The sequence below is a fragment of the Marmota flaviventris genome, chromosome 10 (genome assembly GCF_047511675.1).
Source record: "Marmota flaviventris isolate mMarFla1 chromosome 10, mMarFla1.hap1, whole genome shotgun sequence".
In the NCBI taxonomy this organism is placed as follows: Eukaryota; Metazoa; Chordata; class Mammalia; order Rodentia; family Sciuridae; genus Marmota; species Marmota flaviventris.
This window is the reverse complement of record NC_092507.1, coordinates 75,258,138-75,520,867: the sequence shown is the minus strand read 5'-3', so window position 1 is coordinate 75,520,867 and position 262,730 is coordinate 75,258,138. Positions and strand designations below refer to the sequence as shown.

General features: G+C 38.7%; 1 protein-coding gene, 2 long non-coding RNA genes and 3 pseudogenes across 5 annotated transcripts; 1 reads left to right on the top strand and 5 right to left on the bottom strand.

Annotated features, from left to right (window-relative positions):
- Nucleotides 1–14,848: 14,848 nt before the first annotated feature.
- LOC139707259 (exportin-4 pseudogene) lies at nt 14,849–18,259 on the bottom strand (annotated as a pseudogene).
- Nucleotides 18,260–46,545: 28,286 nt separating this feature from the next.
- On the top strand, nt 46,546–261,434 carry LOC139707261 (uncharacterized). The gene is made up of 3 exons (XR_011708878.1): nt 46,546–48,318; nt 259,152–259,237; nt 259,609–261,434. It is a non-coding gene; the product is annotated as an uncharacterized lncRNA (long non-coding RNA).
- On the bottom strand, nt 63,117–72,856 carry LOC114082233 (uracil-DNA glycosylase pseudogene; annotated as a pseudogene).
- LOC114092519 (guanylate-binding protein 3-like) lies at nt 147,040–185,768 on the bottom strand. 2 transcript variants are annotated; one of them, XM_071618017.1, is made up of 11 exons: nt 185,636–185,768; nt 182,353–182,548; nt 178,576–178,703; nt 175,256–175,365; nt 174,687–174,883; nt 172,977–173,222; nt 170,258–170,538; nt 168,806–169,018; nt 153,556–153,658; nt 153,065–153,258; nt 147,040–152,255 (listed from the first exon to the last, which is right to left on the bottom strand). In XM_071618017.1, the coding sequence occupies exons 2-11, from the start codon at nt 182,540–182,542 to the stop codon at nt 152,034–152,036; spliced, it is 1,884 nt and encodes a 627-aa protein (XP_071474118.1). In that variant the 5' UTR covers nt 182,543–182,548; nt 185,636–185,768; the 3' UTR covers nt 147,040–152,033. The 2 variants fall into 2 exon arrangements, with proteins under 2 accessions (XP_071474118.1, XP_071474119.1); XM_071618018.1 differs by lacking the exon at nt 172,977–173,222.
- LOC114092521 (guanylate-binding protein 4-like) lies at nt 191,891–199,904 on the bottom strand (annotated as a pseudogene).
- Nucleotides 215,421–218,132, bottom strand: LOC139707260 (uncharacterized). Of its 2 annotated transcripts, none has more exons than XR_011708876.1 (3): nt 217,932–218,132; nt 216,892–216,993; nt 215,421–215,718 (listed from the first exon to the last, which is right to left on the bottom strand). It is a non-coding gene; the product is annotated as an uncharacterized lncRNA (long non-coding RNA). The 2 variants fall into 2 exon arrangements; XR_011708877.1 differs by lacking the exon at nt 217,932–218,132 and adding an exon at nt 217,102–217,174.
- Nucleotides 261,435–262,730: the final 1,296 nt, after the last annotated feature.

Here is a 262,730-nt window from a genome sequence, read left to right as displayed (position 1 = left end):
CAGTCATTTTAACAAGCTTTTTTTAGAGTCAGGGCATATAGTTATGTATTAGATTGTAGATTATACCAGCCATTAAATTCAGGGTGCTCTTACAAGCAGGCCTTATGTCTCTTGTTCTGTTGTACTAGGAGAAATATTGGATTCATATAAACCAACATGGATTGTTCTGATCTAACCTCAGATTATGTAGGACTTTACTCATTGAACAAATGGATCCTTAATGATGGTTACGCCATCCAACATGCAGGTCGTAAACCCTATTGCCAATATGGACTCTAGAATAGTATTGTACTGTGGCTGGGGATGTGGCTCAAGGGGTAGTGCGCTCGCCTGGTGTGCGTGCGGCCCGGGTTCGATCCTCAGCGCCACATAACAAACAAAGATGTTGTGTCCGCCAAAAAATAAATAATAAATAGTTCTCTCTCTCTCTCTCTAAAAAAAAAAAGGATAGTATTGCACTATTGACTCTAGAGAAACTTATTTTTTCAATCAAATGTTTGGGTCAATTAATGATTGTGGTACTTCAGCTGGTATTATCTAAGTTTTAATCATTAAAGGTTGTATTCTGCTCAAATGTCACCCCAACTGAATGTTTTCAATAGGTTAAGCATTATTCCTTATAATTAGGTTAAGATTTGTTTAAGTGGACTGAAATTAAGTACCATGAGGGTCTTCTCATCTTATTTTAATATCCCTATGTTTTCATGGAGAGGTCAATTTCACTGAAATTAAGACAATTATCCTGGTATGGTCATTCATACAAGTCCATATTTAAGGAACAAATGATTGTGCGACCTTTGCACAATCAGGATATTGTAGTTGTTAATAATATGTCACTGAGAAGGCATGACTGATGCAAAGTATGCTATAGGTGATGATTTTGGTAAACAGGAGGGATTTGTGTTTGCCAGAGATCCTTTTACTCTTTAGAATCTTTTCTTAGGAACATGCCTGTGTTAGGTTAGTGATTATTTGAATAAACAGTCAACAGATTCATCTGTTTTTATTTAGACTCTAGTTATCAATATATAGCCATTCTTGTGCAATTTTATGACAGGACAATTTATTTCTTGTTACTTATATTAACATGATTTCTTCTATTGATTAATCTAATGATTAATCTAGAAAAATGTTAGACATTTATGGAAATAATGGGAAAGTATTAGAATTTGTTGCACTTGAATGTTTTCTTAATTGGTGGACTCTTTTTAAGCCAACTATGAAAATTTAATAACTTACTCTATGAAGGACTGTTTTACATTTTTAAAAAGCTGTCCCTCTTTGGACTAACATTTAAATTGATACCATTATAAAAATTTTTTTGGCCTTGTGGTACTCACCTGTGATCCCAGCGACTTGGGAGACTGAGCTAGAGGAATGTGATTTCAAAGCCAAACTGGGCAACATAGGAAGACCCTGCCCCCCCCCCCCCAAAAAAAATTAAAATTCCTTTAGGTCAGTTTAAAGTGGCACTTCAATTCTATTCTGGATAAATAGATATCACCATACAGGACTAGTTTGTCACCTCTATTCAGGGGTCTCACTGCATTGCTTCAAAGATGTATTTTTTTCTGATAATTGTCTACGAATACCTTGTTCAGTGTTCATAGCTAAAGTTCTCCCTGTTGATTTATTCTAGTTAATTCATTATGCAATGTGCATAAGAGATTGGCTTTGAAAATTTTTAACTTTAAACTATTCTTTCATCTTTCCCTAAATAATATTTTTTCTATGGTGCCTCAAGAAATTTGTATGTCCTATGCTTTTAGTTGGGAGTAAATGTCTTCCTCAAAGATTCATCTAATACTAGATGATGATAGAAATTACCATCAAATTGCATTTGAAATTTGCTGATACTTGTAATTCTGTACAAGTTGTGTTTAATATATGACTAGTGTTAAACCAACTTTAGCATTTTCTTAAATTCCTAATGTTGGTTTGAGGCAGAGAAATTTAAAACCAAGTCTAATCTACTAGTGCACAATAGAATGAGCAGACTTGGGTTCCAACTGACTGTCCCCAGACATAGCTTCATCCCAACATGCACACAAACTTACAACAGAAAACAAATTTGCCATTAAATGAAGAATTAACATCTTTCTTTTAGAGAGAACCCCAGGCTGCTAGGAAATCATGAGCTCAGAGTCCTAATGAGGCTGAAGTAGTGAAGAGAAGAAGCACCTCAGGTAAACCATGAACATTCCCTGATGTTGAAGTCTCACTTATGGAGTGAGGGAACTAGACTGGGAGGTACTGTCTCCTCATGGCTGGCTCATCTGCCAAAAAGAGGGACTTTTCTAAATAATTGGCAACTGTGAAAACGAAGTTGTGATAGGCTTATTATCATAAGTGTTGAAATTCAGAAATAAAATACAGTATTACAATATTTAGAGATACTATTTTTTTTCTGTTAGAAGGTATTGAATTGAGATAGTCATATTTGCCTATTATCTACTTCTGATGTTGAATCATCAAATACAATTTGTATAGCAGGAATTGATGACTGACCGCTGGGTATGAAGCGTGGAGTTTAGAAATCCACGTTTTAAGCAGATCTTTCAGGGGTCTCCTATACTCACTATTGATTTTGACGTCTGATCTCAAAGACATGAATTATCTTGTCCAATATTTCTCCCTAAAATAATAATTTTTTAGGTGGTGCACATCTGTAGTCCCAGCTATTCAGGAGGCTGTGGATGGAGAATCGAGTTCAAGGGCAGTGTGGGCAACTTAGCAAGACCCCAATATTAAAAAAAAAAAAAGGCAGGCATGGTGGGACCAGTAGTCTCAGCTTCTTGGAGCCTGAAGATGGAAGATTGTTTGAGCCCACAAGTTCAAGACTAGCCTGGGCAATATGAAGAGACCCTGACTCAAACTGAAACAATCCTCAAAACATTTTTTAGTATAAAACAAACAAACAAAAACAAATGGCAGGCCAGATTTGGCCTATGTGATTTGTATCACATTTATTTAAATATATATATGCATACATAGATACACACATATATATATGTATATGTATATACACATATATATATGAAGAGAGAGAGAGTCATGCATTGAATTCAGGATGTTTTGCTCAAATGTGAAAAATGAAAAACTAACAAGATTCACGGAACTCTTCAGAAATAAGCTAACAAGCTTAAGTAAATATGATCTCTGTACTATGTAACCATTTGTGCACTGTTAACAAATGAAGACAATTGTTTGAATATATGTGTACATTATATATATATATATATATATATATATATATATATATATATATATATATATAAACATGTTACAAGTATATAATGTTTAAATCTTAGATATATTATGAAAAATTTCAAACTATATTGGGCTCTTTTCTTTCACAGCTACAGGAGCAGCCAGGAGGATGCTCGGGCTTCAGTAGAGGTGCCTCCAGTTTCCCTTGCTGTGGCAAAAGAAGCTTTGGTTGGATCCCAATGAAACCAATGAAATCTTCAATGCCAACTCTTATCAGCAGATTTGGAACCTGATCAAAGATAGCTGATCATCCACAAAACCAGTGACTATTCATTCTGAGGCTCCATGCCAGAAAAATTCCTTGGCTCCCCAGAGACACAGGCATGTGGGCATAGGTAAGCAGAAGAGTATAGTTAATGCTCCAATGTAGGAGAAGGTCACCTGGGTGCAGAGGATGTGAATTCTGTGTAGGCTGCTCAGAGATACCATGAATCTAAGATTAACCACCACATGTATCACAGCCTCTACCTGAAGGTAAAGGGCAATGTCTGCAAAAACAAGTGGATCATCATGGAACATATTCTAAAACTGAAGGCAGATAATGCCAAGAAGAAGCTTCTGGCTGACCAGCTGAGACCAAAGAGGAATACAAGCTCTGTGAGGAGCATTCTAAGCCAAAGAGGAGGACGTCAAGACTCTGTCCAAGGAGGAAGAGACCAAGAAATTAGGCTCCCCTCTTGTGTCTGTACATAGTGGCCTTGATGATTACATAGATACTCCTTGAAATAAAAAAAAAAAGCTTTATCTGTTAAAAAACTATATTGTACCACAATTTTAGAAATTCACAGTTTTATAAATTGTCATTTTTACAATAAAAGAAATACAGTTAGTCTGCTCTTTGAATTGTGAGGCTTGAAGAAGCCATGTTACTTGTTTTAAAACCAGAAATAGTTCATCACTCTTTAAATATTTTTGCTCTGTTTTACATTCTTTATTTTTTTAATCTTCAACACTGTTCTGAACTTCTTTTACCATTACATACAATGTTCAAATGGTCAGCATTGAATTTTATTGGAAATGTATAATTTTCTTGTTGAAGCCACTGTGCTGAAAGACTATGGACATATTTAAAAAACTAAATACTGAAATGTAACAAAACCATATTATTCAGAAAGAACTTTGGCTGATACAGAAAATATTAGAAAATAAAGCTGTCAATTGTCATTTGGAAAATAAAAACTATGCTTAACATAGGACAACTGTTTTTTTTTTAAGTCAAGCTTTTTTTCACCCATATAGTTTATGTGGTAAAATTTTTATTTTAACCATTGTAGTTAGAAATACTATTTCTATACTTAGGCACTTAGCTCCAGACTAGAAAATGAAGTTGCTTCTGGCTAATTCTAACAGTTTGACAAGTGGAATTTGTTGAAGATGAACTAAAAAGGCTGATTTTTCATTATGGGAATGAAAAATCAATGGACTTTTAAATCATCACATTGTCTTTATAAGTTCCAAAGCACAAAATGTAGTGATGTGCATAATGAGCTCAGGAGGCTTAGAGAACATCATGGCCTGTTTGGGCCACAATATTTTCTGCACTCAGAAAGCAGTTCAAGAATTTGAAGCTGAGCAAAATCTAGACATTTACTGAATTCTTTTTTTCAAGAGCACCTTGGTTCATGGGCAAATACCTAGTTTTTCCTGACAAAATGGACAAGTGCCTTTCTTTCTTACTTACTTTTTTTTTTCTTTTGGTACTGGGAACTGAACCCAGGGGTGCTTTACCACAGAGCTATTTCCCCAGACCTTTTTTAAATTGTCCATGATGCCCTTGAACTTTAGATTCTCCTACTTCACTGGGATTACAAATGTGTGTCACTGTACCTGGTGTGTGTCAATTTTTTTTTTTTTTACAAACCAAACTTGATTGGTATTTAATTAAATGGCCAAGTTTGAGTTCATAGATGCATAACCTTTTAGATCAAGTAGGAGTTCATTTGAGTTTGTTGAGTGAGATTAAAAGTGCTCAGAACAGTACCTGACCTAATAAATTCTCAGTACACTTCACCATCACCTTGTTAAGATTAACATTTCTTATTGAGTAATATATATCATGGGATAATGAAACTGTGCACCTTGACACTTGTCTGACAGTTTTGCCACTGGCCGTGTTCACAGCCCACAATCCTCTTCCCTGCCACCTGGTCCTTCTCCCACATTTTTGGGCAGTGGTTTGCAGACAGGTGCACATCAGCATCACTTGCAGGTTCATCATCTCATCTGACTTCCTTCTTCACTTGGGGCTGCTGGCCTCTGTTCCTTGGTTCCTAGGCACTGCTCCTGTGATTTGCTGTCCTGGGCCCTTCTCCACATTGATAGAAGGGAGCTGAGCCATTGTGGTTGGATGGTAAACACAGGAACATATTTACAGTCCTGCAGAACTTCTAGCACCATGAAGTGTGCAGGCTCTGCAGCCAGCTTCCTGGGTGATGGCTCAGCTCCTGCTCCAGTTCTGCCCTGGGCCAGTTCATTGCACTAGCCCTTCCTGCCTTCATCTGTCATGGCAGACTCCTATATGGTGCTCTGTTGGCATGTGGTCTTAATAATCTACTAAGAAACAAAAACTTAAAATTACCTGATATTAATAAGCAGTCAAAATTAAAAATTTTAACTTATCTTTTTTTTAATATTCCTCATTAGGAGTCTTAGATCTTGGGATAGTAAAATAAATGGAAGCTAGCTGGGTTCAAATTCTGACAGAATGACTCATTGGGAGCACAATTTGGAGCACATTATTGAACTAAGATCAGTCTGTTAGGCTATGGTATTAATACTACCTACTTCATATCACATAGTTGTTACATGAAGTAAATAAGATAAATGGAATTAAGCACTTTGCATAATGCCCAGCATGGAATAAATAGGAGTTACTAAACTTCAGTGCAGTGGTTTTAAGACCTTATGATTACTGATACCAGATTTAAGATCAAAGTTATCATATAGGGCCCTATTTTCATATATAAATTGAAATTTAGCTCTACTAGTATCTAGAACTAAAGTAGCAATAGTTTTTTAAATCACTTTTTATGAACTCTTTCAACAAAAAATTTAGAAAAAAGTGAACAAAATAGTTAAATTGAAAAAGTATATTCACATATGTGCATAATGAGCTAAAGACAGACCACAGTCAAAAAATTTTAGAAAATTCCTAATGAATTTCAGAAGTCTAGTTTGACCCCTGTTGAGCAGTTAGTCAGTAAAGAACTTTCACTGTGGTAACACACCCCTCACTTGGCTTTGTTTCATGGAAGAATTTCCAGTCTATTATTTTAGTGCTGTGCTGTTATGAATTAGATGAACTAGTTTTCCTGGTTGGTTTTCTATTTGTAACATTCGATTGATAATCAACCCAGATTTGTACATAAGAGTTGGGACTTTTAAAGTCATTCCAATGCTTTTTTGTATATTCACAGCAAAAAGGCTATTTTCCAAATGATGCTATTTTGTCAAAATCATGAATGAGATGCTGTGATTTGACTGGCTTGATAAGAAGGTCTTCTTTTGGTTTCAGGATGTCCTCTTGTAGGTCACAATTTGCTAAGTGTTTTTTTTTTTTTTATCATAAATGGTGTTGAATTTTATTGAATATTTTTTAACACATCCACAATATCAGTACCTTGATGTGATACTTCCTCTTTATCAGTGTTGTCCAATAGACCTTTCTGCCATGACAGAAATGTACGGTATCTGCACTGCACTGTCAATATGATAGCCACCAGCCCATGTGGTTACTGAGCTCTTGAAATAAGTGGTGGGACTGAGATACTGAAATTTGATTTTGTAAAATTTTAATTAATTTAAATACTCATACAAGGGCTTTGGTTCCTGTATTGGATGACTAATATGTAGGTTAGCAGAAAACATTTTAATTGGTGTTCATTATAATTTTCTTTTCCTGATCTTTTTCCTTATCTGCCTTCCTTTCTTTGTTTTTTCCTTCCTTCCATTCCTTTTTCTCCCTCTCTCCCTCACTTTTTCCCTTTCTCTTTCTCCCTTTCTCTCCTTCCCCCATTGCTTCCTTCCTTCCTTCCTTCCTTCCTTCCTTCCTTCCTTCCTTCCTTCCTTCCTTCCTTCCTTCCTTCCTTCTCTCTAGCACTGAAGCTCAAGCGCAGGGCCTCATCATGCAAGGAAAGTGCTCTAGCACTGAAACATCCCAGCCTTCAGGAGAGTTTTCAATTAAAGTCTCCTGAAAGAAAGCTCGGTGCACAAATATGATAATTACAATTTTAGAAATGGGAGGTCCATGCCTTTAATCCCAGTGACTCAGGAGTCTGAGACAGGAGGATCATAAGCTCAAAGCCAGTCTCAACAAATTAGTGAGATCCTGTCTCAAAAAATAAGGGCTCTGAATGTGGCTCATTGGTAAAGCTCCCCAGGGTTCACTCAGCCATATCAAGGGGGGTGGGGGAAAGAATTTTAGAAAAGGGAAGAAACATTTTTTAAATAATACAAGTTGCACAATTTTAGCTTCAATTTAAAATTTATATCTATGCTCAGACTTTATTTATAGGAAAATTCTGTGATTCATTCCTGGAAAACCATGGTACTTAGTTTAAAATTGGAAATGGTCTTTCTTTCTTCCTTCCTTCCTTCCTTCCTTCCTTTCTTTCTTTCTTTCTTTTTCTTGGTGGCCTTTTCTTTGCATTGTGGTTTAACACTGGTTTCCAGATTATGGTCTTTTTTTTTTTAATCTTGTCCAAGTCTAGCTTCACTGTCCTCAATTCTATATTCACAATAGTTCACTAAAATCCTATAGTTCTTCAGCATTTCTTGAACAAATCCTTAGTGTTTTGTCACCATGGCTAATAGGTATATCTGCATTCTTCTCAAATTACATTATAACATTCAGTTTGTCATTTTCTAGTAAAAGCCTAGCTCTTCTGCCTTATAAGATTCTGTATTCTCAGTTGCAGGGCTTTCTGAGGGTCAGGAGCTACATGGGTTGTTAGAATGTGCTAGACCTTAGTGGAGGATTCTGGAGGAAGACCCCTGGTCTATCATGGCTGCTTTCATTGAAGCTCTGATTACCTTAACTCCTCCTCACACCCAGCCCCAAGATAATAATTCAAAGAGAAGAAAAGGAAATGGAGGAGCACAGACATGGACACCCTGGTAATCCATAAATGTTCACTTCCAATAATTCTGAAGTTTGAGCAGAAATTCGGGGGTCTTTTAAACTTCTTCACTCCTTAGGTCTTCTAGGTCAAAAGGTCAGAGGATGTCACTATGACCCTGCAACTTCTTTTGGTCATGCTTCTAGAATCCCAGCATACTTTTAAAATTTTTATCTCTGTGCCAGTCTTAGGGAAAGATAGACAACCACTACCCACCCTGCCATTAAAGAATTGTTCATATATTAGGCTGTTTCTTATTGCCAACCCTGAGGTGGGCTAGATTCTTGATCCCCTCTCCAGTTTCCAGTTCTACATTAATGTTGCTGGTATGTTTTAGGATGAATCTATGTTAATTCCAGGAGGGTACTTTACCTTCTTCAGGTAGGTACAGACATTCTGAAACCTGAGCACTGTCATCAGGGCATCCCTGTGTCCCAGACATAATATCTTTCAAATTCCAAGTCCTTCATGTATGGGGGAAGGGTGAGAGAAAACTTTTACAAGGACTGATATGGAGGTCTTGTTTGCAGTTGGGAGTTTCCTGCAGGTGTGGATTCAGGGTCTCCTTGACCACAGAAATGTAGGTCTGTGCTAGTTTCTCAAAATTCCTACCTATGGTCTCTTCCTCAGCTGTTCTCAGCTGGAGGATTGAGAGGCTGCAATGGAGAGAACTCAGTCTGGGAAGTGTTGAGAAGATTGTGGAGTTGTGCTTCTGATTGGTAGGAACCACAAAGCACTGGATGCATCCAATCTCCAATCTGTTGTCTGAGAGCCTGTCCCTCTTCCCCAGGTTGAGTCAATGGAAAGGAAGCTCCTGGATTTTCGAGCCCAAGTATCCAAACAGGAGAGGCTCCTTCAGAACACAGCTGAAAATAGGGCCCAGTTGGTAACTCCTGCTTTGTGGGGCTCTTTTATTGTTTCAGTGACCAGGACACATGATGTTTTGAAGAAGGAAAGGGCTAACTTGGAGCTAAAGAATCGATTGCACCTTTCACACTCACAGAGCCTGCTTCAAACACTTCACCGTCTATGATCAGATCTGTAAGTGACTCTGACCTCCTTTGACCTTCCAGAAGCATATATTCTGGTCCACTAGACAGGTCTTAGCTCCTAGATAGCCTCTAGCTAGGGTTCTATCCCTTCACCCTCGTGCCCTCTCAGCTCCCTGCCCTGCCCTTGCTCTCCTGTGTCATTGTCTCTCCTCTTTACCCCAATTTTCCCTCCTTGATGTCAGTCAAGCAAAGAGGTGGGAGAAATGCAGTTAAGTTGGTCCTTGAATGAAGAAACTTTTAAAGTCTGTAAATTAGTTGTCTACAAGGAGATCTTGAGGCCATTTGTATATTATGGACTTTCCTGAACTACTTTATAAAAAATTAAATAAGGCATAATCTTATAAATTGACTTGAGTGCACAATATTAGGTTAAGAACAGCAATTTGATTTTGACACATCAGTTTAAAAAAATGAAGGAAGATCCATATGGTCTCATTGTCATAAAAGAAAAAAATTGATAATTCAAAAAAAAAAACACTGAACTTTAAGGGAAAAAATTTTAAAATATGTGTACCAGATATTGTATACATTTACTTAAATACTGTGCTTATAATTCCCTAGAAATACTTTGAAGAAAAACTTGATATGTAACTGATTGTTTTTTTAATAAAAATATTTAGTGAAATGACATTTTAACTCCCATTTATGGATTTTAAAAATACAAATAAAATTTATCAATTTGATATTCAGCTTGTAACAGGCTCAATACATAGCCTTGATTTATTTTCTAAAATCATACCGCAGCATTTTTGAAAAACTAAATGCAACTTTATACCTTCATTGTTATAAGAGAGGTAAATATTTGAATAGTACACTCATCCCTGGGTCTCTTAAAAAAATTGAAAAGTCAGCATAAGTTTAAAATTTTAATATTTATAAATTTAAAAAATTTTACACGTGCTGAATGGTAGCAGTGCTAACATTTTGTGACCATTAAACCACAAACTCACTGCATAGAGCTTCTTTCTTTGTACACAGAATCAAATCACAATACCAATATTTGCAATTTGTCATAATTTTGCGGTAAAAGACATCACACCAGAAGCCTGGGCTCAGAGCACACTTGAGGTCAGATCCCCAGGAGGTACATAGTGCAGATGTGGTATTTAACTTCAGGCTAGGGAAATTTGTTGTTAGTATATATCTGACAGCTCCTAATAGCTAAGAGACCTAAAAATACAGTCTGAAAAAGAGAAAATCAGACCTCTCCTCTGCTGAGGACCAGGAACAGGTGAAGGAAGAGCAAACCACAGTGAGTGAGGAGGGTGGATAGATGGTTCATGGAGTGAGTCTCACAGGTGATAGATTATGTGTAAGCCACACCTCTCAGTTCATGGTAGGGAATAACCACCACAGCTATCTTAGAATATTCTATCTTACAAAGACTTCCACACAGAGAGTTACAGGCTAGAAACAGAATTCTTCATTCATCTTCTTTAAAAATAAAACAGAATGGATGCCCACTATTAAGCTTCTATCTTTACCTGAACCAAATTATTCTTTGGCTACATATGTCATGGGTTCTCATTATTTGCCCAATGGCATTTCTTACATCTAAATTAAAAAGCTTAAAGTTCAACTTGAACCATGGCACTTCAAATCAATTTGGGCTCAGCAAGATGCCTACCTTGGACATATTTTAATGTCAGATAATCAATTTTTAAAGAATTCTTAAATGCAGTGTTTTCAGAACATAGTTACCAACTCAGAGAAATACCCACTTACATTTAAAAATAATTTAAAAGATTATTATATTCTCAAATCATTTGTTTTATGGAAAAATTTACAGGAAATTATGTTAAAACTTCATATCTGAATCAGTTCCTTATTTTCTGGTTTGAAAAACAAAAACAAACAAAACCCCTAAGAAATACTGAGGTTCCTTCTGACTTAAAAGGTTAATATTTTATTCAGGAACCAATAATGACAATTACCTGTCAGAGACAGCTAACTTAGCAAGATCCAACAACCACCACCTCTAACAATAGAGATGGCAAATAGAATACAAGTAATAAAAATCGTATTTTAAGGGTTATACCAACACTGTCTACCAAGAGATTCAAACTTGGAATCCTTGAAACTGACAGCTAGTTTCCCTTCAATACTTGAGGGGTTCATAGAAATTTTAACAGAAACAGAAACATGGTAATGTTAGGACTTTAGAGACTTGACATTTTTGGTAAGGGAGAAAGTTCAATCAAGACAGGGCAGTATTAGTAATGCTGACTGGTGGGGGGATTATATAGAAGCTTGTTTTTGAAATGAAAATTGTGAAGGAAAAAAATAGTAGTAATCATCTCTTCTGAACAGGGCAATGTAATTTAAGTAGATACACAGTTTACCATAAAAATAAGTCTGAATTCTTAAAATTAGTTTGAAAAAACCTGCAAAGTTTTGTTTACATAAAATGTTACACTTTATACCAGATGAAAACTCAATGCAGTGATGTTAACATGCCACTGTTTTCCAACAAAGTAAAAGACTGCCAGGCAGAAAAGACCCAAGTAACTGTGTTGGAAAGAATACTGTCAAATACTCTCAAGCAGTTTGGCTATCAGCAGCCACCCATCCAGCACAAGGATCATAAAATCACACCACCCCTTTTAACAGAACTACAAGAACAGAGTTACAGGTGCTGTTACATTAATACAAAGTGTGAGCATACAAAGTCCTTAGTAATTGTGCCTTAGGACTCCTTAGTGATGGTGCCTTGGGAAACAAATAAGGAACAAAAATCAAACAAAGGGTACAAGGAAAACTTAAGTTTAGAGGATACTATGTGAACAACAGAAATTTAATAAAACAATCTAAAAATTGAACACTTAACAGTGCCCCTTTAACATATATAAAGGACACAAATAATGTTTTTGTTTAAAAAAAAAAAAAACTTTAACAAATTAACAGGCAGTTGTAATTGGAAAAACCAATTTACTAAATTCAGCCAGTGTTCAATACCCACTGGGCCAAGAGCATTAAGCAAAGTAAAACAAAATCTGAAGAGCTAATAAACATAGCTTAAAACAAAACTGAGAAAATGAAAAAGATCCAGACTAAACAAATATCCAGTTAGGCAAACGTATACACAAACACCCTGAAGGTCTAGCTGGTACAATTCAGTGGTATCCTTACTACCTAAAATGTGGTGTCAACCCCCATCCCCTTTGCCACTAATTGACATTCTGATGATCTCTTAAACATTATTTGGTCCAATCTGAAGGAAATGTTGTTTTAATTAAAAATAGTCTACAAAAATTGGAGTATTAGAATCTGGGAAAATTTAGCAAATATTTCCATCTGGATAGGAGTTATTTAAATACAGATGCCTTTTTACTTACTAAGGCATTCCTTTCCTACCTATCTTTACTTTTAATAAAAACCTGATTATAGTTTTGTCCTGGCCAGTCAGTTGTGGGTCTCAGTGCCCTTGTGTGTCTCAGGGACCATATTTATCACACATATACACTACTCACAAGTGCTGAGGAAGCTTGAGGGAGTGAAGAAACACAAAACAAAAACAATGCAAAGCAAAGTGATCCCTAGTGCACATCACTTCAAGGGGAAAAAAAAAACCAACCTAAAAACAAACACATCATTCAAAGCATTTTTTGAAATATAAAAAAATGTGTCTTTCATCAAGAGTAATACTAGTTTTCTTCCTCACAATCTTGCAAGATGTTTTTGTTCCACTTTTATTGTTAGTGGTGATCAAATTAAGAGAAATGATCCTCAAAAAGTTATGGCTATGGACCTCATATTCACTCATATCTAACATCACATGCACAGGTGGGATGAATTTAGATGCTTCCAGTATTGTCTGCTCTGTCTTTAGCACAGTTACACAAAGTTTTGCAGAGCATCACATGTGAAGATGTATATGCTATGTGCAATTCAAATATAATAGCTGTACTTGCAGGGTGGGTTAGCAGACAGTTATTAAGGATATGTGAAGGAGAAAGTCTACCCCTCTGTAGCAGATATTCAAATGCACCTATTCCAGAATCCTCTATTTGTCATTGTGTTGTGAGATTCTGGTTTGTAAAGCGTGAAGTTTCATATGCCTACAGTTTATAAATTAGCTTTCATTTCCATAATTTAAGCTGATACACATTATTAAAGGAAGCATGACAGCAGTATAAAAATCCTGATTAGAAAGATCCAACTAGAGGATCTAGAGTAGACTTTTTAATTTCCGAAATTAAATTTGCGTGACTTCTGTGACACAAGAATAACACCCACTTCATAATTATTGCCCCTAATGCCCCAACGTGCAATAGTCAGTAATTCTATTGTGTGAATCAGTAATTCACATCCTTTAAAAATAGTTATTGCTTAAGCAAGCTATTCAGAGTAGATATGGGCTGTGTGGCTGGATAGAAACACACTTGGAAAGTTAAATACATGGGGATAAGCCTTTTGTTTTACTCATAAACCCACATAAATTCACGATCAAATGGGGCAACAGGTTCATAGCAGCTAATACCCTAAACCAACTCTGGAGCATCAAGACTTGATTTCTTACTTAAATCTGCCTCCCCCCTTAAAATTAAGGCAATGAAATGGCTACAGTTCCTAGAAGTTCTTTTTATGGAACAAAAATATACACATATTTTCCTCAAGTTCAGGCATCAGAGTATGATTAGAGACCTGTATTAATTACACAAAACCTGTAACATGGGTTGATGAGAGAGAAAGAAGAGAGTGAGAGACAAAGAAGAGAATACAGAGTGTGAGAGAATGAGAAAGAACATCAACTAAAAAGAATCCAACAAACATTTGGTGATTTTTTTTTCCTGCTCAATCACAAACCTAATTATCAAAGGGAAGAAACATTGAAAAACACAAAACCTCTTAAAGAGTTTCAATGTCTCTTGCATTGATTTAAAACTTTTGGGGTGATGGAGAGGAGGAGCTTACTAAATTGCAGACCCCAAGGTCCAACCACCAGATTCTGACTAAAGGTTTATGGTTGGGCCCAAGACTCTTCCTTTTCACCAGATCCTCAGAAGGTGCAGGTGGTCTATGGACAACATTTTGAGAAACATTGCCTAGAACACATCCACCTAATATTTAATTACAAAAACTCTAAACTTTGGCTAGCCACCTATGCTTTGATAAAGGGAAAAGGCACTGGATATGTATTTCTTGGTGCGCATATCTGCTTGCACATATATGGAATTGCATTTTGAAAATTTTAAGTCACCATTTAAAATCTAGAAGACATGTATGTGACAGCTTGTGGCTAACACCTAACAGCAGAAGCTGATTCAAAATTGACCTCTCCTGTTTCACTGCATTCCATATTGAAGTTTCAGGCTCTCCAAAATCCAAAATGGCCAAAAGAACTGAGGAACAGGACAAGACTCATGCCAACTTTCAGCAATTCAGTGCACTTTGAAGAAAGGATCTATATTAAGCATAGAGTTTTGTTGTTTATTTTACACAAAGGAGACCACCAACATTTGCCATAAATTCTTCTAAACTCTTTAGGAAGGACATCTTCTGCTTCCGATCCAGCGTAGGAGGAGTGCTGCTTGCAGTGAGCTTGTTGAAGGCATCTGCTAATCTCTGGTAAATAACTGGGTCTTGTTGACTTGAGAGTAATGTCTCAACCAGTTCAGAATATTCAGCCTGATGTAAACACACCAAAGTGTAGAAAGCTTCACCAGCTGCAGTGATCATCTCTGTGTTGTGCTTTTGCAAAACCAGCATGTCAAAAACCAGCTTAAGAAAGTGCCAAGTTGCTAGAAAAAGTGGTGAATCTGTTTCTTGTGCTTTTGCGCACTGTTCAGCTAATGGTGTCAGGGCCTCCAGGCAGAGCTGGCAAACCTCTGAACTCATTGATGTCATTCCTAGTTCTAGGGAGTATGTCAGACTTTTAAAAAGATCCTCAGGAAGCTGTGGTATTTTTTCAGGAAAAATCTCACAAATAAATGTGATTAATTTGTAGTATTGATTACAAAGTGTTGGAAACTTCAAAAGATCTTGTGACATCAAGGGCAGAATTAGGTTGACCCCATATAAAACAACATCAGCTGCTGATACAGATCTGTTTGCTGCTTGACCCGGCTCATGTCCTCTAAACACTTCATCTGTGTCACTGAAATCTATGAATTCTTTTGACAGAAGGTTGTAAGAAGTTCCATAATGAGAAGCAGGTCTTGGTACTGTTCTTCTTAGCAGTAACATCTATTCTTTGCCTCCCTAAATTATTCTTAGAATATACTTGCAACAAAGTAAGGCAGGCTTCATATAAGTTCATAGCTTTGGACTCTCCAAGATAGCATATATGTTTATGTGCAACTTCAACAAAAACTTCTATAATGAGATTGACAGTCTCTGGGGTATTTTTGTAAACTTCCATCAACCCAATGCAATTGGTAAGGAAGTCCATTAAAAAATTAAAAAGAATGGCTACATTGTCAATCTGGGTAGCCTCAGCAATGCCACAAAGGGCCTCCAGCGTAGCAGTGATTTCCTGCTTGATTTCCTCTTGCTGACACATCTGCTGAAAGTTTTCTTGGTTTATCACTCTTAAGAATTGCTGCTGAAGTGGCTGAAGAACCTCTGTCCAATATTGTTGTTTGGTTTCTGTATCCATATGTGCAAAACCCCCTAAGACAAGAGCCTTCATCAGTGTCCTCTGCACAGGACTTGACAAGAAATTAAGAGGGGGACTGTGGCTTGCAAATTGCTTAGCTAGGTTCCACCAGTTTTCACACTGAATTACTAAGTTTGCCCTTTCTCTTCTTTCCACCAAAGTGACAAGGAGCTGCACAGTATCATTTGCAAGGCCTTGCTCACTACTCCAGACTGAGAGGTTACTGATGACTTTTTGTAAGAGGTAGCCAATAATCCACTGAGAACCTTCCGTATCTGCTCCAAATGCTATACTGAATGGCAGACTTATCTGATCATACAGTTTTTCATCCACAAGGAGATAAGTCTTGGCCCAGCGTTTTAGAAACCAAACAATATCTTTGCCCATTTGAGGGCTTAGTAGGTGAGTGAGATCTGCTCTTATTGCTCGAGATTCAACTTCTGAAACTCTTAGAACAGCAGACAGTAGCCTAATCACAGAATCTGTTCTGTTGTACCCTGGGATGGAAGAAGCCTTTTCTCCTGGAGATCCCAAAATTTGAAGTGTTGTATTAATGTCAACTTCAGATGAATGCTTAATGGAATATTCCATTATTTCTGGAGGTATTAGCGGAGTCTCTCCCTGAGTATCATCAGCTAAGAGGTAGCCTGTAACTAAAATAAGCCAGTGAATATCTTCATAGAGATCATCAAGCATTTTGTTATCAATGGTGCTTGAACCAGGTGAAGCAAGTAATTGTTGCTGATGTCGCTGTAACTGACCATGGAGTCTTGTTACTCTTTCTTCTAATAAACTTGTCAGAAGAGGTATACAGTGTTCTGCAGCAATTCTTCCTAGCATTCCTACACTGGCTAGTTGATCAGAAAACTGGTCTCGATCATCTTCTTGAAGTTCACTTATTTCTTCTTCCTCACGAGAGGCTACACCATTGGCAGTCAAATTCCTTGTGCCATCTGGAGCAGCTAGGTGGCAGTGAATATAGGAATTAAAAACTTGAACTGCATGTTGGGTAAAAAAGCCTTTGTGGAAATGTTTGTCATCTTGGACCAAAGTTAGCCAGGACTCCAACAACTTATCATATGCTTCCATGTATACCATATCATCCTTATCAAGCACTTCTTCCAATGCAGCACTTCGCCCAAAAGAACAAGTGAGGTGTGTGAGGCAGTTAACAAAGGAGGAGAAAAGTTCATTGGGAATGGCAGTTAAAACATTTCGAGGGAACACAGTTATCAGGTTGCTGATAATGCTGGAGATTCCTACAGCTTCAGAATCTTCTATTTCAATTCTATTGATAGTATTCAGCAATCCCTCAATGAAGTGTGCTAGATAATCAACTTGTGATCCTTCATCTGGGAAGATGGGTCCATGAAGAGAAGCTAACTGGGCAAGGCACTGTAAAGAATCTTGTGCCATATCTGAATCTTCTCTGATTTTTTGATGTACTGTGAAGAAAAGTTCCATAACTCTGCTGTCCAGAAGAGTCTCCCGCCAGGACTCTGTTGGCTTCAACAGCACATTTTGTGAGGATTCAAACATAGCTATATAATGTCTGCCCAAATTTGGAGGAAGAAAGTTCCAGCTCAAGACTTGATTGGCGAGTGCAAGGTAACGCTGAAACACTGAAGACATCTGCGCATTGAGGTTTTCCCGCCTGCTGAACTCCTGCAGAACTTCAACAGTTAACATGAAGATCTGACGAAGGTCTTCTTCCTGAAATACTCTCTTGCAGTTACCATGGAATTCCATACTCAGTCCAATGTTGCTAGTTTTACCTGAACTTGAGAATTCACTCAATAGTGCAGTTAAAATAGAACCGGCCAGTGTTTGCACAGTGGGATTGCCACTACTTATCAACTGGCTGACTTCATGAGAAATGCTTTTGCAGTCAATTGATTTATCTAATGATCCTCGTTTTACAATTACTGCTACGGCTAATAGAATCTGTTCCCGAACATACTTCTGGAGGTTAGGCCTTTGTAAGACATAGGTTAAAAGGAATGTTCGCAGTGACTCGATGCTACCTTTTTCCAAGAGAATCCACTCTCGGACAACTGCTTCCATTATGGCTGTGGCAGCTTGAAAAAGGACATAGTCCACTTTACTAGTTTCTGTTCATTTTTTAATCCAGTGACCTTGCTCTAGCACCACAAAGAGGTTAGTTCCTCTCAGAAGACACCTCAGGCAGGTGGCAGCTAATCACCGATCACAATTTTCACAAACTTTCCTCACCTCTCTTCAACTGTTACTTCCAAAGCATGAAGAACCAAAATATGCTTGCAAACTGCAAATGGTGATTTTGATTTTCTAAATGATAAGAATATGTGCTCGGTATGTTGGCGTTGTTCATTACTGACCATGGAAGGTGGTGCCATCAGAACTTTGGCCGCGTTTTCCAGCTGAGCATCACTTCTGGGGGCCCCCGGCGCCGCCGCCATCATGGTCTCTCTTCAATGACGCGCCATGCGCTGCATTATGGGAGCGGGCGCCGCGACCGGCCAATCGCCGCCACGACCCCGGAGCCTCACGCGCTCCCGAGGCCGTAGCAGCCGCGGTCGACGCCGGCGTGGCGGCCTCGGCGGGCTAACAGTGCCGCCGGGTCCTGGGCGGCCAAGAGGAGACGCGTGTGAGCCAGGCCGCCGCGCTACCGTGAAGACGGCTGCAGCCTGTGCCGGGGAGACCGGGCTATCCGCCCAGACCGCGACGGCCACACGTCTGTAACTGATTGTTTTAAAAATCAGAAATTAAACCATTACACTTAGATGGAAACATCAGAGGAGCTGAGCATTCTCCTAGGAATGTTCCTAAATTGTACCCTTAGAGCTTTGACCTCTATAGCATGATCAAGGATCAAGGGCCTTGATTTAACTGGCTCTTGTTTTCTTCTTACCTTTGGTTCTTCTATGAGGATTGCTTTCTTTCCTGAGCCACTTTAGCACAACCCTTAAAAGGTTGCCTCTGTGCAGCCTCATCCTGTCCCTGCCAAGTTAACCCAGAAGCCTCCAGTTCCCACTGGCTCCCTCCAGTGTGCAGTCCACCCTCTCTTCTTCCTGATGTCTGATCTGTAACTCCAGGCTTGCCACAACCTGGTTGTATGCCTTTAGCTGGCCTCTTTGTCTCTGTGAGCTGATGCCCCTTATCTGTAAAAGGTGGACCTAGACTTAGATGATGTCTAAGGTCCCTGTCAATTTGACCTCTCCTTAAGAAAACCGATACACACACTTAACAGGGAACTTCCCCCAACATCTCCTCTCCAATCACCACAGGGTGTTTCTCCATGTGTGTTTTTCATGCTCCATCCTTCTTTTCCTAGGATATGACACAGGCCTTTAATTCCCTTCAGACTACATAACTTGTAGCATGAACTGGCTCATGAAAAGGAAGTGGTAGGATATGACCACACAACATGCAGTGGTATGGTGGCTGGGACAGCAAGGATTTGGAGGTACAGGGAGACTTCTCCTCTAAGCTGGAACCGGGAATCTCCTCCAGACCCAGTGCACCCCCTTGGCTCATCCTCTTAACCATCTCCCACCCTGTTCCTACCTTCCTCATGCTTTGCCCTCTTTCCGGCCTCTGGGCACTATCATCAGATCTGACAGTTCCATCTGAACAGGGTTGTTTTGTTTGCTTGCCCATGAAATCCTTAAGGGCCCTGCTGTGTGCTCCTGTCTTGAGAGCCTTGCCTTCTAGAAGCCACACAAGAAGCAAAGCCACCACAGGTCTCTAAAGCATAAGGAAGCCTTGGCCTACCTCCTCCCCCTATCTGAATAACCCTATCTGCTAAGGAGCATCTGGGCCCTCTTCCTTCAGGCTGGTGCAGGTCTGAAGAGGTGATCAGAGATGTGTCCTACTAGGGTAGGCAGAAAGACAAAATTACTTCCTGACAGTGATGAAATACCCATAGCCAAATACTACCAGGTCCAGCATTAAGGAAAGAGCACCTAAGATTGCATGGTAAACTTTGTGACACTGCTTCTTAACAGCTTCTGTGGCACAACACCTGCCACAGCATGGTTCTCACCTCAGCAACTCTCCTCAGATGATCAGCTTGGGGACAACAGTTGCCCCCTACACATGAGTCTTATGGTCCCAACATGGCATTCCTTGGCAGTCCTAGAAGCACCCTAGTGAGCAGCAGGGCACTGATGGACAGTGTCAGTGGTGTTCAGCAAGCACCTTTCACAGATCCACACCTCACCAGGTAGCTCCTGTGAGCCAAGCCAGCTGGACTTTGCACTGCACCATCAGGTCTGAGCTCTTTGAGTCCATGAGGGGAAGGATATTGGTGACTTCAAAAAGGCCCTCTCATTCATAGCTTATCATAATCTGCTTCCTTTATTAATATGTTCTCCAAAATTTACTGCCCTCCTGTCCCCCATTAAGTATGCTGTCCCATTTTATTAACCTGACTTCCCTCAGAAAGGAGACTGATGTCCACACCAAGCCTATGCAAAGTCTTGCATATGGCAGCCCTCTCCTTGTTTTTTAGTGGTGTGGGCAAGACACCAATTGTACTGAAGTCTGTTTTGTGTCTTCAGAGTGTTCCTAGGATGTGAGTAGGTGTGTATACATGTATGATAGAGATTTCTTTTTATGTTGCTGTAGCCATACGTTGAAGGCCAACATCACTCATGGACATGGAGGGTGAAACAGCATAACAGTCTTTCAGTGACATTTTTTCTTTTAAAGCAAAATTGTATATAAAAAAAGTTTATTTTCTTTCTTTTTTATTTTGGCTTTGTTTCCCATTTCTAGACCAGTCCCTAGAACAAGTGTTAAGAATAGAAAATAAAATAAGCCAAACTCAAAAAAACCAAAGGCTGAATGTTTTCTCTGATAAGAGGATGGTGATTCATAATGGGAGGGGGAAGGGGTGTAGAGAAGAATGAAGGAACTTTGGATTGGGCAGAGGGGAGTGAGGGAAGGGGAGAGGATGTGGGAAGGACAGTGGAATGAAAAGGACATCAGCATCCTATATACATGTGTGATTACAGTATTGGTGCGACTGCACCATGTTCAGCCAGAAGAAGGAGAAGTTTTGCTCCATTTGTGTACAGTGTGTCAAAATGCATTCTACTGTCATGTATAGCTACTTAGAACAAATTTTAAAAGATTATAAAAATTTAAACAAAGACTATAAAATAAAAACATCATGAAGAAACCATATTCACTAATTCTGAAGTCTAAATTTAAAAATTATAATTTTCCCTCTTTGCCATTTTGCAAAAATCTCCAATCTAAGATATGATGGAGTGATTCTTAAACTTGATGTGCCTTTGCAGTTTTCACAGGGAAGGACATATTTTGCTGTTTGTTCTTCAGCATTAAAACTCAGGAGTCCGGATGGCAATGGAAATATAGGTCTCTTTCCATTGTGGGTTGAGTAAAATAGAGGAGAATATTTTCTTTCATGAGTCTCCATTGTTGGTGACTCAGTGTCATTGAAAGCTTTTATAAGAACAGAGGGCACAGTGGGGAAAAAAGACAGGAATTACCCAAGTGTATATGTAGCTAGGCTGTGTTAGCCAGAAACCTGTCTCAGTGCATGGTCCCCTTTACAGTGCCCATCAGGGCCAGGCAGTTCGTTGGCCTCCATCCTCAGTATAAAGGAGATCAAGGTTAAAAGAATTTGAAGATTTTCATTTCAAAGGCTGTCTGTTTCACCATCAGCTATGGGATTGTGGGTACAACTTCCCTGGCTGCAATGGCAAGTGCTTTAGCGGGAGTTGAACTCTCATCTAGGATCTGCATCTTTCTGTGAGTATCCCAGGTGATTCTGATGCAGGCACAATTTAACACATTGGTGATGATTCTGATACACACATTGTGCATGTCACTGAGTCACAACAATGAACTTATTTATGAACCTTAATTGAAAATCATATCATTCCATAAATTTTGAAATAAAAATTTAAAAAAAATACTTCAGAAAATTCTTGTGTCCTTTACCTTCCACAATTAAAATAAAGCTATTACTCTACAATGATGTCCTAGAAATAGTTAAGAATGAACAGAAACAATGGCAGCTAGAACAAAAACTGTAATCATTATCAATGAATCCAGGACCATTACCAGCAGCAACAACAAAAGACTCTTCAAGAGACCTCCCTGGGTAGAGACATGGCCACTCCTATGGGGAGATGTGAAGTCAACCTGCATTTCACCAGGTGTTTTAAGGATTTGTATGACTGCTTTTGCCTTTATAATACAGAGGAATTTGCTGGCAAAATTAGCTGAATGGTTGGCAAGTCCTCAGACCCATTATTGAATTTAAAGATAAAGCAGCCAATAGTAAGGACCTCTGGCCCTGAGGTTATTGCAGCAGTCTGCAAAGTTCTCTCTTTTATCTCTGTGCCTCAAGGGCTGGTTGCCTTCATAAAATAATCAATGATCACAGGACAACTCAAATAGTCACACTTAGCAAATCAGCTTACTACAGAATATAGAGTGAAAGCCCCGTAAAAGGGGAAGAGAAGACCCAGAAAAGAGGACAAAAAGAAAACAGAGGACAAGTACCTATTGTATCACTTCAAATATGTAATAGTATCTCCTGACCTGCTGACCTAAGACCTTCAGAATTTACAGAGAATTCACCATGTCCCTCAGATCTCCTCACTGCTGAGGTGAGTGACAGAGGCCCTAGGGATGATTTTCCATTGCTGCAGTAACAAATTTCCACAAGCGACATGGCTGAGGAGAACACAAATCCATTATGTCAGAGTGGTAGGTTAGGAGTCCACAGAAGGTCCCACTGGTTTAAAATCACTGGGGAACAGGGCTGTCACCCAGTGGAGGATGTCAGGCACATCTGGCTTCCTTGATTTTTCTGGCTCTAGAAGCCACCCACTTCTTGGCTGGTGGCTTCTTCCTTCACCTCATTCCTGATTTAATTCTTTGTGTATGTGTGTGAACTAGGAATAGGAGGAAATTATTCTTAATGACAAAATGCATCTATGAAGAACAAACAACTTATACAGGTATAGTAACATGCTGAATATTCCCCATGTAACCTAGGAAACAAGGTGAGGATAGCTTCTGGAACCATGTTCACTTACTATCATGCTGGATATCTTAGTCTGTGGGAGGCCAAGCTTATGGGTGACTGAGTTACACTCCCCAGCTGGGTGCTGAGGCGCTCAGTCACAGAAATGGGTGTGTCTTGCTACAGCCCCATGGGTGAAGCTATGCTCACCTGTTCCTTTGTAATATAACCCCTTGCCCTGTTTAGGATAGAATCTTCCATGGAAGTGGCTTGTGTGTGTCCCCTTCTCTTACTGTGCCCTTGGGTGTGGCCTACCCAGGTGTCAGTCAACCTGCTGACAGTAGACATCATGAAGACAGACTCAGCCCCCTGAAACCTGACCCCTTGCCTCATTTGAATAGCTTCTCCTCAATAAAAGGGGTCAGCACGTGCTCTTGCTCTCTCTCTTTCTGCGGACCCTTAAGGTCAGAGGAGCCGTCACAGCAACCCCAAAGAAAAAGGTATTTGTGTCTCTTGTGTGGTTATTTTGTGCAGCCCAGTTAGCCCAGTTTAACTAGAGTGACCCCTGAGCCGTTTAGTCGCTAGAACAGAAACCTGGCATTAGTCCACAAAATAAGGAAAAATAAAGACAAGCCGAGAGAAATAAAGTGCAGAAATGAAGATGCTAAACTACTTTTATTTACAAAAAAAATGTATGTAGAAAATCTTAAGAAATCTTCCTAAAATTGTTGGTATTAATTTGTGATTTTTGCCAGGGTAATAGGATTCAAGGTTAATGAACAAACCCCCAAAAGTATCAACAAAGGAAGAGATATATCATGGAGAAGAATTGGAAGACTTTAGTGTTATCAAATAAGTTGCTTTTCTCTTTACATGTGCTGAGTTTCCAGTGTTAGTTGAAAAACTTCTCCCCAATGCCAATGTTATACATCTACTATCTTGAAATTAATATTTAAGTTAATTTTCCTTTACATTTTAGCTTATATCTATTCATAAATTATTTTTGAGTCTGATGAGACAGTGGCCCAGCATCATTTCCTTCTAGATGGACACCTAATTGTGCCAGAATAGATGATTTTCTTTTAAAAGCTATCCTGTCTTCCACTGATTTGATATATCATTAGCATATTTGTTTATATGCCAATATTATCATATTTTTCAAGTTCATGAAATAGAATTGTTTTTGTCAGGTTTTTCTCACTGTGAACAAAATACCCGAAAAGAACAACTTGCAGGAAGGAAAGTGCCTGTGCAACTAAATATAAATGGAATCATTTGTCATACATTCTTTGCTATCTGAGACTTCTTTTGCTCAGCATATCATTTCTGAGATTCTTTCCTGTTATTACTAGTATCAGATGTTGTTTTTTTATTGCTGAGTAGTATTCCATTGTAAGGACTATAACTTGTTTTAACCATGCACTTTCTAATTGTCATGTTGATTGCTTCCATTTGGAATTGCTCTTGAGTAGTGCACTTCTGAAGTTCATGTTACAGGTCCTTTTGTAGCTTTGTGCTTCTATGTCTGGTGACAGCATTGACGGGTCACAGGATAAATGTATGTTCACCTAGAGCAGCCACCAAACTGGTTTTCAAAGTGATTGTAACATTTATCCCTTTCACTAACAGTGAATGGAGCTGCAATTGATTGTTCTAAATCCTTCCAACACTTGGCATGGTCATTTGAATTTTAGACATTGTGATGGATGTGAGTTGGTCTTCATTTTTGTTTTCCTATGATTCATGCTTTTGAGCATCTTTTCAGGCGCCTTCGATATTTACATTCTCTTCTTTGTGTAGTATTTGATCCCTCTTTAAGTTGCTTGTCTTACTATTCCCAAGTTATAAACTTATGTGGCCTTAAGTATATAAATTTTAATAATTTAATAATAGATATAAGCCTAAAATAAGATATCTGAATAATGTTAATCTATCAAGTTTATTATTATTATAAATATTATATGTGAGTTGTCTTTTCATTTACTTGATGGAATCTTTCAAACAGTAGAAGCTTATGATTCCAATGGTGTTCATCATTTTTTAACCTTAATAGTTTGTCTTTTTTTGTATATCAAATATAAGAAATCATTGCCAATATAAATAAAACTTTTTCTTCTTAGTTTCCATCTCCAAGGTTAGTGTTGCTTTATGTTTAATGTAGAAAATAGAAGGTCATTTAAAAGCTGGAATAATTATGAGGGAGCAGGGGACCCGCAGCGCCTGGCCCATCTGTGCAGATGGTCATGGGGAGGTCGCGAGGGGAGGCTGTTGGCAGTTGGGTGCTGTGTACCCCTTTGCACCAACTGGGGAGCACCAAGTGAGGAGCAGGTCGGTGGTCACGGGTTGAGAGCTGTTGTCACCGCAGAAGAAGCGCCAGTCCGGAGGGCAGCCCAGCAGCGGGTAGCGCGCCCCACCAGGGCGAGGAGCAGAGACATCTCATTGGGCACAATCTCGGGGTGAGGAGGCACTGGGCCAGCAGGGCGTCGGAGGGCTGGGCGGAGGGGCTGAGGTCCGGTGTTGGGGGCTCCCTGCTGCTCCAGGAGCTCTGGGGGCTGCAGAGCTTGGGTAAGCTTGGGCCCTTGCCGCAAAAGATCACCCAAAAGAAGAGGAAAACAGACCAGAGAACTGCAAGCAGGGGGATCCTGCATGTTGGACAAATGCATCACAAGTGTAGGGAATGTGGGAAAGCCTTTAGTCCTAAAGCTACACTGTCCAGCTCTGGAGGATCCACGCTGGAGAAAGGACTTAGGAGTGCAATGAAGGTGGAAAAGCCTTCAGTCGAAAAGGCAACCTTATTCAGCCCAAGAGAATCCACACAGGACAATTGCCTTATAAGTGTGGTGAAATTGGAAAAGAATTTAGCCATCATTCTAACCTAATTGTACACCAGAGAGTACACAGGAGAGCAAGGCCTCAGAAGTGCAGTGATTGTGGGAAAGTCTTCATACTCAAATCCACATTTGTTCATCATAAAAGTATCTATAGTGGAGAAGATCTTTATGATTGCAGTGAGTGTGGGAGATCCTTTGGCCACAAACACACTCTCAGTAAACAACAGAGAATTCACACTGAGACAAAGCCTTTTGAGTGTGTTCCTGACTAGGCCTAGGAAATGCTGCTTGGTGGGCTGGCCAAAAGGTGGAAAACAGGTGGGCTGAAGGGGGGCAGGATGGAGCAGTCCAGGACACACTAATAAACAACCTTTTGACTCCCTGTAGGAAGGGGCAATTCCTGGGACAGTTAACCCTGGCAACAGACTGGAGCAGGGGCAGGTTCTTGATAAGGGTGGAGGAAGGTTTCTGATAAATTAACATTTCAATCCCCCAGGAGACATCTCCAACTTCCTGTACTCACTCAAAATTGGCCTCCTTGATCTGACCTGAGGATTTGCCTGTCTATACTGACTGCCTGTCTAATTCTGGCTTCAGAACCTCAGATGTCAGCAAAGATGGCTTATCCTGCTTCTGCTGCTCCTGTTGCTGTGAGTATACTTCCAGAAACCTCTGGAACATGCTTTCTGCTGGCTTACCACTAGTTCACTTTTCAGTTAGTCAACCTCTTTTATATCTACCTATGGTAATTGGAATCACTAGGAAACTTACTCGATGGAATATTAACTTAGTTTAATGATTAAATTTATTAAAAAGAAAACCATTTTGTTTTCATTCTTAGAGTTTCGTTAATATATATTCTACCTCAGGAAATACTCTCTGCATAATTTTATGGAACTCTGAAAACTAAGAAAACAATTCAATATCTCTCAGTGTTTCTTAGACTTTAGTGTGCAAATTAGCCACTTAAAGTTCTTGGTTTAAATGAGATGCCTAGGCCCTATCACATAGATTGTGATGGGTGCGGCCCAATATATACATTTCAGATTTTGCAGGTGATTCAAACATTAGGTTTTGAGAAATTCTTTTGGAGGGCAAAATTCTATAATATTTTACCCTCCAACAGCACAAGGAGTCTATGAAATTGAAATTAGTATGTTCTTCTTCCAGGACTGGGCTTTGAAGCAATTTCTACTAAAGCCTTGAGCTTCAGCGCTTAACTAAAGAGGATGTGCTAATTAGGAGGTTAGCTTTGTCAAGTTTGGAATAATTTAAATTTATATATTTTGAATTGATAGAGACTATTTAAGTCACCTATAATTCTACAAACATTTCTTTAGTTGCTGGCACTTCTTTATTTAATTTCTTCTAACAGCTGCATGAATGAATTTGGCAGGGCCCTGAGACCTTCCTTGCATCCCTCTCTAAGCTACCTGCTGCAGACCACTCATAGCTACCTGTTGCCCCTCAGTGGTATCTACTTACACCAAGCCCTCTCTCTCCTCCCTAGAAAACACACCTGATGCTTCTTGGCATAATGATGTAATCCCACAGGAAACAAAGCCTCCTTCACCTCCCACCCAGGTTCTCAGCTTGTCTGTTAAAACTAGAATGACAGCACGGCCCACAGCAGCACCTCCATTCTAAAGGCAGCAAGAAGATGCAGGTAAATCTCTCAAATTTCTTTTTTTTTTTTAAATTTTTTATTGTTGGTTGTTCAAAACATTACATATTTCTTGATATATCATATTTCACACTTTTCATACAGCTATTCTCTTCTCTGGGGCCCAGCCTGGAGCAAGGCCCAGCCTGTGAACCCACATTCAGAAGGTTTCACAAAGATCTATTTATCCCTTTGAGGGACTTATCTAAAATTGGAGAGGGGCAGGCCTTCTCAGCTCCAAGGGCATGCGATGTGTTTCTTATGCTCAGGCAAGTCAAAAAAACTGTATTGAGAAGAATATGATGACATGTTGATAGATATACTCCTAAGTAGTTAGGTTTTGTGGCTCAGCAATTGCTTCCTCTCACTGTAAGTTGAAATGTATTCTTTCATTTGTGTATTTAGATTAATGTAGATTAATCTAAGTATTTAGATTAGTAGTTTCTCAAAATTCAAATTTCTTTACCATCAGCATGTGTCTGCTATGTGTATTAGATTTATATTAAAGTAAAAAAATAAAAAGAAAAAAGAAAAAAACTGTCTTTAAACTTGGAATGTGTGAGGCCCTGGATGAAAGTCTTTGACAAGGTTGAAGAAATGGATTTGAAAATAGCATCATAAAATGAGGGCAGATAACTATGTCCCCTACCTCTGTCCCCTACATAGACCATTGTCCTTAAGTCCAGGATGATATCTCAATAAATCTCCCCTGATATTGGCAGTTTGTCTTCTAGCAAAGGCACACACTGGTTAATATTCCACTAATAAATTTTCCTTTGATCTGGACATATTACTTCTCTATTAATCACTGTTGTATCCATAATTGTGCCTCTAATGCATACAAAAGAAGCCAGTGAAACCTATAGAATGTGCTTGCTCTTAGAGAAAAGAGCTCCAAATCCTGCCCAGAAGGAGCAACAGGGCCTCCTCCTAACAAGCAGCCTTCAGCTAGGGTCAGGGAACAGCACTGGACTCCAGGGACAGACAGTGGTGGCTGCTTCACTGTTGTATGCTGATTGCAAGTCCTTTGTGTGTGAACTGAGGGGTGGGATGACTGGATCAAATAGTAGTTCCATTCCACATTTTCTTAGAAATCTCTATATTGCTTTCCATAGTGGTTGCACCAATTTTCAGTCTCACCAGCAATGTTTGAGTGTATATTTTCCCCACATTCTTGCCAACATTTATTGTTGCTTGTATTCTTGATGATTGCCATTCTGACTGGAATGAGGTGGAATCTCAGTGTAGTTTTGATTTGCATTTCTCTCATGGCTATGATACACCAGTTATCCGTGATGAGATCTGCTTCCTCACATGTTTAAGTATAACTTTCAAAAGGGTGCAGAGGCAAGAATATAAAACAGGGCTTATTTATAAAGGGGTAATGCAAACTTCTCCTGTGAAAGAGAAGGGGGCCATAGCTAGTATCCTGGTGTCCCAAAGAGTGAGAGCATTCTGTCTTCCTTTGCTTTCCTGCTCTCTTCTCCTTATCTCTTTCCTTCCTGCATGTGTGACTAGGCTCAGGAGATTGCCCAGGTGGGATGGTCAAAAGGTGAGAAGCAGATGGGTTGGAGGGACTAAGATGGAGTGATGTGTGCAGGAAGTGGTCCCAGGGTGCATCAATTAACAATTTTTACAATTCTCTGAAGGGAGGGACAATCCCTGGGACAGGTTACCTTAGCAATAGGTTGGAGCTTTGGCAGGTTATCTTGATAAAGGTGGAGGAAGGGCTCTGAAGACATTAAGATTTCAGTTCCTCAGAGGTGGTCTCCAACTTCCTGGACCTAAACTGGACTCCCTTCTCTAGATCGGATTCTTGCCTATCTACACTGAATGTCTGTCTTTAATTCTGACTTCAGCTAAAGATATTGAACATTTTTTTCATATATTTGTTGATTGATTGCATTTATTCTTTGAAGTGTCTGTTCAGTTTCTTTGCCCATCTATTGATTGAGTTATTAGGTTTTTTTTTTTTTTGAGTTTTTAATATATCCTGGAGATTAAAGCTCTATCAGACGTGTGTGTGGTGAAGATTTTTTCCCCATTCTGTTGGCTTCTGTTTTCATGTCATTGATTGTGTCTTTGCTGTGAAGAAGTTTTTTAATTTGAATCCATCCCAATTATTGATCTTGATTTTACTTGTGCACTATAGGAGTCTTGTTAAGGACATCAATTCCTAAGATGATATGGTAGAGATTTGGGCCTTATTTTTCTTCTATTAGGCACAGGGACTCTGTCCTAGTGCCTAAGTCTGTGATCCACTTTGAGTTGATTTTTGAACAAGGTGAGAGATAGGGGTGACATTTCATTTTGCTACATGTAGACTTCTACTCTCTATTTTTTTGCATAATTTACAAAGAAAAAAAAGACCATAGGCTATCAATGCTCTAGTGCCTTTCAGTATGCTGTAGCTAGCTAAACTGCTGCTGAGGAACGCTTTATATGAAGAATCAAGTATAGACCTTCCATATATTTAATTCTCCAAATGAAATACAAGGTGATGGTGAAGAGTTAATTGCAAAGAGGATACTTATTGGGAGAGGTGAGAGTTGGGTGTAACACACTCCTGGAGTAACATGAGCTCCCAGTGAAACGCTTACTAATCTGACACTGGAAGCAGGGAAAGGTTGTGTACTCACCCATGGCACACTCATCCTCATATCTGTGCAGCCTGCCCCTTTGTAGCCCTGCAGGCAGGTGCAGATATCCTTCCCATTCAGAGTTTGGTGTCACACATCACCCCCTTGTGGCTCGGACTGCTGATGCAGGCATCATCCAGATAAGAGACCTGTCCAGAGTGGGGCAAGTGTGGAGAGAGAAAACATCTCTCACTTGGAGAAAAACTTTCTCTTTGACAGAAGAGGGGAAGCCTTATGAGGGGCTCCTCAGAATAGAACAAAAAGATTTACAGGCAACATCCCCTTCACCTGGTCCTATTGCAGGACACACTGTAGCATCAGCAAAGCAACTAGCTGCTCTAGACAAGCTCATGTTCCAACCCTGAGCCCTCAACTAGACATCTCCTCCAGGGCAGAGATGTATAGAGGCCAGAAAATTAGATTATATTAGGGAGTCAGGAACATATGTATATTCTCTGGATTGTCAGATTTAGCAAATAAAATAGAAGATACACAATTAAATTTAATTGTCCAATAAACAGAAAACATTTTCAATGTAACTATGTGTAATATAGCCAAAGCATCCAAGATGTTTTATCTGGCATCCTCATTCCCTGAAGTCTCTTGTGGACTTTAAAGTGGATTATGTCCCAGATGTATCTTATCCTTATAATGTTCCAGGCTTCCTGGGAGAGAAGGTCTGTGATTCTGGTTCATGGAATTCCAGATCCATGACCATAATGTCCTCCAAATGCACTCCAGGCTAGTCCCAATACTGTGACCATGTCCAAAAGCAAACTCTTTTCTCTATTCCTCTAAACCTCTTCCAGTGTCGCTGCATTAGAAAATGTCTTTCCAGTCCACCCCCTTGTAGTTGGAAACTTTGGACATGCTCTTGACTGTTTCTTCCCATTGTTCTCCATATTCATTTTAATCAAAAATCTCATGAACTCTACCTATGAGTAATCTTGTGATTCCACCTATAATGCCAACACCTTCATCTCATCTAAGTCCTGTAATCCATGACCTCCTGAGTCATTATTGCTTCACTTGTGAAGGACAGGTCTTCCAAAAATGTAAATTGGATCATGCCACACATGATTTAAAGCATTTCGTGGAGTTATTATTGTCCTTATCACAAAGTCTAAAATCATCAATATGCATGACCAACATATCTATAAATTGTTACCTTGTGATGACAAAATGAAGCCACACTGTTTTCTAAAGGTTTTGAAAACACTCAAATATCTGAAAATAATCTTTTTTTTTTTTTACCCATGGCATGATTTGGAGTCTATCCCAAACATAGGAGTAACTCCACCCTGTAGCAGAAATTTCAATACTCCAAACAAACAAAACAAAACAAAACAAAAAGAAAGATGTGGAAAAGTTTAAAGAGATTTGTTTATTTTCTATTAAGGGACATTCCCAGAACATAACACCCACATTGTTCACAGCATTCCATTTAAAAGCAGAAAAATCCTTGTGTGCACATGGCCCTGTCCTCAGATAGGTGTGACATGATGGGGGAGACACAGGGAAGAACTTGTGTTCAGTTCTGAGCACTGAAGCTTTCTAAGGATGGACACATAGAGGACAAAACAATGCAACTACACTCACTGACCTGGGGTTTATTCCAGTAGAGAACAGGCACTAGGCCTTGCCTGGGCAGAAAACATCTGCCAGACTTGAACAAAGCTATTCATCTCTATGGCCAGTATGATGAGGAAAAGGCTGCAAAGGGTGAGCAGCAGACTCCCAAACAGTGATGTAGGGTTGTATCTTCATCTTCCACACAACTATGCAGACCCTTGCTATGATAAATGGAGTACCTTTGGCATTTCCTTGGTGGAGACAATGGTCATAGATTTATTAGCATTTCTATTCACATATGAACATAGAATTGTTCAACACAGCATGCTAGGAGATTAGGGCTTAATAGATATTTTCACTTAGAACTCAGTACTGAACATTATTTTCTATCAGATATATAAGGAATTTGTCTTTTTTTGAAATTCAGTGTGGCTGGTGAAGTCAATTTTGTTCTTTTTCCATTTTTTAATCTTTTTTGGGGGGGCACATGATTTTCTTTTTTAATCTGGAAATTTCTAGAATGTTTGATGCTCAGTGTTTTGGAATATTAGGAAAATGAATCTAGTTGGAAAGAATTTAATGTTTTCCCAAAAAGATATCCAGTTATCATGATTATTATGTAATCCATTCTTTTCCCCACTGAGTTAAAATGCCAAATTTATAACATTTTGGGTCCCCATATACATTTCAATTTCAAGCTGGAATGTTTATACCTTTGTAATGCCTTATTTAATATTCTGTCATCAATGACCCACCATTTTGCTTAATTCAATATGTATTTAAAATAATCTTCTATGGCATACTCTTCCACAATACTCCTTTCCTGTATTTTAATAAAGTATTATTTCTTATAGTTATTGCAGTTGTTTATCTAACAGTAATTGAAATTCAAAGTAGTTCCATTTGGACTTGTGTGGTTTGTACATATAACCATAAAATGTTAGCTATTTATTAATCTTCCCACAAGGAACATGACATATCTTTGTATAATATTTAAGATCCCATATTAATAGCTTAAACTTTCTTCTTACAAGTCTTGCATGCTTTTTGTTGAATTTATTTTTCTTGGTTAATATTTTATGGCTTTTGTTAATGAAAACATTTTCTATTTTTTGTCACTAATTATTGATATATACTGGGTTGCTGCTCATTTATTATACTTGCCCTTATAAAATCTAATTTTTATCAGTTTTCTCATTAATACAGAATATATAATGTTTTCTAAATTTCTTTTTTTTTAATATATTTTTAAGTTGTAGTTGGACACGATACCTTTGTTTTATTCATTTTTTTTAAATGTGGTGCTGAGGATCAAACCCAGGGCCTTGCATGTGTAGGCAAGTACTCTACTGCTGAGCACAACCCTAGCCCTCTAAATTTCTTTATTGAAGTAATAAATGCTGAAATCAAAGATTTTTCTATTTGATAACAATATTTATATCATATTCTATTTTTATTATTGCATTCATTAAAGCTCAACCAAACAGTAAGTACTTGGAATTGTAAGTCATTCTTCCCATTTTTCAAAATTTAGTTTTGTTGCCTTTTAAATGTTTTGTAGTAAATACTCTTTATCCAATTTAGGGAGTAGTTTTGTACTTTATGTTTGTGTTAATGGTCTCAGTTCCCCCATTAAGACAAACATTAGCAAAATGGATCAGAAAACACCATACAGCTATGCTCTGCTTACAAGAAACTCATAGGTGAAGACACCCATAAGCTGAAGGTAAAAGAATGAAATAAATTATTCCATGCATATTTCTTTTTCCTGAAAAGAAGCAGGAGTAGCTATTCTCATATCAGACAGGCAAACTTTTTCAAGCAACAGTTAATCAGGATGAAAAAAAGAGGCCACTACATTTTGGTAAAGGGAAAATTCTAATAAGAAGTATAACAATAGTAATCATTTATGCCCCAAATTTTGATGCACTCAATTACATAAAAAAAATTTGAATACATGTAATCCTAGATAGACCCCAACACAATAATACTAGGTGGTTTCCACACACCCTATCATCAATATATAGGTCATCAAAAAAGCAAATCAATAAAGATATCTCCACACTAATTAACACTTTAAATCAAATAGATCTACAGAATATTTCACTCCAAACCAACTGAGTTTACTTTTTATCAGAAGCACATTGAACTGCCTCCAAATTATATCACAATCTAGGCCACAATGCAAAAATATCAATACTATCAAGTACAAAAATATCAATACTATCTCATGTATTCTATAGATCATAATAGAATAAATCTAGAAATCAACAGCAAGAAAAATAATAAAAAGCACAGAAACACATGGAGATTGAACAATACTCTCTGCAATGAAGAATGGATGAAATAAGAAATGAGGACATGTTTATAAATGAATGAGAGCAGGAATAGAACATATCAAAGTCTCTGGGATGGTATACAAGCAATTCTAAAAGTATGACTGACGGTGTGTATTAAAAGAATAGGGAGAATCCTAACTTATTAAGCCCATGCTCTACCTCAATGCCTTAGAAAAAGAAGAACATGCTAACTCCAAAACTAGGAGAAGATAGGAAATAATTAAGATCAGAACCTAAATCAATGAAATTGAGACTAAGAACACAATGCACAACATCAGTGCAATGAAGAGTGAGTGCTTTGAAAAGATAAATAATATCGACAAACTTTTAGAAAAACTAACTGAAAGTGTGAGAAGAACTATTCAAAAACATCAGAGGTGAAAAGGCAATATCACTGCATACTCTTCTGAAGTGCCAAGAATTATCAGAACTTATTTTAAAAAACATACTCAATGAAATGGAAAATCTGCAAGACATTAAAAAATTCTATACATCCATGACCTGCTCAAATTGAATCAGGAAGATTTAGAAAATCTGAACAGACCAATTTCAAGTAATGAAATTGAAATAGCAATTAAAAATCACCCATAAAAGATAAAACCAGAACCAGATGGGTTATTATCTGAGTATTACCCGACCTTTAGAAGAAACAACACCAGTATTTCTCAAATTATTTCATGAAACTGAAATGTAGGGGAAACTCCCAAATGTAGTCTGTGAAGCCCGTATAATGCTGATATCAAAGCCAGACAAAGAAGCATCAAAGAAAGATAACAACAGAACAATAACACCCATGAATAGATGCAAAAACTCTTAAAATATTAGCTAACCACATTCAAAAACACATCAAAAAGATAATACGCCATGATCAAGTTGGTTTCTTTCCAGGGATGCAAGATTGGCTCAACATAAGCAAAGCAAGAAATGTATTGCACTACTTAAACAGAATTAAAGACAAGAATCACATGATCATCCTAATAGGAACAGAAAAGGCCTTGGATAAAATCCAACACCTATTCATGTAAACACTGGAGAAGCTAGGGATTAAAGAAATTTACCAACTTAACATGCTAAAGGTCATTCATGACAACCCAGTCCAACAGCATACTGAATAAAAGAAAACTAAAAACATTACCTCTAAAATCAGGAACAAGACAAGAGTAGGCAAAGGAAATCAAAGGGATACCAATAGGAAAAGAAGTCAAATTATTTCTGTTTGCTGATGACATGATGCTATATCTAGAAGACTCCCTCCCCCCTCAAACAAAATGAACCCCACCAGAAGATTTCTAGTTGAGCAAAGTAGCAAGTTACAAAACAAACACCCAGAAATCAACAGCTTTCCTATAGACTCCAACCAGCTGTGGAAGAAATCAGGAAAATGACTGCATACACAATAACATAAAAAAGTAATTTTATATTGTAAAATGCCCAATAAACTCAGAACTGCTATACATGCCCATAAGGAATTACTTATAACATTGAGGAAAATACCTCATGACTTTGGGTCTTCATTTATCATTAAAATAAGGGAATTGGACTATATACTTTTGTTATGGTCTAAATTAATCAATACAAGTAATAAGTTATAGATTATAGAGTAGAATTAAAAATTATAGATTAGAATGAGAAGGATAATAGGATTATAAGATAAGTGTTATACAATTAGTGATGTTAATTTACCTTAGTCTGCCCTCATTATAAGATAGAAGAAATAACAGTAAGACAGAAGTGGTAATAGTACAATAATATAATCACATAACTGGAAGACAAAAGATTTAAGGTTGTTAGCAATAAGATATAGACAATGCATGTTCATATGTGTATGCCCATAGGTTTTATATAGTTACAGAGAGTTCCAGTCAAATATAGGTTAAGTTACAGATAGGTATATGCCAGTAAAATAAGAGTTAAATATAAAAAATAGTTATAGACAAGTATAAGTAAGTATAGCCATAGTGACTCCATCTTTATGGTTCCCATGTGAAACTGTTATATAAGCTGCTTAAGAAGTACAAAAAAAATGTTTTTCTGTGCTTCATATACCTGCAAATGTACTGGACCCATGATGTACACCCACAACTGTGCTCAAACCCAGGATGTGGTTGTCTGATTCTGCTCTGCTAAGTGCTTTTATCAGCCCTTGTATCCTGCTTGCTTGCAACTCGCAGATTCCATAGGAGGTGGTTTTCTTCCTTAAATGTTGGAACCACAGACAGCCTGGCACACTTCTATCAGAAGGCTGCTTGGGCCCTGGCAGAAGCATCCTTGGCCAGGAAAGTATAGGTAAAATAAAATTATTTGATTTGATTCAAATTCAGACTTAGGGTGTTTTCTGAGCAGTCGCCCCATCACAGTTTCTCTAGCTCCTGCTAAGTTCAGATTCTTTGGGGTTTGTCTGTGCCTTCTGATTTTCAATCATCTGGCTTTTAAAATTTCATCCTGTGCCTCTTGGGCTCCTGTAGCATGTCCTCACTAGCTCAGCTGTTCCACTGTGAATAATTGTGAATAACTGGAGATTGTTTACCCTGGGTTCAAGGAGGACTTTCTCCAGCACTAAAGGCACAGGAGGCCTTTCCCATTTGCTGGCCTCACTGTGTTGCTATGAGGCTGGATTAAATGTCTGCAACCATTTTCGTGACTGGGATTATCTGATAACTTGCCAATACCAGTTCTTTCTTGGAGAAAACTTTTCACCAGAAGGCATAGCATGTGATTTAGTTACTTTCTTTTTCATCTTTCTTTTCATTTCACTTTGGATTTTGATGGGTTTAAATTTTCTCCCTTATTACTCCTCTCTTTCTCCCCCTCCTTCCTTCTCCCTTTGCCCCTGATGTTATTTTCTATTGCACATGGACCCACTTGTTTCTTGTCTGTTAGGTCTTGCCATATCACCCTCAAAATAACTAGATGCAAATGTGGTTTCCCTGATTGCCAAATTTCTTTTTCAATTTTGTTTTGCATTTAAAAAAACTTTTATAATGAAATTACTTTATTCAATTTAATTTTCATAGAATAAAATACATACACCTTGTATGTTAAACTTAAAGGTTTTACATGTCTATACATCTGTGTGACAATGACATGGATCCAAATAGAGACCATTTCCTTTTTCTTGGAATAATCTCTCCTTCCTCTTCCCAGCTGCTATATTTTCTTCACTACGATATTTAAGAATTCACAGGTGAGGGGCACAGTGGCATCCATGCTAAACTCCTGTGGAACCTGCCCTCTGCCGGCTGGAGGTTACCAGGTTTCTGTTCTTGCCACTAAAAGGCTTAGGGGTCACTCCAGGTAAACTGGGCTAATTGGGCTGCACAAAATAATCACACAAGAACCACAAATACCTTTTTCTTTGGGGTCACTGTGATGGCTCCTCTGACCTTAAGGGTCCACAGGAAGAGAGAGAAAGAGAGAGAGCAAGAGCACATGCTGACCCCTTTTATTGAGGAGAAGCTATTCAAATGAGGCAAAGGGTCAGGTTTCAGGGAGCTGAGTCTTATCTTCATGATGTCCACTGTCAGCAGGTTGACTGACACCTGGGTAGGCCACACCCAAGGGCACACAGTAAGAGAAGGGGACACACACAAGGCACTTCCATGGAAGATTCTACCCTAAACAGGGCCAAGGGTTATATTACAAAGGAACAGGTGAGCGTAGCTCCACCCACGGGGCTGTAGCAAGACATGCCTAGGTACAAAGACACAAGTCACTGGAACCCTAGAAGAGTGGGGAACTCTAGCAGCATGGGTGCCTGATGCCACATCACCCAGCAGGGGATTAACTCAAGTCACTTGCTAGGTTGGTCTCCCACAGGAGGTAATGAGGAGTGATGCTTCTATGGACTTCCCTTCTCTGAAGGATACTGAAGGGGGTGAGGACAGGCAGTGGCACTTAACCATTTATACACAGTGGGGGTAATTACCTTGAGAGGCAAGGATATATGATGGTGATTAATCATTGTGGATCCTTAGGAATTAAATAAGTGAGAAGCCCACTAAGAAATTGATTTATGTAATCATCAGACAAACTCCAGTTCTGAGACAAAGATGTGCTTGATTCACCACAGGGGGAATTTGTGACCTCTCGTCCAGTTCATAGGCCTGGAGCTCCTTGTCTGAAGGGAGATTGGATTCCTTTGAGGAATAATGAGCCCTGCATTACTGTCACAGGTAGATGCTGTAAATCTTCCTCCAGGCCCTCCCTGTAGGGACTCAAAGCCTTTGGCTGTGGTAAGGGAAAGAGAGTTTCTTAAGTTCACCATGTTGTGTCTTGTTAGAGTCTGTAAACAAGTCTGGATGGCACCTGGCAAAATGCCAGAGGGAGTGGTTTGTGGAGTAACTCCAGTGAGCCATTAAGTGTGGAGATTCCTTATTGGTTGACTGCTGTATCGAGTTTATGTTAATTAAGATAAGCTGTGTGAAATGTATAAATACCCCTCCGGTCCTACAGTAACCGGCTCCCACTCCAGCTGTATCAATCTACGCAAGTTGTTCATCACCCCCCAGTTATTTTGCTGCAGCCGGACTGCAGCAGTGTCTCTGAGAGATGCTCAAATCAGGAGATCTGTGGTAGCCATGAAAATGCAACACTGGCATCTGCAGCTTCAGGAAGCCTAGCTGGCCAGCAAGCCCAGCTGCTATGCTCTAAATCCAGGACTTGCTGTCATGATCCCAGGCTCTGTACTATCCCACCAGGAAAGCCATTCCCTCCCAATAGAACACCCAAGATGAATCTTAAGGATGTAGAAGCTATTTTCCTTTCCTTGTCTTTCTCCAGTCTGTTTTATTTATGCATATTAACTTGTTTTAGTGAATCCTCTACTATGATACAAAGTGCCTACTGTAGGTTACAGCCTCTTGAATGTGCTCGGTAACATTAGAACCACTTCCCTCCTCCTACTGTGTTCTGGTGCTCATTGCCCACTCTCTGTCCATCTAACCTTCCTAGCTGCTATGACCTGTGTCTACTCTCTACTTCTAGATAATCAGTTTTTTTTAACTTACACAAATGAGTGAGAGTAACCAGTATTTGTCTTTTTGTTCTTCACCACTTATTTGACTAAATATTCTTCTGTTCCATGTTGTTGCTGCAAACGACAGTATTTCATTCTTTTTATGGCTGAATATTATTCTCTTGTGTACATACACCACAGTTTCAGAATCCACTCATTGATAGGGCACATAGGTTGATTGCATATTTTGACTGCCAGGACTACTCCCACAATTAATATGGGTCTGCTGTGTAGGTATCCCGACAGTGGAAATGTACAGGGAAGTGTTCCTCTGGTGAGCAGACTCCCTGGGGGTAACAGGTGCTCTGCTCTTTACTTTTGGAATGACCAGCAGTTTCTCTGTGAAGGTAGTAAGGTAACTATACAGGTGCAGTAGCTAGTTACTATGGTAATGTCCTTAGAGAAAATGGCTCTGTGTCTTAACCAGCCTGGACTTTGATATCAGTTATCTGGCAACTGGTATCTAGTGTGATACAAAGACTCAAATTCAAGGGTTTAATTTGTTCAATCCTCTTCCACAGGATTGATCCTGGTTCTGATATTTGGGCCAGGCTTTAGAAGAAGACCTATTCTAGAGTAGCCCTCCCAAAGCTTAAAACCAAACCTGATAAATCCCACAGGGAAGATGGATTTGTGGTTGAGTCCTGCTAAATTAAAAGGAATAATAATAATAATCTAGTCATGGCACTAACAACCCAAGGTAACTTTTGATATAAATAAACATGGCTGCGTGGAGGGGTAGCCACTTCTTTTCCTGCCTCTGCATCTTGTCTCTGTGTCTCCTTTTATTTTTCTAACACTGCTGGTATCTCTTGGATATAATGTCTTCACACATACAAAGTAGGGGGAATGCTGGATCATATGGTAGTGCTATTTTCAGGTTGTAAAGGTATTCCACACTGTTCTCCATAATGACTACTTGTTTACATTCCCATTGACACTGTATAGTGTTGCCTTTTTGCTACATCCTCACCAACATTATTATTTTTTTATAAAATCCACTCTCTAGTTGGAGTGAGAATTATACTTCATTGTAATTTTGATTTGCATTTCCCTGATAATTAGTGATGCTGAGCATTTTGGCACATATTTGATGACCATTAGTATACCATCTTTTGTGAAACATCAGATCTTTTACCCATTTTAAATCATAGTATTTGCTTTATTTTCTGTTGAGATTTTGAGTTCTTTTTATATGCTGCCTATGTAAATGAATAGTTCAAAAACATTGTCTCTGTATCTGAAGAATGTTTAATTTGATGTTTACTCTGCTGTGCAAAAGCTTTTTAGTTTGATATAATATCATTGGTCTGTTTTTTGCTTTTGTTGCTTGTGTGTTTGAGGGTATTCCAAAAGTGTCCCAGGGTCCTGAACTGTTTCTATTTTGTTTTCTTTCAGTAATTTCAAACTCCACATTTTTACTTTTGGTACAGTTTTACTTTATTTCTTTTTCAGTGCTGGGAATAGAACCCAGGACTGCACACATATTGAGTAAGAATTCTACCATTCAGCTACATCATGAGTTCTTCAATTGATTTCTTAATATGGTAATAGGTAGACATTAATTATTTTGCATATGTATATCTATATTTCCTAGCACCATTTATTAAGGACACTGTTCTTTCTCCAAGGTATGTTCTTGGAATGATCAACTACCATTCAATTTTTTGGCTAAAGATATATGAATTAATATCTAATTATATTTCAATTTTTAATTCAAAATAACAATTTAATTCTGAGTTAAATTCTCAAATTTTAATAGACATATATGTCTGATGTTATGGTACTACTATGCTGTCTTCATTATTACAGCTTTGTAGTGTGTTTTGAAATCATGTATTTTGATGCTTCCTGCTTTGTCCCTTCCACCCCCACCTCAGGGTTCTTATGGCAATTTGGGGTAATTTGTGGCTCCATATAAATTTTTTGATTGTGTTTTCTAGTTCTGTGATCAATGTTATTTATTTGTTGCTATATATTTTATTGAATCTGCATTGACATTATACAATATCAATGATTCAATCCATGAGCATGGGCTATCTTGCAAACATGTGTGTGTGTGTCTGTGTGTGCTCTTCCATCTCGTTTGTAAAATTTATTCCCAAGCACTCTTTGGGGATATTGTGAATGGGATTGCTTTTAAAATGTCTTTTCCAGTTAGCCTGTTATTGGTGTATAAAAGAATGCTGTTTTTTATATGTTAATTTTGCATCCTACAACTTCACCAAGTGTGTTTATCAGGTTCAAGAGCTATTTGCTGATGTCTTCAGGTTGTTTTCTCCATATACTATATGATCGACAAAGAGACATCATTTGATTTCCTTTTTTTTTCAATTTGCGTGTCCACTATTCCTTTCTTTGGCCCATTGTTCTGTTTTCCATCCTACAATGAACAGAAGTGGTGAAAGTGAAGATCCTTGTTTTGATAGAGCTCTTAAAGGAAGTGCTTTCAACTTTCTTCCAATTCAGTAGCGTGATTTTGACAATGAGTTTGTCACATATATCCTGTGTTCTGTTGAGGTATGTTCTTACAATACTTAACTGGTTGAGGTATTTTCTTTCTTTTTTTTTTTTTACTCATGAGGGGATATTGAATTTTATAGAGTGCCTCATTGCAGCTCATAGAAATTTCAAATCCCAGAAGAAAAACATATAACATGCCCATCCTCAAAACTAAGCCAATATTTTCTAAATACTAAAAGAAAATCATAAATATCCTTTGAGATATTTATGTATCAAGGCAATTATGCAAAACTCAGAACATCGAGATCCCATCAAGAGAATATGTTAAGGATAATTCCCATGAAAAAGTGATGACCGATGACACTCAATTTTAAATATCTGGTGAGAATTAACATATTCAGTTTTTATCTAAAGCAAAACGCATGTTTAGACAAGGTGGGAGAAATAAATGTAACTGGGAGATAGATGATTAGGTTGGAATAACAATACAAGGCACAGGTTCTGTGGGTAGACATGAAATAAGTGCATGATGTCATACTGGTCATTAGAGATGAAATTGAATGATATTATGTAAAACATATAAAACAAATAGTATGATATTTTTAAAGTAAAGGAGACTAAAGATGTCAAATGTTGTTAGGGTAATGTGAAACATGAGCTATATGACCTTTCCTAAATACCAAATAACATATACACAAACATGGAGAAAAATCTCTATATACAACCCACTACAAATGGTAAATACAGCCTAAATGATATGGAAGAGGTCAGAATATAAATAGAAAAATAATATGTTTATATCCTTAACCACAAAACTGGCCACAGTACTAAAAGATTATAATATTGAAATTAAGAAATACACGAGTCCATAGTGATAAACAAAAACATTTAATTTTTTAGGTTATCATTAACTATGAAAGAAATTTGAAGTTCAGGGAGAAGTCCATTTTTTTTTTTTAATAACACAAGACCAGCCAAGGAAATAACATAGGAAGAACTGAATTTAAAATTTTTTAGTGTTCAAAAAGAAATATAATAATTTACACAGGTAGAGATCTTGAACAAAGGTACCAAACAGAATATTTGTATGTTGTCCAAGTACCAGTCTTCAAATTGCTTTACAGTGACAGAGAAAACAATGTATCCACTCCACAGACTGACCCTGTGGGTACCTCTATTACCAAATGACCAGCTCTAGCCTCAAGAGATGGACACACAGGACACTCTGCCTGTGGGTTGGATATGGTGGGTGAACAGCTTTATCTGCAGAGTGTTCTCAGCTAAAATTTCAGACTGTATTTCATTCTAAGGAGACTGTCGTAGAAAGGCAGAATGTAGGCCAGGAAGCAAAACAACTGATTTGTCTTCAATAAACAAGGCAAAATCACCAAAAACTGACAACAAAAACATGAAGAGGTCTTTGATTTCAAAAGTGTGTGTTTGTGTGTGTACCCATATACATATATTTACATATGTGTATGTATGTATATATACACACATATATATTTTATATATAATTATATTTATATATTTATGTATTTATAAATTATATATAAATTTTTATATAAAAAGAGGAGGAGGAGAAGAGCACACTCTTACATATTTATTTATATATATATATATATATATATACACACACACACACACACATATAAATATATGTATATGGGCATGTGTGTGTGTGTGTGTGTGTGTGTATACATACCTACATATATATATGAGTGTGTTTTAAAAATATCTTTTTAACCCCAAATGCCTTTTCTGTTATCTTATTCCTGGTGACATTGACTGAAGAAGATATGTCAGCTCTTTTTTTCAATGGTCTACATTTTGTAGTTTTCTAATAATTTCCTTGTGCTTAAAGTCAAGCTAACATTCAGCAAAAACACTGAATCGCTAATGATGTCTGGGCCTATCTGGAGGCAGAGTGTCCATCTAGACTTGTGGTCTCCTTCTGGTTGCTCATGTCAGGCATACTTTGGAGATCCTCTCTGTCATTGTGTTTTTGCTTTGTATCTCTTTCTGGCCCTTTAAGACATGGGCAATATGTGTTGGTCTTATAGGTTGTTTCCTGGGAATGATCTTGGCTGAATGGATCACCAATAGTTGTAAATGTGTCTAAAAAAGATGGTGTTTTACTGTAACAATTTGTTTTTTTAAATGGTTTTCTGAAGTATTGTACAATCTTGCCGTTGAAAGTTGATTTGTCAGAGATAACATAATTAATAAGGAGTCTTAACAGTAAAAACTAAGTTGGATGCACAATATGCTGCCTCTAATGTGTGAGCTCAGCAGGACTCTCAGGAGGATTCCCTCTTACCCCCAACATCCAATCCCTCCTGGGTGCTCCCCTTCCTTTGCCCAACCAGAAACTCTAGCAATTACCATTGTAGGACTAAAAGACATGAGGTATTTAGTAAGAAAAACATCCAGGTTCTCTCTGTTCACATAGTTAACCTTCACAAGCCAGTTTAAAATCTCCCATTACTATTCCTGTGCTCAGATGTACTCAGTGTATTTTTATATTGAGATATTTCAGAACTTATAGCCTCAAATGCCCCTGGTATGCTTCTCCTCCTTCTCTGTAGGGAACCAAGAGGTCAGTTTCCCCTTGAATACAAGCACCAGCTTTTCTGTTCTCACCTCTTACTTTAGACCTCTTAGAAATATCTGAACAGCATGTTACCAAAAGGCTTATTCCCCTTGAATAATGAACAGGTTTTGGAGCAAAATTTAACCAGTTTGTCACTTGAGAGAGAAGGAATAACCCTAGGTATGGTCACACAAGGAAATGGACCAGCTCAACAGTCAGTGGCTTATCTCATTAAGAAACTTAACATCGCTTTGTTCTTAAACACAATAAGAACTACGGTATGATAATTTTCATCTAAACCTAACTGATTACCAACAAAAATGATTAAAACAAGTGTCTTAGGCATGAGGTTTTTGCTCAAACCAGCAGTTTTTCCCAGCTCCTTGTAGACCTCAGGCAGGACTTACACTGAAATGCAAATGGAAGAAGCCTGAAAGCTCAGTTGGAGACTGAGACCTGCCCACCCCACAAAAAAAAGATAAAAGCTTCTATTACCTGAACTCATACTAGACTAAACCCAAAAGTAAATTGTATGGTACTTGACTAAAATAGTTACCAGCCATGTCATTTTTCTAGAACTCTTGTTTTTTCTTATATTTCACATTTTTTGAGCTCATCATTTTGGTCCTATGCACCTAGTTTAATTTTTTTCCCTGATCAATCCTATTTTTTATTCAATTATGAAGTTTTTAAACATCTGCAACATTGCAATGGAGATTCATCTGTGAAAAGCTATAAGGCCTTTACTTTTATATGTGTGCACACTGTGTGTTGTCTGTCCATATATGTGTGGGTCCATATGTCATGTACCTGATATCAAGATTGACAAATGGAAAATAAATGCTCATGAATTAAAATGGATCCGAGTACCTTGAATTAATGTAATTTTAAAAGTTTCAATTTAAATTGAGTAAACAGATGAAAGTAAAGAAGTTTTTAGAATTAAACTTAACTCACAAGTCTCTCTAGGTGGTCAAAGAACTAATAAACTGTTGATGTCTATAAAATATCTAATATCCATTGTTTCTAGGACTTTTCTTCAACAGGAAAGAAATGCCTGATACTGTTCAATACATTTACCTGATATCTTGGTAAAAATGAGTAAAGTAGATTTGACATGGAATTACTCATAAATGTATTTGTTAGACATCTGATTAATTTACAAGGTTAAAATGCTAACTGTTAAATATACCATCAAGTACTCTTAACTTCTTAAATTCTATTGGGTAATATTATTGATGTTTTCATAAATTAGTAAATAAAAAAGGGGGGGGGGTAAAGTTGCTTTGTCATCACTGAGAACAAGGTTACTAAAATTTAAAGTCTCAACAGACATAAGTCTATATTCTTAAACATTGCTTGCATTTTCACGAAATGGCAAACAGATGTGATTAACTGTGTACTGTAAATAACAAAATTTTTCTTATTAAAATACAACAATTTGCCTAAATTAAAACATTTACAAGGATTGTTTCATATTAAAAAAAAGGGGGTTAACATACGGAAAAGAGAAATTTAAAACGCTTATGTGTGTGAAATGATCAGTCAAGACTCCTTGGGGTTCTTCCTGAGGGTCAAATGTTAATGTGCTAATATAAAACAAGGTTTAAACTATATGTTAAAAGGACAAATATTTCTTAACACACTAATTTCCCCATAATGTTGTGTTTATTAAGTTTTTTTTAGCAAATAATCTTGAAGGAATTAAGAATTATATAGCTGTTGTTAAACAAGAACTGTTATTTTAAAATATTGTACTATGCTATTTCTTTAAGAGCTAAATTTTGTTAATATAAAAACATCATTGTAATTGTGGTGCTATTACTCTGCTTTGTATATTAAATGTGTTCCTATCTTCCAGGTATACAAGTCTTTAAAAAGAAGGTTTAAAAGAACATTATATCAACCTGGTATTCTCCAAACTAAAGTTGTATGGTAATTTTAGACTTATAAGAATACCAAATTTGGGGCCAAGGATATACCTCAGTTGGTAGAGTGATTGCTCACTTGCACAAGGCCCTGGGCTCAATCCTTAGCATCACACACACACACACACACACACACACACACACAGAAACAAAACAAAACAAAACAAAAAACAACCAAACTAACAAAAAAACAATGAAATTTCTTGGAGATTTATTTATATCACTTAATACTCTACAACTAACCTGTTATTAATAATATATAAAATTTTATGTTACCATTTACATTGGAGTACAATTTAAATGTTTATAAACTAATGAGACCCTAATCTATGTAAAGGTTAATATTGTAAAACACAAAAGCATTTTGCTACTTTTCTACAAAAGGTTAAAAGCTCTCAGCCTTTCCTTACTTTGTGCACTACATGTTATATCATATTGTGTTAGCTAACATCAGAAAGGGCTCAAGAAATAATATTTGTAAACCTTTTAGAATGGTAGATAAAAAAAAGACAAAGATCAGCTTCAGAACTAGAACACTTCACCTAAGATTTGTGAAGAGCCCTGCCTTACCTGAGATGAGGCTCTGCCTCCCACCATACTACATTCCTGAATAACTACAAAGTAGGCCAGACTTCAGTTCATTTAAAATTGTGTTCAAAGGATTGATTTTTGTTGTTAAGATTACTAGGATCTCAAACAGGGGATATAATTTATAACAGCTAAAATTCAAGACTTTTGTTATGCAAACTAAATATGTTTATACTCTTATGAACTTTATTTTCTATCTTCTTTATAAACTGTCTGTTGCCTGTTGAGGGTTTGCAGAGGTATTGCTTCTAGATCAGAACCTGGGTTAATTTAAGGTAATAAGTCATCACCTACAGGATAGGATAGTACAGACCTCAAGTAATAAAAAGGGTAAATGACTGTAAGGTTATAGACAAATTAAAGTTAAAGCCCAGTACTCTTAATTTAACACTGGTGAGACTCATTTTTTAGATGTTTAAGATTGAGACTTAAAAATTAAAGTTAAATTAAAAAAAACCCAAAACATCAATGTTTGGCTCTTGCCCTCCCAGTCAGTCTGAATCCAGGGAACAGGGAACTTCTCTAAAGAGCTTTGCAACTCTGGGCCACATAACCTCCCAATAAGGGAGATTAAGGAGACCCCTGGAGAACAGAAAGCCAATTGATGCACTTGACATGAAGAGGAGGGTTATTGGATTATTGGAAAAGGGAGACATCTCTGAAGTTTCCAAGGGAAACCACATGGTCAGCAAGACCTGGACCCATCCTAGTGTAAATGGCACTAGCAGAACTAAGACACTACTCTCAAGTTGCCCCAAGAGTGACTCCATAGAAACTCAGCTTACTCTTAACAATAGATAGAAACAAAGGTCAGTTTGACCTTCATCTTAAACGTCTAGCAAAAATAGTTAAAACCCAAACACAGCCATTCCTGGGTATTTAAAAGATAAATAGTATTAGTTAAGTGTAACTTACTTAAGATATACACTTATGATAGCCCCCCCCCCCAAAAAAAAAGAAAATAAGTAGACTGGAACCTACAAAGAGAGATTCTTAGAAGGAATGCCTAATAACTCTCAAGTGAAATGGCCAAGTCAGAAGTTTTAGTCAGTTTAAGGCCTACAGATCTTCCTCACCTCCTACACAGGTAGGATTAATATTTGTTAACATGATTATCTAGCTCTAAATAACAGAAATAAAAAGATATCTACTAGACACAGAGGTCATACCAGTAGAAAGATTTTATAAGATCAGGTGACATGAAGTAACTTAACTACAGCTCATGGACATGAACATCTATAACATTAAAAGATAAATGTTTTGTTTACATTCCTGATAACTCTGAAGATGTTAAAGATTTACATTCCCAAATAAAGTATGGGGAAAGCTTCTCAGCTCTCACATCTCTGGGTAAGAAAATATTGACTTCTGTCCTTCTTATGATATTCATTGACATGTTCTGGACACTGTAATGTTTGTTCAGTACTCATGTTTTTTGTTTCTCTCTTAGAAGCACCCTTCCCCAGATGATTTTACAACCTATTCTTCACCAACCAGACTTCAATATTACCTGACTTCTAAAAGAAAACTCCAAAGCTGCTTGCACCACCTCACATCACCCCCTCTCAGTTCTGAAGCCACCAGAGCAGTTGTCAGCCCTCTTCTGTAAAGCTAGGGCTGATCATGGTGACCACCACATGTAATCCCAGCTACTCAGGCAGCTGAGGTAGGAGGTTAGTAAGTTCAAGGCCAACCATAAAAAAAGTGGGTTGGGATGCACTTCAGCAGTAGAGTGCCCCTGGATTCAATCACTAGTACCACATATATATATAAAAAAAATAATGAAAAGAAAAAAAAAAGCCTGGAGAACAAGATGTCCATAGAGGCCTTGACATTTTTTTCTTTTTCTTTTTTATTAGAGCTTTATACTTACACATTGTAGTTGAGTTGATCCCAACAAACTCACACATGCATGGAAATTGATTTCAGTTCATGACCTTCCCTTCTCTCCCATCACTCTCGCCTCTCCCACTCTCCTTCCTCTGCCCTACTGGACTTCCTTTCCCTCATCTATTAATTCATATTTAATTGGCTCTTTGTGTTATCCCATTCTTCTCTCCCTCTTCCCTTGATTTTAGTCTAGCTTTCTCATATGAGAGAAAACATTTGACTTTTGAGTTTCTGAGTTGGCTTATTTCACTTAGCATGCTATTTTCCATTTCCATCCATTTACCAGCAAAATGCCATCATTTCATTCTTTTTTATGGCTGATTAGAATTCCAGCATATGTATACACCACAATTTCTTAATCCACTCATCTAATGTCAGGCATCTGGGCTAATTACAACATTTAGCTGTTGTGAACTGTGCTGGTAGAAACACTGAGGTGGCTGGATTCCTACAGTGTGCTGAGTTTAGATCTTTTGGGAAATCTACCAAGGAGTGGGATAGCTGGGTCACATGGTGGTCCCAACACTATTTTTTTGAGGAACCTCCATACTGCTTTCCAGAGTGATTGTACTAGTTTACAGTCCCACCAAAAATGTACAATTGAACCTTTTTCTCCACATCCTCACCAGCATTTTTTATTGTTCATATTTTTACATCATTGTGACTGGAGATAGAGGAAATCTTAGTGTAATTTTGATTTGCATTTTCCTGATTGCCAAAGATGTGGAGCATTTTTTTTATACTTTGCAAGCCGTTTGCATTTATATGAATGAGAAGTTTTTATTTGGTTCTTTTGCCCATTAGTTGATTGCATTGTATGAGTGTGTGTGTGTGTATTGTGTTTGTGAGTGTGTGTGTTTGTGTGTGTCAAGATTTTTTAGTTCTTTTTATATCCTGGGTATTAGTCCCCTATCAGAGGAGCAGCTGGCCAAGATTTTCTCCCATTCTCTAGGCTCTGTCTTTATTCTCTTGTTTCATTAGCTGTGCAGAAAATTTTTAGTTTGATGGTGCCCGACTTATTGACTCCTGGTTTTTTATCTTGTGCCTTGGGGTCTTGTAAGGAAAGCTGGAGCCAGCGTGTTTATGATGGAATATTGACTCCATGTTTCCTTCCAGTAGTCATAAATGGCTCAAAGTCTCATTCCTAAGACTTTGAGCCATTTCAGTTTGAGTTTTGTGCAGAATGAGGACAGGAGTCTTGTTTCATTTTCTACATAAAGCGAACCAATTTTCCCAGCACCATTTGTTTAAAAGGCTGTATTTTCTCCAAGATATACTTTTGGCACCTTGTCAAATGTCCGACAGCCCTAGGCAGATGGATTTGACTCTGTGTCCTCTGTGGTGTTCCATTGGTCTTGGTGTCTGTTTTGATGCCAATATCATGCTCTTTGTGTTCCCACAGCTCTGTAGCATAATTTCAGGTCCGGTATTGCCACAGGCCCCTGATCATCTCATTTCAGTCCTCACCTTAGTGCCCTAGTGCCCCTGGCTTCCATGATCATGGTCAAGTGCCAGTGCCCAGCCCTGTATCTCCACCCACTGCCCCTGCTGGGCCTCAGCCCCTGCGCTCCACTCTACCACAGTCTCTACTGGTGCCCACACCAACGTGCCAGGGCTGCACTTGTCACTAGGCTCTCACCGACTACTGTTCCCAGTATCAGTCAGTAGTCCTATCCAGACCCTGGCCTTGCCCTAGGCTCCTTCCTCTGCTGACCCCAGGGCAGTTTATCAAGCACTTGATCAATCAGATCCATCACTCAGCACCTCAGATGCAGTGATTTTATTTTATTGTCCAAAAATCCTGGTGGAAAGGCAGAGTGAATCCAGCATCAGCTGTTCCTGGCACTTAGTGGTGAGGTCAAGGAAGCAGAGCTCCCTAAGCCATGGCTTGTTCTCAGCTCTCCCCAATTTTGTGGAACTGACCCCACCTCACCCTCTCCCTGGCCCCAGCCCAGGATGTGCCCTGGATGGTTTCATGCTGCCCACTCCCTCTCCTCACCCTCTACTGCCTGTGCCGGGTTCCTTCCTGTGTACCATGGCACTTGGGGAGGAAGGTGAATTCTTCTCCCACCTGAAGGCACAATCCATTATTAGCAGTGGGATCTGGCATTGCTGTGCTGTGTGTGGGTGAGGTTGCAGTGGAACCAGCTGGTTGACCTCAACCTTCACAAGTTTCCTCCAACCTTCCTGATCCCACTTTCCATGGTAATTGTCTACTCTGGAGTCAACTTCCTCTGATATGAATCAGTCCTCCCTTTCTCCTGAGAATGACTGTATGGCACAGCTTTTTCTCTCCTCTATTAACTACTAATATCATCTTACAGTCAAACCAGATGGGGAACTCTTGGTAAGTGAGGACCTCCCATTAGCCCCTCATCCAGTTGCCCATCTGCTCCCCCAGCTGAGATGCCTCTTGGCCACCTGCTGCCCACTCCTTGTCCTCTCTCCCTCAGAAGCCTTGTTAAAAGGGTTCTGATGTTGGGTCACTCCACTGTGGATACAAAGCCTCTGGTTTTCCTGTTGATTTTATAAGATCTCTCACCCAATTCTCTTTTCTTCTCAGCCTGTCTCCCATTCTTACTGTCTGTGTGAACATTATATTCTTTACAGTGTTACTGACTTACAATTTTCTGTTTTGCTGTGTCTTTCTCTGGCCTTGGTGTTAGTGAAATCCTGGCCTTGGGAACTGAGTTGTGAAATGTTCCCCCTTCTTCAATCTTTGGGAAGAGTTTGAGATAGATGGTGCTATTTTTTCGTAAAATTCATAGTCTTACCAGTGAAATCTTCTGGTCCTGAGCTTTTTTTGTTTGTTTGTTTTTGATGGGAGACATTTTTTATTATTTATTTATGCTCCTTACTCATTATTGGTCTATTCAGATTTTTCTATCTGTTTGTGATTCAGTTTCAGTAGTTTGTATGTTACTGGAATTTAACCATTTCTTCTAGGTTATCAGATAATTGTTCATAATTTTTTATCATGAAAGCACACTCAGAGAGCCCTCCAGTGTGGACTCAAACAAGTTACTTCCTGTCACCCTGGTAAACAGAGTGAAGCCCTGTCAGGCTGTCCTCCCAAGATAAGAAGGAAAGGCAGAAGATGAGGGTGGAGATCACCAAACTAGACGTTTCTGACCCCAGGGTAAATGATGTCACTGAGAAAACTGGTGGTAGCTGATAAGAATTTCAAGGAGGGTCAAAAGCCCCCAAATTTAGTATAAATAATAGAGCTGATGAGCAGGGATTCAGCCAGCTGAATCAAGGATGCACTCTGGCTGGAGAGCCTGATGAGGACCTGACATCCCATCACTTGTCATTGTTTCCTAATCCTCTTTGTGATCCTCACTGCTCTCAAACTCTACCCCCTTGTCTGGACCCTGGTGAGAGTCACAACTCCTCCCTATTACCCTCTTCTCAACAGGTCATCCATTCCAAGCCAGGAAAAGCCTGTCTTGTTTCCGGACCTGGTCACCTCAGTCTGAGTGAGTGTGCATCTGCTGGATATAAAGCCTCAGGCTTAAGACTTTTGAACTCAGCATGCAGAGGGAATGTATGTCATTAGCCTGTCATGATTAAGTGTTCTGCAGTGCTTAGAATTAATCTAGAATTGTTTGCTGTGAATTAATTAATCTAGAATTATTTGCTGTGAATGGATCCTGTCTATTGCAGTGCCTAGCATTAACAACTGTCATTTTCTTGATTAAGAACCTATAGAGTGAATTGTATTGAGTGATTTGAGTGAATAATGCATTGAAAGGGGCAGAAGCATGTGGACATTCTTTGTTTCTCCCCTCGACTGCTTATGTCACAATTTTCCCCCCTTGCGACACTTTGCCTGTCTGCTCCCTAGATGAGGTCCCCCTGTGCCCTTTGCATTCTTCTTGTTTCTTCCCACACAGGCCCTTACTGAAAGGCTCCACATACATTGTCCACTCAGGGCCTGTGGTTTCCTAACTACTGATTTCTCTGAGAACCTGTCTCTGAAAATATTTCTCTTCTGCTGGACCTGCAAACCAAGATTTTTTCTTCCCATAATGAGCTCTCCTCCCAGCAGCAAGGAGAATAGTTGGGCACAGACCCTGGGATGTTGGGTGCTGGGACAATTCCTGCATGTTCAGGAACACCCTGAAACTTCCCAACCCGAATGAAAATACCTGTCTGCAGGGTGGCTTGTTCATCACTCTGATCCTGGGGCTGGACTCTTCCTGACCAGCAGAGCTTCTGTGCTGTCCAGTGCCTTTTAGGCTAGAAGATGGATGAGCTGGTTCCACAGCCAGCTGCTCTGGGAAAGACTGGGTCACACCCGAGGCATAACCACGTCTGCATGTAATTTTTCAACAATTCTTTGAATGACCCTGGACAGCATACTGGTCAGCTTGCCTATGAGCTCATGTGCTTGTGGTTTAGTAACCAAGGCCCACACACATGCTCCGTGAGGTCACTAGCGGATGCTCAACAAATATTCACACATATTCTTCTTTAAACTGGAATCCTTTACCTGGATTTGTAACTTCAGTTTCAAAATTGCTGGCTGCTGCAGGGCATGAGGGCACATACCTGTCATCCCCCATCCCTGGGAGTGGGAGGCCTGAGGCAGGAGGATTGCCAAATTCAAAGCCAGCCTCAGCAACTTAAGGAGACCCTGTCTTAAAATGAAAAATAAAAAGGACTGTGGGGTGTGGAGATGTGGGGATGTGGTTCTGTGGTTAAGTGCCCCTGGAACAAGAAAAAAAAAAGAAAGAAAGAAAAGAAATGCCGTCTGCTACTAGACCAGAGCCACCGGCACCCCCTGTAGAACTGCATTTTCCTAATTCTCCTTAAAAAAAAAAAAAAAAACTAGGAACAGGAAACAGCTGATAGACATCACTGTTCCTCCAGCTAGCTCCTGTCTACAGCCACTGTAACCCATTTACATTGAAAGAATCAAATACAAATGTGTACTTTAATGTACTTGCCTATTCACATTATGAATTCTTCTTCTTATTATTATTATTTTTTTTTTGCAAAACTTCCACAATCTTTTACTACCAAACTTATCAAACTTATGCAGGGTTAAGTCTTTAACCCAGCTAACAGCAAAAACCAAATCTCCATGGAAATCCAGACCTGTAGAGATTTTCCTTTAAAAAAAAATATGTAGCTGCATATTTTACAAATATGTGAAATTCTCCAATGTTGCAGGAAAAAAATTCCAAGTGATGCCAATCCATATTAGAAGAATCTGGCAATCCGTCCCCATGTGAAAAGAAAAAATAGAACCATCTTCTCCCACAATCAGGAAACTGATCCTTAGTCTGGGGGCCACATTCCTTGAAACTTGCAAAATGTCCTAGAGCTTCCTCCAGGAAATGGCCTGGAGGCCCCTGCAGAGATGAAGTGGCCTTTTCTAAGCCAAACCACCAAAGACCCTGTAATTTAGAGTCTAACCTTTCAGCTAAAAATGCTCACAGAAAGCACCAAAAAGGTGCATCTCTTCCCTCCTGAACCACAGAGGTAAGAGATCGGAGAAAACCCAATATTTTTTTTTAATTTGTTCTAATTAGTTATTCTTGACAGTAGAATGCATTTTGACACCTCATACATAAGTGGAGTACAACTTCTCATTCTCCATATAATTCTACATGATGTAGAATTAAATCAACATAGGCGCATAGGTGATAATGTGCAATTCATTCTGCTGCCCTTCCTACCCCATACTCCCTCCCCTCCCTTTACTCTCCTCTGTCTAATCCAAAGTACCTCTCTACTACACCCCCCATTGTGAATTAGCATCCACATATCAGAGAAAACATTCAGCCTTTGATTCTTTAGGATTGGCTAATTCCAATTAGCATGGTGGACTCCAGTTCCACCCACTTACCCGCAAATGCCATGATTTCATTCTTCTTTTTTTCTTTTATTTCTTGTAATTTTTTTTAATTGGTTGTTCAAAACATTACAAAGCTCATGACATATCATCTTCCATACATTTGATTCAAGTGGGTTATGAACTCCCATTTTTTACCCCAAATACAAGTTGCAGAATCACATCGGTTACACATCCACATTTTTACATAATACCATATTAATGACTGTTGTATTCTGCTACCTTTCCTATCCCCTACTATCCCCCCTCCCCTTCCCTCCCATCTTCCCTCTCTACCCCATCTGCTGTTGTTTAATTCTCTCCCTTGTTTTTTTTTTTCCCTTTCCCCTCACAAACTCTTATATGTAATTTTGTGTAACAATGAGGGTCTCCTTCCATTTCCATAGTTTCCCTTCTCTCTCCCTTTCTCTCCCCCCACTCGTCTCTGTTTAATGTTAATCTTTTCCTCATGCTCTTCTTCCCTGTTCTGATCTTAGTTGCTCTCTTTATATCAAAGAAGACATTTGGCATTTGTTTTTTAAGGATTGGCTAGCTTCACTTAGCATAATCTGCTCTAATGCCATCCATTTCCCTGCAAAATCCATGATTTTGTCATTTTTTAGTGCTGCGTAATACTCCATTGTGTATAAATGCCACAGTTTTTTAATCCATTCATCTATTGAAGGGCATCTGGGTTGTTTCCAAAGTCTAGCTATTGTGAATTGTGCTGCCATGATCATTGATGTGGCAGTATCCCTATAGTATGCTCTTTTAAGGTCCTCAGGGAATAGACCGAGAAGGGCGATAGCTGGGTCAAATGGTGGTTCCATTCCCAGCTTTCCTAGGAATCTCCATACTGCTTTCCATATTGGCAGCACCAGTTTGCAGTTCCACCAGCAATGTACAAGTGTACCCTTTTCCCCACATCCTCGCCAGCACTTATTGTTGCTTGACTTCATAATGGCTGCCAATCTTACTGGAGTGAGATGGTATCTTAGGGTGGTTTTGATTTGCATTTCTCTGACTGCTAGAGATGGTGAGCATTTTTTCATGTACTTATTGATAGATTGTACGTCCTCCTCTGAGAAGTGTCCAGGTCCTTGGCCCATTTGTTGATAGGGTTGTTTGTTATCTTGTTGTTTAATTTTTTGAGTTCTTTGTATATTCTGGATATTAGGGCTCTATCTGAAGTGTGAGGAGTAAAGATTTGTTCCCAGGATGTAGGTTCCCTATTTACCTCTCTTATTGTTTCTCTTGCTGAGAAAAAACTTTTTAGTTTGAGTAAGTCCCATTTGTTGATTCTAGTTATTAACTTTTGTGCTTGGGCGTCCTATTAAGGAATTTGGAGCCCGACCCCACAATGTGTAGATCGGAGCCAACTTTTTCTTCTATCAAGTGCAGAGTCTCTGATTTGATATCTAGCTCCTTGATCCATTTTGAATTAACTTTTGTGCATGGCGAGAGAAAGGGGTTCAGCTTCATTTTGTTGCATATGGATTTCCAGTTTTCCCAGCACCATTTGTTGAAGATGCTATCCTTTCTCCATTGCATGTTTTAGCGCCTTTATCAAATATAAGAAAGTTGTAATTTTGTGGATTGGTCTCTGTGTCCTCTATTCTGTACCATTGGTCCACCTGCCTGTTTTGGTACCAGTACCATGCTGTTTTTGTTACTATTGCTCTGTAGTACAGTTTGAAATCTGGTATCGCTATACCTCCCGATTCACACTTCCTGCTTAGAATTGCTTTTGCTATTCTGGGTCTTTTGTTTTTCCATATGAATTTCATGATAGCTTTATCTATTTCTACCAGAAATGCCGTTGGGATTTTGATTGGCATTGCGTTGAACCTGTAGAGAACTTTGGGTAATATCACCATTTTGATGATGTTGGTTCTGCCTATCCATGAACAGGGTACATTTTTCCATCTTCTAAGATCTTCTATCTCTCTCTTTAGGGTTCTGTAGTTTTCATTGTATAAACCTTTCACCTCTTTTGTTAGGTTGATTCCCAAGTATTTTATTTTTTTTGAGGATATTGTGAATGGGGTGGTTTTCCTCATTTCCATTTCTGAAGTTTTGTTACTGATATACAGGAATGCCTTTGATTTATGCGTGTTGATTTTATATCCTGCCACTTTGCTGAATTCATTTATTAGTTCTAGTAGTTTCTTTGTAGACCCTTTTGGGTCTTCTAAGTATAGGATCATATCGTCCGCAAATAGTGATATTTTAAGTTCTTCTTTTCCTATTTTTATGTCTTTAATTTCTTTTGTCTGTCTAATTGCTCTGGCTAGTATTTCAAGGACTAAATTAAATAGAAGTGGTGAGAGAGGGCATCCCTGTCTTGTTCCAGATTTTAGCGGGAATGCCTTCAGTTTTTCTCCATTTAGAATGATGCTAGCCTGAGGCTTAGCATATATAGCTTTTACAATGTTGAGGTAAGTTCCTGTTATCCCCAGTTTTTCTAGTGTTTTGAACATAAAAGGATGCTGTACTTTGTTGAATGCTTTTTCTGCATCTATCGAGACGATCATATGGTTCTTATCTTTAAGTCTATTGATGTGGTGAATAATATTTATTGATTTCCGTATATTGAACCAAACTTGCATCCCAGGGATGAATCCTACTTTATCATGGTGCACAATTTTTTTGATATGCTTTTTTATTCGATTCACCAGGATTTTATTGAGAATTTTTGCATCTATGTTCATTAGAGATATTGGTCTGTAGTTTTCTTTCTTTGAAGTGTCTTTGTCTGGTTTCGGGATCAGGGTGATGTTGGCCTCATAGAATGAATTTGGAAGAGCTCCTTCTTTCTCTATTTCTTGAAATAGCTTGAAAAGTATTGGTATTAATTCTTCTTTGAAGGTTTTGTAAAACTCCGCTGTATACCCATCTGGTCCAGGGCTTTTTTTGGTTGGTAGTCTTTTGATGGCTTCTTCTATTTCTTCCTTTGTTATTGGTCTGTTTAAATTGTGTGTGTCTTCCTGACTCAATCTGGGCAGCTCATATGACTTAAGAAATTTATCGATGTCTTCACTGTCTTCTATTTTATTAGAATATAGGGTTTCAAAATACTTTCTAATTATCTTCTGTATTTCTGTAGTGTCTGTTGTGATATTGCCTTTTTCATCCCGTATGTTAGTGATTTGAGTTTTCTCTCTTCTTCTCTTCGTTAGCATGGCTAAGGGTCTGTCGATCTTATTTATTTTTTCAAAGAACCAACTTTTAGTTTTATCAATTTTTTCAATGGTTTTTTTTTGTTTCAATTTCGTTGATTTCCGCTCTGATTTTAATTATTTCTTGTCTTCTGCTATATTTGCTGTTGTTTTGCTCTTCCTTTTCTAGGGTTTTGAGATGTAGTGTGAGTTCGTTTATTTGTTGGTTTTTTCTTTTTTTGAGGAATGAACTCCAGGAAATGAATTTCCCTCTTAAAACTGCTTTCATTGTGTCCCATAGATTCCGGTATGTTGTGTCTGAATTGTCGTTTATCTCTAAGAATTTTTTGATTTCCTCCTTTATGTCTTCTGTAACCTGTCGCGACCCCTTGCCCGCAAGGAAGACGCAACTCAGGAATCTTCTTTCAGCAGTTTATTCAGGTCCTTGATATTTCTTCTTCTAACCCTCGGATGCCCCTCCCAGCCTTAATAAAGCATCTCAAGCCCCAATTCAAAGCTGCCACGTGGAGCTTTCTCATAGGGTGGTGAAAAACCATGCGCCAACTCTCCCAAATAAGGAGTTGTTTGTTACAGACCACAGTGGAGCCAGCGCCATCTTGTAATGGCGACCACGGTCTAATTAGAACGGCTCACCACAGTAACCCATTGATCATTCAGTAACATATTGTTTATTTTCCATGTGATGCAGGATTTTTCCTTCCTTCTTTTTTCATTGATTTCCAGTTTCATTCCATTATGATCAGATATGGTGCATGGTATTATCTCCACTCCTTTATATTTACTAAGAGTTTCCCTATGGCATAATATATGATCTATCTTTGAGTAAGATCCATGTGCTGCTGAGAAGAACGTGTATCCACTTGATGATGGTTGATATATTCTATATATGTCGGTTAAGTCTAGGTTATTGATTGTGTCATTGAGTTCTATAGTTTCTTAATTCAGCTTTTGTCTGGAGGATCTGTCTAATGGCGAGAGCGGTGTGTTGAAGTCACCCATAATTATTGTGTTGTGGTCTATTTGACTCTTGAACTTGAGGAGAGTTTGTTTTATGAACGTTGCTGCACCATTATTTGGTGCACATAAATTGATAATTGTTATGTCTTGTTGGTGAATAGTTCCTTTTAACAGGATATAGTGTCCTTCTTTATCCCTTTTGATTAACTTAGGTTTGAAGTTGATTTTATTTGATATGAGTATGGCCACTCCTGCTTGCTTCCGAGGGCCATGTGAGTGGTATGATTTTTCCCAACCTTTCACCGTCAGCCTGTGTATGTCTTTTCCTATCATATGAGTCTCCTGAAGGCAGCATATTGTTGGATTTATTTTTTTGATCCAGGTTACCAGCCTGTGTCTCTTGATTGGTGAGTTTAGTCCATTAACATTTAAGGTTACAATTGAAATATGATTTGTACTTCCAGTCATGTTTATTTATTTATTTATTTTAGTTTGGCTAGTTTTTACTTTTTGGTTGTTTTCCTCCCCCTTTACTGAGATACCTCCCGCTGTTGGTTTTGGGCACTGTTTTTCCATTCCTCTTCTTGTAGAATTTTGCCCAAAATGCTTTGCAGTGCTGGTTTTCTGGCTGCGAAATCTTTTAGCTTTTGTTTATCGTGAAAAATTTTAATTTCATTGTCAAACCTGAAGCTTAATTTTGCTGGATACAGTATTCTTGGTTGGAATCCATTATTTTTCAGCGTTTGAAATACATTGTTCCAGGATCTTCTCGCTTTCAAAGTCTGTGATGAAAAATCAGCCGTTAACCTAATTGGTTTACCCCTGAATGTAATCTGCCTCCTTTCCCTCGTAGCTTTTAATATTCTCTCCTTGTTCTGTATGTTGGCTATCTTCATAATTATATGTCTTGGAGTTGGCCTATTACAGTTTTGGATGTTTGGGGTCCTGTAGGCTTCCAGGATTTGGCAATCCGTTCCATCTTTCATCTCTGGGAAGTTTTCTAGGATTATTTCATTCAATAGGTTGTCCATTCCTTTGGCTTGAATCTCTGTGCCTTCTTCTATCCCAATGACTCTCAAATTTGGTTTTTTGATGAGATCCCATATCTGTTGGATAGATTGCTCGTGAGATTTAAGCATCTTTTCAGTGTTGACTATATTCTTTTCAAGTTGATAAACTTTGTCTTCATTATCTGATGTTCTGACTTCTACTTGATCTAGTCTATTTGTAATATTCTCGTTAGCATTTTTAATCTGGTTTATGGTTTCTTGCATTTCTAAAATCACTGTTTGGTTTTTTTTAAAGATCTCTATCTCCTGGTAAAGCTCGTTCTTTGCAGTTTGAATTTGTTTGTTTAGTTGGTTTTCAAAATATACTTTCAATTCTTGGATTTGCTGTCTCATGTCTTCTCTAAAATTCCGTTCCATCTGAGTTAGGTATGCCTTGATTTCTTTCCCTGTCCATATTTCTGATGCTTCTAGGTCCTCCTGTAGATTTAAGTTGTCCTGCATTATCTGTACTCCTTTTTTCCCTGGTTTTTTCATGTTGTTCACGTTACTTTCCAGCTCTGTTTGACTGCTTTGTAACTGCTTTCTCCTATACATTTGTTTTGGCTTTGTTTATATCTGTTGTCTCTCCTTTGTGGTGGGAGATTATGCCTATAGATGTTGGGCTTTATTGTACTTTAGAGCTGATTCATTCAATTTATAAAGGGCTTCCGGATTTTGTATGCATATAGTGATTTGTTTTTTGTTCTTAGGACTTTAGGTTAGGTGCTATGAAGGTATAAGGGTTAGTATGTCTTGGCTACTTTAGAAGATTGCTCTACTGAAGGGGGATGCTAACCGTCAATTGGATCAGGGTGTTGGTAGTAGCTAGGTATTTAGGAGCACTATAGATGGCCTCGAAACATTCACCTGTTTGCATTTAGACAGTTACACGAAATGGAGGACGTAATGCTTGGGATGAAAGTTGGGGGGAAGGGGAAGGAAGGTGCTCTTGAAAAGAAAGAAGGAGGGGGAGTTAGATAGCATAGAGGAGAATGGAAAGAACAATAAAACTTGGAAGGGGAGAGAAAGAGGGAAAAAGGGAGAGAAAAAATAAAATAAAATAAGAAATAAAATTAGGTCTTAGAGATCCATTTTCTTCTCTTCCCGTAGGCAAAGCTGTGCCCTCCGGGCTGAGATTTGCCCTCAATGTGTCAACAGCAATCCCTGTAAGGCGGCTCCTGGGAGTCTCTCAATCCTGTTGGTCCAGAGCCGTTTCACTTCTACGGCCCCTCCTCCCCTTCCTCCTTCCAGCCAGCCAGGTCCTGTGCACCGGAGGAGGTTCTCCAAGGATTTGGTTACACTTTCAGCCCCTCTGGGTGCTCTATTTCCCTAACGACTGAGCACTCTCTCTGTCATTCATCTAAGCCCCAGTGCTGTGGAGCTGTGTTCTGGGAGTCAATAGTTTAATTTTTCCGGACCCCTTTGGTGGGCACACCTTTGGAGTCTGGCGGCTAAGACCGTTGGTGTCGCCACTGGTGGTAATGGGAGTTGGGGGTCGAGGATCCCCTCTGCTTCCCTCAGCCCCTACAATCACGACCACTCCGCTGGTGGTAGGAGGAGTTGGGGGTCTGGAGTGTCCTCTGTTTCCCTCCGCCCCTACCGTCACGCCCTCTCAGTTGGCGGTTGGGGGAGTTGGGGGTGGGGAGTCTTCTCTGCTTCCCTCCGCCCCTACAGTCACGCCCACGTCACTGGCAGTATTGGGAGTTGGGGGTCTGGAGTCCTTTGGCCCTTACGGTCACGCCCACGGAGAGATTTTGAAGTTTCCCGGTTGTTTGTATCTGATGCGGGTGGGAGTCACACACCTGCTAAAGTAGATTCCGCTGGGAAGGAATCTCTTTGGCCGAACTTTGGTGACTTCCCCTCTCTGCTATGGCGGGCCCCTGCCTCCTTGCTGGAGTGTCCGAAGGGAGGGGTGGAACTGGCTTGTCTCTGGTCTGACACAATCTCTGGTTTTAGTTCCCAGTTCGCTATTTCATAAAGGCTTGGTTAGATTTCCTTCAAGTCGTCTCGGGGGGGGGGAGCCGTTTGCCGGGTGGGCTGGGCCGTTTGCAGTGGGGGGGGGGCCGTTAGCAGAGCCGGGAGGGCACAGGCCGTCTGCCGGGCGGGGACCCTTCTCGCCACACGGGGCCACTGGGGGCCGCCTGCAGAGCCGGGCCTGCGCTGGCCGCGGGCGGGGAACCCGTTTGCCGGGTGGGCGGGGCCGTTTGCAGAGCCGGGCGGGCAGGGGGCCGTTAGCCGGGCGGGCGGGGCGTTAGCAGAGCTGGGAGGGCACAGGCCGTCTGCTGGGCCAGGCGGGGACCCTTCTCGCTGCGTGGGCCGCCGGGGGACGCCTGCAGAGCCGAGCCTGCGCTGGCTGGGGGCGAGGCCGCCAGCAGAGCCAGGAGGGCGGTGGGGGGGGGCTGTTTGCCGGGTGGGCGGGGCCGTTAGCAGAGCCAGGAGGGTGCAGGCCGTTTGCCAGGCCAGGTGGGGACCCTTCTCTCTGCGCTGGCCGCCGGGGGCCGCTTGTAGAACCCGGTAGGCAGCGGCCTCGTGGCTAAGAGCCGGGTGGGCGGGGTGGCCGATCACAGAGTGAGCGGGGCCGCCAGGAGAGCCGGGATGGCGGGGGCCGTCTGCCGGGCCAGGCGGGGACCCTTCTCACTGCCCCGGGCCGCCGGGGACCGCTTGCAGAGCCGGTTGGGTGGTGGCTGCGGGATTGGACCTCTGCGCCCGCATGGCCGGCCAAGATTCACTTGTCTGGGGCCAACTGTCACCTCTAATATAACTTACTAATTCCTGGCAGGTCTCCTTTCAGCGGAATTTTGCTAGAAGTTCCTCAGTAGGTAGAATGTAGCTGTTTTAATGGGTGTTTCTGATCCGGTTAATGTGGAGATACTGAAAGTGCTGCTTCCTTGCCGGCCGCCATGTTGGATCCCTCTAATCGATTTCATTCTTCTTTAAGACTGAATAATATTCCATCATGTATACATACCGCAGTTTCTTTATCCATTCATCTGTTGAAGGGCACCTAGGTTGGGAGAACCCAGTATTGGACCTCATCTTTCTTATGAGAAATGTGCTTACTTTAGGCTCTGCCACCTTTGCCACCTTGGGTCTTCATCTCACTGTGCCTGGAGTGTTCAAAGGAAGAAATGGTTGAAGTCTATCTCTGATGTCCCTGGCTGGGCTGCCTGGTTCTCTGTTGCTTTATGAAAGCCCTCTCCCCTTATACAGGCACTTAAGAATAAGGACATTTTCACCAGGTGTGGTGGCACACACCTGTAATCCTAGCAGCTCAGGAGGCTGAGGCAGGAGGATCCAGAGTTCAAAGCCAGCCTCAGCAAAAGCAAGGCACTAAGCACCTCAGGGAGACCCTGTCTCTAAATAAAACACAGAATAGAGCTGGGGATGTGGCTCCATGGTCAAGTGCCCCTGAGTTCCATCCCCAGTATCTGCCCCCCCAAAAAAAGAAGGAAATTTTCGGTGACTTCATAACTGACAAATACTTCAACAGAAGCTTCTCAAAACCACCCCTGTAGAAGAAGGGACACCCCTCCCCCTCGGTGCAAGGTCACAGCTCCTTCCAGTCATGGGCTTCTTAATAGATTTCTGCAGCAGCTCATTGGCTTTAGAAAAACATTTATACCCAAAGAACCTGCTCTACACAGACAGCAGGGATGGATGGGCAGTCTGCTGTACAGGAGGCTGCTTCCTGTCGATGGCACTTCTGAGCAGAAGAACCCCAGAGCAGGAAGACAGGCCTTCAAATTCTGATTCAGCCAAGGCCACACTGCATCAGGGAACTGCTCCAGCCTCCTCCTTACATGACTTAGGGGCTTGATGGGCCCAGACAGTGAGCACAGCATTGAGCAGGAGGACATCGTGATAAACCTCCGTGACCCGGATGAACAAAACCTTGTAAGTCTGTAGACAGCTCTTCATAAATATTTTCCAAACTGCGTGGAGGTGGAACAGGTCTCTAGACGCTAAAGCAGAGCCCATGAGCCTGACTGGGTCCATCACAAGGACCTTGACCCAGGATGACAACCTTCACATCTCTCATGTCACATGTTTGGGTCCATGTGAAGGCTGGGTGTGGAGGTGGATAAACAGTATAATGTCTTCATTCTTCTGCGACAGATCCCATTAGCTCTATAAATCATGGTTTCCCAAACTGTTCGCTGAGGGGCTTCTTCCACTCCCTCCACAGCACCCGGCATGAGGCATGGTTTATTTCACTTTTCTCTCTCCAGCACCCCAACCCTTCCGGGTTGTTTTTTGTTTGTATGTTTGTCTTGTTTTTTTTTTTTTCTTTTTTGGTACCAGGGGTTGAACTCAGGGGCACTCAACCACAGAGCCACATCCCCAGACCTATTTTGTATTCTATTTAGAGACAGGGTCTCACTGAGTTCTTTTAGAAGCTGGCTTTGAACTCCTGATCCTCCTGCCTCAGCTTCCAGAGCTGCGGGGGTTACGGGCCAGTGCCACCACACTGGACCCCCAGCCTTTTAAAAATATTTTATTTAGAGACAGGATCTCACTAAGTTGCTTAGGGCCTCACTAAATTGCTTGAAGCTGGCTTTCAACTTGCAATCCTCCTGCCTCAGCCTCTCAACCTGCTGGAATTACCATTCACCATCATGCCTGGACTCTCTCTGTTTAAAGACAGGATCTCACTATGTTACTGGTCTCAAACTCCTGGGCTCAGGAAATCCTCCCATCTCAGCCTCCTGAGTGGTGAGACTACAGGCACATGCCACACACCTGGGTCATTTAGTTTTTATAACACTTTGATGAGGCCTGTGCCCAAGGTCACACAGGAGGGAGGGGACACCAGGCTCCACCCCCAGAGCCAGGCAGGTGCCCAGCTGTGAATGCTGGAGATGAGGACCTAGAGGTGACCTCTAGGTTACAAATCTCTGTGGTCCATCAGCTCAGGCCATCTCCAATCTGAGCTGAGAGGCAGGGGTGAGCACCCCACCTACAGAAGAGTAGGCCAGCTCAGAAGGGGAAGGAAGAGAAGGTGGAAAGGGGAAACCGTCCTAACCAGGGTTTGCTGAGACCCTTCTCAGTCCTTCAATGCAGGCTCCACTTCCAGGGGCTGGAAATCCTCTCCAGGGCTGAGTGCTCCCCACCTGAACCAGCCTCCAGCCCCAGGAAAGCACCTGACTCCCCGTCCCCTCCCCCAGGCACCCACCTCCACTCTCAGGGTCTGTCTTCAGGGGGCTGGGGAGGGAGCGCCCTGACTCTCCTCTCCTTGATGCAGTTTCAGTTCAGAAATCTCTTCGCTGGATGATAAGAGCTAAGGTCAGACACACTGGGTTCTCAAGGATCCCCAGTGGGAACTGACCCCATCCCACCCAAGCAATTCTCTCAGCCCCAGCAGAGACTGGAATTTAAGGAGCCAAGCCTTGACCCCTCCCACTGCAGGACCCCCGAGTTCTTACCTGGGCATATATCGCCCTGGGACCAGGCTTTCAATCACTGAGTCACACATTCTCACAGTGGAACTTCAGCCCCAGCTATGGATCTGCCATCCCCTCAGGGACATGGAAGTTTCCCCAATGTGTGTTAGCTGGTGGTATTTTCTGTTTTGTGAATTATCTATACATATTGGATTCCTCTGGGGATATTCGGGGGATCTCACCTGGCTCCACTTTCCAGATGTCATTCTCTTACCTTGGGTTTCTCTGGCTCTCACATCTACCTGCCCTGTGGATACTCTAAGAGAGAAACCAAGAGACTCCATACTCCTCCAGAATCACCTGCAGCCTCTGCCCAAGTGTCACTCAAAGCCACCTGCAGCGCCACCTCGTGGCTGAGGGCCAAACTGCAGGTGGGGTTTTCTGACAGGAGGCCCTCCACCCTCAGGTCACCTCCATGGAACACACCTGTAATGAGTGCCTACTGCGTGCCAGCACTTTGGAGCACAAAGAAAGAAGCAAACTCACTGTCCTCGAGTGGCCCAGGGGTGGTGGGAAAGAAGCAGAAGTCCTGTCAGAGCAGGGTGTGAGGGTTGCTCTGAGGGAAGCATGTGCCTTCATGAGGAGGAGGCAGCCATGGCTGGAGATGCCATGTGAAGAGTCAGATTTGTCAACATGGAGCCCAGTGGAGACTCCCAGGCCAGAGACTCTGGAGGACCCAAAGTATTTGAAACCATAAATGGAATGACATCTGTTCCTTCTGCCATAGTCAATCACCACAGCGTCAGTGTCTTGACATGGCACCAGCTTATTGTATCCCTGACCTGGAGGTCAAGATCTGATGTGGAATAAAGTCAGGGTGTCCCCAGGTTGTGTTCCCTTCTGAAGACTCTAAGACAGAATCCATTTCTCGCTCATTAGGTTGTTATCATAATTCTGTTCTTTGCTGTTATAAAACCAACGTTCTCAATTTCTTGCTGGCTGTAGCTGAGGGCCCTTTATGAAGAACACCCTCATTTGATTTCATGTGCTCAAGGCCCAAGTGAATGGGGAGAAGGGTCAAGATCCTTCATGACAAGAGGCATGTGTTCTCCTGGGCATTGGCCTCCCCCAGTCCCTTCTGAGGAAGCCCTAGCTTAATCCAGGGGATAAGAAATGACTCCCATCCAGGACAGACTGTGGCAGGGGCCTGAAGGATTTTCAAATGTTGAAAGAGGCCAAATTCGGGAGAGCCTATGTCCAAAACTCTGGGGTCCAGACAGGCTCCATAGAACAGGAGGCTGAGAAGAGAGATTTGGGAAGATGGAAGGATTTCAGCAGGTAGGGGTGAGAGTGGGTCAGGAACAGGGAGAACGCAGGCAAAGAGATGTGGGTGAGCACAGAGGAGCTGACTTTGGGCTTGAGTGTGGGAGGCCAACCTTATGGGTGACTGAGTTACACTCCCTAGCTGGGTGCTGAGGTGCTCAGTCACAGAAATGGGTGTGTCTTGCTACAGCCCCATGGGTGAAGCTATGCTCACCTGTTCCTTTGTAATATAACCCCTTGCCCTGTTTAGGATAGAATCTTCCATGGAAGTGCCTTGTGTGTGTCCCCTTCTCTTACTGTACCCTTGGTGTGGCCTACCCAGATGTCAGTCAACCTGCTGACAGTGGACATCATGAAGATAGACTCAGCCCCCTGAAAGGTGACCCCTTGTCTCATTTCAATAGCTTCTCAATAAAAGGGGTCAGTGGGTGCTCTCTCTCTCTCTCTTTCTGTGGACCCTTAAGGTCAGAGGAGCCATCACAGCAACCCCAATGAAAAAGGTATTTGTGTCTCTTTTGTGGTTATTTCGTGCAGCCCAGTTAGCCCATTTTAACTAGAGTGACCCCTGAGCCTTTTAGTCGCAAGAACAGAAACCCGGCACTTGAGGCCAGAAGGGCCTCAGGGGGTGAGGGTCAGGAGGAGGCCTGTAGAGGGCTGAATCAGAACTTCCCACAGCTTCGCACATCAGAGCCCACAGCAGCCTCACTAAGGGGATGTGGGGGGCACTGCACACCCACTCTCCCCAAGGGTCTTCACCCAAGGCAGGGGGTGTTGATGTAGATTTCCTAAGACAAACCCTGTGTTGGGGTCAGAGCCAGGAGAAGAGCAGGCTGAGGACAGCCTGAGGAATGTGGATTCCTTTTTGCACTTGACATGAAGATGAGTTTGCAATAGGCAACAGCTTAAGTTCAGGTGAGCTATGGCCCCGTGTCTCCTGTGTATTAGACACTTCCCCAACACCCCATACCCATCCCCCCCACACACAGACACACACAGACACACAGCCTGACACCCAAGGGAGTCCTACACCAGGTCTGCAAAGGAGTCTGGTTTCCCATCATGCATGCTGCCTCCACCGACCCCCAGTTCAGCCTGCAGAACCCATCTTGACTCCCTCCTCTGGGTAAGGTCCATATCTCTTCACTGTCCCACCACCTGTGCTGGTGTTCCCACAGGACAGACCAGTGACACAGCCGAGTGAGGATTGCCACCTGCACAGTCAGGGGGGTTTGCTTTGGGAAGGCTTCTCAAAAAGAGGGGCCAGGGGCCAGGTCAAGCACAGAGGAAGAGCCCTTGCTTGGCTGGCATGAGGGTCCTGAGTGTGAGGGCAGCTTGGGGAGGCGTCACAAGAAGGAACAGGGCCATGTGTGCTCAGAAAGACGGGGACTCTCCAGGGCCATCTGGAGCTGGACTGAACCTGGAGTAGGTGGGCGTCTGTGTGTGTCAGGCTCAGAGCACAGTCTCTCCCAAGTGCTGGCTTCTGCAGCTTCCTTCAATGAAACCATTTTCATGGCCTGTCCTCGGTTAAGGACCTCACTGTAGACACCAAGGGCAAGGCCCCTTCTCTTCCAGATGTTGTTCATCAATTCCTGGGAAAGCAAGACACAGTGTTCGTTGGACAGCCGAGGGAGAGCGGGGCCCCCGAGGTACTGGCCTACAATCAACACTCAGTACTATGAACTGCCTATGAAATCCCCTAAACAAACCAGCACAGGTTTGTCAGTGATGGACTTTCTTTGTTAATAATGTTGGTATTACATAAATAGGTCAAGATCAATGGGTAAGAAATAGTGCATGCCTGATTTGGGGAGCCCTAGGGTGGGCAGTGTGACCTAGAGGACTCCAGGCTGGTCACCTTGCCAGCTCTCATTTTGTCCTTGTCCTGCCAAGACTCCTGCTGCACCTGCTGTGCATAGTTGATGTCATTGTCCTCAACCTTATGGCCCTCCTGCAATCCTGGACCTGAGTCCTCTCAGGTTGCAGCTGGATTTTCCAGGGAAACCTCTACCTGTACCCAGTCCAGGAATCCAAGGCTGTCCCCTTTACCCTCCTCATCTTCTCCACAAAGCCCACCTACTGTCAGGAAAATGTAGGAGGAGGGGAGCCCAGGGCCCAAGGGGAGAGGTAGGCTTCTGGGCCCAGGAGGAGAAACACAAACTGCTTTTTCTCTTCTCCATCATCTTCTCATGCATCATCCAAAGGCAGATTCCAAGTGCAAGGATCAAAATCACAGCCAGGTAACCCATTCGGATGCCTCCCATGAGGACAGCTGGGTGCTCTCCATGTGAGTCTGTTTCCCTCCTAAGGAGAGAGTGAAAAACGTTAAGGCAGAGAGAAGATGAGGTTCACAGTGACAAGGGAGACAGAGAGAGAGGATGTAGAAAGTTTGGAAGGGGCCTGGTGCAGAAGCTGCAGAGGGAGGGCGTGGCAGGTCCACTCATTCAAGCAGTTGCCCAGGTCCTTCGTGGTGCATGGGAGTCGGGGATGAGCAAGGTGGGGTCAGTGCACGAGTCATCATCAGGAAGAGACAAAAGCTCTCAATCACCAGGTGAAGGATCTCACTGCAGTAGAGGTTGACCCATGTCCAAGGTCTCCAGTGAGACCCCCAAGGACATGCACAGTCACCTGTGTGTGGGGAGCAGCAGGAGTTTCACAGATACTCAGTGTGGCGGGAGCGTCCCACAGGGGACGGACAGCACAGGAGGCAGGGCAAGGTGGGGAGCCCGGGAGGCAGCCGTGAGTCCAGGAGGTTTGGTGGGCCATGTTGAACTTCCTCTGAGACTCCAGGGTGGAGGTGGGGGGGCACATGACCAGGGGTGGTGACTGGCACTGACCAGTCAGGCTCCTCCAGCAGCCCCTGGAGGAAGACTGAGAGAGGACGGGGTGCACACGGGTCCCAGTCATTCGGGTTCAGTGAAACACCTACTGGGTGCAAACTGCCCAGAACTGAGCCTGACACCTGGGCTAAGAGGAGAGAAGGATGTGTCCTCTGCCCTCATGGTATCCCACTCAGGGTGGACTCAGACCCAGAAAGGGATGTTTCTACTCAGGGGGGATGGCCGTGGGCAGCTCCTTAAAGAATCTGTGCCTTCAGAGCCGGCAGTGGCTTCACACATTAGGGAAGGTCAGCAAGCAACTGTGACCCTGTGTGGATGAGGCCACCATCAGGGGCACAGGACCTTCTAAGCCCTACATCCTATGGGGACTATGTGGAGGTGGATCCCACAGATGACACAAAGGCCACAATCCAATCTGTTTTCCAAAGTCGACTCTGGACCCAGGGCATGGTGACGGGGTGGGACACATCCTGGAAGGCTGTCCCTGGTCCCAGGGGGAAGGGCATGGAGATGAGGAATATTTAAAGACAGTCATGAGCTGGATGCTAGATTGGAGTGACCAAGAGAAGGCAGTGCTGTTAATAAACGCAGCGGCAAAAAAGCCAGGGACCCTCAGGCTCCAGAGCCACTTGAGCCCTCCCTGTGCCCCTCCCTCTTGCAGGCACACTCACCTGGGCTATAGAGGTCAAGGAGCTGTAAGGTGGCATTTTTCTGGTCCACTGGGTTACTGAGGACACAGGTGAGGCTGACATTGGGCTTCCTCAGTGGCAGGGGTTTGGGGATCCTGGTGCCCCTCTCTGCTCCAGGTCTCTGGGGGGGCCCTGGACACCCCAGGTTACACTCAGGACCTCTACAGCCTCTGGGTCCCCACACTCCAGAGTGACATTGCACCAGCTGGGTGTGATGGATGCTGATGTGGTCTGGATCTGGGCAAGGAGCACAGGATCTGAGGAAGGAGGGGACAAAAGGAGACAGCCTCACACATGCCACACATTGTCCTCCATTATCTCACTGACCAGAGGCAGGAGTCCTAGGAGGAAGCTGGTAGCATGTTACAAATAAAGCACAATTTCCCCAGAGCTACATGTTGACAAGTGACAGCAGCCACTTTATTAAGCTCATGTGATCTCACTAGATGAAGCAAGTCTATATTTTTTTCCCATGAGAAAATGATGGCTGAATCCCAGTTTTTAGGGACCATTATTTCTAGAAGATAGGGGGCTTCTGGAAGAGGAGGAAGTGTGGGACAGAAGAGCTTATCTGGGGCCAGGGTCCTGTGTCCTAGGTCTTCAGCTGAGACACTGTCTGGGCCTGCACAGCCCAACTGGGGCAGGGCACCAGGCCAGCTCTGGGAGGACCCAGAAAGCTGGGTGTCAAAACAGGAGACATTGTCAGAGATACTGTGGCTGCAACAGAGAGCACAGTTCTGCAGGCAGTTAGAACGTGACCCTGAATGTGTGCTCCTGACTGGGGGAGAAGGGTCAGATCCACAGTCCAATCTGAAAATCACACAGGACCTACACCTGTAGTCCACTTTCCACAGAGGGACTGCCCTAGGCAGAGAAGGACTGTGGGGACCCTAGTGTTGGCAAAATGGATCTCCTGGGATGTGCAGCAGCATCACTTCTCCTACCCTATCAAGGCTTGCAGAGCAGGATTTGTGGGGTGCCGAAGGCCAGCTGGCTGCATAATAAGCGGAGGGGTGACGATGAACAATTTGTGTAGATTGATACAGCAGGAGTAGAAGCCGTTTATTGCAGGACAGGAGCAATATTTATACATCCCACACAGCTTATCTAATTAGCATAAACTGGATACATCAGTCAACCAATCAGCAATCTCCACACTTAATAGCTTGCTTTTGTTACTTCTCAAACCACTCCCTCTGGCATTTCGCCAGGCGCCATCCAGACATGTTTACAGACTCTAACATTTCTCTGGCAAAATGCCAGGCGCCATCCAGACTTGTTTACAGACTCTAACAGTGGGGTCTGTGGAAGTGAGGCTGGCCTCTCACTGACAACTTTCTGCAAGGATTGAAGATGGATACATGTGGATTCCAAATGAGGTAGAACAATCCTGTCCCACTGATGTTCACATCTTTATCCTCAGAACATGTGAATATGCTAAGTAATGAAAAAAAAGAGCTGAGCTTTAAATAGGATTATCTGGATAGTCCCAGAGTCATCACAAGGACCCTTAAATGTGGAAGAAAGAGTCCGGCATGGTGGTGCACACCCCCAATCCCAGCAGCACAGGAGGCTGAGACAGGAGGATCTGAAGATCAAAGCCAGTCTCAGCAACCTGGCATGGTCATAAGCAACTTAGTGAGAATTTGACTTAAAAATATGAAGCAATAAAAAAGGGCTGGGAATATTGGTTTTCCAACATTCAGTGGTTAAGCACTCTGGGTTTCAATTTCTGGTACAAACAAAACAATAAGCAAAATAAAACATGACAAAAACAATAACAAGAGGAAGGAAAAGAGCAGGTATGAGGGATGCAAGAGAGACTCACCCCCCTCCCTTTCTAGTTGAGGCAGAGGAGGGGACCACAGTACTTACAATACTTCTAACAGATCGAAATCTAAATATTATATTCTTTGACCCCGTGGGAGGTGGAGATCCTGTTCTCCACATTGCTAACAGGAATCATTCTGGCTAACTCTTCATTAGATATTGTCTTACATGATACATATTATGTTGTGGCCCACTTTCACTATGTCATATCTATACAAGCCGTATTTGCCATCATAGGAGGGTTTGTTCACTGATTTCCCATTTTTTCTGGCTATATGATAAATAATATATGAGCTAAAAATCCACTTTACTGTAACGTTTGTAGGGGTAAATTTAACTTTCTTCCCTCACACTTCTTGGGATTATCAGGAATACCACGTCGATACTCCCACTACCCAGACGGATACATGGCATGAAACACTGTATCTTTGATGGGCTCATTTATTTCCCTCACCGCTATCATAATTATAATTTTTATAATTTGAGAGGCATTCACATCAAAACAAGAAGTTCTTACCGTAGAGTTAACACCCAATAACTTAGAATGACTACACGGGTGCCCTCCACCTTATCACACATTTGAAGAACCAACTTTTATTAAAGCCTGGACCAAGAAAGGGAAGAATTGAACTTCCTAAAACTAGTTTCAAGCCAGCCCCATAACCATTGTGACTTTCTTCATGAGATATTATTAAAATAATTACATAACTTTGTAAAAGTTAACTTATAGGTTAAACTCCTTTATATCTCTATGGCATACTCCCTTGAATTAGGATTTCAAGATGCCACATGACCTATTATAGAAGAGCTTCTACACTTCCATGACCACACTCTTATAATTGTGTTCTTAATTAGCTCTCTTGTCCTCTACATTATCTCATTGATATTAACTACAAAACTAACCCATACAAGTACCATAGACGCCCAAGAAGTAGAAACTATCTGAACTATTCTTCCTGCTATTATTCTCATCTTAATTGCCCTTCCCTCACTCTGTATTCTATACATAATAGATGAAATTAATGACCCATCTCTAATGGTAAAAACTATAGGCCATCAGTGATATTGAAGTTATGAATATACAGACTACGAAGATCTTAGTTTTGACTCCTATATGATTCCAACCTCGGATCTGGCCCCAGAAGATCCTCGATTTCTGGAAGTAGATAACTGAGTAGTACTTCCAGTAGACTTACCTGTGTGAATACTAATTTCATCTGAAGACATGCTCCACTCCTGAGTGGTCCTATCCCTTGGCTTAAAAATGGATGCAATTCCAGGTTGACTTAATCAGGCTACCTTAACATCAACATGGCTGGGGCTTTACTATGGGCAATGTTCTGAAATCTGTAGCTTTATGCCAATCATCCTTGATCTGGTCCCATTAAAACACTTTGAAAATTGATCCTCACCAATGTTATAAATTCATTAGGAAGCTACAGCAGCATCAACCTTTTAAGTTGAAGATTAGGAGCCAAAATCTCCTCATAATGAGATGCCCCAATTAGACACATCAACATGATTTGTTACAATTTTATCAATGATCCTCGCCCTAATTTTCATATTTCAACTTAAAATTTCAAACCATCTGTACCCGTCTAACCCTTCCCCCAAAGACATTAGATTAATTGAACACAAAACCGTATGAAAAAAAAGATGAATGAAAATTTACTTGCCTCTTTCATTATCCCTACAATAATAGGACTTCCTATTGTTATCTTTATTATTATGTTCCCCAACATCCTCTTTCCCTCACCCAACCAACTTATCAACAACCACCTAGTATCATTCCAACAGTGATTAATTCAACTTGTACTAAAACAAATAATGGCCATACATAACCCAAAATGGTCAACCTGATCCCTAATACTAATTTCACTGATTATATTCATCGGCTCTACAAATCTTAGACTTAACTGACATATATAGAACATTTCAACCTGCATCAAGCAGATACACTTTCTTCCCAGCAGCACATGGATCCTTCTCTAAAATAGACCAAATACTATGTTACAAAGCAACTCTTAGCAAATACAAAAAAGTAGAGATACTACCATGCATTTTATCAGATTATAATGGAATGAAGTTGGAAATGAATGACAGAATAAAAAATTTAAAGTCTCCATTACCTGGAGACTAAACAATATGCTACTGAATAAACAACAGGTCACAGTAGACATCAAGGAGGAGATTTGAAAATTCTTAGAGGTAAATGAGAATACAGACACAACATATCAAAATCTCTGGGACACTATGAAAGCAGTACTAAGAGGAAAATTCATTGCATGGAGTTCATTCCTTAAAAAAAGAAAAAGTCAACAAATAAATGACCTCACACTACATCTCAAAGCCCTAGAAAAAGAAGAATAAACCAGCAGCAAAAGCAGTAGATGGCAAGAAATAATTAAAATTAGAGCTGAAATGAATGAAATCAAAACAATTAAAAAACTTGACAAAATGAAAATTTGGTTCTTTGAAAAAATAAATAAAATTGACAGACCCTTAACCACACTAATGAAGAGAAGGTGAGAGAGAACTCAAATTACCTGCATACCTGATGAAAAAGGTAATATCACAACACACACTACAGAAATACAGAGTACAGAGGATAATTAGAAATTATTTTGAAATCTTATGCTCCAATAAAATAGAAGACATTGAAGGCATCAACAAATTTCTTAACTCATACGATTTGCCCAGATTGAGTCAGGAATATATAGACAATTTAAACAGACCAATATCAAGTGAGGAAATAGAAGAAGCCATTAAAAGATTACCAACCAAGAAACGCCCAAGACCAGATGGATACCCAGCTGAGTTCTACAAGACCTTTAAAGAAGAACTAATACCAATACTCTTCAATTTATTTTAGGAAGTAGAAAAAGAGGCAGTAATTCCAAACTCATTCTATGAGGCCAATATCACCCTGATCCCAAAACCAGGCAAAGACACATCAAACAAAGAAAACTTCAGACCAATATCTCTAATGAACATAGATGCAAATATTCTCAATAAAATCCTGGCAAATCGAATAAAAAAACATATCAAAATATTGTGCACCATGATCAAGTCGGATTCATCCCATGGATGCAAGGTTGGTTCAACATATAGAAATCAATAAATATAATTTATCATATTGATAGACTTAAAGATAAGAAACAAATGATCATCTCAATAGACACAGAAAAAGCATTTGACAAAATAACCCACCCGTTTATGTTCAAAACAATAGAAAAAATTGGGAAAACAGGAATATATCTTAGCAACATAAAGGCTATCTATGCTAAGCCTCAGGCCAACATCATTCTAAATGGAGATAAATTGAAGACATTCCCTATAAAAACTAGAACAAGACAGGTGTGCCCTCTTTTACCACTTCTATTCCATATAATTCTTGAAACACTGGCCAGAGCAATTAGATAGATGAAAGAAATCAAAGGGATGTGTATAGGAAAAGATGAAGTTACATTAGCACTATTTGCTGACGATATGATTCTATATCTAGAGGACCAAAAAACTCCACCAGACAATTTCTAGAACTAGTAAATGAATTCATCAAAGTAGCAGGATATAAAATCAACACCCATAAATCAAATGCATTTCTGTGTTGAGAGCCACAGCCAAAGGGGCCCCAGCAAACTTCCAGCTGCCGGCTGATGATTGGCTCACAGCGGCCCCAGCAACATCTAGCTGATTGGCTCCTCTGCGGTGATGCTCATTGGGCTGTTTCCCTGCCCTTTCAGACCACGGAGCTGCTCATTGGGGGACTTTTTTGGCTCCGCCCACATGACCCAGCCAATCGGCCTCAAGAGCAGGAGGATTGGGGGAGGTGGAGAGAAGCGTGTGTGGGAGAGAGAGGCTTGTGGAAAGCCGGTGGTGGCAGTTGAGGCTCTGAGGGTTTTTCCTGAGAGGCTGTTTTGTTTGGCGTGTGTGGTTCTAAAAATAAAGTTAGTTTCTTTTGACAAGTGGCTCCTGATTGTGCCCAGCCAGACTGCGGCATTTGGTGGCCCGCGGGCGAGCGGTGGGTGTGGGTGGTGGGTTTAGTAGGAGACCTGGAGGTCTGGCCCGTCTGTTAGCTGCTCTCACTCCGTCTGCTCGGAGGAGCAGCGGTACCTCGGCCTCCAGTGTCTCCGGTGGAGCGAAGCGGCGGCCAGGATGGTGTTGCTGGGCTTTCTGCAGGCTGGCGGGTCCGTGCTGGGACAGGCGATGGAGCCGGTGACTGGAGGCAACCTTCTGTCCATGCTGCTGATCGCCTGCGCCTTCACACTCAGCCTGGTTTATCTGTTCCGCCTCGCTGTCAGTCACCTGGTCCCACTGCCAGCCGGGACGAAAAGTCCACCATACATTTTCTCTCCAATTCCATTCCTTGGGCATGCTATAGCATTTGAGAAAAGTCCAATTGAATTCCTAGAAAATGCATATGAGAAGTATGGACCTGTATTTAGTTTTACCATGGTGGGCAAGACGTTTACTTACCTTTTGGGGAGTGATGCTGCTGCACTGTTTTTTAATAGTAAAAATGAAGACCTGAATGCTGAGGATGTTTATAGCCGTCTGACAATACCTGTGTTTGGGAAGGGGTATATATTCCCCAAAGATAAACTTAAAATAACCCTTTTTACTCTAAACTTTTTAAATTTGGATTCATCAGGACTTAGTGCTGCGGAAAGGCATATGTGTCCAAAAAATGTACATAAGCCCAAGGTACTTTGGAAGGATATTCTAACAGGACAATGGAAAGGTCCTGACCCAGTAATTGTCTGGAGTCGGGGGTCTGTTTGTGTGTTTCCACAGGGAGAACAGCAGCCGATTTGGATTCCAGAGAGATTAACCAAGGTCCTGACCCAGTGATTGTCTGGAGTCGGGGGTCTGTTTATGTGTTTCCACAGGGAGAACAGCAGCCGATTTGGATTCCAGAAAGATTAACTAAAGCGATTTCTACAGACCAAAAAGAAGATGATTTGGCTCAAATCCATAACAACTGATATCCAAAACTCCAGTTTGGCTATTCTTACATCTGCAACAGAACCAGGATGCTTTTTTCAATATCTATTTTATTATTGCCCTTTGCCATATCATGAGGTTCTATTTTGTTTTTTGAGCTCATACAGACCTAGGTTAATGTTTTGCTGATCAGTTCTATTTTTTGACTATAGAGTTTTTAAACATTGCAATGGAGATTTCACCTGTATAAAGTTATAAGGCCTTTACTATAATGTTATGTGTTGTATGTATTATATTATGTGTGCACACTTGTGTTTTGTGTTATATGTTTGAATGTATGTATGTCCATATATCATATATGATGAGCACTCATGATAAAATGGATCCAAATATTTTTTTTCACGTGATTTATATGGTTTAATTTAAATTGGGTAAACAACTGTTGAGGATTGTTTTAATATGTAAACAAAAAAGAAGGTTAACAGATCTGTTTGTTTACTTTCACCTTTCCTTTTCATTATATTTAATAATTCTCTTAAAGATAATGTAAATTGTTAAGAAAAGTGTTTTCTTTTAGTGCCTTCTGTAATGTTACATAATTTTTTCTTTAGCCATTATTGCCAGAATTCCTATCTTCATCCCAGTGCTGGTGAAGTCAAAGATAAAACCAATCTACAGCTTCTGCAATAGCCATCACTGAACTGCTTGCAGAACTTGCCTGGACACATTGTGAACTCACCTGTATGCATTGTGAACTATCTGTTGGTGCAGCGACTTGTGGTAGTGTTGGGGTATTTTTGCTGATGATGTCATCGGTGGTACAATTTTTCCAAAAGGAGCCGTCAATTGGCTTGGTGTATCTTCCTCCCTTCTGCTTGTCATGATTGTCCAGCTAAAATTTGGGGGCCAACAGAGGTGAGGCAAAGAACCTCACCCCCCCGCTGGTACAAAGACCTCTCCACAGGTGTGGCTGTATATTGGACCGGTAGTCAATGACGGGTAAGATCCAATTGCAATGGTACCAACCTAACGGGTAAGGACCATATGTACTATTGGACAACCTAAGGCAGGCACGGTCCCTAAGCCACATGCTTTTTGTTTAAACAGAGAGGGGGAGATGTTGAGAGCCACAGCCAAAGGGGCCCCAGCAAACTTCCAGCTGCCGGCTGATGATTGGCTCACAGCGGCCCCAGCAACATCTAGCTGATTGGCTCCTCTGCGGTGATGCTCATTGGGCTGTTTCCCTGCCCTTTCAGACCACGGAGCTGCTCATTGGGGGACTTTTTTGGCTCCGCCCACGTGACCCAGCCAATCGGCCTCAAGAGCAGGAGGATTGGGGGAGGTGGAGAGAAGCGTGTGTGGGAGAGAGAGGCTTGTGGAAAGCCGGTGGTGGCAGTTGAGGCTCTGAGGGTTTTTCCTGAGAGGCTGTTTTGTTTGGCGTGTGTGGTTCTAAAAATAAAGTTAGTTTCTTTTGACAAGTGGCTCCTGATTTTGCCCAGCCAGACTGCGGCATTTCTGTACTCGTGACAAAGCCTCTGAGAAAGAAATGAGGAAAACTACCCCATTCACAATAACCTCAAAAAAGAAAAATAAGATACTTGGGAATCAACTTAATGAAAGAGGTGAAATATCTATACAATGAAAACTATAGACTCCTAAATAAAGAAATTAAAAAAGACTTTAGAGTATGGAATGATCTCCCTTGTTCTTGGATAGGAAGAATTAATATTATCATAATGACCATACTACCAAAAGCACTACAAAGATTTAATGCAATTCCATAAAATCAAAATACCAATCGCATTCCTCATAGAAACAGAAAAAGCAATCATGAAATTCATCTGGAAAAATAAGAGACCCTGAATAGCTAAAGCAATCCTTAGCAGGAAGAGTGAAGCAGGTGGCATTGCTATACCAGATCTTAAACTATACTACAGAGTAAGAGTAACAAACACAGCTTGATATTGGCACCAAAACAGACTGGTAGACCAATGGTAAAGATTAGAGGACACAGAGACTAACCCACAAAATTACAATTATCTGATATTAGACAGAGGTGCTAGAAACATGCATTGGAGAAAAGATAGCATCTTCAACAAATGGTGCTGGGAAAACTGGAAATATATATGCAACCAAATGAAATTAAACCCATATCTCTCACCATGTGCAAAACTTAACTGAAAATGGATCAAGGACCTAGGAATTAAACCAGAGACTCTGTGTCTAACAGAAGAAAAAGTAGGCCCTAATCTTCATCATGTGGGATTAGTTCCCAACTTCCTTAATAAGACTCCAATAGCACAAGAATTAAAACCAAGAATCGATAAACGGGATGGAATCAAACTAAAAAGTTTGTTCTCAGCAAAAGAAACAATCTGTAAGGTGAACAGAGAGCATAAATCCTGGGAGCAAATTTTTACCCCTCACACATCTGATAGAGCTCTAATCTCTAGGGTATATGAATAACTCAAAAAGCTAAACACTGAAAAAACAAATAACCCAATAAATAAATGGACCAAGTACCCTAACAGACACTTCTCAAATGAGGATATGCAATTAATCAACAAATACATGAAAAAATGCTCATCATCTCTAACAATTAGAGAAATGCAAATCAAAATTACTCTAAGATATCATTGCACTCCAGTCAGAATGGTAGCTATTATGAAGACAAACAACAATAAGTGTTGGTGAGGATATGGGGGAAAAAGTACACTCATACATTGCTGGTGTGAATGCAAATTGGTACAGCCAATATTGAAAGCAATATGGAGATTACTTAGAAATCTGGGAATGGAACCACCATTTGACCCAGCTATCCCTCTCCTTGAACTATACCCAAAGGACTTAAAAACAGCATACTACAGGGACACAGCCACATCACGTTTATAGCAGCACAATTCACAATAGCTAAACTGTAGAGCCAACCTAGATGCCCTTCAGTGGATAAATGGATAAAAAATGTGGCATATATACACAATGGAATTTTACTCAGTAATAAAAGAGAATAAAATCATGGCATTTGCAGGTAAATGGATGGTGTTAGAGAAGATAATGCTAAGTGAAGTTAGCCAATCCTCAAAAAACAAATGCCGAATGTTTCCTCTGATATAAGGAGGCTGACTAATAGTGGGGTAGGGAGGGGAAGCATGAGAGGAATAATTGAATTATAGATTGGAAGAGGGGTGAGAAGGGAAGGGAGGAGGTGGGGAATAAGTAAGGATAGTGGAATGTGATGGATATCATTATCCAAAGTACATGTATGAAGACACAAATTGGTTATCAACCTACTTTATATACAAACAGAGATATGAAAAATGTGGTATATATGTGTAATAAGAATTGTAATGCATTCCGCTCTTGTGTATTTAAAAAAATAAAATCAATTAAATAATTAAAAAGGAAGGTACCTGTATAGTTGAGGTGAAAGAAGAGAGAATGACTAACTTTACACTACATATTCTTTCATGACTTTAGCACTTCATATGGATTTGTTATATTCAAAGAAATGTGAATACAATTACCAAAATTAAAATGAAATAATATGTTCCTGGGAAAATCCCAGCACAGAATGAAAATGTTTAATACTACTAGAAACAGCAAAAGTCAGCTCAACTAGAAAAGTCTACTCCTGACAACAGGGAACTAGAGAGCACAAGTCATCCTGATATTTTGTTTTTCATTATGACCTTTCAATATGTGACCAGTATTCAGATAAAAGTCTCCTGTGATATTGACTTGATATTAATAAATCATATTAATAAAGAAGAGAATTTTTTCATTAGAGTCAACTCAACATTTATAGTAATTCTTCTTTTTTTTTCCTGTGCTGCTGGGGATTGAACTAATGGTCTTGCATGCCAGGCAAGTACTCTATCAACTGAGCTAAATCCCCAGCCCAACATTTTAGTAATTCTTTCCAGGTGTCTAGTGCTTCAGACTTACAGTCAGAATGAACTCCTAGTAATTCTACAAGCTGGGCATGCTCTTGTGACTCTGGACCTTTAGAGATACACAGAGACTTCCTCATCAGCCCAGCTTCCTCACCTCATCCTTTATTTTCCAACCTATGCTACTCCTTGATGCTTCCTATCTCTGACTTCCTGAGACAGGATGGGGCGTGCCTCTTCTGTGCTGCCACTGTGCCATGTTGTCACTCCTACCCTAGAACTTATTTTTGTATAATTGTGACATGGAAAATGCCTTTGTGCTACTATCACCTCTTGATCTCAGGTACACGGTCTTCTTCACCACCTGATCTTTAGTTCCAAGTACAAAGCCCATAAGTACCAGGTGTGGACTGTTTAAACACATGAGATGCCCTTCAGTAGGGCCCCAGTTGACCATGTCTCCACCACATTTCTCAATTTCTAGGGCTCTCCAAATAAAGGAAATATTTGAGGAACTTGTGCAGAAGGGACTCACTGCAACAGAGGGGACCTACCTGTATAGTGAAAAGAAACTGCTGCCTATTATCTCTGCAGGACTGGACACCCCATGTCCCTAAGATCCTCCAGCTTTTGCTCATAGTAAATACCCAGGAATGAAGTCACTGCTTTAATTCCTAGCAAAAATATGATTTTAATATAATAGTCAAAGTGCCCTAATCACACAAACCTCACTTCTGCCCTATTCTTTCTATAAGTCCAGGTTGGTTCTATTGAAATAAAACCAGGCATTTTATATGAAGATAAAAATCTCACTGAAAATAATACCCACAGGCTGTGGAATATTATTATGTGGAATCTGCATATTGTCCACAGAACCAGGAGACAGCAGCATTGTAAATACTCTCTATTTCATCCTTCCCATTAAGGTCCTTAGAGCACACCTGTGCTATCTTAGGGTCTTAAAGTAATGGTCAGTGACCTTCAGTTTTCCCAACTAAAACATATAAACTGAGGCTTCTTCCACTGGCAACAGAATTCCTGCTGCAGAGCCTGTCCCCAAGGGCTTGCTGATCTCTCTAAGGAATGCCCTGAACACTGCACATTGGGATGGTCTGGTGAAGGACAATGAGGGGGCAGGCAAAAGCTCTAGTGCCCCATCACATCTCCCCAACACACATGACCAGCAATTCAATATGAAACCCTCAACAAAGAAATGTTGGCATATAATTATAGCTATTTTTATATAAGGATGGGGTCAGAAGTGAGGTAAAAAAAATGGTAAGAGTAAAAAGACTTCCCCACCCACCCAGTTTAAATCTTAGTCATAAGTTGTCATCTGTTGGGTTAAAGTTTATGGACACCCAAAAGAAGTTTGCAGACAGAAGGCCCCTCGCATACTTGAAAATAAACTATTTCAAGCACTTCTCAACAATTTTGTAGGAAGACAACTGCACACCACATGTCTACAATGGTATTTGGCCATTTCCAAAACTCCTTGCACATTTTACCAGATTGTGTCTATATCCCACCCTGCCATCTTCTCACCTGTTGGGCTGAATTTGAGCAATTTCCAATAATTGGTGACTTCAAGAATCTTTTCTCTGTTGGAGTTGAAATTAGGGTTGAGAATGTGTTTGAAATGCAACGAAAAAACTGAGCAGATCTCTGAATACTAGCAGTGGAAATAACATAAGGAAGCAGGAACACTGAGACAGTTGCATGATCTCCTTGTGGCCTCCTCAGGCTCAGATTACATTCTATCACACAAGCAAATGTCCCTCAGAGGGAGGAAGTAAGACCATGTGACCAAGCTGCCTGCATCCCCCTGAGGGGCCTCTGTGAAGCAAGGTCTCTTCCAGGGGGAACTTGGAGAGGTTCTGAGGAAGGTTTTCTAGCCTTATAATTAGACCAGAAGCAGCATCCTCTGTGGAGTGAGGAGTCCCCTTCAGTCCCTGGAACATGGCACAAGTGCAGTGGGCTTGTAGGACTGCTGGGCCTTCTGTCATGTTCCAACACCTCGTTACTTCTCTTAAGTAATCACCTCCCGAATCCCACATGAGGAAGCCCACTGACTTCATTATTTCTTTCAATTCCTGTGTGACTGAGACTCTGAGGATGATGAAGTCAAGCACACAACAACCAATGGGCTGAGTTGTGAGCAGTCTAGATGGTTGTTACTCACACAAGTGGGCCACTGACTATCTGCTTGGACAGTTGGGACAGATTCAGAGAACTTACTATGTGGCTGTCTCAAAGGCAAAAATAGAGGATGATTAAACTCAGGTCATTATAGGGAAATCAGTTATGGGAGACATTTGGAGTTATGTGTAAAACAAGGCTGTCACAATGTATCCTGTGACTGCCCGGTGCCCTCTGTAATTTCCAGGCAATGGTGAGCTGATGAACTTGTGAAATAAGATGGCTGGAGGAAGCCCTAGGAGAAGAAATTGCTGCTTGGCTACACTGTAGATTAAAGCATGCAGGACGAAAGAGTGTGGGCAGTTGGGACATGCTGGGGACTGCCCATAAAATGTCTGATGTTGCTGAATACCAGAACCCCCTTGCCTGCTCTCAGTGCTACTTTCGATGACTAGATGCCACCAAGGGGCATATCAAACTAAGTGACACTCTGCAGTTATGTCAGATGGACTACATGGGCCCTCTCTCATTATGGACACTTGAAAGTTTGAGGTCAATCTGCTATCAGTCAAAAGTTAGGAGACTGATCTGGTGATTCTCTGGAATCTTCCCTGGGACCCCCAATAATACTGGAGGGAGGAGACATATGCTGTCCCTCTCCTCTTTAAGAGAACCCACTTTCTTCCTTGGGAGTATCACTCATTTCCTTTTCCTATTCCTTCTAATAAACTCATATCTATTACTCTGAGTGATAAATCTGAAATCTTTTTTGACTTGATTGTGTGTTTGAAAGGGGGCCTTCATGCTCTCTCAGTTTCCTATATATCCCAGCCCTATAACAGAGAGATTTGGGTTTTAATCAGATGGATTTCCAACTCTGAATCTCATTCAGTGACTTGATTGGTGTAGTTCAATGGATTTAGGAAGACATACATCTCTTACCTCCTTTCTGATCCGTTTTCTTCCTTAGCAAAAAGGAAAATATACACCTCATTTCATGAAGCAACACAGTGAGGTTTAAATGATATATGTACAGAATGTGGCATTAAAAAGCACTTGCTGAATAGCAAACATGATTGTTGTTCACTCAACAAACAGAAGCATTTTAGAGAAGTTCATGATAGTGTGGGTTTTGAAGCAAGACATCTTGGGTTCAAATTTTGTTTATTAGGTCTACTATTTTAACAAGTTGTTAAATTTCTCTGTAACATTGTGGTAAAAGAATTTATTTCAAGAATGAAATAGGACAAGGTATGTAAAGATTATCATAGTCACATGTGCAGTAAGTGAAAGTGATCCTCATCTTTATTCATTACATATTAAATACTAAGTGCCAGGATTTGGGTTAGGTGCTTAGAGTCAGAGGTGGTTAAGATGTAGACGTATCCCTCAAGGCACTTACAGTCCTCAGTTACTGAACAGGTTAACTAGATCCATTGTGAATGAATCCCTGGGATTACAGGTATGTGCACCTGTACCTAGTGGGCAAACAGATTTTAGGATCTCCTCCAATTGTGTTTCCAAATGGCTCTATTACCACCCTGGAGGAAAGAGGCTAGGCTACAAGGCTTGCTGCTCCAGAAATATTCAGAGTCAAATTGGTAGTAAAATAGACTTTATCCAAAACCAACTTTAAAGGAACAGAGAGAAAATTTATTTACTTCAAAATGTTCCATCTTTGAAATCCCTGAAAGTGAGCAGAAGTGTTAAAGGAGGGGAGGCAGGGGAGAAGGGACATGAGACAAAAGGCAGGAGATGTTCATGTGAGGATTTGTTTGGTCTGTGTTAGCCAGGCCTGTGGGACAATCTCTGCTCCCAAGCAGCTTCTCTGGAGCCTGGGGTGGGGGGAGGGAACGGGCGGGGACACACACAGCCTCATCCACAGCCTCCACTCTCAGCCTGAGGAAGCCACTCCCCATTTCAGATGGGAGGCATACAAATTTGGCCTGTTTCAAATGGAAGTTTGAAACTGAGAAATCCTATAAAATCCTCCCATCCACATTCTCTGGAATTTCTCTTATGGCTTCTAAGTCATTGTTTTGTATTCAGTTCTTTCACTTGCCTGTTAGACTTTTTTTTTTTCCAGAGATAGCTTTTTTTATAAATGTGTCCTCATCAGTTCACTGAAGGTAGTCTGTAAAGTCCCAGGAGCAATAAGGTAATAAAGCAAAGTGGCAGAGAAAGAGGAATTAGAAAGCAATGTGGCCAAACTGAGAAGGGAAGGAGCCCATCAGCACTCTTCACCTCCTGGAGGCTGCCTTCTCCCCAGCTCTAAAGGTTCCTCACTCCAGGTGAGACTAGGGCAGGGGTGGGACATAGTTTATCGGGTGAATTGATTCTCTCTGAAATGGATGTGTCCCAGAGAGGCTACTCCAGAGGCAGATGTGGGAGAGGAGCTCCCTTACAATCCTGGGGATATCAAGAGGTAGCCTGTCATTCGTTTATATCTCCATTCTACCGATTTTTTATTTCTTTTATCCTATCTCATTTATGGGAGACTTTTTCACTCCTTTTAACTTTATGAAATTTACAAATTATTCAATTCTCTAGCTCTGGTTAAAGAGGAAGTATCAGCATTTGTGTATATAATACTCTATACAAAATTGAGTCCACAGGAACACCAAGCCTGATTCATCAGCCCATATAGTAATGATGTCTTCATGACCTGAAATAAACGGCAAATAAGGATAATAAGCAGTAAATAATAAACAGTAAATCTTCATACAATAAGAATACAAATTCTGATAACACAACAGAGCCAAAAGTCAACAGACTAAAGGTCAGACTTGAGACATAGGCTCCAGTGAAAGGCTGGTGAATGCTGAGGCACAGCAAAGAGTTAAGAAGGAGCAAGTGGGCAGCAGGAGGGCCCTGGGAGATTGGCAGGCTCTGCACAGCCAGAGGAGGCAGCCACTGGGGAGCCTGAGTCCTGAAGTCTGACCAGACCCTGCCCAAGAACAGACTTGTAAGAAACCAGGACGAAGTCTGGGATGCCATCTATGTTTCAAATACAAAGAGAGATTTGGCCCTACATTCTCCAGATGAAGGTGGCACTAATGGAGGGAGATGGGAGTCCTAATGTTCACTGCTTCAGAAATCTTCATCTTCTACTTTATAAAAAAAAGAGTTTTTATTAAAAAAAAAAACAGATTTGGAATTATAGTAGGGGCCGAGCAGAGCCGCCGCCCGCACCCGGAACAGGCCCAGTGACCCGCTGGCGTAGTAGACACGTCACACCAATTGGAGGACGGGCAGAGCAGAGCCGCCGCCCGCGCCTGCAAGGTAGGCAGACCTGCGACTGACCGGCAGAACAGGCCCAGCGGCCCGTCAGCGTGGTAGACAAATCACCCCAATTGGAGGAGGAGCACAGCCGCTGCCCGCCCCTGCAAGGGAGACTTTGCAACTATACAAGAGCAATATAAATATATAGGGGGAAAATTTCAATAACACAACAGTTTCACCAAGCAGAAAGAAAAGCGAGCAGTATGAAAAGACAAGGAAAGAAAGTACCACAAACAATGCAGCTCAACTCAACTTTAGAAGAGGTAATAGCTGCAGCAGATGGAATATCAGATAAAGAATTCAGGATATACATGCTTCAGATGATCTGGAGTCTCAAGGAAGACATTAGACAGCAAAATCAGACAATGAAAGATCACTTCGACAATGAATTACATAAACAAATCCAAGAAGCAAAAGATCAAATACACAGGGAGATAGATTTGTTATAAAAAACAAACAAACAGAAATCCTAGAAATGCAGGAAGCAATAAACCAACTTAAAAACTCAATGGAGAATACTACCAGCAGAGTAGAACACTTAGAAGATAGAACATCAGACAATGAAGACAAAGTATTTCAACTTGAAAAGAACATAGACAGCTCAGCAATACTGTTAAGAAACCATGAGCAGAACATCCAAGAAATATGGGATAACATTAAGAGACCAAACTTAAGAGTCATTGGGATACAGGAAGGTATAGAGGTCCAAACCAAAGGAATGAGCAATCTATTCAATGAAATAATACGAGAAAACGTCCCAGACTTGAAGAATGAGACAGAATCCCAAATCCTAGAAGCCTACAGGACGCCGAATGTGCAAAATCATAAGAGATCCACACCTAGACACATTATAATGAAGATGCCCAACATATAGAATAAGGAGAGAATTTTAAAAGCTACAAGAGAAAGGAAGCAGATCACATTTAGGGGTAAGCCAATCAGGATAACAGCTGATCTTACAACACAGACTCCGAAAGCTAGAAGATCCTGGAATAACATATTTCAAACACTGAAAGAAAATGGGTTCCAACCAAGAATTGTGTATCCAGCGAAATTAAGCTTCAGGATGGAAGATGAAATTAAAACCTTCGACGATAAACAAAAGTTAAAAGAATTTGCAGCTAGAAAACCATCTCTTCAAAACATCTTCGGCAAAACATTACAGGAAGAGGAAATGGAAAATAACAATGAAAACCAACAGTGGGAGGTAGGACAGTAAAGGGGGGGAAAACAATCAAAGAGGAAAACAAACCATGTTTAGTAACATAAATAAACAAATATGGCTGGAAGAACAAAACATCTCAATAATAACCCTAAATGTTAATGGCTTAAACTCACCAATCAAGAGACACAGGCTAGTAGAATGGATCACAAAACAAGACCCAACAATATGCTGCCTACAGGAGACGCATTTGATAGGAAAAGACATACATAGACTGAAGGTGAAAGGTTGGGAAAAATCATATCACTCATATGGACTTCGGAAACAAGCAGGATTATCCATACTCATATCAAATAAAATAGATTTCAAGCCCAAGTTAATCAAAAGGGATAAAGAGGGACACTACATACTGCTCAAGGGAACCATACACCAACAAGACATAATCATCATAAATATATATGCCCCAAACAATGGTGCAGCTATGTTCATCAAACAAACTCTTCTCAAGTTCAAGAGTCTAATAGACCACCATACAATAATCATGGGAGACTTCAACACACCTCTCTCACCACTGGACAGATCTTCCAAACAAAAGTTGAATAAGCAAACTATGGAACTCAATAACACAATTAATAACCTAGACTTAATTAACATATGTAGAATATACCACCCAACATCAAGCAGTTACACTTTTTTCTCAGCAGCACATGGATCCTTCTCAAAAATAGATCATATATTATGTCACAGGGCAACTCTTAGACAATATAAAGGAGTAGAGATAATACCATGCATCTTACCTGATCATAATGGAATGAAACTGAAAATCAACGATAAAAGAAGGAAGGAAAAATCATGCATCACTTGGAGAATGAACAATAGGTTACTGAATGATCAATGGGTTATAGAAGACATCAAGGAGGAAATTAAAAAATTCTTAGAGATAAATGAAAACACAGACACAACATATCGGAATCTATGGGACACATTGAAAGCAGTTCTAAGAGGAAAATTCATTGCTTGGAGTTCATTCCTTAAAAAAAGAAAAAAACCAACAAATAAATGATCTCATACTTCATCTCAAAATCCTTGAAAAAGAAGAGCAAAACAACAGCAGAAGAAGTAGAAGGCAAGAAATAATTAAAATCAGAGCTGAAATTAATGAAATCGAAACAAAAGAAACAATTGAAAAAATTGACAAAACTAAAAGTTGGTTCTTTGAAAAAATAAATAAAATCGACAGACCCTTAGCCATGCTAGCGAAGAGAAGAAGAGAGAGAATTCAAATTACTAGCATACGGGATGAAAAAGGCAATATCACAACAGACACTTCAGAAATACAGAAGATAATCAGAAATTATTTTGAATCCTTATACTCCAATAAAATAGAAGATAGTGAAGGCATCGATAAATTTCTTAAGTCATATGATCTGCCCAGATTGAGTCAGGAGGATATAGACAACCTAAACAGACAATTGAGGAAATAGAAGAAACCATCAAAAGAATACCAACTAAGAAAAGTCCAGGACCGGATGGGTATACAGCAGAGTTTTACAAAACCTTTAAAGAGGAACTAATACCAATACTTTTCAAGCTATTTCAGGAAATAGAAAAAGAGGGAGAACTTCCAAATTCATTCTACGAGGCCAACTTCACCCTTATTCCTAAACCAGACAAAGACACTTCAAAGAAAGAAAACTACAGACCAATATCTCTAATGAACCTATATGCAAAAATCCTCAATAAAATTCTGGAGAATCGGATACAAAAACATATCAAAAAAATTGTGCACCATGATCAAGTAGGATTCATCCCTGGGATGCAAGGCTGGTTCAATATATGGAAATCAATAAATGTTATTCACCACATCAATAGACTTAAAAATAAGAACCATATGATCATCTCGATAGATGCGGAAAAAGCATTCAACAAAGTACAGCATCCCTTTATGTTCAAAACTCTAGAAAAACTAGGGATAACAGGAACATACCTCAATATTGTAAAAGCTATCTGTGCTAAGCCTCAGGCTAGCATCATTCTGAATGGAGAAAAATTGAAGGCATTCCCTCTAAAATCTGGAACAAGACAGGGATGCCCTCTCTCACCACTTCTGTTCAACATAGTTCTCAAAACACTGGCCAGAGCAATTAGACAGACGAAAGAAATTAAAGGCATCAAAATAGGAAAAGAAGAACTTAAATTATCACTATTTTCAGCAGACATGATTCTATACCTAGCAGACCCAAAAGGGTCTACAAAGATACTACTAGAGCTAATAATTGAATTCAGCAAAGTGGCAGGATATAAAATCAACATGCATAAATCAAAGGCATTCCTGTATATCAGCGACAAATCCTCTGAAATGGAAATGAGGACAACCACTCCATTCACAATATTCTCAAAAAAAAATAAAATACTTGGGAATCAACCTAACAAAAGAGGTGAAAGACTTATACAATGAAAACTACAGAACCCTAAAGAGAGAAATAGAAGAAGATCTTAGAAGATGGAAAAATATACCCTGTTCATGGATAGGCAGAACTAACATCATCAAAATGGTGATATTACCCAAAGTTCTCTATAGGTTTAATGCAATGCCAATCAAAATCCTAACGGCATTTCTTGTAGAAATAGAGAAAGCAATCATGAAATTCATATGGAAAAATAAAAGACCCAGAATAGCAAAAACAATGCTAAGCAGGAAGTGTGAATCAGGCGGTATAGCGATACCAGACTTCAAACTATACTACAGAGCAATAGTAACAAAAACAGCATGGTACTGGTACCAAAACAGGCGGGTGGATCAATGGTACAGAATAGAGGACACAGAAACCAATCCACAAAACTACAACTATCTTATGTTTGATAAAGGGGCTAAAAGCATGCAATGGAGGAAGGATAGCACCTTCAACAAATGGTGCTGGGAAAACTGGAAATCCATATGCAACAAAATGAAACTGAATCCCTTTCTCTCGCCATGCACAAAAGTTAACTCAAAATGGATCAAGGAGCTTGATATCAAATCAGAGACACGCCGTCTGATACAAGAAAAAGTTGGCTATGATCTACATACTGTGGGGTCGGGCTCCAAATTCCTCAATAGGACACCCATAGCACAAGAGTTAATAACTAGAATCAACAAATGGGACTTACTCAAACTAAAAAGTTTTTTCTCAGCAAAAGAAACAATAAGAGAGGTAAATAGGGAGCCTACATCCTGGGAACAAATCTTTACTCCTCACACTTCAGATAGAGCCCTAATATCCAGAGTATACAAAGAACTCAAAAAATTAGACAATAAGATAACAAACCACCCAATCAACAAATGGGCCAAGGACCTGAACAGACACTTCTCAGAGGAGGACATACAATCAATCAACAAGTACATGAAAAAATGCTCACCATCTCTAGCAGTCAGAGAAATGCAAATCAAAACCACCCTAAGATACCATCTCACTCCAGTAAGATTGGCAGCCATTATGAAGTCAAACAACAAGTGCTGGCGAGGATGTGGGGAAAAGGGTACACTTGTACATTGCTGGTGGGACTGCAAATTGGTGCAGCCAATTTGGAAAGCAGTATGGAGATTTCTTGGAAAGCTGGGAATGGAACCACTATTTGACCCAGCTATTCCCCTTCTAGGTCTATTCCCTAAAGACCTAAAAAGAGCATGCTACAGGGACACTGCTACATCGATGTTCATAGCAGCACAATTCACAATAGCAAGACTGTGGAACCAACCTAGATGCCCTTCAATAGACGAATGGATAAAAAAATGTGGCATTTATACACAATGGAGTATTACTCTGCATTAAAAAATGACAAAATCATAGAATTTGCAGGGAAATGGATGGCATTAGAGCAGATTATGCTAAGTGAAGCTAGCCAATCCCTAAAAAACAAATGCCAAATGTCTTCTTTGATATAAGGAGCGTAACTAATAACATAGTAGGGACGAAGAGCATGAGAATAAGAATAACATTAAACAGGGATGAGAGGTGGGAGGGAAAGGGAGAGAGAAGGGAAATTGCATGGAAATGGAAGGAGACCCTCAGGGTTATACAAAAGTACATACAAGAGGAAGTGAGGGGAAAGGGAAAAAAATACAAGGGGGAGAAATGAATTACAGTAGAGGGGGTAGAGAGAGAAGAGGGGAGGGGAGGGGAGGGGAGGGGGGATAGTAGAGGATAGGAAAGGCAGCAGAATACAACAGACACTAGTATGGCAATATGTAAATCAATGGATGTGTAACTGATGTGATTCTGCAATCTGTATATGGGGTAAAAATGGGAGTTCATAACCCACTTGAATCAAAGTGTGAAATATGATATATCAAGAACTATGTAATGTTTTGAACAACCAACAGTAAAAATTTAAAAAAAAAAAATAATAAAAACACACACACAAAAACAGATTTGAAGGAAAAGAGAAGAAACTTATTGTTTGTAAAGTTCCTTTTCTCTCATAGCAGAAGCTAGAGCGAAATAAGGGAGAAAAATGGCATGGGGAGAATCCCCTGAAAACCAAAGGGGAGATCAGCAGAGTAGAGGCAAGGGATTGAGGGGCAGGGAGGACAGAGGTAAAAAGGAAGGAACAGCGAAAGGATCTGACCAAATTATCTTATGTAAATATATGAATATACCACAGTGAATTCCACCTTTGTGTCTATCTATAAAGCACCATCAACTAAACAGAAGGAAGACCTGTAGGGTAGAGGAAGAGGAAGGAGGGGAGAAAAACAGAATGTACTAGAACTGAAATGGAGGAAACTATATTCCATGCATATATGATTATATCAAACCCCACTATAATGCATAACTGTAATGTTCTAATAAAAACATGAAGAAAAAAAGAAGAAGAAGATATAGGTCATGTTTCTCCTCTAACAACTTGGCTTAGCTTAGATTTTGCAACTACAAGGTAAATGAGACCATATATCACAAATTTCATAAAACCAATGTACTTGAAATAACCATCCTGGCAAAATTACAGATGTTGTATTTTAAAAGAGCAAAATTGAAAATAAAATGAACAAGTATAAAGTGATACTAAAAAAAATCCCTCTTGTAAATCTCTGAAGGTGAGCAAAGCTTTTAAAGGAGAAGAGGCAGTGAGGTGGGACAAAAGGCAGGGATACACACATGCAGATTTCACCTGTGCTAGACAGGCCTGGTGAGGGGCAATCTCCATTCTCAGCTTCCTGGGCACCAATTAGGCTGTGAAGTGACTGGTCAACCACTCAGCTTCTATTCTCAGAATAAGGAACTTGTTCTCAATTTTAGGGCAGGGTAAATTTAATCCATTTCAATATTTCCATTTAATGTGTAAATTCAGACAATTCTGCTTTGGTTAGTCCAAATATGTAAATATGAACAGGAAAGGCCTCCAAAAGATTTGGGGAAATTCTGGGCAGCAAGGTCAAGTTTTCTGATTTATATTTATACCTATCTTTGTGAGTATTTTTTTTAAAAAATGCATTGGGTTCTATTAGGGAAGTAATTATAAGATAGCTCCTCTTTGTAATTGTTTAGTTTTAATTGGGGACTGATTATGGCAGTGGAAATGGTCAAAGTGGATCACATCTGAACATGTTTTGAATGTCAAATCCAAAATGCTTGATAATGAAGGGAATATGGATGTATGGAGGAAATAAGAAGAATGTTTTCAGCCTATCTCCACAGTTTAAAGCTCAACAACGACTCAGATGGTATACTACTTACTGACATAGTAATAGCAGGAGGACTAGGTTTTCAGAGTGGATGCAGTCATTTTTATTTAAGTATTTAATCTGGAGTTTCATCTGATGTATACAGTAAGGGATATCATACAGGCATTTAAATATACAAATCCAGAATTTAACAAAGGTCAAAGAAGGAAAGACAAATCACAAGTCATACATAGAGAAATTACTTATTACTATAGAAAGAGCAGGCCCAGGATGGAGTTGCGAAGTGCTGTTTCTTGTAGTATGACAGCTACTCTAACTTGCCTGAGGCTAAGTTTTCCTGGGGTGAGAGGTTTTCAGGGCTGCAACCAGCAATACCCTGGCAAACCTGGGTGAACTGGTCACCTACCAGAAGCTCTCGTAAGAGCATATTTGGGAAGACCCATTTACATAGACCAGACACAGGGCTGGTTACCTGTACTACAAGAAAAGAAAAGAAAAAGCGCTAAATTTTCTCCTTGCCCTTTTTTATACATAGCAACAAAAGGAAATTGGAAGTAAAGGGGAGAAAAGAAGTGAAAAAATAACTATGAAGGGTTATAAAAGACCTGTACCCAATATCTAGGTCCTCAAAATCTTTACCCTGATCCATTTGACCCAAATCTTCCTTTTAGGAAAAAGGGGACACAAAGAAGGTTTAATCTCCTGTGAACCTAGAGATTAACAGCTTATTCCATCACTGTTATTCCTAATGAAATTGTTAAAATTATTATCTGTGAGGCTTACTTGAAACTATACTGAGTACTCTGTCCATCAGCTGACAGTCACTATTTTTTAAAATTATTTTTTATAGGTCCACAGAGCCTGGTGTTGACCTATTCAATGCCATCCGCAGTGGGGATCTGCCCTGCATGGAAAATGTAGTCCTGGCCCTGGCCCAGATAGAGAATCCTTCTGCTGTGCAGAAGGCGTTTGCCCACTATAACCAGCAGATGGGCCAGAAGGTGCAGCTGCGCACAGAGATCCTCGAGGAACTGTTGGACGTGCACAGGGCCTGTGAGAGAGAGGCCATACAAGTCTTCATGAAGAACTCTTTTAAGGATGTTGGCCAAAAGTTCCAGAAGGAATTAGGGGTATGTATGGTGTTCTGTGTCATGACAGGCAGAAAAATATTGGTCCTTCTTGAGAAAAGTATTCTTCTTGGACCACAGAACAGTAAAACTCACTAATGTATACATATTTGCAATCATTATTGAAAGATTATGCCTAGTCTTCACTCTCTAAAAATCCAAGATTCCCACAAAAAAAATCATTTTTGTTTATTTCTGAACAATGCATTTTATGTTTTTAGCAATTACCTAAATTGTACAATGCATTTATAAAAAGATTCTTAATTTAGTTTTTTTTTTCCTTTAAAGTTAAAGAAGACACATTATTGTTGTGTTCCCTGCTAGTTATCTGGGGGAATGAAATTCTTTTTAAAATAATCTTAATAATTTATTGCTTTTTATGTATGCTGACAGAAAAAAAAAATAGAAAACCAAGAGAGAGACACTGATAATAAGATCTTTGTGTAAAAAAATGTCCATTTTTGTTAATTTTTCCACCATGGAATCCATATCTTCCACAACAAAGTGTATAATTATGATATAATCATCATTACTTCATTAGCCTATTATAAAATATTCAAAAATATTCTCATATTAAAGAATGTATTAATTAATTATTTATTTTTACTCAGTACTTCTAGAAAGTCACCCTGGCTTACAGTCTGCATCACCTCATATAATCTACAAGATGGTTATTGCTCCTTCTGGTTCACAGACATGGAATCCTCAGTCCATTCACATCAAGGTCACAAAGTCCCAGTGAAGTGGGTTCAGAAAATCCATGTAGGCTTGCCTCACTCCCATGCCTGTGCTCTGAAATAGTCCTGAAATTAGAAACCTGAAAGATAAATGCTTCATATGAAATAATACCTGTGCTTTAGAATCACTCTCTGAAAGCAGGAAATCTAGGGGAAGACAGCTTCAGAAAATCACAAATAAAAAATTTTTGGCAGCAAGCACTTTTCTTAGGGATGTTATAGGATGTCATGGTGAAGTGAAGAGAATGTTCCCATTTAGATGCCACAGTTTCTACAGGAGAAGCATTTTCCAGTAGCTGTGATTAACCTTCTGCTCAGGGGTTCACTTTTCTGTCTGTGCTGTTTGGTAGCTTTACAGGTCCATCTGGAAGGAAAGCGAGATGACCCTTGTAAGCAAAACAGGGAAGGATCACCGGATAGTTGCACAACTTTATTTCAAGATATTTTTGGTCCTCTGGAAGAAGAAGTGAAGCAGGGGACATTTTCTAAACCAGGCGGTTACCATCTCTTTATTCAGAAAAAATAAGAGCTGAAGAAAAACTAATATCAGGATCGTGGAAAGAGGATAGATCATGGAAAGGGGATAGATGTAGCTGGTACCATTTCTGGGGATTGCTGAGGAGACTCTGTAAGGAAAATAATAAGAGACACAGAGACAAGATGCAGAGGCAGGAAAAATGGCTGCTTGTCCAAGTGGCCAGGTTTATGTATATCAACAGGTTACATTAGGTCATTAGTACCATAACTACATTATTGTGTATTCTATCAGTAAGGTTGCTTATTTTGTAGTTACATTTTACAGTTACAATATGTAATGTCAGGAACTTTGTGCTGCTCTCAAGAAAGTCCATTGTTACTGTTAGGCAGGCAGATCCAGGAGCACTGGAGCCTGGTGAAACACTGTAGTTTCCTAACAAGCAAGTTCCTTTATTCCCAGAAACTATGTGCCTGAGATCAAGGTTGAGGCTCATAAGACTCTAGCATAAAGCCTTCTCATACAGTCATTGCCACTGCAGCTAGATGTTGCACATGTATTTAGTTATTTTACTAGTTCCTAGGAGAAACCACAGGGCATTCTAAGGGTGGGAAAGAGAGTTCCTATTACCTCCCTGGAGTTTGCTCACAGAGGAACACTTCTCTGTATATTTGCACAGTCAGAATCCCTATAAGACTCTTTTAAACCCCCTGGAAACAAGGAAGACACTGGGCTTGGTATGCAGTGCCTCTGCCTTTTATTTGCCCACTGACTGATTCATTCAGTAAGAGAACTTACCATGAGATACATAGGTTCTTTCTTGGGATCACACAGTCCCCAAAGATGTTTGTGAAATTCATTCATTCATCCAATCATCCAGTCATTTTCCAACAATTCATTTTGACATGTGTGTAAGGTACTTGTCAAGTTGCTGGGGAGAAATAAATTTAAAAACAGAAATAAAAGGCAAATTCACTGAAGAAAAGCAAGTTCTTTCTAAGTACAAACAGTAATAAACAAATTATGTCTTACAAATAATTTTAATGACAGTAGCAATAAATACTTTTATTGCTCTTACTGTGTTCTAGAGTTTAAACCAATTAATCATCACATCAAATCAAAAAACTATTTATTATTAATATACCCATTAATTTAAAAAGAAAATTGAGGCTCAGAAAAGGACAAAGACTGTCTCAAGATCACCCAGGTAACAAGTGGTACTGCTTGTATGCAAATCTGAGTAACATGATCTGTGCCGTTAACAATTTTTCTAGACTGGTATTCTCAGATTACATCAGTTAGAATTAGGTTTGGCTACATATTATTTGAAGAGAAAAAGCACCAATGGCTTCAAAAGAGCAAAAGTTTCTTTCTTGCATCCAAGAAGTGAGGAGGAGAGCACCCAGTGCTTCTCTGATGATCCCACATTTGTCTTAGTCCCAGCATCTTTGTACAAGGTTTGCCTCAAGCTGAGTTCATGTTTTAAGAGGGCTGTTTGTTTCAGCCTTTAGCTCCATTTTGTAGGTGGAAAAAAAAAGGTGGGGGGTGTTTTAGACATGAGAAGGGCTATGATTAGACTCCCTTTAGGAGCTTTCCAAGATTTACCATGTAATATTTATGATTATATTTTTGGCAAGAGTTTAATCATTTATGCACCCTAGCTGTAAGGGATGTTGAACATAAAATACAGTATTTTAACATGATTATATCAGATGAGGTAAAATTTCAGCAGACTATTCAAAGAAGCCAGCGAAACAAAAGGATATGTAGGAGAAGGAAGTTTCAAACAACAAAAAAGGTCCCTGAAGAATTCATTGGCTCATGTTCCAGGAGTAGCAAAAAAAAAAAAAAAAAAAAAAAAAAAATTATGTGCTGTGAGCAGGAAGTAAAGGAGAGTCTTCAGGAGATAAAGCCAGAGGCCAGAAAAATGAGTGCTTTGAAGGACACTGAAATCAGCTTGAAATTCATTTGGCTGAACAGAAAGAATGTCAATAGAGGGTTTTGAGTGTAAGAGTGATTTTTTCTGAAAGTAATATGGCAAAACTCTTGTTGCTCTGAGAAGGACTGACTGCGGTAAGAGGTGATGATGCCTTGGGCTAGTGTATTTTGGTGCAGTGTGTGACAAGTGACAGGTTCTGGTAATATCTGATGGTTATATGAGGGACATGTGAAGGGAAAACAAGATATCAAGGATATAGTTGGATGAACTGTTACTAGTTGCTAAAACTGAAGTGACTGGGAAGGATCAGTTTGACAGGGAATCCAGGGTTAAGTTTTAGACCTAATCACTTTGAAATGCTACTTGAATTGTAAAATGAATTGTTACATGGCTGGGAACACTTGAATTAAGAGATGTATTGCAGGTTGGTTTTTCTTTAATCCATAGTCTCTATTTCCTCATTTGAATGCTCCTGTTTAGGCTGAACAGATGTTGCAAAAATACTTGGATTCCAAGGAGGATGTGGCAGATGCACTCCTACAAACTGATCACTCATTCACAAAAAAAGAAAAAGAGGTTGCAGGTGAGAACAACTGAAAACACTGAGACTAGTTGGAAAGCCTAGAAGTGTTTGTTGACAGTATTGGTCCACATAAAATTATCATTATAAAGAAACAATAGCAGCGGGCGTGGTGGCCCATGCCCCTAATTCAAGTAACTGGGGTGGTTGATGTAGGTGCATCAGGAGTTCAAAGCCAGCCTCTGCAGATAAGTGAGGCACTTAGCAACTCAGGAAGATTCTGTCACTAAATAAAATATTAAAAAGGGCTGGATATGTGGCTCAGTGGTTAAGCACTCCCTGGTTTCAATCCCCAGTACCAAAAAGGAAAGAAAGAATGGAAGGAAGGAAGGAAGGAAGGAAGGAAGGAAGGAAGGAAGGAAGGAAGGGAGGGAGGGAGGGAGGGAGGGAGGAAGGAAGGAAGGAAGGAAGGAAGGAGGAAAGAAAGGAGGGAGAGGAAGAAAAGAAGGAAGAGAATAGCAAGTATCATTCTTAGTTCTCTGGTAGTTTTACCTTAACTGGCATGTTCAATATCGATCTTCTGATGCAAAATTTACCACAATTCTCAATGATATAAGAATTTTTTAAAGGGTAAAAACACAAGAAATATGTACAACTTAACATCTGTATTTCTTTGCTTTTCTTCCTCAGTGGAACATATAAAGGCTGAATCTGCAGAAGCTACAAAGAAAATGTTGGAAGAAATCCAAAGGAAGAATGCGCAGATCATGGAACAGAAAGAAAAGAGTTACCAGGAACATGTGAATCAGTTGACTGAGAAGATGCAGCAGGACAGGGCCCAGGCAATGGGGGAACAAGAGAGGACTCCAGCTCTGAAATTTCTGGTATTTGACCACAACATCTCAGTTTTCTCTTCCAGTGCCCCAAGTCAAAAACAAAGTGTAAGGATGAGAACTTCATGCCTCCAAAAGAAGAATATCCCATCCAGTTACGCTACTACATTTCTCATCTCCTATCTGCTTTTATCTCTGTCCATCTCTGGTTATGAAAATTTATCTAGTTGCTGGATAAAATACCATGAAATTTTTCCTTATGCTATTGTTATTAAACAGTAGTTATTAATTACTAAGCATAGCACAAGTGCTGTAAGGCACTTGTGATCAAATCCTCACCTAATGGCTCAGAGACCATTATTTTCTCAATTGCTAAATAAGGACACTTTGATTCCATGAGCTATAGATAACCTTTTTACATCGGACTGCATAGTGATACAACCATCCTACTAAGCGGGATTTTTGTTTCTCCCAAAACTAGTATAACTTGATACCTGGGAGCACAATAATGAGTAGAAGACTCTTGACCAACTACCCATTTTTAAGCAAATTGGCTGAGTGTTCATATGGCCAATACATTCTGGCTATTTGAGCACTACTCCACTTTTGTACTGAATCTGCATATTGGCCCAGGAATATCCTATGGGCTACTTCAGGCTCCAGTGGTTTCAACATACTTTTGTTGCATCTGCCACCCAAACTTTGGAGACTTGTACTAAATTCTGATTCTGCATCACATAGCTACCTTCCCATTGCATTTTGTCTGTCCTTCTTACCTAGCTACACATGTGTTAATCAGAGATAAGGATATATATATATATATTTGTGATTGTGTGTGTGTATATATACACACACACAACCACAAATTGTGTTGCATATGAGTGAAGGGATTCAAGAATGGAATTCTAGGCCATAGATATTTTAGAAATTATAAGACAACATCAGTTCTGAAGCTGGAGCAAGGCTAGGGAAAATGTTAGCAGAAATAGGAAACTCAGGAGAAACTAAGACAGAGGGGGCGGGGGAGATGCAAGTTAAGGGAGGAAAGAATGTCAAGAACAAGTGTCAAAAGTTCTTGAGGGATTAATGGAAATACCCAAAGGGGAACTAAGAAGGCAATGTGGGAATCACAGTAAGCTGTACAAGTTTCCTTTAGGAATAGGATCGACTTCTCGAAGAGGGATTCAAGAATGAGAGCATGAAACTTCAGCAACAGATAAATCAAATCAGATGGAAAGCAGCAAACAAATAGTCATACCCACACCCTACCCTTTCCCATACCATGTAACATACTCTAAAGATCCAAGGAAGAAAAGAACTCTGTCTAGCCCCCTCTTCCCAGGGAATAAATCAAGCAGGGAACTTTAGAATGTGAAACAACTGCCACTCAACCAAACTTGCAATCAAGATGCATTTCTGTTGGACCATGAGAGTTAAAATTTAAATATGAAAGCAATGTTTTCTTAATACCAATAATTGAAGCGATTTTATATTTGAAATCTTGAGCTGGAACTCAAAAGAGAGGTTAAATAGCATAACTGGGTTGCTTTCTACATTGAGGAGACGTCATGCAGTTCTGTTCAGAATGGATTGTTTTTCCCCCACATGTTCCACCCTTTGATACTGTCATGCTGTTTTTCAAGATTTACTTTTGTTCTGGGACAAGATTAGAGTGTTTTCAACATGGGAAAATATCTGACAAAATTGAATAAATCTATTGGGCACATTGGAGCATCACACCTGCCAAGTGGTCTTGGGTCTGTTAACATTGCCTGTTAACAGGGGAGATCCTGGACACCTCGCTTGGCTCCAGGACACACACAGTGTACAGTTCTCAGCTGGGTAGAGGCTGCTACTCAGTGATGGGACATCTGGATACTGACAGAGGAATTCCCCCTGCTGAGAATGCAAGTCTGAGTGCAGGCTCCACTTCTCCGTTTAGTTATGTCCTTTGGGGAATTACTGCCTTATTCCTAGGCCCTACATCTCTGTTTTCTAATCCCCATTTTTTAGTCTTTTCTCTTTCCTACAGTCTAGAGAATAACTTTTACAATCACAAAACAAGAAGCTTTAATTCAAACGTAAAATAAATTCCTTTCTGTCCTTTTGAGAATCTTCACTATAATCTTACAAGATCTGAACCTTCTTGCATCCTTTTATTTCCTCTGTCTTCCTACCATGACATCATTTCTTAGAAGTCACTTGGGTACATGTTTGCTATGACCTGATAACAGAATGTAAAATCAAGAATAATTTATTGTTAAAATGTATTAAACCACCACAATAGTTTTAGAATGTGTGTTATTTAGAGTTCTTAATGGCTAATAACAATTTCCTTAGCAATTTATATAAAAACTAATTTAATTTTTAAGAACTGTAGGTGGCACACAGATATCCCAGCAGGATGAGAGAGTCAGACGCTCCAGCTGTTCCATCAAGAATGGTGCCACCATACAGTTAAGGTGTCTCAAGAGAGGATGTCACAGCCACTAGAACCTGCCACCATGATCTCCAGATGAAAGGCCAGAAGCTCTCCAGTGGCAGTTTCACTGGGTAGTTCCCTCCCCTTTCTCACATTTGCAATAAGCAAACACTACCCGCAAGGAAAAGCTGCATCTTTGGGTTGCTCATATTTCCAGATAAGTCCCACCAAAGTATATTTGCAAGGCAGAATCTCAATCACATGCCTCTCACAGGGAGAGTCTAGAAGGCAGTTTACTCTGTCTTCCACGTGGGGAAGCACACACACATAGTGTGGGAAGTGTTTCTCCACGTTAAAGCCAACCAGATCTTTCTCCACAAAGATCTCTGAAGATAAATCCTATGTTTCCTACAGTAGGAAAAATATGAGGCACCTTCCTATTTTCCTACACATCACATGCAACCCTCTTGATTTTTCATCTTTGTCTTGATAGTTCGATATTCTTTTTAATTTTTCCCTTGTTTTGTAAGTCATACATTTTGTTAACATCTTTAGGTTATTCTTAACTTTTAAAAATCTGTTTTAATTAGTTTACTTGACAGCAGAAAGCATTTTGACACATTACACACAAATGGAGCACAACTTCTCCTTGCTCTGGTTGTACATGGTGGTGAGTCACACCAGTATTGTAATCATACACATATATAGGTCCATCACATTGGATTATCCTTCGCATCCCCACATCCTCCTCACTCCCCTCTGCACAATCAAAAGTTCCTTCATTCTTCCCTACCTTTCCCCCCATTATGGATAAGCATCCTTTTATCGGAGAAAACATTTGACCTTTGGTTTGCGGGGATTGGCTTATTTTGCTTAGCATAATATTCTACAGCTCCATCTATTTACCTGCAAATGCCATAATTTTATTGTTCTTTAAGGCTAAGTAATATTCCATTGTGTATATATACCACATTTTCTTGATCTATGTATTGTAACGAACACCTGTGGAGAAAACCTGTGAGGAGAACCACAAAAGAACAGACACAGGGTACAAGAGGGCAGACAGAAGTGGAGTGGAGAGGAGTGAAGTGAAGAAGAAGAAGTCTTCGCTCCTCCCTCCTGCTGAGTTTATTAAAAAAGGTTACATATTACTCATCACCATGACTACACTCTAACCAGTATTCCTTTAACCCTGAAGGCTAGATAACTGAGATAAGGTCCAGGTTAATACAAACACAAAGCCTCTCACATCCAAGGACATTACTATGAAAACCAGATAGTGCATCCCCATATCTTAATAGCCTCAGGGGAAAACTGCTGGGCAGTTTTCCACAGTTTCCAATTGTGGAAATCAAGGCGCCAGTTATGCCCTCCCCCCACCAGGAGTTTGCTCTCCGGGGGAATGTTTCGCTGTCTGTTTCCACAGTCAGAATACCTACCATGCATCTTTTGGAAGGGCCCCTAGGTTGGTTCCATAGTTTAGCTATTGTGAATTGTGCTGCTATAAACATTGATGTGGCTGTGTCCCTGTGGTATGCTGTTTTTAAGTCCTTTCAGTATAAACCAAGGAATGGGATGATTGGGTCAAATGGTGGTTCCACTTCAAGTTTTCTAAAGAATCTCCATATTGCTTTCCAGAGTGGTCAGACTAATTTTCAGTCCTACCAGCAATGTATGAGTGTACCTTTTCTCCCACATCCTCACCAACACTTATTATTGCTTGTATTCTTGATAATTGCCATTCTGACTGGAGTAAGATGAAATCTTAGTTTTGATTTGCATTTGTCTAATTGCTAGAAATGTTGAACATTTTTTCATATATTTGTTGACTGTAGTTCTTCTTCTGTGAAGTGTCTGCTTAGTTCCTTAGCCTAATTGTTGATCGGGTTATTTATTTGTTTGTTTGTTGTTTTTAGTTCTTTTGGTGTTAAGTCATTTTGTTCTTTATATATCCTGGAAGTTAGTGCTATATCTGATGTGCGTGTGGTAATGATTTTATCCCATTCTGTAGGCTCTCTCTTGATGTTCTTGATTGTTTCCTTTGCTGAGAAGAAGCTTTTTAGTTTGAATCCATCCCATTTACTGATTCTTGATTTTACTTTCCACTCTTTTGGAGTCCTGTTAAGGAAGTCAGGTCCCAATCCAACATGATGAAGATTTGGGGTGACTTTTTCTTCTATTAGGCACAGGATGTCTGTTCTAGTGTCTATATCTTTGATCCTTAACAAAGCATTTAAGGGAAAATAAAATAAGTTCATCCACTCCCACATTCATGACTTAGTATATTGTTTTTTATTTCAGATTTAGATTATTTTTGCTCCTCAAATTAGTTATTTTTCTTACTTTTTAAACAGTTCATATCTCGTTTTGTGAAAACAGACAGCAACTTTATTCTTTTTCAAAATATCCCTCTGATGTACTTTATCAGATCATTTTTCTTACCACTAGCTCATCAGTTATGCTCACATAGTATTTTACTTTCAAACAAACAAAAAAGCAAAAAAGTTCCACTCGACTTAAATTTTAAAATCTCCTCTCAGATCTGCTTCTCAGTTTCCCAGCCCCTGGTTTCTGCTTTCCACTCACATACCACTAATACACACTGCTCAGGCCAGATTTGACCTCACAGGTAAATGGTTAAGAAGTATGGCACTTTCTTTTCATTTCTCAGCTCTATCTCCCACCAAATAGACTAGTTCATGTTCATGATGCTTCAAGTTGTGGCCATGGAGTGCAGGGGATGCAGGAAAAGAAACCCTTCTTAGGGGAGGCATTACTGATCTGCTGTTAATGCCTTCTGGGAGTTAAAGAGGTTTCAGTTCTTTGCAGATTCACCTGACATGATTTCCCACTAGCACTTTCCTATTATAGTTTTCTTCTGATTCCTACCCTGAAACCCTGTCTTCTGGGGATCCACTCTTCCAATACAGTCTCCGTCTTGAGGTTGGTGCCTCTTGAAAGGTAGACATCTTGGGCTGGGTTTCTCTAAAGGTGACCCAAGTCCAGAAACCCCCAGAGAATCCACCCAGGAGAAAAATCCATGTGCACATGCTTAGCTGTACATAGGGAGGGGAAATGTCCACAACTTTAACCATCTTCTTCCCTATTTTGCCACAATCCACTTACATAGACTGATTTTGATATTTGGGGACATGAGTCATAAACCAATGCTACTGTCCCCTGTTCCAGGAAGCACCTGTCAGTCTTACAGAGGGTCTTTGAGTCCTCCCTTAGTTTATGAAGAGGACAGAAAGTGGCAACCCTTATTTCCCATAGGGAAGGAAGGACAGAAAGGGGAAGGTGGGTATCACTACACACCAGTAAGTCAAAGGAATTCTCCACTGGTACTCTCTTCCATTTTGTCTCTTCAGTTCCTCTTAGCCCATTGAAATTTGGTATAAGAGCAAAAAATAAAATAAAATATTAAAAAATAAATTCACAATTACTTAGGCTATTCTTTATAAAGTGGACAATCAAACTTTCAAAATCCAAGGGTGAAGGTAGAGATAGATAGTACTAGAGTGTTCTAGTCCATTTTTTTCTAGTCCAATTTTGAAGAATAATAAGCACTAATTAAACTGAATTTTGACTTTCCTTTTTTAACACATTTGCTAATCATTTGAACCAAGTACAGGAGCTTTGTGTCATGATAAACTCCTATAGAAAGTATTCAAAATCCCTAAACTATGTTTTCTATAAAATGAGGATAATTACAGCTACAACAAAATTTGTACTGAGGAATACATTAAATTTAATGAGTAATGTCTGTAAAAAAATTTAACATTATTACTACTGATCTAATAGGCTTGAAATGCAACATATATTTTAAGGTGAATATTTTCCTTTTTATGCATTTTATTTTTTTAATTATTGACATATATTAATTGTAGGAATTAATGGGACTTGCTGTGACATATTTATATGTGCATAGATCATGTCCATCCACTCTTATACTATATCCCTACTTTCTCTTTCAGGCCCCTGCTCTTGACCCCTCCCAAGTCCCTTACAGTCCCTCTTCTACTTTCAGGATACTTAAAGGAAATTTTGTTGTCATTGGTGTTGTTTCAACAAATGGGAGAGAATATATGACACTTCTCTTTCTACATCTAGCTTTTTCCATTTAACATGATGTCTTCCTTTGTCATCATTTTCCTACAAATGACAGGATTTCATTCTTCTTTATGACTGAATAATACTTTACTGCATATATATATCACATTTCCTTTATCCATTCATCTGTTCAGGCACCTAGGCTGGTTCCATATTTTGCTGGTTGTGAATAATGCCTAATAAACATAGGTATGCAGGCATCTCTTTGGTGTGCTGACTTTGTTTTCTTCAGACATATACCCAAGAGTGGGATACTTGGATGATACATTAGTTCTAGTTTTAGTTTTAGGTTTTGGGGGGTATTTTTTAGGAACCTCCACTGTTTTCCACAGCAGATTTTCTAATTCACATTTCTACAGACCATGTAGAAGTGTTCTTTTTCTCCTCATCCTCACTATCATTTGTTATTTTTATTATTTTTTTATAATAGCCATCCTACCTCGGGGAGATAGAATCACATTGTGGATTTGATATGCATTTTGCTAATGGCTAAAGATATTGAGCATTTTAATACGTTTATAGGCCATCTCAATTTCTCCTTTTAAGACATGTCTATTCAAATTATTGGCCCATTTTTAAAATTGGATTAATTTTTTTGTTAAGTTTTTTCAGTTCTTTATGTGTTCGGATATTAATCCTCTGTCAGATGAATAGCTAACAAAGATTTTTCTCTCATTCTGAAGGTTGTCTCTTCACTCTATTGATTGTTTCCTTTGCTTTGCAGAAGCTTTTTAGTTTGACGTAATCCCATCTGTCGATTCTTGCTTCTGTTTCCTATGTTTTCCAAGTCTTACCAAGGAAGTCATCATCATCTGTGCCAAGATGGTAATGTGTTTCCCCTGTGGTCTCCCTCTGGTGGTTTCGGAGTTTCAGATCTTTCATTAAAGGTCTCTGATCTTGGAGGCTGGATTGTAGCTCAGTGGTAGGGCACTTACCTCGCAAGTAAGTGTGAGGCACTGGCTTCGTGCCTAGCACCACATAAAAACAAATAAAGGCATTGAGTCCATATACAACTTAAAAAAAAATCTCTGATCTGTTTTCAGTTGATTTGCAGAGGGCAAGATTTGGGAGTCTAAATTCAATTTCTACATGTGGATGTTATTTTCCAAACGCCATTTATTGAACAGATTATCCTTTGTCCAATGCATAATTTTGGCACCTTGGTCAAAAATCAGTTGACCTTTGATGCATGGCTTTTTTCTGGGTCCTCCATTGTGTTCCTGTGGTTTAGGTGTCGGTTTTTATGGCAATTCCATGCTATTTTTGTACTATGGTCTTGTAATGTGCCTAGATATCAGGTATTGTGATGCCTCCTGCTTTGTTCTTTTTACTCAAGACTGCTATGTCTATTCAGGATCTTTTGTGCCTCTATGTGAATTTGGGGATTGTTTTTATCTAGTTCAGTGAAGACAGTCATAGGTATTGTGATGAGGATGACATTTAATTTGTAGATGTCTTTCAATAGTACAGCTGTTTCACCAATAACTCTCTCAGTCCATGAATATGGGAGGTCTTTCCATATTTTAATGTCTTCTTTATTTTCTTTCTTCACTGTTGTATAATTTTCATTATAGAAGTTTTTCACAATCTTAAGCATCTTTTACCTTTGACAAAGACTATACACTTTGTAGAGATGTTCTCTGTGTTTCTCAGAGTAAATATCATGTACCAATATACCTTGTATTTAATAGATAAATACCTATCTTATAAGAAATATGTGCTTCAAATACAACAAAAATCTTTCACCTCTTTTTGTCTTGATACTACAGCAGCAAAAGAAACATTATTTGATTTGTATAAAAAAGGAAAATATAGACATATGATATTTAAGAATATATGTATATACATATAAACACATATTGCATATCTACATATGTGTTTGTTATCACATGTATAAATCAATATTAGAGATATGTAATGAAAGTTTTTTCACATGTCACCATGAGATAATTTGTTTTCCAGCCTTCAGAGATAATCAGCAATATTCTGAACTTCTATTCCTTCCAGCACCCTTTGTATTTTTTTTCCCTTGGCCCAGTGTCTGTGCACCAGCAGTGAATTAATGAACTGGCATTAGCTAGGCCATTGTGAAGGCAGCATGGTAGACATATGTGTGAGAGCATTTGAAACCTCAAAACTACATACATACATACATACATACATACATACAACTAAAGCTTCTATGACTAGAAATTGAGGCAGGAGAATTGTGAGTTCAAAGCCAGCCTTAGCAAAAGCAAGGTGCTAACCACCTCAGTGAGACCCAGTCTCTACATAAATATACACAAAAGGGGCTGGGGATATGGTTCAGTGGTTGAGTGCCCCTTAGTTCAATCCCTAGTACCCCTACCAAAGAAGGGAGAAAATATCATTCTAAGAGAATTACAAATGCTCTGTAAATTTGTCAAACCTTAATATATCTGATATCATCTGAATTTTTTTTCTATTTGGAAAATGGGTATTGGTAACATTGTGGTTCATGCTTTTAAGGATTCTTCAAGTAAGCTGTGGGCAGTGGCACACACCTGTAATCCCAGTGGCTCAGAAGGCTGAGGCAGGAGGATCACAAGTGCAAAGTCAGCCTCAGCAACTTAGTGAGGCCCTAAGCAACATAGAAAAACCCTATAACAAAATAAAAACTAAAAAGGGCTGGAGATGTGGCTTAGTTTTGTTATATGATCCTTTTATTAGGGGTGAGATCTTTATATGTGTGTGTTTGTATATTCTTAATAGCTCCTTAGTGAAAATTTTGTTTTTGTTTGTCAATTAAAACAGATTTACATTGTTTTCAATACTTCAGTTTATATGACCATCTCTAGTTTTTGATAGCATGTTATCTCTAAATCATTTTCCAGTGCTTATTTTAGAGCCAACTTCAGGCAAAGAACTCAGATTCTGTATCTAAGATACTGTATCTTGACACATGAAATATGGTAAAGAATTTAGAGAATTACAAATGTTTTAGTCAGCTAGTTTATTGCTGTGACCAAGAGACCTGAATAGAACAATTTTAGAGGAGGAAAAGTTTATTTGGGGGCTTATGGTTTCAAAGGTCTCAGTGCACAGACAGCTAACTCCATTGCTCTGAGTCTGAGGTAAGGCAGAACATCATGGCAGAATGGTGTGGTGGAGGAAAGCAGCTCAAGACATGGCACTAGGAAGCAGAGAAAGACTAAGCTGGGCTCACAAAATATAAACCTTGAAGAAGACACACCTCCACTGACCAACTTCCTCTAGCCAAAGACTTCATGGCCAGAGTTACCACCCAGATAATCCATTCAAGTTGATTAATGCACTGATTAGATTAAGGATCTCATAACCCAGTCATTTCATCTCTGAACCTTCTTGAATTGTCTCACAAATGAGGTTTTGGAGGATACCTCATATCTATACCATAAAACTGAGACTCTTTGGCATGAGCCCTCATTCTCTTTCCTGTGAACATACATTGAGAGTTCTCTTCCACATACTAAAAATGGGGTACTTCTTCTCCCTGCTGGGACCCCCATTAGAACAAAAGCATTTCTTTAACTCAAACATGACATCTGAACTGTGTGCCCTCCCAACAAGGAGAGCATATCAAGGTATGATTTCCACAAACCTGCTGTGACATTTGGGTGATTTCAGGGCTGACTGAGACCTTGCTGTCATCACCTGATCCTTACAGTATAACTTTTGCAGTCATGTTGAAGGTGAGTTCCCAGGTTTTATGGTAATCTGAGACAGAAATAGATACAGCACCTCCTGAAACCTCCATCCCCAAATGCAAGACTATCCAACAAACACATACGAGTGTAGATTTTACCAAAGTTGCAAGTTGGGAACATTCCTTTTCCCTAGGTTTTTTTTTTCCATGACAAATTTAGAGGAGAACCATAAGTCTCTGACTCCATAATAGCCGAGTCCATTTCCACCTTGTGGGTCCCCTCTCTTCTTTCCTATATTCTATTTTTTCCCCTCTATTCTACTTTGCTTCTCAAAACAAACAAAATTTCTCCAATAAAGGAAACTTAGTTTTTCCTCATTGCTTAAGTTCTACTGATACTTACATTCTGATAATTACTCCTCTGTTTCAATAAGCATTTCAACCTATTTTTATACACATTCACATGTCTCTCACTATCAAGAATTTTGGAGCCAGATGCAGTGGTGCATGCCTATAATTCCAGCAGCTTTGGAGGCTTAATCAGGAGGATCCAACATTAAAGCCAGCCTCCACAACTTAGTGAGAACTTATACAACTTGTTAAGACCATATCTTAAAATAAAAAATAAAAAGTAAAGGGGGAACTAAGGATTTGGCTCAGTGGTTAAGCAGTCTCAAAATAAAAAAAAAAAAATGAAAAGTAAAGGCAGGGCTGAGGATATGGCTCAGTAGTTAAGGATCCCTGGTTTGAACCCCCAGTACCCCCTCACAAATGCTGGGACACATATTAAAATAATAAGCCTTGTTTATGTTTTTATAATTTTTTACCCCAGGAGCTACAAAGAATAGAGTCTCTGTAAATACTATGAAAACTGCACGTGGTACACAGACACCATTACTTGGGAAACTGTGAAGCTCTTTGGTGATGCTCTAGCCAAAGAGGAGCTGCATATTCCTTGAAATTGTGCTGGCCCGTGAGAGAGACATAGTACCCAGTGGGGAGAATGCCAGGTTCATGCGCACCTTCAGGAGAAGTGGTTTATTTTGTTGTTCTTGGATGCTTTTTTGCAGTTTGCTATAGATTTAAGTTTTTAAAATCAAATTCTTATTTTTTCCAAACAGAAAAGAAACATGTTTCCTAGAATTGAGCCTATTATTACAAAGTAGCTCTTCACTGCTTTCAGTTTAAGTAGCATAGATTCAACATGAGATTATTTTCCTGGTAGAAAACATTTAGACGAGGCCATTTTGAAACATAGCAACCCAAAGGGCACATATTCTGGAGGGAACAAAATAACATTGTATTTAAGATCAAATGATAGCACTTTTTCTATGTTGTGGTTTTTCAAGAATGAGTAAAAAGCAGTCAGTACTTTTAAATCTACAAGAATCTGTTCAGTTGAGGAAACTCCACATGACCTGCCTAGGTGAATAGTACAATCGAAATCAATCTTCTGGGGCCTCTCACAATCAATCTCCATACTGCAGTCATACTAAGTTTTACAAACATCATTGTATAATGCACACAACACAGAATTATGCCTTTAACTATCTTCAAAGACACAATTCTTTGGTATGAAGTAAATGCCCTATGTCAAGCAATCTGACCAGTCTCAAGTTCCAGATTTTTTCATCACTGAAATAGAAATCCAAAATCCATTAAGCAATCCCTCCAGGTTCTTTCTCTTCCCCCAACCCCTGGAAAATACTAATCTGTTTTCTGTGCCTATTCTGTATATTTCATATGAATAAAATTTTATAATATGTGGTCTCCATCTATGTCTTTACTTAGTATAACATTCTGAGGTTCATCAGTGTTTAGGAGGTATCCATTTTTTGTTTTCTTGACAAATAACATTGTGTTTCATGGAAACCACATTTTAATCATTTTTCTACTGATGGACATTTATATTTTTTCACTTTTTAGCTACTAAGAATAATGCTATTATGAACAGATATATATATATATATATATATATATATATATATATATATATATATATATATATATTTCTTTATTTCTCTTGAGTACATACGTAGGAGTGAAATCAGTAGATCATGTGGTAACTCTTTTTTAATTTTGAGGAAATTCCAGACTGCTCTAAAGGGCCCATGCCATTATACATTCCCATGGGCAGTATGTAAGTGTTTGAATTTCTTCACATCCACTCCAACACTCATCATCACGAATATTTTTAGTACAGCTATCCTAGCAGGAGGGAAGCAGCATTACATTGTGATTTTGATTGGCAGTTTCCTAATGGCCAATGACGTTGCACATCTTCAGTGTACTTCTTTGATACCTGTGCCCACTCTTTGAAGAAATGTTTATTCAAGTATTTTGCTTATTTTAATCAGGTTACTTGCTTTTTAAAATGCATTTTGAGTGCTTTATATGTTCTACATATAATTCTCTTAACAAATATATGATTTTCAAAAACTTTGACAATTTCTTTTTTATGTCTTTTTTATTTGCTCTAATTAATTATACACGACAGGCTTCCACTCCCTCTCTCACATGGTGTTCTCTTGCCATGCAATGGCCTGAGAGATGTCAGGATGCAGCAAGAAAACCCTCATCAGCTGCCAGCACCATGTTCTCAGACTTCCCAGCCTCCAGAACCAAGAGCCAGAATAATTTTTTTTCCTTTTAAATTACTCAGTCTGTGGTAATCTGTTTAGCAACATAAAATGTACTAAGACACCCAGTTTATTTTTTAGATTTGTTTAATTTGTTCTTTTTAGATATGCATGACAGTAGAGTGTATTTTGACACATTATACATACGTGAAGTAGAACTTCCCATTCTTGTGGTTGTGCATGATGTGGAGTTGCACTGGTGGGGTATTCATATATGAACATAGGAACGTTATGTCTAATTCATTCTACGGTCTTTCTTATTCCCTTTCCTCCATTCCCCTTTGTCTAATCCAATGACCTTCTATTCTCCCTCACTCCTCATTGTGTATTAGCATCTGCATATCAGAGAGGACATTCGGCCTTTGGATTTTTGGGATTTGTTTATTTCACTTAGCATGATAGTCTCCAGTTCCATCCAATTTACCAGCAAATGCCATAATTTCATTCTTCTTTAAGGCTGGTATTCCACTGTATAAATATACCACATTTTCTTTATCCATTCATCTGTTGAAGGGCACCTAGATTGGCTACACAGCTTAGCTATTGTGAATTAAGCAGCTATAAACATTGATGTGGCCACGTAAGACACCTAGTTTTTTGTTTTGTTTTGTTTTGTTTTTTAGTTATTGATGGGCCTTTATTTTATTTATTTATATATGGTGCTGAGGATCAAATCCAATACTTCACACATGCTGGGCAAGCACTCTATCACTGAGCTGCAACCCCAGCCCAAGACACCCAATTTTGAGGTTACTCTGGAAACAGTTTGATCCTTTTAGGTTGTTTATGAGAATTGTTAGGCCCTGATCAGTTAGGGTTAATTATTCCCCATTCTGAGAGGAGACCCTTTGGTGTACTTTTCCTAATTAATTACTACCCAATTCTGAGGCGAGACCTTTGGTGTACTTTCCCTAATTATCTAAGAATCCTGAAGTTTTCTAGGCTAGCTAGTGGGAACATCACTCCTTCTAACTTCTATCCCATAAAGTTTTCTCTAACCCTTTTGGTAGGACTTCCCCCAGCTGCACTGACCAGCATCCAGCAGATGCCAAGGTGGGCCCTACAGTGCTCCAGACATCTCCCTTGGCAGTTGGCTCCTTCTCTTGGGTACTGTGTACAGCATTCTAGTGCTTTGTCCTCTGTAGAATGTCAACTCCATCCCATCCCCTCAAACTGGGGACTCCACAGGACTAAGTTCTCTCCACCTGTGTCACTGTTTGAATCTCTCTTAAATCAGCAAGATGGACCATTCACACTCCCACTTTTGTTTGTTACAACTCTCAGGGATCACTATCACTAAACTTTGTTGTCTGATGCACAGGGTCTTGAAAATTGATGCTTCATCTATGCGGTGCTTTTTTGTGGTTTAGAAATGTGTATGTCTGGTGTTCCTTGCCCCATAGTGACAGAAGCAAACATCTCAACAAATTCTTTACTAATGTAGAATAACAGTGGAAAATGGAACTCCTAAATAAAATATGTATGAATCACAAAAGAACTAATGTGTTAGTTATGCCAGAATCAATTCAGGTTACAGGGATTGATATAGAGAAGTTAGAAAACCATATAACAGTAGATGGGGTAGAGAGAGAACATGGGAGGGGAGGGGAGGGGAGATAGTAGAGGATAGGAAAGGTAGCAGAATACAACAGTTACTAATAGGGCATTATGTAAAAATGTGGATGTGTAACCAACGTGATTCTGCAATCTGTATTTGGGGTAAAATTGGGAGTTCAAAACCCACTTGAATCAAATGTATGAAATATGATATGTCAAGAGCTTTGTAATGTTTTGAACAACCAATAAAAAAAAAGAGGAAAAAAAATAGAAAACCATATAAACAAAGAAACAGTTACAGCACTACTAGCAGAGATCATTACTCATTTCTTATGTTTCACAATTTAAAAAATTATTTTAAGTTCCATTAAAAAATATTGGTACAATTATGTATACTTTTCAAAAAGCATTGTTCAGAGAAAAAAAGTCATGGTTCATCAGAAAATGCTTCATAATCACCTTTGAGAATGCTAAGTAATATACCTTCTCTGAACAGAGAGCCTCATGAAATAAGCAAACTGAATAGGTTTTAAAGCAAAACTTGGATTACAGAATATGAGAGGTAAAGAAGAATCAATCTACATACACAAGAAGGTAGATAAATAACAAGCTCAGTGTGAATGAAATAATAGTTCAATCTAAAATTATACATGGGTTAGAAAATAGGAACAGAGAATACTATTACAGGGTAGAGATAAAGATGCAGTGTGCTAGCCTGTAGGACAGGAGAAAGGGCCTAGCATCTTACTGAAACAATCCAGGGACATGGGATCAAGGACAGAAAGTGAAGGAAAGCATATGGGACCATGTTCTACAGGAGATTGCATTAAATATTCAATATCAGGAGGCACATTGTATATAAGCACAGGTGCTGTTTATCAGTTACTTTTCTTCGGAACAAACCTATGGTTCATTGAAGTCAGAAACAAGCATCTAGGCCCTAATCTATGCACAAAGTAAACAAAACATAATTCTTGGTTCAATAAATCAATAGAAATTGATTTCTTCTTACATTTGTAAATTTGTAAAGCAAACTTCTTCTGAACCTGCTCTACTTCCCTCTTAGTGTCTATAGTAAACTGTTTAATGAGCACCTCAAAACATGAAAACTTTTGTTCATAAGAATGTTTGAATATAGATAAATCTATATAAGTCAATATTTATATAGATGAATATTGCATAACAATATTTTTGCATTGGACTATTTTTAAGTATTCTATAATATGATCAAATTGTGCAAATAATACCCTTATTTTTCTCACTGAAACACAAAATATGTGGCAATACTGGGGAATTTTGTGACGTTCTGAAGGCAGTGTAAACTGGTAAAAGTGCTTGCTAAGCTTAGAGACAGGAATTCTAACTAATTCCACCTCTTCCCTTGCAGACAAAATAACAGCCCAGACATGGCCTCAGAAATGGGCATCCCCACGTGCCTCATGGAGAACATGCAGGGGCAGCTCGGGATCAAGCAGGAATCCCTGCAAATCCTATCTGCCCTCATGCAGCCTGTGGTAGTGGTCCCTCTTCTGTTACCTTTATAAATGTTCTCCTGTTTGTCCCTCTCGTCTCTTTTAGAATCTTTCTTAATTCATTTTTTTCCTTCAACTTACATTTGATCATGTTTTACTCCAGCACAATCCCGCCTCGTGTGTGTGTGTGTGTGTGTGTGTGTGTGTGTGTGTGTGTGAGAGAGAGAGAGAGAGAGAGAGAGAGAGAGAGAATTTTCCTTATTTTTACTGTAAAATAACATATAGTCTATTTTTCCAGTGTACTGGAAGACCTTGAGATATTAATGATTAATTTGACAGAGAATTCTACTTATCTTCCACTATCCACTGTTTCTCTGTCTCCTTGTAATAGAATACCTGATATTTTCCTGGACACCTCTTAGAGCGACTGAATGTCTGACTTCTTGGTAGTAGGATGGCAATGGAATCTTAGCAGAAGTAATATGTGTGTGTGATACTTTATCCAGTTATGTCTTTAAAGAAGGGATCTAGACTTTTCCCTCCTTTCTTCATCTACTGGTTTAAATACATGTGAGGGTGTTCCATCCTGAAAAACAATGGCTAAGCACAAAATAAAAGGACTGGATGCCCCAAGTGCGAGACAAATCCAAGTACTCTTAATCTTTGAATTCTTATTAGAAAGAGAATGGAACTGTTTAAGCAACAATGTTCTGAGGCTTTTCTTTAGATGACCCGTGATACAAATCCTAACTGATATATACTCTCAGGCATTTTGGAGGTTGGAACTCTACATTATCAATTTTATATTCCCAGCATTCAGCCTGGCATCAGGCTCATCAAATATAATATGAATAAACAAATGGTGGTGCTAAATAAGACTGGATGTCATGAAATGATGTATTTTTCACATGACGTAAAGTGAGCTGAGTTCCCAAAGACACATTACTACATACAGATTGCTCATTCTGGAAACATTTTAGTGGTTGACAAAATGACTGCAGAAACAACAGTATCCATCTAGATCATATTGTGCATTATAAAGACCTATATGGTTAGACAATGATCACATTTCTCTATCAATAAATTTACCCTTTGAGAAAATAAATTTTGACAGGTAAGTTTTTATAGCAGATAATCGCAATAAAATGGGAAACACTTCAAATCCTATTTCTACTATGGACTGACTGTAAAATATAAAATCTCTAACAATTCATTTAGCCTGTACTTAAACTTTACTCATCAACTAAGAAGGAATAAAATTTTTAACTTTCAGGCTTCTTCTCAGGGTCAATAAGATAATAAGCTTAAGGCGTCTCTTCCAGGCCTTGTGTTATATATGCATTCATTCACTAGAATATTTTTTTTTTAGAAAAATAAGTCATGGGGTATCAGCAACATACTGTCATCATCAATAGCACCAGAGCTTGGGATCATGATCAGGATGGAGGAAAAGTTCTATGACATTTCCGTGCTTTTCCTTAAGATGCCCACAAAAGTAGGACATTGATATATACCTGTAATAGTCTCAATGGTTACCTCAGAAATTTAAGTCCATATGCTAAAGTCCCAAAGCCATAATCATAACCATGTCTGGAAAAAAATTTACAACTGTAATTAATTAAAGCTTCTCAAGATGAGATCATCTTGGATTTTCCATTTGCGTTGTATAGCCAATAACTGTCATGGGCCAGATATGGGCTGTGTGTGTGAGCTGTGAGCATTTTGAGCACATGAGCGGATTGGACTGACATTGCTGCTCTATCTGGGCTGTGCACATATGTATCCTTTTTGTTCACTCTGCATTTTGATCCCACACAGAACCTGAGATGGGTGTGACTTACCAAGATGTCAATCAATCTACTGACCACAAGGCACCACAAACCTAGACTCAACCCCCTGAAACCTGACCCTTTGCCTTACTGGGAAAGAACATTCCACCGAACCTCCCTTTGTGTGTCCCCCCAATGTAAGAATAAAGAATTCAGGTGTCTCTCTCTCTTTCCAACTGACTCAAGATTGAGAGCGGTCCTGGATTTTGAAAAGGTATTTTTGTGTGCTTGTGTGCTTTCTTCTCTGTTTTCTCAGTTATTGATGTAGTCATATTTTGCAAATCCAGCATAGGTCACCAGCTCAGTTAGATAGTGATAAATGGAGGCCCCATGGTGTTATTTAAGGTAGTTGATGAAATGTGTGTGGATGAGTATAGCCCTCTCTCATAAGCATACTTTTAAATGGCTTATTGTGGAATTAATGTGGAATTTTTATGTTTTGAAATGTTTTAAATAAGAATTTTTGAATTTATGTACTGGGGATTCATGTTTAGGGAGAGAAGAGAGACAAAATTATTTTCATTGTGGGACATTAAATTCCAGAATTTCTCTACTTCAAGAGAAATAAAACTTTTTTAGGTTTAGGTTTAGGTTGTTTATATCTTCCTGACTCAATCTGCGTAGTTCATATGTCTTAAGGAATTTATCGATGCCTTCACTATCTTCTATTTTATTAGAGTATAGGGTTTCAAAATAATTTCTAATTACCTTCTGTATTTCTGAATTGTCTGTTGTGATGTTGCCTTTTTCATCCCGTAAGCTAGTAATTTGGATTCTTTCTCTTCTTCTGTTTGTTAGCGTGGCTAGTGTTCTATCAATCTTATTTATTTTTTCAAAGAACCAACTTTAGTTTTGTCAATTTTTTCGATTGTTTCTTTTGTTTCAATTTCATTGATTTCAGCTCTAATTTTAATTATTTCTTGCCTTCTACTGTATTTGCTGCTGATTTGTTCTTCTTTTTCTAAGGCTTCGAGGTGTAGTGTGAGGTCATTTATTTGTTGGCTTTTCCTTCTTTTAAGGAATAAACTCCATGAAATGAATTTTCCTCTTAGAACTGCTTTCATTGTGTCCCAGAGATTTCGATATGTTGTGTCTGAGTTTTCATTTACCTCTAAGAATTTTTAAATTTCCTCTTTGATGTCTTCTGTAACCCTTTGTTCATTCAGTAGCATATTGTTTAATCTCCATGTGATGTAGGATTTTTCCTTTATCATTTTATTATTTTTTTCCTATTTCATTCCATTATGATCAGATAAAATGCATGGTAGTATCTCAACTCCTTTGTAATTGCTAAGATTTTCCCTGTGACATAATATATGGTCTATTTTTGAGAAGGATCCATGTGCTGCTGAAAATAAAGTGTATCCTCTTCATGTTGGGTGGTATATTCTGTATATATCAATTAAGTCTAAAGTATTAATTGTATTATTGAGCTCTATGGTTTCTTTATTCAACTTTTGTTTGGAAGATCTGTCCAGTGGTGAGAGAGGTGTGTTAAAATCTCCCATGATTATTGTGTTGTGGTCTGTTTGACTCTTGAACTTGAGAAGAGTTTGTTTGATGAACGTAGCTGCAACATTGTTTGGGGCATATATATTAATGATCGTCAAGTCTTGTTAGTGTATGGTTCCCTTGAGCAGTATGTAGTGTCCTTGTTTATCCCTTTTGATTAACTTTGGCTTGAAGTCTATTTTATTTGATACAAGTATGGACACCCCTGCTTGCTTCCGGGGTCCGTATGAGTGATATGATTTTTCCCAACCTTTCACTTTCAGTCTGTGTATGTCTTTTCCTATCAGATGAGTCTTCTGTAGGCAGAATATTGTTGGATCTTTTTTTAAATCCATTCTACTAGCCTATGTCTTTTGATTGGTGCATTTAAGCCATTAATATTTAGGGTTACTATTGAGATATGGTTTGTATTTCCAGCCATATTTGATTATGTATGTTACTTCATATGATTTGTTTTTCTTCTATGCTTAGTTTTTCCTTTACTGTCCTACCTCCCACTGTTGGTTTTCATTGTTATTTTTCATTTCCTCTTCCTGTAATGTTTTGCCAAGGATGTTTTGAAGAGCTGGTTTTCTAGCTGCAAATTCTTTTAAATTTTGTTTATTGTGGAAGATTTTTATTTCATCTTCAATCCTGAAGCTTACTTTTGCTGGATACATGATTCTTGGTTGTTCCAGGATCTTCTAGCTTTCAGAGTCTGTGTTGAAAGATCAGCAGTTATCCTGATTGGTTTACCCCTAAATGTAATCTGTTTCCTCTCTCTTGTGGCTTTTAAGATTCTCTTCCTATTCTGTATGTTGGGCATCTTCATTATTATGTGTCTTGGTGTGGATCTCTTATGATTTTGTACATTCGGTGTCCTGTAGGCTTCTAGTATTTGGATTTCTTTTTCATTCTTTAAGTCTGGGAAGTTTTCTAGTATTATTTCATTGAATAGATTGCTCATTCCCTTGGTTTGGATCTCTATACCCTCTTGTATCCCAATAACTCTTAGGTTTGGTTTCTTTATGTTTTCCCATAATTCTTGGATGTTATGCTCATGATTTCTTAACATTCTCGCTGAGCTGTCTATGTTCTTTTCAAGTTGAAAAACTTTGTCTTCGTTGTCTGAAGTTCTATCTTCTAAGTGTTCTACTCTGCTGGTAATACTCTCATTTGAGTTTTTAATTTGGTTTATTGTTTCCTGCATTTCCAGGATTTCTGTTTGTTTTTTATATCCTCTATCTCCCTATAGAGTTGATCTGTTGCTTCTTGGATTTGTTTATGTAATTCATTGTCAAAGTAATTTTTCATTGTCTGAATTTGCTGTATAATGTCTTCCTTGAGACTCCAGATCATCTGAAGCATGTATATCCTGAACTCTTTGTCTGACATTCCATCAGCTGCAGATATTACCTCATCTAATGTTGAATTGACCTGTATTGTTTGTGGTCCTTTCTTTACTTGTCTTTTCATACTGCTTATGATTCTTTCTAGCTTTGTGAAACTGTTGTGTTAATGTTTTTCCCCTTATATATTTGTATTGTTCTTGTATAGCTCCAAAATCCCTCTTTTGCGGAGAAAGACAATGTTAACAGTTCCCAATATCAACAGTACATTATCTAAGCACAAGTTTTCATTATTAATACATTTATAGTTAGATTCTAAGTCTATAGATATTGGTTTTAATTATTACTTAAGAATATATTCATTAGTTTCATAAAAGGTATACCATATCTGGTGGCATATAGAACACTTAATTTCAGACGAAGGATGTTATACTTAGAGGGAAAGGAGTGAGGGTATGAGGTTAAACTAACTTAGCACCTTTGGAGAACTCTAACCAATAAACTGGTAATTTATGGAAGAATGTATAGACTCAACCTCCTATCTGTATTTAGATAGTTACCCTATGTATAGATGGCAAAAGTTAGGAGATTGAAAGTGGGATAGAGAGAATACGAATGAAAAAAAAAGAAAAAAATAACAAGGAAAAAAAGAGAAGGAAAAGCAAAGTAAGATAGAAATAAAGAAAAAAAAATGGGGAGAAAGTGAGGTATATGCAATTCCTCTATATTATATTACTTGGTAATTCGGTTGTTCATGCATAGTTCTTGGTTTCACATATGTTGAAGTTGTGGAAAAGAGAGAAGAAAAGAGAGAAAGAAAGAGAAAAAAAGTCTCTCAGTACACTGTTTTCCTTGCTTCCAGTGGGTGGCATTGTCCATTCCTAGCTTGAGCCTCTGTGTTCAGGGTGGTGGGTATAGCCAGTGTGAAAGGAAATGAGCTTCCACCTGTATCTTCCCTACTCTAGTCTCTGAGGTAGAAACCAGGTGCCTGTACAGTTGTTATTTTGCGTTGATAGCTACAACCCCCAAAAGCTTGTGGGAAATATTTTGAGTTATCGCAGCTAAGGGTGGGGGAGTTGGAAACCGGGTACCTGGATCAGCCGCAGAACCGTGCTGGTAGCCACACCCCCTTTGATGGGTTTTAAGGGTTGATGGGCTTCCTCCGGACTAGCACATGGTGCAGGGCCAGACATCCTCCTCCGGTCTGGCTCGGCGCCGGGTGTCTTCCTCCTCCGGTCTGGCTTGGCGCGCGCCAGATGTCTTCCTCCTTTGGTCTCCGTAAAGATTATCTTAATATAAATCCCCCAAATGTCATTGCTAGCTCAATGTCATATAAAATTCTAAATTAGATCACTGCCTTAAGCAATACTGTTGACCTGTTTTTACCCATTAATATTTGAGATACTAACTCCCCATATTTAGGTCAACATTGGGTTTGATAACAATAATGACAGTTTTTCATAGATTGGTATATAAAATAATATTCATATTTTTCTATTTCTTTTTTTGTTAATAGTAAAAAACAAAATCCCTCTCCTATGCTTATTAAACACATGTATTTTCTATTCTAGAAAGATGTCTCTCTATATATATATTTCTCATGCCCCTCATAAAAGCCACAGCTTCTAATTTAAGAACTCTGTCTCTCACTTCATTCCAAATTAAGATAACTATTTAAGTTAATCTAGAGCTAATTTCAAAGTACAAATATTTATATACAATTTATTATATTCTTAATTATTGGTAATTCTATTAAAGTCAAAATCAAATCATACATTTGGTAGAAATTAAGTTTCCATTTATCATGGTCCCTTTAAATAACTTTTGTTAAGTTTCATTACCACCTAGAGATGATAGATCTTTTATTATATATTTATATTTAAATATTTGTACTATTGTCTATAACTTAAACTAAAGATGCTATGGTTTATGCCAGGCCTCTACTCAATTTTATTGAATAAGGAAAGGGGGATAACAGGACCCTATATGCACATACTGGATCTTACAAATATTTCAAAATTTTTTCTTAAATTATGATATTAAAAGTCTTACTGCTGCTGAACATGGTTCAGTGAGCTAAATCAGAAACCTGTCATGGTGGAAAGGCTGAAAACCCTGACACAGGAAGGTAAATCTCCTGCTGAAATAAGGAAATTTATTCTTGGGAAAGTGTGCTCTGAAGAGAAGTCCATGGAAGTGAATGAAAACACTTTTGGAGAGATTTGGCATGTAACTCACTGATCCCTTCACCCATCTATGCACAAGTGAGGTAGGAATTGGAGGACCCTTTTGCTTCATAATATAAATCTTCATGACATGCACAGGAGACTCACAAGTTGTATGAGAATATTGTACCAGTGAAAATGCTGCTTGGATTAAAAATGCCAGTGAAAAACAGACTTCCAAAATTTGTCAAACTTCCCATTGCAATGGGAAAAGAGGAATGTTCATTCCCACACATGGGTTACTCTTCAAGGAAAGAGAAGAATGACTGCAAGGGCAAAGGTGTTAGTGAGCAGAGAAGCTCAACCACTGCTGGTGCAAAGATAGGGGCTGGTGCAACCACCACAGGGAGAGGTGACAAAGCCTCTGAGGGCACAGAGGTTGCTGGAGCCATCACAGAACCAGAGGCCCACTGAGTCATGTCAGGCACAGAGGGTAATGGAGCTGAGCTGAAGATCATTTGTAGGTGTTGGAATCTGATGGAATTTGCCCAGTTTTTGGATGTCAAAATCCTTGCAACTGGTGACCACTTTGTTTCTTCTAATTTTTTTTCTTCGAGTGTGTAAATGTTGCTCTGTGCCTGCCCTACCACTGTCCCAATTTTTAGGGACATTGGAATGGAATGAATATACTTTGCATTTGGGGCAAATGTAAATTTGGAGGACCACAAAGCAGACTGCAATAGATTGTATAGTGCCCCCCAAATATATATCAATATCCCAACCAGCAGACTTGTAAACCCCAGAAGGTTACCATAAAACCAATTTGGAAAAATAGTCTTTGCAGATGTAATTAAGTTAAAGATCTCAAAATGTGACCATATTGGGTTTTCTGAATTGAATCAGAAAGGGCATTGCACATGCACCTGAGTCTGCTGCCCCTGTTCTCTCTGAGCAAGAGAACATATGCTGTGTCTTCCTCAAGTTTCTCACTCATGATACACAGGAATGAAGTCACTGCCTTTGGCTCATAGCATAATTATAATGTTTAAGATATTAATGGAATTGCAAAAAACTACAGTGCTCTACAGTCCTTATATCACTTAGGAGTGAGGCAGGTGCTTCTGTTGAAATTAAACAATTCCCCTTCTTTTTTTTATTGGTTGTTAAAAACATTACATAGCTCTTGACACATCATATTTCATTCTTTAGATTCAACTGGGTTATCAACTCAAATTTTTACCCCTTATACAGATTACAGAATCACATCGGTTACACATCCACTTTTTTACATAATGCCATATTAGTAACTGTTGTATTCTGCTACCTTTCCTATCCTCTACTATCCCCCCTCCCCTCCCATCCCATCTTCTCTCTCTATCCCATCTGCTGTAATTTAATTCTCTCCCTTGTTTTTTTTCCCTTTCCCCTCACAACCTCTTATATGTAATTTTGTATAACAATGAGGGTCTCCTTCCATTTCCATGCAATTTCCCTTTTCTCTCCCTTTCCCTCCCACCTCATGTCTCTGTTCAATGTTAATCTTTTCCTCCCTGCTCTGTTCTTAGTTGCTCTCATTGTATCAAAGAACACATTTGGCATTTGTTCTTTAGGGATTGGCTAGCTTCACTTAGCATAATCTGCTCTAATGCCATCAATTTCCCTGCAAATTCCATGATTTTGTCATTTTTTAGTGCTGCGTAATACTCCATTGTGTATAAATGCCACATTTTTTTTATCCATTCATATATTGAAGGGCATCTGGGTTGGTTCCACAGTCTAGCTATTGTGAATTGTGCTGCTATGAACATCGATGTGGCAGTATCCCTGTAGTACACTCTTTTAAGATCTTCAGGGAATAGTCCGAGAAAGACAATAGCTGGGTCAAATGGTGGTTCCATTCCCAGCTTTCCCAGGAATCTCCATACTGCTTTCCAAATTGGCTGCACCAATTTGCAGTCCCACTAGCAATGTACAAGAGTACCCCTTTCCCCACATCCTTGCCAGCACATGTTGTTGTTTGACTTCATAATGGCTGCCAATCTTACTGGAGTGAGATGGTATCTTAGGGTGGTTTTGATTTGCATTTCTCTGACTGCTAGAGATGGTGAGCATTTTTTCATGTACTTGTTGATTGATTGTATGTCCTCCTCTGAGAAGTGTCTGTTCAGGTCTTTGGCCCATTTGTTAATTGGGTTATTTGTTATCTTATTGTCTAATTTTTTGCGTTCTTTGTATACTCTAGATATTAGGGCTCTATCTGAAGTGTGAGGAGTAAAAATTTGTTCACAGGATGTAGGCTCCCTATTTACCTCTCTTATTGTTGCTCTTGCTGAGAAAAAAACCTTTTACTTTGAGTAAGTCCCATTTGTTGATTCTAGTTATTAACTCTTGTGCTATGGGTGTCCTATTGAGGAATTTGGAGCCAGACCCCACAATATGTAGATTGGAGCCAACTTTTTCTTCTATCAGGCGCAGAGTCTCTAATTTGATATCAAGCTCTTTGATCCATTTTGAGTTAACTTTTGTGCATGGTGAGAGAAAGGGATTCAGTTTCATTGCTGCAGTCTGGCTGGGCACAATCAGGAGCCACTTGTCAAAAGAAACTAACTTTATTTTTAGAACCACACACGCCAAACAAAACAGCCTCTCAGGAAAAACCCTCAGAGCCTCAACTGCCACCACCGGCTTTCCACAAGCCTCTCTCTCCCCCACAAGCTTCTCTCCACCTCCCCCAATCCTCCTGCTCTTGAGGCCGATTGGCTGGGTCACGTGGGCGGAGCCAAAAAAGTCCCCCAATGAGCAGCTCCGTGGTCTGAAAGGGCAGGGAAACAGCCCAATGAGCATCACCGCAGAGGAGCCAATCAGCTAGATGTTGCTGGGGCCGCTGTGAGCCAATCATCAGCCGGCAGCTGGAAGTTTGCTGGCAGCTGGAAGTTTGCTAGGGCCCCTTCGGCTGTGGCTCTCAAGATCTTTTGTGCATGGTGAGAGAAAGGGATTCAGTTTCATTTTGTTGCATATGGATTTCCAGTTTTCCAGACCAACCTTACACGTGACTGAGTCACACTCCCCTGCTGGGTGCTGAGGCGCTCAGTCACAGAAATGTGGCAGAGCTTTCCCCACCCTTCTTGGGGCTGAGGGTCAGTGTCTCATGCAAAGGTGTGTCTTGCTACAGCCCCATGGGTGGAACTACGCTCACCTCTTCCTTTGTAATATAACCCCCTGCCCTGTTTAGGATAGAATCTTCCATGGAAGTGCCTTGTGTGTGTCCCCTTCTCTTACTATGCCCTTGTGTGTGGCCTACCTAGGTGTCTGTCAACCTGCTGACAGTAGACATCATGAAGATAGACTCAGCCCCCTGAAACCTGACCCCTTGCCTCATTTGAATAGCTTCTCCTCTTGTTGAAGATGCTATCCTTCCTCCATTGCATGCTTCTTTTCCTATTTTTATGCCTTTAATTTATTTTGTCTGTCTAATTGCTCTGGCTAGTATTTTGAGAACTAAATTGAATAGAAGTGGTGAGAGAGGGCATCCCTGTCTTGTTCCAGTTTTTAGAGGGAATGCCTTCAGTTTTTCTCCATTTAGGATGATGCTAGCCTGAGGCTTAGCATATATAGCTTTTACAATGTTGAGGTAAGTTCCTGTTATCCCTAATTTTTTCTAATGTTTTGGACATAAAAGGATGCTGTATTTTGTTGAATGCTTTTTCTGCATCTATCAAGATGATCATATGGTTCTTATCTTTAAGTCTATTGATGTGGTGAATAACATTTATTGATTTCCGTATATTGAACCAGCCTTGCATCCCAGGGATGAATCCTACTTGATCATGGTGCACAATTTTTTTGATATGCTTTTGTATTCGATTCACCAGGATTTTATTGAGGATTTTTGCATCTAAGTTCATTAGAGATATTGGTCTGTAGTTTTCTTTCTGTGAAGTGTCTTTGTCTGGTTTCGGGATCAGTGTGATTTTGGCCTCATAGAATGAATTTGGAAGAGCTCCTTCTTTTTCTATTTCTTGAAATAACTTGAAAAGTATTGGTATTAATTCTTCTTTGAAGGTTTTGTAAAACTCCGCTGTATAGCCATCTGGTCCAGGGCTTTTCTTGGTTGGTAGGCTTTTGATGGCTTCTTCTATTTCCTCCTTTGTTATTGGTCTGTTTAAATTGTATGTATCTTCCTGACTCAATCTGGGCAAATCATATGACTTAAGAAATTTATCGATATCTTCACTATCTTCTATTTTATTGGAATATAGGGTTTCAAAATAATTCCTAATTATCTTCTGTATTTCTGTAGTGTCCGTTGTGATATTGCCATTTTCATCCCATATGCTAGTAATTTGTGTTCTCTCTCTTCTTCTCTTCATTAGCATGGCTAAGGGTCTGTCAATCTTATTTATTTTTTCAAAGAACCAACTTTTAGTTTTATCAATTTTTTCAATGTTTTTTTTTGTTTTGATTTCATTGATTTCCGCTCTGATTTTAATTATTTCTTGCCTTCTACTACCTTTGCTGTTGTTTTGCCCTTCCTCTTCTAGGGTTTTGAGATGAAGTGTGAGTTCATTTATTTGTTGGTTTTTTTCTTTTTTTGAGGAATGAACTCCAGGCAATGAATTTCCCTCTTAAAACTGCTTTCCACAGTCACATTTTGTGATCCAGTGTCAGTTCTCAGAATATTGGTCATTTTTGTTTCTTGTGTCATTTGTAGTGCATGTGATAATAAGAATTCCAATGCTATGAATATCAACAATTGTTCCTAGTCAGACATAGAAAGAGAGAAAAGGAAAGGGATTTTCTGACAACCCCATTGCTCAAAACAAAAGTAAAACCACCAAAAGTGTTTTTAAGGCAAATATTTCACTAGCTTCCTTTAGGGGGACATTCAAAAAATGACTTAATATTAACAATAAAAAAATTACCTCCATTTCCTTATTACCTAGTTTTTTTTTTTTTTTTTTTTTTTTTTTTTTTGGTGGTTGCTTCAGGAGCCCAAATTTTTGAACTGAATCATTTAAGATGTGATTCATTTTTACACTGGGCTTTCTTCACTATATCAGAATTATTTCAAAAAATGAATGGTCTTCCATGTTTTCTTAAAAGACACGGAAAAGCTTATTTGCTTTGCATGAAGCTTTAAGACAGTATTTAACCAAGCACCAAGCCAGACTTTCTATTATTTTCTGCTACTTTATTAACTGTGGGGCTAAATGGCAAGATAGGGATACTCATTTCTCATATGTGTTGGAATATGAGATGCTGATTTTTATTAAAAATCATCACAGGTGAACTCATTTAAAAAAATAGTACACTTAATACCTCAGAATATACAGTTTTAAATGTTATCATGAATGCTGGTATATTTGTTACAAACCAACTGTAAATAGTTTAAAAAAAAACCTAATTTTCTGATGTGACTCTTTTATCATTATATACTCACAAATGATTTCTCACATTTAGCAAATTATTCTTTACATAACAGAAAAATAATTTTCATTTAAAAAAAAAGTTATCCCAATAAACATTCTAGTGTTTTTAATTATGAAGTGATATACTTTTAGACTCAACTTGGGGTTTTATACTCTGTCAACTCAAGCAGAATATCAAATACATAGATTGAGCTCTATTCATTAAAATACATTGTATCAGCAAAAACAATTTCCAACACTTGTTTTAGAGGTAATTAAGTAACTCTGTATAAAAATAAATACACTTTCCCCAGTGACTGGAAAACTTCTTTTATTTTTTAAAATATAAAAAAAATAATAATTTTAAAGAGTGACAGCCCTTAACTCTTTGCTGGTGCCTGCCATACTGCCTTTCTTTACTCCATTCTTAGCTCTGCTAGTTTCTTCTTGTATGTAATGACGAAAAGGGGATGTGAGTGGGTCATGACTTTTGTGTTTGTCCCATTTCCAAATTTCCCTCTCCAAAAAGCCAACCAAATAAACAAAAAATAGCTCAATGGTTCAACAAAACACAAATGCCATTCTAACAGTTTGGCAAGTGATGTGTTCACTTAAGTGGTTGTTAAGCAGTCTGTAGCAAAAGCTGCTTTGTGGTAATAGTGGAAAAAACAAATTCTCAAAAGAAACCAGGATGTTCTAAAATCTTGACAAGGTCTCTTATCAGCTTCTTCCTCTCACCTCTTTGGCCCCATATATCTGTTGCATATCTACTGCAGTAGGCTGCAAAACATATAGCAAAAATGATTGATGTGAAGGAATTTGATATTTGTAAATAAAAACACAAGGTGAAGAGGTGATACATGGTCAGCCTAGCAGGACAATTCTGAGCATGTGCATACATAGGTGAAGTCCAGTCTGTATTAAGTTTTGAAAAAGCCAGTTTTTTCAAACTTTCTTTTGTTCCTTGCGCTGACCACAACAAATTTTGAAAGAGTATAGAGAGTTTCGCTCAAATGGGGTTAAAAAAAAGTCCAGTAAGCAGCAGAGAGAAAGAATGACTCACAAGGCTCACTGACTGTGATACCACCAGAGAGATTCTTGGCATTGGAATCACTGATGATGTATGAATAGAACTCTACAACTTGTTCTACAAATTCAGGATTCAGATGATTCTCCTCTAACTGCTCCAGCTGTTTAAGGTACTTCTTGTGAGCATTCTGGTCAAAGATGAAGCATTTTCTCTTTGGGAAGAACTTTCAAATGCATAACTAAGACTCATTAAAGTTCTTACTTTTTTATTAATTGCTGCAAGAATAAAAATTAGATGCAATGAACTTTAAACTAATTACCCCAAATACATTACCACTTCAACTTTATAACTTTTATAAAGAGTAAGGACAAAAATAATCTGATGATGAATGAGGAATAACAAAAGTTAAATGAACAGGGAAAGAAAAATCTTTCTCCAAGAAAATGTATATAATACAATTTTAAATTGGATCTAACTGATCAAGTTAAGCAATCTTTTCATTGCCTCTAACATAACAGTCAGGATAACACAGTTACATAACTATAATCTTTAACATCTGCTTGGAAATTGTCATTAGTGTATTGTTTTCTCTCTATTTTTAATTCAACCATCCATCAATCCCAGTAACTTTGTTTAGCTTCAGTGCATGCTCCAGGTACTCATCAGCAGTGAAGGGTTTTCCCATCTGCTTCTAGTTGCTGGGAGAAATCTCTCAGAGTCCACACGAAGTTTGGAAAGAAGCTCACAAAGTAGGCTGAGTCATCTACCTCACTATTCCCAGGTAAGGATTTTGCCCTGATTCAATTTGTCAGCTCTGTCACATAGCCGAGATGTCACATTAACAAAATTACAGGGGGAAAAATGCCACTTTTTTGGGTATCTTTGCTGCTGCCAGTGCTTACCTAAAACAATGTTTTATATTTATTAGCTCACTCATATATTCACAAACACTCACTCACAGAATTCACTCATTCATAAACACTTTTTGAACATCTACTATAAACTAGGCAATGTCCTAAGGATTAAAAATCCTACAATCAATGAGACTTCATAGTGATGGGGACTAACAATAAACAAGCCAACAAAATATAATAAATCTAAACATTGATAATGATTATCTTGAAGAAAACTTAATGAGGCAAAAAGTTAGAAAATATCTGCATGTGTCGGTATGTGATGCTGATTATGCAGTGGTCCACAGAGATGAATGTGCTTTCACCAGCAATCTAAATGAACCAAGGAAGCCATAAAAAATCCAGTGGAAGAACATTCCAGACAGAAGTCACATCACCTGCAAACTCTGAGGAAATCACTAGTGCATACAACCTATATCATGAAGTCTACTGTGATAGGGTAGGTGACTTAAAAGAAACAGGGTTTAGAATGTATAATCTCTAAACCAAAGTAAGGAGTTTGAATTTAATCTAAACTAAATGAGTAGCCACTGTGGGGTTTGAGTAGAGAAAGAATATGATGGTATGGTTTTTTAAAAAGGAACATACTGGCTGGGATTGTATCTGTCAAAGTCAAAATTATAAGCAAAAAATAAATAAAACAGGCAGTCAGGAACACAACCAAGATGAGAGAGAAGTGAGACTAAAGCCCTCTAGGAGGTACCGAGAATAAGTCAATCTAGGGAAACAATTTTGCCAGTGCAGCTGAAAGGATTCATTGACTAATACTTTCTGGGATGCAAGGGAAGAAATCATACCAGATGATTCCTAAGTTTATGATCTGAGCCTCTTTGTCAATGATGTGAGAATTTACTGTGTTGGAAATGATTGGGGAAAGAGTAGTTCTGGACAGGAAATTAAAAGGAATTTTAATTTTGAGCCTGAGACATCTCTTACACATCTAAGTGGGGATTTTACATCAGCAGCTAACTACAAAAGTTGGAACTTGGTTATAACTGGAAATACAAACTTGATGGTGACTGATAAATACTTGCAGCAAAAAGCTTTGAGATTGGCTGAGATCACCTAGGGACTAAGAGTAGACCAAAAAAAAGAGAAGTATAATAATTAAAGAGTTACTAATTTCAGAGGCCATAATAAGGATGAAGATGCAGCAAAGGAATTAAAAGAAGGACTACCAATGAGGAACGTGGAATATTAGAAAGCTATGACATTCTGAATACAAAAAAAAAGCAAGTGTTTTAGAAAAGTGGATGAGATCAATCAACCAGAGAGCAAATAAGATGAGAATTACCTAATAGATACAGGAAAGTGAAAGTGAATTCAGTGCAATGCTTGGAACTTAAGGTCATGGAAATGCTGAAGTTGTTGATAATGACCTAGACTAAGAAATGAAGAAGGGTGGTGATAAATACATGAGGAGGTGAGGAAGTGAGGGAGTACAGAGACCAGAGTGTTATGAGTGTCTATTGTTGCTCGGCTCTAAAAAATGCCAATAGCTAAAATCTTTGACATTGAAGGGTGTGTTTACTGTGTGGTTGTGGTTTTCTAAAAAAAAAAAAAAAAAAGCTTTTTTTCTAGTTTAGTGCTATTCTGAACTGCAAAAAAAAAAAAAAAAAGGATACTGCAGTTGGTCCCTGGCCTGCTGGTTGACGGTTCCTAGGCTATTGTAAATAAAGGAACTGCTCAGGGGGATTGCCAGGGCAAAGATCCAGACTTCATTCTGGTTGTCTCCCTAGAAGCCAGTGCAGAAGCCACACAGAAGAGTGGCTGAGAATGTGCTTAGTTCAGAGGGACAAAGACTGAATTTTAGTTCTGTCTTCATTAGATGTAGAATAATGGGTAAGTCACTTTGACATGCAATAACTTTTTTCACTTGTGTAAATCAGACCCCATATAAATGTATGTAAGAGTAAGAAGTACAAAAGCACTTGATAATATTTTAGTAGCTATTTTTTATCAGCTACTAAAATTCAAAGTAGTTTAATAAGGGTATACTACTTTAGTTCCTGACCCTATTCCATTTCCATGACTTCTCACAGTAAAGAATGTTTTAGCAGTAGTTAAAATAAATTCATTTAATAAGAGGTTTCCAAGCCTTAGATTTATAAGGGTAGTAGTGTGTATATATCTTTAATGAACGAAGATGTCATCATTAGATCTCATATTTTGCTTCTGTGAAAAAAGGGTATTCTTACCATCTTTATGGATCCACACAAAAAGTCAGGCATGTTTATGAAAACTATAGCCCAGTTTAGGGATGTCTTCAGTCACCTCACAAACATTTTACTATAATATGAAAAAAAATGACTAAAAATAGCTGTCATTATTTTATAGATTGACCCATAATTAATCAATTGAAGTGAGTCTCCACTCTTAATGCATATACCAAGTAAATTCAAAGAATAATATGCTGGGAGCCATTAGCCAAGTAGGTATGACAATTTCCTTGCCAGCGTACCCCATGTTGCTGACATGTTGCAGCGACATTGAATGTAGGTGACCTTGCTCAAGGACCAAGGCAGATTAGGGTGTTCCCGGTTTTAAGATAATCTTGTTTAGGGCGTTCCCAGTTTAGGTTCCAGGTTTAAGGTTTAAGATTATTCCTGCTGGGAATAGGGCGTATCCTGCTGCCTGAGTTCCCCTTGAGTTCTCATGGGATTCAGACAGTATATTTTGGAGATAGAAGCCCAGTGGAGGTGGATTTGGGCAGAGAACGTGGATTTGGGCAGAGAACGTGGATTTCCCCAGAACGTGATTGTAGACGGCTGGTTTGAGTTCGGGAATAAAGAGTTGCTGTTTGAATCTACAAGCTGTGTGGTGGCTCGTGATTGTGTGCCCAGCCAGACTGCGGCATTTGTGCCCAGCCAGACTGTGGCATTTGGCGGCCCATGCGGGGAACTTCTGAAGCTTAGAGGTAAGTGAAATTTCTCACCCTTGAGAAAGAGAGAAAGAATGGGTCACCAATTCAAAAAACAATGTGTTATTGTTTTGATTTATTTTGTTTTTATTTCAAGTTGCCTGTCCCTAGAAATTTCTCAGGCAAACTGGAAAAAATGGTTGACTAAAGGTTTGAAGTTTGTCGGCCCTGAGGAAGAGAAAATTGATACAATGATTTTTTATTCCGTTTTTGTTTCATTCAGTTTCGGCTTTGTTTTGTGCTATCTTATTGGGTTGCGTTATCTTTATAGTAGATTAGAAATAAGTAAAAAACAAACCGAAAAGATGTTAAGTAAATTGTTAGAGGTTCAGACCATGGAGAAAGACATTTTAGATCAAACAAAAGAGAAGGTCTCTCGAGCTAGTCAGACAGAGGAAGAAAATTTAAAGGAAAAGGGGTTGTTAGGAAAAAGGCCACAACAGGAGGCTGTTACTAACTCCGTTTTATCACAAGAGGGCGTAATTCAACCAACAGCCCCACCGATGGAGACAGCTGAGTGGCCCTCAAACCCCGTAGTTGATAAATGGGATCCTGAGACAGGACCTCAAAGATTAGCATGCCCTGTACTTGAACAGGCAGGAGGGCAACAAATTCACCGTGCATTAGATTTTAAAACAGTGAAGCAGTTAAAGGAGGCTGTAACAACCTATGGTCCCCAAGCTCCCTTCACGGTAAGCATGGTTGAGTCCATTACTAACTTGGACATGACGCCAGCAGATTGGGCTAGCATGTGTAAATCTGTACTAAGTGGAGGACAATATTTGTTATGGAAGGTTGCCAATGAGGAATTTTGCACGGAGACAGCTAGGCGAAATGCAGCAGCCGGTTACCCTCAAAGAAATCTAGATATGTTGTTAGGAAAAGGACCTTATGAGGGTCAACGGCAACAAATTGAATATGATCCTGCTATATATGCACAAATTGCTGCAGACGCAGTTAGGGCATGGAAGACTTTACAAGGACATGGAGATTTACAAGGTCAGCTATCTAAGGTAATACAGAGAGCTAATGAACCTTACGCTGACTTTGTAGATAGGCTAATTCAAACGGCTGCCAAAATTTTTGGGGATACAGAACAAGCAATGCCATTAATAAAACAACTGGCTTATGACCAAGCAAATCGTTGCTGCAGAGAGGTTATTAGACCATGGAGACATGAAGATTTAAACACATATATTAAATTATGTAGAGATATTAATGAACAAGGGCAAGTCTTGGCAGCTGCAGTACAACAGGCTTTAGATGCCAGGCCAAAAACATGCTATGATTGTGAACAAACAGGACATTTTAAAAGGAATTGCCCCATAGGAGGAGGGTTTAACAAAAGTAGGTATCAAAGGAATAGAATACCAGGTATTTGCCCACGATGCCGTAGAGGGAGACATTGGGCTAATGAATGCCGTTCTCAAACCACCATAGAAGGTACTCCCTTATCAAAAAAACTGACAAAGACCAGGTATTTATCCAAGATATCGTGGAGAAAGGCATCAGGCTCCATTGCCAAAAAACGGACAGGGGGGCCCAATGCTCCGGGGCCCACAACCACAAATATACGGGGCAGTGGAGGATCCCAGCAACACCATCAGGGTAGTGCCCAGGACACATTGTCCATTAAATCCCTCATCAGACAAACCCGAGGGAGCGCAGGGTTGGACATCTGCGCCTCTGCCAGAGCAGTATTAACTCCAGAGATGGGAGTTCAAATCATTCCCACAGGAGTAAAAGGACCTCTTCCCCAAGGAACAGTAGGCTTATTACTGGGACGTAGTTCATCTACATTAAAAGGACTTATGATAAGTCCTGGGGTAATTGATCCCGATTATGTAGGTGAAATAAAAATTATAGCTAGTTCTCCAAGAGGTATATCAGTAATTTCACCTGGAGATAGAATAGCACAGTTGTTAATAATACCCAGCCTACATAATAAATTTCCTAGTCATAGTGTAGAAAGAGGTTCCAGGGGATTAGGCTCCACAGGTGTAGATTGGGCTATGTTGTCTTTAAATTTAGATTCTCGCCCAATGCTAAAACTAAATATTCAAGGTCATGAGTTTAATGGACTACTGGACACAGGAGCTGACCTTAGCATCATATCTCGTCAAGAATGGCCAAAACATTGGCCATTACAACAAGCCACTCAAACGCTTCAAGGCCTAGGAGTGGCGACTAATCCCCATAGAAGTTCTATGATATTAGATTGGAAGGATCCTGAAGGATGTGAAGGAACTATACAGCCATATGTATTGGATCATCTTCCTATAAATTTATGGGGACAAGATGTCCTAGATCAATTAGGTTTGACGTTAACAAATAACATCAATCCTAATGCGCCCACTACTAGGGCTAGACAAGGCTTTAGGAAAGAAAAAAGATTAGGAAAACAAGGGCAAGGTATAGCAGCACCAGTACAAATAGATCAAGGAACAGACAGACATGGGTTGGATTTTCAGAAAGGGCCACTGAGACAATCAAAATTACTTGGAAATCAGAAAGACCAGTGTGGGTTCCCCAGTGGCCCCTGACTAAAGAAAAGACACAAGTAGCCCATGATCTGGTCAAACAACAATTAGCGGAAGGACATATACAACCTTCCATATCTCCCCATAATACTCCCATTTTTGTCATCAAAAAGAAATCTGGTAAATGGAGATTATTGCAAGATTTAAGAGCCATTAATAATGAGATGGTTATTATGGGACCTGCTCAATCAGGGATTCCTCAATTGTCTGCTTTGCCAAAAACCTGGCATGTTTTAGCTATAGATATTAAAGATTGTTTTTTTTCAATTCCAATTCATCCCGAGGATAGTCCACGTTTTGCATTTACTATCCCTGCATTAAATCATGAAGGTCCTGATCAGAGATATGAATGGAAAGTACTCCCCCAAGGGATGGCTAACAGTCCAACTATGTGTCAAATATATGTTAACAAAGCAATCCAGCCACTTAGAAATCAAAATCCTGAACTACAAATATTTCACTATATGGATGATGTATTATTGGCACATAAAGATAAAAACATTGCTGGAATGTTATGCCACACTTACAAACTTATTAAAAAATTATAATCTAGAGATAGCAATAGATAAAGTACAATTAAATTTTCCAATTAATTATTTAGGAGTTCTATTATCCTCAACCATGGTCCGTCCACCAAAAATTCAAATACGAGTAGATCAACTCAAATCACTTAACGACTTTCAAAAGTTATTGGGAGACATAAATTGGATAAGGCCTTATCTAGGTATACCAACAGGAGAGTTGGGACCTTTATTTGATATTCTAAAAGGTCCATCAGATCCAAATTCACCCCACATGTTAACTCCTAAAGCAAGAAAGGCATTAAAAATTATTGAAACATATATGGAAAATATGCATTTGGATAGAATTGATATAAGTTTGCCTTTATTATTTATTGTACTACCAACAAAAAATATTCCTACAGGAGTATTTTGGCAAGAAGGTCCATTATTATGGATACATTTATCTTATTCTCCTAACACTATTCTTACTAGGTATCCTGAGGCTGTAGGACAATTAATACTCAAAGGAATAAAAGCAGCAAAGGGAGTGTTTGGAATTTCTCCCAATAAAATTATTACTCCATATACTATGGATCAAATTGATGAGTTAGCTAATGAGTTAAATACTTGGGCAATAATCATGTGTAAATCTAATATTTCATTTGATAATCATTTACCATCTAATCCTTTGTTGTCTTTTTGGTCTAAGCATCCTGTAGTTTTTCCTAAAATGACAAGAAAAACACCTATCATGAATGCTCCAAATATATTCACTGATGGGTCTAATAATGGTACAGCAGCAGTAGTTACCCCAGATCAAACTTCTACATTTTTAGTACCCAAACAATCAGCTCAAAAGGTAGAGCTTAATGCAGTTTTACAAGCTTTTTTGATGTTTAAAGATTCTGTATTTAATTTATTTTCTGATAGTCAGTATGTAGTTAATGCTATAGTATCTCTTGAAGATGCTGGTAGGATTTCCCCTTCTTCTACTGTTTTCTCTTTGTTTTCCACTATACAAAGTCTAATCTGGGACAGAAAAGATCCATTCTTCATAGGACATATTAGGGCACCTACAGGATTGCCTGGAGCCCTTAGTTTAGGCAATGATTTAGCAGATAAAACTACACATGACATACATATTTTCTCTACATTTGAAGAAGCTACAAATTTTCATAAAAGGTTTCATGTTAATGCTAATACTTTACAAAAGCGTTTTAAAATAACTAAGGAACAAGCCAGACATATAATAAAACAATGTCAAAATTGTGTGACATTTTTACCACAAGTTAATCTTGGAGTCAATCCTAGAGGACTGATACCTAACCATATTTGGCAGATGGACGTCACACACTTGCCAGAATTTGGAAAATTAAAATATTTACACTTTACAGTCGATACTTCTTCTGGATTTTTGATGGGCTCCCTTCATGCCGGAGAAAAAACTAAAGATGTTATAGCTCATTGCTTACAAAATTTTGCCACTGTGGGCGTTCCTAAACAGTTAAAAACTGATAATGGTCCTGGCTATACCTCTACCTCTTTTAAGCAATTTTGCTCATCATTTGGTATTACTCATATAACAGGAATCCCATACAATCCACAGGGACAAGGCATAGTTGAAAGAGCTCATCAAACTATTAAAACATACTTATTAAAGCAAAAAGAGGGAATTGGAAAGGGGTATATATCCCCCAAAGATAAACTTAAAATAACGCTTTTTACTCTAAACTTTTTAAATTTGGATTCATCAGGACTTAGTGCTGAGGAAAGGCATATGTATCCAAAAAATGTACATAAGCCTAAAGTACTTTGGAAAGATATTCTAACAGGACAATGGAAAGGTCCTGACCCAGTGATTGTCTGGAGTCGGGGGTCTGTTTGTGTTTTTCCACAGGGAGAACAGCAGCCCATTTGGATTCCAGAGAGATTAACTAAAACAGTCTCTACAGATCGAAAAGAAGATGATTTGACTCAAATCCATAACAGCTGATATCCAGAACTCCAGCTTGGCCATTCTTACATCTGCGACAGTGATTAACCAGGATGCTTTTTTCAATAGCTATTTTATTATTGCATTTTTCCACATCATAAGGTTCTATTTTTATTTTTTGAGCTCATACAAACCTAGGTTAATGTTTTTCTGATCAGTTTTATTTTTTGACTGTGGAGTTTTTAAACATTGCAATGGAGATTTCACCTAGGTAAAACTACAAGGCCTTTACTATTTTCTTATGTGTTGTACGTTTGTGTACACTCTTGTGTTTTGTGTTGTATGTCTGTATGTGCGTATGTCCATATTTCTTATATGAGGAGCGCTCATGAAAAAATGGATCCGAATTATTATTATTTTTATTCACGTGATTTAAATGGTTTAATTTAAATTAGGTAAACAGCTGTTAAAGATTGTTTTTAAAGGTGGTTAACAGATCTGTTTGTTTACTAATTTAAATTAGGTAAACAGCTGTTAAGGATTGTTTTTAAAGTAGGATAACAGATCTGTTTGTTTACTTTCACCTTTCCTTTTCATTATATTTAATAATTCTTTTCAGGATAATGTCTTTTTAGCATCATTGCCAGAATTCCCATCTCCATCCCAGTGCCGGTGAAGACAGCTTCTATGATAGCTATCACAGTAAGCTGTATAAACTGATGCATCAATGAATATAACTCAACAAGTAATGCTCAATCAAGGAGTCAACTTACTTTGGGAGGAGACGGATTTTGGGAGGAAATGGACATATTGATAGATTCCTCCGCTTTGAACTGCTTGCAGAACTTGCCTGGACTATGTAACTATCGTTTGGTGCAGCGAATTGTGGTAATGCTGGCATATCTTTGCTGATGGTGTCACTAGTGATGCAATTTTTATTTCCTTGCCAGCGCACCCCATGTTAATTGTGGTAGTGCTGACATATCTTTGCTGATGGTGTCACCAGTGATGCAATTTTTTCCCAAGGAGCCGTCAATTGGCTTGGTGTCGTGGCATTTCTGTATCCTCCTCCCTTCTGCTAGTGATGGTCGAAAATTTGGGGGCCAATGGCTTATGCTGGACTGGTAGTCAGTGACGGGTATGATCCAATTGCAGTGGTATCAACCTAAGACAGGAGGCTGACGCCTAAAGGTCAGTTTTCCGATGAAGGGTAAGAACCATATGTTGAATTGGACAACCTACCAGGCACGGTCCTTAAGCCACATTGCTTGTTGTTTAATTAATCAGAAGGGGGGAGATGCTGGGAGCCATTAGCCAAGTAGGTATGACAATTTCCTTGCCAGCGTACCCCATGTTGCTGACATGTTGCAGCGACATTGAATGTAGGTGACCTTGCTCAAGGACCAAGGCAGATTAGGGTGTTCCCGGTTTTAAGATAATCGTGTTTAGGGCGTTCCCAGTTTAGGTTCCAGGTTTAAGGTTTAAGATTATTCCTGCTGGGAATAGGGCGTATCCTGCTGCCTGAGTTCCCCTTGAGTTCTCACGGGATTCAGACAGTATATTTTGGAGATAGAAGCCCAGTGGAGGTGGATTTGGGCAGAGAACGTGGATTTGGGCAGAGAACGTGGATTTCCCCAGAACGTGATTGTAGACGGCTGGTTTGAGTTCGGGAATAAAGAGTTGCTGTTTGAATCTACAAGCTGTGTGGTGGCTCGTGATTGTGTGCCCAGCCAGACTGCGGCATTTGTGCCCAGCCAGACTGTGGCAATAATACTTTAATAAGATGAGTCAGAAGCATAAGTCAAGGAGTGGGAGTCACAAACTCAGGGCAGGGTATTGTCTGATATGAGTAGAATCTGAAAGTTTTTTTTTTTTTTTTTTTTACTTTCTCTATATATTGTAGTCTCTCAGTGTCAAGCAGAACTAGTCCCTCTGTGTGGTCTGGTTTCTGGGGAAGAGGTACACCCAAATCTAGATTCCCTTGATGTGGCACTGCACTGTATAGCCCAGAGAGAAACCTGCAGAGGAGAATAAGGATGGAAAGGCGAAGAGACTGAGAAAAAGTTAATAAACAGTTAAAAGACATAAAAGAAATTGCAAGTAGTGATTTTAATTACAATCCTAGAAATAGGGAAACTAGAGTATCCAATGCAGTAGGAAGCCTTCATTTTACCTTAAAGCTCAAAGGAAGCTTGATGTTACTACATAAACATTCTACTAAATGTATCATAATGCATCATGATGTAAGCTTATTTTCTTCATTAATACATTATTTTTCCCATAAATACATACATACTTTTAAATAGGAAAATAATGTCAAAGTGAGATAAGTGAGTTGATTAACTCGAATTCTATACACAGAATGTAAGGAGCCCACTGGTGGGTGGAAAGTTAGCTTTCACTGTCTCTCCCTGACTCTGTCTCCCCTCCATCCCCATGCTGAATGCCCACCGTGCAGTGGACAGAGGGCTCAGCAGAGCTTTGCTGGTGACACCCACCCTTTTTCTTCCCAGCCAGCTGGTTCATCAGGTATGATTTCCCTGTGCAGCAGGGGCCCATGATGGCCACCACCACTACAGGCTGTGTGATGGCTGACAGGAGCTTCAGGGCTTCCTGCTTGACCACTAGATGCCCCTCTGGGTTCTCAATGAGGCACACAGGGCCTGGCATGCCCATCTATGAGGCCATGTCTGGGATGTTACTTTGTCTGCAAGGGAAGAGGTGGGATGGGCAGCAATTTCTAGTCAGTAAGCTGAGCTGAACTTAACAGTATGGACTCAAATTTGGTCTTTCTCCCTGTACATTTTTAAAAGATCTGCCAGACTTTAAGGCTGTCCTATAGACTGGTCTCTTGGTTCTCTTTTAAAATAGTTGTTATTTTGAAATAGATTTCCAAAACAGTTACATAATGCTATTAGAGAGTTTTCATATACCATTTCTGTAGCTTCCCCTACTGTTAATATGGTATATAACCATAGAACAATCGTTGAAGCCAGGATGTCAACAGTAGTTCAATACCATTAACTCACCTACACACTTTATTCACAGTTTACTGGTTTTCCTCTAATGTTCTTTTCTGCTCCATATTCCAATTCAGGACTCCTCACTGCAAGTCATTAGTCTCCACTCATCTTGGTAGCTCCTAATTCTTCATCTTTCATGACTTTGACATTTCAGAAGATTACAAGCCTGTCATTTTGTAGGCTGTTTTCAATGTAGGTATTTCTGATGTTTCCTTAATATTAGATTGAAATCATACCTTTTGGTAAGAATATCACGGGACTGGCATTCTACCTTTCTCTGAGGTTCACATAATGAGATTCATGATGTTGACATGATTTATCCTGATGCTATTATCTTAACTTTGATCAATTGGCTAAGGTGCTATCTGCCAAATTCCTCTACTGTGAAGTACTATTACTATTTTATAATTTAAAAGTACCCTTTGGGGAGATAATTTTTAGACTATTATGCAAATATAGTCTCATGCTCTCCTTTGTTGGCCACTAATTTTAGCATCCATTGATTAGTCCTGCTTGTAAATTAATTAGTATGAGATTTCCCTGAAAGTAATTTTCTTTTACTTTTTCTTTTCTTTTCTTTTCTTTCTTTCTTTTTTTTTTTTTTTACTTTGGGAATAGAATCCTGGGACACTTAACCACTGACATACATACCTGGCATTTTTTATTTTTTATTTTGAAATGGGATCTCGTGAAGTTGCTTAGGACCTTGCTAAGTTGCTGAGTCTGGCTTTGAACTTGTAATCCTCCTGCCTCAGCCTCTCGAGTCACTGGAATTACAGGCATGCACTACAATGCCCAGCTAAAGGTGATTTTCTGTTCTCATCATCCCATACATTTATTAATTAGAATGCTACTGTGAGAATTTGTATATTCTCTTCCATTTATTTGTTTACTCATACATTTATTTAGTTGTATCATCGAAGACTTAACAATGTTTACTCTGTGGGTTTTAGGAATTTATGATTAGTATTTATTTTGTTGTTCAACTAGTCCCAGATTTCTTCATTAAGAGCTCCTACATTCTATATTCTCTTGACATGCTTCTATTATATTTTTACTCTTTCTTTACTTTATGGTACTACAAGATATTTCAGGACCATATCATGTATTTCCTGCTTCAGTCCCAGAATTTACTCTTATTCCCAAATGCTGTGTTTCCTTTAATTTGATAAAGGAATTTAAGACACTGACATATCACACTAGACATTCCCATTTTGCTTTACCATTTTGCTTTCCCCATATCAAGGGGAAAGTTGACATACAGGTAGGTATGATAGCAATGTATGTATATTCTACACCAGAATTTTGCCTACCCATTTCTATATATAATTTGAGTTCCTGATAGTATTTCCAATTTAGTCTAACCCAACTGAATTCATTCAAACTTCTGACATTCTTCATTTTCTTTCCTTTTACTAAGAGAGGACTGGTTGCCAACATACATAATAGATTTATCTATTTGCATTAATTCTAGGATTTTCCATCTGAAATATAGCATATTTTTAAAGTTTCTGATCCAAAGCTCTGTGAAAATGAATTTGCTAATGACAGTACATTATTAGTGGACTATGTATTCCAATGTTGCATAGTTCTTTCATTCTTTGCCCTTTCATGGTGTGGTTAAATTGTAGAGGGAAATGAGGTTCAAGACACTTAGATCAGGAAGCAACACTTTATTAGTGGCACCATGAGGGATAATTTACAAAGTCTGAGCCCTGAGCACAGTAGGGCTCATACTTTTATACATAAGCAAGTTTTGGATACATTAAGGCAAGGGAGTTGGTGCAATAATACTGGAAGGTGCATTCTACATTTCTTATATGAGTACAAGCTTGTCAACCACCTAGGAACTCTTAGCTCATACAGCTTAGGGACTTGTACTTCCCTAAGCCTAAAGGGAGACCGTTCTGTTCCCTGTTGTTTCTTTTCCCATCTCTTCTACTGTGATTATCTATTAGGTACCAATTAGCTACTGTAAGCCTCTATACTTAAATGGCAGTAAGCAGAGCTGTTGTATGTCAATGTGTAAATCCACAGCCTGTCAGCTCTTAAACTGCTAACATTCCCATTTTGCTTTACCACAAATTTATTAATTTGTAGTATCGTTAGAGTCATTATCACTGTTTTTGTTCAATTTGGACCTTATTTGTATCTTGATATTTTGGTTGATTTTAAGTATGTGTTTAATTTTTGCTTATGTTAAACACCATGATTCTAAAAGTCAGAGCATTCCACTGCTGTCATGTATTTTTAAAAAATAGAATCAATAAAAGATAAAATAAAAGAGGTAGTTAGAAAAATGTCACTTCATCTTATAGTCCATTCCAATTCCAGATGTCTTTCTCTTCTTTCCACCACATTCCTGCCCATCCTGTCAATACAATCTTTTTGTTGCTGGTTTATCCTTGGATTTCCTTCATAAAAAATGTGCATATACAAGTATATTTTCTTATTTACATTTTCTAACAGTAAGATCAAATGGTGTATAGATACATGAAAATCACTCCATATCAGTTCATTGAAAACTTCCTCAATATTTTTGACAGGTATCTGCTCCATTATGTGGATTTACACAAGTGTATATCCTTGCTACGTCACATCAAGGCCTGCTTTATATATAAGTATACCCAGGAGCTCAAGAAATGGTGTCCTTCTAATCAAAGCAAAAATCTTTTGTTTAGACTTATTATTCGATGGCCATTTCAGTGTTTGAGAAGTTTCAAAACAGTTGCATTTCAGTCAAGTCCATTCTGTCTCATTTGCAGGTTGGGCTACCCAGTGTGCTATGTCCTGCTGAGAAGATCCAGCAACCAGTTAGTTGGAACAATTCCTGCACCTCCATTGCCCAATCCAGGAATAGGTTACTCATTGCTAACCCAACGAAAAGATGACAAATGTTTATTAGGCACCAATAATGGTAAATCAGCTCTATAAGGCAGAATACAGACTACCATAAGATCCTGTGTTAATAGTCTGCAATAGTGTTCCCTGGGCAAGTGTACCAGACCAGGTCTATATGTTTGCACTTTGAGGGTATAGAAAGAATAAGACACATTTAGAATACATAACTGTGGCAGTCTGGCTGGGCACAAAAATCACGAGCCACTCAAACAGGAACAAATTTTATTTTTGAAACTCCCACCAATGCCCTGTATGCTCCCGGGAAATATGCCGACCCACACACGTGGGCGTTCTCCTGCACACACACCAACAGGAAATACCTCCTCCGGAATTCCCTCCTACCGCACTTCCCCAACCAATGGGAACTCTCCAGGAGTCCCGTAGCAGGCCGAGGTGGACAGCAGGGGTCTAATATCCATTTGAATGCAGATCTTAACATAATCATATCATCTCAATGGCTTGCTGGCGTCACCTTTCAACCAAAAATGCCATGCATCATTACTACTTGGCTATGGCTCTTAGCACATAACCACCATAAACTGATACAAAGTGCTCCTTAAGAATTTTTCTCTTGCCTCCAGTCTTACTTATTTTGGGGGATGCTAACACTAGTGTACATTTTAAGTTTCATTAAAATAACTGTTGTTTCTTTTTAAATGTCCAGGAATGGCTGTGCTTTGGTTTTAACTGTTTTTGCTAGGTGTTTAAGACCAAGCTGGTCAAACTGACTTTGTTTCTATCTATTGGTAAGAGTCAGCTGAGTTTCCTTGGAGGACATTCTTGGGGAACATGTGAGTAGCATTTTAGCTCTATTAGTGTCATGTGCATTAGGATGGGTCAAGGTCTTGCTGACCATATGGCTTCCCTTGGAAGCATCAGGCATATCTCCTTTTTAAATGACCCTCCTCTTTTGCAGCATGTACACTCATTGGCTTTCTGTTCTCCAGTGGTCTCATTAATCTCCCTTATCGGGAGGTTATGTGGCCTGGAGTTGTAAAGCTTTTTCCCTGTCCTGGGTTCAGGCTGACTTAGAGGGCAAGAGCCAAATATTGGTTTCTTTGGCCCCTTTATTTTAACCTTAATATTTAAATTTGGCCTTAAACATTCAGCAAGTCAGTTTTACCAGTTTTAAAGTAAGAATGCTGAGCTTTAACTTTAATCTTTATAATTTTACAGTTAATTTTTACATAACACAATATCCTTATTTTATTTATTAATTTATGTAATGCTGAAGATCTGCCTGAAGGCAGAAGATGACACCTTAGCATCTACTGTATGATCCAATCACTGTACACCAACAAGGCAGCTTACAGACCCAGAGACCTCATTAGATTTTGGCTATAAAAACTCTCTCTTGCCAGGTCCTCCTCTCTTGCTCTCTCCTTTTTCTCTCACTTTCCCTGTCTCTCATTCACTTTTTTCTCTCTCTCTTGTATTTCTCTTTCTTTCTCTCTCTCTTGCATTTCTCTCTCTCTCTCTCTCTCTCTCTCTCTCTCTCTCTCTCTCTCTCTCTTTGTTAATCAGACACTGTCACAGTAAAGGTCTCTTGGTTGCTCTGAGTGCAGTGGTTACATTTTTTAATTATAATGAAAATACAAAGTGAAATTAACAATAGTAAAAACATATTTAGCTTGTATATAATTTTAAACCTTGGCTGAGTTACACATTATATTTTTTATTTGATCACAGTAATTTTTTTTTTAAAGAGAGAGTGAGAGAGGGAAAGAGGGAGAGAGAGAGAGAGAGAATTTTTTTTTAATATTTATTTTTTAGTTTTCGGCAGACACAACATCTTTGTTTGTATGTGGTATTGAGGATCGAACCCGGGCCACGCGCATGCCAGGCGAGCGCGCTACCGCTTGAGCCACATCCCCAGCCCCTCACAGTAATCTTTGTAATAAAATTAATCTTTGAAAATAACTTTAAATTAACTGAAATCTGGCCTACTTTGAAGTTATTCTAACATGTTGTAAGGTGGGAGGCAGAGCCTTATCTCAGATAAGGCAGGGCCTTTTACAAATCTTAGGTAAAGTGTTTTCCTTTAAACCTTTTACCTTAAAGACTTGTATACCTGAAAGATATGAACACATTTAATCTGTAAAGAAGAGTAATGTACCACACTTTTATTGATGTTTTTATATTAACCAAGGTTAGCTTTTAAAGGAAAATCTAGACTTTGTAATGTAGGACAATACTTTAAAATAACAGTTGCTGTTTAGCCACAGATGTAAAAACCTTAGTTTCTCCAAGATTACTTGTTCTAAGGGATAAAACTTAACAGACATAATGTAATTAATATTTTTAGAAGTTTTTGTCAATTTAACATATAAATATATCAGTACATTATTATTTGTCCTTAGGGAACAACCTTGAATAGTTTTAACTATTTGTGTTACATATATAACCAACTTAGTTACATATAAACATTTTAATATTTGTCCTTTATTTATAGACCTTTATATTACTTAATTAGACCCTTTTGTTGTTTACTTAGATGTATTATAATTATACTTTACCACATAAAGATTTTTTACCTGGAAATGTTTTTTATTAAATATATTTTTATATTTAGAACTTTTTAATAATTTTTAATTCATTGACCCTTTTTTTGTTTGTATCTTGAAATAACCCTTATAAATTTTTGAATTTAGATAAATTGATCTATTTTAATAAGATGAAATATTTGTTACTTACAGTACTTTAATTGAAATACAGTTGAAACCTCTTGACTCCTTGTATGTAGAATTATATCTGTTGGGCTTTGTAATTTAGAGTAACCTTGTTTTTATAATAACACAAAATGATTACAATTTTTTTTTAGTTTACCAATTTATGAAAACACTAACATTGTTTAAGTATTTTACCTTATGGAATTTAAGGAGTTAAAAGTACTTGATATTATATTTAACAGTCAGCATTTTAACTTTGTAAACCAATTAGATGTCTCTAACAAACAAATCCATGATTAATTTCATATACGTTTAGATAAAATTTACATCTTTTTTTAAAAACAAGGTATTGAATAGTATTAGTAATTTTTTTGTTGTTGTTGAATAAAAATCCTAGAGACAATGGATATTAGACACATTATAGACACTAACATTTTAACAGCTGTTTAACCATCTAGAAACAAAACTGTGCATTAGTAACTTTAAAGACATTTGTACTTTTTGTCTATTTCCCCAATTTAAATTGAACCTTTTAAATTATATTAACTAAAAGTATTTGGATCCATTTTTTAAAATTTTAATTTATGAGCTCATTTGTACCAAATATATAGACACAGCAATACATGCAGACAGTACATTGGTGCACCCACACAAAGCAAACAGACAAACAAAAGCCTTGTAGCTTATTTTTTTAAAAAAAATATTAGATTGAGAGTTAACCCTTGTAAATTGGCCTTAGAATAAAGTAGAGTGTAATCAGAAAAACATATTAACCTAAGTGTATTGGATCAAAATTATGAATTTAACAAATATAAAATTTTAAAAGTTTTCTGACCTTATTTCTGAGGTGGTCCTGTTCATCAAAGTTGAAAAGAGTTGAGGGAACATAGACAAACGAAGGGGGCTTATTTTTCCCTGGAGGAACTTCCCAAAGATGCAGCTCCTTGGGAGAGTCCCCCAGGTTGGGGTCCTATTCTAAACTGGTTTTTCTGGTTTCTTGGATAGCTGCCACCAACTTTTAGCCTGACATTGAAAAATCTTAGACCATTTTTTAATAGTTGGGAGTTATTCGTGCTTGCAAATACTGAGAGACAAAAGCCAAATTTCTAGACAAAATTATGTTTTTTTGTTATATATATAATTTAGGAATAATAATTTTATAAAACACTTTAGTTTTAATCTGTCCTCTATAGGAAGTGACATGATTTACCCAGGTGGCCACCTGGCCCAGCTCCTAAATGAAGGCAATCTCTAGAATGCCTTTTTCTTTTTACCTTTAGCTTTTACTTTTGACAATTCTTTTAGTCCTGTTGGCAGCACTTTACATTTTAATGCAAGCTGTAATGAGCACAGTTAAAACAGTTCTAACCTTTTTTTTTATTAGAAACAAACTGAGGTAGAAATTAACACAGAACACAAAGGAAACAAACAAAAACAAACCAACAGACAAAATCCTGAGAATTGTTAAGAAAACAAGTTAAAGAAGTCCAGGTAGAGATCTCCTTGTCTCTGATGTTGGTGGAGTGAAGGAGTCCTGGTGAAAGAAGAGCGGTTATGGGAACAAGAAAAGGGCCCAGCACAACACTCAGATAGATACACAAAAGACAAACGGCCGACAAACAGACACGGGACAAATGACAAACAGCAAGAAGATGCTGGAGAAACGACAAACAGCACAACAGACACAGGACAAGCAACAATCGCTGAGGTCGCACAGGGAGACCTCTAATAGGGCAGAGACCACATCTCGTCCTGCCCCCAGACAGATGAGGCCTCCCAGGGAGGCCTCCAGTGGGCCCCAGATACAGACAGATGAGGTCTCACAGGGAGACCTCCAGGGAGACAGTGACAACGTCTCGTCCTGTCCCGGGGAAGGTGTAAGCGACTGCGTCCAATCTGACCTTTTCCCCCAGAGAAGAGTGGACTCACTAGAACTGACAGCCGGCAGGAGGCTTTCAGAGCATCCTAGGATGGATTGGAGTCGTCCTCGGAGTGAGGCTGAGGAACGTCTCTCAGGAGCTCCCCTCTACTCCGGGGCCCAGGTCCAAAGGACTGTCCTTGGAGGCAAATTTGGCATGAGGGTAGGGAAGAAATGGATCTCAGATGAGCCCCCAAATGTTATAGTTAAAGCTTTGTCCCAGGGTTTCATAAATTGACTTCCAGACCACTCACGTATAATCGAATCAAGCCTTTATTGAAGAACACCGGTGGCGGCTGACCAGAACATAAAGCTGTTCCCCTGATCAGCCCTGAACAATTGCAAGAGCACTCCTTATAAGCCTGAAAACCGCAAAAGGGATGTTGGGGGGGGGGGGGGGGGCGGGTCTAGCCAATGCAAGCAAGCCAGGTTACAGAAGCGGGACAGCACAGTCACGCGGAGGGAAGCCTAACCAATCACAGTTAGCTCAGTCACCCCAGTTACAGAAACAGAGCCCCGTTACCCTAGTTACAGAAACAATGCCCCATTAGGTAGTTCTGTGTTCTTAAAGGTTTCTATAGCAAAAGGAAAAGAACATCTTGCTCCAGTCATGACTCTTCTACTTGGCATGGTTGTTTTACAGGATGAAGTCATAAAACAAAATGGAGTCACATTTGCTCCTACTATCACTTTAGTACCCCTGACCAGTTTGAGAAGATGATCAGTGGATGTGCCCTTTATCTGTAATCTTAAGTGCCATGGGCATGTTAACATAGAATTGCTTGCAGACTGCTCATGCCTGGCACTCATGCAGGCACTAATGTCTCAGCGCCTCAGGCAGACAATTCAACTTAACCAATAAAATAAGAAGTATTTTCAGTCTCCAAGACTTTTTCAGCAGGGCATTGGTTCTATCATTTAATCCACCTGTTGGATTATATTTCAGGTGGAAAATCCGCAATATGTCCTCATTTGAGAGTACTATGTGTCATGACTTGCAAAATGGATTACTGGGTCATTCTCCTTTAATTATGGTGTGCCATTCACAGCACACAGTCAGATTAGCTCCTTAACAATGGCCCTTGCATTGGTTATATTTGCTGGGGAAAGTTGGAAGTAAGCTTGTAATGTGTTCACACAGGTCAAAGCATATTTGTCCCCTTCTGATAATGGGAGAGGACGCATGTAGTACATCTGACATCATTGCAGAGGATCATTTAGTTTGATATGCCCCTTGGAGGCATCTAGTCATTGCAAGTAGCAATGAGAGCAGGTAAGGGGATTCTGTGTATTCAGCAACATCAGACATTTTATGGACAGTCCCCAGCATGTCCCAACCACTCACAGTCTTTCGTCCTGCATGCTTTAATCTACAGTGTAGCCAAGAAGCAATTTCTTCTGCTAAGGCTTCCTCCAGCCATCTTATTTTCACCAGTTCATCAGCTCACCTGGAAATTGCAGAGAGCATTGGGCAGTCATATGACACATTGTGACAGCTTTGTTTTGCACATAACTCCAAATGTCTCCCCATAACTGATTTCCCTCCAATGACCTGAGTTCAATCATCCTCTGTTTTTGCCTTTGAGACAACCACATAGTAAGTTCTCTGAATATGTCCCAACTGTCCAAGCAGATAGTTAATGGCTCACTTTTGTGAGTAGTAACCTTCTACCTTGCTCACAACTCAGCCCATTGGATGCTGTGTGCTTGTCCTTCATCATCCTCAGAGTCTCTCAGTCACATAAGAATTGAAAGAAATAATGAAGTCAGCGGGCTTCCTTGTGTGGGATTCAGGATGTGATTACTTAAGAGAAGTAAGGAGGTGCCTGTTCCCTTTCATGAACATGACAGAAGGCACAGCAGTCCTAGAAGCCCACTGCACTTGTGCCATGTTCTAGGGACTGAAGGGGACCCCTCACTCCACAGAGGATGCTGCTTTTGGTCTAATTATAAGGCTAGAAAACCTTCCTCAGAACCTCTCCAAATTCCCCCTGGAAGAGACCTTGCTTCACAGAGGCCCCTCAGGGGGATGCAGGCAGCTTGGTCACATGGTCTTACTTCCTCCCTCTGAAGGACATGCTTATGTGACAGAATGTAATCTGAGACTGAGGAGGCCACAAGGAGACCATGCAACTGTCTAAGCTTCCCTGATTCCTTATGTAATTTCCACTGCTAGTATTCAGAGATCTGCTCAGTTCTTTTTATTATTATTATTATTTCTAACACATTCCCACACCTAATTTCAACTCCAACACAGAAAAGATTCTTGAAATTACAAATTATTGCAATTTGCTCAAATTCAGCCCAACATGTCAGAAGGTGGTATTAGCAAGGTGGGATGTCGACACAATCTGGTAAAATGCACAAGGGGTTATGAAAATGGCCAAATACTATGTAGACAAGTGGTGTGCAATTGTTTTCCTACAAAATTGTTGAGAAGGTGCTTGAAAAAATAGATCTGTTATACCATCAAAAATTCAACAAGTACTTATTTATTTTCAAGTATGTGAGGGGCCTTCTGCCTACAAACTTCTTTTGGGTGTCTATAAACATTAACCCAACAGATGACAACTTATGACAAAGATTTAAACTGGGTGGATGGGGAAGTCTTTTTTACTCTTCTTTTATTATTTTATTTACCTCACTTCTGACCCTTTCCTTATGAACAAATAGCTATAATTATATGCCAACATTTCCTTTTTGAGGGTTTCATATTGCATTGCTGGACAAGTGTGTTGGGGAGATGTGATGGGGCACCAGAGATTTTGCCTGCCCCCTCATTGTCCTTTACCAGACCATCCCAATGTGCAGTGTTTAGGACATTCCTTAGAGAGACCAGCAAGCCCTTGGGGATTGACTCAGCAGCAGGAATTCTGTTGCCAGTGGAAGAAACCTCTGTATATATGCTTTGGTTGGGAAACTAAAAGATGACTGACCATTACTTTAAGACCCAAGATAGCACAGGTGTGCTCTTAGGACCTTAGTAAGAAGGAGGAAACAAGGAAGTATTTGTAATGCTGCTGTCTCCTGGCTCTGTGGACAATATGCAGATTCCTCTGACAGCCTGTGGGTATTATTTTCAGGGAGATTTTTTAATCTTTATATAAAATGCCTAGTTTTATTTCAGCAGAACCAGCCTAGACTGATAGAAAGACTATGGCAGAAGTGAGGTTTGCATGATTATGACACTTTGTTTATTATATTAAAATCATATTTTGCTAGGAAATACATTAGTTATTTCATTCCTGGGTAGTTACTATGAGTAAGAAGCTTGGGGATCTCAGGGACATGGGGTGTCCAGTCCTGCAGAGATAATAGGCAGCAGTTTCACACCAGTGGACAAGTCCTCTCAGTTTCAGTGAGTCCCTTCTGCACTAGTTCCTCAAATATTATCCTTTATTTGGAGAGCCTTAGAAATTGAGAAATGTGGTGAGGACATGGTCAACTGGGGCCCTACTGAAGGGCATCTCATGTGTTTAAACAGTTCATACCTGGTACTTATGGGCTTTGTACTTGGAACTAAAGATCGGGTGGGGAAGAAGACCATGTACCTCAGATCAAGAGGTGATAGACAGAAGCACTTTTCAATTTCACAATTATATATATTTTAAAAAAGCTCTATGGTAGAGTGACAATATGGCACAATGAAAGCAGAGGGGAGGGACGCTCCATCCTATCTCAGGAAGTTAGACAGGAGACTTCATGGAATATCATAGGTTGACAAATAAAGATAAGAGGTGAGGAAGCTGGGCTGATGAGGAAGCCTCTGTGTATCTGTAAAGGTCCAGAGTTAAGAGAGCATGCCCAGCTTGTAGAATTACTAGGAGTTCATTCTGGCTGTAAATCTGAAGCACTAGACACCTGGAAAGAATTACTAAAATGTTGGGCTGGGGATTTAGCTCAGTTGATACAGTACTTGCCTGGCATGCACAAGGCCATGGCTTCAATCCACAGCACCACAAAATAATAAAAATTATTATTATTATTATTATTATTATTATTATTATTATTCTATAAATGTTGAATTAACTCAAATGAAAAAATTCCCTTCTTTATTAATATGGGGCAGAATTTGTAGACCATTCAAGTCAAAATCGCAGGAGACTTCTATCTGAACATATACTGGGGAATAGATGTTAAAGGCCTTATTGAAAGGTCGTAATTAAAAACAAAAAATCAGGATGTCTTGTGGTCTCTAGTTCCTTATTCTCAGGAGCAGACTTTTCTAGTTGAGCTGACTTTTGCTATTTCTAGTAGTATTAAACACTTTCCTCATGTCATGGGATATTCCCAGTCATGTATTATTTCATTTTTAATTTTGCTAATTGAATTCATATTTGTTTGAATATAACAAATCCATAGGAAGTGTTAAGGCATGGAAGAAAATATAGTATAAAGTTAGTTGTTCTGTCTTCTTTCACCTCAACTGGACAGGTGCCTTCCTATTGTGACATATATACTAGTTTATTTTGTATTTTCCACATGTAGGTTATACCATATGTACATACTCATTATTTTATAAATTATTCACACTTTCTATATTTTTTCACTTAAGATGCCTCTTGGAGATGTTTCCCGACACATACAACTCCCCCCATCCTTTTAACAATCATTATAGGGTATTATTCTGAAAGCATGTCTTAAGATTTCCCATATCAGTACCTGACAGGAACTTTCAGTTGCTTCCAGTCTTTTGTAATCATCATGATCCTGAAATAAGTAAACCACTACAAATATCATTTTCATTTGAGTGAAGAGATACATAAGAGAATGTCCTATATGTGGAATTGCTAGATCAGAGGTATGTGCATTTTAAATTTTTATGTATATTATTAAACCTGTTCTTCACTACCCACTAAGAAGGCAAAACTATGTGCTTCACAGTTTTATTGTGCACACTTTTTATTAGTAAATTTAAATTTTTTCTTATGTTTCTTTCTACTTAATGCAGTTGTTAGTCACTTCCCACAGAGCTCCTCATATATGAATTTCAAATATTTTCTTCATTATTGCTATTTAAATTTTTGTTTTACTTAAAATCTTCTCTAGAAATCATCTCATATTGTCTTAGTCATTTATGATTTCTTCAATAAATATTGTTTCTCAGAATATACTCTGATAATCTTTGATAATTGCTTTTTATTCTCGAACATCTCTTGAATGAAACTGATATGACACAGGTACCTTAAAAAGTAGCTATTCAAATAAAAGATGCCTCTTTTTATAATTTCCTATCAGGAATCCTCAGGTTATTCCAAAAGACTGCCTATGAGAGTCAACACTGCACCAACTATTTTACCAGCCCCAGGGAGTACTGCAAGGAAAACACTGCCAACTCCAGTAAGGATCTGTGAAAATATCGAGCGACTGTTTTTTTTAGATGCTTCAATCTCTTCATTTAGTCGATTTATCTCTTTACTTAATGCCTCAGATTTTTCTTTAAATCCTTCAGTAAGAAATTCTTCTTGGACCTATAAGAGAGGAAGAGTCCACTTTTGAGAATCCCTGATTATAAATCGCCAAGAGTTCTGTATTTAATAAATTCAGCAGTTAAGCACGTGTGTCTATTTCTCTACCACCTTACAATATTCTTTGATATTTCCAGACCTTTGACCTGAAGAGGGGGAGTACCAAGGGCTTACACACTTGTGAAATTTCCTCACACTCACTAGAGGTGGAGAGGGATTTTATTCCAGCACAAAGGATGCTGTGTCGGGGAGAATGAGGTTGAATTCTGATTGATTCTCAGATCCACCAAGGTGGCATGGCTGTGATCCTCTAACAGGTCATGGGAAATGCTGCCCTTGTACAGAACACTGGTCATCAAGCTCCTGGTTGTGACACAGGTTTGTTGTACTCTACTTGTATAGAAGAATCAGGAAGACACAAAAGCAAGAGGAGCAATTTCTGATCTTTCACTGTCCTAATTTTATATCAGGCAAATCTGATGCATGCAGACCATAAGGATCTGTTTCAGGTCTCTTGGATGGTTGTGCCAGAATCCTCCTCTATTGGGGCACATAATCTCAACAAAGAGTAATCCACCACCCTGGGGGTTATTATCTGTACCCTCCAAAGTCTATCAATAAACAAAGTGCTGAAGTCTCATAGATTTATAGGCTTCATTAGGATCCAGGTGCACTTGAGGTGTCCATGTCAATGAAACATTTGCCTTTTAGTGTCCCTTTGGAATGCTGTCTGTATCTAATACTTTGTTCCATCCCATCCTGAGGAAACAGGCACTGTCTGTCAGGTCCTGCCAGGCCCTGTAGAGACTCACCTTCAGCTTGTGCTCCAGCATCTTTTCCTGCTCTCTCAGAATGTTCTCCTTTTCTCTCTCCATCTTCTCCTTAAGCTGTTCCACATTTTCCCGGAAGCTTCTCTCTTGGGCCTCTATCTTTTCCTGCTGCTCCTTCTGCTGCTGTTTTAGCAGCTCCTGTTCCTTCTCGGCTGCCTCCTTCTTGGCCCGCTCAGCTGCTCCACAAAGATTTTAGAAGAGAGAAGAAACAACAGGTTTGCATTCTAGCCTCCTATGTTAGCACACCAAGGTTATTTCAGAAAAGGCAACAAGGAAATCTCTCAATTTGCCCAATAGCCATGACGCAAGAGTATATATTTGCAAATTTGATGGAAACTCATTTAGTGGACTCTCCTCTTGCTTTCAGATTTAGCAGGAGGAAGCTTCTGGTTTCAGGAAGGTTTTCTTGCCCAGTCAGTCAAGGTCTATGCAGGAACCTCCCCACCCTCTGAGAGCTATGACCTCCCCTGTACCTGCTATGGCCTTCTCTCCCTTAGTGAGGGCTTTGTCTGACTGCAGGATGGATTTTTCTATAACAGACTGTGACTGTAGGAAGCTCTGGAGGACCTCCATTGCCTGAGGAACCAAGAAGAAACCAAAACACGTTAGGGATCAAAGATCTGTCTTCAGATGAGGGAGGTATGATTCAATAGATCACAAAACTGACTTTGAATTTTGCATCCTTTGTAGTAAGATCCTGTTGTGATTGCTTTCCTTCTGTGGATACAACAGAAGTCCATGCTCTTTGGTGAGACATGAAAACCCTGTATCAACCTTCTCTCCCATGAATGCTACCCAGCAGCCACCCCAGGTTTTAGACCCAGTCAGATGTAGCAGCAGTTCTACAAACACATACCTCCTCCATTTTTGCAGTGTGTGCACATCCTTTTTCTGAATCTGTTCTAGCCTTTCTTAACTAGAGTCATGTCTACAGTTTCCTTGACTTGTATCTCCCCCCTCCTATACCACAAAGCTTTCCTAGACTGCTTCTGAGTTTTTTTTCAGCTTTGTTGAGATTAACAAAATGGTGTACATTGAAAGTGTATAATATGATGTTTTGATATATGTCTGCATTATTAAATGTTTCCTACATCACATAATTACATTTTCCACTGTCATGAGAATGATGACATCTATTCTCTTAGTAACATTCAGGTACACAAGAGATTAGTTTAACTACAGTAATAGTGGTCCATCAGGTGTGCAGCACTTACTCATCTGTAGCTGCATGTTTATATATTGACCAATATCTCCCCTCCCTCTACTCTCAGGTCTGGCTAATCACCATTCTACTTTAACTCTACTCTATGTTAATATGAGCTGAACGGTGTTTTGCCCTTATTTTGGTGGTTGGTTTTTACGGTGCCAATGACCTTTAACCACACAGCATTTGTCTTTCTATGTCTGGCTCATTTCCTTTAGGGCAATATTCTTAGGGTAATCCATGTTGTCATTGGTAGAGCTTTTTTTTTAAAGACTGAATAATATTTTGTCACATATATGATATATATAATTGTATTACTTAGTAATCACAACTGCATGCTACTGGCATAAACACAGACACAAAGACCAGTGGAACAGAATAGAGAGCCAGGAAAGAAAGAAATTGGACCATTGTCTTACTCCTTGTATGAAAATGAACTAAAATGCATTAAAGTTTTAAACATAAGACCTAAAACTGTAAAACTCCTAGAAGAAAACCTGGTGGGGGGAACCTTTGACACTTGCCATCTCAGTGATTTCTTGGATTTAAAATTAAAAGACATAGGCAACAAAACCAAAAATAAATAAGTAGGAAATATCAAACTAAAGTTTCTTCACTGCCCAGAAACGATCAACAAAATGAAAAATACAATGTATAGAATGAGAGAAAATATTTGCAAACCATATATCTAATAAGGAGTCAATTTCAAAGTATATTAAAACTTCTATGACTCAACAGTTTAAAAAAATATATGTAGCAGGGATCCAAGATGGCGGGCTAGAGAGAGGCAATATTCTGTGTCAGTCCATGACATGGGACTCAAGTAGTGAGAATACTGCTTCTTTGCAAGCAATATTCCTGCCCCTGCACAAGAAGCACCATGCCTATACAGGGCTCCAGGCCTCAGCATCAAAGTCTCCCAACTACTCGCCCATGCAAGATTTCCCTCACCCAGTATCCAAGGGAGACCATTGGAAGCAGCAGCACCTGAGAAGAACTGACCCAAGAAGAAATCACGAATGCTGTTCCCATGAAGGACACCTGGCATCCCATCTACCAGCATGGGGCTCCCCCGCCACCATCTTGGAACTCTTCTACCACAGAGATAGTCCCCTACACACAGTATCCTGCCTGCACCCAAGAACTTCACACAGGCTCTGAAGTCAGCCATACTGCATGCCACAGAGCTCTCCTCTGAACTCATCATCCAGTGCCATCATCCGGTTCCCCTCACCTGATCTGACACCAAATCACTGAAAGCAGGCACCTTCATCTTGGGCCACCTTCATCACCATCTTCAGTGGGAGCAACTCCCAGGTTGGAATTCCGGCTGGCCAGGTACCCAGTTTCTAATTCCCCCTCTCCCCAGCAACCGCTAACCCAGCACAGTGACACCCTGGTTACCTTCACCATCCTGAGGGTAGGGATACCAGCTAACAACAGATGACCCCACCTATTGGATGAGAAGGGAAGCAGGAAAGATACTGATCTCCAACCAAAAAAAAAAAATACCTATTTCTTCCTTCAAGTTTTTTTTTTCCCTCTCCCTTTCTTCTCCCTCACATCCCCAACATATGTGAAATGAAATACTTTGCAAGAATCAGAATTTTGAGGACTGGAACATCTGAAGAGTATATTATAGTTGTGTTGCATATTCTTTATTTTTTTCATTGTTTTCATTTGTTTCTTTTTTTTTTGCATTTTATTTTTTTTTATTGTTGGTTGTTCAAAATATTACATAGTTCTTGATATATCATCTTTCACACTTTGCTTCAAGTGGGTTATGAACTCCCATTTTTAGCCCATATACAGATTGCAGAATCATATCAATTACACATCCATTGATTTACATATTGCCATACTAGTGACTGTAGTGTTCTGCTACCTTTCCTATCCTCTACTATCCCCCCTCCCCTCCCCTCCCCTCCCCTCTTCTCTCTCTACCCCCTCTACTGACCTTCATTTCTCCCCCTTGTATTATTTTTCCCTTTCCCCTCATTTCCTCTTGTATGTTCTTTTGTATAACCCTGAGGGTCTCCTTCAATTTCCATGCAATTTCCCTTTTCTCTCCCTTTCCCTCCCACCTCTCATCTCTGTTTAATGTTAATCTTCTTCTCATGCTCTTCGTCCCTACTCTGTTCTTAGTTACTCTCCTTATATCAAAGAAGACATTTGGCATTTGTTTTTTAGGGATTGGCTAGCTTCACTTAGCATAATCTGCTCTAGTGCCATCCATTTCCCTGCAAATTCTATGATTTTGTCATTTTTTAATGCAGAGTAATACTCCATTGTGTATAAATGCCACATTTTTTTAATCCATTCGTCTATTGAAGGGCATCTGGGTTGGTTCCACAGTCTTGCTATTGTGAATTGTGCTGCTATGAACATCGATGTAGCAGTGTCCCTGTAGCATGCTCTTTTTAGGTCTTTAGGGAATAGACCAAGAAGGGGAATAGCTGGGTCAAATGGTGGCTCCATTCCCAGCTTTCCAAGAAATCTCCATACTGCTTTCCAAATTGGCCGCACCAATTTGCAGTCCCACCAGCAATGTACAAGTGTACCCTTTTCCCCACATCCTCGCCAGCACTTGTTGTTGTTTGACTTCATAATGGCTGCCAATCTTACTGGAGTGAGATGGTATCTTAGGGTGGTTTTGATTTGCATTTCTCTGACTGCTAGAGATGGTGAGCATTTTTTCATGTACTTGTTGATTGATTGTATGTCCTCCTCTGAGAAGTGTCTGTTCAGGTCCTTGGCCCATTTGTTGATTGGGTTGTTTGTTATCTTATTGTCTAATTTTTGGCGTTCTTTGTATACTCTGGATATTAGGGCTCTATCTGAAGTGTGAGGAGTAAAGATTTGTTCCCAGGATGTAGGCTCTCTATTTACCTCTCTTATTGTTTCTTTAGCTGAGAAAAAACTTTTTAGTTTGAATAAGTCCCATTTGTTGATTCTAGTTATTAACTTTTGTGCTATGGGTGTCCTATTGAGGAATTTGGAGCCCGACCCCACAGTATGTAGATCATAGCCAACTTTTTCTTCTATCAGACGCCATGTCTCTGATTTGATATCAAGCTCCTTGATCCATTTTGAATTAACTTTTGTGCATGGCGAGAGAAAGGGATTCAGTTTCATTTTGTTGCACATGGATTTCCAGTTTTCCCAGCACCATTTGTTGAAGATGCTATCCTTCCTCCATTGCATGCTTTTAGCCCCTTTATCAAACATAAGATAGTTGTAGTTTTGTGGATTGGTTTCTGTGTCCTCTATTCTGTACCATTGGTCCACCTGCCTGTTTTGGTACCAGTACCATGCTGTTTTTGTTACTATTGCTCTGTAGTATAGGTTGAAGTCTGGTATCGCTATACCGCCTGATTCACACTTCCTGCTTAGCATTGTTTTTGCTATTCTGGGTCTTTTATTTTTCCATATGAATTTCATGATTGCTTTCTCTATTTCTACAAGAAATGCCATTGGGATTTTGATTGGCATTGCATTAAACCTATAGAGAACTTTTGGTAATATCGCCATTTTGATGATGTTAGTTCTGCCTATCCATGAACAGGGTATATTTTTCCATCTTCTAAGATCTTCTTCTATTTCTCTCTTTAGGGTTCTGTAGTTTTCATTGTATAAGTCTTTCACCTCTTTTGTTAGGTTGATACCCAAGTATTTTATTTTTTTTGAAGATATTGTGAATGGAGTGGTTGTCCTCATTTCCATTTCAGAGGATTTGTCGCTGATATACAGGAATGCCTTTGATTTATGCATGTTGATTTTATATCCTGCCACTTTGCTGAATTCATTTATTAGCTCTAATAGTTTCTTTGTAGAGCCTTGTGGGTCTGCTAGGTATAGAATCATATCATCTGCAAATAGTGATAATTTAAGTTCTTCTTTTCCTATTTTTATGCCTTTAATTTCTTTCGTCTGTCTAATTGCTCTGGCCAGCGTTTCGAGAACTATGTTGAACAGAAGTGGTGAAAGAGGGCATCCCTGTCTTGTTCCAGATTTTAGAGGGAATGCCTTCAGTTTTTCTCCATTCAGAATGATGCTAGCCTGAGGCTTAGCATAGATTGCTTTTACAATATTGAGGTATGTTCCTGTTATCCCTAGTTTTTCTAGAGTTTTGAACATAAAGGGATGCTGTACTTTGTCGAATGCTTTTTCCGCATCTATCGAGATGATCATATGGTTCTTATTTTTAAGTCTATTGATGTGGTGAATAACATTTATTGATTTCCGTATATTGAACCAGCCTTGCATCCCAGGGATGAATCCTACTTGATCATGGTGCACAATTTTTTTGATATGTTTTTGTATCCGATTCGCCAGAATTTTATTGAGGATTTTTGCATCTAGGTTCATTAGAGATATTGGTCTGAAGTTTTCTTTCATTGAAGTGTCTTTGTCTGGTTTAGGTATCAGGGTGATGTTGGCCTCGTAGAATGAATTTGGAAGTTCTCCCTCTTTTTCTATTTCCTGAAGTAGCTTGAAAAGTATTGGTGTTAGTTCCTCTTTAAAGGTTTTGTAAAATTCTGCTGTATACCCATCCGGTCCTGGGCTTTTCTTAGTTGGTAGTCTTTTGATGGTTTCTTCTATTTCCTCGATTGATATTTGTCTGTTTAGGTTGTCTATATCCTCCTGACTCAATCTGGGCAGATCATATGACTTAAGAAATTTATCGATGCCTTCACTATCTTCTAATTTATTGGAGTATAAGGATTCAAAATAATTTTTGATTATCTTCTGTATTTCTGAAGTGTCTGTTGTGATATTGCCTTTTTCATCCCGTATGCTAGTAATTTGAGTTCTCTCTCTTCTTCTCTTCGCTAGCATGGCTAAGGGTCTGTCGATTTTGTTTATTTTTTCAAAGAACCAACTTTTAGTTTTGTCAATTTTTTCAATTGTTTCTTTTGTTTCGATTTCATTAATTTCAGCTCTGATTTTAATTATTTCTTGCCTTCTACTTCTTTTGCTGTTGTTTTGCTCTTCTTTTTCTAGGATTTTGAGATGAAGTATGACATCATTTATTTGTTGGTTTTTTCTTTTTTTAAGGAATGAACTCCAAGCAATGAATTTTCCTCTTAGAACTGCTTTCAATGTGTCCCATAGATTCCGATTTGTTGTGTCTGTGTTTTCATTAATCTCTAAGAATTTTTTAATTTCCTCCTTGATGTCTTCTATAACCCATTGATCATTCAGTAACCTATTGTTCATTCTCCAAGTGATGTATGCTTTTTCCTTCCTTCTTTTATCGTTGATTTTCAGTTTCATTCCATTATGATCATATAGGATGCATGGTATTATCTCTACTCCTTTATATTGTCTAAGAGTTGCCCTGTGACATAATATATGATCTATTTTTGAGAAGGATCCATGTGCTGCTGAGAAAAAAGTGTAACTGCTTGATGTTGTGTGGTATATTCTATATATGTCAATTAAGTCTAGGTTATTAATTGTGTTATTGAGTTCTATAGTTTCCTTATTCAACTTTAGTTTGGAAGATCTGTCCAGTGGCGAGAGAGGTGTGTTGAAGTCTCCCATGATTATTGTATGGTGGTCTATTAGACTCTTGAACTTGAGAAGAGTTTGTTTGATGAACATAGCTGCACCATTGTTTGGGGCATATATATTTATGATTGTTATGTCTCGTTGGTGTATGGTTCCCTTAAGCAGTATGTAGTGTCCCTCTTTATCCCTTTTGATTAACTATGGCTTGAAATCTATTTTATTTGATATGAGTATGGACACTCCTGCTTGTTTCCGAAGTCCATATGAGTGATATGATTTTTCCCAACCTTTCACCTTCAGCCTATGTATGTCTTTTCCTATCAAATGCGTCTCCTGTAGGCAGCATATTGTTGGGTCTTGTTTTGTGATCCATTCTACTAGCCTGTGTCTCTTAATTGGTGAGTTTAAGCCATTAACATTTAGGGTTATTATTGAGATATGGGTTGTTCTTCCAGCCATATTTGTTTATTTCTGTTACTAAACATGGTTTGTTTTCCTCTTTGATTATTCCCCCCCCCTTTACTGTCCTACCTCCCACTGTTGGTTTTCATTGTTATTTTCCATTTCCTCTTCCTGTAATGTTTTGGCGAGGATGTTTTGAAGAGATGGTTTTCTAGCTGCATATTCTTTTAACTTTTGTTTATCGTGGAAGGTTTTAATTTCATCTTCCATCCTGAAGCTTAATTTCGCTAGATACACAATTCTTGGTTGGAACCCATTTTCTTTCAGTGTTTGAAATATGTTATTCCAGGATCTTCTAGCTTTCAGAGTCTGTGTTGAAAGATCAGCTGTTATCCTGATTGGCTTGCCCCTAAATGTAATCTGCTTCCTTTCTCTTGTAGCTTTTAAAATTCTCTCCTTATTCTGTATGTTGGGTATCTTCATTATAATGTGTCTAGGTGTGGATCTCTTATAATTTTGCACATTCGGCATCCTGTAGGCTTCTAGAATTTGGGATTCTGTCTCATTCTTCAAGTCTGGGAAGTTTTCTCGTATTATTTCATTGAATAGATTGCTCATTCCTTTGGTATGGAGTTCTATACCTTCCTGTATCCCAATGACTCTTAAGTTTGGTCTCTTAATGTTATCCCATATTTCTTGGATGTTCTGCTCATGGTTTCTTAACAGTCTTGCTGAGCTGTCTATGTTCTTTTCAAGTTGAAATACTTTGTCTTCATTGTCTGATGTTCTATCTTCTAAGTGTTCTACTCTGCTGGTAGTATTCTCAATTGAGTTTTTAAGTTGGTTTATTGCTTCCTGCATTTCTAGGATTTCTGTTTGTTTGTTTTTTATAACCTCTATCTCCCTGTATAGTTGATCCTTTGCTTCCTGGATTTGTTTGTGTAATTCATTGTCGAAGTGATCTTTCATTGTCTGATTTTGCTGTCTAATGTCTTCCTTGATACTCCAGATCATCTGAAGCATATATATCCTGAATTCTTTATCTGACATTCCATCTGCTGCAGCTGTTACCTCTTCTAAAGTTGAGTTGACCTGCATTGCTTGTAGTCCTTTCTTTCCTTGTCTTTTCATACTGCTTGCGTTTCTTTCTTCTTGGTGAAACTGTTGTGTTTTTGAAATTTCCCCCCCCATATATTTATATTGCTCTTGTATAGTTGAAAAGTCTCCCTTGCAGGTGCGGGCGGGGGCTCTGCTCTGCCCCTCCTCCAATTGGTGTGAGGTGTCTACCACGCCCGCGGACCCCTGGGCCTGATCTGCCTTTCTGTCGCAGGTCTGCCTACCTTGCAGTTGGGGGCGAAGGCTCTGCCCTGCCCCTCCTACCACGCCCGGGGACCGCTGGGCCTGATCTCCAGGTTGGTCGCCGGTCTGCCCACTTTGCGGGCACGGGTGGCAGTTCCGCTCCGCCCCCACTCCAATTGGGGTCACTTGACCACCACACAGGCGGGCCGCTGGGCCTGATCTGGGCGCGGGCGAAGGCTCTGCTCTGCCCCTACTCCAGTTGGGGTGAAGTGTGTACCACGCTGGCAGGCCGCTGGGCCTGATCCGCCGGTCTGTCGCAGGTCTGCTTACCTTGCTGGCACAGGCGGCGGCTCTGCCCTGCCCCTCCTACCACGCCTGCAGACCGCTGGGCCTGATCTGCAGGTTGGTCGCAGGTCTGCCTACCTTGCAGGCGCGGGCAGCGGCCCCGCTCCTCCCCTCTGGCTCGACGACAAAGTGAGAGAGACTTGGGTATCTGTGACTCACCCTCCCTACCAGGAGACCAACTGTTTCTGTCGCCGCTGGCACCAATGAAGTTCTCTCCTCGGCCGCTCTCCGATGACATCAGATCTCTGCCATGCTGGCATCCCCTGTTCTATGGCTGAATCCCATTTGCTTCTCTTCCAATAGGCGGAGCTGTGCCCTCCGAGCCGAGCTTCTGCCCTCTATGTGCTGACAGAAATCCCTGTAAGGTGGCTCCTGGGAGTCTCTCAATCCTGTTAGTCCAGAGCCCTTTCACTTATCCGGCCCCTCCCCCTGTTCCTCCTCCCAGCCAGCCAGCCAGGTCCTGTTCACCGGAGGCGGTTCCCCAAGGATCTGATTACACTTGCAGCCCCACCGCGTGTCCTATATCCCGAACGATGAACACCCTCTCTGTCATTCATCTAAGCCCCAGTGCTGTGGTGGGGTGATCTGGGAATCAACAGTTTAGTTTTTCCGGGCACCTTTGGTGGGCACGCCCCCAGAAACTGGCGGCTAAGATCTTGGGTGTCGCCGCTGGTGTTAAGGGGAGGTGGGGATCTGGAATCCCCTCTGCTTCCCTACAGACACGCCCCCGGAGAGATTCCCGAGGTTTCCTGGCTGCTTGTATCTGGAGGGGGTGGGAGTCACACACCTGTTAATGTGGATTCCGCTGGGAAGGAATTCTGTCGGCGGAACTCTGGTGATGTCAACTCTCTGCTATGGCGGGCCCCAGGCTCCTTGCCGGAGTGTCCGAAGGGAGGGGTGGGACTGGTCTGTCTCTGGTTGGTTTCAGCTCCCGGTTCGCTATTTCATGAAGGCCTGGCGAGAGACCTCTTCCTAGAGTCCCTGCACCGCTCCTGCTGCGCTGCGCCTCGGAGGCTATCCGCCCTGACGCGGGGGCCGCGTGCAGGCAGCCGACAGTCGCGCGGGCAGCAGCTGGCGGGTCTGGACCTCTGCGCTGCGTGGCGGAGATTCACTTGTCTAGGGCAAACTGTCACCTCCAAAAATCCTTCCAATTCCCGGCCGGTCTCTCTTTAGTGGAATTTTGCTAGGAGTTTCTCAGCAGGTCGAATCTAAGCGTATCCATGCGTCTCTCTGACCCAGTTGTTGAGGAGGTACTGAAAGCGCTGCCTCCCCACTCGCCGCCATGTTGGATCCCCTCTCATTTGTTTCTTTTATCCCACCAAAAAGACCAAATTTAAGAATTATCAGGATAGAGGAAGGCATAGAATTCCAAACCAAAGGAATGAGCAAGCTATTAATAAAATAATATCAGAAAATTTTCCAAACATGAAGAATGAATTGGAAAACCAAATTCAGGATGCTTACAGGACGCCAAGTGTACAAAATCACAACAGATCCACACCAATGCACATTACAATGAAAATGCCTAACATACAGAATAAGAAGACAATATTAAAAGCCATGAGAGAAATGATTCAGATTCCATATAGGAGGAAACCAATTAGATTATGTGCAGATTTTTCAACTCAGACCCTGAAAGCTAGAAGATCCTGGAACAATATATATCAAGCTCTGAAAGAAATGGACGCCAACCAAGAATCTTATATCGACCAAAATTAAGCTTTAGATTTGATGATGAAATAAAAACTTTCCATGATAAGCAAAAGTTAAAAGAATTTACAACTAGAAAGCCTACACTACAGAACATCTTCAGCAAAATCTTCCATCAAGAGGAAAAAAAACAATAATGAAAATTAGCAAAGAGAGGTATTACACTAAAGGAAATACTAATCAAAGGAGAAACCAAGTCAAGTTAAATACCAAAAATAAACAAAAATGGCTGGGAATACAAATCATGTCTCAGTATTAACTCTGAATGTTAATGGCCTAAACACATCAATCAAAAGACATAGACTGGCAGATTGGATTAAAAAAAGTAGACCCAACAATATGCTGCCTCCAAGAGACTCATCTCATAAAAAAAAAGACATCAACAGACTGAAGGTGAAAGGTTGGGAAAAATTTTACCACTCACGGGGTCTGCGGAAGCAAGCAGCAGTTTTCAACTTTATATCAAATAAAGAAAACTCCAAGCCAAAGTTAATCAAAAAGTATAAAGGAAGATATTTAATACTGCTTAAGGGATCCATTCATCAATAAGACATAACAATAATAAATTTATATGCCCCCCAAAAATGGAGCATCTACATTCATCATACAAAGTCTTCTCAAGTTCAAGAGTCAAATAGACCACAACACAATAATTCTGAGTGACTTTAACACACCTCTTTTACCACTGGATAGATTATCCAAACAAAAGCTGAACAAAAAAACTATAGAACTCAATAACACAATCAATAACTTAGACTTAACTGATGTATATAGAAAATTTCATCCTTCAATGAGCAAATACACTTTCTTCTCAGCAGCACATGATCCTTCTCTAAAATAGACCATATATTATGCCACAAATAAACTCTTAGCAAATATAAAAAAGGAGATACTACCATGCATTCTATCAGATCACAATGGAATAAAATTAGAAATCAATGATAAAATAAGAAATAAAAGCTGCTCCAACCCTAGAGACTAAATAATATGCTTCCGAATGAACAATGGTTTGTAATAGATATCCAGGAGAAGACTAAAAAATTCTTAGAGATGAATGAAAACATAGATACAACATATCAAAATCTCTGGGACAATATGAAGGCCATACTAAAAGAAAAGCTCATTGCATGGAGTTCATTCCATAAAGGAAGAAAAATTCAACAAATAAATGACTTAACATTACATTTCAAATCCCTAAAAAAGAAGAACAAATCAACACCCAAAGCAGTAGAAGACAGGAAATAATTAAAATCAGAGCTCAATTCAATGAAATTGAAACAATAGAAACAATTTTAAAAATTGACAAAACAAAAAGTAGGTTCTCTGAAAAAATAAATAAAGTTGACAAACACTTAGCCATGCTAACAAAGGAAAGAGAAAACTCAATATAATTACTAATATATGTGATGAAAAAGGAACTATCACAGACACTACAGAAATAAGAAGATAATTAGAAATTATTATGAAAATTTGTACTCCAGTAAAATAGAAAATATCAAAGGCATTGAGAAATTTCTAGAGTCACATGATTTGCCTAAATTGGATCAAGATGATATACACAATATAAATAGATCTATTTCAAGTTTGATGAAATAGAACCATCAGAAGCCTACCAACCAAGAAAAGTCCAGGACCAGATGGATACATAGCCAAGTTCTTCAAGACCTTTAAAGAAAAACTAATACCAATACTCTTCAATTTATTTCAGGAAATAGAAAGAGGGAATACCTCCAAACTCATTCTATGAGGCCAATATCACCCTGATTCCAAAATAGGCAAAGACACATCAAAGAAGGAAAACTTCAGATCAATATTTCTAATGAAAATAGATGCAAAATTTCTCAATAAAATTCTGACAAATCAAATAAAAAACATATTAAAAAGTTAGTGCACCATAATCAAGTGGGATTTATCCCAGGGATGCAAGGTTGGTTCAACATAAGGAAATCAATAAATGTAATCCATCACATCAATAGACTTAAAGATAAGAACCATATGATCATCTCAACAGATAAAGAAAAAGCATCCAACAAAATACAGCACCCATTCATGTTCAAAACACTAAAAAAACTAGGGATAACAGGAAATATCTCAACATTGTAAAAGCTATCTATGCTAAGCCCCAAGCAAATATCATTCTAAATGGAGAAAAAATGAAAACATTCCCTCTAAAAACAGGAAAAAGACAGGGATGCTGTCTTATATTTAACAGAGTTCTTAAAAAACTGACCAGAGCAATGAGACAGACTAAAGAAATTAAAGGGATACATATAGGAAAAGAAGAACTCAAATTAGCACTATTTGCCAATGATATAATTCTATACCTAGAAGATTCAAAAATTCTATCAGAAAACTTCTAAAACTAGTAAATGAATTCAGCAAAGTAGCAGGATAAAAACTCAACACCCATAAATCAAAGGCATTTCTGTACATCAGTGATAAAGCCTCTGAAACAGAAACAGGGAAAAGTACCCCATTTACAATAGCCTCCAAAAAAAAAATACTTGGGAATCAGCCTCACAAAAGAGGTGAAAGACCTTTACAACCAAAATTACAGAACATTAAAGAAAAAAATTAAAGAAGATCTTAGAAGATAGAAAGATCACCCTTGTTCTTGGATAGGTAGAATTAATATTGTCGAAATGACCATACTACCAAAAGCATCATATAGATTTAGTGCAATTCCAATCAAAATCCCAATGACATTCCTCATAGAAATAGAAAAAGCCATCATGAAATTCATCTGGAAAAATAAGAGACCCAGAATAGCTAAAGCAATCCTTTGTAAGAAGAGTGAAGCAGGTGACATCACTATACCAGACCTTAAACTATACTACAGAGCAAGACTAACAAAAACAGCATGGTATTGGCACCAAAATAGACTTGTAGACCAATGGTACAGAATAGAGGACAGAGAGACTAACTCACATAATTACAATTATCTTATATTAGACAAAGGTGCCAAAAACATACATTGGAGAAAAGATAGCCTCTTCAACAACTGGCGCTGGGAAAACTGGAAATCCATATGTAACAAAATGAAATTAAACCCCTATCTCTCACCATGCACACAACTCAACTCAAAGTGGATCAAGTACCTAGAAATTAAATCAGAGACCCTGCATCTAATAGAAAAAAAAGTACACCCACATCTCCATCATATTGAATTAGGCCCCTACTCCTTAATAAGAGTCCTATTACAGAAGAATTAAAATCAAGAATTAATAATGGGATGGATTCAAACAAAAAAGCTTCTTTTCAGCAAAAGAAACAATCAGTGAGGTGAATACAGAGCCTAAGCTTGGGAGTAAATTTTTACCGCTTACAATTCAGATAGAGCACTAAACTCTAGGGTATATAAAGAACTCAAAAAGCTAAACACACACAAAAAAACAAATAACCCAGTCAATAAAGGGGCAAAGGAACTGAACAGACACTTCTCAGAAGATGATATACAATAAATTAACAAATATGTGAAAAAATGTTCAACTCTCTAGCAATTAGAGAAATGCAAATCAAAGCTACTTAAGATTTCATCTCACTCCAGTCAGAATGGCAGCTATCAAGAATACAAACAACAGTAAGTGTTGGCAAGGATGTGGGGGAAAAGGCACACTCATACACTGCCGGTGGGACTGAAAAATGGTGCAGCCAATATGGAAAGCAGTATGGAGATTCCTTGAAAAACTTGGAATGGAACCACCAATGGACCCAGCTATCCCACTCCTCAGTCTATATCCAAAGGACTTAAAAACAGCATACTACAGGGACATAGCCACATCAATGTTTATAGCAGCACAATTCACAATAACTAAACTGTGGAACCAATCTAGATGCCTTTCAGTAGATAAATGGATAAAGAAAACGTGGTATATATACATAATGGAATATTACTCAGCAATAAAAGAGAATAAAATCATGGCATTTGTATGCAAATGGATGATGTTGAAGAATATAATGCTAAGTGAAGTTAGCCAAACCCAAAAAAACAAATGCCAAAAGTTGATTCATAGTGGCATTGGGAGTGGGAGCAAGGGAGGATTAGATGAACTCTAGATAGGGTAAAGGGGTGGGAGGGGAAAGGAGGGCGCATAGGGGTAGGAAAGATGGTGGAATGAGATGGATATCATTACCCTAAATTCATGTATGAAAACACGAATGGTGTGAATGTACTTTGTATACAACTAGAGATACGAAAAATTGTGCTCTATATGTGTAATATGAACTGTAATGCATTCTGCAGTTATATACAACAAATTAAAATAAAAAATAAAATTAAAAAAATACATAGCCTGATTAAAAAATGGGGAAAGGATCTGAATGGATGTTTTTCAAAACAAGAAATTAAAACATCAAACAGATAATTGTAAAACTGCTCAACATCATTAATACCAGTAAAACACAAATGAAAACCACAATGAGATCCCAGCCCATCTGTGAGGATGGCTATTATCAATAAGACAAAGGAGAACAGAAGTTGCTGAGGATGTGGAGAAAAGGGAGCCTTGTAGAACAGCTGGGGGGATGTGAAGTGCTGCAGCCATCATGGAAAACAGCAGGAGGATTTTCAAAAGAAGAGAAGAATCCTGAGCTTCTAAAGGCTGCCCTATCAGCTCTGTCACTGACTGGCTGTATGATCTTCAGCCACTTATTAGATCCTCATGCATTACAATTCTTTACTGCATAAATATAGAAGAAAGTAGTACCTAGTTTCCATGAGTCTCAGAATTAAATTGGTAATGCAAGAAAATAATCTGGAACTGTACCTGGTGTAGGACGTGAATGTTCAATGTCTGTTAACAACTGCTCCTCATCATCCACAATGTTACTATCGGCACACACCAGTTACCATCAACATATAGTATTAATCCACCATATCCAATTGAATATTATCTTACCCATTTGAGGTATGATACACTTCATAAAAACAAGGTTATTTCCTTTTATATTATACCTACTTACTTGGCACAAAAAAATATATATATACATATATATATATACTTTTTGAAAAATAAAAGAAATGGTTAGTTTTACCTGAATTCCTAGTTGCAAATTCTCTTTCGGAAAAACTATTTTCAGTTTATTTAAGAGTGTCTAATGAATAGTGCATATAAAATGTTATAAATGTCAATATATTGCCATTCTCTGCTTTGTTTCACAAATAGTGCTGTGAGCATAGAGTTTGAGACATAGCAACACCGACCCTGTGACCACACTCTGTTGGCCATCGCTATCTCCTTATTCCTCACCTTCACTCCTTTCCTGGGCACTAGCTTGTAGTCAAATTCCACCTTCTTCTTTGCTTCTAAGTAGAGCCTGTGGCCTCCAGGAACAGAGAATGCTCCTCTTGAGATGCTTTGCATCAGGGCCTCTGAAAGCTGCTCCAGCTGAGCCTGGCAGTATTTGACAGATGCCTCTTCATTCCGCAGCAAGAGAGCTTCCTTCTTTCTCTCTGTGGTTTCCTGGAAGGAAAATGTAGGGAAGTAAAATAATAAGAAGTTGTTAGAAGGAAGGTCCAGTGGGGATCCTCTCAGAAGAAGCCTTCTGACAGCCTCAGAGTGGGTCTAAGACCTGGAAACAAGTTGGGAGATATGCTTCCATTGATCGCAGGTTTGATCAATTCTCTGTGCAACTGAAAATCGCTTTAATGCCCCTGTGGTTAAGTTCTATCTCTGTAAAACAATGGAGATGGAAGACATGATGTTGGTGGTTTATTTAGCTAGGATATTAACAGTGAGCCCAAACCCTAATAGTCACTAATAACAAGTGAATTTTTAGAAGGAGGGGAAGGAAGAGGATGATGAGGATAGTCACTAATAAAAAGTAAATTTGTGAGGGAATGTGGATTTCTGTGGTTGAAATTATATCCATGGCAAACAATGTTGAAGGAGTGAATTGAGTGTATTCTGAACAGAATTTTGAAAGCTTCATAAATTCTTTCAGGGAGGGTTTGAATGTGGGAGGATACAGGGATAGATTTATTGATTTATTGACTGTTTGCTGGTTTTTGTAAATTAAAATCCAGTGGAATTTTTCTAAGATTTTTATACTGTTGTGTCAGTTCCAGATCGACTAAAGGACAAACTTCCAGTGAAGGTGCAGAATTAGGCAGTCCCTGACAGTTTTCTCCCTTAGTGTCCACACCCTGCCTTGTCCCTGGGCCTGTGAATGTGATGAATATTAATCCTATGATTATGTTACATAGCACAGGTTAACTTTAAAAAATTGAGAGTACTCCATTGGGCATCACCTAATCATATAAGCTTTTAAAAGCAATTTTCTCTGACTGTGGCATAGAGGAAATCAGAGAGACTACAGAAGAATTTCATTGCTTGAAAGTGGAGAAGGCTTCCCCAGAGCACCAACATGAGAACTAAGGTCAAGTCACTCCTTGTTTTCCATGGATGGTGCACTGAGCAGAGCAGTCTGTGCAAAGATCTGACTATGAGCTAAGACATTCTTATTGTGTTAAGCTGCTAATCACTGGATAATTTGTCTTGCAGCAATACTAAATTAAGGGTGAACAGTATCCTGAAGAGCCCTGTTGCCCACAAAAATAAATAAATAAATAAATAAATACAAATAAGTAAAATAGGTTCTTTCTATGATGAGAATGATGCAAACTCTGGAATCAAAAATATGGAGTCAAGTCTCATTCCAGAAGGAGAGGAATAAGGAAGGATGAATAAAAATTCAATTACAATAAGCTTCTTCTGGAACTCATGATTGTCGTCCTTGAAGGAGTGCTCCATGAAGACTGCGATGGCTTCCTTCTCACAGGCTGTGTGCACCTCCAGCAGCTCCTGGAGTGTGTCTGTGGGGAACTGCACCCGCTGGGCCATCTGCTCACTGTAGTGGTCGGCTGCCTTCTGCACGGCTGCTGAGTTCTCACGCTGGGCCAGAGTGGTCACTGCATTCTCCAAGCAAGGAATGGTTCCTTTGTTGATGGCATTCACGTAGGTTTCCACCAGAGTCCCCAACCCTAAGTGACAGGGAATACGTGGGAAGTCTTACCCATCATTTTTACAGACTTTAAGCATTGTCTTTACAATAACAACAAACACTCTATTTATCTCAATGTTTTCTTCTGTACTTCTTTCTTGTTCTTCCTTGGTTATCTCCTCTCTGAATTAATCACAATTTAATAACACTGTTTTTCCTATACACTCCTTCTTTTATAGTTCTCACATTACCTCATTAAGTAATTACTAATTGCAACCAAGAGGTTTTTAGTGTTTCCTAGAAAAATACTTTCCTATTTAAATAAAGTAAAAGAGTCTATCATAAAGTAAATTACATAATTTGTGAGTCTTGATTTAAAATAAAAATGAAAGTTTCCTTGTAAAAAATATTATCAAAAATTTACAGAAAGCAACATAGAGTTTGGAAACAAACATAGGCCCACATCGAGACTTCATGATTGCTTGGAACACATGCTCCTGAAACCAGTGCTGTTTAAATTTGTTTCTCAAACACAATGAGCTGGCCTGGGACTCATGACCTGCTGATTCTTTTCTGACTAGTTTCAACTCATAAAATATCTTGTATATTCTCACAGGGATACATTCAATCCTATGGGACTTTCCCTCTACTTGCAGATTTCTCTCCTTAGTAGTAGCTTCTGATGAGTATACTTCCTTAGGGTGCTCATTTTGTGAGATGTGTTGGACTTCAACAAGTCCTCAGATATGAAAACTTTAAGGAAAATGCATTTCTTTTTTTTTTAATTTTTTATTGTTGGTTGTTCAAAACATTACATAGTTCTTGATATATCATATTTCACACTTTGATTCAAGTGGGTTATGAACTCCCATTTTTACCCCGTATACAAATTGCAGAATCACATCAGTTACACATCCATTGATTTACATATTGCCATACTAGTGTCTGTTGTATTCTGCTGCCTTTCCTATCCTCTACTATCCCCCCTCCCCTCCCCTCCCCTCTTCTCTCTCTACCCCCTCTACTGTCATTCATTTCTCCCCCTTGTATTATTTTCCCCTTTCCCCTCACTTCCTCTTGTATGAAATTTTGTATAACCCTGAGGGTCTCCTTCCATTTCCATTCAATTTCCCTTCTCTCTCCCTTTCCCTCCCACCTCTCATCCCAGTTTAATGTTAATCTTCTTCTCATGCTCTTTGTCCCTACTCTGTTCTTAGTTACGCTCCTTATATCAAAGAAGACATTTGGCATTTGTTTTTTAGGGATTGGCTAGCTTCACTTAGCATAATCTGCTCTAATGCCATCCATTTCCCTGCAAATTCTATGATTTTGTCATTTTTTAATGCAGAGTAATACTCCATTGTGTATAAATGCCACATTTTTTTTTATCCATTCATCTATTGAAGGGCATCTAGGTTGGTTCCACAGTCTTGCTATTGTGAATTGTGCTGCTATGAACATCGATGTAGCAGTGTCCCTGTAGCATGCTCTTTTTAGGTCTTTAGGGAATAGACCTAGAAGGGGAATAGCTGGGTCAAATGGTGGTTCCATTCCCAGCTTTCCAAGAAATCTCCATACTGCTTTCCAAATTGGCCGCACCAATTTGCAGTCCCACCAGCAATGTACAAGTGTACCCTTTTCCCCACATCCTCGCCAGCACTTGTTGTTTGACTTCATAATGGCTGCCAATCTTACTGGAGTGAGATGGTATCTTAGGGTGGTTTTGATTTGCATTTCTCTGACTGCTAGAGATGGTGAGCCTTTTTTCATGTACTTGTTGATTGATTGTATGTCCCCCCTCTGAGAAGTGTCTGTTCAGGTCCTTGGCCCATTTGTTGATTGGGTTATTTGTTATCTTATTGTCTAATTTTTTGAGTTCTTTGTATACTCTAGATATTAGGGCTCTATCTGAAGTGTGAGGAGTAAATATTTGTTCCCAGGATGTAGGCTCCCTATTTACCTCTCTTATTGTTTCTTTTGCTGAGAAAAAAACTTTTTAGTTTGAGTAAGTCCCATTTGTTGATTCTAGTTATTAACTTTTGTGCTATGGGTGTCCTATTGAGGAATTTGGAGCCCGACCCCACAGTATGTAGATCGTAGCCAACTTTTTCTTCTATTAGACGCCGTGTCTCTGATTTGATATCAAGCTCCTTGATCCATTTTGAATTAACTTTTGTACATGGCGAGAGAAAGGGATTCAGTTTCATTTTGTTGCATATGGATTTCCAGTTTTCCCAGCACCATTTGTTGAAGATGTTATCCTTCCTCCATTGCATGCTTTTAGCCCCTTTATCAACTATAAGGCTCCCTGGTGGTCTAGTGGCTAGGAAAATGCATTTCTGAGTGTGGCATGAATGCCTGCTTCTCCACATTTCTTACAAAAGCAAACAGAATTACTGACAAACTCACAAAAGAATCACAGTGTTATCATACATACTGAACCCCCCAGAGACACGCACTGGGACAACAGAAACTCACAATTTCCAGTGACAATGATTCCCCCTCTCAGGGTCTTGGTCTTCGCATTGGTGAAAACATAGGAACAGAAGTTCTTTGATTGCACCTGAAAATTCTTTTCCAGCTGGTTTTGTGGAACTTTATCAATGTGAGATAACAGGCTTCTGTCATTTGTAGGCCGGTCAAAGACAAAACACTTTCGTTTTGGAAAGAAACATCTAATTCTCTCTCTAGAGTTATTGGATTTTTGGATTTTTTTATTGTTTCCTATAAAAAAGAACACTGATTCAGGAGATAAGCCTTCAGGCAAAGAGATTGAGATTTTTCTATGAATCTTTGTCTAAATGTAATTCTCAAGCCTGTTGATCTTTTCTTTTTTAATTTCTTTTTTTTTTTTTTTTGTAGTTGTAGATGGACAGCATGACTTTATTTTTTATTTTATTTTTATGTGGTGCTGAGGACTGAACCCAGTGCCTCACACATGCAAGGCAAGCACTATGCCACTGAGCTGTAGCCCCAGCCCAAGCCTGTTTATCTTTATTCAATCATAGAAAGCAGTGTTATGCTAACTTGAACATCCATTTTTTTTTTATCAGAGCTCAGAGTCAAGGAAGTATTTTTGGAGAGAAAGAAGAGATACTCATCTCAAATGGAGAAACTTGTAAATGGTCTCCTTAACCCTTGTGTAGTGGTAAACCCACTGTAAAGTATTTATTAAAAGTTTGAAATGACTGATTAATCACAAAAATTGTCAGAAAGACTTTTCTGATATTGTAGTCCCATGTCATAAAGAAGATGTAGGCTCTTCACTAAAGTAATGCTAGAAATAAGGACAGATGTTGCTGGGAGGACAGATGATACCCAGAACTGTAGAGAAAATGTTTCTCAATCAAAGCCCCGAATCCACACACCATAATTATGTTTAGAAATTCCTTCAGCAGAAAACTGCATTAAAGTGAATTTCAATTTAATATGTACTTCTTGATATCGGATTATTTTGAGTTTGTCTCACAGATATTCTGTGGCCTAAATCAGCTGTTCAAATAGATGTTAATTTAAAGAATGAATACACATGGGTATTGATAAGTACCAGTACTTATCTACTCTGTTAAATATACTCCATGTGATTACATTTGTAATAGTAACATGATACCATGTAAGTCTGTGGGATAAATAAGGTGATGTTGTCAAAAAGGTAAAATGAAAGGTTAGACAGTATTCCTGGAATTATGTGTTGCTTCTCCCTCCACCCATGAATGATTCATTATACAAACATCTTTTCTCTGAAGGATGTAACTATCTACTTTAGTATAATGAGTGAAATATTTTTAAAAGTAATTCTTTATATTTCCTGTGATTCTAGGTTTACTCATATCTAGTGTGATAAACTCTTTTCCTCAAAATAGAAGAAGCAGTAACACTTCATAAGTAATATATGAGCCTTAGAAGTGGTAGCATTGACTGTAATCCTCATTATTTTTCATTGTACTATTGTTCTAACATACATGGTGCAACAATGAGGCCTAAATTTCCTTAGTGAATTTAAATTTGGGCCTCTGAAGATTTTTATAAAGTAAATATAAAAATCATGGTCACTTGTCAATCATCAATCATCATTAGCAAGGGCCTCAATCCATTCGCAAATAAACAGGTATATCAAGCACTAAGACAGGGCTTAGTTAATCCCACTTCCTTATTGAACCTCCCCACACCAAGGCCACCCTCGGATACCTGAAATCAGCTTCAAAGCATTCTCCAGGTACTCATCTTCTGTGATGGGGTGTCCATCCAACATCAGTTCCAGTGTGAAATCTCGAACAGTCCAAACAAAGTCTGGAAAGAAACTTACAAACTCAGACGAGTCCTCTACTTCATCTGGTGTGGGGTCAGATTTTGCCCTGATTAGATGTGTTAGTTCAGTCACATAGCTGGGATCCTAGCTAAGGAATGAGAAGCACCACAATTTTCAGATCTCCCTTAGAAACAAGTTTTATAAATATTCTTTTCTCCCCATGTCCATTCTTTATTAATATATATATTTTTTTAGTTGTAGATGGACACAATACCTTTAATTTATTTATTTGTTTGTTTTTTGCTTGTTTATTTTTATGTGGTGCCCGGGATCAAACCCAGTGCCTCACGCATGCTAGGCAAGCACTCTACCACTGAGCCACAACCCTGGCACCCCATGTCCATTCTTACTCAATCAAGACAATTAAGTTAGAAGAAAGAAGAAACAGCCTGAGTTGCCATTCTCTTAACCTCAATGAGACATAGTTGTTTGGTTCTTGGAAGGATACTGTAGCTGTTCCAGGGCATGTTGGTAGATGATGCCCATGCTGTTGTAGACAAATGTGCTGCTGAGAAGCACAGCCAGGGCAAAGATCCAGGAGTCATTCTTAGGGTCACCCTAGAAATCACATGGGAACAAAGAATTTAGTAGTCCACTCTTCATTCCATCATTTATGTAGTTTTTCATTCCTTCTTTTTTGTGTGGGGGAGGGTACTAGGGATTGAACTCAGGGGCACTCGACCACTGAGCCACATCCCCAGCCCTATTTTGAATTTTATTTAGAGACAGGGTCTTAGCACCTTGCTTTGGTTATGGCTGGCTTTGAACTCACCATCCTCCCGCCTCAGCCTCCCCAGTACTGAGATTACGGCCTGCACCACCGCTCTTGGCTTCATTCCTTCTTTTAGCTATACTATTTCTGAATATAGGGGAAATAACAAAATTATAAGATAATGCTAAATTCAAATCTCTTTATTGATATTTATATTGGTCCCTCTCAGAATATTAGTTTGTTTAGCTATGAAGGCAAATGAAGGTCATTCTCAGTGTGCATAAAATAGTTTAAAAAATGCCTAGAACATAGTAGATGTCCCGTAATATGTGGGCAATTGTTATTACAAATTTCATCATAATCATGGTTATACTAAGGATGCAAGCACTATCCAATTAAGTTCAACAACCCTTTTTTCGACATCTGACAAAATGCCAGACCTGCATTTGATTTTTGTAGATACAAAGTTTCCATATGATAGTCCCTGCTCATAGGAATATCACCTTATGAAGGCAAAGTTACATGTAACAACATATAAACACAGCTCAAATGATAATCTGTGAGGAGAGGAAACCAAAGTTATTTAAAAAGAAAAAGGAAAATGCTGGGAGCCATTAGCCAAGTAGGTATGACAATTTCCTTGCCAGCGTACCCCATGTTGCTGACATGTTGCAGTGACATTGAATGTAGGTGACCTTGCTCAAGGACCAAGGCAGATTAGGGTGTTCCCGGTTTTAAGATAATAGTGTTTAGGGCGTTCCCAGTTTAGGTTCCAGGTTTAAGGTTTAAGATTATTCCTGCTGGGAATAGGGCGTATCCTGCTGCCTGAGTTCCCCTTGAGTTCTCACGGGATTCAGACAGTATATTTTGGAGATAGAAGCCCAGTGGAGGTGGATTTGGGCAGAGAACGTGGATTTGGGCAGAGAACGTGGATTTCCCCAGAACGTGATTGTAGACGGCTGGTGTGAGTTCGGGAATAAAGAGTTGCTGTTTGAATCTACAAGCTGTGTGGTGGCTCGTGATTTTGTGCCCAGCCAGACTGCGGCAGGAAAAGAAAATAGCAGAGTGGAGAGGCCCATGAATGTGAATAATTGCTCTGGGAATTCAGAGCAAGAAGTCATTAGCTGAGGTTTAAAGAGCTGATAGAATATAGACTTGTGGAGATGCAGGGGTCCAGCAAGTGGAAGGACCAGCAGCAGCAAGTCTCACTGGTTAGAACACAAGTTTCTTTTATTTCACTGAAGCAGTGAATGTGCAGGCCAGAGTGAAAAGAGGACTGAAATGAGATAACAGCAAGACTTAAAAGGCTTTGAAATAGATCCAGATCCTGTTACAAGTTCTAACATCAGCCATCGGTTTTGCTGCCTTCGGGTTATGTTTTATTCTCTTTAAAATTGCAATTAGATATAAAGAAAGGGTTTTATGCAAACTACAACATATTACAAATCAATGAGATTCAAACTAATATAAATTAGGAGAAAAGACTGATTGCAACTAATAATGTAAAGATGAATTATCTAAAATTTTACCATTTGCTATATTTTTGTTGGGTCTAACTCATGCTTTTAGATGGTGAAAATTTCATCCGGAGCTCAGAGACCTGGACCAAAATCTTAATGATAAAACTGAAGATTATTAAAATGGATTCCTTCAACAAAAGGCTATTTTCATGGCCTCTACCTGTAAAGGTACCAAACCCATTGACCCCACAGGTGAGAGCTTTCTTCAGGAAGCTTTCCCTAACTCTCATGGCTGGATCAGTTTCCCACTTTTTGCATTTCTTTCCTTCTACTGATTTCATTCCATATTTCTTGTCTCTACAACCAGGCTCTAAGTCTTTACCTTATTAAGTGATATATTTATAGTACTTAGCACAGAGCCCTGGACTTCAGCTATTTAATGTATATTTATTAAATTAAATTGCACATCTCAGTATTAAAAATAAAAGATCTGTCCTAATTTACCGAAGTAATGGTTTGGATATGGGGTGTTCCCCAAAAGCTTATATGTGAAATAATGCAAGAAGGTTCAAAGGAAATATGATTGCGTTATCAAAGGCCTAATATTCTCTCTAATGTGCACATGCTGAGGTGGGGGAGGGCAGAGTGGACAGACATAACTTTTCTATGTTCCTGTATGAATACATGAGCAGTATAACTCCACATCGTGGACAACCACAAAAATGGGAAGTTACACTCCATGTATATCTGGTATGTTGAAATACAGTCTACTGTCATATATAACTAAAAAGAGCAAATAACAATTAAAAAAAAATTAGAAGAACTGGGGCTGTAGCTCAGTGGTTAAACACCCCTAGGTTTAGTCCCAGTATTGGAAAAACCACAGTAACAACAACATAAAGCCCATTTATATTCTCTCAGAGAGATATAAAATATAGAGAGGTTCAGTTTATCTTTCATGATACAAGTTTTTTGAGAATAAGATGTGTTAGAATTAACCTGATTTTTGAATATGAAGTTTTTGTGTTTTTGAAAGAAAATTATTACTTCTTTAAAGTTAAAAAGAAAGAAAGAAATGATTAGGTTATGAGAATCTTAACCATCAGTGAATTAATCCCCTGATGGATAACTGAGTGGTAATTGAAGATGGGTAGGTTGTGGTTGTAGGAGGTGGATCCCTGGGGGTGTGTCTTTGGTGTGCAAATTTGTATTTGAAGAGTGGAGTCTCTTTCTCTGTTTCCTGATCATCCTGTGAGCCACTTCCCTCTGCCACATCTTGCACATGGTGTTCTGCCTCACCTCCAGCTCTGAGGAATGGAGCTGGCTGTTTATGGAGTGAGGCCTCTGAAATTGTGAGTCCCCAGATAAACTTTTCCTCCTAAAATTGTTGTTGTCAGGTATTTTTTTCACAACAGCGAAAAAAACTGACTCAAACAACCAAGGTATTTTAGGTTGCTTAGGGAAGTTTGAGGAAATGGAATTTAGCCTCATTATTCATAATTGAATTGCAAGTACAGGAATATGACATGATAGTCAAACTGAGGTGACCAATTGAATGGCACATGAATAAAGAGTACAGCACATTCTCTGCCTCACCTTTTCCACATCTCCCAGGCCCTCAGTGTCCAGGAGGACCAGGGTGTGGTTTGGCTTGCTGGGGTGGGGCACACACCACATCCAGATGCCCTTGGTCTCAGCCCTCACTGTAGATCCCAGGGGGAAGCCTGTGAGGGAAGAGGAGAAGGCAACATAGAGTGAAGCTGAGAGGTAAAGCTGTCTGGGGTTCCAGTGGTTAAATCTGTAGGAATGTACAGTGTCAAGCAAGCATAGTGTTTGCCAGTATTTCACAAGGATAAATAATCCACGTGTTGTCTATCTTTCTCAAAAAACCCCTTCATGCCTCAAATTCACATTATTCTTTCAAGTGCTCAAATTATTTCACCTTAAGAATTAGTGTAAAATCTATCATCCTGTGCTGTCATCCTATGTATTTTTATCTGACCAGGAAGAGCTGCAGTGTCCTCTGGCTGCAGGCTGAGTTCAACCAGTTGGAAACACCAGTGGGAGACCAGAACATGTGTTCCTCCAGCTTCCATTGTGCTGGGCCACAGTGTCCCAGGGGCTTGTTCCTCTACCTCAGGTCACTGTTCCTTTCCTGTAGGTCCATCCAATAGTTCTTCTCTTTGCCACACCATGGCATCCACTCTAAGCTCACCTCAACAGTGTACCAGAAGCCACTGCTACTGCCACTCACCAGGTGCTTTATCACACCTGGCTGGATTCCTTTACCCACAATCTGACCTTGGAAATAGTTCCTCCATTCAATGCTCAATTACCCTGTGAATGGGTGCTATGGGTTGGATCCAGAATGTCTCCAAAGACACAAGTATTTAAGTCTTGGCCCCCAGTTTGGCACTACTGGGAGGAACCTTTAACAGGTGGGGCCTGGTGGGAGGACTTCACATTATTGAGTATGGGGGAAGGGGTGCCCTTGAAGGGGATTGTGGGATCCTGATTTCTTCCTTCTTTCTTTTTGTTTCCTCTTTGGTTTGCCATGAGGTGAGCAGACTCTTGCTTTTCCATAAGCCTCCTTGCCATGATATGCTCCCTAACCACAGGCCCAAAGCATCAGGGCAAATCAATCATGAAACCTCCACAACTGTGAGTCAACATTTTATCTCCATCAGCTTAATTATCTCAGGTATTTCTTATAGTGATGGAAAGATAATAATTTGGTCAGCTGTGGCCTGCAAAGACCTGTACTGTACTGAAACATTAGCTTTTGCAGGTTTCCTCTCCCCTTTCTCCCTCCCTATTGAGTTTTTTTTTTTTTTTCTTTCTCCTATGAACTGTACTTCGTTGCCCCATCAGGAGGATATAAATGAAGGGAAAGCAGGAAAGACCTGTGACACCTGTTGACTTTCTTTACAAACATTTAATCCCACAGGAGAAAGGATTTGAAGACTAGTCCTGGAACCAGTGGCTGACACGACCTGTCCAGCAGTCCAAGACTTTGACCACCTGCATACAGTAATGCTTCCTTTCTTCAACTGGGAATAGAAAGGAAGTGACAAAAATTACTAGAGGATTGTTTCAGCATGACCTGGGACATCCCATTTCCACAGCCTCTGTGAGTTCCATAAATAGGTAGGAAGTCTACAATTTCTTATATAATGGTAGCATCTGATTTCTGATTGGTATGGGGTAAGCCTAATTCCCAGCCTAACTTTAGAGAGGACAAAGTGTGGTGAGAAATCATCACTCTCAAGAATCCAAGGTATAATAAAAGGAAAATGAGTCATCCACAAAGAGGGAAATAATGGCCTGGTTTTGCTTTTGAACCTCGACTGGAAGTGAATCAATTTCTTTCTGTTATTATTATGACACTATGATGTGGAAGGTTGGAGAGTCACAGCTGAGATGTTTAAAGTACTTTGGAACCATAAATTCCTTTAGCAGAGCATTGGCAATGATCTCATTGTTGCCTGATGTTGTTGTTGTTATTATTATTATTATTGTTGTTGTTGTTGTTGTTGTTGTTAGATGGACAGAATGCCTTTATTGTATTTATTTTATTTTTATGTGGTGCTGAGGATTGAACCCAATGTCTCACACATGCTAGGTAAGCGCCCTGTCACTGAGCCACAGTCCCAATCCACTTGATGTTATCTTGAGTAGAAAATAAGAACAATACTGCTGAAACTTCCTTTCTATTATCTGTGTCTTAGAGTCTCAAAACTTTCATCTCTCAAAATATGGCTTATTAATTTGTTTCTTACAGGTAAGAAAAAAAGTGTCTTTCCTTGACTGATGAAATCAGGACAACAATCCCATTTACAATAACTTAAAAAATAAAAATACTTTGGAGTAAATCTAACCGAGGAAGTAAAAGACCTCTATAATGAAAACTATAGAATAAAAGAATATAAAAGAATGGGAAGACAAAATGCTTTGTTTAGGCCACAATGGAAGAATGGCCAAAAGAGAAGAGGGGAGAAAAGCAGAGAGGGAAAATGGAAGGAAGGGAGAGAGGTAGAAAAACAGAACAAGGGAGGGGAGGAAGGAGGAGTGGAGGGAGAGACAGATAGAGGGTGCGGGGGACCCCAGAGATTAGAAGACTGACTTTTCACATAGTAGGAAATATAAATTTCCAGGTGCTTGCCTGTATTCATAGTGAGATAGATAATGTACAACTATCCAGTTCATAGATCAGTAAGAGTTAAGAGTTTGTCTTATGTTACCAATTATTTTCAGGATGTGTGGAAACCTAAGAAAAAGAATGTAAATGGCACAAAAGTATGAAGACATATATGGAAACTGCAATCCAGAAATTCCACTTCTGGATATAAGGCACAGGAGTTTTGTACATGTGCACACCAGGATATAAATATAAGAATATTTATAACTACCTTATTCATTAAAGATAAAACCTGGAAATAACACCACTGCTCATCAACAACTAATGGATAAATAAACTGGTACAAGCATACTCTAAAGTACTGAAAACAAATAAATTACAGATATGCGTGACAAACAGAGGATGCTCATAAACTTCTTGTTGAGCAAAAGAAGCAAGACACACAAGGATACATACACCACAGTCTCTTTTACATAAAAGTCAAAAGAAAGTTGAACTAAGATATTTTGTAGACTGAATAATAGACTATAGAAACATTATTTAGAAGCAAGAGTAGAGTGTCCCCTGAAAACCCAAATATGGATGAGCTTTGGTGAGAGTATGAGAGGATATGATTTGGGCTTTTGAATGTTGGTTAGGTTTTATTTCCTGATGTGCATAGTGATTATATAATTGTTCACTTTATATTTATTAACTATGTTGTACTCTGTTATAGTTTGCATGATATAAAAAAACTAAACAAAGAGAGCAGCATGTTAATTTGTCAAAGATGATTTGCTATGAAACAGAGAAAAAAATTGACTGGTAGCTCAATTTGGATATTGGATATAGAGAGAGCCTATTGTGCATCCTTCTGCCCATCCATTTTTTTAAGGACATACTTAACTATATTTGCATGCTACATCAAATGGCCATGTTGCTTGGACAAAAGGATTCAGATAGGGGAAAGGGAGTGATTGCTACAGCTCAGCCCCTGAGAAGGTGAGAGTGGATGGCATCAGGAAGAACAGTGAAGCAGATATTTTGATAAGATTGGGAAGCTCTTTATTAATGGACAAAAGAATGAGATAATTTTGGATAGGTGAGAGGTTATAAATATGCTGGTAAGAATTAGAAATCTTCCTTAGTGGAAAGGATTGATCAGCCTCTTCCTTAAGATGACCCTAGAAAAAGTGAGATCAACTTGTCCTATTTGTGGTTAGAAGCAACTTCCCTTGCCCCAGGACCACACTCACCATGGTTCTGTCCTGCAAGTTGATTCATGAGGTAGGATTTCCCCGTACGATATGTCCCTACAATGGCCACCACGACCACAGGTTGACATATCTTTTCAAGAATCCTCAAGGCTTCTGAATTCACTGTCAGTTGCTCATTCCAGTTTTCCACTAAACAAATGGGGGACTTCATGGTAGATTCAGATGCCATGGTCACCTGTAACTCAGAAAAGCCACTCAGTGAATCCCAGGATCTTGACGTCATCTCTGATGGCTATTGACATGCACTTTCATGTCAATTCTCTGCTTGTGGAATGTTTATATTAACTTTCTACATTTTGTATGTTTTTAAAAGAAAAAAACATTATCCAGCATGTCAAGTTCTGGTATAGATGACTTATATACATTATCTTTTATTTCCAATAAGGACTCAAAAGTGTTGCCTGCCAAGAGAAAGAAATACCAGGGATAAAAATGGGGAGGGAAGAAGTCAAATTATTCCTGCTTGCAGACCATATGATCTAATACCTAGAAGATGCAAAACATTCCACCAAAAGACTGCTAGAGCTAATAAACATATTTGGCAAAGTAGCAGGTTACAAAATTAATATACAGAAATCAATATATTTCCTATATATAATAATAAATCTGCCTAAGAAGAAATCAGGACAACAATCCCATTTACAATAACCTAAAAAAAAAAATACTTTGGAGTAAATCTAACCAAGGAAGTAAAAGACCTAAAACTATAGAAAACTGAAGAAAGAAATTGAAGAAAACCCAGAAGATAGAGCGAATTCCCATGTTCATGGATCCACAGGCTTAATATTAATTAGAATAATTAGAATTAATTAATTATAAGAATATTGTGAAAATGGCCATACTACCAAAATGATATATGATTCAATACAAATCCCATTAAAATACCAATGTTATTCCTCATAGAACTAGAAAAATTGTTCTAAAATTCATTTAGAAGATAAAAAATCCAGAGTAGTCAAAACAATTGTAAGCAAGTGAAAAAATGAAGCAATGCTAGAAGCATCACAATACCTGCTTTAAATTATACTTAGAGATATAATAACAAAAATTGCATGTTAATGGCATAAAAGCAGGTACACTGACCAATGGTACAGAGAAGACACAGAAACAAACACCCACTGATATGGTCATCTTATCCTTGACAAATGTCAATACCAAAAACATAAACTGGGGGGCCTGGGGATGTGGCTCAAGCGGTAGCGCCTGGCATGCATGCGACCCAGGTTCGATCCTCAGCACCACATACAAACAAAGATGTTGTGTCCGCTGAAAACTAAAAATAAATATTAAAAAAAAAACATAAACTGGGAAAAAACACAGCCTTTTTAACAAATGATGCTGAGATAACTGATTATCCACATGTAGAAGAATGAAACAAGACCCTTTCCTCTCATATTGCACAAACATCAACTGAAAATGCACCAAAGACCCTAGAATTAGACCAAAAACTGTAACTCCTATAAGAAAACATAAGATCAACACTTCAGCATACAGGCACAAGCAATGACTTTCTCAATAGGGCCCCTAAAGCTCAGGAAATAAGGCCAAGAGTTAATTAATGGGATGACATCAAATTTAAAAGTCTCTGACCACAAAAGTAAACAATTAAGAATGTGAAGAAAGAACCTACAGAATGGGAAAAAAATCTTTCCTAGCTAATCTTCCAACAGAAGATTAATATCCAGAATATATACACTGAAAAACAAACAAAAAACCTAACTAATGAATGGGCAAATCATCCAAACAGACGCTTCTAAAAAGAAGAAATATAAATGGCTAACGAATACATGAAAACATGGTCAATATAGTTTTTAATTAGGGAAATGCAAATCAAAGCTACACTGAGATTTCATCTCATACCAGTCAGAATGGGCAGTCATCAAGAACACAAATGCTAATAAATACTGGAGAGGGTGTGTAAAGAAAGGAGCACTTTTACACTGTTTGTGGGACAGTAAATTAGTACAATCACTTTGGAAATCAGTATTGAGGTTCCTCAAAAGACTGGTCATAGAACCACTATACCACTTAGAGCTAACTATACCACTTCTTGGTATTTACCCTGAAGAATTAAAGTCAACATACTGTAGTGATACACCCATAACCATGTTTATAGCAGCACAGTTCATGATCCCAAACTATGAAACTAGCCTGGGTAACCATCAACAAATGAATGAATAAAGAGAGTGTGATATATATGCACACTGGAGATATATTCAGTCATTAAAAAAATGAATCATGTCATTTGCAGGAAAATAAATAGAACATGAAACCATTATGTTCAGCAAAATAAGTCTAACTGAGGAGGTTAAGAGGAGTGCTAGGGAGTTAAATTGATCAAATTATATTATTATATTATGTGTATGCACAAATATTTAATAATAAATATCATCATTATGTACCACTATAATGCACCAATTTAAAAAATGTGGAGAGAGGTCTGGGGTTGTAGCTCAGAGATAGAGTGCTCACCTAGCACGTGTGAGGCACTGGGTTCGATCCTGAGCACCATATAAAAATAAAATAAAGGTATTGTGTGCTCCTACAACTTAAAAGATAAATATTTTTTTAAATGTGGAGAGAGAACTAGAAGGCACTGCCTGAGATTTTTCAGAAGAGATTGAGGAAAGCAAAGCACTGATGTCAGAGCCCTGAGAATATGAATATTTTTAGGTAAGTAGAGGCAGAATGAGAAATGGTAGAGATGAACACTGGTAAGAAATATTATTAAGCATTACAAAAGAACTTCTTCTCTCATTAAGTCAAGTAATATGTTTTGAGTACTTACCACATGCTGGATACTGTTCTAGAGATCCATTATCAATGAGCTTACTAAGTAAATGCAATTTGCTGTCTCAAGGATCTCTGATCCAGTGGGGAAACAGATAATAAACAAAATAATCAACCTTTATCTGATAATAACAAGTCCTCAGAAGAACATAAGCAGGGAATAAGGTAAGGCCCCCAGATAAATGAGAGAAAATGCAGGTTCTCATGACTGTGTTGAGGGCAGGTATAGGTAAGTCAGGAGACCACTGAGGACAGGAGGAGGGAGCACACTTCCCCTGCCTGCTGCCTCTGCAGAGAGAGCAGCTGAGATGGGGGGTGGGAGGGGTACACAGCCCTTGTCAAATGCCACGGGACCCCTCCCAGTGGCCTCCCATGGTCTTCCTGCACGTTCCAATGCAACCTCAGAATGGAATTTGCTGTTGTTTTTTGTTGAGGGACAAGTTCATGGGTGGCAGGTCTGCAGCAAACTCACCTGGCAGGGGCTCTGCACGTTCTCAGTTGCCTTTGTTCGCTGCTTGTGTTTCCTCCTCAGCTGGCTCCTCAGAAAACTAACCGTTCTTCTTAGGAGCTGAAAAGCAAACAGGGTATTATAGCCAGTCAAAAAGCAAGTGAAAATAAATAGAACTGAAATCGAAACTACAAGCATTTCTTCCTGCATTAACCATTGAGGTTTCACACTATTCCTGAAGAAGCAGGAAATGGAGTCTGTGAGATGAGGCTCAGGGTTGTGGGGAAGTTTGCAACCTCAAGGACCAGAATCTGAAGATGCTCTGTCATTTCTCACAGATCAGCACAACTTTCCCCTGCCAAAGAAGCTATCATTAAATCAGATGTTTGCACAATACCACATCAGTGATGGGGTCACTGCACTCCCCAGGGTACCACCCCACTCCTGGGCATTCTGAGTCTTCTAGGAAATGGATTCATTGACTTGCACAGAGCCTGATGGGAAAGCCCCTCATCCTTCTGGGGTCAGGAAGATGTACTTCGGGAGAGTCAGTGGGTGGGGCCTGATGTGCACTGAGTGGTCTGCATGTGGACAATGTGCACAGTCTCCAGGCCACCCTCAGAGGTTCCCCTTTACACACTTGCACCACCTGTCAAGGATTGTGCATTTTAAGTGGAAGAACTTTTAAAGTTGTGACTCGATAACAGATTTCATTGTTGGAAAATGCTCACTCCAAGCCCTCCCCAGTACCACTGAAAAGAGAAATAAATTGTTTTGGAATGACAGAATTTTTTTCATTTTTTGAGGCCAAAGATCTCACAAAATCAAAATTGACAGACTTTGATACAGAAGTGGGCACAGAGAATTTGCTCATAGCTCCTATGTCACAGTAGAAAACAGGATCCACCCAAGACCTCAGCATCTACGTGTCTGTCCCTGGTGCTTGCCAAGGACTAACACCAGATCAGAATCGGGGATTTTCATCCAGTGCTGCTGGATCCCTAAGCCTCTGGGATCTGGACAGCTGCCTACATCAACAATGCTCACCTCCTGCCTTCCTCCCTCTACTACTTATTAGAGTGAAGTGCTCACCTCCAGCCTCCCTCCCTCTTCTACTTACCTGTGGTGAAGCAGTGACCTCCCAGATGAAGCAGCAGAGAGCAGCACTTCCACAGCTGGCACCAGGGTGTGTCCCTGCAACAGCAAGTGGCTCCCATGTCTGCCAGCTGGACCCCACACTCTCCTCTTTTTTCCTGTTTTCAGTAGGCTTTGGGGGAAAGAGAAACTGCATTGGTGGCCTGACATGAGCCTGCTCTGATTAGGGAGTGAAGGTGACTCCTCCAGGCCACTCTATTTTCCCCTTTTTCTCTTTTTTAGTGTTCCCATTTCTTCAAAATACTCATCTGCTGTCAGCTGCCATTCTGCTCCTGTAGCCTAAGCTGTCATAATCACAATGGGGAGAATTTTTAGACGAAGCGATAATTTCTAGGGCAGCCAGCTGTTGAAGGACAGCATGGAAATCTTAAGGAATGAGACTTCTTTTCTTCCAAAGGTAATGAGCTGCTCTCAGTTCAGTCCTTGTGCCCCTTCACCAGGTAATTAGTGTGATATACACAATCTTAAATGTCATTAGAATGAGAATGTTGTTATTGGGTGCTCTGTTCAAGTACTATGTGTTCTCAATGATCCCATTATCCTCTTAACTCATTCTTATTTGATAGGTAGCCTGATGGCAAATCAAGCATGGTTAGCCCTCTGAGCCTTCTAATATTTTAGTCACCATCCAAAATAAGGCCAGAGAAACAAGGGTAATGCCTTGGCCTTCAAGATGTTATATGCATCTGACATGAGCAAGGCTCCACCCAAATTAATCAGTTAATAGAATTCCTGATGAGCCACAACAGGCAATGATTAATTATTGGCTGCATTCACATATCATTAACCCATTGCTGAGCAGGTCAAATGCTTCACAGAAATGATTTGAATATTCAGCTTTTTCCTTGACCTCATAAAATAATATATTTTGCCACTGGAATAATGAGGTTGACCATATGAGACTTAGTTTGCCAACAAATTGTGCAAGGGACAGCATTTCTAAGACATTTCATATTCATATCAGCCCATTATGTTATGTTCAACTTGCACCCCAGAGGAGGGATATAAACTCACTTTAAGATTGTTCTTTTAAATTGAGGACAAATGAAAAGGACACAAGTTTCCACTTGAACCTAACCCAGAACCTGGAGCTTGCCTTCTGTAGCCATTGAGTTAAAGATCAGGTAGGAGGTAGGAGATCTTATAATCTATTCACTTACATTGTGTGTCATCATGCAATACTATTGTAGTAAAATCTGGCTAAGAAAGTTTCCTGTCTCTCTTCCAAAGAGTTGCAGCTTCCCCCAACAATTCAGTCTGGGCAGATGACTAGATTCTCATTCCTGCTTTTCTTTGCCTTGCCAATTTCTGGAATGTTGTTGGAAATGTTCATAAAAAACAACTGAAGGAGGATGGAGCAATCCCTTATTGAGTACCAACAAGTATGGTTGTGTCTGGTGACAAGGGAGAAATCCCCACTTGATGGCAATCCAAAGGAAAACTAGAAAACTTCTGAATGCCGACATTGGGGAGTGTATTGACAAATGAAACCTGTTTGTTGTATCTATAATAATGCTTTTCTATGCTAAGAACCTTGATTTGCTGATCACACATTGTGTGCATGTACCTAAAGACCTCAGTGTACACCAAAAATATGTACAATTAAAATAATAATTAACAAAATACATTATAGATATCAATATAAATTACATGAATCAAAAATGAATTTTTAGTTAATCATCATTTGGGGCATGTTTGGGGCATACAAATCACGTAATTTCTGTTACTTTTCTTCCTTTATTTCTTTTGTTTTTGTAGATAGAGTGGTGAATATGACCCAATGTATACCTTCCCCATATTTCAGTATGTATTACAAATAGATTTAACTTCTTTTGTGAAGAATAGAAAAATCACAGGAAATTACTGTATGAAGATAGTTTTTTGTGTCTTTTGTTTGTATCTTTTTCTTTTTTTTAAGTTTTACGAGTAAGACCAAAGGTAAGAGACAGACTGGTATTGGGTCTCTGCTTGATAAAACCAGTGGAGACTTAAAGCTCTTCTTGAAATTTTACTCACACTAGACTTTCAGTCATTGACTCAGTGAACCTGAGTAGGACACTAAAATCAAAAGTCACAGCAATCCTTGTTTTTCAAAATTTGTTAGAGCAGATGGGCCAGCACCAGTGGGTTGCAGAAAGTGCATGAGGGAAGGGAGATGGAAAGGACACGTTTGCCAGTACTCAGGCTTCAGCAATTCCATGTAGATTTTCTTCCCTAGATCCTCCCAAGTCAGACATATGACCATTTTTTCTGTACCTTTTATCATTGACTTAAAGACCCTTGGCATATAAGATAACTTAGAGACAATAATATTTCAAGTGCTTATTACTTAAAGTCATTGTTTGGGTAATACAATAGTTAGAAAAGATGTTTCCATGATTTTCAATTTTTTTGTTTGTTAGGTAATGATTTGATAAGTAATGATTTTTTTAAATAAAATAATTAAACAACTGAGCCAAGATGATGAAAAGTTTCTCACTTTAAAATTTTACATGTCTGTTGACTTAGAAAACTTTCCACAGAATAGCTCTGTACATTCAGTGTTTTTTTCTCATTTAGTGCATACATAATTATGTCTATTTCTATATGGTAGGACATATATATAACCTGATATGACCTCCTGCCTCCCTGGGGAAGAGGTTGTGAGCAAGGAAGATTGAATAATTAGACAAAGTAGCTCTTGGAGGTTACATACAATCTGAGGGCAGATAGAGCTGGTTGTGTAAGTGGGAAGGGGAGAGTAGAAATTATTCTTAGCAGAGTTTATAGAATATCAAGGTCTAGTTGCAAATGTGGGTTTAAACATTAATTTCTCAGCTGGTTGTGTCTCTGTACCTCTGACCCCATTAAAAGATCATCCTTTATTTATTTCACATCAGTGATGGTGACAGACACTACCTATGAGTATAGTCCTCAAGTCTGGGTCATTCCTCATTCCATGAGTAACAGATTCAGTGAGAATAACCGGAAAGAACATCTTCTCTGTTGGTTCCAAGATCCTACTCATAAAGTTTAAAAAGAGATACTTTAGTCTCCCCCTGTGGTCTGTGATATCTGATTTGTGGTAGTGAAATACTTCAGTAGATTATTATTAACCTTTACTGCAAAAAGTGCTCCTCATATATGTTTTCAAAATTTGTCAGAAATGATCAATTGCAGATTATGAAGTTTTTAAATGTTGACTTTAGTAACAGATCAATAAGACTATTTGATAAAAGTTACTCATTTACATTTTTCCTACTTATTATTATTCTTCCAAAGCATTCAGACCAGCATTAGTGGAGAGAAAGAGAGACAGAGAGAGAGAGAGAGAGAGAGAGAGAGAGAGAGAGAAACACCCAATAGCTCTCTAAGGGTTAGGCCCAGAATAGCCTGGATTCCAGTTATTAAAAGAACTTTTCTTATATTTTATAGAAGTTTGGCAGAATGTACATTCTTTCTTCCAACCCATTATTCTTTCTCTCTGTTCTCTTCATCTTGTCCTCTGTACTCCAGCTCCTGCTTCTCTAGATACTTACAGAAACGGTTTAATCACAAATTTTAGTTATAGTAAAGATTATTCCAGTCATTATTTTGCTAATTTCCATTGCACATCATTTCCAAACTAATAGATTCAATATAAAGAGGTAAAATCATTACAAATACACAAATTATTATCCCTCCCTGAAAGCTATTTCTGTTTTAGAAAGTGTTGTAATTTTGAGTTAAAGTATACATTGGACAACTTAATGTTTTAAATTATATCATAAGTTGAATAAATGGGCCCTTTGAGTGGCCATTTGATACTTTATTATACATCTGACAGATATGTTTTCATGTGCACATATAAAACTCACTGAAAATAATAATAGCAAGAATATTTATGAGAGCTCCAAAGTGAAAGCATTGTAAGTGTTCATCTACCATTGCAGGGAAACAAATCATTGTATATTGGTTAAATGGAAAGATTTGTAGTAATGAAAATTTCCAATCTCTAATTCCACCAAACAAAAGGTATAAACAGCACAATCAAAATGTTGAGCAGAATAAATGAATTCTAGATAGGGCAGAGGGGCGGGAGGGTAAAGGAGGGGGCAAGGGATTAGCAAGGATGGTGGAATGTGATAGACATCATTATCCAAAGTACATGTATGAAGACACAAATTGGTGTCAACATACTTTATATACAACCAGAGATATGAAAAATTGTGCTGTATGTGTGTAATAAGAATTGTGATGCATTCCACTGTCATTTATTTTTTTAAAAAATAAATTAAAAAATGTTGAGCAGACTAACTAGATACACATATACTAGATACAGTAGAACAGAGACTGTGTGAGTCTACTTCTGTAAATACATGAACTGACAAACCTAATATTTGTTTTGAAGTCAGAACAATTGCTTGTCCTATGTCTCAGTCATCTCATGGTATTTGGAGTAATTTTTGAATCACAGGATGATTTAAAGCCCAAACTCAAAATAAGATTCTTTCATAGGCTATCACTAAGAAGGGTTGCCAATTTGTTCTCACCTTCTTTAACTTTTTTAACCTGTCAGTTTCCTGTTTTTGTAAATGATAAACAACAAAGTTATTCCCAGACTTTTCCTGAAATAAATTCTAGGGTCCATTTTAGGACATAAATTGAAATTTTAATTTCTCCTTATAAGTGAGATTGAAAGTGAAAGTAGGGCCAGGCTACTTTGAAAAGGGTGTAATACTAGGAAATCAGCTGCATTTCCTTCAGACCAATAAAATTTATGTTTCTCTCAAGCAAATCAAAAATAGTTCCAGAGAATATTGAATCTTTCTGTGATATTTATATGTAAAGGAACTGAATTTTTCACCTATCCATTAAAATTGTTTCCAGATAAAGTAAATTTATTGTCTGAAAATAAATTTGGAAATATTGGTTAAGAACGACTTACTTTTAGGTCCATTTAGTGTGCTTTCATCTGGAAAAAAGTACTTATAAATTCATCATGATAAAACCTCAGAAGAATATATACTCTTAAGTTTACAAAATCGTCAGCTAATTGAAAGGGTCAGTGAGTTTTGTTTATTTTTTTTCTGAGTTTTCCTGTATTATGAGTTTATTTTCAATGAAGTATTTTTTAATAATAGAAATATGCATAGAAAAGAAGAATTTTCCACTTAAAAAGGAAAAGATTTATTTGAAGACACAATTTCTGGGTAACTTCTGAAACATTAGGTATGAATCTTCAACTGGTCACTAACGTGTTAGACCAGTTGTTATTTGGTTAATATGAATGTATAAAGAAGCATTTGTTAACTGACACAAGGGTTGATATAAATGATAAAGTCTGTGGGGTCTAGAGTATGGGATGGGCCAGGAGAAGGAACAGCACCTGATACCCTTCTATGAAGAAGGCATGAGGAATGGCAGGCCTGGAAGCTCAGGCCAGCTGTGCCCTGCTCAAGGTGAGAACCTGCTGTGTTTCTCCCAACTCTGGAGAGGATTCTGCCCCGTCTCATTTCAAGGCCAGAGTCCACTGTACAACTTAGCCATTGCTGTCCCCACTGTTTCACAGAGCAGGACCTCCCAAAGCTGCAGATTGGTTCTTCAGAAGATCTTTTTGTAAAGTTTTTATCATTACACTGATGTTACATGTAATAGACAGAGGGAATGTTCTAGGACTATTTTTCGATGGGGTAGCCATGATGCTAGTGACTGCATACAACATTCTCAGAAATGGCTTCAGGAGCCAAGACAGTCTATGTGATTTTTACTTAGTTTAATGGTAACAGTTTCATCCAAATATTTAAACTTTAAAGAGACTTTTTTGAGTATGTAGTCTCTTGGTCTCTGCTCACGTTTGATCTCCTTTCCTTTTCTGTGAGAGTCTTATCTGTCTGTGAAGTTGCATCACTCACAGACTCCTAGGACAGCAAATATTTGTGCAGAATTTCTTCAGCCGTAAGAGTTCAGAGAACAGTGGAAGTGCTGAGTTTGTTCTTGTTCTTTTTCCCATGGCCTTTTCCACCAGGTACTATTCCACTCGGATGAAGTAGGGCTGGTGGTCAGGACTCCCTGTCACTGAGCAGGCACATGCATCAGGATTGGCAGTCATGAGATCTTCTAGCAAGAGAGCTTTTAGGAGGTATGTAGAGATCCTGGGAAAGAAAGAATCTCTGTACTTATAGATGGAGGGTTCTAATTTTGTAGCTGTTGGTGCTGTGGTTCCAGAGGGTATGAGTGGTTTGAAGACTGAAGCCATCATGGAGAAAGCAATCCACAGGAAAAGGATTGGAGTAAGGATGGAAGGGGATCAAGGTCAGGGTAACACTTGACAGAAGGATTCAATGGTTGCAACCCTTGGATCCAGTTCGCCTTAAACCTAAGTTTGAAAAGCATATTCTGGGGAATAGATGTTAAAGGCCTTATTGAAAGGTCATAACGAAAATCAAAAAATCAGGATGTCTTGTGCTTTCTAGTTCCTTGTTCTTAGAAGCAGTCTTTTCTAGTCGAGCGAAATTTTGCTATTTCTAGTAGTACTAAACCCACTTTCATCCTGTCCTGGGAATTTTCCAAACACATATTATTTCATTTTCAGTTTTGCCAATTATACTTGTATTTGTTTGAATGTAAAAAATCCATACAAAGGGTTAAAAACATGGAAGAATATATGATGTAAAGTTAGTTGTGCTCTCTTCTTTCACCTCAACTATACAGGTGCCTTCCTATTGTGACATATACACTAGTGTTTTGTATTTTCCACAGGTAGGTTATAACATATATGCATATTCAATATTTTATAAATTTAAGTATTCACATTTTCTACATTTTTCATTCATTAATGCTAAATCTTGGAGATCCCCTACCCCTACAACTCCCCAACTTTTTACAGTGATTATTGAGTATTATTCTGAAAATATGTCCTATTATTTCCCTTATCAGTACCTGACACAGGGACTTTCAGTTGCTTCCAGTCTTTTGTAATTATCATGACACTGAAATAAGTAAACCACTACAAAAATCATTTATAATTGGGTAAAAAGTCACATAAGCGAATTTCCTGTATATGCAATTGCTAGATCAGAGGTATGTGCATTTTAATTTTTGATGTATATTACTAAAACTGTTCTTCACTGCCCATTAAGAAGACAAAACTATGTTCTTCACAGTTTTGTTTTGCACATTAGTTTTAGTAAAAATGAAATTTTCTTCATGTTTCTTTCTATTTAAACAATGTGGTTGTTGGTCATTTTCCACAAGAGCTCAATATGACTTAAAAAGCTTTCATGACTAAATATGAATTGCAAATATTTTCTTCACATTGCTATTTAGCTTTTTTGCTTTAATTAAGACTTTTTTAGAAATCATTTCATATTGTCTTCATTGTTTCTTATTACTTCAATTCAATAAAAATCATTTCTCTTAGGGATAAACTCATATTCTTTGATAACTACTTTTTATTTTTAAATTTTTCTTGAATGAAACTGATATGACACAATCTCCTTTAAAAGGAACCATAGAAAAATGTTATTAAAATAAAAGATGCCTCATTTTATGATTTCCTATTAGGAATCCTCTGGCTACTCTTAATGGCACTAATAATTTTCATCCCTACCCCAACTAGTTTTACCAGTCCCAGGGACTATTACAAGGAAAACAGTGGGAGCTATATCAAGAATCTGTGAAAATATCAAGGGTGTCTTCTTTTTACATGTTTCAATCTCTTCTCTTAAATTTATCTCTTTAGTTAATGCCTCAGATTTCTCTTTAAATCCCTCAGTAAAAAGTTTCTTTTTGGACCTATAAAAGAGGAAGAGTCCACCTTTGAGAATCTCTGGTTATTAACTGCCAGAGTTCAGAATTTAACAAATTCAGCAGTTAAGCACATTTGTCTATTTCTCTACCACCTTAGAATATTCTTTGGTATTTCCAGACCTTTGACCTGAAGAGGGGGCGTACCTAGGGCTTACACACTTGTGAGATTTCCTCACACTCACTGGAAGTGGAGAGGAATTTTATTCCAGCACAAAGGATGCTGTGTAGGGGAGAATGAGGTTGAATTCTGATTGATTCTCAGATCCACCAAGGTGGCATGGCTATGATGCTCTAACAAATCATGGGAAATGCTGCCCTTGTACAGAACACTGGTCATCAAGTTCCTGGTTATGAGACAGGTTTGTTTTACTCTACTTATATAGATGAACCAGGAAGACACAGAAGCAAGTGGAGCAATTTCTGATCTTTCACTGTCCTAATTTTATATGAGGCCAAATCTGATGCATACAGACCATAAGGATCTGTTTCAGGTCTCTTGGATGGTTGTGCCAGAATCCTACTCAATTGGGGCACATAATCTCAACAAAGAGTAATCCACCACCAGGGGGTTACTATTTGTACCCTCCAAAGTCTATCAATACACAGAGTGTTGAAGTCTCTTAGATTTATAGGCTTCTTTAGGATCCAGGTGCACTTGAGATGTCCGTGTCAGTGAAACATTTACCTTCTGGGTGTCCCTTTGGAATGCTGTCTGTATCTAACATTTTGTCCCATCCCATCCTGAGATATCAGGCACTGTCTGTCACATCCTGCCAGGCCCTGTAGAGACTCACCTTCAGCTTGTGCTCCAGCACCCTTTCCTGCTCTCTCAGAATGTTCTCCCTTTCTCTCTCCATCTTCTCTGTACCATATTTTCCCAGAAGCTTCTCTCTTGGGCCTCCATCCTTTCCTGCTGCTCCTTCTGCTGCTGCCTTAGCAGCTCCTGTTCCTTCTCAGCTGCCTCCTTCTTGGCCCGCTCCTCTGCTCCACAAAGATTTTAGAAGAGAGAAGAAACAACAGGCTTGCATTCTAGCCTCCTAGGTAGCACACCAAGGTGATTTCAGAAAAGGCAAGAGGGAAATCTCTCAATTTGCCCAATAGCCATGACAGTATGTTTGCAATTGTGATGGAAAACTATTTGCTGGACTCCCCTCTTGCTCTCAGATTTAGCAGGTCATGTGCTCCATAGCAGGAGGAAGCTTCTGGTTTCAGGAAGGTTTTCTTGCCCAGTCAGTCAAGGTCTGTGCAGGAACCTCCCCACCCTCTGAGAGCTATGACCTCCCCTGTACCTGCTATGGCCTTCTCTCCCTTAGTGAGGGCTTTATCTGACTGCACGATGGATTTTCTATGGCAGACAGTGGATGTAGGAAGCTCTGGAGGACCTCCTTTGCCTGGGGAAACAAGAAGAAACAAAAACTCTTTAGGTATCAAAGATCTGGTCTTTAGATGAGAATGATAGTATTCAATAAAACCATAAAACTGACTCTAATTTTGTGTCTTTCTTAATTAGGACTCCATAGTGATTTCTTTCCTTCTATGGAACAATGGAAGTTCATGCTTTCTGTTGAGACATGAAAACCTTGTAGAAGCAACCTCCTTCCTAGGTTCCCAGCCTCCTCTCCCATGAATGCTCCCCACCTGCAGGTTGCAACCCCAGGTTGAGCCCTGCTCACATGTAGGAGCAGGTCTACAAAAACATGCCCCCTCCATTATTTGTGGTATGTGCACATCTGTTTTTTCTGTTCTAGTCTTTCTTAACTAGGATCACAGCAGGAGGATTCCAAAAGAAGAAAAGAGTTTCCTTGACTGGTATCTCCCAACTACAGTACCCCTTAGCTTTTCTAGGCTGCCTTCTGAGTTATTTTTATCTTTGTTGAGATTAACAAATAAAAATTGTATACATTGTAGGTGTTCAACATGATGTTTGATATATGTCTACATTGGTATATGGTTCCTACAATCAAGCCAATTTTCATATTGATTACATCATAGTTACATTTTCTATATTCATGAGAATGATGAGGTAGCGACTCTCTTAGTAGCATTAAGGTACATAAGAGATTATTTTGTCTACACTCACATTTGTACATCTACTGTGAAGGACTTACTCATCTACAGCTGCATGTTATGGTGCCACTGAATATGAACTATAGAGCATTTGACTTTCTGTGTCTGACTCACTTCCTTTAATAAAATGTTTTTAGGTTAATTCACGTTGTCATCATTGGCAGGACTTTTTTTAATAACTAAATAATGTTCTGTTGCATATATGATATATATAGTTGTATTACTAATCACAACTGCATGGTACTGGAATAAAAACCAACACAAATACCAGTAGAACAGAATAAAGATGCAGAAAAGAATGAAATTGGACCATTGTCTTATACCTTATGTGAAAATAAACTAAAATTCATTAAAGGTTTAAACAATAAGACCTAAAACTGAAAAACTCCTAGAAAAAAAATTAGGGGGAAAACCCTTTGACATTTGCCTTCTCAATGATTTCTCGGATTTAAAATCAAGGCATAGGCAACAAAAGCAAAAATAAAATAAGTCAGTGGGAATGCATCAATCTAAAGTTTTTTCACAGCTCAAATACTATAAACAAAATGAAAAATACAATATGTAGAACAGGAGAAATATTTGCAAACAATTCATAAGATAAAAGGTTAATTCCAAAGTATATTAGAAACTCCTACAACATAAGAGTAAAAAATAAAACAGAATACATGACCTGATTAAAAAGTGGGGAAATGACCTGAATAGACATTTTTCAAAAGAAGAAATTCGAATGCAAAACAGATAATTGTAAAAGTGCTCAACATCACTAATACCAGTGAAACACAAGTGAAAACCACAATGAGATCACAGCATACCTCTGAGGGTGGTTATTATTAATAAGCCAAAGGAGAACAGAAGTTGCTGAGATGTAGAGAAAAGGGAGCCTTGTAGAACAGCTGGGGGATGTGAAGTGGTGCAGCCATCATGGAAAACAGCTGGAGGATTTCAAAAGAAGAAAAGAATTCAGAGTTTCTAAAGGCTGCCCTATCAGCTCTGTCACTGGCTGGCTGTATGATCTTCAGCCACTTATTAGATCCTCATGCATTACAATTCTTTACTGCATAGGAAGAAAGTAGCACCTAGTTTACATGATTCTTAGAATTAAATTGATAATGCAAGAAATGACCTAAAACTGTACCTGGTATAGGAAGTGAATGTTCAATGTCTGTTAACACCTGCTCCTCATCATCCTCAATGTTACTATCAATCAGCACACACCCAGTTACCTTTAAAAAATAGTGTTAATACACCATATCCTATTGAATATTATTTTACCCACTTGAAGTATGATACATTTCATGAGAACAATATTATTCCCTTCATATTGTATCTTCTTATTTGGCCTAAAAAACTACCATTCTTGATAAATAAAAGAAATGGTTGGTTTCACCTGAATTCCTGGTTCTAAATCCTCTCTGGGAAGAACTATTTTCAGTTTATCTAAGAGCGTCTAATGAGTAGTGAATATAAAATGATATAAATGTCAACATATTGCCATTCTTTGCCTTTGTTTCATAAATGGTTCTGTGAGCTTAGAGTTTGCAAAAGAACAGCACAGACCCTCTGACCACACTCTGTTAGCTTTCCCCCCAATCCCCTTATTCCTTACCTTTACTCCTCTCCAGGGCACTACCTTGTAGCCCTGTTCCACCCCACTACCCTTTGCTACTGAGTAGACCGTGGCCTCCAGGAACAGAGAACGCTCCTCTTGAAATGCTTTGCATCAGGGGTGCTAAAAGCCACATTAGCCAATCCCAACAGAATTTTAAAGATGCCTCCTCATTCTGCAGCAAGAGAGCTTCCTTCTTTCTCTCTATGGTGTCCTGGAAGGGAAATGTAGAGGAATAAGAGAAAAAGAAGTTGTTAGAAGGAAGGTCTAACTGAGATCCTCTTGGAAGAAGCAGTCTGACAACCTCAGAGTGGTCTGGGACATGGAAAGCAGCCAGGAGACGTGCCTCAGTCCCAGGTCTGGTCAATTCTCTGTGCATCAGAAAATTACCTTTACTCCCTTGTGGTCAACTCCAATCTCTGTAAAATGATGGAGCTGGAAAACATAAACTTGATGGTTTATTCAGCTGTAGTATTAATGGAGACCCAAACACTAAAGTAACTAACAAAAAGCTAAACTTGGACTAGAAGTAAATTTGTCAGGGAATATGAGTTGCTGTGGTTGAAATTATGTACATGGCAAATAATTCCCCAAGGAATTAGTTGAGTGCATTCTGAACAGAATTTTGAACCCTTCATAAATTCAGTGAGAGTTTCAATGTGTGAGGAAACAGGAAAGAATATTTTTTTTTTATTGTTTGTACTTGTAAATTACAATCCACTAGATTTCCTAAGGGATTTTTGTCAGTGTTGTGTCGGTTCCAGATTGACTGAAAGTCAAACTTCCAGTGAAGGTGCCTCTGGTCAGCAGAATTAGGCAGTCCCTGTTTCTCCCTTGGTGTCCACACCCCGCCTTATCCCTGGTCCTGTGAATATGATGGATATTAATTCTGTGATTCTAATGTGTTACATAGCATAGGTCGACTTTAAAAAAATGGAGAGTACTCCATAGGACATCATCTAATCACACAAACTTTTAAAAGCAGTTTTCTCCTACTGTGGCATAAGAGGAAATCAGAAAGGCTAGAGAAGGTTTTGATGGGTGCTTGCTTGTTTGAAAGTGGAGAGGGCTTCCCCAGAGCACCAAGGTGAGAACTAAGGCCTTATTTTAAGTGGGTGGTGCGCTGAGCAGAGATCTGTGCAGAGATCTGACTGTGAGCTAACACTTTCATTTTGCTTTAATCTGCTAATTGCTTGATAATTTGTTTCGCAGCAATACAAAATTAAGTCCCATCTTTTATAGAAAGAATGCACAGTATTGTGAAGAGCTCAGTTGCACACACACATACATACGCACACAAAGTTCTTTCTATGATGAGAATGATGCAAACTCTGGAATCTAAAGAGTCCAAGTCTCATTGCATAAGAAGAGGAATCAGGGAGAATGAATAAAAAAGACAATTACCACCAGCTTCTTCTGGAACTCATGATTGTCGTCCTTGAAGGAGTGCTCCATGAAGACTGTGATGGCTTCCCTCTCACAGGCTGTGTGCACCTCCAGCAGCTCCTGGAGCGTGTCTGTGGGGAACTGCACCCGCTGGGCCATCTGCTCACTGTAGTGGTCAGCTGCCTTCTGCAGGGCTGCTGAGTTCTCACGCTGGGCCAGAGTGGTCACTGCGTTCTTCAAGCAAGGAATGGTTTCTTTGTTGATGCATTTATGTAGGTTTCCACCAGAGTCGCCAACCCTGAGTGACATGGAGTATATGAAAAATCTTACTCGTCATTTTCATAAGCTTTAAGTACTGGCATTATAAAAAAAATCACAAAAACACTGTTTATCTCATGTTTTCTTCTTCTTCTAGTATACTTACTACTTTTTCTTTTTTTGTATCCTCCAAGAATAAATCACTATTTAATAATATTGTTTTTCCTATACACTCCTTTTATAGTTCTCACATTCACCCCATTACACAATTACAGATTGAAACCAAGAGTTATTTTTTAATGAAAAAGAATTTATTAGAGGAAGTAAATTACATAATTTATGAGTCTTGATTTAAAATAAAAATGAAAAAATATCATCAAAAATTTACAGAAAGCAACATAGAGTTTGGAAACAAGCATAGGCCCATCTCCACATGGGGACTTCATGATTGCATAGAACACATGCTCCTGAAACCAATGCTGTTTAAATTTGTTTCTCAAACACGCAGTGAGCTGGCATGGGACTCATGACCTGCTGATTCTTTTCTGACTAGTTTCAATTTATAAAATATCTTGTATATTCTCACAGGGAAACATTTAATCCTATGGAACTTTCCCTCAACTTACAGATTTTCTTTCTTTAGTAGTAGCTTCTGATGGTACCCTTAGTGTACTAATTGTATGAAATGTGTTAAGCTTCAACTAGTCCTCAGATATAAAAACTTTAAGAAAAATGCATTTCTGTGTGTGGCATGAATGTCTGCTTCTCCACATGCCTTTACAGAAGCAAACAGAATTACTGACAAACTCACAAAAGAATCACAATATTATCATACATACTGAACTCCCAAGAGACATGCTTTGGGACAACAGAAACTCAGGATTTCCAGTCACAATGATTCCCCCTCCCAGGGTCTTGGTCTTTGCATTGGTGAAGACATAGGAACAGAAGTTTTTTAATTGCACCTGAAAATTCCTTTCCAGCTGGTTTTGTGGAACTTTATCAATGTGGGATAACAGGCGAGTCAAAGCGCTTTGTTCTGGAAAGAAACATCTGATACACTCTCTAGACCTATTGGAATTTTGGATTTTTTCACTCTTTCCTGTAAAAAGAACACTCATTGAGTAGACAAGCCTGTAGGAAAAGGGATTGAGGACTTTTCTAAGAATATTGAATCTTTGCCTAACTGTAGCTCCCAAGCCACTGATCTTCCATTATTCAATTTAAAAAAAGCAGTGTTAAGTTAACTTGAACATCATTTTTTTTTATCAGAACTGAGAGTCAAGGAAGTACTTTTGTAGAGACACTCATCTCTAGTGAAGAAACCTATAAATTGTCTCTTTACCCCTTGTATAGTGGCAGATAAATTATTTATTAAAAGTTTGAAATGACTGATTAATCACAAAAATTGTCAGAAAGACTTTTATGATAATTTAATCCCATGTCATAAATAAGATGTGGACTCTTCAGTAAAATAATACTAGAAATAAGGCCAAGATGTTCCTGGGAAAAGTAACATGAGGAGGAAAGATGATACCCAAAACTGTAGAGAAAAATGGTTCACAATCCAAGCCCAAAATCTACACACCATAATTATGTCTAGAATTTCCTTCGGCAGAAAAGTCCAAAGTAAAGTGAATTTCAATGTAATGTGTACTTCTTGATGTCAGATTATATTGCACTTGACTTTGTCTTACAGAGATTTTCTGGTATAAATCTGCTGTTCAAAATAGATGTTAGTTCAAAGAATGAATAAACATGGGTATTGATAAGTACCAGTACTCATGTACTCTGCTAAATATACTCATGTGATAAATTTATAATAGTAATAGTAAGTATACTATTATAAACATGGGTATTGATAAGTACCAGTACTCATGTATTCTGCTAAATATACTCATGCAATAAATTTATAATATAATAGTAAGTATAATAATATTAATATATAATAGTATAATGTAAGTGTATAATAGTATAATGTAATAGTATAATGTATAATAGTATAATGTAAGTCTGTGGGATAAATAAAGTGATGTTGTCCAAAAGTAAAATGAAGGGGACCCAAATTCCAGTAATCCTGGAATTATGTATCTCTGTTTTCCCCCCATGAACGATTCATTATACAAACATCTTTTCTCTGAAGAATGTTACTATATACTTTAAAATAATGAGTGAAATATTTTTTAAAGTAGGTCCTTACATTTCCTGTGATTGTAGGTTTACTCATTTCTAGTTTGATAAACTCTTTTCCTCAAAATACAAGGACCAGTTACACTTCATAAGTAACAAATATATGAGCCTCGGAAGTGGTAGCATTGATTGTAATCCTCATTATTTTTCATGGTACTGATTATTCTAAAATTATGTGTACAACACTAAGCCCTAAATTTCCTTAGTAAATATAAACCTTAGCCTCTGGAGATTTTTTTAAAATAATTATGAAAATCATGGTCACTTGTCAATCATCAGTCACCACTAGCAAGGGCCTCAATCCAGTCTCAAATAAACAGGTATATTGAGCAATGAAAGTCAGGGCTTAGTTGATCCCACTTCTTTATTGAACCTCCTGCACCAAGGCCACTCTTGGATACCTGAAATCAGCTTCAAGGCATTCTCCAGGTACTCATCTTCTGTGATGGGGTGTCCATCCATCCTCAGCTCCATCATGAAATCTCGAACAGTCCAAACAAAGTCTGGAAAGAAACTTACAAACTCAATGGAGTCCTCTACTTCATCAGGCATGAAGTCAGATTTTGCCCTGATTAGTTGTGTTAGTTCAGTCACATAGCTGGGATCTTAGCTAAGAAATGAGAAACATCACAATTTCCAGATCACTTAGCAACAAGTTTTATGAACATTCCCTTTTTTTTTCCAGGGTCTACTCTTACTCAACCAAGACAATCAAGTTAGAAGAGAGAAGGAACAGTCTCAGTTGCTATTCTCTTAACCTCCCTCAATAAGACATGATTGTTTGGTTCTTGGAAGGATACTGTAGCTGCTCCAGGGCATGGTGGTCAATAGTGCCCATGCTCTTGTAGACAAAGGTGCTGCTAAGAAGCACTGCCAGGACAAAGATCCAGAAGTCATTCTTAGGGTCACCCTAGGAAGCACATGAGAAAAGAACTTACAAGTCCACTCTTCATTCATTCATTCATTTAAAGTTATTCATTCTTTCTTTTAGCTGTACTTTTTCTGAATATAGGTGAAATAACAAAATTTTAAGATAATGTTAAATTTAAATCCCATTATTGATATTTATATTTGTCTCTCTTAGAATATTAGTTTATGTAGTTATGAAGACAAATGAAAGTCATTCTCAATGTGCATAAAATAATTAATGAAATACCTAAAACATTGTAGGTGTCTCATAATAAGTGGGCAATAACTCATGACAAATTTTATCTTCATCATGGCTGTGGTAAGGATGTAATCACATTTCAATTAAGTTGAACAACACTTTTTTTGACATAAAAGTGCCACACCCTGCATTTGGTTTTATAGATACAAAGTTCTGACAGTCTCTGCTCACAGGAATATCACTTTATAGAGGCTCAGATACACATAATACATATAAACACAGACCAAATGATAATCTGTGAGGAGAGGGAACCAACATTATTTTACAGAAAGAAAGAGGGAAGAAGGGAGAGTGGGAGGGAAAAGGAAAGGGTGAGGGAGAGGAAGAGAGAGGAGGGGAGGGGAGAAGGAGGGAGAGGGAGAAAAAGAAACACAGTGGAGAGTGGGGTGGGGAGGTCCATGAATGTGAAAAATTGCTCTGGGGATTCAGAGCAAGAAGTTATTAGCTGTTTTTTAAAGAGCTGTAGAATATGCAGGGGTCCAGCAAGTGGAAGGACCAGCAGCAGCAAGCCTAAGTTGTTAGAGCACAGGGTTCTTTTATTTCACTGAAGTAGTGAGCCTGCAGGCCAGAGTGAAAACTGGCAAGACTTAATGAGATTAATGGCAAGACTTAAAAGGCTTTAAAATAGATCCGGATCCTACTCAAATCCCGTTACAAGTTGTTAAGTCAGCCAGTGGTTCTGCTGTTTGGTGTGTATTTATTAAATTAAATTGTACATCCCAGTATTAAAAAGAGAAGACCTGTCCTAATTTACCAAAGTAATGGTTTGGATGTGAGGTGTTCCCCAAAAGCTTATGTGTGAGACAATGCAAAAAGGTTCAGAGGAGAAATGATTGAATTATGAGAGCCTTAACCCAGTCAGTGAATCAATGCCCTGAGGGGATTAACTGAGTAGTGACTGAAGGTGGGTAGGTTGTGGCTGGAGAAGGAGGGTTCCTAAGGGCATGCCTTTGGGGAGGACATTTTGTATCTGAGAAGTGGAGTCTCTTCCTTTTTTTCCTGATCATCCTGTGAGCCACATTCCTCTGCCTCACTCTTGCACATGATGGTCTGCATTACCTCAAGCTCCCAGGAATGGAGCCAGTTATCTATGGACCAAGTTCTCTGAAATCATGAACCCCCATATAAACTGTCCCTCCTAAAATTGTTCTTGTCAGCAAAAAACAAATGAATCAAACAACCAAAGTATTTTAGGTTGCTAGAGAAATTCAAGGAAATGGAATTTAGTCTCATTATTCATAATTGGATTGCAGGTATAAAAATATGTCACAGATGTTGGACTGAGGTGACCAATTGAATTGCACATGAATCAAGAGCCCAGAGGATTCTCTGCCTCACCTTTTCCACATCCCCCAGGCCCTCAGTGTCCAAGAGAACCAGGGTGTGGTTTGGCTTGCTGGGGTGAGGCACACACCACATCCAGATGCCCTTGGTCTCAGCCCTCACTGTGGAGCCCTGGGGGAAGAAAGAGGAGAAGACAACATAGAGTGACACCTGAGAGGTAAAGCTGCCAGGGGATACAGGCATTAAATCTGTAGGAATGTACAGTGTTGAACAAGGACAGTGTTCGCTACTATTTCAGAAGAATAAAAAATCCAAGTGTTATCTTTCTCAAAAAACACTTTGTACCCCAAATTCACATTATTGTTTCAAGTGATCAAATTACTTCACATTAAGAATTAGTGTAAACTCTATCATCCTGTGCTGTCTCCCTGTGTATTTTTATCTGGCCAGGAAGAGCTGTAGTGTCCTCTGGATTCAAGTTGAGTTCAGTTAGTTGTTGAACAAGGGAAGTTTTTGTACATGTGCACCAGGATATAAATATGAGAATATTTATAACTACCTTATTCATTAAATATAAACCTTGGAAATAACACCACTACTCATCAATGACAAATGGATAAATAAATTATGGTGTCCTCAGACATAAGCATACTATAAAGTACTTAAAACAAATTACAGATATGTGTTACAAACAGAGGATGCTCATAAACTTCTTCTTGAACAAAAGAAGCAAGACAAACAAGAATACACACGTCATAGTCCCTTTTATATAAAAGTCAAAAGAAGGCTGAACTAAGAATTTTGTAGACTGCATAATAGACGATAGAACCATTATTTAGAAGCAAGAGTAGAGTGTACCCTGAAAACCAAAATATTGTGAGCTTTGGTAAGAATGTGAGAGGATATGCTTTGGACTTTTGAATATTGGTTAAGTTTTCTTTCCTGATCTAGTTAGTAATCACATAATTTTCACTTTATATTTATTAACTATGTTGTATACATAGGCTTTATGTACTGTGTTATAGTTTGCATATTATAAAAGACTATGAAAAAAGAGCAGCATGTTAATTTATCAAAGATCTGCTATAAATAGAGAAAAATTGAGTGGTATCACAATTTGGATATTGGATATAGAGAGACCCTACTGTGCATCCTTCTGCTCATCCATTTGTTTTAAAAGGACATACTTCACTATATTTGTATTCTATATCAAATGGCCATGTTGCTTGCACAAAAGGATGCAGGGGGCAAAAAGGGAGTGATTGTTAGAGCTCAGCCCCTGAGCAGGTGAGAGTGGATGGCACCAGGAACAACAGTGAAGCAGATATTTTGATAAGGTTGAGGAGTTCTTTATTAATGGACAAAAGAATGCAATGATTTTGGATAGGTGAGAGGTTATAAATATGCTGGTAAGAATTAGACATTTTCTTTAGTGGGAGGGATTAACCTCTTCCTTAAGATGACCCTAGAGAAAGTGAGATCAGCTTGTCCTATTTGTGGTTCCAAACAACTGTCCTTGCCCCTGGACCACACTCACCATAGTTCTGCCCTGCAAGATGATTCATGAGGTAGGATTTCCCCGTACGATATGTCCCTACAATGGCCACGACCACCACAGGTTGACATATCTTTTCAAGAATCCTCAAGGCTTCTGAATTCACTGTCAGCTGCTCATTCCAGTTTTCCACTAAACAAATGGGGATCTTCATAGGAGATTCAGATGCCATGGTCACCTGTAACTCAGAAAAGCCACTCAGTGAATCACAAGATCTTGAAGTCTTTCTTATGGCTATTCAAGCCACATTCATGTCAGTTCTCTGCTTGTGGAATATTTAACATTAATTTCTACATTTTGTATGTTATTAAAAGTAAAAACATTATGTAGCATGTCATATGATGACTGGTATAGATGACTTATGTACATTATCGACATTTCCATGAAGGACTCAAAAAGTGTTGCCTACCAAGTGAAAGAAATACCAGGGATAAAAACAGGGAAAGAATAAGTCAAATTATCACTATTTGCAGACAATATGGTCTTATATCTAGAAGATCTAAAATATTCCACCGAAAGACTTCTAGAGATAATAAACATATTGGTAAACTAGCAGTTTACAAAATCAATCTACAGAAATCAATAAATTTCCTATATACAATAATAAATTGGCTGAAGAAGAAATCAGGACAACAATTCCATTCACAAGAACCTAAGAAAAAAATTACTTTGGAGTAAATCTAACCAAGGAGGTAAAAGACCTCTACAATAAAACTATAGAACACTGAAGAAAGAGATTGAAGAAAACCCCAGAAGGTAGAAAGACCTCCCATGTTCATGGATCAGCAGACTTAATATTAATTATAATAATTTTAATTATAATAATCAGAATTAATTAATTATAAGAACATTGTGAAAATGGCCATACTACCAAAATGATATATGGATTCAATGCAATCCCCCTTAAAATACCAATGTTATTCCTCAGAGAACTAGAAAAACTGTATGAAAATTCATTTAGAATTATAAAAAACCCAGAATAGTCAAAACAGTTGTAAGCAAATTAAAAAAAAAAAAAAAAAGCAATGCTGGAAGCATCACAATATGTAACTTTAAATTATGCTACAGAGCTATAGTAACAAAACTGCATGTTACTGGCATAAAAGCAGGTTAATAGAGCAATGGTACAGGTCAGAAGTCACAGAAAGAAACACCCACTGATACAGTCATATGATCCTTGACAAATGTCGATGCCAAAAACTAAACTGGAAACACAGCCATTTTGACAAATGGTGCCAGGATAACTGATTATCCATATGTAGAAGAATAAAATGAAACTCTTACCTCTCACCTTGCACAAACATCAACTGAAAATTCATCAAAGACCTAAGAATTGGATCAAAACCTATGTAACTCTTATAAGAAAACATAGGGTCAAACATCAGCATATAAGCATAAGCAATGACTTCCTCAATAGATCCCCCTAAAGCTCAGGAAATAAAGCCAAGAGTTAATTAATGGGATGACAACAAATTTAAAATCTTCTGATCATAAAAGGAAACAATTAAGAATGTGAAGAAAGAACCTACAGAATGGGAAAAAAATCTTTCCTCGCTAATCTTCCAACAGAAGATTAACATCCAGAATATATAAACTAAAAAACAATTGATAAATGGGTAAATGAACCAGACAGATACTTCTAAAAAGAAGAAATACAAATGGTCAACAAATACATGAAAACATGGTCAACAAGATTTTCAATTATGGAAATGGAAACCAAAGCTACACTGAGATTTCATCTCATACCAGTCAGAAATCAAGAACACAAATGCTAATAAAGACTGAAGAGAGTGTGGAAATCAAAGAACACTTTTACATTGTTGTGGGATAGTAAATTAGTACAATCACTTTGTAAATCAGTATTCAGGTTCCTCAAAAGACTGGACATGGAACCACTCTATGAGCTATACCACTTGTCAATATTTGCCCTGAAGAATTAAAGTTAACATGCTGCCGCAGTCTGGCTGGGCACAATTCAGGAGCCACTTGTCAAAAGAAACGAACTTTATTTTTACAACCACACACGCCAAGCAAAACAGCTCCTCAGGAAAAACCCTCAGAGCCCAACTGCCACCACCGGCTTCCCACAAGCCTCTCAACCTCCCCCACTCCTCCTGCTCTTGAGGCCGATTGTCTGGGTCTCATGGGCGGAGCCAAAAAAGTCCCCCAATGAGCAGCTCCGTGGTCTGAAAGGGCGGGGAAACAGCCCAATGAGCATCACCGCAGAGGAGCCAATCAGCTAGAAGTTGCTGGAGCCGCTGTGAGCCAATCATCAGCTGGCAGTCTGAAAGTTTGCTGGGGCCCCTTCGGCTGTGGCTCTCAACATCTCCCCCTCTCTGTTTAAATAACAAGCATGTGGCTTAGGGACTGTGCCTGCCTTAGATTGTCCAATAGTACATATGGTCCTTACCCGTTATCGGATGAGCTGACCTCAAGGCATCAGCCTCCTGTCTTAGGTTGGTACCATTGCACTTGGATCTTACCCGTCACTGACTACCGGTCCAGTATACAGCCACACCTGTAGATAGGTCTTTGTATCAGCGGGGGGGGGGGGGGGGGGTGAGGTTCTCTGCCTCACCTCTGTTGGTCCCCAAATATTAGCTGAACGACCATGATGAGCAGAAGGGAGGAAGATACACCAAGCCAATTGACGGTTCCTTTTGGAAAAATTGTACCACTGATGATATCATCAGCAAAAATACCCCAACACTACCACAAGTCGCTGCACCAACAGATAGTTCACAATGCATACAGGTGAGTTCACAATGCATACAAGTGATTCATAGTCCAGGCAAGTTCTGCAAGCAGTTCAGTGATGGCTCCTTTTGGAAAAATTGTACCACCGATGACACCATCAGCATAAATACCCCAACACTACCACAAGTCGCTGCACCAACAGATAGTTCACAATGCATACAAATGATACATAGTCCAGGCAAGTTTTGCAAGCAGTTCAGTGATGGCTATTGCAGAAGCTGTAGATTGGTTTTATTTTTGTCTTCACCGGCACTGGGACGAAGATAGGAATTCTGGCAATAATGGCTAAAGAAAAAATTATGTTACATTCCAGAAGGCACTAAAAGAAAACAATTTTCTTAACAATTTACATTGTGTTGAAGAGAATTATTAAATATAATGAAAAGGAAAGGTGAAAGTAAACAAACAGATCTGTTAACCTCCTTTTTTGTTCACATTTTAAAACAATCCTCAACAGCTGTTTACCCAATTTAAATTAAGCCATTTAAATCACGTGAATAAAAAAAAATATTTGGATCCATTTTTTCATGAGCGCTCATCATATATGATATATGGACATACGTACATTCAAACATATAACACAAAACACAATTGTGCACACATAATATAATACATACAACACATAACATAATAGTAAAGGCCTTATAACTTTTACAGGTGAAATCTCCATTGCAATGTTTAAAAACTCTATAGTCAAAAAATAGAACTGATCAGCAAAACATTAACCTAGGTCTGTATGAGCTCAAAATCAAAATAGAACTTCATGATGTGGGAAAGGGCAGTAATAAAATAGATATTGAAAAAAGCATCCTTGTTCTGTCGCAGATGTAAGAATAACCAAACTGGAGTTTTGGATATCAGTTGTTATGGATTTGAGCCAAATCATCTTCTTTTTGGTCTGTAGAAATCGCTTCAGTTAATCTCTCTGGAATCCAAATCGGTTGCTGTTCTCCCTGTGGAAACACACAAACAGAACCCCAACTCCAGACAATTACTGGGTCAGGACCTTTCCATTGTCCTTTTAGAATATCCTTCCAAAGTACCTTGGGCTTATGTACATTTTTTGGACACATATGCCTTTCTGCAGCACTAAGCCCTGATGAATCCAAATTTAAAAAGTTTAGAGTAAAAAGGGTTATTTTAAGTTTATCTTTGGGGAATATATACCCCTTCCCAATTCCTTCTTTTTGCTTTAATAAGTACATTTTAATAGTTTGATGAGCTCTTTCAACTATGCCTTGTCCCTGTGGATTGTATGGGATTCCTGTTATATGAGTAATGCCAAATGATGAGCAAAATTGTTTAAAAGAGGTAGAAGTATAACCAGGGACATTATCTGATTTTAACTGTTTTGGAATGCCCACAGAGGCAAAATTTTGTAAGCAATGAGTTATAATATCTTTAGTTTTTTCTCCAGCATGAAGGGAGCCCATCAAAAATCCAGAAGAAATATCAACTGTAACATGCAAATATTTTAATTTTCCAAATTCTGGCAAGTGTGTGATGTCCATCTGCCAAATATGGTTAGGTATCAGTCCTCTAGGATTGACTCCAAGATTAACTTGTGGTAAAAAGGTCACACAATTTTGACATTGTTTTATTATTTGTCTAGCTTGTTCCTTAGTTATTTTAAAACGCTTCTGTAAAGTATTAGCATTGACATGGAACTTTTTATGAAAATTTGTAGCTTCTTCTAGTGTAGAGAAAATAAGTATGCCATGTGTAGTTTTATCTGCTAAATCATTGCCCAAACAAAGGGCTCCAGGCAATCCTGTATGTGCCCTCATATGTCCTATAAAGAATGGATCTTTTCTGTTCCAGATTAGACTTTGTATAGTGGAAAGCAAAGATAAAACAGTAGAGGAAGGGGAAATCCTACCAGCATCTTCAAGGGATACTATAGCATTAACTATATACTGACTATCAGAAAATAAATTAAATACAGAATCTTTAAACATCACAAAAGCTTGTAATACTGCATTAAGCTCTACCTTTTGAGCTGATTGTTTGGGTACTAAAAATGTAAAAGTTTGATCAGGTGTAACTATTGCTGCTGTACCATTATTTGATCCATCAGTGAATATATTTGGAGCATTCATGATAGGTGTTTTTCTTGTCATTTTTGGAAAAATTACAGGATGCGATGACCAAAAAGACAATAAAGGATTAGATGGAAGAGATTATCAAATGAAACATTAGATTTGCACATGATTATTGCCCAAGTATTTAACTCATTAGCTAACTCATCAATTTGATTCATAGTATATGGAGTAATAATTTTATTGGGAGAAATTCCAAACACTCCCTTTGCTGCTTTTATTCCTTTGAGTATTAACTATCCTACAGCCTCAGGATACCTAGTAAGAATAGTGTTAGGAGAATAAGATAAATGTATCCATAATAATGGACCTTCTTGCCAAAATACTCCTGTAGGAATATTTTTTGTTGGCAGTACAATAAATAATAAAGGCAAACTTATATCAATTCTATCCAAATGCATATTTTCCATATATGTTTCAATGATTTTTAACGCCTTTCTTGCTTCAGGCGTTAACAGTCGGGGTGAATTGGATCTGATGGACCTTTTAGGATATCAAATAAAGGTCCCAACTCTCCTGTTGGTATACCTAGATAAGGCCTTATCCAATTTATGTCTCCTAATAACTTTTGAAAGTCATTAAGTGATTTGAGTTGATCTACTCGTATTTGAATTTTTGGTGGATGGACCATGGTTGAGGATAATAGAACTCCTAAATAATTAATTGGAAAATTTAATTGTACTTTATCTATTGCTATCTCTAGATTATAATTTTTTAATAAGTTTGTAAGTGTGGCATAACATTCTAGCAATGTGTTTTTAGCTTTGTGTGCTAATAATACATCATCCATATAGCGAAATATTTGTAGCTCAGGATTTTTATTTCTAAGTGGCTGGATTACTTTGTTAACATAAATTTGACACCTAGTTGGGCTGATAGTAAATGCAAAGCGTGGACTATCCTCAGGATGAATTGGAACTGAAAAAAAAAACAATCTTTAATATCTATAACTAAAACATACCAAGTTTTTGGCAAAGCAGACAATTGAGGAATCCCCGATTAAGCAGGTCCCATAATAACCATCTCATTATTAATGGCTCTTAAATCTTGCAATAATCTCCATTTACCAGATTTCTTTTTGATGACAAAAATGGGAGTATTATGGGGAGATACAGAAGGTTGTATATGTCCCTCTGCTAATTGTTGTTTGACGAGGTCATGGGCTGCTTGTATCTTTTCTTTAGTCAGGGGCCACTGAGGAACCCATACTGGTCTTTCTGATTTCCAAATAATTTTTATTGTCTCAGTGGCCCTTTCTGAAAATCCAACCCATGTCTGTCTGTTCCTTGATCTATTTGTATTGGTGCTGCTATAACTTGTTCTTGTTTTTCTAATATTTTTCCTTTCCTAAAACCTTGTCTAGTCATAATAGTGGGTGCATTTTGGTTGATGTTATTTGTTAATGTCAAACCTAATTGATCTAGGACATCTCGTCCCCATAAATTTACGGGAAGATGATCCAATACATATGGCTGTATAGTTCCTTCACATCCTTCAGGATCCTTCCAATCTAATACCATTGCACTTCTATGGGGATTAGTCGCCACTCCTAGGCCTCAAAGTGTTTGAGTGGCTTGTTGTAATGGCCAATGTTTTGGCCATTCTTGACGAGAGATGATGCTAAGGTCTGCACCTGTATCCAGTATCCCATTAAATTCATGTCCTTGAATATTTAGTTTTAGCATGGGGCAAGAATCTAAATTTAAAGAAAACATAGCCCAATCTACACCTGTGGAGCCTAATCCCTTAGAACCTCTTTCTACAGTACGACTGGAAAATTTATCATGTAGGCTGGGTATTATTAGTAACTGTGCTATTCTATCTCCTGGTGAAATTACTGATATACCCTTTGGAGAACTGGCTATAATTTTTATTTCACCTTCATAATCAGGATCAATTACCCCAGGACTTATCATAAATCCTTTTAGAGTAGAAGAGCTGCGTCCCAATAATAAGCCTACTGTTCCTTTGGGAAGAGGTCCTTTTACCCCTGTGGGAATGATTTGAACTCCCATCTCTGGAGTTAGTACTGATCTGGTGGAGGCGCAGATGTCCAACCCTGTGCTCCCTCTGGTTTGTCTGATGAGGGATCTGATGGACAATGTGTCCTGGACACTACCCTGATGGGGTTGCTGGGTTCCTCCAGTGCTCCATATATTTGTGGTTTTGGGCCCCGGAGCATTGGGTCCCCCTGTCCATTTTTTGGCAATGGAGCCCGATGCCTTTCTCCATGATATCATGGATAAACACCTGGTCCTTGTTCATTTTTTAATAATGGAGTACCCTCTATGGTGGTTTGAGAATGGCATTCATTAGCCCAATGTCTCCCTCTATGGCATCGTGGGCAGATACCCGGTATTCTACTCCTTTGATACCTAGTTTTGTTAAACCCTCCTCCTATGGGGCAATTCCTTTTAAAATGTCCTGTTTGTTCACAATTGTAGCATGTTCTTGGCCTGGCATCTAAAGCCTGTTTTACTGCAGCTGCCATGACTTGCTCTTGTTCATTAATGTCTCTACATAATTTAATATATGTGTTTAAATCTTCATGTTTCCATGGTCTAATGATTTCTCTGCACCAACGATTCGCTTGGTCATAAGCCAGTTGTTTTATTAATGGCATTGCTTGTTCTGTATTCCCAAAAACTCTGGTAGCTGTTTGAATAAGCCTATCTACAAATTCATCTTAAGATTCATTAGCTCCTTGTATTACCTTAGATAATTGACCTTGTAAACCTCCATGTCCTTGTAAAGTCTTCCATGCCCTAACCGCCTCTGTAGCAATTTGTGCGTATACGCCAGGATCATATGCAATTTGTTGCTGCTGATCCTCATAAGGTCCCTTTCTTAACAACATATCTAGATTTCTCTGAGGATAACCAGCTGCTACATTTTGCCTAGCCATCTCCTTGCAAAATTCCTCATTGGCAACCTTCCATAACAGGTATTGTCCTCCATTTAGCACAGCTTTACACATATTAGCCCAATCTGCTGGTGTCATGTTCAAGTTGTTAATGGATTGGACCAAGCTTACAGTGAAGGGTGCTTGAGGACCATAGGTTGTTACAGCCTCTTTTAGCTGCTTCACTGTTTTGAAATTTAAAGCATGGCGAATTCACTGCCCTCCTGCCTCAAATACAGGGCATGTTAATATTTGAGATCCTGTCTCAGGATCCCAACTATCAACTGCGGGGATTGGGAGCCTCCCAGCATATGGAGGTGGTGCTGTTGGTTGGACACTTATGCCCTCTGGTGATAGAAAGGTGTTAGTAGCAGTCTCCTGTTGTAACTTTTCCCCTGATGGCTTTTTCTGCTCTAAACTTTCTTCCTCTGTCTGACTAGCTTGAAAGACCTTCTCTTTTACTTGAATCTTTTCCTCTTTCTGACTAACTTGAGAGACCTTCTCTTTTACTTGAATCAATATGTCTTCTCCTTCCTCTACCTTTGTCTGAATTGAAGGCTTTGGACTAAGCAAACAAGATACGAACGTCCACAATGGCAATATGCCAACTGGCAGAGTCCCTGGGCTGTTCTTTTTTTTTTAATCCCCCCTTCCCTCCCCTCCCCTCTTCTCTCTCTACCCCCCTACTGTCATTCATTTCTCCCCCTTGTTTTATTTTTCCCTTTCCCCTCACTTCCTCTTGTATGTAATTTTGTATAACCCTGAGGGTCTCCTTCCATTTCCATGCAATTTCCCTTCTCTCTCCCTTTCCCTCCCACCTCTCATCCCTGTTTAATGTTAATCTTCTTCTCATGCTCTTCGTCCCTACTCTGTTCTTATTTACTCTCCTTATATCAAAGAAGACATTTGGCATTTGTTTTTTAGGGATTGGCTAGCTTCACTTAGCATAATCTGCTCTAATGCCATCCATTTCCCTGCAAATTCTATGATTTTGTCATTTTTTAATGTAGAGTAATACTCCATTGTGTATAAATTGGGCTGTTCTTTTCTATTTTTTTTAAATCTTCACCATGATGGTTCCATTGTGATATATTCAACAACTCCTCCTCAAAAAGCCATGGGCTACATTTTTGTATTGTATCAACGTATGCCCTGACTGCTCTTGATTTTACTGGGATGCCTCCTTCCTCTAACAATTTACTTAACACTCTTTTGGTTTGTTTTTTACTAATTTCTAATTTCTACTATAATACAACCCAACAAGATGACACCAAACAATACCGAGACAGAATGAAATAAAAATGGAACAACAAAAAATCATTATGGCCTTTCTATCCTCCTGAAATGTGCATCCGTCCTTTCTCCCTATCTGTTCCTCAGATGTAAATAGTTTTTCCTCAGATGTGAGCAATATTTCTTCCATCTCACTCATCTCCGGGGACAGGCAACTTAAAACAAAAGTGAAGCAAAACAAAAGAGGAATCTTAAAATGGCTACCCATCCTCTTGCCCTGCCCTCAGGGGTGAGCAGTTTACCTTATCACTTACCCTCAGTTGCTCCCCGTGCGAGCCACCAAATGCCACAGTCTGGCTGGGCACAATTCAGGAGCCACTTGTCAAAAGAAACGAACTTTATTTTTACAACCACACATGCCAAGCAAAACAGCTCCTCAGGAAAAACCCTCAGAGCCCAACTGCCACCACCAGCTTCCCACAAGCCTCTCAACCTCCCCTACTCCTCCTGCTCTTGCGGCAGATTGACTGGGTCGTGTGGGCGGAGCCAAAAAAGTCCCCCAATGAGCAGCTCTGTGGTCTGAAAGGGCAGGGAAACAGTCCAATGAGCATCACCTCAGAGGAGCCAATCAGCCAGAAGTTGCTGGGGCCGCTGTGAGCCAATCATCAGCTGGTAGTCTGAAAGGGCGGGGAAAACAGCTCAATGAGCATCACCACAGAGGAGCCAATCAGCTAGAAGTTGCTGGGGCCACTGTGAGCCAATCATCAGCTGTCAGTCTGAAAGTTTGCTGGGGCCCCTTCGGCTGTGGCTCTCAACAACATGCTATAGTGATACACCCATAACCATATTGATAACTGCACAGTTCACAATAGCCAAACTAGGGAACTAGCCTGGGTATCCATCAACAAATGAATGAATAAAGAGAGTATAATTAGCCATAAAAATGAATGTCATTTGCAGAAAAATGAATAGAACATGAGACCATTATGTTAAGCAAAATAAGTCAAACTGAGTAGGTCAAGAAGAGTGCTGCGGAGTTAAATTGACCCAAATATATTATTATATTGTGTGCATGTACAGATATTTAACAATGAATGCCATTATTATGTACATCTATAATGCATCAATTATAAAAATGTGGAGAGAATACAAGAAGCATTGCCTGAAATTTTTCAGAATAGATTGAGGAAAACAAAGCACTGATGTCAGAGCCCTGAGAATATTAACATTTGGGGATAAGTGGAGGCAGAAGGAGAAATGGTAGAGGGGAACTGTGGTTAGAAATATTATTAGGCATTACAAAAGAATTTCTTCTCTCATTAAATCAAGTAATATTTTTTTTGAATACTTGCCACATGCTGGATACTGTTCTAGAGATCCATTATCAAGGAACTTAGTAAGTGAATGCAAATTGCTGTCTCAAGGATCTCTGTTCCATTGGGGAAACAGATACTGAACAAAATAATCAACCTTTATCTGATAATGAGAAGTCCTCAGAAGAACATAAGCAAGGAATAAGGTAAGGCCTCCAGGAAAATGAGAGAAAATGCAGGTTCTCGTGGACTGTGTTGAGGGCAGGTATAGGAATAAGTCAGGAGACCACTGAGGACAGGAGGAGGGAGCACACTTCCCCAGGCTGCTGCTTCTGCAGAGATAGCAGCTGAGCTGGGAGTACACAGAGCCCTTTAGACAAATGGCTTGGGACCACTGCCAGTGGCCCCCAAGGTCTTCCTGTACTCTCCAGTGCAACCCCAGAGTGGAGTTTCCCTTGGGGAACCCCAGAGTGGATATCATTGTTGTTTTTAGTTGAGGGACAAGTTCATGGGTGGTCAGTTCTGCAGCAAACTCACCTGGCAGGTTTGTGGCAATCAGCGCACAAGTTGTCACTCTATTCACTGCTTGTGTTTCACCCTCAGCTGGCTCCTCAGAAAACTAACCGTTCTTCTTAGAAGCTGAAAACCAAACAGGATATTACAACCAGCCAAAAATCAAGTAAAAATAAATAGCACTGAAATCGAAACTACATTCAGTTCTTCCTGCATTAACCATTGAGGTCTCACACTGTTCCTGATGAGGCAGGGAAGGGAGTCTGTGAGATGAGATGCCTGGTTGTGGGGAAGTTCAACCCTGAGGACCAGAATCTGAAGTTGCTCTGTCATTTCTCACACATCAGCACAACTTTCCCCTGCCAAAGGAGCTACCAGTAAAACAGATGTTGGCACAATACCACATCAGTGGTGAGTCACCACACTCCCAAGGATACCAAGCCACTCAAGAATTCTGTGTCCCCTCGGAAATGGGTTCACTGACTTGCACAGAGCCTGATGGGGAAGCCCCTCATCTTTCTGGGGGCATTAAGAAGCCCTTGGGGAGAGTCAGTGTGTGGGGCCTGATGCGCACTGAGTGGTCTGCATGTGGACAATGTGCACTGTCTCCAGGCCACCCTCAGAGGCTTCCCTCTACACATTTGCAGGGATTGTTCCTTTTAAGTGGAAGAATTTTTAGCACTGTGACTTGAAACCAGATTTCACTGTTGAAAAGCACTCACTCCAAGCCCTCCCCAGTACCACTGAAAAGGGAAAAAAATTGTTTTGGAATGAAAGCTCCTTCTTTTCATTCCTTGCGGGACAAAGATCTCACAAAATCAAAGTTGACAGACTTTGGTATAGAGGTGGGCAGAGAGGGTTTGTCTACAGCTGCTGTGTAAGAGTAGAAAGCAGGATCCACCCAAGACCTCAGCATCTAAGTGTCTGTCCCTGGTGCTTTCCAAGGACTAACACCAGAGCAGAATCAGGGATTTTTATCCAGTGCTGCTGGATCCCTAACCTCTGGGATCTGGACAGCTGCCTACATCAGGGATGACCCCCTCCTGCCTCTCTCCCTCTACTACCTTTCAGAGGTCTGTGGTGAAGCAGTCACCTCCCAGATGGAGCAGCAGAGAGAAGCACTTCCACAGCTAGCACCAGGTGTGTCCCTGCAACAGCAAGTGGCTCCCTGGTCTGCCAGCTGAACTCCATGCTCTCCTCTCTTTTTTTCCTGTTTTCAGTAGGCTTTGGGGGAAAGAGAAACTGCACTGGTGGCCTGACATGAACATCTTCTGATTAGGGAGTGAAGGTGACTCCTCCAGGCCAGTCTATTTTTTCCTCTTTCTAACTTTTTTTTTGTGTTCCCTTTCTTCAAAACACTCATCTGCTGTCAGCTGCCCATTCTGTTCCTGTAGCCTAAGCTGTCATCATTACAATGGTGAGAATTTGTAGACAAAGCAATAATTTCTCGGGCAGCCAGCTGTTGAAGAAGAGTCTGGAAATCTTAAGGAATGAGCTGCTCTCAGTTGGGTCCTTGTGCCCCCTCACCACGTAATTAGTATGATATATACAATGTTGAATGTCATTAGGATGAGAATGTTGTTATTGGGGTGCTCTGTTCAAGTACTATGTGTTCTCAATGATCCCATTATCCTCTACCTTAATCTTAGTTGATAGGTATTCTAATAGCAAAGAAAGCGAAGTTACCCCTTTGACTCCTGGACCTTAGACTTCTACTATATTAGTCATTATCCAAAATAAGGCCAGAGAAACAAGGTGGGTACCTTGCCCTTCAAGATGTTATTATGCATCTGACATGAGCAAGTCTCCTTCCAGATTAATCAGTTAATAGAATCCTTGATGAGCCACAACAGGCAATGATTAGTTATTAGCTGCATTCACATATCATTAACCCATTTCTGAGCAGGTCAAATACTTCATGGAAATAATTTGAATATTCAGTTTTTTTCTTGATCTCATAGAATAATATATTTTGCCACTGGAATAACAAGGTTGACCAGATTAGACTTAGTTTGCCAACAAATTGTTTATGCAAGGGACAGAGTTTCTAGACATTTTATATTCATATCAGCCCATTATGTACAATTTGCACCCCTAGAGGATGGATATCAACTCACTTTAAGATTTTTTTTTAAATTGGTCACAAATGTAAAGGACACAGAGGTTAGAGTAGAACCTAACCCAGAATCTGGAACTTTCCTTCTGGAGCCAATTGAGTTACAAGAGCAAGTAATAGGCAAGAATTCTTATAATCTATTCACTTATATTGTGTGTCATCATGCAATATTATTGTAGCAAAAGCTGATTAAGAAAGTTTCATGTTTCTTTTCCAAAAAGTTGTAGCTTCCCCCAACAATTCAGTCTAGGCAGATGACTAGATTCTTATTCCTGCTTTTCTTTGCCTTGGCAATTTCTGGAATGTTGTAGGAAATGTTCATAGAAAACAAACCAAAGGAGGATGGAGCAATCCTTTATTGAGTACCAACAACTATGGTTGTGTCTGTTAATAAGGGAGGAATCCTCACTTGATGGCAATTAAATTTGATAACTTTAAAATTTCTGAATGCTGACATTGGGGAGTATACTGGCAAATGAAAACTGGCTGTTGTTTATATAATAAAGTTTTTGTCTGCTAAGTACCTTGATTTGATGATCACACATTGAATACATGTATCTACCTAATGACCCCACTGTGTACCCATAAATATGTCCAATTAAAATACTGATTAATAAAATAAGTTATAGAAATCAAAATAAAATAAATTTTATGTACCAAAAACGCATTTTTAATTAATCATCATTTGGAGCATATTTGGGCACAGAAATCATGTAATTTCTGGTACTTTTCTTCCTTTATTTCTTTTGTTTTTGGAGATACAGTGGTGAATATGACCCAATGTATATCTTCCACATATTTCAGTATGTATTACAAGTAGATTTAGTTTCCTTTGTGAAGAATAGAAAAATTACAGGAAATTACTTTATGAAGATAGTTTTTTGTTGTTGTTGTTGTTGTTGTTGTTGTTGTTTGTTTGTTTGTATCTTTTTCCTTTGTTAACTTTTATGCATAAGGCCAAAGGCAAGAGCCAGATTGGTATTGGGTTTCTGCTTGATAAAAATCAGTGGAGGCATAAGGCTCTTCTTGAAATGTGACTCACGCTAGATATATGGTAACTGACTCAGTGAACCTAATTAGGACACCAAAATCAAAAGTCATAGCAATCTTGACTTTTCAAGATTCAGTAAAGCAGGCAAGCCAGTATCAGTGGCTTGCAGAAGGTACATGAAGAAGGGAGATTGAAAAGACACATTTGCCATTACCTTAGTCTTCAGCAATTCCATGCAAATTTTATTTTCTAGATCCTCCCAAGTCAGACATATGGATACTTGTTTATATACCTTTTATCATTGGCTTAAAGGTCCTTGGCATATAAGATAACTAGAGACTGTAATATTTCAAGTGCTTATTCCTTAGAAGTCATTGTTTGGGTTGCATAATAGTTGGAAAAGATGTTTCCATGATTTTCAATTTTTTCCTTTTTTTTTTTTTGTTCAGTAATGATTTGAAAAGTAGTGATTTTTAAAACTTAAAATAATTAGAGAAAACAAATGAGCCAAGATGATGAACGTTTCCCCACTTTAAAATTTTACATGACATACAAAAGGAAGTGAGGAGAAAGGGAAAAATAATACAAGGGGAACAAATGAATGTCAGTAGAGGGGGCAGAGAGAGAAGAGGGGAGGGGAGGGGAGGGGAGGGGGGATAGTAGAGGATAGGAAAGGCAGCAGAATACAACAGACACTAGTATGGCAATATGTAAATCAATGGATGTGTAACTGATGTGATTCTGCAATCTGTATATGGGGTAAAAATGGGAGCTCATAACCCACTTGAATCAAAGAGTGAAATATGATATATCAAGAACTATGTAATGTTTTGAACAACCAACAATAAAAAATTTAAAAAAAAAGGTAAAATCTTAGAATACCAATTTGAGATTTTATTCTTTTTTACTGTAAATATATAATGCTCTTACTTTCCTTTAAAGCTTAGCCGCTTCCTACAGATTTTGATATGTTGTATTTTTATTATTATCCAATTAAAATATTTCTAATTTCCAAAAAAAAAAAAAAAAAAAAATTTTACATGTCTGTTGATGGGGAGAATTTTCCACAGAATAGCTCCATACATTCATTGTTTTTTTCCTCTTTTAGTGCATACATACTTATGTCCATAGTAGGACATATTTATAACCTGATATGACATCCTGCCTCCCTGGAGAAGAAGTTGTGGATAAAGAAGATTGGGTAATTAGACAAAGTATCTCTCGGAGGTTACATGTAATCTGAGGGCAGAATAGAGCTGGTTGAGTAGGTGGGAAGGGGAGAGTGAAAATTATTCTAAGCAGAGTTTACAGAATATCAAGTTCTAGTTGCAAATGTGGGTTTAGACATTAATTTCACAGATGTCTGTATCTCTGTCCCTCTGACTCCATTAAAAGAGCATCCTTTGCTTATGTCAAATCAGTAATGGTGACAGACACTACCTGTGAGTATAGCCCTTGAGTCTGGGTCATTCATCATTCCATGAATAAAAGAGTCAGTGAGAACATCTTCTCTATTGGTTCAAAGATCCTACCATGAAGTTTAAAAAGAGATACCTTTGACCTTCCTCTGTGGTCCATGATATCTGATTTGTGGTATTGACATACCTCAATAGATTGTCATTAACTTTTACTGCAAAAAGTGCTCCTCATATATGTTTTTAAAACTTGTCAGAGATGGTCCTTGTAGATTAAGAAGTTTTAAAATGTTGACTTTAGTAATAGATCAATATGACTATTTGATAAAAGCTATTTATTTACATTTTTACTGCTTATTATTATTCCTCCGAAGCCTTTAGAACCAGCATTAGTGCAGAGAGAGAGAGAGAATGATGTGGACACCAGGAAGTATCCAAGGCTGTGAATTCCCTGATTTCAGGATCCCCCAAGTCTCTCTAAGGGTTAGGTTCCAAAATGGCCTGGATTCTGGTTATTAAAAGGACATTCTCCATATTATGGAAGTTTGGCAGAATGTAAATACTTTCTTCCATCCCATTTATTTCTTTCTCTCTGTTCTGTTCCTCTTGTCCTCTGTACATCAGCTTCTGCTTCTCTAGATACTTCAGAAATGGTTTAATCACAAATTTCAGTTATAGTAAAGATTATTCCAGTCATTATTTTGCTAGTTTCTATTGTACATCATTTCCAACTAATAGATTCCATATAAAGAGGTATTAAGTATACACAAATCTTTATCCCCCTGAAAACTATTTCTGTTTTAGAAAGTGTTATAATTTGGGGTTAAAGTACACATTGGACAACTTAATGATTTGAATTATCTCCTAAGGTAAATAAATGGACTCTTTGAATGCCCATTTGATATGTAACTATACATCTGATGGATATGTTTTTCCTGTACACACATAAAACTTACTGAGAATAATAATAGCAAGAATATGTATACTAGCTCTAAAGTGAAAGCATTTTAAGCATCCATCCACCATTGATAAGTAAACAAATTGTGGTATATTGGTTAAATGGAAAGATTTATAGCAATGGAAATTGCCAAGCTCTAGTTACATCAAACAAAATGGATAAACAACTCGATCATAATGTTGAGCAGACTCACTGAACACAATAGAATAGAGACTATGTGAGTCTACTTATGCAAAATTTATGAACAGGCAAACCTAATGTTTGTTATGAAGTCAGAACTGGTGCCTGTCCTATGTATCAGTCATCTCATGGTTTTTGCAGTCATTTTTGAATCATTGGATGATTTAAAGCCCAAACCCAAATAAGATTCTTTCACAGGCTGTCACTAAGAAGGGTTGCCAGTTTGTTCTCACTTGTCTTTAACATTTTAAATCTTTATTTTCAATGAAGCTTCCTGTTTTTGTAAACAATAAACAATGAAGTTATTCCCAGATTTTCCAAGAAATAATTTCTAGGGTCCATTTAAGACACAAATTGAAATTTTAATTTCTTCTTATACATGAAATTGAAAGTGAAAATAGGGCCAGACTGCTTTGAAAAAGGAATAATACTAACAAAATCAGCGGCATTTCCTTCAAACTAATGAAATTTATGTTCCTCTCAAGCAAACCAAAAATAGCTCCAGGGAAATTTGAATCTTTTTGTGACATTTATATGTAAATTTATATGAAACAGTGGGGACAGCAATGGCTAAGATGTACAGCAGACTCTGGCTTTGAAATGAGATCTGGGCAGAATCCTCTCCAGAGTGGGGTCTGGGGAGACAGCAGGTTCTCGCCCTGAGCAGGGCACAGCTGGCCTGAGCTTCCAGGCCTGCCATTCCTCATGCCTTCTTCATAGAAGGGTATCAGGTGCTGTTCCTTCTCCTGGCCCATCCCACACTCTAGACCCCACAGACTTTATCATTTATATCAACCCTTGTGTCAGTTAACAAATGCTTCTTTATTGATTCACAGACAAACCTCCCATATCACCACCTGTCCAGGTGATTCCTCCAGATTAGGACAATTCACATGCTTTTTAGTCACCCATGGGCATAAACTGGGATCAACATCCAAACATACAGCATGCTGTTTATTGTAATTAACTGAGGTAAGTTGCAGGAATAAATAACATCCCACACAAGTTCCAAGCTGCTATTGTCATCACCTTTTGTCTCTCTAATTTGTGAGCAGGATAAAGCACCTTTTCTAGCTCCATTGGCTGCCATAACCCTGGTTTCTCTCCCAGTATGAGGCCCAGTACAATCCCTCTTTCCAAGCAAACTTTTCTGTCTAAACACCATTATGTACATGGTTATGTAAATAACTGATCTGTGCCCAATTGAACTCTTACATGTCAGTCTTGTACATAGTTATTTCATATTAATCAAATAACAACTGGTCTAACAAGTTAGTGACTGGTTAAAGAGCCATATCCAATTTTTTTAGAAGTTTTAGAAGTTATGCAGAAATTGTGTCTTCAAATAAATCTTTTCCTTTTTAAATGGAAAACTCTTCATTTCTCTTCATATTTCTATTAGTAAAAAAACCCCACTTCATTGAAAATAAATTCATAATACAGAAAAACACAGCAAAATAAAAAAAAGATTCCTTCACTTAGCTGACAATCCTGTAAACTTTGAGTATATACTCTTCTGAGGTTTTATCATGATACATTTGTTTTTTCCAGAAGAAAGCACACTAAATGGACCTCAAAGTAAGTTGTTCTTAAGCAATATTTCCAAACTGATCTTCAGACAATAAATCTACTTTATCTGGAAACAATTTTAATTTAAAGCCATCATGGAGAAAGCAATCCACAGGAAAAGAGTTGGAGTAAGGTTGGAAGGGGATCAAAGTCAGGGTAACACTTGACAAAAGAAAAGGATTCAATGGTTGCAACTCTTGGATCCAGTTCTCCTTAAACCTAATTTCAAGTTTCAGACTTATAAAGCATATTCTGGGGAAAAGATGTTTAAACCTTATTGAAAGGTCATAATGAAAATAAAAAAAAATCAGGCTCTCTAGTTCCTTGTTCCTTGTTCTTAGGAGTAGTCTTTTCTAGTCAAGCTGAATTTTGCTATTTCTAGTAGTATTAAATACTTTCATTCTGCCCTGGGAATTTACCAAATATGTATTATTTCATTTTGAATTTTTCCAATTGTATTCATCTTTGTTTGAATGTAAAACATCCATTCAAAGTGTTCAAAGCATGGAAGAATATATATATAGTGTAAAGTTAGTTTTGCTCTCCTCTTTCACCTCAACTAAATAGGTGCCTTCCTGTTGTGATACTTATACTAGTTTATTTTGTATTTTCCACAGGTAGGTTATACCATATGTATATTTTCATTATTTTATAAATTAAATGGTAGTAAGTATTCACACTTTCTACATTTTTCTTTCATTCAAGATGTAAGTTGAAGATGTTCACCTACACATACAACTCCCTCATTTTTAAAAATGATTATAGAGTATTATTATGAAAATGTGTCCTATGATTTACCTTATGAGTACCTCACAAAGAGACTTTAAGTTGCTCCCAGTCTTTTGTAATTATCATGACCTTGAAATGAGTAAACCACTACAATTATCATTTTCAAATGGGCAAAGAGATACATAAGAGAATTTCCTATTTGTGGAATTGATAGATCAGAGGAATATGCATTTTAGTCTTTGATGTATATTATTAAAACTTTTCTTCACTACCCATTAAGAAGGCAAAATTATGTACTTCCCAGTTTTATTTTGCATATTAGTTTTAATAGTAAAATAAAATTTTCTCATGTTTCTTTCTATTTAACCAATGTGGTTGTTGGTCACTTCCTACAAGAGCTTATCATGACTTAAATAATTTCCATGACTAAAGTATGAATCTCAAATATTTTCTTCACATTGTTATTTAGTTTTATGCTTTAAGTCTTTTCTATAAATCATTTAATATTGTCTTTGTTGTTTCTCATTTCTTTAATTAAAATTGTTTCTCTTAGAGATAGACTCTAATATTCTTTGATAACTACTTTTTATTTTTAAAATTTTCTTGAATGAAACTGATATGACACAACTCCTTTAAAAGGAACAACAGTAAAATGCTATTAAAATGAAAGATGCCTCATTTTATAATTTCCTATCCTCATATTTCTCAGTAATATCACTGATTATTTTCATCCCTACACTGACTACTTTTACCAGCCCCAGGGAGTATTGCAAGGAAAACAGTGCCAGCTATATCAAGAATCTGTGAAAACATTGAGGGTGTCTTCTTTTTACACGTTTCAATCTCCTCTCTTAGTCGATTCATGTCTTTATTTATTGCCTCAGATTTCTCTCTAAATCCCTCAGTAAGCAGTTCTTCTTGGACCTGTAAAAGAAAAACAGTACACTTTCGAGAATCCCTGGTTATTAACTGCCAGAGTTCTGGATTTAACAAGTTCAGCAGTTAAACACGTGTGTCTATTTCTCTACCACCTTAGAATATTCTTTGATATTTCCAGAACTTTGACCTAAATAGGGGGAGTACTCAGGGCTTACACACTTGTGAGATTTCCTCACTCTCACTGGAGGTGGAGAGGGATTTTATTCTAGCACAAAGGATGCTGTGTGGGGGGAAATGAGGTTGAATTCTGATTGATTCTCAGATCCACCAAGGTGGCATGGCTGTGATCCTCTAACCTGTCAGGGATTGTGCATTTTAAGTGGAAGAAATTTTAAATTTGTGACTTGATAACAGCTTTCACTGTTGGAAAATGCTCACTCCAAGCCCTCCCCAGTACCACTGAAAAGAGAAATAAATTGTTTTGGAATGACAGATCTTTCTTTTCATTTCTTGAGAGCGAAAGATCTCACAAAATCAAAATTGACACTTTGGTATAGAGGTGGACAGAGAGGTTTTGTTCATAGCTACTATATCACAGGAGAAAGCAGGATCCACACAAGACCTCAGCACCCAAATGTCTGTCTATGGTGCTTACCAAGGACTAACACCAGAGCAGAATCAAGGATTTTCATCCAGTGCAGCTGCATCCCTAAGCCTCTGGGATCCAGACAACTGCCTACCTCCTGTCATCATCCCTGCAACTGCAAGTGTCTCTCTGGTCTGCCAACTGGACCTCGTGATCTGCTGTCTTTTTTTCCTGTTTTCAGTAGGATTTGAGGGAAAGAGAACCAGCACCGGTAACCCAACATGAACCTGCTCTGATTAGGGAGTGAAGGTGACTCCTCCAGGCCAGTCTATATTTGCCTTTTTCTAACTCTATTTTCAGTGTTCCATTTCTTCAAAAGACTTATCTGCTGTCAGCTACCCATTCTATTCCTCTAGCCTAAGCCGTCATCATCACATTAGTGACATTTGTAGAGAAAGCTATAATTTCTAGGGCAGCCACCTGTTGGGGGAGAGCATGGAAATATTAAGGAATGAGACTTCTCTTCTTCCAAAGGTAATGAGCTGCTCTCAGTTCAGTCCTTGTGCCCCTTCACCAGGTAATTAGTGTGATATAAACAATCTTGAATGTCATTAGAATGAGAATGTTGTTATTGGGGTTTTCTGTTTAAATATTAGGTGTTCTCAATGATCCCATTATCCTCTCAACTCCATTCTAGTTGGTAGATATTTTGATGGTAAACAAGCATAGTTAGTCCTTCATCCCCTGACCCTAGTAGTCCAGTATTTTACTGTTCATCCTAAATAAGGCCAGAGAAACAAGAGTGAGTATCTTGGCTTTTAAGATGTTATTATGCATCTGAAATAAGCAAGGCTTCACCCAGATTAATCCGTTAATAGAATTCCTGATGAGCCACAACAGGTAATGGTTAGTTATCAGCTGCATTCACATATCATTAACCCATTGCTGAGCAGGTCAAATTCTTCATTTAATAGATTTGAATATTCAGCTTTCTCCTTGATCTCATGAAATAACTGTATTTCCCCATTGTAATAATGAAATTGACCATGTGACTTAGTTTGCCAATGGATTCTTTTGCAAGGGAGGAAGTTTCTAAGACATTTCGTATTCATATCAGCCATTATGTTCCATTTGCACCTTGGAGGAGGGATGCAAACTCACTTTAAGATTGTTCTTTTAAATTGAAGACAAATGGAAAGGACCCAAGCTTAGACTTGAACCTAGCCCAGAACCTGGAGCTTACCTTCTGTAGTCAATTGAGTTACATGAGTAGGAAATAGGTAAATTCTTATAATCCATTCACTTATATTTTGTAATATCATAAAATATTATTGCAGTAAAACTTGGCTAAGAAAATTTCCTTCCTCTCTTCCAAAAAATTGCAGCTTCCCCCAATAATTCAGTCTGTGTTGATTCTCACACCTGCTTTTCTTTGGCTTGGCAATTTCTGGTATATTGTAGGAAATGTTCTTAGAAGGCAAACCAAAGGAGGGTGGAGCAATTCCTTGAGTACCATTAGGTATGGTTGTGTCTGTTGACCAGGGAGAAATCCCAACCAGATGGCAATCAAAAGGATAAATAGAAAATTTCTGAATGCTGACAATGGGGAGTGTACTGGCAAATGAAACCTAGTTGTTGTATCTCTAATAACGCTTTCCCATGCTAAGAACCTTGATTTGATGACCACACATTGTATACATGTATCTAGCTAAAGACCTCACTGTACACCATAAATATGTACAATTAAAATAATAATTAATAAAATCAATTATAGACATCAAAACAAAATAAATTATATGTATCAAAAATTAATTTCTAATTAACCATCTTTTGGAGCATGTTTGCGCATGGAAATCATGTGATTTCTATTACTTCTCTACCTTTATGTCTTTTCTTTTTGGAAATATAGTGGTGAATATGACCCAATATCCACCTTCTACATATTTCAGTCTGTAGTACAAGTAGATTTAGCTACTTTTGTGAAGAATAAAAATTCCACGAAATTACTGTATGAAGATAGTTTTTTTGTTTGTTTGCATCTTTTTCTTTTTAACTTTTATGTGTAAGTTCAAAGGTAAGAGCCAGATGGTATTGGGTCTCTGCTTGATAAAATCAGTGGAGGCATACGGCTCTTCTTGAAATGTTGCTCACACTAGACTTTCAGTCACTGACTCAGTGAACCTGAGTGGGATACCAAAATCAAAAGTCATATTAATCCTTGTTTCTCAAGATTCAAGAGCAGACAGGCCAGCATCAGTGAGTTGCAGAAGGTGCATAAGTGAAGGGAGATGGCAAAGACACATTTGCCAGTACTCAGGCTTCAGCAATTCCATGCAGATTTTCTTCCCTAGATCCTCCCAAGTCAGATATATGGACATTTCTTTATGTAACTTTTACCATTCGCTTAAATGTCCTTGGCATATAAGATAAGTAGAGACTGTAATATTTCAAGTGCTTATTACTTAGAATTATTGGCTGGGTGGCATAATTGTTAGAAAATATGTTTCTATAATTTTCACCTTTTTACTTCTCATTTTGTTCAGTAATGATTTGATAAGTAATAATTTTGAGAAAAACATTAGAGAATAAAAGTGAGCAAAGAAGATGAATAGTTCCTCAATTTAAAATTTTACATGTCTGTTAATTGGGAGAATTTTCCACAGAATACCTTCACACATTCAGTATTTTTTTCCTCCCTCCATTCACCCATGCTTATGTCTGTCCCCATATGGTTGGATATACTTATAACTGATATGACCTCATGCCTCCCTAGAGAAGAGGTTGTGAACAAGGAAGATTGGATAATTAGACAATTATCTTGGAGGTTACTTGTAATCTGAGGGCAAACAGAGCTGATTGAGTAGATGGGAAGAGGAGAGTTGAAATTATTTCAGGTAGAATATCAAATTCTAGTTGCAAATGTGGCTTTAGACATTAATGTCTCAGATGTTCGTGTCTCTGTCCCTCTGACATCATTAAAAGAGCATCCTTTACGTATTTCACATCAGTAAAATACTCACAGACACTACCTGTGAGTATAGCCCTAGAGTCTGGGTCATTCCTCATTTCATGAGTAACAGATTCAGTGAGAATAACTGGAAAGAACATCTTCTCTGTTGGTTCCAAGATCCTACTCATGAAGTTTAAAAAGAAATACTTTGGCCTCCCCCTGTAGTCTGTGATATCTGATTTGTGATAGTGAAACACTTCAGTAGATTGTTGTTAACCTTTACTGCAAAAAGTACTCCTCATATATGCTTTTCAAATTTGCTGGAGATGGTCAGGTGCAGAATAAGAAGTTTTTAAATGTTGACTTTAGTAATAGATAAATAAGAGTCTGTTGATAAAAGCTATGCAATTATATTTTTTTCTACTTATTATTATTCCTCAAAAGCCTTTAGAACCAGCATTAGTGCACAAAAGGAGAGAGAGAGAGAGAGAGAGAGAGAGAGAGAGAGAGAGAGATGATATCGATACCAGGAAGTGTCCAAGGCTGTGAATTCCCTGATCATAGGTTCACCCAAGAGCTCTCTGAAGGGCTATGGCCCAGAATAGCCTGGATTCTGGTTATTAAATGGGATACAATAAAAATTTACAAGGCATGTAAAGAAGCAGGAAAATATAGGAATATGGACATAAATGAGTTAATCATAATCAAAGCAGCACTTACAGAGATCTTAGAATGACTAGCAAAGAACATTAGAGGAGTCATGATAACTACATTCTGGGTATTCAATGAGTTAAGGAGAGTTAAGGAAAGATATAAATAAGATCTGTATACTAAGACATTATTAATGTAAAAGCAAGAAAGAGTAATGATATCAAAAGAGTGAGTTTAATTTATTGGTTAGAGCAAGACTCAGTAGCTGTAGTATATCAGCATGTCATTTAGCTGTCTTTAAACTTGTTTTCTAGAAATGGGAAATAATAAGACAGAGTAAGTCATGAGTATCATATTTCTTGGTTAGAAGGAGAGATATGGGGGTAGGAAGAAAACAAGGAGAGAAAAACATGGTAGAAGAAAAACCACAAAATGTGCAAGAGTTCAAACTAGCAGAAAAAGGTCAAGACAGTTAAAAAGGAAGTAGTCTCAATTAAGATTTATATTTCCTGACATATATTTTCAGGTTCTCTCTCCACCACCACCACCCCACTTATTGCTTTTCGATTTGAATAAGGAGGAAAATGAAGGGAAAGGGGAGTTGTAGGAGAACAAGGATAGGAGATGGAGGGACAGAGGAGCTCCTGCCTATGGCTAGCATGTGACCAATGAAGCTGGGGCTCCAGGAAGAGAGGAATTATCAGAAGGCAGGATCTAAGTCACTTGCAGGCACACACAGGTAAGCAAAAATGTTGCTGCTGTTACTAATGTGCTGCTACAGAGCCTTGAAAAGAGGAAAGTTAGTATGTGTTAATGAAAATAATAATAATTTTAAAAGCAAAAAGGAAAAAAAAACAGGGAGTCCAGGAGTGACGTAACAGTCTGAAATTGTGCTTCAAGAGGCTAAGCAATATGTGGGCCCAAAGAATTTGAATTTGGCAAATCTCCATTATTTCTAGAGAAGATCACTTTGACTAAATTATAAGCATGAGACTGACTATGTTGCTTTCACAACTCCTCCTCTTTCACACAAGGTTTTAGTGTTTTCTCTTACTCTTATCAGTGGGCTGTTTACACTGCATCTGACTTCCTGTTTTTACCTTTTTGTTAAAGTAGCATATCTGTGGCTCTTTCTTAGCTGTGGTAGAAACTGTGTTGAGCAAGTTCCCTCAATGGCCAAGATAATTTGTGTTCCCAGTCAACAGAGAGTAGCAAGATAAGGCAATCCTAAAGCATTTAAAACTCTCAGCCCTACATCTGCTGATGGCATTTGGGAACATGCTTGCTCCTGATAACACTAGAGTTTTCCTAACTCCTGTCCTATATCAGTTTTGGCTGCAGGTTGCCTTGGCACTGGTGTTTTTTAGTCTGCCTCTTGTAAAAGCCTTCCCACCCTTTAGACCACATCTTGTCACAGGCTCTGATTCTTGGGGCAGGGTTTCTCTTGATCAGCTGCTTTGATGAGAAAGTAGCATTCTTACCTTTTTTTTTTTTTTTGGACTTACTTTCTCTCCAATGTCCTGGGGGCTTTCTAGACTTCCTTCAGCAGTCTGAAAATCAGGAGAAAAAAAAAAAAAAAAACAATAGGCAATTTTTTTCTCAGTGGTTAGATTATATGAAACTGAAAGCACCGAGAGCAAGAAAAATTGTTAGAAATACTGCCCGTGGCGTGAATACGCCTGATCTCTCAATTAGAGCTTCCTAGTTTGAACTTTGGAAGAGAACTTAGAGAATGAAGACCAGCCACGTCATTTGAAATATAAATTTATTTCACAACTGGAGGCCAGTTGGAGAAGCCTAGAAGGTGGAAGTAATATATTATTTGGGCTTTTAATTTTCTAAAATAATGTGCACACTCACAATTGACCTATTCAGTCTTTTAAAGAGGCAGCAAGTGAGGGAAGGGGATGTCTTGTGCACTTGTGGATCCTCAACACCTGACCCAGTCAGTACCTGGCATTTAAGTACACAAGACACTGTCTGGAGGGACTCTGTTTCAGGCCCAATGAAGACAGCTTTACATGAATTAATATACAACACACATATCCTCATGTTTTTATAGAAACTGAGGCACAAAAAAGCCTAATAACTCTCAAGTATCATAACATCGATTTCATTTAAACACAAGCATCTTTGATCCCAAAACTTTTTCTTGAAGTCCCTCGCTATACTGCCTCTATTTGCTGAGTGAATAATTGTAAAATTAACAGCTTTTTTCTTATAGAATATTTACTCACAGCTTCCATATATTACATGTTAATGCAGCCTTGTCTGCAACCAAGCAAAACATGTGGTATTGTCTCCATCTTACAGTGAAAACATGAAGGCTGGGGAGGTCCTTAATAAGGCTGCCCATGTTTCCTAAGCAAGTCACAGAAGTGGGAGGTGAATTGTCAACTCTAAAATGCTATTTCTCCTTCTCCTCATTGCTTCTGTAAGAAAAAAGAGAAGGGAGGAGGAAGGGACAATCTTACAAGGTTCTCTGCTGATCCTACTGTATTTTGTTTTTTTCTCCACACCCAGAAGCTAGTGGCTGAAATTTGATTGGAAAAAAAAAGATGTTCTCTATTCTTTTCCATTTTTGCCATGATATTTCTAAAAGACTCTAAGTATAACTTTTATGTGCTTTCGGAGTTATAATGTATTTTTTTTTCTCAAAACTGTGTCCTTGTCATTGTATTGGCATTAGGGACAAGGACTGCTTTTCCAGTAACATGTTCACAGACGAAGCCTCAGCATCTAGAACAGAACTTGGCTCAGGAAGGATACTCATTGCATGTGACCACATATAAAATAAGTCTGAATAAAAGGCTAATCCAACTTTTTTTTTCACCAATTGGAACATACACACTTTTGAAAATGTAGATGCAGTACAATGTCTATGTAAAGCATTTGTTAATTTAGTTATTATACTGTCCTAAAAAAATAAAATTGTGTATGTAATGCTGATATATTGCTTTTCTTGCATTTTATAAAGTAATTTTATTCAAATACTTTGTATCTTTTTAAAATATTTTCATTAGTATTAAATGTATTCATTTCTTTGAAGCAAATTAAAACAACTTAGCTTTTTTTTTTGAGAATACATCTGGCAATTGTTTAATATCCAACAAATATTGAATCAGTGTGGGATATTTACTAGTCCCTTTTGTTTTGATTCCCTTAATTATATAGCATGAATATAATTCTCTTTAAAAATATTTCTAAAATTATAAGCTACTATAAAGCCTTTTAAAAACACCTTCAAAGGCCCTGTTAAGAAGTTTTAACAAAAAATCCATTATTAATGGGGCAAAGTTGGTCAATGGGTATTAAATCATAGTTTGATAAGAGAGATAAGTTCTGGAGTTTTATTCCACGGGGTTATAGTTTGGATATGAGGTTTCCCCCCAAAGCTCCTGTGTTAATGCTGGATATTCTGAGGTAAAGTGATTGGATTGTGAGAGCTGTAACCTAATCAGTTCATGCTAGTTTAAATGTACTGGGTGGTAATTGTGGGCATTTGAGGCATAGCTGAAGAAAGAGGGTCACTGGGGGCATGCCCTAGAAGGGTGTATCTCACTCCCCCACCCCACATTCTGGCTGCCATGAGCTGAGATGGTTTCCTCCATCATGCTTTCCCCCCATGATGTTCTCTCTCATCTTGGGCCCAAAGCAATGGAGTCAGCTGTCTCTAGACGGAAACCTCTGACACCATGAACTAAAATAAATTTTCCCCCTCTAATTTGTTTTTGTCAGGCATTTTGGTCATGATTTTTATGAAGAGCAAGATTGCAGTTTTGCAAATATGTCACCACTTAGTTAGAGGCTGATTATATTGTGAAGCTAATGAAACTTAGGTTTCAGAATTTCTGTCTCCCTGGAAGAGACCCTACACATGTGTTTCACCTGTTTTTCATAACATTTGCAAAAATAAGTTAGGTTGATTCTTTTTCCAGTGTGGCAGTATAGAGTGCTGTAGAACCTCTTCCCAGAAAAAATTACTTGTCCATGTACTATGCATGAACCAAACTGGCATGGAAGCCTTTGGGAGGAAAAGTCTGGTATCTGGGAACTCCCAGCAGCACACTTGCTGGTGAAACTGCCCAAATACAGAGCTACCTAGCTCTTCCAGGTTCTACACAGCAGTGGAGATGGGGTGACTTGCTGGAGCCACATAGCAACACAGCCTCTCAGAGAGATGGGTGTGGCTTACCAAGATGCCAATCAACCTGTTCAAGACACCATGAAGCAAGACTCCATCTGCTGAAACTTTATCCCTGCCTTTGATATACTCTCTTAAATAAATAATCAGAGCCATTTTCTAGCTGTTCTGTTACAGCTCCTGTATGCACTGGAAGAAACAATCAGGCACCCCATCACTTTCAAAACTATTTCCTGGCTCTGACTCTTTATTCTTCACTAACTACTTTAGATTTTAATTTTCTTAGGTGGCTTATCCCCTCTGAGCAGGAAACAGTTACATTAGTATGGTGATGGCCACCCTGCAATAATTACTGCAATTATCAAAAATTATTTTTTTAAATTAAAAATTCTAGCACTTGTTTCAAAAGCATACTTCAAACAATGAAATATTTTTTCAAAGGAAATCACCAGAATCTTACTAAGAAAAGCAAGAGCCTATGGTACAGAGATATGATCTGTTCCTTCCCCACCCAGTTTCATTTGACAAAGCTTACCTTGTGGAGTGTGGCCAAAAAGACAGGGCCCCCCTTTCTCTTCAGCAGGTTATTCACTGAAAGGGTCAGGGCATCTACATTCCTCAGCCCCTCTGTGATGTGCTAAATTTTGTCCCCTTCCCCAGTAATTCAGATGTTGAAGTCCTGACACCAGAACCTTAAAATGTAACCACATTTGGACATAAGGTCTTTAAAGAGGAATTAAGTTAAAATGAGATTTTAATCCAATATGTCTGGTTTCTTTAAATGAAGATGGAGGAATAACAATTTGAAGGCAGACATGTGAAAACGAAGAAGAGTGGTCTCAGAAGAAGTGAAAGTATGATACCTTATCTCATGCTTTCTGGTGCCAGAATTGCAAGAAAATAAATCTGTTATTTTAATCCACCCAGCCTGTTATATTTTGTTACAGCAACCCTAGCAAACTAATGCTATCCATCACCAAGGGGCAGACTTATTTCTGATGAGTGTGACCAGAGATCAGAGGCTTCCTACCTGCCATCCAGTCACTTCTCATAAATGGGAGGTTCTAGCTCAGGCATGGCAATAAAACAGCATTAAAATTCTAATCATGCCTACCCTGATATATTTGTAAGCTGGAAGCTCTATGCTGGGAGAGGCAGAGGAAACCAGACCTGCCACTCATGTCCAGTGGTGAAGAAGTACTTCAGAGATTATGTTCAGGAAGAGAGACATTCCATAAAAACAGAGAGTTTTAAAGCTGTTCCCAGTGGAATGGATTTCATTCTAAATGGAATATGGAGAAATTCAATGCTAAGGGAAATTTCAAAAATAATGGAGATTTTGGTGATAGGTAAATAGAAGGAAGCTGATATCCCATGATTGCAACAAGTTAAACAATAGTTCAACTAGTTTTCCAATGAGAACCAGAGAAGGAGACCGCCTATAAGAGCTCTCATAAAGTCAGAACAGGCTCAAAGACTGGCCTCAAAACTAATCTTGAGCAAATTTAACTAGATTAGATTTACAACAATTTATATTGCAGGCCTTGTAAAAAATTAGAGTTATAAGCCTGCAATTAATGGATCCTACTAGCTGAGTTTGATACCCTTGCACAAAGACAGTTTATTAGAGAGACAATATAAGAACTAAGATCACCCTCCTGAAACCAGCCATCCTTTGGTGATTCTTTACATGCCTAAGGAGCACACTGAGGGGCCTTGAGACCCTCATGAGCAAAACTTTAGTCAAAATCTCCTGACTGCCTTTTCAATTAGAAACTATACCTGGGTGTTGAGAGCCACAGCAAACTTCCAGCTGCCAGCTGATGATTGGCTCACAGCGGCCCCAGCAAACTTCTAGCTACCAACTGATTGGCTCCTCTGCGGTGATGCTCATTGGGCTGTTTCCCCACCCTTTCAGACCATGGAGCTGCTCATTGGGGGACTTTTTTTTTGCTCCACCCAGGAGACCCAGCCAATCGGCCTCAAGAGCAGGAGGAGTGGGGGAGGTTGAGAGGCTTGTGGGAAGCCGGTGGTGGCAGTTGGGCTCTGAAGGTTTTTCCTGAGGAGCTGTGTGGTTTGGTGTGTGTGTTCTAAAAATAAAGTTCGTTTCTTTTGACAAGTGGCTCCTGAATTGTGCCCAGCCAGACTACGGCATCTGGGCATGTCTTCCCAGTAGGCTCTAAGATTAGCAAACATTCTGTCAGGTCAGTGTAGCCAGAATCCCTCAGTCTTAGGATCTGACTACACTAGACACAAAGCCAAAAGAACCTCACAGATTGGGAGAGGTTGCAGTATCCATATTTATAATAAAATGTCACTCAAATTTTCCATTTTCAAGAGAAATTTATGAGATAAGAACAGTATGACCCATACTCAGGGTAAGTAGCAGGTTCTTCTCTCTTCTGAGCTTCTTTAAGAGACATAAAATTATGTAAAGCTGTTTGTTACATATGTAGATGTAATATGTGTAAGAATCATGTCACAAAAACAGGGAAGAGGGAATAATGCTATAGCTTTTTTTCCCCCTGTATCTGTCTAGAATTAGTATGAATTTGAAGTAGAATCTGAAAAGTTAATAAGTATATAGTAATGTAACCAAGAGCCCAAGTTCATTGCTTCACTCAAGAAGACCTATGACTTGAGTGGAAAGATTTATTTGGAAAGCCAGCAGGCTGAAGGGAGCTATTGAGAGCAAAGACCATCTCATTTAGGGGATGCAGGCACAGAGTTTATACATGGAGTTGGGAGGCATAGCTTATGGGCAGGCACCCAGGCAGCTGTAAGTTTTGGGTGCCTTCTTTTCTGGTGTATAAACTGTTGTTACCTATAGGTCACCAGATGGTCTATGTTCTATAAATCTTAAAATTAAAAAAAAAACTGACTAGAAAGTCTTATGATTCATGAGAATGGGAGAAAATAGCAAAAGGCTATGCCTGGAGGACGGGGTAGATATTGTTCACTGGAGAACAATTTTTAACCAGTTGAATGGCTCAAGTCAGAGGTATCATCTATAGAAAAGCTAGTGGGAGATTCATAACAGATTGCCCAGCTGTGTGACTTCCAAAATTGGTGATGTGTTTTCAGTTAACTAAAAGCAAGTGAAGCAAAAGGGTTTATTTTCTCAGTGATTCCTAGAGGAATCACTGAGAAAATAGGGAAGAAGTTATTGAAGGTATTAAAATAATACTCAAAAGTCAAAATCTACTTCACACAAAAGAATAAAAGAACATGAACTATGTGAGAAATATATAAAACAAAAAGTGAAATGAAAGATGTGCTTAAACTATACTGTTGTGACTTTAATAATAGCCCCCCAGAAGATAATTGCACATTCTAATATCCAGGACTTCTGAATATGACCTCACTTGAAAAAAGAATCTTTGTAGATGTAATTAAGTTAATAATCATGAAATAAAATCATTCAGTTTTATCTGGGTGGGCTATAACATGATCAGTGTCGTTCTACAGGACAGAATCAAACACAGAGTAAAAGGCCATGTGAAGGTGAAAACAGAATTGGCCTGAGCATTTCAAGATTAGAAACTCTGACAGCCAGCAGACAGTGGAAGAGCCTCACTGTGATCCTACAACATCCTTAAGAACAAGATATGCTGCAAACATCTTCTTCTATTTGTGATTTTCTGAAGCTATCTTCCCTTAGTTTTCCTGCTTTCAGAGAGTGATTTTCAAAGCATAGATATTATTTCACATGAAAATTTATCTTTTCAGTTTTCTAATTTCAGGCCTATTTCAGAGCACAGGCATGGGAGTGAGGCAGGCCTGCATGGATTTCCTGAACCCACCACATTGGGACTTTGTGACCTTGGTGTTTGTGAACTGAGGATTCCATGTCTATGAAACAGAAGGAGCGTAACCATCTTGTAGATTTGTTGTCAGAATTTTATGAGGTGATGCAGAATATAAACCCAGAGATTTTTCTAGAAGTGCTGAGCAAGGAGTGAATGATTATTTAATATATTCTTTAATAATATGAAAACTTTTTAAAATATTTTCTCTCTACCAGGCTAATGAAGTAATGAAGATTATGTCATAGTTATGCAATTTATTTTGTTACTGAAAATGTGGCATCCACATTGAGGAAATTAACAAAAATGGACATTTGTAAGTAAAAATCCTATCTCTGGTGTTTCTTTCATCATTTTCTGATTTTTTTTTCTGTCAGCTTACATAAAAAGCAATAAATTATTATGGTTAAAAAAATAATTTAATTCCCACAGGTTATTAGCTGGGAACATAACAATAATGTGCCTTCTTTAAATTTGAAAGAAAAAAAATACTAAATTAAGAATTTTCTTATAAATGCAATTTACTTAATTGCTGAAAATATGACATCCAGAGTGGCGAAACGAGCAAAAATGGATTTTTGTTAAAAACTTACATTTTTTTTTAGAAAAAATAGTGCCTTTTTTTAATAGAGTGAAGGATAGGTATAATCTTTCAATAATGATTACAAATATGTATACATTGCTAAGTTTTACTGTTCTGAGGTCTAGGAAGAATATATTTCTCAAGAAGGACCCATATTTTTCTGCCTGTCATGACAAAACACCAAATATATTCCAAATTCCTTCTGGAACTTTTGGTCCACATCCTTAAAAGAATTCCTTATGAAGACTTCTATAACATCTCTCTCACAGGCCCTGTGCAGGTCCAGCAGCTCCTTCAGGGTCTCTGTGCACAGCTGCACCTTCTGGCCCATCTGCTGGTCATAGTGGGCAAGGGCCTTCTGCACAGCAGCAGAATTCTCTATCTGGGCCTGGGCCAGGACTGCATTCTGCATGCAGGGAAGATCTACTGATGGCATTGACATAGGTCAACACCAGGCTCTGTAGACCTACAAAAAAATAATTTAAAAAATAATGACTCTCAGTTGGTGGACAGAGTAATCTGTACACTTTCGAGTAAGGGTCACTAATAATTTTAATGATTCCATGAAGTACAATGTGATGGAATAATTAGGTAACCTCTAGGTTCACAAGAAATTAAAGCTTCCTTTTTGTTCCTTTTTGCTTGAAAGGAAGATTGGGGTTGAATGGATCAGGGTAAAGACTTTATGGAACATAGATATTAGATATAGATCTTTTATGGCCTTTAATAGTTATTTCTTCACTCCCTTTCCCCGCTTTTCTTCCATTTTCCTTTTACTTCTACTATACAAAAAAGGCCAAGAAGAAAAATTTATATTTTTTCCGCCCCTTTTCTTTGTGGTACAGGTAACTGGCCCTGTGTCTTGTCTATATAAATGGAACTTCCCAGCTATACGCCAATGAGAGCTACTGATAGGTGACCAGCTTTGCCTGGGCATTGCTGGTTGCAGCATTGAATGCCACAGTCTGACTGGGCACAATTCACGAGCCACTTATCAAGCAGAAATGAACTTTATTTTTAGAACACACCACACAAGCTCTTCAGGAATTCCCTCAGAGCCCAACTGCCACCACCGGCTTCCCACAAGCCTCTCCACCCCCCCACACACACTCCTCCTGCTCTTGAGGCTGATTGGCTGGGTTGCATGGGAGGAGCCAAAAAAAAAAGTCCCCCGATGAGCAGCTCCGTGGTCTGAAAGGGCGGGGAAACAACCCAATGAGCATCACCACAGAGGAGCCAATCAGCTGGCCGCTGGAAGTTTGCTGGCAGCTGGAAGTTTGCTGGGGCAAATTATAATCTAAAGATAGCAATAGATAAAGTACAATTAAATTTTCCAATTAATTATTTAGGAGTTCTATTATCCTCAACCATGGCCCATCCACCAAAAATTCAAATACGAGTAGATCAACTCAAATCACTTAACAACTTTCAAAAGTTATTAGGAGACATAAATTGGATAAGGCCTTATCTAGGTACACCAACAGGAGAGTTGGGACCTTATGAGGATCAGCAGCAACAAATTGCATATGATCCTGCCATATACTCACAAATTGCTGCAGATGTGGATAGGGCATGGAAGACTTTACAAGGACATGGAGGTTTACAAGGTCAATTATCTAAGGTAATACAAGGAGCTAATGAACTAAGGTAGATAGGCTTTTTCAAACAGCTACCAGAGTTTTTGGGAATACAGAAAAGCAATGCCATTAATAAAACAACTGGCTTATGAACAAGCGAATCGTTGGTGCTTGAAAAAAAAAAAAAAGTCCCCCAATGAGCAGCTCCATGGTCTGAAAGGGCGGGGAAACAGCCCAATGAGCATCACCGCAGAGGAGCCAATCAGCTGGCAGCTGGAAGTTTGCTGGCAGCTGGAAGTTTGCTGGGACCCCTTCGGCTGTGGCTCTCAACAACTGAAAGCTTCTCATCCCAGGAAAACATCCTCAGGCAAGTTAGAGTAGCTATTTTACTATAAGAAACAGCACTTCCACCATCCAAGATGGCAGGCTAGAGGGAGGCTACATTCTGTGTCACTCACTTTGTGACCTGGGAATACTGTTTCTCTGTGAGTAATTAGAGGACCCCCTACAGCTGCTCCTATGAAGGAATCACAGCTGCCGTGCCCACACAGGTCTCCAGGCCTCAGCATCAGCGCAAAACTCCAGTCCACTCACCCCTGCAGGACCTCCAGGTGCCCAAGTAGGAACACAGGCATCAGCATCCAGGAAAGACTCCTGGCCTTCCAACTACACAGGAAGCCCAGCCGCTGCTCCCACACAGGACACCCAGGTGCTGCCCATGTACAGGAACCCCAGCCGCCACTCCCGTTGTGGACCCCCATCAACCAAAGTGGGGCTCTCCTGGTTGCCTCCATCTTGGACCACTGAAATCACTGCCATAGCCCACTTCATGTGGTAGCCTACACCTGGGGACAGCACACAGGGTCTGGAGACAGCAGCCAGACACAATATGGCAAACCACAGAACTGCACCTCTGAATACACTGCCACCACCTGGCCCCATCCGACTCTGCAACTTTATCGCCATCTTTAGTTGGGGCATCTCCAGCTTAAAACACCAGCTGGGATTTAGATGCAATATCAAGGTAGTTTTAGTCCCCAACTCCTCCATCTCCCTGGAAGCTGCTAACCAGGCACAGTGCTTGTGGCTAAATGGCTACTCTGTAGCTCGCAAAACCTGGTCCTGAACTGCCCTATACAAAACAGTTCTCCATAACAGGTGTGCATCCCCCAGAGCTCAGCCCACAAGACCTCTGGAGAGAAAGGTTCCTGACTGGAAACTAGAAAGGGAGGGTGTGAGTAAGATACAGGTTAGAGGCTAAATTAGAGACCAGGAATTGTGAGGTTTATAGGCAATATAAGGAGATAAGACCAGGCACCCACATCACAGTAGCAGGCCTCAAATGAGATCCTTGGAGTGCAGTCTCCCATCAGGGACTAGCAAGTGCTATACTGCACATCTAGGAGGTCCACTCCCCAAGACCAGCCTTCCACCCTACTAGCCCTCACCATCCAAGGGTGAAGATAGCAGCAAACAACAGACAATCTCACAAAAAGGGAAACAGGAAAGATACTGATCTCCAACAAAAACAATCCTTGTATCTTCCTTTGAGATTTTGTTTTTCTCTCTCTTCTCCCACCCTAACATTCCCAACACTTATAAAACCAAGTACTTTTCATGAATTAGGCTACTGAGGATGGGGATGTCCTAAATATTATATTACAGTTGTGTTGTATGTTCTTTTATCTCCAATTTTTACATTTTTAATTTTTTCTCAACATTTCTATTTGTTTTTGTACTCCATTGTCTTCCCACTTACTTGTCTTCCCAAAATCACTTTCTCTTTTCCTGCTACTAACAAACTTCTTTAGATTCCTCTTTCACACTTTCTAAGATCTAATAACTCTATATCCTCACCTCATACCACTCAACAGTTCATCCTACACCTCAGCCCCAGTTCTTTGTCTACCATCAGAAACTGTAGATCCTTTTGCAAACCTACTATTTATATCATAAATAATAATTGAACTCACCATTTCTGTATATTGTGACAAAATTATAAACATCTTAATAACAGCTATGTGGTTTAAGGTTGTATATTGTTTGTATTGGGGTCTGTTAATATTGTTCTCCCCCTTAAAGGAGAGTTATTAGAACCCTGCAGGGACACTATAAGCATATAGGGCAAAAACTGTAAAGTCTTGGATCCACAGTGCTAGAAGGGAAGACACATGAACAACATAGAAAAACAAGGGAAGAAAGTGCTCCAAACAAACCAAGATACTACATTATTAGAATCCATGGCCAATTTAATGAAAGAGGTGAAGGACCTCTACAATGAAAACTACAGAACACTAAAGAAAGAAATTAAAGAAAACCTTAAAAGATGGAAAGATACCCCTTGTTCTTGGATAGGCAGAATTAATATCATTAAAATGACCAAACTACCAAAAGCACTGTACAGATTTAATGCAATTCCAACCAAAATCCCAATGGCATTCCTCATAGAAATAGAAAAACTAGTCATGAAATTCATCTGGAAAAATTAGAGACCCAGAATAGCTAAAGCACTCCTTAGCAAGAAGTCTGAAGCAGGTGGCATCACTATACCAGACCCTAAACTATACTACAGAGCAAGACTAACAAAAACAGCATGGTATTGGCACCAAAATAGACCTGTAGAACAATGGTACAGAACAGAGAACCCAGAGACAAACCCACATAAATATTAGACAGAGGCGCCAGAAACATATATTGGAGAAACGATAGCTTCTTCAACAAATGGTGCTCGAAAAACTGGAAATTCATACGCAACAAAATTAAATTAAACCCCATATCTCTCACCATGAACAAGACTCAACTCAAAGTGGATCAAGGACCTAGGAATTAAACCAGAAACACTGCATCTAATAGAAGAAAAAGTAAGCCCAAATCTCCATCATGTCGAATTAGGCCCCATTTCTATCAGCATTTGATCATTTCTATCAGCATTCCTTAATAAGACTCTTACAGTGCAAGAATTAAAACCAAGGATCAATAAATGGGATAGATTCAAACTCTAAAGCTTCTTCTCAACTAAAGAAATAATCAGTGAGGTGAATAGAGATCCTGCAGCTTGGGAGCAAATTTTTACCACTTGTACATCAGATAGAGCACTAATCTCTAAGGTATATAAAGAACTCAAAAAGCTAAACACACACACACAAAACGAATAACGCAATCAATAAGTTGGCCAAGGAACAGAACAGACACTTCTCAGAAGATGATATGCAACCAATCAACAAATATGTGAAAAAATGTTCAACATCTCTAGCAATTAGAGAAATGCAAATCAAAGCTACTTAAGATTTCATCTCACTCCAGTCTTGGCAGCTACCAAGAATATAAACATCAATAAGTGTTGGCGAGAATGTGGGGGGAAAGACACACTCATACATTGCTGGTGGGACTGCAAAATGGTGCAGCCAATTTGGAAAGCAGTATGGAGCTTCCTCGGAAAACTTGGAATGGAACCACCATTGGACCCAGCTATCCCACTTCTCGGTTTATACCCAAAGGAGTTGAAAACAGCATACTACAGGAACATAGCCACATCAATGTTTATAGCAGCACAATTCACAATAGCTAAATTGTGGAACCAATCCAGATGCCCTTCAGTAGATGAATGGATAGGGAAACTTTGGTATATATACACAATGGAATATTACTCATCATTAAAAGAGAATAAAATCATGGCACTTTCAGATAAATGGATGGAGTTGGAGAATATTATGCTAAGTGAAGTAAGCCCTTCCCAAAAAACTAAAGGCCAAATTTTTTCTTTGGTATGAGGATGCTGACACATAATGACAATGGTGGGGAGCATGGGAGGATTGGAGGAACTTTAGATAAGGCAAAGGGGAGGGAAGGAAAGAGAGGGGATAAAGTGGTAGGAATGACAGTGGAATGAGTTAAAAATCATTACCCTGTAATAAGTACATATATGAAGGCATGAACGGTGTGAAAATACATTGTGTACAACCAGTGACTTGAAAAATTATGTATATGTGTAATTGAAATGAATTGCATTCTGCCGTCATGTGTAACAAATTAGAATAAATAAATAAATTAGTTTAAAAAAATAAAAATCACCAAGTACAAATATAGAAGTTGAGTATCCCTTATCTAAAATGTTTGGAACCAGAAATATTTTAGATTTGGAATTTTTCAGGTTTTGGAATATTAGTATAGACTTTACCAGTTCAGCATTCCTAGTCTGAAAATCCAAAATGCTCTAAAATTGGGAACATTTTTTTCCTACTGCTATGGTACTCAAAAAGTTTTGCATTTTAGATGTTTGGGTTGAGAATGATCATTTCTATAACTCATTTGGGTAAAAGAAAAATATGACCATAAACTAATCACAAAGCTACTTATCAAAATCTAGCCTCAACAGCAGGATTAAACACCTGAGGCAAAGTCAAGTGAATTTGAACATTACTGCCTCATTACAATTAACTATACATTAAAAAGGATATTCTGATTAGATCAAAAGGTAACTTGTCTGGCTACATTTTTTATTTTTTTAAAATATTTATTTTTTAGTTGCAGTTGGCCACAATACATTTATTTTACTTATTTATTATTACATGGTGCTGAGGATCGAACCCAAGGCCCGGCACATGCTAGGCAAGTGCTCTACCTCTGAGCCACAACCTCAGCTCCATTTTTTATTCTTAAAGGATAACTTTTCAGTGTTGTTTTTTTTTTAACAGATAACAGGTGTGAATTAAAAGGTAATAAACAATGCCAAAAGAAAAATGAAGGCAAAAGACAAAGTACTGGTAAAATCACTGGCAAAATACTGACAAGTTTCCTTCACACCCAAAGAGAACGGTGAAACAGCTCTTTGCTGTCTGGCCACTGTTTATTGCTGTGGTGGTAACTACAGAAGTCCAGGAATAGTTCTCAATTCACATGGTTCATGTCTATAGAAACACAGGTAATAATACTACTTCAAGGAGTTACAGCATTTTAAACATTTTAACTGTTTCCCTGAATATAATATCTTATGTGATCCTTATAATGACCCCATTAAGTAAATAAGAAATAGTCTGAAACTCCAAGAAGCTGGAAATCACTCTCAAACATAAACACAAGCATATTATTATGTAGCATTCTCCTAATTTTTTATAATAAGGTTAATTTATATGTTTATATATACTTTCTTGCTTAAGGAAAACAAAACAAGAAGTTTCTAGCCACTCAAATTAACTAAATAGTAATTTTTATATTTGGATTACAAACTTCCAAAGACAGAGAAAACAAATTCTTATTAAATTCAAAATTAATTCTGAAGTGACATACATGTATCTTTTAACATCTGAATGAAAAATCAAGCATTAAAATCAATCTCCCCCCTCCCCCTGCGCCGGCAAGGTAGACGGAACTGTGACCACCCACAGAACAGGCCCAGCGGCCTGCTGAGGGGCAGAGCCGCCCCCCACCCCCCGCGCCTGCCAGGTAGGCAGAACTATGACCACCGACAGTAAAGGCCCAGTGACCTGCGGAGGGGCAGAGCTTCCAATCACTCCTGCAAGGTAGGCGGGCCTGCGACCCACTGGCAGAAGAGGAGCAGCGGCCTGCTGAGAGGCAGAGCCGCCCCCACCCCCCGCGCCTGCAAGGTAGACGGAACTGTGACCACCATCAGAACAGGCCAGACCTGCAACCGACAGACAGAACAGGCCCAGTGGCCTGAGGAAGGGTAGAGCCGCCCCCCCCCCCCGCGCCTGCAAGGTAGGCGGACCTGCGACCCACTGGCAGAACAGCCCCAGAGGCCTGCAGAGGGGCAGTGCTGCTGCCTGCACCTGCAAAGTAGGCAGAACTGCGACCACCGACAGAACAAGCCTAGCGGCCCGCAGAGGGACAGAGCCGCCGCCTGCGCCTGCAAGGTAGGCGGACCTGCTACCGACCGGCAGAGCAGGCCCAGTGGCCTGCCAGCATGGTAGGCACATTGCCCCAATTGGAGGAGGGGCAGAGCCGCCGCCCGCGCCTGCGAGGGAGACTTTGCAACTATACAAGACCAATATAAATATATAGGGGGAAAATTCAATAGCACAACAGTTTCACCAAGTAGAAAGGAACGCAAACAGTATGAAGAGACAAGGAAAGAAAGGACCACAAGCAATGCAGGTCAACTCAACTTTAGAAGAGGTAATAGCTGCAGCAGATGGAATGTCAGATAAAGAATTCAGGATATACATGCTTCAGATGATCTGGAGTCTCAAGGAAGACATCAGACAGCAAAATCAGACAATGAAAGATCACTTCAACAATGAATTACATAAACAAATCCAAGAAGCAAAAGATCAACTATACAGGGAAATAGAGGTTATAAAAAACAAACAAACAGAAATCCTAGAAATGCAGGAAGCAATAAACCAACTTAAAAACTCAATGGAGAATACTACCAGCAGAGTAGAACATTTAGAAGATAGAACATCAGACAATGAAGATAAAGTATTTCAACTTGAAAAGAACATAGACAGCTCAGCAAGACTGTTAAGAAACCATGAGCAGAACATCCAAGAAATATGGGATAACATCAAGAGACCAAATTTAAGAGTCATTGGGATACAGGAAGGGACAGAGTTTCAAACTAAAGGAATGAGCAATCTATTCAATGAAATAATACAAGAAAACTTCCCAGACTTGAAGAATGAGACAGAACCCCAAATCCTAGAAGCCTACAGGACGCCGAATGTGCAAAATCATAAGAGACCCACACCTAGACACATTATAATGAAGATGCCCAACATACAGAATAAGGAGAGAATTTTAAAAGCTACAAGAAAAGGAAGCAGATCACATTTAGGGGTAAGCCAATCGGGATAACAGCTGATCTTTCAACACAGACTCTGAAAGCTAGAAGATCCTGGAATAACATATTTCAAACACTGAAAGAAAATGGGTTCCAACCAAGAATTGTGTTTCCAGCGAAATTAAGCTTCAGGATGGAAGATGAAATTAAAACCTTCCACGACAAACAAAAGTTAAAAGAATTTGCAGCTAGAAAACCATCTCTTCAAAACATCCTTGGCAAAACATTACAGGAAGAGGAAATGGAAAATAACAATGAAAACCAACAGTGGGAGGTAGGACAGTAAAGGGGGGGAAAATAATCAAAGAGGAAAACAAACCATGTTTAGTAACAGAAATAAACAAATATGGCTGGAAGAACAACCCATATCTCAATAATAACCCTAAATGTCAATGGCTTAAACTCACCAATCAAGAGACACAGGCTAGTAGAATGGATCACAAAACAAGACCCAACAATATGCTGCCTACAGGAGACGCATTTGATAGGAAAAGACATACATAGGCTGAAGGTGAAAGGTTGGGAAAAATCATATCACTCATATGGACTTCGGAAACAAGCAGGAGTGTCCATACTCATATCAAATAAAATAGATTTCAAGCCAAAGTTAATCAAAAGGGATAAAGAGGGACACTACATACTGCTTAAGGGAACCATACACCAACAAGACATAACAATCATAAATATATATGCCCCAAACAATGGTGCAGCTATGTTCATCAAACAAACTCTTCTCAAGTTCAAGAGTCTAATAGACCACCATACAATAATCATGGGAGACGTCAACACACCTCTCTCGCCACTGGACAGATCTTCCAAACTAAAGTTGAATAAGGAAACTATAGAACTCAATAACACAATTAATAACCTAGACTTAATTGACATATATAGAATATACCACACAACATCAAGCAGTTACACTTTTTTCTCAGCAGCACATGGATCCTTCTCAAAAATAGATCATATATTATGTCACAGGGAAACTCTTAGACAATATAAAGGAGTAGAGATAATACCATGCATCCTATCTGATCATAATGGAATGGAACTGAAAATCAACGATAAAAGAAGGAAGGAAAAAGAATACATCACTTGGAGAATGAACAATAGGTTACTGAATGATCAATGGGTTATAGAAGACATCAAGGAGGAAATTAAAAAATTCTTAGAGATTAATGAAAACACAGACACAACATATCGGAATCTATGGGACACATTGAAAGCAGTTCTAAAAGGAAAATTCATTGCTTGGAGTTCATTCCTTAAAAAAAGAAAAAACCAACAAATAAATGATCTCATACTTCATCTCAAAATCCTAGAAAAAGAAGAGCAAAACAACAGCAAAAGAAGTAGAAGGCAAGAAATAATTAAAATCAGAGCTGAAATTAATGAAATCGAAACAAAAGAAACAACTGAAAAAATTGACAAAACTAAAAGTTGGTTCTTTGAAAAAATAAACAAAATCGACAGACCCTTAGCCATGCTAGCGAAGAGAAGAAGAGAGAGAACTCAAATTACTAGCATACGGGATGAAAAAGGCAATATCACAACAGACACTTCAGATATACAGAAGATAATCAAAAATTATTTTGAATCCTTATACTCCAATAAATTAGAAGATAGTGAAGGCATCGATAAATTTCTTAAGTCATATGATCTGCCCAGATTGAGTCAGGAGGATATAGACAACCTAAACAGACCAATATCAATTGAGGAAATAGAAGAAACCATCAAAAGACTACCAACTAAGAAAAGCCCAGGACCGGATGGGTATACAGCAGAGTTTTACAAAACCTTTAAAGAGGAACTAATACCAATACTTTTCAAGCTACTTCAGGAAATAGAAAAAGAGGGAGAACTTCCAAATTCATTCTACGAGGCCAACATCACCCTGATACCTAAACCAGACAAAGACACTTCAAAGAAAGAAAACTACAGACCAATATCTCTAATGAACTTAGATGCAAAAATCCTCAAAAAAAATTCTGGAGAATCGGATACAAAAACATATCAAAAAAATTGTGCACCATGATCAAGTAGGATTCATCCCTGGGATGCAAGGCTGGTTCAATATACGGAAATCAATAAATGTTATTCACCACATCAATAGACTTAAAAATAAGAACCATATGATCATCTCGATAGATGCGAAAAAAGCATTCGACAAAGTACAGCATCCCTTCATGTTCAAAACTCTAGAAAAACTAGGGATAACAGGAACATACCTCAATATTGTAAAAGCAATCTATGCTAAGCCTCAGGCTAGCATCATTCTGAATGGAGAAAAATTGAAGGCATTCCCTCTAAAATCTGGAACAAGACAGGGATGCCCTCTCTCACCACTTCTGTTCAACATAGTTCTCGAAACACTGGCCAGAGCAATCAGACAGACGAAAGAAATTAAAGGCATCAAAATAGGAAAAGAAGAACTTAAATTATCACTATTTGCAGATGACATGATTCTATACCTAGCAGACCCAAAAGGGTCTACAAAGAAACTATTAGAGCTAATAAATGAATTCAGCAAAGTGGCAGGATATAAAATCAACATGCATAAATCAAAGGCATTCCTGTATATCAGCGACAAATCCTCTGAAATGGAAATGAGGACAACCACTCCATTCACAATATTCTCAAAAAAAATAAAATACTTGGGAATCAACCTAACAAAAGAGGTGAAAGACTTATACAATGAAAACTACAGAACCCTAAAGAGAGAAATAGAAGAAGATCTTAGAAGATGGAAAAATATACCCTGTTCATGGATAGGCAGAACTAATATCATCAAAATGGCGATATTACCAAAAGTTCTCTATAGGTTTAATGCAATGCCAATCAAAATCCCAAAGGCATTTCTTGTAGAAATAGAGAAAGCAATCATGAAATTCATATGGAAAAATAAACGACCCAGAATAGCAAAAGCAACTCTAAGCAGGAAGTGTGAATCAGGCGGTATAGCGATACCAGACTTCAAACTATACTACAGAGCAATAGTAACAAAAACAGCATGGTACTGGTACCAAAACAGGCGGGTGGACCAATGGTACAGAATAGAGGACACAGAAACCAATCCACAAAACGACAACTACCTTATATTTGATAAAGGGGCTAAAAAAATGCAATGGAGGAAGGATAGCATCTTCAACAAATGGTGCTGGGAAAACTGGAAATCCATATGCAACAAAATGAAACTGAATTCCTTTCTCTCGCCATGCACAAAAGTTAATTCAAAATGGATCAAGGAGCTTGATATCAAATCAGAGACACGCCGTCTGATAGAAGAAAAAGTTGGCTACGATCTACATACTGTGGGGTTGGGCTCCAAATTCCTCAATAGGACACCCATAGCACAAAAGTTAATAACTAGAATCAACAAATGGGACTTACTCAAACTAAAAAGTTTTTTTTTTCAGCAAAAGAAACAATAAGAGAGGTAAATAGAGAGCCTACATCCTGGGAACAAATCTTTACTCCTCACACTTCAGATAGAGCCCTAATATCCAGAGTATACAAAGAACTCAAAAAATTAGACAATAAGAGAACAAACAACCCAATCAACAAATGGGCCAAGGACCTGAACAGACACTTCTCAGAGGAGGACATACAATCAATCAACAAGTACATGAAAAAATGCTCACCATCTCTAGCAGTCAGAGAAATGCAAATCAAAACCACCCTAAGATACCATCTCACTCCAGTTAGATTGGCAGCCATTATGAAGTCAAACAACAAGTGCTGGCGAGGATGTGGGGAAAAGGGTACACTTGTACATTGCTGGTGGGACTGCAAATTGGTGCAGCCAATTTGGAAAGCAGTATGGAGATTTCTTGGAAAGCTGGGAATGGAGCCACCATTTGACCCAGCTATTCCCCTTCTCGGTCTATTCCCTAAAGACCTAAAAAGAGCATGCTACAGGGACACTGCTACATCGATGTTCATAGCAGCACAATTCACAATAACAAGACTGTGGAACCAACCTAGATGCCCTTCAATAGATGAATGGATAAAAAAAATGTGGCATTTATACACAATGGAGTATTACTCTGCATTAAAAAATGACAAAATCATAGAATTTACAGGGAAATGGATGGCATTAGAGCAGATTATGCTAAGTGAAGCTAGCCAGTCCCTAAAATACAAATGCCAAATGTCTTCTTTGATATAAGGAGAGTAACTAAGAACAGAGTAGGGTCGAATAGCATGAGAAGAAGATTAACATTAAACAGGGATGAGAGGTGGGAGGGAAAGGGAGAGAGAAGGGAAATTGCATGGAAATGGAAGGAGACCCTCAGAGTACATACAAGAGGAAGTGAGGGGAAAGGGAAAAATAATACAAGGGGGACAAATGAATGTCAGTAGAGGGGGCAGAGAGAGAAGAGGGGAGGGGAGGGGAGGGGAGGGGGGAATAGTAGAGGATAGGAAAGGCAGCAGAACACAACAGACACTAGTATGGCAATATGTAAATCAATGGATGTGTAACTGATGTGATTCTGCAATCTGTATATGGGGTAAAAATGGGAGCTCATAACCCACTTGAATCAAAGTGTGAAATATGATATATCAAGAACTATGTAATGTTTTGAACAGCCAACAATAAAAAATTAAAAAAAAAAGAAAAAGAAAAAAAAATCAATCTCATTAGTATGAAAGGGAGTTATCAAAAATTGTTTTTTCTGGGTTTTTAAAAATTAATTTACAAACATTTCAATTATTAGTGACCCTTCTGTTATTTAAGTTAAACTACTGGCATGCTTATTATTAAAAGGATAATGTCCACACAAATTTTTAAACTTAAATTTCAATGAATAAATTTATTTCCTTATTTTTCCTTTTACCTAAAGGGATAATCTCCTTCTGTATCTTAGTACCAATTTTCTCTCTTCTCACTGAGGATTGGCTTCCAAGTTCCCTCTTTCCTATTCTCTGAATTGTCTACTCACAAATTTAAACTCATAAAAACTTTTTGGCAATAAGGAGTGATTCAACTTGTTTTAAATTACCACCATTTTAAAGCTGTGAAACAAGGGATACCTATATAAGATAAAGATTTTAAAGAGTATAAAACTCCTAAGGAAAATAAACAATAAACAGAAATCCTTACTAAAAATCTTATTGATATTATTGAAAATGTACTTCCATTGATACATTAAATAACATCATATTTTACCCTAAATTGAGATAAATGATTTGTCAACAAATACATCATTTTAAATATCACCCTAAAAGTTAACACATTAATGAGCTGTACATCAAAGAGAACAAAATTTACTCTATGCAAACTTAAAAATACATTTTAAATAATTAAGCCAGTTAAGAACAAACTTTGATTACAAAACTATGCTCCTTTAAATAAAAGGCAGGCGTATTATTTCACTAAGGAATGTGTTACCAGTGCAATACTTAATACATTTAGGATATTTTCCATAACAAATTACCTTTACCACAATTTTTTAATATTTACTTTTTAGTTGTAGTTGGAAACAATACCTTTATTTTCTTTATTTATTTTTATGTGGTGCTGAGGGCCTTGCACCTGCTAGGCGAGCACTTTACCACTGAACCACAACCCCAGGCCCACATTTTCCACAATTTAATCATCCATTTAGACTTCAAAATCAACCTATTGAAATTAACAGGATTGTGAGCGAAGTCTTTCTAATAATATTTACATACACTAGAGTCAAGTGCAGTGGCATGCCTGTAATCTCCAAGGAGCTCAGGCAAGAGGATCTTCAGTTCAAAGTCAGACTTAGCAACTGAACAAGGCCTTAAGCAACTTAAAGAAAAAAGCAGGGTTGATGGGGTTGGGAATGTGGCTCATTGGTTAAATGATCCTGGATTCAATCTCTGGTACACCGCCCCCCCCCAGAAAACTGTATATTTTATATATCTGTGTATGTGTGTTATATAAATTATAAAAAATATATATAAATGTAATCTCAAATGAATGAAATAAGATTGTTGCTTTAATAAAAGTTCAAACACTATAATTTTGAGGCTCTGGGACTGGAGAGGTTGTTCAGTGGTAGAGAACTTGCCTTGCATGCATGAAGCCCTGGGTTCAAGCCTGAATGCCAGAGGGGGAAAAAATCATTTTTTTTCCTTTTTGGAGTCTTCAATTCTGGATCAGTTATTTCAGGAATTTCAACTTGAACATTATAATTAGGTTAGAAATAGATTCTTGAATTTAGTATAAGCATGATATGTGGTTTTAGATTCTGATTTTCAAAATGCATAGCAGAAAATGACCATTTAATATATATAGGCCATATATGCATATAAACAAACAAACAAATAAATAAATAAATAAATAAATAAATAGATAGATAGATAAATACATATAGATGCATATTCCATCTCCTGGCAAGAGAAGCAGTTTATTGCCTGTCTCCTTGAATATGCACAAAACATGTATCTAGTTTTGACCAAGAGAATGCAGCAGAAATGACATATATATATAAAGATTTTTGAAATCTCACAAATTTGTATAAAGGCCCAAGAAGGGTCTTATTGTATAAATACAAAAGTGAAGTGTAATCTTTATTTTCTATAACATAACATTATGAACATGAAAATGAACTGCTATTTATTACAAAAGAACAGGAGCTGTCTCTTAACTATTAATTATCACTGACATCAAATTTGGATATTAAGGAAATACTAAAAATTAAAAGACTTAGGTACTAAGATGCAGTCAGGGATATATAATTCTTTACTTCAGGATAACCAAATCCCATTATCTATTTCTGATTAGACAAATTCTGTGATTATCCCTTAATCTGAGAAGAGATTACAAATCAGCAAAACAGAATTAAGTTTGAATATTAGGGAAGAAAATTCATTCAAATACAGTCATTTTAATTTGACAATGATATGGAAAACTGTATTAAGGTCAAAGCATCAACAATCTACATTTCAAATATCAGTTTGCTTATTAAAGACCAAACAATGTGCTGTATTGTCTTTAACAAGAAGTTTTAAATTTCAATGGTCTTAAATTATCCTGGACCAAACTGATAGGAACCAAAGACTTTTTTTTTTTCAGTACTCTTGTTTCTCAGCCTTTACCAAAATTTTTATTATGTGCTTCACTGTTATTTACTTTTTGATTTTTCTCTTGCTCTTATTCACTTTTCCCCATTATTCTTATTGATGCATTACAGTTGTACATAATGGTGGGATTCGTTGTTACATATTCAAACATGCACACAATATAACAATACAGTTTGGCCAATATCATTCCCCAACTGCACAATTCTTTGACTATGACATGGTTTACATTGTAATCATCAAACATTTAGGGAGGAAATTAGTCATAAAATAACTAAAACAGAATAATACTCTGTTTCACCACTGTGTAGACACTTATCTGTAGGGAGGGTGGCTTTTAAAATTTTACAACCTATCCAGTAAAAATTCGAAAAAAAAAAATAGTGGACAAATCTGAAAGTATAGCGTCTTTGAAATACCGCAGCACATGGGTGAACTTGCTGATATCATTCACCACCTCCTTGATGTGGTCCTGATCAAAGTGGAGCTGGAACTTATGGACTGGAGCCCCACTTCAGAAGTTGTTACATCAGTAGAGAGTTGGCCTGATGTCCAAACATGTTTTTTCTTGGCCTTTTTATTTTTGTGAGCAATCATATTCTCACTTGATAATCAGAAAAACTGAAATTCTTAAGGGGGCAAGAAACAAAAATAAAAAAAAGAGAAACACAAATACTACATCAGCCAGGGAAACATATTAGGTCTTCACAAATTGCCCACAGTCCACCTTAGTATTCTATTTTTAATTTGTAAAAACAAATGAATAAAACACTGTATTATGAAAAATAGCTTCCATTTACTAAATGCCTGTAATTCTGATAATACCCAATATGCAAACTATATTCTTTTCATTTCACAAGTGAGGAACCCGAGGTTTAAAGGTTAAAAAATATATCTATGCTCTCAACTGATAAATGATGAACTTCGAGTTAAATCTAGATCTACCCTAACTTCCTCTTAATTCCTAAGGTATAGAATATTTTTTAATTGTAAACATTTTTCAGAAACAGCACTTAGTAGGTCACATTTTCCCTCTATTAAATTACCTTCAAAAATAAAGATGAAATATGGACTCTGAGAAAAGAAATGTGTTTTTAAAATCCTCCTCCATTATTTACTATATGACCTAAGAAGCTGTTAATCATCTCTTTAGTTTGGTATGCTCATTTATAAAATCAGAAGAACATCTTGACAACACCTACCTCGGGAGCTTATTTTACAGAATTAAATGAGCTGATAACATGTAAGTATCCATTAAGCACATTAATGTAGTTCAATTACAGTTATTTTCTCTAGTGATGTATATACATGTACACATACACACTGACATTCTGGGTTATTGTTTCATGAAGAACATTTGACAAACTCTAGATAGGGAAGAAAGGTGGGAGGGGAAGAGAGGGGGTAGGGGGTTAGCAAGGATGGTGGAATGTGATGGACATCATTATCCAAAGTACATGTATGAAGACACAAATTGGTGTCAACATACTTTATATACAATCAGAGATATAAAAAAGTTGTGCTGTATATGTGTAATAAGAAAAATAAGAATCATATGATCATCTCAATAGACGCAGAAAGATCATTTGACAAAATACAGCACCCCTTTATGTTCAAAACACTTGAAAAAATAGGAATAACAGGAACATATCTCAACATTGTAAAGGATATCTATGCTAAACCCCAGGCCAACATCATTCTAAATGGAGAAAAATTGAAGACATTCCCTCTAAAAACTGGAACAAGACAGGGATGCCCTCTTTTACCACTTCTATTTAACATAGTTCTGGAAACACTGGCCAGAGCAAATAGACAAAAGAAATTAAAGGGATACACATAGGAAAAGAAGAACTCAAATTGGCACTATTTGCTGATGATATGATTCTATACCTGGAAGACCTTAAAAGTTTCACTTGAAAATTTCTAGAACTAGTAAATGAATTCAGCAAAGTAGCAGGATATAAAATCAACACCCATAAATCAAAGGCATTTCTGTACATCAGTACTTCATTTTTTAATACTAAACTTTTACCTCAAAGTAAATGATAGTGAAAAATTTCTGATGTCTTCTACTTATTTTCATCTAATTGACATTGGCTTTATCCCTCTATGTGTGTGTGTGTGAGAGAGAGAGAGAGAGAGAGATACAATGTTATATGTATTTTAATCCTCATCCATGGAAGTAAGTTGCAGAGAACTGCATCCTCCTCAGTCAAGTAGTACAGGCTCTTTCTGAATTCTTAAAATTCCAGACATTCTCCTGGAACCCCACCACTTTGTATGTGTTTATTTGTCTGAGAATGGATCTCACTATGTTCCCCATCCTGGTCTCAGGGGCTGAAGTGTGTTCAAGCCTGTCCGTTCAAGCCTCATTCCCAGGGCTTCCAGCCCCCATTCCCATCACTCCTCTATTCCTGGAAATAAAAGTGCATGTAGGTCGGACTGGTGCATTCAAGAGCATGTTTTCATAGATGATGGTCATTCAAAAGCTATTGCAAGTTCTTGATCAAAGAACTGATACAATAATCAATGTGTTCAATGTCTTTGAGGAGGATTTGCTGCCCGATGGTTGCTGTAGCATCGCACAGAGAAATCGATTTTCATATTATCCAGAATATTATTTCATCTTCTTTTCCTCCTCTTCTTTCTCCTCTTCTCCTCCTCCTCCTCCCTCCTCTTCATCCTACACCTCCTCCTCTTCCTCCTCCTTCTTTTTCTTCTTCCTCTTCCTTTTTCTGGTGGTAAATGGCACATGACAAAATTTATTGTATTAATTCTTCAGAGTACAGTTTGGGGACATGAGTGTTTCACATTGTTGTGTGACCACTCCTATTAAACATCTCCAGCACTTTTCAACAATCCAGACCTAAACTCTCTACCTTTTAAATAGTGATTCCTAATTCCCATTTTGAATTTGCAGTACTTTTAAACATCAGTGAGGTTGGATACATAGCTTATCTTATTATGTAATAATGCCTTGGATTTTATTATTACTTTTGAAACACAAATTTAGAAAAGATAATACCCAATGTCATGAGAGATTATTTTCTGGCTCTGTCTAAAAAATTGGGGGAATGATGGAGGAGACCTTCTGCAGTCTGCTCATGTTCAGATCCCATACAAATTGTAGAAGTCTCATCCATCTTAAGTTAATAGTGCTTGAATAGTTCTGAGGCACAGAATGAGTGTGCAATCCCATTTCTCCTCAGATGCTCTTCCAGGTTAGCAGGTTGCTATAGCATCTGGACCAAAAATGTCAGCCCCCATTTGTCTGGTGGAAAACAACAATGAGCAGCTGATGGTGAACCAGCAGGCTATATATTCTTGAGAAGATTTCTCGGACAGTGGTAGTGGCAACCATTGTTGGATGGACTGGATTGGTGCTATTGAATATCTTTTCATATTTCTATCAATCAGCCATTTGTATGTACGCTTTTGAGAAATGTATACTCAAGTTATTTGCTTATTTGTATTGGTTACTTGATTTACTTTGCTACTGAGTTACATGAATTCCTTACATGTTTTGAATATTAACCGATTTCCAGATATACAGTTTGCAGATTTTTTTTCAGACTGCAGTTACCATTTCACATAGTTGGTTGTTTTCTTTCCTGGAAAGCTGTCTAGTTGGATGCTGTATACTTGTCCAGTTTTGCCTTTGTTGCCTGTGCCTTTCATGTCATATCCATACATGTCATCACCAGAGCAATATCAAGAAGCTTTTTTCCTATGGAAATGAAGCATTGGGGCTGGGGATATAGCTCAGTTCGTAGAGTGCTTGCCTCACATGCACAAGGCCCTGTGTTCAGTCCCCAGCACCACAAAAAAAAAAAAAAAAAAGGAGTCATTGTGCTTTTATGGTTTCAAGTCATTTTATGGCTTTATTGTTTCAAGTCATATTTTTCCTTCTATCTAACTGAAAAATTCCCACCCTGGTAACCACCATTCCACCCTCTACTTCTGTGACTGCACCTTCTTTAAGTTCCACATACAAGTAAGGTCAGTTCATCTGTCTTTCTGTGCCTCTCTTATTTCACTTCATGTCCTGCCAGGTCATCTATGTTGTCACAAATGACAGGATTTCCTTATTTTTATGGTTATGTAGTTTCCTAGTTTGTATACTTACCACATTCTTTGTCCTTTCTTCCATCAATGAACACTGAGACTGATTCTATGCCTTGGCTGCTATGAATGGTAGAGATGTCCCTTAGGTGTACTTACTTCATTTCCTTTAGGACATACACACAGTAGTGGATTGCTGGATCCAATTTCATGTCTTATATGTAAGTCTCAAATCTGTTAGATGATTTTATCATGCTTCTGCCTGTGGATATCCAGTCTTTCCCACATCATTTATTGAAGAGACTAGTTTTTTTTTCCTCATTTTGTGTTCTTGGCATTGTTGTCCAAGATCAGTAGACTGTTAATGCATGGGTTTATATCTGAGCTCTCTTTTCTGTTCCAAGGGCCTATGTTTCAGTTCTGACATTATTTTCTGTATTATTGCTTGGATCATTGTAGCTTTGCAACTTATCTCAAATAGGAAGCATGATGCCTCCAGCTTTGTTCTTCTTGCTCAAGTCAACCTTCAGTGTCTTTGATGATTTTGTGTGAAGATTAGAATTTTTATTTCTTAAGGAATATCATTGGCATATTTTAGGCATTTAAAAACTATTCTCAGACAATGGTATGTACTTATCTAAATGGTATGTACTTATAGTTTGTTACAAAGTCCACTTCTAGGAAGCATGATAACTGGTTGTTTTTTTTTTTTTTTTAAATTAGGGCCTGAGAAAAAGGAAATGGTTAATCTCCCTCACTTAAGATTCTTCTGAACATAAGTCACAGTTATTACATTTGCTCAAGAAACCAGCTTTATACACTTTTTATAGAAGTAATTTCTAGATTAAATTTAGACAAATGCTGTAATTTACAGAAACGAATCAGCCTGAGCTTAGGTGCCCTTCCTCACCTGGTGTCAACACTCACCTGCCAGCCTTCTTTCCTGCTCCCTGCTCCTCAGTCAAAGCAAATAACTCTATTTTCATTTCAAAGACTCCTGAAACCTACAATCTCTAGTTTTGTTTCTGTGGGTCTTTCTACCTGCAGGATATTTATTTCCTCTGCCATCATTCTACCAACTCTTTAACAGTCAATTCATGACTTCCAGGAAGCCTTCACATGTGTTTTCTCCAACTTTCATAGCTCTGTTCTTTCTTGGTAGACTTGTAATTCTTAATTTTTTAATTTTTGTAATTACAAAATTATTGTAATTTTTAATTTTGCTTCTTGGTTCCGCAGGCAGGCGATGTCTTCTAAAGGCTCCTTCAGTCAACAGACAGCAACAGAGAAATCCATCCTGCAGGCAAATAAAGCCCTCACTGATGGTAAGAAAACCATTGCAGGTACAGGGGCACGACTCCACTCCTAGGTGGTGGTTGGATTCCTGTAAAGCCCTCTGACAGGTCTGTCAGGAAGAACTTCCCAAAACTGTGAGCTTCCCCTTCTGTGGAATGCATGCTCTGCTGAATGTTTGAAGAACAAGGGGGAGTGGAGGTCCAACCTCAGCCTGATGGGCAGGACCTTTACCATTACTTTCTGAAACATGCCCTTGATGATGTGGACCTGTGTGAATTCTGTGATTTCCTACCCTGCCCTGCCCTGCCCTGCCCTGCCCTGCCTTTCAGATTTGGCTTGGTCTCTGAGCTCAGGATAGTTGCTGTTTCTTTCTTCCTTCCCTAAATCTTTCCTGTGACAGAGGAGTGGGCCAAGAAGGAGGAATCTGAGAGGGAACAGGAGCTTTCAAGTCAGAAACTATAGGAAGAGCAGCAACAGGTGGAGGCTCAAGAGATGTGTCTCAAGGAAAACCTGGAGCAACTGAAAAAGAAACTGGAGGAGAGAGAGGAGCTCCTGAAAAACCAGGACATCATGTTGGAGCACCAGCTGAATGTGGATGTTGCCCTGCTCAGTACTGCCTGATGGTTCCAGGGCCCCAGAATGAATAGGGAAGATTACACTCAACTCACAGAAGGAAAACCATGACCATTTGTTGCTTGTGATTCATTAGAAGCCCTGAATAATCACCCCCACCCCAAACCCACATCATTTTTTTTCTTAATATTCCTTTGAATTTTTTCTCCATATTTCAACTCTGGAGACCGAGGTCATATGACTCCTATAAATCCTTGGAGAATACAAATAGGATTTAAGCTGCTTTTTGAGAGATTTAAAATGGTCTAACAAGTATTTGGGTAAACAGATTTCCCATCAAGCTAAGGTCAATATGAGCAGCAATTGGTTTGCATTCCCAAGTCCCATGTTATCAAGATACCTATTCCTTATCCAAAACCCTAGGTAGATTCACACCAACATAAAAGTGTTAGAAATTTCTGTAGTTAAAATCATAGGGAAGTGACAGCTTTTAAACTTGCTGCAATCTGCTCCAGGTTTACATAGCTGCCTGAGCATGCATATTGCATGGGAGGAAAGCTCTCAGATTCCACCTAGACATTATATGAGGACAGATTTCTAGATTAACTGATGACTTCCCATCATTGCTATGGTATGGAGACTATGCCACCCCACTGGGACTGAATATCTGTTTGGTCAGACCAGTTGGCTTTTCTTTTGGGAAGAATGTGAAATTGCTGTTTTTAACACTTTGGTTAGCACAGCAGCAAAACTGTAATGGTGGGCGAATATTAGTAAAGTTGGAAACTTCTTCCTTACAGTGTCTAGGTCTAACCCAGATGGTATTTTTATCTTACAATATCTTATAATTCATTTTCTTATAATAATGGATAAAACATTCTAGGGATATGAGATATTTTACAATGTTTTGACTAGTTGTGATTCTTAAGAATCCAAGTTATAAAATATTTAAGTCCCTTCCAATGTCTACTTATTTATTTTAGATTCAAAAGGATTTGCTTGAGGAAGGATTTAGGAAGAAATCTGAGGATATGAATGCAACAATTACTCATCTGCAAAGTAGAACTAAAGCTACAGAAAATAATAGTACTTCCTCGATTGCAGGAGCTTTGGATTCATTTGGTGATAAGCTGATTACAATATTGTCTGGTTTGCTAAATCAGTTGGTTACATTATAAAAGGATTTCCCTGGCTACAGAGATCATTAGTTCTTCTTTAAGAAATTCGTAGATTGTGATGTATGCTTTGGCCTGTTTTGATGTGCATGGTTTTCATTTTCATACAGCAAAGTTTTAAACAACATAAAAAGTGCTTTCTAGAAAATATCGGTTCCTGACCTATATTAGATAAACATATTGCATGTATACATTGATGATGATGTTCATTTTAGGAAATGCACATTTGCAATGTTATACATATGCAAGAGGTCTTTTGATGCATTGATTTTAATGGCAAAAATTTAATTACTACTGAAATGTCTTCTATATAAAATTGGTACTATAAATTTTAATATGTGCTGATATTGCAATAGCCATGAAACAAAATATCATGGAATTCTATATAGCCTAATATAGAATGATTTTAAAAACATAATGTGAGTTTAAAACAATGTCTGAAACAGTATATATACTCTGATCACTATTAAAAATGCAATTACATGCAAACTATGTATGTACAAATAAAATATCTTGTGAAAGATTAATGAGAAACTAGTATCATTGGCTCCTTTGGGGGAGGACTTAGTGGAATCAGGGGTTGAAGGGACAAGTACTTTTCATTATGTACTTGATTTTTTTGAACTTTGTAAAGAAAACTTGTATCTAGTTATTTAGAAATAAATTAGAAACTTTAAACTCTTATAGTAGTAATGATAGCAATGAAAGTGAATTTGACCACTGTATAATGAACTAAGCTCATTATTTCAAGAAATGACATCAGTCAGCTCAATGAAGGATGTAAAACTGCTATCTGAGTACTAGAAAGCAAAACATTTGCATCCTAATCCTATTTTCAGTGTGACTGGGATTTTTAACCCCTATATTTGTTTCACAATTGAGGTAAAAACTTTTCTGTGACTTTAGAAATGTTAATTAAATTTCTTATCTCTATTTCCTAATTCTGAATTAATTTTAAGTTGTTAAAAGCACAATGAACACATGTTAAGAATGTACATGGGCTTGGTGCAGTGATACACACTTGTAATCACAGCAGCTGGGGAGGCTGAGGAAGGAAGATCGTGAGTTCAAAGCCAGCCTCAACAACTTACTGATGCTGTAAGCAACTTAATGAGACCCTATCTCAAAATAAAAAATAAAAACTGGATGGGATGTGACTCAGTGGTAGAGCACTCCCAGGTTCATCCCCCCGTACCTACCCACCTCCCCAAAAAAAGGGAAAAAAAGAATGTGCATGAGTGAAGAATCTTGGCATCTTTGCAAACTCAGTGGAGCTCTCTATAGTGGTAGGGCAGAGGGGACAGTGACTTTTCACAACTGGACCTCTTGATGGAGAATGATAGGGCCTGACACATGGAGGCCAGGTGTTGGCCTGAAATGAGCAGAATCCAAGCAGACACAGGTATAGTAATGAGCTGCTGGGCTTGTCCAGTGAGAATTCTGAAGATGGGGAATGGAGTCTCTTATGGTTTGGATATAAGGGGTCTCCCCAAAGCTCCTGTGTTAATGCAGGAATATTCAGAGGTGAAATGATTGGATTATGAGATCTAAAACCCAACCAGTGAAGTATTAATACTTTGTAAGGACTACTGTACTGGGTAGTAACTGCAGGCAGGTAGATAGTGGCTAGAGGAAGTACATTCACTGGGGACAGGCCTTTGGTTTTTATATTTTGTTATTTTTGTCCCTGATGAGTGGATAAATATTTTGAAGTAAGTCCTTGACTTATTTTGGAGGAGAATAAAGGTGAATAACTTTGAAGTTGATGATTCAA

Bases quoted from the DNA above. Each gene is read 5' to 3' on its own strand.
- LOC114092519 (XM_071618017.1), bottom strand. From the start codon at position 182,542: ATGGCATCTGAATCTACCATGAAGTCCCCCATTTGTTTAGTGGAAAAC. The intron at 178,704-182,352 runs GTGAGTGTGGTC...CTTCCCTCACAG, and splicing joins ACTTGCAGGACAGAACCATG to GCTTCCCCCTGGGATCTACA. The intron at 169,019-170,257 runs GTAATTGAATTT...TTTTCCTTCCAG, and splicing joins AGTTCCAGAAGAAGCTTATT to GAAACCACAGAGAGAAAGAA.